At 47.7% G+C, this 262,631-nt stretch overlaps 5 protein-coding genes across 10 annotated transcripts; 3 read left to right on the top strand and 2 right to left on the bottom strand.

The window, feature by feature from the left end:
• Window positions 1–40,985: 40,985 nt before the first annotated feature.
• On the top strand, window positions 40,986–174,628 carry RNF38 (ring finger protein 38). 4 transcript variants are annotated; one of them, XM_064176714.1, is made up of 12 exons: window positions 40,986–41,596; window positions 116,404–116,474; window positions 137,363–137,556; window positions 144,360–144,573; window positions 147,152–147,319; window positions 156,601–156,771; window positions 157,997–158,158; window positions 162,678–162,784; window positions 164,345–164,429; window positions 165,928–166,049; window positions 168,180–168,279; window positions 171,035–174,628. In XM_064176714.1, exons 1-12 carry the CDS (start codon window positions 41,068–41,070, stop codon window positions 171,095–171,097), a joined length of 1,986 nt encoding a protein of 661 aa, XP_064032784.1. In that variant the 5' UTR covers window positions 40,986–41,067; the 3' UTR covers window positions 171,098–174,628. The 4 variants fall into 4 exon arrangements, with proteins under 4 accessions (XP_064032784.1, XP_064032785.1, XP_064032786.1 ...); XM_064176715.1 differs by lacking the exon at window positions 40,986–41,596 and adding an exon at window positions 82,528–82,582; XM_064176716.1 differs by lacking the exons at window positions 40,986–41,596; window positions 116,404–116,474 and adding an exon at window positions 125,205–125,363.
• A 14,192-nt stretch (window positions 174,629–188,820) lies between these two features.
• Window positions 188,821–192,865, bottom strand: LOC135193001 (keratin-associated protein 10-11-like). The gene is made up of 2 exons (XM_064176394.1): window positions 192,415–192,865; window positions 188,821–189,152 (listed from the first exon to the last, which is right to left on the bottom strand). Exons 1-2 carry the CDS (start codon window positions 192,863–192,865, stop codon window positions 188,821–188,823), a joined length of 783 nt encoding a protein of 260 aa, XP_064032464.1.
• TRIM14 (tripartite motif containing 14) lies at window positions 192,864–208,150 on the top strand. Its single transcript, XM_064176392.1, has 6 exons — window positions 192,864–193,118; window positions 198,684–198,779; window positions 200,108–200,341; window positions 201,376–201,538; window positions 203,117–203,209; window positions 207,302–208,150. The coding sequence occupies exons 1-6, from the start codon at window positions 192,864–192,866 to the stop codon at window positions 207,835–207,837; spliced, it is 1,377 nt and encodes a 458-aa protein (XP_064032462.1). The 3' UTR covers window positions 207,838–208,150.
• An 889-nt stretch (window positions 208,151–209,039) lies between these two features.
• NANS (N-acetylneuraminate synthase) lies at window positions 209,040–225,278 on the bottom strand. Its single transcript, XM_064139930.1, has 6 exons — window positions 225,108–225,278; window positions 223,212–223,427; window positions 216,266–216,365; window positions 214,948–215,102; window positions 212,473–212,739; window positions 209,040–210,692 (listed from the first exon to the last, which is right to left on the bottom strand). Exons 1-6 carry the CDS (start codon window positions 225,237–225,239, stop codon window positions 210,483–210,485), a joined length of 1,080 nt encoding a protein of 359 aa, XP_063996000.1. The 5' UTR covers window positions 225,240–225,278; the 3' UTR covers window positions 209,040–210,482.
• A 9,884-nt stretch (window positions 225,279–235,162) lies between these two features.
• CLTA (clathrin light chain A) lies at window positions 235,163–255,904 on the top strand. Of its 3 annotated transcripts, XM_064140160.1 has the most exons (7): window positions 235,179–235,486; window positions 244,457–244,494; window positions 249,244–249,361; window positions 250,394–250,505; window positions 252,515–252,568; window positions 254,362–254,397; window positions 255,404–255,904. In XM_064140160.1, exons 1-7 carry the CDS (start codon window positions 235,276–235,278, stop codon window positions 255,573–255,575), a joined length of 741 nt encoding a protein of 246 aa, XP_063996230.1. In that variant the 5' UTR covers window positions 235,179–235,275; the 3' UTR covers window positions 255,576–255,904. The 3 variants fall into 3 exon arrangements, with proteins under 3 accessions (XP_063996231.1, XP_063996230.1, XP_063996232.1); XM_064140161.1 differs by lacking the exon at window positions 254,362–254,397 and having other exon boundaries at window positions 235,163–235,486; XM_064140162.1 differs by lacking the exons at window positions 252,515–252,568; window positions 254,362–254,397 and having other exon boundaries at window positions 235,182–235,486.
• The last annotated feature ends 6,727 nt before the right edge of the window (window positions 255,905–262,631 follow it).

Below are 262,631 nucleotides of genomic sequence, written 5' to 3'. Positions count from 1 at the left end.
AGCCCTTTTGCAGGCCCCACTTGTACACAGGGTCGTGGCTCACATGGGTACCAGCCATCGGAACACCAAAACAATAGTTCTATCTGCTGTCCCAGCAGCTACAGAGCCTCTGAGAAGATTTCTCCTCCAGAAGGGTAAAAGGTAAACATCGGCTATGTTTTAAGACAAAGACCTTGGTTCCCATCGCTCGATGCACATCTGTTAGGGGCTGACCCCTGGGTGGTCCTACAGGTTGGTTTTGGGTAAGAATTGTCCAATTGTATGAACTGATTATAACTTTGTACCAATCTGTAAAATTAACGTAAAACCACCAGAATTGGCTAAACACACCTCTTTTGGACACTATAAAAATGCTGCATTTGCCTTAATTGGGAGCCCTTCGCCCTCTCGGTCTTAACCCTGCTCTCCTTCTGAATGACACCCTGCCTGCACACACATCACTCAGCAGCATTAAATTACAGCCACCTCGGCACGAACTCGGCAGTGCCCGATCCTCGTCAGCCCCCGAAAGTCAGGGTCCAGCTCAGCCCGGACCTGCAGGAGGCTCAGACAACGCACCTGAAATTCATAATACTCTGAAACTCTTCTGAACTGCATTTGGACAGTGAGTAACTGACATACTCTTTATTTAGAGACTAAATAATCTCTCAAGACTCAAAGAACTCTCTTAAAATCACAGGCTCTCTTCATTTTTGCCATTCTCTATTTTAATCTGCAGCTACGAACCAAGAACTTACGTGGGATAGTTATAAATAAGTTTGGGGAAGGGGATTTCTAGTGATTTAGTAATAAACCTCTTAACTCTCTTTTATAATTTGGCCTCGTATGTTATTCCCCATGAATTCCCCTAAACTCCGTTCCGTAACAGTGCCCTTGTGGCCAAGAAGGCCAATGGGATCCTGGGGTGTATTAGGAAGAGTGTGTCCAGCAGATCAAGGAAGGTTCTTCTCCCTCTCTACTCTGCCCTGGTGAGAACTCATCTTGAGTACTGTGTTCAGTTTTAGGCTCCCCAGTTTAAGAGGGACAGGGATCTGCTGGAGAGGGTCCAGCTGAGGGCTACGAGAAGGATTAGGAGACAGGAGGGCATGGCTTATGAGGAGAGGCTGAGGGACCTGGGGCTTTTTAGTCTGGAGAAGAGAAGACTTAGAGAGGATTTGATATATGTTTGTAAGTATCTGAGGGCTGGCCAGGAGGGGGGGACAGGCTCTGCTCACTGCTCCCTGGGATAGGACAAGGAGCAATGGGTGTAAGTTGCAGCACAGGAGGTTCCACCTCAACACAAGGGGGAACTTCTTTACTGTAAGAGTCACAGAGCACTGGAACAGGCTGCCCAGAGATGTTGTGGAGTCTCCTTCTCTGGAGACTTTCAAGACCTGTCTGGATGTGTTCCTCTGTGATCTGTGTTAGATAGGATTGTCCTGCTCTGGCAGGGGGGTTGGACTCGATGATGCCTTTGGGTCCCTTCCAGCCCCTGACATCCTATGATCCTGTGAAGTGCCTCATCCAAGCTTTTCTTGAACACCTCCAGGGACGGTGCCTCCACCACCTCCCTGGGCAGCCCATTCCAATGCCAATCACTCTCTCTGGGAAGAACTTCCTCCTAACATCCAGCCTAGACTTCCCCTGGCACAACTTGAGACTGTGTCTCCTTGTTCTATTGGTGGTTGCCTGGCAGAAGAGACCAACCCCCACCTGGCTACAACCTCCCTTCAGCTCAGATATAAAAGCTGGGGGAAAGGACAAAGCAGGGGGTCATTCATTAATGGCATTTCTTTTTTCTCCTGGAGCCACTGCCAGAGGTACTGAAGCCTGTTTTCCTGGGAAGACACTGGGTGTTGTGTGATGATGGGAAGTAGAGAATAACATTTTTGTGTGCTCTGGCTTCTGTATGTGGCTTTTGCCTTTTCTTGTTATCCTATTAAATAGTGTCTGTCTTGACCCATGGACCTCTAGTTACATTTCCCCTCTTCTGTCCATCTAAGAAACCAAGTGAAAGAGTGGGCATCTGGCACCCAGCCAGGGCCAAACCACCACACGTGGGGTCGCTGTGACCAGAGTGCAGGACCCAGCACTTGGCCTTGTTCAGTCTCATACAGTTGGCTCCATTCAGTTGACCCAGCCTGTCCAGCCTCCTCTGTAGAGCCCTTCTATCCTTAGGAAGATCAGCACTCTGTCCTGGAGGGGTATTCTGCCACCGACGCCGATTGTGGCGGAGGGGAGAAATTAATTGGTGCAAGAGGATATTCTATAACAATATACATTTATTAACTTCAATATTTTGAACTCTTGCCACCCCCAACCACTGTATTTAATATTAAAATGGATTCTACACGGTTATGAAAACATTCTAGGATAAAATATGTACAGTGAGTTATTAATAACTGGAAAACATTCAAACTATAAACAGAGAGAGGAGTTCTCCCTGTGGCTTAATGCTGCTTGGGGTCTATACACTATTCATCCAGCAGAGTGGGCTGGAAACTGATTCTGCTCTAGGGCAGAGGCAACGGATGTTACAGAGGTATTAAAGCAATTACTCACAACTCTTATTAATTAATAATCACCCTCTGGGGCTATGTCACAGCCTATGCCTGGTGTCCAGACTTCAGGGGACAGGGGATCTTTGCCCATGGACTTTGAGGCTGGAATCCTCCCAGCTTGAGGGGAAAGGATGAATCTTCCCAGCTTCTGGGGAAACGATGGTCTCTGACCTGGTTTTCCTGGCGAGGATGCAATCTCTGCCTTGGTGCTGCTGGCTTCTTATGGATGCTCTGTCCAGGGATTCTTAGCAGGCAGAATCTCAGGTGCAGGAGAAGAATATTGTGCTGTCTCTGGCATGGTTCTCACATGGCTAGCAGGCCAGTCGTGTGCAGACAATCCAGAGTCTGCTTCCTGGTTAACTCAGCAGCAATGGCGCTTGCCAGGCAATGATAGGCAGCAGGCATGCAAGGTGTGCATGGCTGCTTGGGAGTCTGAGCTCTGTAGGTAAAGGCAGGCAATACAGGATCTGGTCCTGATAACACAGCGGTGTGCAGATGTGCACAGCTGGCTGGGAAACTATAGGCTCCTTATATATATACATATATATAGGCAGGCTTAAGTGAGCTCTGCAACTAAGTATGCAGGCAGGGGAGACCAAGCTGCAAATGGGTCAGAGCATGAGGGTCTGAGCCTCTGAGTGTCTGAGCATGGGGGTCTGAGCACGTTGTTTACCTGTGCACTCCAATTTATTGAATGGGGGCCGAGATTAATGGCCCCTTGGCCACTAGAATGACCAATCAGGTTGGCAGTCAGCCAAACCTTACCATAATGGGCAGAAGGCTCTTGCCTGGACTTTCCCAAGTAGGGGGATCACATGGGCTTACCCCAGGGAAGCACGAGGTGGGTGTGTGGGGGCTTACACAACCTGTTTACAAATAGGGGTCCTGGCAGGCCTATTGTGCCCCTTTTATCCACTTGATGTGTTTATCTCTGGTTTGGGCAGAAAAACATGTCCAGGCAGGGCAAGGCATAAACAAGCCTATTTTCAGGCCTACAGGCCCTCCATGACACACTCCCTCCCACCTTAGAGTCATCTGCCAAGTTACTGAGGGTGCACTCAGTCAACTTGTCCAGATCACTGATAAAGATATTAAACATGAGTGGCCCCAGTATTGAGCCCTGGGGACCACCACGTGTGACCAGCTGCCAACTAAAAGTAACTCTGTTCACTACAAATCTCTGGGGTGGGCCACCCAGCCAATCTTTCCACCCGTGGCAGTGTTCACCCATCCAAGCCATGAGCAGCCAGTTTCCCATGGGCATGGGGACCTCTCCCACTGAAGCAGGGCCCTCTTGCCCTTCTCTGGCAGCTGCCACTGGGATCCATTGGGATCTGATGGGAAATAGCCACACAGTTAGGAGGCAGCTGATGAAAGCCTCCACTTCCCTGGGGTGGGTGACAGTGTGGTGGGTGAGCACTAGCACCTAAGTAGTTCTGGTTTTGAGTACTTTTTGTCTCCTGTTACAGGCAGAGTCTCTAGTTCTACCTCAGCAAGGTAGATGTTTGGCATCATCCTTACCTGGGTCCTGGGCCTTCCTACTACACTTTGCTAGAGGTGACTTGTATGTCTTGGACACTTTTTCTGGTACCCACATAGGGAGAATGTGAGCTGGAGGACCTTCAGTGGTGCCAGCAACAGAGCTGAGCTCTAGCACCTTAACGGAGGGAACAGACTTTAACTGGCAGGTAGGAGGCACACCCCCTTCCAAAAGTGTAAACTCTGTCACACAACTCTGGAACCAGCTTTTAGGGCAATACCATCCCCACACTCAACGGATTCTAGGTGTTGGCATTTGGCCATCTCCTGGCATCTGGCCAAGTCCTTTGCAAGAGTAATGCTGCAGTGTCCTTGTGGTGTTAAACTTTAGGAGCCCATTCTGGGAGCAGCAGCTTCTTTGGGGCTTATCCTCATGGAGAGTACAGATCACAAAGAGCCTAGAGAAGGGGATGATGAAGTTACTCTGCTGTGTTTGGATACATGTATAGTACAGGCTGGACGTTAGGAGGAAGTTCTTCACAGAGAGAGTGATTGGCATTGGAATGGGCTGCCCAGGGAGGTGGTGGAGTCACTGTCCCTGGAGGTGTTCAAGAAAAACCTGGGTGAGGCACTTAGTGCCATGGTCTGGTTGTCTGGGTAGGGCTGGGTGCTAGGTTGGACTGGATGATCTTGGAGGTCTCTTCCAACCTGGCTGATTCTATGATTCTATGATTCTATGCTCTATTTGACTGGCCAGGGCTGGGTGCTAGGTTGGAGTGGATGATCTTGGAGGTCTCTTCCAACCCGGCTGATTCTATGATTCTGTGTGGATCTTCCACAGACACATGTGATAAGAGAACACAAGCAAGGGGCAAAGGGGCATCAAACTTCTTTCTAGTAGGAAAACAAGAACTATTCTACCCTTCTGTCACGGTCTTAGGCTTGGCTGCAGCCAAGCCCCCATTTGTGTGGCTGCTCACATTAGTGCCCTCTCACCCCCTCCTGCCACAGCTGCCCACTCCATCCCCTTCCCCGTTGGATGGGAGGAGAAACTGAGATCAAAATGCAAAACGCTGTGTGCTGACGTAAGGAGAGTTTAAGGGAGAAATACAAAGAACAAACAAGCAATGGGAATAGCATCACCAGCAAAAAAGCCACAGCTGAAGTGAGCAGTGAGAAGTACAGCACACTCCTCCCATGCTTGCCACTGTCTGTGCCACACAGCCACGTCCCTGCCTGTGTCAGCCCCCTCCCTACACAGCAGGCATGACATTGAATTAGGGTGCCAAATCAAGCCCTGGAACAGACTGCCCAGAAAGGCTGTGGAGTCTCCTCTGAAGACTTTCAAAACCCTCCTGCATGCATTCCAGTGCAGCCTGGTCTGGGCAAATGTGCTTTGCCAGTGGGGCTGGACTAGGTGATCCCCAGAAGTCCTTTTTAACCACCACCATTATGTGATTCTGTCCTATTCCATTCATAGAATCATAGAATCAACCAGGTTGGAAGAGACCTCCAAGATCATCCAGTCCAACCTAGCACCCAGCCCTAGCCAGTCAACTAGACCATGGCACTAAGTACCTCATCCAGGCTTTTCTTAAACACCTCCAGGGACAGTGCCTCCACCACCTCCCTGGGCAGCCCATTCCAATGCCAATCACTCTCTCTGTGAAGAACTTCTTCCTAATATCCAGCCTATACCTACCCTGGCACAACTTGAGACTGTGTCCCCTTGTTCTGTTGCTGGTTGCCTGGGAGAAGAGACCAACCCCACCTGTTTCCAGCCTCCCTTCAGGTAGTTGTAGGCAGCAATGAGGTCTGCCCTGAGCCTCCTCTTCTCCAGGCTAAACACCCCCAGCTCCCTCAGCCTCTCCTCACAGGGTTTGTGTTCCAGGCCCCTCACCAGCTTTGTTGCCCTTCTCTGGACATGTTCCAGCACCTCAACATCTCTCTTGAATTGAGGGGCCTAGAACTGGACACAGCACTCAAGGTGTGGCCTGACCAGTGCTGAGTACAGGGGAAGAATAACCTCCCTTGTCCTGCTGGCCACACTGTTCCTGATGCAGGCCAGGATGCCATTGGCTCTCTTGGCCACCTGGGCACACTGCTGCCTCATCTTCAGCTACTATCCACCAGTACCCCCAGGTCCCTTTCTTCCTGGCTGCTCTCCATCCACTCTGTCCCCAGCCTGTAGCTCTGCTTGGGGTTGTTGTGGCCAAAGTGCAGAACCCTGCACTTGGCCTTCTTAAATTTCATCCCATTCTTATTTTGTTTTCTGGTGCCAGAATCCTAGCATTGTTCTTCTTCCAACAACACCAAGAAGGAAAACAGAAACTGTGCAGTTTTTGCGGCTGCCTCTCCAGCAGCATTTCTCATTTTCTTCCTTTAATTGCTCATTCCTCCTCCTCTTTTTTTTCACCAACTAGAACAGCTCAAATATAAATACTATTGTAATACAGGTTCTGTCTTGGAAAAAATTAAACAAAACAAGCAGAATCAAACAAAGCCACACAACAACTTCTGGTGTGAGAATGGAAATCACAGAGTAACAGAACGTCAGGGGCTGGAAGGGACCTCCAAAGCTCAACCAGTGCAACCCCCCTGACAGAGCACAATCTCCTACACCAGATCACACAGGTACACATCCTGGTGGGTTTTGAATATCTCCAGAGAGGGAGACTCCACAACTCTCCCTGGGCAGCCTGTTCCTGTTCTCCCTGGGGGCCCAGAACTGCACACATCATTCCAGATGTGGCCTCATCAGGGCAGAGCAGAGGGTGAGGAGAAACTCTCTCGACCTGCTAAGCACAGCCCTTCAAAATACCCCCCAGAATGGCATTGGGTCTCCTGGCCACAAGAGCACATTGCTGGCTCATGGTCAACCTTCATCCACTAGGACCCCCAGATGCTTTTCCCCTTAATGCTCTCCAACAGGTCAGTCCCCTATACTGATCCCTGGAGTTGTTCTTTCCCAGGTGCAAGACTCTACACTTGCTCTTGGTGGATTTCATTCAGCTTCTCCCTGCCCAACGCTGAGCCTGTCCAGGTCTCGATGAATGTCAGCACAGCCTTCTGGGGTGGCAGGCACTGCACCCAGTTTGCTGTCATCAAGGCTGTCTTTCAATTTATCTCATTTTCTCCAGACCAGCCTGGTGTGGTCACTCTCAGACATAGAATCAGAATGTTAGAGGTTGGAAGGGACCTCTGAAAATCCCCTAGAACACCACCCTGCCAGCACAGGATGCCCTAGAGTAAATCACACGAACCAAGCAAGTTCTGAGTGCCTCCAGAAGCCTCTGAGGGCAGCCTATTCCAGTGTGGCATCACCCCAAGACCTTTTTCCTTATCATGGAATAGTTTGGGTTGGAAAGGACTTCTAAAAGCCATCCAGTCCAAACCCCTCTGCAGTCAGCAGGGACATCCTCAACTAGATCAGGTTGCCCAGAGCCCTGTCAAGCCTCTCTTTGAACATCTCATGGGTTGGAGCCTCAACCACCCTTCTGGGCAACCTGTTCCAGTGTTCCACCACCCTCATGGCAAAGATCTGCTCTTCTTTAGTTTGAAGCCATTGGCCCTTGTCCTGTCACTGCAGCCCTTTGTAAAGAGTCCCTTTCCAGCCTTCTCGCAGGCCCCCTTCAGGTACTGGCAGGCTGCTATTAGGTCTCCCCAGAGCTTCCTTTTCTCCAGGCTGAACAGCCCCAGCTCGCTCAGCCTGTCTTTGTAGCAGAGGTGTTCCAGCCCCATGATCACTTTTGTGATCACTTCCTTTGGACCTGCTCCATCAGGTCCATGTCCTTTCTGTACTGAGGGCTCCAGAGCTGGACACAGTACTCCATGTTTACATAGAGCCTCCTGTATTCCAGTTTGTGTCCATTTCTCCTCGTCCTGTCACTGGACACCACTGAGAAGCATCTAGGTCCATCCTGACAGTCTTTAGCTATTTATAAACATGAATGAGACTCTCCCTCAGGCTCATCTTCTCCAGGCTGAACAGCCCCAGCTCTCATCCTTTCCTTCTAAGGAAGATCTTCTGGTACCCTGATCTGCTCAGCAGACCTTTGCTGGACTCTCTGCAGTAGTTCCTTGTCCTTCTTGAACTAGGGAGTCCAGAAGGGGACAAGCTCTATGAGGATGGGCTGAGGGAGCTGGGATTGGTTAGTCTGGAGAAGAGGAGGCTCAGGGGTGACCTTACTGCTGTCTACAGCTACCTGAGGAGGAGGTTGCTCTCTTCTCTCAGGTGGCCAGCACGAGAACAAGAGGACACAGCCTCAGGCTGCGCCAGGGGAGATTTAGGCTGGAGGTGAGGAGAAAGTTCTTCACTGAGAGAGTCATTGGACACTGGAATGGGCTGCCCGGGGAGGTGGTGGAGTCGCCGTCCCTGGGGCTGTTCAAGGCAGGATTGGACGTGGCACTTGGTGCCATGGTCTGGCCTTGAGCTCTGTGGTAAAGGGTTGGACTTGATGATCTGTGAGGTCTCTTCCAACCTTGGTGATACTGTGATACTGTGATACAATGTTCCAGGTGCAGACTCACCAAGGCAGAGTAGAGGGGGAGGATACCCTTCCTTGACCTACTGGACATGGCCTTCTCCATCCATTCCAGGATGCCATTGGCCTTCTTCATCCATTCCAGGATGTCACTGGCCTTCTTCATCCATTCCAGGATGCCACTGGCCTTCTCCATCCATTCCAGGATGCCATTGGCCTTCTTCATCCATTCCAGGATGCCACTGGCCTTCTTCATGCATTCCAGGATGTCACTGGCCTTCTTCATGCATTCCAGGATGTCACTGGCCTTCTTCATCCATTCCAGGATGCCACTGGCCTTCTTCATGCATTCCAGGATGTCACTGGCCTTCTCCATCCATTCCAGGATGCCACTGGCCTTCTCCATCCATTCCAGGATGCCACTGGCCTTCTTGGCTGTCAGGAGACATTATTGGCTCATGGTAAGCCTGGTTGTACACATTACCAGGTCCACCTGATATTGGTGGGATCAGTCAGATAGTCCAACCCCCAGGACTCTGGAAGGGCTGAAACAGGTAGGGCTTCATGCTCTACCCAGAACTGCTGACATTGGCCAAGCTGGGCTGGGCCAGGACACCACTGGTCTGCAGGGGAAGGGGCTGGAGAGAACCCAGTCACTCCCAACATTGTGAGGACTGGACCTCTGCCAGGTGAGCCCACAGTGGGTCTCTGTTTGACAGAGGGGCAGAGTATGAGGAAACTGCTCAGAAATGGACCCTCCCTCACAGGCAGTGAAACTTGTTCCCCTTGTTCTGTCCACACAGCCTTAAATCCTCGTGTTCCCTGTCACTGTGTCTCTGCATAGCACAACAGGGGCTATGTAGGGACACTCCTCTGTGCAGGGCAGGTAGGAAGAGGGAAGAGAGATTTTCCCCTCAGACTCTAAGGCAGGCATAAAGGGATATCACACCATTAGAATCTCTTTATACTGTGGACACAGTTCACTCATGAGGCAGAGTTCAGTAGAGCCATTTGAGGGTCCAGGTTCAGCAGAGTGGTGGGGTGGAAGTGCAAAACTCCTTGCACCATCAGGGGAGCAGACATAGCCCTTGAAAATCATCATTGATATGACCTGGAGGAGATCTCTGTCCCATGAGAGAAGAGTCTAGGGAGAGGAGCATTAGATTCTGCTGATTTCCAGGCATCCCAGGTGCCTTGCTGCTCACTGACCCTGCTCTGCTCTAATTTCTAGTCCTGTTTTCTTAGTATCAGCAGAACCAAGGTGTCTTGGCTTCTTAACTAGCCTCCAGAGACCCTGCTACTCAGTTTCTTAGCCATCAGACTCCTGATCACCACTCCTAGCCCTTGCTGCCCATTTAGCATGGCTTTGTTGTTCCACATGATGATGTCATTGATGCATGTTAGTTATGCAGGGGTGATCACCCTGTTCCAGTGCAGCTTGGATTAGTCCTATACAAATGGGAGAACTGTCATTAGAATTGTACAGTTATTTTGGTTGGAAAAGACTTTCCAGCCCTGGGCAACCAATTCCAGGTATGCCAGAGGGTTATCATCAGTGTCACAGAGTCAAATTGAAGGCCTGTGGCCAGTGGTGTTCCCCAGGGATCAGTACTGGGTCCAGTTTTGCACAGTATCTTTATCAGTGACCTGGATGAGGACATTGAGTGCACCCTCAGCAAGTTCACTGATGATACAAAACTGGGGGGGTGGCTGACACCTCTCAGGCTGTGCTGCCATCCAATGAGACCTGGACAGGCTGAGTGCTGGATGAAGGCAAAGCACATGAAGCTCAACAAGGACAAGTGCAGGGTCCTGCACCTAAGGAGGAATAACAACAGGCACCAGTACAGCCTGGAGCTGCCCTGCTGGAAAGCAGCTCCATGGAGAAAGACCTTGGAGTGCTGGTGGACAGCAAGTTCTGAACGGGCCATCAATGTGCCCTTGTAGCCGAGAGAGACAATGGCAGCCTGAGGTGCATCAGGAAAAGTGCATCCAGCAGGGATAGGGAGGTTTTTCTCTCCCTCTGCTCAGCCCTATGGAGACCACATCTGGAATACTGTGTCCAGTTTTGGGCTTCCCAGTTCAGGAGAGACAGAGACCTGCTGGAGAGAGTCCAGTGAGAGCCATGAGGATGACTGGGGGACTTGAGCATCTCCCCCATGAAGAGAGACTGAGAGCTGTTTAATCTGGAGAAGAGAAGGCTGAGAGGAGATCTGATCAATGTGTACAAATATCTGAGGGGTGGGGGTCAAGTGCCTGGGGCCAACCTCTTTTCCATGGTCAGCAGCAATAAGCCAAGGAGCAACAGCTACAAACTGGAACAGAGAAGGTTTCAGCTCAACATGAGGAGAAACTTCTTTACAGTGAGAGTGATGAGCCCTGGAACAGGCTGCCCAGAGAGGTTGTGGAGTCTCCTTCTCTGGAGGCTTTCCAAACCCACCTGGATGCATTCCTGTGTGAACTACCCTAGGGGATCCTGCGAGGTTGAACTTGATGATTTCTGGAGGTGCCTTCCAACCTCTAAGGTTCTGTGATCCTGTATTAAACATGAAGGCTAACTGCTGCACTCTTCTGTCAGATGTTGTCACTGGCAGTATCAGCTGCAGCACAGCACCTGCCTGCCTTTGAGTGCAGCTTGTGTTGGAGCTCCAGCAGGTCAGGTATAGCAGCACTCAGCAACCACATGGCTTCATTTGGGCCATGGCAGTTCACTGTAACTTCCACCCTCTGACAGACTTCTGCACTGGCAATATCACAGTATCACAGTCTCACAGTATCACAGTATCACCAAGGTTGGAAGAGACCTCACAGATCATCAAGTCCAACCCTTTACCACAGAGCTCAAGGCCAGACCATGGCACCAAGTGCCACGTCCAATCCTGCCTTGAACAGCTCCAGGGACGGCGACTCCACCATCTCCCCGGGCAGCCCATTCCAGTGTCCAATGACTCTCTCAGTGAAGAACTTTCTCCTCACCTCCAGCCTAAATCTCCCCTGGTGCAGCCTGAGGCTGTGTCCTCTTGTTCTGGTGCTGGCCACCTGAGAGAAGAGAGCAACCTCCCCCTGGCCACAACCACCCCTCAGGTAGTTGTAGACAGCAATAAGGTCACCCCTGAGCCTCCTCTTCTCCAGGCTAACCAATCCCAGCTCCCTCAGCCTCTCCTCCTAGGGCTGTGCTCAAGGCCTCTCCCCAGCCTCGTCACCCTTCTCTGGACACACTCAAGCATCTCAATGTCCCTCCTAAACTGGGGGGCCCAGAACTGAACACAGCACTCAAGGTGTGGTCTAACCAGTGCAGAGTACAGGGGCAGAATGACCTCCCTGCTCCTGCTGGCCACACCATTCCTGATGCAGGCCAGGATGCCACTGGCTCTCTTGGCCACCTGGGCACACTGCTGGCTCATGTTCAGGTGGGTATCAATCAGCACCCCCAGATCCCTCTCTGTCTGGCTGCTCTCCAGCCACTCTGACCCCAGCCTGTATCTCTGCATGGGGTTGTTGTGGCCAAAGTGCAGCACCTGGCACTTGGAGCTATTGAATGCCATCCCCTTGGCCTCTGCCCATCTGTCCAGGTGGTCAAGGTCCCACTGCAGAGCCCTTCTGCCCTCCAACCCAGCCACATCTGCCCCCAGCTTGGTGTCATCTGCACACTTGCTGATGACTGACTCCATGCCCTCATCCAGATCATCTATGAAGATGTTAAAGAGGATGGGGCCCAGCACTGATCCCTGAGGGACACCACAGGATCATCAGAAAGATGATTGAGCCTTGTTGGTCACACTTTGTCTCTCTAATGGGCAAATCAGCTTATGGATGGGAACCAGGAATTCTTGGTGCACTATTGCTGCTGGTACACTGTCATGGTAGAAGTTGGCAGCTGTTGCTCATCAGCCCACAGCAAGCCCATAACTCAGGGATTTCTGAGAGGTCAGGCAATGTAGGTGTGCTAGTTTGAAGCTAGCTAGAATGTTTTGCTGAGAAGAATTAGATTACAGGCTAAGGAAAACAGTGGTGATGTCTACTGCACTCACAGGCTTGCTGAGAGGTATAGGAACAAGACATAAATACACAGATAACCACTCTCACTGGGGCTGCTGCTGGGGAACTGAGCTGCATCTTACTCTCTAACCTCACCCTCCACTTTGGACTAATCCACTTTGCTTCCTAACCCCCTGGCTGAACCTCCATTCTTCCTTGGGACTGGGGTAAGGTTGAGAGGAGTGGGGGAGAAGGTGAAGTGACAGTTGGGAGCCCCTCCTGGGGACTCAGGTTTCTGGGAGGGGAGTTGTGTTTCTGTATTACCTTTTACCTTGTCTATTTCTGTCTAAAACTGTATATACTGTAAATATCTGCTTGTATATTGTGCCAGCTGTAAATATAAGCTTCATTCAATTTCCAGAGCTGGCTGGGTCTAGTCTGGAGTGATTTCCAAAGTGCGGGGGGGGGGTGCAGGGGCCACCTAAACCATCACAGTAGGTAGCTGCTTAATCTTCTCTGTGTGCACGGTGGCTACACTAAAAGCCCTTTTTGTGTCTTTGAAGTTCACTGCCCTCAGTCCCAAAGTTACATGAGACATGCAGAACAGGCCATAACGGGGTGTTTTTGCCCCAAACCCAACAACAAGTTGGCAATGTTAGTCAGCAGTATTAAACAGCTTACCCAAGGCTGAACAAAAGCCCTTAGGAGCCTGCACAATGCAGTTCCCCCCATCAATCTCAGAGGAGAAGAAGGATCTGTATTATCTCATTGTCTCCACGAGATAGCTCCACCAGCACAGTAAGAACATCAGTGCCAAGGTCACTGTTGTATGAACGAGCTCCCAAGCTCAGCAAAATAAAGTATTCAGTGCAAGAAGTGAACCCCAGAGGCTCACCAAGGTGCCAATTAATAGCTGTTACATCTACAGCATGCTGCATTCAAAAGTCCTGTTGTCAGCAGCCATACACTGGGCACGAGAAAGAACTGGGGTGGGTCAAACTTGGCTGGCTTCCAGGGGCCCACAGACAGCTCCATCCCTTCTCCTCTTCAAAATGAATGGAGGAGAAAATAAGATTAAAAAGCTCAGAGGTAGAGGCAGCTTGGTGGAAAAAAAGCAAAGGCTGTGAGCTGAAGTGGAGTAAAAGATTTAGTCTTTATTTCTCGTTTGCTTCCTGGGAGCCAGGGCCTCAGCATGTGCAGTGACTGCTTCAGAAGCAAAAAGACCTTAGCAACAAATGCCTCTCCTCCTTTGCTTTTATTGTACTGTGAAAGCACAACATCACAAGGCATGGAACATCCCATCTGTCAGCTTGGGTCAGCTGTACTGGTTATACTGCCTTGCAAACTCTCACTCCCCTGCAGCCCTTGGGCAGGATTCAGGCAGACAGCCTTGAAGCTGCAGAGACCTTTTCAGCAGTAACCAAAACGCTGCTATGGTCTCAACACCATACTAGCTACAAAGCGCAGCTCTTGAATGGCTGCTGCAGGGAAAGTTAACTCCATCCCAGCCAGACCCAATGCACCATCATGCTCATCTTTGAGTCCAGCTTCTCCTACCCCTAGTTCAACTACCTCTACTCTCTCCTTGCTGTATAAGGGGAAAGGCATAGCCTCTACCACTGCAGTCTGACACTCAGCCAAACCCTTCCCTTGTCCCAAAGCAAAGGAGGCACTGGAACCTCCTTTCTTGGCCCCACACAGCTGGCATTTGCCACTGTTGGACATTCTCCACTGTGTATTTTCCTCTCCAGGTCTATGCAGGGTAGCCACCCCTTGGGTTCTGCATTTCCTAGCCCTGAAGCTTCATTCCTCTGTTGTCCTATTGGGCCTACAGTTGCCTTCATCTGATGTTCAGTTGTTCTGGAATCTTGTGGCCCTGGACCACATTTAGAAAGGATCAGAGATGGCAGAGCAGTCAGGACAGCAGTTTGGCAAGCCTACCTGTGATAAGGAGTACTTGGCTCATCTATTTTCATCTTGCCATAATCTTTGTCTGCTGGGTGGTATGTGGCCAAGATGTTCATTTCATCCCACTTCTGGGACTTTTTACTGAAATAAGAAAACAAAGCTAAATTTTCTTATGGTCTAAACCAAATTTGTTCTGTTTAGCCACAGGAGGCACTTTCAGAATGTCTTTGGACCTCTACTACATATTTAGCATGTTATGATACACAGGTATGTTCAAAGCGTGGCTGTTAAATACTACTCTGTACATACTCCAGTTAAGCATACTTGAGTCATCATACTTTATGACGAATTATCAGTGCAACTTGATTTCACTCACAATAGCTAAATGCACTCAGTGATCCCAAGTTGTGCCGGGGGAGGTCTAGGCTGGATGTTAGGAGGAAGTTCTTCACAGAGAGAGTGATTGGCATTGGAATGGGCTGCCCAGGGAGGTGGTGGAGTCACCATCCCTGGAGGTGTTCAAGAAGAGACTGGATGAGGCACTTGGTGCCATGGTCTAATTGACTGGACAGGGCCTGGTGCTAGGTTGGACTGGATGAACTTGGAGGTCTCTTCCAACCTGTTTGATTCTATGATCTGTGATCTACGACCTAGAAGGGATGAGATATGTCTTTCTGCTTGGCCATAGATGCCAGTATGGGAGATTTCCCTCATGGCTGTCAGCAGCTGTTCAGGTGAGAGCTGGGCTATAGGGTTTGTTTCTGCTCCACAAAGACAAAGTGTAAATCTGGCCAGGCCCTTTGCAGAGCTGCCTCTTGGAGCAGCTGTCAGGGTGCAAAGCACAGCAGCATCGTCTCCCAGGTCCCATCGCCCTTCACTGAGTTGCAGTGAGCAGCTGTACGTGAGAATGCAATGGAACAGATTACTCAGATGAATCAGCTTATGGACATCTCTTCTGTCACCACCTTAACACAGTTCCACTCAGGCAACCTGAAGCTACCTCTTCCTAGTGTCAGGGGTTGCTCTGCAGACTTGGGCTTCCTCTGAGGGCAGCCTGGGTAGGGCTCTCATCCAGACCCTGCTCTGAGGCTATGCTCTTAGTCCTGCCTTTGTGGCAGTTAGCTTTGGCATTGAGTTTGGTCGGATTCCTTACTGTTAGCTTTTTGGTGGGTGGATAAATGTCCTAATCTGAGAGCAGAAGATAAAGCTAATTTATTTCCTTGCCCCCACCCCCCTCAAAAATGGTCGTCCTCAAATTTCCTCTTTCCCTGCTTGCCAGTCATGTTGTTAATAGTTTTCCAAGACAGTGCATGGCTCCAATGCATACAGCACAGAAGTCATTGTAAACTGTATCAACTCTAGCTTCAATATTGTCACTGTACCTGTATTCATCAACATCTCTTAGCCATCACTTAGTGCACACATGCCAGTGAAAATGAAGGGGGTTATTGCTCTCAACTTGTTACTATAGGAAGGAAATAGTTTTACTGTCTAGTTACTAATATTTCCAGAACTGTCATTTATTTTACCTCCTGGTTTCTTACAAGTAACTGTATTTGGTTTGTGTGGCAAGATTTTGGTAGCAGAGTACAGCAGTAGCTTTTGAGAGAGAGTCTGCTAAAGCCTCTCCTGTGACTGATAGAGCCAATGCCAGGCATCTCTGCTGACCAAGGTACTTCTGGTAGTACCTCCATGGCAATTGAAGGGGAGGGGGGGGGCAGGGGAAATACAGTGCAACATGGCAATGGCAGCTTAAGAGAGGACTGAGAACATACAAGAGAAACAACTCTGCAAACACCAAGGTCAGTGAAGGAGGGGGAGAATGTCCTTCAGGCACTGGAGCAAAGATTCCCTTGCAACCCATGGTGAAGGCCATGGTGATGCAGGCTGCCCTCACTGCAGCCCATGGGGGTCCACGGTGGGGGCAGATGTCCACCCTGTAGTCCATGAAGGACTCCACACTGGAGCAGGTGGATGTACCAAAAGAAAGATGTGACCTCGTATGTCTTGGAAGGCCAATATGCCTAAAACATGTCCTGGCTTGCTCCACCCTTTTGTTGATGGGGGAAGTGTGGTGGTTTAGGTGTTCCCCGCCCCCCCACACTTTAGAAGGTACCCCAGCTAACTCAGTCAGGCTCTGGGAATATAAATGAAGTTATTTATTTACAGCTAGCACAATATACAAGCAGATATTTACAGTATATACAAAAATATACAAGGTAAAAGGTAATACAGAAACACAACTCCCCTCCCAGAAACCTGAGTCCCCAGGAGGGGCTCTCAACCACCCCTGCACCTTCCCCCTGCCCCTCTCAACCTTACCCCAGTCCTAAGGAAGAAAAGAGGTTCAGCCAAGAGGTTAAGAAGCAAAGGTGAGTGGCAGTGAGGTTAGGGAGATGCAGCTCAGTCTGAACCCAGCCAGAAAGTGAAGACAAAATGGTGAAGGCATTATCTAGTGTCTACTTTCTTGTTCCCATACATCTCAGCGAGACTGTGAGGGAAGTTGACATCACAATTGTTTTCCTTTTCACAGCTAATTATCTACTTTTTCTCACCAAAACATTCTAGCCTGCTTCAAACTAGCACAGGAAGCAAAAGTGGGAAGAAAACAAAGGTTTGGGCCATTATGTCCCCTCCCAAAGAGATAAACAGGTGCCCACAGATGTTTATGCACTTATGAGTGTCTCACTCAAATAAGGGTGAGCAAGCCCTGGTTTCTCCTCATATGGTCAGTTTGGCAGTTGCCATTCTGATTGGTGAATCTCTGTGGCCAAAGGAGCCATTGCACTCAGGCAAATAACATAAATGGAGCTGAGTTGCAAGCAGTTTGCTCTGACAACCTGCTCTCCTCTGCCTCAGTGTGTTCTGCTCTGCCTTGTGCATCAGAACAGTTTAGCCCTAATGTTTTGGGCTTGAACTACCTGGAAACTCAAGTACCTCAAGTTTACCGGGAGAAGGCATTAAGTGACTCACAATGTGGTGAGAAGTGCCATCGACATTGTGCTCTCTGCACCTCTGCAAACCTCCATGCCAAGTCTGGAGTCCAAGAGGATCCAGGATCAGGCCAGAGATCGCCTGCCTCCTTCTCAGCACTCCATCAGAGCCTGGGAAGAACTAGAAGCCTCTCAACAGCTATGAAGACACTGACAGAACTCTCTGCAAGTGTTTGGGTACTGTCTGAAAACTGTAGTTAGCCCCAGGAGCCTGGAGATAATACTTCCTGAGTCAATATTCACAAGCCTCTCTGTAAATGAATTCCATTGTGCCTTCTGCCTTAGCAGGAAGGAACCTCTCGAGTCTCCCCTGAGGGTGAGCGGCACATTGGCCACAAGATTCTCCTTCCATTTAATGTTTGCTATATTATTGCTAGCTATTTCTTAAGTGTTCTAGATTCTCTGTTTCCCCCTCTGTGTAATATTTTCCACGACCATGCAAAGAACTAATTATTACTAAAAACAATGGTCTGTGGCAAGATTGCTAAGTATCAAAGTTAATAAACGATATTAATGCTGGAATAGATCCTGCCCATATCATTATAGTTGGTGATGCACACAATGATGGAAATATTACTTTAAATTGGATTATGTGAGAACAGGCTTAGGTCTAGAATGAATCATAGAATCATAGAATCATAGAATCATAGAATCAACCAGGTTGGAAGAGATCTCCAAGATCATCCAGTCCAACCTAGCACCCAGCCCTATCCAGTCAACTAGACCATGGCACTAAGTGCCTCATCCAGGCTTTTCTTGAACACCTCCAGGGACGGTGCCTCCACCACCTCCCTGGGCAGCCCATTCCAATGCCAATCACTCTCTCTGTGAAGAACTTCCTCCTAACATCCAGCCTAGACCTACCCTGGCACAACTTCAGTCTGTGCCCCCTTCTTCTATTCCTGGTTGCCTGGGAGAAGAGGCCACCCCCACCTGGCTACAGCCTCCCTTCAGGTAGTTGTAGACAGCAATGAGGTCACCCCTGAGCCTCCTCTTCTCCAGGCTGCACACCCCCAGCTCCCTCAACCTCTCCTCATAGGGTTTGTGTTCCAGGCCCCTCACCAGCTTTGTTGCCCTTCTCTGGACATGTTCCAGCACCTCAACATCTCTCTTGAATTGAGGGGCCCAGAACTGGACACAGCACTCAAGGTGTGGCCTGACCAGTGCTGAGTGCAGGGGAAGAATAACCTCCCTTGTCCTGCTGGCCACACTGTTCCTGAGTCAGCCCAGGATGCCATTGGCTCTCTTGGCCACCTGGGCACACTGCTGGCTCATCTTCAGCCGCTGTGTACCAGTACCCCCAGGTTCCTTTCCTCCTGGCTGCTTTCCATCCACTCTGTCCCCAGCTTGTAGTGCTGCTTGGTGCCTCTGCCCACCCATCCAGCCTGTCCAGGTCCCTCTGCAGGGCTCTCCCACTTTCCAACAGATCCACACCTGCTCCTAGCTTGGTGTCATCTGCAAACTTACTGATGCTGGACTCAATCCCCTCATCCAGATCATCAATAAAGATATTGAACAGGACTGGGCCCAGTACTGATGCCTGGGGCACACCACTAGTGACAGCTGCCAACTGCATGTGGCACCATTCACCACCACTGGTGGCAGCTAAAAAGTTGCCAACAGCCAAAATGTATCTTTGAAGAACTAGCAGAAAATGATCAGGAAGGTCACACTTCAATGCTGGCTACCTGTGTGAGGCAGACGTCTAAGGAGCTAAAATACGCTGATGAAAAAAAAAATTCTGAGCCTCGAAAGAGAACTTTAAAAATCAGAAACCCAACATTAGAGGCATTTTGATTTAATTTTGCTCTGTGCCGTAGGAGACGCTTAAGCAGCAGAGGTTTGGAACCCACTCACACCGATTATCTACAACCGGTGGGGAGGGACAGATGTATTCGCTCCCATAAAAGACTCTGAATGGCTTGCAAATGCAAATGAACCGGTTCTACCAGTTCCCCGTCAAGAAACCGTAGCCTCAGGTGAAGAAGCCTGCAAGAGCCTCAGTCCAGCTTGTGAAATCACACTGCGAGTCAGCAGGCAAAGCAGCCTCGAGGAGCGTGAGGCTAAACCGCCTGCAGAGAGCGCAGCTGCCGAGACCCAGCCACGCCGCGAAGCGCAATGCAGGCTGGAGAGGATCGGCGCTGGCTCAGCTCAGTCGAAGCCGGAGGCTCGGTCAGCCAGCCTTCGGGTTCGCAGTGCCATCGCTGGCAACGCCGCCACCTGCTCAGGCTCAGCCTGCTGGCTGCGTCCCCTCGCACCGCGCAGGGAACCGGCAGCCTTAAAGGCACCGAGCGCAAGGAGCTTCCCTCCAGCTCAGCTCACGATTCCAGTCCGCCTGCTCCCCGCAGATTCTGGGGCAGTGTTGCAGCCCGGCGTTGGGTAATTTGTCACAAGTCAAACGCTCTTGCATGCCAACCTGTCTTCAGGTATCAGAGGGGCCGAGGGCAGCTGAGCTTAGCTCCTGAGTGATGCCCAGGTGGACCTTTAAAGCGACTAACTCAACATTCCTAGCAAGAGAATTAAGGCTCATTATGGTAACCAATGAATGATCCTTCTCTGTCTTTATCTCAGCCTATGAGACTTTCATTATGTTTTCTCTCTCCTCTTCAGAAGAGGAGGCTCAGGGGTGACCTCATTGCTGTCTACAACTACCTGAAGGGAGGCTGTAGCCAGGTGGGGTTTGGTCTCTTCTCCCAGGCAACCAGCAACAGAACGAGGGGACACAGTCTCAAGTTGTGCTGGGGAAGGCCTAGGCTGGATGTTAGGAAGAAGTTCTTGCCAGAGAGAGTGATTGGCATTGGAATGGGCTGCCCAGGGAGGTGGTGGAGTCACCGTCCCTGGAGGTGTTCAGAAAGAAAAGCCTGGATGAGACACTCAGTGCCATGGTCTGGTTGACTGGCTAGGGCTGGGTGCTAGGTTGGACTGGATGATCTATGAGGTCTCTTCCAACCTGGTTGATTCTATGATTCTATGATTCTATGCTCTATTTGACTGGCCAGGGCTGGGTGCTAGGTTGGAGTGGATGATCTTGGAGCTCTCTTCCAACCTGGTCGATTCCATGATAGAGTTGCTTTTGTGTCCACCTGGCATCCAACCAAGGTTAACCCACCACAAAAAAACTACACAAAACCTGCTGAAAATGAAAATTAAGGCAATTTAGGAGTCACTGTGTAATTCATAAAGACTATCGTGATAAACCAATGCTACTTTGCTATTCCAGTGCACTGCCCCTTTTTATGAGCTGATCCAAAGCTGTGCTGAAGGAATCTGAAGGAAGTCTTGCTAAGAATCAGTATTTTAAGTTACTGCAGCCAAGATCTGTGTCAGTGTCACCTCTAACCACTAAATCTGCTAGATAGAGGTATGGCTTGGGTATTTTAATATGCACTGCATATCACTTAGCTTTCTGTAGTCTGGAAACTACTGCAATAATGTTTCCAGTGTCTGTTTTCTGTGGCTCTTCATGGAATAACAGTACTACATTACCAAGCAACCTACTGCATTTTACTACGGGGGAGTAATCAAGGTGTTAGATTGAGATAGGTCTGGACAACAACACAAAGGTGGATCCTGTGACACTCACGGGTGAAAGCAGAAGGGAGAAGAAATGGAGGTATGTGTAAGAAGTAAGAGCATACTACAGCAATGCATTTTTTTACCAGCAGTTTCATTTCATTTTATCAGAAGCCCTCTCCAATTTATTTTCCCTCAGAGTGTGAACTTCTGTGCACATCATGCACGCAATAGGATCAGTAATGAAAAGTGAAAGGGTGAGGTCTTTCTATGAATCCTGGCAGAGTTTCTTTAACTATAGCAGCACTCAGATCCTTTTGTTCCTTTCCTGTGCTTCAATGAAAGCAGTGTGGATTTGCAAGCCTCTATTTGGCTGATGGTATCATCATGACCAAGACAGAAAGTTCACTGTGTTGCAGCAGCTTAGCCATACCACTGGTGGTAGACCAAGAGCTGAAAGTAGCTTACTTGAGCCTGAAATCACAGTATCACAGTATCACAGTATCATCAGGGTTGGAAGAGACCTCACAGATCATCAAGTCCAACCCTTTACCACCCAGCTCAAGGCCAGACCATGGCACCAAGTGCCACGTCCAACCTTGCCTTGAACAGCTCCAGGGACGGCGACTCCACCACCTCCCCGGGCAGCCCATTCCAGTGTCCAATGACTCTCTCAGGGAAGAACTTTCTCCTCACCTCCAGCCTAAATTTCCCCTGGCGCAGCCTGAGGCTGTGTCCTCTCGTTCTGGCACTGGCCACCCGAGAGAAGAGAGCAACCTCCTCCTGGCCACAACCAGGAGGTTGTGGCTTGAATTAATTCTGGCTGAGAATTTTAACATAAAATTCAGTCAGGAAATTGTTGCCCCCTGTGATCCCTCTCAAAATCCTGTTTTGATGGCTAAGTTTTTGGCTACAAAGACAAATTAACCACACAAATTTGTCTGTGACAGGAAAGAGGGCAGCATCATAGAGTGGCCTGGATTTCATGCAAATAATTTCTCATTGATGTTAATGGATTTTGAACCAGTACCTAACAGTGTACTTCTAGGGAATGAGAAATATTTTCCTTGGAATTCCATGACAGAGAAGAGAGGCATCTAGAGGACATATAAGGAAGATAGATGTTTTTTATTACACCGAGGATGATGAAAACACTGGCCCATGTTGACCAGAGAGGTGTTAGGAGCCCTGTCCCTGGAAAGATCCCAGGTCAGGTTGGCCCAGGTGTCCAGTTTTGGGCACCTCAATTTCAGAAAGATGTTAAGATGCTTGAATGTGTCCAGAGAAGGACACCAAGGCTGGCGAGGGGGCTGCAGCCCAGCCTTACAGGGAGAGGGTAAAGGAGCTGGGGGTGTTCAGCTTGGAGAAGAGGAGGCTCAGGGGGGACATTAGCACTGTCTACAGCTACCTGAAGGGAAGTTGTAGTCAGGTGGGGTTGGTCTCTTCTCCCAGGCAACCAGGGACAGAACAAGGGGACACAATCTAAAACTGTGCTATGGTAGGTTTAGGCTGGAGGTTAGGAAGAAGTTCTTCACAGCAAGAGTGATTTGCATTGGAATGGGCTGCCCGGGGAGGTGGTGGCGTCCCTGTCCCTGCAGGGGACATACATATATGCCTGAACGCTTGTGCTACGCTGTAAAATAGAACTTCATCCTTAACTTCCAGCTGGCTGAGTTAGTCTAGTGAATTGTGAGAGAGATGGGAGGGTGGGGAGAAACTCCCAAACTACCTCAAGCTATTACAGAGGACAAGCCCCAGTACTGAATCTTGGGGGACACAACTAGTGACTGGGTGGCAGTCAGATTTAACTCCATTCTTCACCACTCTTAACAAGACATCATCTCAGTCTTCTCTTCTACATACTTCCAGATCTAAGTCTCTTAGCCTTTTGTCATTAGATACTCCACTGCCTTAATCATCTTTGTAGCCTTCAGTTCCTTACAGTAGTTCCTTGTCTCTCTTGGGCTAGGGAGCCCATAACTGGACACAGTGATCTTGATGTGGTTTCACCAGTGCAGAGTAGATTGAGAGGAAAACCTCCCTCAACCTGCTGGTCACATTCTTCTTAATGCACCCCAGGGTATCTTTGGCCTTCTTGGCAAGAAGAACACAGTGCTAGCTCATGTGGAACTTGTTCACCAGGACTCCCACGTCCTACTCGGTATGGTTGCTTTCCAACAGGTTCAACCCCTAACTTACACTGATGTATGAGGTTACTTCTCCTCAGGTGCAGGACCCCACACTTGCTGTTGCTGAAGTTATGAAGTTTGTGACCTCTGCCCAGCTCCGAAGCCTGTCGAGGTCTCCGTGAACATTGGCACAGCCTTCTGCTATGCCAACCACTCCTACCACCTTTGTGTCATTAGCTGATGAAAGATTAAATACTCAAACAAGAAGAAATACATCACAAGACAAGGCTTTGAGTGGGGACAACTGCAGAATCATGTGATTGTTTTGGTTGGAAAAAACCCCTAAGATCATTGAATCCAACCATTGACCCAACACCACCCTGGCCATTAAGCATTGCCCTGAGGTGCCATGTCCACCCTGCCATCCCCCTGGGTGGTCTTTTCCAATGCCTGACCACTCTTTCAGTACAGAAATTTCTCCTCATGTCCAATCTGAACCATCCCTGGTGCAATCTGAGGACATTTCTCCTTGTTCTATCACTTGATACTAGGAAAAAGAGGCCAACACCCATTTCATTCCAACCTCCTCTCAGGTAGTCATAGAGAGCAATGAAGTCTTCCCTCAGCCTTCTCCAGACTAAAAAAAAACCAGTTTTATCAGCTGCTCCTTGTAACACTTTTCCTCCAGGCCCTTCATCAGCTTTGTGGGCCCTCTCTGGACAGGCTTCAGCAACTCAATGTCCTTCTTGTAGTGAAAGGCCCAAAACTGAACACAGGATTTGAGGTGCAGCCCCACCAGTGCCAAGTACAGGGGCATGACCACTTCCCTGCTCCTGCTTGTCCTTTTGTGCCAGGCAGCTTTCCAGGCCCTTTACCCAGTTTAGTGTCATCCCCAGGCTTACTGAGAGTGCACTCAATTCCCTCATCCTGGTCACTGACAAAGACATTACACAGGACTGGCCCCCAAACTGTGCCCTGTGCAACACCACCTGTGACTGGATGCCAAGTGGATTTAACTCCATTCACCCACCTCTCTTTGGGCTTAGCTGTCCATTGATTTTTTAACCCAGGGAGGCATCCACCCATCCAAGCCATGTGTAGCTGTTTCTCCAGGAGGATGCTGTGGGATTCTAGATAAACAACACCCACAGGCTTCCCCTCATCCACTAAGTGGGTCACTTTGTCACAGAGGGAGATCAGGCTTGTTGAGCCCAACCTATCCTTCATGAAACCCTGCTGGCTGGGCAGGATTGCTTCGTTGCCCTGCACAATCAAGATAATCTGCTCTATGACCTTCTCTGACACCAAGGTCAGACTGACAGGTCTGTAGTTCCCTGGAATCTCCTTCTGGCCCTTCTTGCAGATAGGTGTCACATTTGACAGTCTCCAGTCAGGTGGGACCTCCCCAGTTACCTAGGGCTGCTGGTAAATGATGGGAAGTGGCTGGGGAGCACTTCCAACAGCTCTCTCAGTACCCTCAGGTGTATGACATCTGGCCCCATAGACTTGTGTACATCTAAAGGGTGCAGCAAGTCATTAAACATCTCCTTTTGGATTTTCACAGTATCACAGTATCACCAAGGTTGGAAGAGACCTCATAGATCATCAAGTCCAACCCTTTACCACAGAGCTCAAGGCTAGACCATGGCACCAAGTGCCACGTCCAGTCCTGCCTTGAACAGCCCCAGGGATGGCGACTCCACCACCTCCCCAGGCAGCCCATTCCAGTGTCCAATGACTCTCTCAGGGAAGAACTTTCTCCTCACCTCCAGCCTAAATCTCCCCTGGTGCAGCCTGAGGCTGTGTCCTCTCGTTCTGGTGCTGGCCACCCGAGAGAAGAGAGCAACCTCCTCCTGGCCACAACCACCCCTCAGGTAGTTGTAGACAGCAATAAGGTCACCCCTGAGCCTCCTCTTCTCCAGGCTAAACACCCCCAGCTCCCTCAGCCTCTCCTCACAGGGCTGTGTTCCAGGCCCCTCACCAGCTTTGTTGCCCTTCTCTGGACATGTTCCAGCACCTCAATATCTCTCTTGAATTGAGGAGCCCAGAACTGGACACAGCACTCAAGGTGTGGTCTAACCAGTGTTGAGTACAGGGTCAGAATAACCTCCCTTGTCCTACTGGCCACACTGCTCCTGATGCAGGCCAGGATGCCATTGGCTCTCTTGGCCACCTGGGCACACTGCTGCCTCATCTTCAGCTACTATCTATCAGTACCCCCAGATCCCTTTCTGCCTGGCTGCTTTCCAGCCACTCAGTCCCCAGCCTGTAGTGCTGCTTGGGGTTGTTGTGGCCAAAGTGCAGAACCCTGCACTTGGCCTTGTTCAATCTCATCCCATTGGCCTCTGCCCACCTATCCAGCCTGTCCAGGTCCCTCTGCAGGGCTCTCCTACTCTCCAACAGATCCACACCTGCTCCTAGCTTGGTGTCATCTGCAAACTTACTGATGCTGGCAATCCCCTCGTCCAGATCATCAATAAAGATGTTGAACAGGACTGGGCCCAGCACTGATCCTTGGGGAACACCACTAGTGACAGCTGCCAACTGCATGTGGCACCATTCACCACCACTCTCTGGGCTCTGCCATCCAGCCAGTTCCTGACCCAGCACAGAGTGAATCTGTCCAAGCCATGAGCTGCCAGCTTGGCCAGGAGCTTGTTGTGTCAGACAGTGTCAAAGGCTTTGCTGAAGTCCAGGTAGACTACATCCACAGCTTGCCCCACATTCACCAGGCAGGGAACCTGATCAGAAAAGGAGATTGGTCAGGCAGGACCTGCCCTTCCTAAACCCATGCTGGCTGGGCCTGATCCCTTGGCCATCCTGTAGGTGCTTTGTGATGGCACCCAAGATGACCTGTTCCATGACCTTGCCTGGCACTGAGGTCAGGCTCACAGCTCTGTAGTATTCTGGCTCCTCCTTACGACCCTTCTTGTGAATGGGTATCACATTGGCAGCTTCCAGTCTTCTGGGACCTCTCCAGTGAGCCAGGACTGTTGATAAATGATGGAGAGTGGCTTGGCCAGCTCAGCTGCCAGCTCTCTCAGCACCCTAGGGTGGATCCCATCCGGTCCCATGGACTTGTGAGGATCCAAATGATGCAGCAGGTCCCTTACTGCTTCCTCATGGATTAGAGGGAGACTGTACTGGTCCCTGACTCCATCCACCACTTCAGGAGTCCAGCTGTCCTGCAGACAACCTGTCCCACTAGTGAAGATTGAGGCAAAGAAGGTGTTAAGCACCTCTGCCTTTTCCTCATCCTTTGTCACTATGTTCCCCTCTCTATCTAACAAGGACTGGAGGTTGTCCTTGGCCCTTCTCTGCCATTCAGATATTTAAAGAAACACTTTTTATTTTCCTTACCAGCAGTGCCCAGCCTAAGCTCCAAATGGGCTTTTGCCTTCCTAATTTTTCCTCTACAAGACCTAGCAACCTCCTTGAACTCTTCCTGGGACACCTCCCCTCTCTTCCAAAGGTGATACACTCTCTTTTATATCTTTAATCCCTTCAGCAGCTCCCTGCCCATCCAGTCTGGCTGCCTCCCTCCTCGGCTCATCTTCCAGCTCAGTGGCACAGCTGCTCCTGTGCCTTCAGGAGTTCTTTCTTGAAGTAGGTCCAACCTTCCTGGGCCCCTTTGTTTTCAAGGGCTCTTTCCCAAGGAACTTTTCTGAGTTAATTCTTTAAATAGGCTGAAGTCTGCCCTTTGGCAGCCCAGTGTGGAGGTTCTGTTGATCCCCTCCTGGTTTCTCCATGTATTGAAAACTCTATGATTTCATGGTCACTGGACCCCAGGCAGCCTCCAACCACCACATCCCCTACCAGCCCCTCTCTGTTTGTGAGCAGCAGGTCAAGCAGGGCTGCCCCCTGGTAGGCTCATGTAACAGCTGGGATAGGAAGTTGTCTTCCACACATTGCAGAAACCTTCTAGACTGCTTCTTCTCTGCAGTGTTTAAGTCCCAGCAGATGTCTGGTAGGTTAAAGTCACCCACCAGAACAAGGGCAGGTGATCTTGAGGCAGCCTCCAGTTGCTTACAGAGTAATAAATCAACCTCTTCTTCCTGGTTGGGTGGTCTGTAACAGACTCCAACCAGGATATCAGCCTTGTTGGCCTTCCCCTTAATTCTCACCCATAATGACTCAACTTGATCATCCTTGATTTCTACCTCCATGACATCCAGAGCATCCCTAATATACAGAGCCACTCCCCCGCCTTTTCTCCCTTGCCTGTCTCTCCTGAAGAGTCTGTAGCCATTGATCACAGCACTCCAATCATGTGAGCCATCCCACCACGTTTCAGTGATGGCAACAATATCATAGTTTTCCTCCTGCACCAGAGCTTCCAGCTCCTCTTGTTTGTTACCCATGCTGCGTGCATCAGTGTACATGCACTTCAGCTGGGCTGCTGCTTTTACCCCTAGCTGTAGCCTACCATCCTCAATTCCCTTTGATTTATCTCTGGCGCTGTCATGTTTAACCTCCTCCCCCTTCCATTCTAGTTTAAAGCCCTCTCAACAAGCCCAGCCAGCTCATGTGCCAGGGTCCTTCTCCCCTTCTGTGTCAGTTGTATCCCATCTGCTGATTGCAGACCTGTGGCAAGATGAAGTTCCCCAAGATCAAAGAATCCAAAGTTATGTTGGAGGCACCAACCTCTGAGCCACTTGTTCATCAAATATGCTTTCCTATTCCTCTCTGTATTCCAGCCTGTGACTAAGGGTATAGATGAAAAGATTACCTGTGCCCCTGCTCCCTCAACTGCTTTTCCCAGTGTCTTAAAGTCCCTCTTGATAGCTTTTAGCCCTCTGGTATCAACCTCATCATTCCCTGCCTGTATAACTAATAAGGGATAATAAGCAGAGGGCTGCACTACAGTAGGCAGCCTCCTGGTAACATCCCTGACCCGGGCCCCAGGGAGGCAGCAGAGCTCCCTGTGGAAGGGGTCTGGCAGGCATATGGAGCCCTCTGTTCCCTGCAGAAGGGAGTCACCAATAACAATTACCCTCCTCTTTTTCTTCTGGGTACTTGTTCTGATGTGAGGGGGCAACTGATTTGTCTCAGTTGCCCTCCCAGCTGGTGATGCTTCTGCCTGCTCCAGGATCACCTCATCCTCAACCTCTAGTGCCCTATATCTGTTGTGTAAGGGCAGCTGGAGATGTGAAGATGTCTGGAAGGGTTTACCCTTGCCTCTTCTGGCAGGTACCTGCATCCATTCTCCTTGGTTGGTTAGTTCATCTTCCTCTGGCAAGGGGGACTGCAGAGGATGGTGCTCTCTTTTATGTTCCCTTTCAGCCTTCAGGAGTTCCACCTCTCCCTTGAGTTCAGCCACCAGGTTAAGTAGACAATTAATCTGCTCACACCTAATGCAGCCAATGCCTGTGTCTCCCTCGACTTCGAGTGCCAGGCTCCAACACTCCTCACATCCAATCGTCTGCACACCTGCATTCCTACAGGTGGGCTCTGTTTGGTTGCCCCAGGAGGGTATCAATCAGCACCCCCAGATCCCTCTCTGTCTGGCTGCTCTCCAGCCACTCCGACCCCAGCCTGTATCTCTGCATGGGGTTGTTGTGGCCAAAGTGCAGCACCCTGCACTTGGAGCTATTGAACCCCATCCCATTGGACTCTGCCCATCTGTCCAGGTGGTCAAGGTCCTGCTGCAGAGCCCTTCTGCCCTCCAACCCAACCACATCTGCCCCCAGCTTGGTGTCATCTGCACACTTGCTGATGACTGACTCCATGCCCTCATCCAGATCATCTATGAAGATGTTAAAGAGGATGGGGCCCAGCACTGATCCCTGAGGGACACCACTAGTGACAGCTGCCAGCTGGATGTGGCACCATTCACCACCACTCTCTGGGTCCAGCCCTCCAGCCAGTTCCTAACCCAGCACAGAGTGTTGCCAGCCAAGCCATGGGCTGACAGCTTAGCCAGCAGTTTGCTGTGGGGGACAGTGTCAAAGGCCTTGCTGAAGTCCAGATAGACCACATCTACAGGCCTCCCCACATCCACCAAGCTGGTCACCTGATCATAGAAGGAGATCAGGTTGGAGAGGCAGGATCTGCCCTTCCTAAACCCACGTTGGCTGGACCTGAGCCCTTTGCCTTCCCTCAAGTGCACAGTTATTGCCCCCATGATAACCTGCTCCATCAGTTTCCCTGATTTTGGGTGCTTTGTTCTTTCCCCATCCTCATGTTACAGCTCAGAGAGATGGATTTCCAGTGTGCAATTGGTCTCACTACTGAAGACTGAGGCAAAGAAGGTAGTGAATATCTCAGCCTTTTCCTCATCTTTTCCCACTATGTCACCCCTGCATCCAATAAAAAATGCTAATATATTTGTATAAGGATTTTCTGTTCTCTTTAACAGCTGAAGCCAAATTCATTTTGCAGTTGGGCTTTAGCTCTTCTAATTTTCTCCTTGCTCAGCCTTACAATAACATTGCAGTCCTCCCAAGAGGCCTGCCCTTTCTTCCAACAATCATAAGCTCACCTTGCCCCCTTTTCCTTTCCTAAGCAAATCTCTCTATGCAGGCAGTCTGACCTCCTTCCCCACCAACTTGTCTTTTGGCACATGGGAACAGCCCATTCCTGCACCCTCAAGGCTTCTTTTTATTTTGAGCAGCATCCAGCCTTCCTCTGTATCTTGTCCCTTCAGGACTGCCTCCCAAGGGACTCTGTCCACCATTCTGAAACAGGCCAAAGTCTGGTTTCATATGTAGAGTGTGACTATGACTAAGAACTAATTTAATTTTCTGCACTTTCTACTCTGTTGTCATTGTGTATGTAAGATCTGGCTTGTTTCTCAGAAAATGCACTATCTTTGTGAAACACTGCCTTTTCTCAGTAGAACTGGAATAAAACAAGCACCTCAGCTTGGTGTGTTCACTGAGTTTTGCACACTGGCTAATGAACTCACATTATCACAGTATCACAGTATCATCAGGGTTGGAAGAGACCTCACACATCATCAAGTCCAACCCTTTACCACAGAGCTCAAGGCCAGACCATGGCACCAAGTGCCACGTCCAATCCTGCCTCGAACAGCTCCAGGGACGGCGACTCCACCACCTCCCCGGGCAGCCCATTCCAGTGTCCAATGACTCTCTCAGTGAAGAACTTTCTCCTCACCTCCAGCCTAAATCTCCCCTGGTGCAGCCTGAGGCTGTGTCCTCTCGTTCTGGTGCTGGCCACCTGAGAGAAGAGAGCAACCTCCTCCTGGCCACAATCTCCCCTCAGGTAGTTGTAGACAGCAATAAGGTCACCCCTGAGCCTCCTCTTCTCCAGGCTAACCAATCCCAGCTCCCTAAGCCTCTCCTCGTAGGGCTGTGCTCAAGGCCTCTCCCCAGCCTCGTCGCCCTTCTCTGGACACGCTCAAGCATCTCAATGTCCCTCCTAAACTGGGGGGCCCAGAACTGGACACAGGACTCAAGGTGTGGTCTAACCAGTGCAGAGTACAGGGGCAGAATGACCTCCCTGCTCCTGCTGGCCACACCATTCCTGATGCAGGCCAGGATGCCACTGGCTCTCTTGGCCACCTGGGCACACTGCTGGCTCATGTTCAGGTGGGTATCAATCAGCACCCCCAGATCCCTCTCTGTCTGGCTGCTCTCCAGCCACTCCGACCCCAGCCTGTATCTCTGCATGGGGTTGTTGTGGCCAAAGTGCAGCACCCTGCACTTGGAGCTATTGAATGCCATCCCATTGGACTCTGCCCATCTGTCCAGGTGGTCAAGGTCCCACTGCAGAGCCCTTCTGCCCTCCAACCCAGCCACATCTGCCCCCAGCTTGGTGTCATCTGCACACTTGCTGATGACTGACTCCATGCCCTCATCCAGATCATCTATGAAGATGTTAAAGAGGATGGGGCCCAGCACTGATCCCTGAGGGACACCACTAGTGACAGCTGCCAGCTGGATGTGGCACCATTCACCACCACTCTCTGGGTCCGGCCCTCCAGCCAGTTCCTAACCCAGCACAGAGTGTTGCCATCCAAGCCATGGGCTGACAGCTTAGCCAGCAGCTTGCTGTGGGGGACAGTGTCAAAGGCCTTGCTGAAGTCCAGACAGACCACATCCACAGGCCTCCCCACATCCACCAAGCGGCTCACCTGATCATAGAAGGAGGATAACAAGCAAAACTGCTGAGAGCACACTCTGTATCTTCTTCCAGGTCATTGATAAAGACATGGAACAAGACTGCACCCAGCACTGACTCCTAGGGAACACCACTAGCTACAGGCCTCCAACTAGACTCTGCACCACTGATCACAATCCTCTGAGCTCTGTTGTTCAGCCAGTTCTCAACTCTCCAAACAGGAGGCTGATTCAGTAATACTGCCATGCATGAACACAGTGTCATAAATAACAGGCACAAAGTGGCGTTCATGCAAGTTAAGGCTTTAATAAAGTTGCAGGAATCAAGCAATGTACCTGGGTGCAAGGAGAGACTCTGCTCTACCCCAACGCACAGCCTTTGCCTTCAGCTTTCTCTTTTTATACCCTATTCTATTACATATTTACTAAGTTCTAAGAAAAGGTTGGGTTTTCTTTATCAGTTCTTAGGAATGTGAGATGTCTCTTCCACACAGGTCTCCTTTTATCCGGTGGTCCCTCTGGTAATCTTTGATGAAGTAAGGGGTCTTGCTTAAGTGTCTTCCTCATGAACTTCAAAGTCCTGGTTCTTCTATTTGCTCATACAGGAAAGGTGGCACCAGGAGGAATGCATTTCCATTTAAATATGCAAAAGACTATCTCTTCCACGTGCCTCCCTCCTTCACCAATCTAATTACTCTTATCTTTTAGCTTATTGAGATGGTGGTGCAAGCAGGAATGCAGTTTCATTCAAACCCCCCCTTCCTCCTTGTCTGTGACCTCTTGCCACGAATTGATCGGATCAAACATATGATTCTATATATTTCTCACAACAGGATCACACATCACTGGATCACAGGATGTTAGGTGTTGGAAGGGATCCAAGAAGATCATCAAGTCCAACCCCTCTGCCAGCGCAGGACAATACTATCTAACACTGATCGCAGAGGAACACATCCAGACAGGCCTTGAAAGTCTCCAGAGAAGGAGACCACACAACCATTCTGGGCAGCCTGTGCCAGTGCTCTGTGACCCTTACAGTAAAGAAGTTCCCCCTTGTGTTGAGGCAGCACCTCTTGTGCTGCAACTTAACACCCATTGCTCCTTGAGTATGTAAAGCTATCATGTAATTTGCTCAGCTGTGGTCAGACTTTACCTAAACCAAGAAACCCTTTATGGCTACACTTTCTCCATAAATAGAGTATCTGAGCCTGTGGATTATACTTCATAGGAAGATTTTTGAAGCAACGCTGTTCTTGTCTGTGTGCTGTGGTAATATAGCAGTGAAGACTGACAGCGCATGGCGGTTCGCAACCCCTTGTGGTTTATGATAAATGCAACCAATTAGCAAATCAAAGGCTGGGATAAATCACAAACTTGTTTACACGGTGAGCCTGGTAAAATGAAGGTTTGCCTTCAGCAACGAGTAGCTGTGAATTGCCAGAGCTATACAAAAGATCAGTTCTTAGACGTGTTGTGAAAGCACATCTGGTATATATATTGCATGCAACAACAGGCTGCAAAGAGATGAGAGGAGCTTACTGACCGGAGCTGTAGTGTAGGTGAAACTAAAACCAAAACCAAATAGCGTCCTGGAATGCTTCTTTACTTACATTTATTCTATTAACAACATCCATTTAGGTGGGGGGGGGGGGGGGGCAGGGGGAGGGGGGGGAAGGGAACAAACAGGGGTATATTTTGACTCAGATATCAAACATATTATTAACTCCTGTCCTGGCTTTGGCCAGGAGACAGCCAAATGAAACACCCAGTGGGGGACTGCATATCAGAAAGACGTCATGCCTGCTATATAAAGTGAGGGCTGGCCTGGGCAAGGGTGATGTTTTTTGGGGGGCTGTGGGAACTTCCAGTGAGTAGCAGAGGGGTTTGCCATTTGCCTTCCCACCGGCTGGGATGTGGGCCAGGGGTGGGAGTGGAAAAAGGAGCAATGGAAGCATCGGTATGGGGCTTAGATGCTAGGTAAGCCTACACCTCAACAGCACTAAACTATTTCTCTGGCAGTAGCTGCATGGCTGTAGTTTCACAGAAGATCTCAGAACTGTGGCAAATCCATGTACCAATTAGGCTTGCAGCAAAAGTTCTTTCATAAAGTGCAGATGCAACACAGCATGATTGTCTCATGAGCTTCTTGGTACAAGACAAAATTAAAATTGGTATTTGTTACAGACTGACTCCCTCTTCTCATATTCCTACTACCTCGATACTGTTTAGTGGTAGCAGCGTGCACAGGACTCAGCTAGGCACAACTGAAGGTCTGTTCCCTTTTTAAAAGTATCTGAGGGCTTCAGTATCCATTCAGACATTACAGACCTGGATAAGCCACCTGCCATCTGTAATTACTCAGAAGTCAGCATTTTTAACAGTCTCTAATGACTGGTGTTTGCTTTGACAAAATCACACTTCAGCATTCTTTTTCTCCCGAATTCGGGGCTAAGCACCTTGCTAGACCACATTTGGAACCTGTTTTGCTGTACAGGGAAAGAGTTGCAAAACATGTCCTGGCAGCCACTGCACCATGGTCCATATATGGGAGGCAGCACAGGCTTGGGAACCATGGGCTAAAAACCAAGCACAAACCTAATGTCTGAAGAACATGTCTGAGCAGACGTAATGCCACAGGCAGCACTGGCATTTGTTGAAAGCATTGGGACACATGCCATGCCACATGGAGTGGGATCCTGGTGACTTCGCAGCAACGCTTGCAGATGAGTCTAAGCACAGCACTAACACTACATCTGCACAGGGCAGAGGTTCTCAGCAGAGGTTCTCAGCTTCTGTGCAGGTCCGTGAACCCCATGAACACTGGCTGCCTTGCTTCTCAAAGATGAACTGGGCAGAACCTGCTTTGCCTTCAGTAGGCTCTAGAACATCAGCATTCTAGACATTAGGCTCTAGGAGAGGTGGCCTTAGCCAGTTTCTGGAATTGCATTACTATCCACATTTCCTGCTTTTATAAGACTAAACTGTAAAAAAGCCTTGTTAGCATTTTCTCTTGTGTTCTAATATCTGCACTATTCCTGCAAGTTACTTCTGTTACTACATTGTTCTGCTTGAAGAAATCAGCAGGCTACAGGGGGCCTTTAACCCCATCCAGAAAGATGCTCTGTCTCTGAACTGATCCTGTCTTGTATCATCTTACACCGAGACATGATTCAAATTCAAGGCTAAGTTATTCTGAAGTCAGAGCAATCCATGTGAGTTATTGATTATTTTCAGTATGGAGAATTGTCTTTTAAAGATGTACTTTTATCATCCCTGACAAATACTGTGTAATGCCCATACACTGAAAGTTTATGCTGACTTCTATAGCAGTAGTAAAGACATGAGGAATGAGATGTGAAGATTGCTAGTGTTTTGAAGGGCTGGAATAGACACTGTTGAATAATCAAACTTCCCTACTAGTAAGATATGAGACTTACAGATCAGAAAGGTATCAATCTTAACGAGGCAGAAACAAAATATGCACATTCCAAAACTAGTCCTGGGTTCTGTTAATGCCTTATAATAGGAAGAATCAACCCCTGCAGGGAATTCTCACACTAACGTAATTATGTCCCTGCTGATTGCAGTGGGGTTGAACTAGATGAACTTTAAAGATCCCTTCCGAACCAAACCAGTCTGTGATACTGTGAATTGTAACAGTATCACTTTCCATGTTAACAACCTTACTCCAAAGCAAAAAGATTGTTTGAATCTAATTCAACCCCTTAAAAACAGATATTAAAGAACTGCACGAAGTGTCGGATACTGCTAATAAATGAGGTAGCAAGAAAACAGCAGATTTTGCTTAAGGATGGTAATCTCTTCTTCCTCTTCCATTGCATTCCTCAGAAATAAGGCTTGGATGACTTACATACAAATGCTTTGAAAAATTCCCCTAGTTTTAATGTGAAAACGGGAGCACAGACCAGGGGCAGCAACTGTGCATCACGTTACTGAGGTTCTGTAACTCAACAGTCCTTTTGGACACCCTAGACTGGTATATGGGTGCTAGGTTGGACTGGATGATCTTGGAGGTCTCTTCCAACCTGGTTGATTCTATGATTCTGTGGAAGTCTGTGATTCCAGGTGCAATATTCTGCCATTCAGGGTGCCTGTGAGCAAAAGGAAAAGGTGCTGGGTCACTACACCAGCAGCTGACACTATGTTAAAAGGTGGGCACTGTTAGCACCATTCCCATTAGCCCAATCTGAGGCATCTTAACCAGCACCAGCAGGTCTGCATAATACAGGTTTCCAGGCAATACCTGCAGGTGACAGTAATCCTGCACCTTGCATCTGGGAGACTAAAAGGTCCCCAGTTTCTGTTCCATGAAATTTGGCACAGTGGTAGTTGAAGGTGCAGTACTGCCTAAAATCAATTGTAAGCCACCACTGTTCATGTGGCTATCTCACCAGCCAGACCAAAGAATTACAGGGGGGACATGCACAAGTGCTGATAGGTTGGACTGGATGATCTTGGAGGTCTCTTCCAACTTGGTTGATTCTATGATTCTATCTTCTCCAACTGTGTTACCACCCCATCACTACCCAGGTGAACAGCTGCAGGCAGAGGCTATTGTCTCACATTTGTTATTCTGGACCGGGGCAAAGCTGTAGACAGCTCTAATGAATGTTTAGCTTTAGGTTTGTCTGGGAATCCACAGATCAGGGGAATTAACCTTCCAGGGTCAACAGGGGATAGCAACAGAGATCTCCTTAACACAACCCTCTTGTACACTGCTTGTATTCAGGCTGCTTTTTGCACAGGCACCGTGATATCTGAGAAACCAGCAGTTTTAATAACATGAGGATCTCCCTTTTCCTGCAGGTCAGTGCCACCAATTCAATAGACAGCCCACACAGTTAATGAATAATTATGATTGCTTAAAACACTTGAGGATGCCCATATCCTTCTGCTTTCTTCTTGCTTCCTCGGATTTGATCCCTGTGATAAGGGAAATTTGCCACAGGTATTCCATCTCTGACTCCCCTGGACACTTGGAATACTTTCCCTGCAGATTTGCTAACTCAGCCAGTGCACACAGTGACATAAGCATTACCATCTCATCTTCTTCATTTGTGACTTCAGTTTTTAAGCAGTTCTCATGTAGGCATGAGTACTGCGGGTAGATCAGAACCTTCCACTACTACATCATTGTCATCGTTGCCACAGGAGCCTCCATCCCATGTCTTGGGATTTGCAGAGTGTATCAATTTGTGAAATTCTTTAACTGAGACTGAGGACAGTACCAGGCTCAGTTAAATGTTGGGGTTTTTTTTTTTTTTTTTTGGTTGTTTTTTTTTCCCTGCATTTTTTTTTCTTGCTGAGGCCAATAGCATTTTAAGTTCCCTGTTTTCTGTCCCCACTTCATCTCAGTGTTCCCTTTCAAAAAGCAGTGATGCCTTCAGTAATTCTTGGAGTGCACAGTATATAGTTCCTGGCATTACAGTCTACTTTTTCAATTCTTTCTGTGTATGATATATGCAAACTCTTGACACTGTGCAAACGGTACCTCCATTTATCTTTGGCTCACTCCTGTGATGTTTTACCCACTCTACCAATTTGCTCCAAAATGTTTGGACACATGTTATTCACATTTTGGATGGTGCATGTACTTGTGGAAGTTTATTTAGTGTTGTGGGGCACTCCAAACCCCCTTTCCCCCCCCACCTCCATCTCTGGAGGTTTGAATGGGGGAGGAAGAACTGCTTTTCCCCCACACCTTGCAGGCTTGAAGGGGAAAGAGCAAAAGGTGCCCTTTTCATGTGTGTACTGACTTCTGGGAAAGCCCATGCTGAGATCTGCTGGAGATTGGCTGAGTTCTTCATGCTCAGCATCTATGGCAAGTTGACACACTGTCTAGGAAAAATCTATAAACAGAGGAAAAAAGCACATGCAGCTCCTGCTCTTGCACCATTCTGTGCAGTCCCACTCTTGCACAGTCCGTGCTGCTCCCTCACAAGTCTGCAAGTTCAGCAAGTCCTTAGGTCCATTCGAGAGAGAGCTGCCAGCGGCACCAGGACCTGGCTTCTCTCGGACCGCTGCATCCTGACTTCCTGCTCACTGCCCTGAGCTGGGGAACTCAGCAGCAGTTTGGCTCTTTCCCTGTGCTGCTAAGACAGTGCCATTCCATGATCTTTGCCTCGTGGAAGCTGTGGCTGAGACCCTTTGACAGGATTTTATTTTCACTGGACTTATTGTCACCTGGATCCACGATTGGACACAGCTTGCAGTTTTAGAGGCTGCCACAGAGAAATCCAGCAGGGATCATCACCAAATTTCCACTTCACCTGTGTGAGTAAAATCTGCTGTTCCCTAGGTTCTCCACTCAGCCTGATTTTTAAGTGGGGTAGAACTGTCTTGTAGCTTAGCCTTTTCCATTTCCTGACTTTCCTTAATTACTAAACTTGCCCATTGGCATCCTTGTGAAGATTTCCTTACCAAATTAGAAGCTGTAAATAAACCTCAGTTAGTTCTGTATATAGTTTGGGGGTGAGGCTTTTCAGGAAAAGAAAAATAATTCTATTTTTATAATTCCTGCTATATTTATAATTCCTCCCACACACACTTTGTAAATCACTCAGACTAGACTCAGCTGTCTGGAAACTGATTGAAGCTTTGTATTTACAGCTTAGCACAATATACAAGCAGTTATTTACAATCTACACAGCTATAGACAGAAATGTACAAGTTAAATACAGAAACACAACAGCCCTCCCAGAAACCTGAGTCCCCAGGAGGGGCTCTCAACTGCCCCTTCACCTTCTCCCACCCCTCTCTACCTTACCCTGACGTTGCCTTGTGCCCAAGGAAGACTGGAGGGTCAGCCAGGGGCGTTAGGAAGCAGGTAGATTAGTCACAAAGAAGGAAGGTTAAGTTAGAGAGAGAAAAGCAGCCCACACTAGCCCAGAGAGTGACTGTGCTATCTATGGTTTACATTCTTGTTCTTATACATCTCAGCAAGCCTGTGAGTGAAGTAGGCATCACCATTGTTTTCTTCTCACAGCCTGAAATCTAATTCTTCTCACCAAAACATTCCAGCCAGGCTCAAACCAGCACACCTGCTTTGGCCAATTACTCCCCAACCAAACCATCCTGGCAATCCTGACAACTGCGCCAATTTTATTGTTGTGTTACAGGCAAAATCCTGACATCCACCTGTCTCAGAGCCCCAGGACTGATACTGGAGATGTTTGACAAAATCAACATTTACCTGTTCACCAGTACCTCAGTAAGGACTTCCAATGACACAAGTTAAGAAAGTTAAAGTAATTGATAAATTAATTTATTAAAGCAAAAGACACAACAGATTCGAGATAGCTGGCCATAAATACATTAACTGCAAGGAACTGAGCTCAATAAATTCCAGATAACACTCAACAAAGCCACAGGCACAAGTCTCTGCAATAGCACTAACATGTAAGAGTAATAATAATGCTAGCAGAAGTTAAACCACGTATCTAATGTGCAATTCTTACCAAGGTCTTGGACCTAAGTACTTGAAGACATCAAGCAGGTCTGGAGAAGGCTTTCTGCCTGATTTCCAAATGTGGTAATTACCCTGAAAAGGTATTAGGTTGAAGGTATTATTTCTTCTTGTCCCACTAGGGTTGAAAAATACTCTGAATCTAGGTCTCCTACTGATAATATCTTGAAAAGACTTGATTTATATGTTGAACAAACAGGAAAATGGAACTCCTCACCTCCAGAATTGAATGAAGTGCAAAGCATCAGAACTGTCATGTTACATGGACGCAAGACTGCTGACCCATACTGCAAAAAACCCCAACCTTTCTTTATCTTTGAGATACCCTGTATTTGGAGTGCATGTTAGATTCAGCAACTATTGTTGAGGTAGCTTCATACTGCAGAAATGTCTTCTGTTTGCTTAGGTCTGGAAGACAATCTGGAGAAAAAAAAAAAAAAAAGAAAGAAAAAGCTAGAAAGATTTTCCCAGTTGAAGGACTGAAGCTATTTTCACACTTTTTAATGTAGGGCAAAAAACCTTCCAGCATTCAAATCTGCAAGGTTTTGGAGGGGTCACAAAGAAGGAAATCTGTGTTACAATGCAGTCATATTATGTAATATCTTCAGTTTTAAAGCAACTTCCTTCCAGGAAGAGAGTAAAACATGAATCATCATGAAGCAACAGTGACTCTGTTTGTCTCTTTTTATACCAACTGTGTATTGCCTGGGGCTTCATGCAGGCTAAATGTTCTTGCCCTATTGCAGCAAGCTGAAAGAGGTGTAGACACATTGGAAAATGAAAGCAGATGTGACAGAACAGTACTTTAGACTGCTGTATTCCACAGAATCGTAATATAGGATTGTTCACATTTCTTCCTTGGTCAGGGCTGGAGAGACGAAGGGTTAGCTCTGTGGAGTTCAAGCAAACACATGGAGAAAGGCTTCAAATGGCCTTACATAACTGCTGGGGCACATGAATCATGTAAACAGTAGGCTACAGACTCCACAGGTGCTAGACCTCCGGGGCATCACGGTCACCTTTCACAATACCAGACGAAAACCTCGATTAAATGACATGAAGGAGAGGAAAGAGCTGCGCAGCATGACCTGCAGAAACCTCTCCCACTTACAGCACTGCGAAGTGTGACTGCTGCGATGTGCAGAATGAAATGCCCTCACATTCAACGCACATAGAACTGTTTTTTTTCCACTGATGACAGCAAATATATCCCTCTGGGTAGTGAATTCTGGTAAGTAGTGCTTTTTCTTTCATAATGTATGTATCAATTTTCCTATTCCTCTCCCCGACAGCTACACCAAGCTGGATCCGCTCAGCAAACACAGCCCTGTACAGGACAGAAGAGGCACGCACATACAAGCACAGAGGCATTTTCACTGCTTTAAGAGGAATCGTTAGTTGTGTGGATAGTATTATTTTTTTTCCAATTAGCTTGGAAAATGTTTATTATTTGTCAGCAAAGCAGTAACTGCCCCTTTCCTTTACGAATTAAGGAGTCTAGGGACATGTCCGGTTTGTCGCATAAACGCCTAACAGCGCAGTGCCCCTGCACTTTAAGCAGCCTCTCTCAGCCGGTCCTGCTAACACCTCCCAAACGGGCAGCAAAGCGGCGTAGCGTCCGAGGCGCACACATGCCTATAACGGAGGGCTCCGCCCAGACAGCGCTCACCGCCCGGTGCCGGGAAGCGAACGCCACTTTCCGTCCCGCCCCATGCTGCCCTCTGCTGGACCGCCTGTGCGCAGCGCCTACGTGCCACCGGGACCAAGCGCAGCCCCTGCAGTCGCCCGGCCGCCCAATCGATCGTGGCCTTTGCCCCTCTCCCTCTCTCGGTCGTCGCCGACGGCGTACCGTGCCGTTCCCCCAGGCGTGCTGACGAGCCCTACAACGGTGGCGGACGGGCGGCCGTGCCCGTGCCCAGCGGCCCGCACAGAAAGCGAGACAGGGCGAGGATGATTCCGGGCTCTGCGCACAGAGTCTGCTCAAAGCAAGCTGACACCCGCTAGGCCATGGGAAGCCCGGCTGATCGCGGCGCAGGCACGACTCGCCCTGCCCGCCTGGCCGAAGGGGCGGTGGGGGCACCGCCACAGTAAAAGGCGGCTGACTGCTGCGCCGGTGGCGTCGTCATGCACGCCTTGTGGCAGCGTTGTCGTGAGCGACCCCGGGGAGGCGCCAGCCCGCTGACGGAGCGCTGAACGCTCTCGCTCAGCGGGCCGCTGGGGCTTGGACGGGGCGGAGGGAGGAAGCAGGAAGGGAGACTTCCTCCTCTTCGGAAACGAACTGGGCAGCTGCGGTTTCTCTACCGGAGTTGCCGACGCGACTCGGCACTGGCTGTCCAGCTGAAGGCTGCGCGCCAGCCAGAAGCTCTTCGCGTTGCCCATGGCTCTCATGGCCCCTCACTGGCGCTGACCCCTGTCCCTGCAGAGGGGCTGCTCTCGGGAAGGTGGCGCCGCCGGCTGGCCGGAGGCGGAAGCGATGCAAGTCGCCGGCCGCTCAGCGCCCCGCGGGACGCAGTCCGACGCCTCCTTCCTGCCGCCCACTCGCCGTTGGGACCACGTCGCCGCTCTGCGCGGCGAAGAGAGCAGCGTCGAGCGGCACCAGCTTTTCTGCCAGGCCGGCGAGGTGGGCCGCCACAGCAGATGGGTGGCTTCTTCCGCCGCCCCCTTCCTGCCTTCCTACCCCTCCTCCCCTCCACCGCCCCCCGCCTCCTCCGCTGCCTCCTCCCCCGCTGCCGAGGCCGTCGCCGCCTTCGCCACCCCCTCAGCTGCCTGCCTCCTTCTGGCGACCCCGTGGACCCACGCACGCTCCCGCGGCGGCTTTCCCGGACTCGCTATGAGCGGCGGAGCTGCTCGCTTACCGCCGCCTCCTGCCCTCTGTCCACCGCCGCCGCCGTCCCTCCGCGGTCCGAGCCCTCCGGAGCCGGGAGCGCGCATCCAGGGCCGGGGTAGCCCCGCCGGACACGGCACACCCCGCGCCGCCCTGGGCGCCAGAGCGCCACCACCAGGTGAGCGGGAAAAGGGCCCCGGGGTGGGGGAATAGCTTCGGCGTCCCACCGCAGCCCATCAGCGCAGCCGGCGCGGAGAGTCTCGAAGTTGTCCTCCGCAACGCCTGGAGTTGCGGCTGCCTCAGGGGACAGGAGGGAGGAGAAGATCGCACTAGTCGCACGAAACCGAGGCATGTTGCGGCGGTTGCCGACAGGCTGTGTGTCGCCCGGCCAGCCACAGGGTGCCTGGGCCACCCTGCGCGTCCGTCGGTGGTCGGCGCGGCTATGGCTTTTCTCTGCCGGTCGGGATGCGACGTTCTGTAGTGCGGGCGGCGCGCCGTGCTGGGGCTGTCGCCTCCGGTCGTCGTGTTTCTCCAGTACTTCCCCGCCCCGCGCCTCCGTCTGTCGGCCGCCGGCGGGGCTTCGCTGCAATGGGCGTCGGTGCTTGCTCGTCCTGGCGGCGGCCGTGGCCGCTTTCCGTGAGAGGTGCCCTCTGCAGCGCCAGGCCGTGCCCGCCCTCCCTTTTCCTTGCAGCAGCCCCTGGCTGGAAGCCTGCCCTCTGCCTGCGCGGATTTCCCTCCGGAATAGGCCAGTTTCCAGTGACCTCAAGTTTTTGCATGTAGCACCGGAATGCTTTGAAAGTCAGACTGCTTCAGTGGAAACCCCGCTTGAGTGCCTTCAGTGCCCTCAACAGCTGCCTTTTAAAGGTATCCTTGAGTTTTCTGTTAGAAACAGCCTGCAGCAGAGTCTTCTTAGCGGAGCTGGATTGGGCCATGTGGTTCATTTGTCCTGGAGCTATGGTGTATACAGGGCTGCAGCCCCAACATCTGGATTCCTGTGCTTATGGGCTGACACCAGACCTGCTTTCGAGACTGCAGTGGAGCTTCCCACACGCGTAAATTCGTACGAGTGCCTGATTCGGGACTGGGGCATTAAACTTGTCCCCAAGCCATTTTTACGAATGGCAGCAAAAATGTTTATGTATAGATGAAATTAGTCACTAGGATGTGGGATGGGAGGAGGATAGAAAACGATACCTTGGGTTTGGGGCCTGGAGAGTGAAGAAATGAGGTACCTAATTACTTTTCTCTTTGAACCAACTTAAAGTGATGTTCATGTCTCGGGGACTTCCCTGTATTTTTTCCAGGAGGCTGCAGTGTGGGTGTATATAGTGATGGAAATCTTGCTTTGAAATTGAGTAGGTTTTATAGACAAGTTCTTGAAGTTTGAGGTTCATGGCGTGGTAAAGGATTACCATGCAGAAAGTTGAGGAAGAACTTGGATTTTTAACTTTAAGTTGTATTACAGAGCTCAAAAATATCCTTTTCCCATATATTGAAATCACAGTGCACGTGGGGAAGATAAGCCTGTCCTGCTTGGGCCTCCCAAATAATATATATATAGGTGAAAAATACTCTTCCAGTATAGGTGATCTGAACATAGAGGGTTTACCTCATGAAACTGCCTGTCAACATTTTTGGAGTAAAATTGCTTGGATGTTTTTGGTGTACAAGATAACTTTGTCTTAAAGCCTGGTCTAAAAATCTCTCCTAACCCCTTCCCGTGCTCTCAGTAATCTTTACAGCTCCATGAAGTGTTCCTAATGGGAGATAGAAGCTTTTTATTTATTTCCCATGATTTGGGAAATCTTGATGGAGAAAAGAACTACAACCTTTATCATATAAAGAACACATCACAGGCTGAGTGTACAAAGACGCTACTGTTGGAGTAGGAGATGATGACTGTTTGATTCTCCAAGAAGGGGAAGGGGCTTTTTGGGTTTGTACTGAAGTTCTTGATATTCACTAGCACAGATACTTTGCCTAAAAGTCCTGTGCTTGATGCTGACTGGGGTGGTCAGAAAGAGTTTGTTCAAAAGAGCTCTTGTAGATGCTCAGGTTAAGTGATTAAGTTTCACAATATACTTAAGTTACAGTGCAGGTGAATGTTTAGTCATAATCTGCAAATAATATGTAAAATGTTTTCAGGTAATGTGGTGCCTGATTCCTCTTCCAATTTTGAGATACCAGGTCGTAACTTACAGAAAAATCTATGAGATTTCTAAATGGAATGATAAATTAGGGATGAGAAATATATATATATATATATATATATATATATAATTTCTCCAGAGGGAAAAGTTGTTGTTCTGACTTTATGAAAGTCTGCCTGTTACATTAAATAATTTCCACCAGAGGAAAAGATGAAGCACTGAACTCTGGCATCAGGGCCAAACTGGACTGTTTTGCTGAGCACCCTCTTAGTTGTGTTCTTGAAAGCAGCTTCCTACTGGTGGTCCTAATGTATTAACTTTTGATAAGAAAAACCCCACAAACAAACCCTGTGTAGTGATCTGGGCTTCAAACGTTAGGAGTTACTGCAATTACTATAGTTTACAAGTGAGAATGCTTTACTATTCCATCAGGAAAACACTTAATGATGTCTGGTTCTTCTTTTTTGTTTTATTGTTTCTTTTGTATTCTTCTCCCAAACAGTGGGTGCTAACAGAAGGGAAAGTCTCTATTCATGGCTTTCAAATTAGTAAAAGATTATTGGAGTAGGAAATACTGCACTGAAGAGCTGATTCTTTAGTTCAGGAGCTTGTGTCTGACCTTAGGAGGCACTTCACCGTCCATGAAGTATTTTGCCTCTACAGGAGTACATGCATCCTCTCAATGAAAAGAGGAACCCACCCAGAGGCAAGATTATCCACTGGGAAAAGAAACTTTTGTCAGTTGTGGAAGTTCTTAGACTGTGTCAGCTTTACTCTTTTTTTTTTTGTAAGGTCTTTATTAGCATTCTCAGGTTTTGCAGCATGTGGAAAGTAAAGATAGATTTTGGAAGTTGTGATGCACATAAGATACTGATGCGATGTCTTCAGCTGGTGAAAACAGCGTTTCTCTTAAGCACCTTTGCTATGCATATCAGATTTTTGGGTGTCATCTGGTAAAATTCGTTTAAATATAATTAGTATTGCCTGGCCTCCTTGTGTTGCAGACTCTTTAGCTGTAGTAAATTTAAAACTAAGATTATTGATGAGCATGCACATAAAGCTAAGTCTCATCAGAAAGTATTGTTAAGAGGAGTAATGGGAGGTTCTTATTCAGGCAGATAACTAGGCATCTGCCTGATCTTTGTTTGAACAAGCTGAAACTGCTTCATTCTTTGAGTGCCAGTTTTTAAACATAACTGGAATGTGAGGGGATGGACTTGTTGGCAAAGATAGTACTAATGTGTCAATTAAGTGCAGTAGAAAGCTCTTTGAATTCATAATGATTCTACCTGGTACTGAATATGTTAAGCAGTTGTAATATGAGTACTAAAACTCATTGTTGGTTCATACTGGCAGCTGTAAGCTTTTGTGCCTTTAGCAGTTGTGCATAATTATACTACTGATGTGTGGTTTTGTTCTCAAATGAGAAAGCAGTTACTGTGGCTTTATAGTGAGTGTTACATGCCTGGAGATAGATGTGAATTTTCTGATCTACGCCACGGTGATGTCTCCACCACTTTTTAGCTGTGTAGAACAAAACAAGACAGAAAGTTAATTCCTTATGAAGAACATGTGAAACATAATCGGTATGTAAATGGTTTCCGAGAGTTGCAATGTGGTTTTGATAGCTTGAAAGCAAACAAACAGATCCCAAACTGGAAACTATTATTGCAGCACCTTTATTTGAATTTGCTTAAAGTGTGATGTTAACAAATGCAGAAGTGGCTTGGTAATACTTCCTGGTTAGAATAAGCACAGTATTGTATCATGCACTTTTGTTGGGCAGAGCTAATTCATCTTGAATATGCATTTGAAATACACGCTCTACTTTGCAACATCTGCTTCTGAAATGATCTAAATTGCTCCTTTGGTCTAATCCATCAAGATACTCATTATTGTCAGTATCTGTTGATTCAGATTGAGTGGATGCACTAGAACTGATCCTTCAGCTGTCAGATCTGTAAGTTACAATACAGAGCTGCAGTATAGCTGTCAATTGATTTGGTTTGTGAGCTCAACCACCTTTTGTGAGCTAGTGTCTTGAATAAGAGTTGTTTATTGCCTAGAAAATGGAGAAAAGATTATCTTTCAGTAAGAATGAGAGTTTGGTTAAAATGCATGTGTGTTGATTTTTCTGCTGGTTCCACTCGACAGGCATTAGTGAAGATGACACAGGTTTGTAGATGAAAAAAAATAAGGCCTGATATCTTGCATAGTTTTTTGTTAGAGTTTGGCTTTGAGAATTCTCAGTTAAAATAACTGATAATTCATGTTTCAGTGTGCTGCACACTCTCAGTTCAAATAAAGGGAATGTGATGGAACGTTACAGATATACATATGTATGTGTATGTAGTAAATTTGTTTGTGTCCTGACAGTTCCCTCTTAACATCTTTGTGAATTTTCTGTATTTACTGGCAGTGCTGCAATATTGCACTTTATTTCCATCTGATATGGATATCTATCACATGTGCTCTATGAACTTTGAGCTAGTTCTTTCCAAGATTTAGTAATTACTGAAGAAAAAGTTAGGCAGCAAAGCTGTTTTTGTGCTCAGATGGCTTCATATTCTCACTGCTTTGCCTAGACTTTCAGGTGGATGTAGAGACTGAAAAATCAACACTATTCTCAACATGGTTTGAGAAGTATCTTTGCCTTGACTCTGAAAGGTTAAAATGAGAAATAAACATGATTGTGACTGTTGTAAATTCTTGACAGAAGTTGTGCTCATGTAAAAAATGAAGTGAGTTTGGTTTTTTTTCTTATATTTACACTGGCTGCTTACACAGCCTTTTTTTTTCCTCAGAGTAGCTTGGGAAAATTAAATCCACATGTGCAGAGAATCTTTTTGAGTCATGTTTTTTTCCTGAGAAAGACTGGCTTGAAATCTTTTTGAACCAGTAACATTGCAGCTTGCTTTCTTAGTTCTTGCTCCTCAGACATTTGAAGTAGTCTTTCATATGGCATCTACCTCATATGTGAAGTTCAGATAGAGAAGTGTCATCTAAATAAAAGTGTTGTTGGTGTTACTGCCATGCAAGATGTGGACGATATGAGATGGTAGAGTACCAAAAGATCAGAGAGCATCTTACAAAGTTCACAGTGGGGGCTCCTTTCACATTAATAAGACAGTATGATCATAGAATCACAGAATTCTTTGGGTTGGCAGGAACCTTAAAGATCATCTAGTTCCAAACACCCTGCAATGGACTGGAACACATACACTACATCCATCTTGTCCTTGTACACCTCCAGGGAGGGGACATCCACAACTTCTCTGGGCAGCTTGTTCAGGATCACAGGATTTTAGGGCTTGGAAGAGACCTCCAGAGATCATAGAATAAGCCAGGTTGGAAGAAACTTCCAAGATCATAATCCAGTCCAATCTATCACCCAGCCCTGTCCATTCAACTAGACCATGGCACTAAGTGCCTCATCCAGTCTTTTTTTGAACACTTCCAGGCATGGTGACTCCACCACCTCCCTGGACAGCTTATTCCCCCTTGCCAGAGCAGGACCATAGTTTGCCAGGCATGGTTTGCCCTTGCTGAAGCTGTGTTGGTTACCACCAGTCACCTCTTCATTTTCTGTATGCCTTAGCAAAGCCTGCAGCAAGATCTGCTCCTTGGTCTTGACAGGCACGGAGGTGAGACTGATTGGCCAATACTCTCCAGGATCTTCTTTTTTCCCCCTTTTTGAAGTAGGGGGTCATGTGTCCCCTTTTCCAGTCAGCAGGGACTTTTCCAGGTTGCCATGACCTTTCAAATATGATGGGCAGTGGTTTGGCAGCTTCATGTTCTGGTTCTATCAGGACCACTGAGTAGATCTCACTTGGCACCATGGAGTTTTGCAACTTCAGATTCTTTAGATGGTCTTGAACCTGATCTTTGTTTATAGTGGTCAGATCATCCTTTTGCCACTCCCTACCTTTGTCTTGTGGAGCTTAGCTGGTGCAGCTAGGGCCCTTGCCAATGGAGACTGAGGCAAAACAGGCACTGATCACCTCAGCCTTCTCCATATCCCTCATGACCAGGTCTCCATTTTCCTTTTGGAGAGATACTTTTTGTCACTGATGAACCCAAAGAAATTCTTCTTACTCTCTTTCATGTCCAAACTGAATTCTATCTGCACTTTTGATTTCTTAACCTGATCTCTGGCTACTTCTCGGGATGTGCTGCTCCTGGGATTGGAGGAGATGGTCCTTGAATGTTGACCAGTTTTCTTGGGCCCCTCTTCACTCCAGGGCTTTATCCCACAACACTCTGCCGAGCAGGTTCCTGAAGAGGATGAAGTCAGCTCTCTTGAAATCCGGAGTAGTGATCTTACTTTGCACCCTCTTTGATGCCCTGAGGATCTTTAACTGACATTTCCTGGCCTCTGCAGCCAAGGCTGCCCTTAAGTTCCACATCACTCACCAGCCCCTCCTTGCTGGTGAGGACAAGGTCCAGCATAGCACCTTTGCTTGTGGGTTCCTTTACTGCTTCGAGAAGGAAATTATCATTGATGCATTCTAGGAACCTCTTAGATTGCTGGTGCCTTGCAGTGTTGTCCTTCCAACTAATATCTAGGTGGTTGAAATCTCCCATGAGGACCAGAGCTTATGAACTCGAAGTTGCTCCTATCTGTTTAGAGAGGGTCTCATCTGCTCAAGCTTTTTGGTGATGGTGCTGCTTTTCTCTCACTTCTGTTTTTCTGGGTTTTGTTTGGTTTGGGTGCTGGACTGGTTTTTGGGTTTCTTTAAATGATTTGATTCTGCTGTGCTTGTTCTAGGCTATTCTCTGTGTGGGTGAAGTACAGTGTATGCTTCATTGTTAGAATTCTATGGACAAGGAAAAGATTCTCTATTCTTGTGGGGGGAAAACGCTTTTGTTTTCATGCTCTGACGACTTAAAGCTTCCTTCTGGAAGTCACTTGAAGTGTAATGTAGAGCAAGGAATGCATACTTTGCTTTATTTAAAGAAAGACTCAGGAAGTGAGTTATGAAACAGTAAGTCTCAGATGTTTTCAGAAGCATTTTAAGCAAACACAATGTACAGTGGTTTTGTTTTCTGAGCTTCTCAAATGCAGACACATGCTCTAGATATTAGTTGTTTAAATACCTTTCCCTGCATCTTTCTCAGCTGAAAGCATCTCAGCTCTAAGCTCTTGGGTTGCTGTTCTCATTGTCACTGTTAGTGTGTTTATGTTAAGCCTCTGTATCCTCCCTCATACAAGCCATTTACAGCTGTGATACTAGAAGAAATCTTGCTGGTGGTAAAATGTGCCCAGGTATTTCTCTAATTTCTCTTGTAATGACTAAAGTTCTGCATCCAGACAGATGATCAGTGTTGCTTATTGCATTGTTTGTCAGCTGGTGTGGTTTTCTTGGGCATGTGCTGTCATCATAACTGTCCTTCAATGAGAAGCTGTATTTCAGAGCACACAATTTGGGCTTGGTCAGGATCTTCTGGGAAAATCATGAATGGAAAATAATAGAAGGATACATACTCCATCAAGTAAGCTGAAACAAAGCAAAACAACAACAAAATGGAAACAATCCAACAAAAAGAACACCCCAACCACCACCACCAAAAAACAACAAGAAAAGCTTTCTCAAGTCTTTAATTGAATTTTTGATGCTTTTGTGTAACATACACAGCTATAGCACAAGGGTATGCAGCCAGTATGAAAAAAGAACATTATTTACACTGCTAAAGGGTGTTTTTTATTGGTTTTGCTATCCCTTATGAATAAGGGAATTGCAGTTTTTCCTCTAATACTACCTTAAAATGCGCTCAAGAGCACATTTCTTCTCAGTGTGGGCAGAAGGAATGCTGTTAGTTGTGTTATATATTTTCTGCCACTTTGTTCCTTGAGGAGTCAAGAATGAATTCTGTAGGTCTCGCTGAAATGCTGAATAATCTGCATACCTGGAAAATTGCATGCTAAGAAGACTGCCCTTCAATAGTTTTAAAATTGCTAGAAGCCATACTTAGTGTTTGTTCACCATACTTACACTTGTTTGAGAGATGGAGGACTGGCTATTCAGCCACGGAGTACAGCTACTAAGGTTGACTGTGTAGAACAGTTGGGTCAGCTGTAGCATACATGGGACAGCTTAAGTGCTGTATGACTGAACCTACACCAAGGAGCTGCAACATACAGTCTGAAAAAAAATGTTGCTTGTTGTTGTTTTTTCAGCACAGCTTCATGTTAACACCCTCTTTATTTTTGATGGTTTTGCACCTGGCATATGTTTAGGTTCCACCATGAAGAAATTAGAGATTTACATCTATTATCTGCTTGAATTCGTGCTCTGAAAAGATTTGGGATTTAGTCACGTGGATAATTCTGCCTTCATTTAGAACATGTGCAAATGTGGTGAGACCCCATCTGCATTCAGTACTGCATGTAGTTTTGGGCTTGACAGTTTAAGAGAGGCAAGGATCTGCTCGAGGGTGTCTATTGGAGAGCTAAGAGGATGATTAGGGGGCTGGACTGCCTGGTGAGGAGAGGCTGAGTGACCTGGGGTGTTTTAGTCTGGAGAAGAGAAGACTGAGAGGGGATCTAATAAACGTTTATAAATATCTGAGGGCTGGAGGTCAGGAGGAGGGCACAGTCTCTACTCACTTGCTCCCTGGGATAGGACATGGAGCAATGGATATAAGCTGAAGCATAGGAGGTTCTACCTCAATGCAAGGGGGAACTTCTTTACTGTCAGGGTCACAGAGTACTGGAACAAGAAATTGTGGAGTCTCCTTCTCTGGAGACTTTCAAGGCCCATCTGGATACATTCCTGTGTGATCTGAGCTAGATTGTATAGTCCTACTCTAGCAGGGGTGTTGGGTTTGATCTCTTTGGGCCCCTTCCAACCTCTAACATCCTGTGATCCTGTGAAGTGTTTGCACGATCTGAATTGTGGTGCTTTTTATTTCCCCACCCAGAGGCTGACATTTTTAAGTGATCTTTTAAAAAATTCCCCTTAAAAACATGTTTATCTGCATTTTTTTTAGTGTTAGCAGGCTTTCTGTATAGGTCTGCATGGCATCACATTTCTCCTGTTTAAGTTGATACAGCAGCAAGCCAAGCAGGACTAAGCAGCAGCTTTTGCAGGTCTCTTGCAGATTTAGTACTCTTATTGAGCCTTTTGGCTCAGGAACACTGGGAGTCTGTGATTCTTGTGAACTGTGTTTTTTGAGCACAATTACATTGAGTGTTTATGGTCTGAAAACTGTTTTTGCAGATGGTTTTGGAGATGGGATACAAGTTGGACTTCAGAGGAGTTTAAGAAGTTCTGTGTGATTTTCGGAGGCTTGGGAGTGAAGGCTTGTCTGTGTTTATCCAGTTGTTCTATCACCTCATAACAACAACACTGTACTCCCTCTCCCTCCCCACTCTGAGAAGGGGAATAGGAGAAAGGAAGGTGGGGAGACAGGCTTGATAAAATAGTTTAAAAATATGATAATACTAATATAAAATACACCAAGTTATGCTCAGACTTGTGTAGGGGTCACAAGCTGTGCACTCACTGCATGTTTCCAGACCACTCTCCCACCCTAGGTAGGCTTAACCTAGCACATGAGGTCAAGTGGGGTTTTTTTTGTCTTAGTTTGTTTTTTTGGGTGCTGCATTTTCCAATTGGGAATGATGTCTGAAAGAGACATGTTTCTGTTAGCTTAGTTCCTTCTGGTATTCTTCCATCTTTGTTTTGTTTGTTTTTGCTTTTGTCATCAAGTTTAGTAGTCATAAAAAGAGGAGTACTAAAAAGATCTGATAGTCTGCATCAGAGGGCAGGGCGTAAGAAAAGATTCTATGTCCTCTCATTGTAGAAGAGCTTTATTTTTCAAGGCACTATGCCTAGTTTTGAAATCTTTTACATTCCTAGGATTTTTCTAGTTAAGGATAATTATCCAGCAAAGAGATATCAAAATTAATGCCTACAGAACTAGTTTTAAACTTTGATCTGAAGGTCTTGGGATTTATGCAGTTTGGAGGAGGAATGCAGGCTAAGGTTTATTGCATCTCTGTAGAGGGAGGGCTTAGTGTAAACACTACAGTTTTTAGGACCTCTGTAGACAGCAATATTTAAATACTGTTTGGTACAGTTGGGATGGCTGTCATTGACTGTGCACTGATATGCTGTGGTATTTATTACTTAGTGTCATTGGAATTACTGCTTGGGGTTCTTCTGTGCTGGAGAGTTAAGCTATGCTGGTTGAATCAGTCTAGCTGAAGTGGAAAGGATGGTCTTCTCAGACCTGAAAGTGACTTTGAATTGCTTGTTCTGGAAGAGTTTCGTGTTCTGAGAAATTGTGTTATTCTTTGATCAAAGAATATATTGGCTTGATAACTGCATTGTTCTAGGGGTTGACATGGTGTACATGGAGAATCCACTTACCGGTATGCTTGCCTGTTCTTTTATGTTGACCATTAGCTTGCAGATGTTTGAAATTCAAGGTTATTTGTGTTTGATCTTGCAAAGAATCATAGACTCAACCAGGTTGGAAGAGACCTCCAAGATCACCCAGTCCAACTTGGGGCTCACGTGGTGCCCTTTCAGAGCATTTCAGTCCTCTTGTTCTGGCAGTCTAGGTGACTTCCTACAAAACATTTGTGTTTTATGCCTTTATCTTGCTTTGCTAAACTTTTGCTGTCTTGATTTTGTTTCTACTTTTGTTGAAAAATCCTGTTACTCTCAGTGATGCTGAAGCTTGCTGAAGTGATCTCAGTGCTTTCTATGCTTTTTCTTTGCATTTGCTGCATCTCAACCCAATTAAGCTTGTAAGTTTCAAGACTATTACTGAAGAAACAAATACCAAAGTGTAATGATGATAATTTGATGAACTGAATCATACCTCTTGTGGGTTGTGTTCAGCACTTAGGGTCTAGAGAATAAATCTTATGAGGAGCAACTGAGGGAGCTGGGCATGGTTAGTTTGAGGAAGAGGAGGGTGACAGGAGACTTCACTGCTGCCTACAGCTACCTGAAGGGGCATTGTGGAGAGGCTGGAGCCGGTCTCTTCCACAGGTAATTGGAGACAGAACAAGGAGGAATGGCCTCAAGCTGAGGCTGGGTAGGTTTAGACTGGACATTAGGGAGAAGTTTTTCACAGAGAGAGTGGTCAGACACTGGAATGAGCTGCCCAGGGAGGTGGTTGAGTCACCCACCCTGGAAGTGTTTAAGAGTCGTTTGGATGTGGTGCTTAAGTATATGGTTTAAGGTGAATCTGGTAGAGTAGGGTTCTAGGTTGGACTTGGTGATCCTGAGGGGCTTTGCCAACCTGGGTGATTCTGTGTGATTCTTGTAGCTGCTGGAGCTGCTTATGTTACAGAAACAGTGGCATCAAAATGGGAGAGCTATTATGTAGCCTTAGGAGAAGGGGAATTGGGACATAAGGGTTATTAGGGCTGTCCAGAGGTCTTAATGGAAAATACAGTTAGCAGGGTATCTCTGGCAGGCATGCGAATGGGATGCAAAGGTGCTTCTGATCTCTGGTAAACAAAATGCTGCCTTGCTCCATCTGCTTGTATTCCCTTTGCTTCTGTAGTGCTAGCAAGGAAGGATTTAACTTTGCTTTTGCAAGTGAAGCAAACTGCTGTTGTTATGAGTTTGTAATGCACAAAAAGAAGGGCAAGTGGATCTTGGCTGGTGTATATACATGTAAAAGATATATGGCAGTCTGATCTCTATGTCTGAACTTTTGGAGTTTTGTGATGAGTATGGCATAGTTTGTGTTGCAAAACACAAATTAGTGTTAGGGTAGTTAGGGCTTGCAGTTCTAAGGTTACTCACCCAGGCAATGCAGATGTTACTATCCAGAAAACACTGCACCAGAGCAGATACAGACAGGTCTTCAGGATTGTGGGTGTAATTCTCATCATCAGCCATGAACACTTGTGCTTCAGCTTTGCAAATCGAGTGTGAAAATGGAATTGATTTCTGATCTGCTGGTTTGTGTTTGTTCATTTCACTATTTGTGCCTGCATTGAAGATGTGCTCTTGTACTGTGAGGTCTGTATATTGAAAGGAGGAATCAGGAGACATTATTCCCCTAGACTTCTGTAAGTCCAGTGACTCATTTGCATTACCAAGGTGTGGTGGTTTGGGAGTTCCTCCCCCCCCCCCCCCCCACCATGTGATTCACCAGACTAGCTCAGATGGCTGGAGTTAAAGATGAAGCTGTATTTTACAGCGTAGCACAAATGTGCAAGCATATATACACAATATATACAGGTATTTACAATGATATACAAGTTAAAAGTAATACAGAAATTAAGAACTTCTCCTGAACAGGAGAACCACCCAGGAAGGTTCCAGACTAACTTTCCTTCTTCTGCCCACCCCCTCCCTTATCTCAGAAGGCTTACATGCAGGGGTGAAAAACAAGATAAAGGGTTAGAAGAATGATTAGATTGAGTTATACAGGTCCAGGCAAGGAGTTAACCAAGCAGGTGGCAACCAGAGAGAGACTCAGAATCTTTGTTTACGTTTTGGCTTTTTTTATATCTCTTAAGCAAAACCAATGGGTAATGTAGACCTCACACTTATTTTCTTTTCACAGCCAATGAGCTTATTTCTCTCATTAAAATATTCCAGTTAGCCTCAAACCACCACACAGAGGCTACTAGAAGGTTTTCTTTTGCTTTTGGAGGTGGCTGAGAGACATTTTTGGCTGTATGAGCAGCCCTGAGAGGCAGGCAGTGTGTTGAAACAAGGACAGATTTCATAGAAAATTGTAGCATCAACCAGGTTGGAAGAGACCTCCAAGATCATCCAGTCCAACCTATCACTCAGCCCTATACAGTCATCTAGACCATGGCACTAAGTGCCTCATCCAGTTTTCTCACACATCACAAGATTGTTGTTCATTCAGAATTTGCTTTAAATACATGTTTTCATTTTGGTTGAATATTCTCTCTTTTCCCACTTGCTATTACTGTTATTAGCATAGTGATGCTCTCACAGAAGAGTTGAGAGTTCAAAACATACAGAACTGGTGATAAATTTAGCAGTTTGGGCTCTAACTCTCTTTTGCCTTGTATGCTTTCAGTTTTTTGCTGAGGGAGACAAACACCCTGTGCATGGAGGTCACAGGCTCAGATCATGCCTGCTCACATGCCTCCTTATCCAAACCTGTCAGTTTATAGCAGTGGTGTCGCAGAGGGGGACTCTGCCACCTACGCTAATTGTGGGGGAGGAGAGAAATTAATTAATGTGAGAGGATATTTATAAAAATATATATATTTATTAGCTTCCAATATTTTAACTCTCTCCACTCCCAACCACTGAACTTTAATATTAATATTCATTCTTACACAGTTATGGAAACATTCTAGGATATATATCTACAGAAACTTATTAATAACTAGCAAACATTGAAACTATTAACAGAGAGAGTTTTCCCCACGGCTTAATGCCGCTTGGGGTCATATACTATTTGCCCAGCAAAGCTGAGCTGAAAGCTGTTTTCTGCTTTATGGCAGAAGTAATAGAAACTAAAGAAATTACAGAGGCATTCAAGTATTTACTCACAATTCTGATTAATCAACAACCACCCTCTGGGGCTACGTCACAGCCTATTGCAAGTGTCCAATTCTTCAGGGTCTCTGCCTGTGGACTTTAAGGCTGGAATCCTCCGGCGTCAGGGGAAATGGCAGTCTCTGACCTTATGCTACTGATTCCTTCTGGGTGCTCTCTCCAGGGGTACATAGCAGGATCTCAGGTGCAGAGGCAGGATTCTGTGCAGTCTGAGCACGGGTCTGACGCTGACTACTCAGGCCGATTGAATGCAGACAGGTGGGTGTGCTCCTGGTGACTTGTGGCAGTGGCGCACACCAGGTAATCACAGAAACCCAGGCACAAGTGAGCTGTGCAAGTATATACACAGGCAGGCAAGCAAGCAGTGTGGGGGAGCAAGCACTTGAGCCTGTGTACCCCTATTTATTAAATGTGAGCTGAGAGTTAATGCTCTCATTGGCCGCTAGAATGACCAATCAGGTTGGCAGTCAGCCAAACCTTACCATACTGAGCAAAACCCACAGGCCTGGACTCCAAATATGGGAATCAGGTGGGCCCAGCACCAGGCAGGCACGAGCTGGGTGTGTGGGGACTTACACAATCAGGTGTCCTGGGCAACTGACTTTATGGCGCCAGTCTGTTGTGCAGGCAGAGAGACATGTCCAGGCAGAGCAGCCAAAAATAAGCCTGCTTTTGGGCCTACAGGCCCTCCACAGCAAGTGGCCACATTCCTTGACTTCTGATTGCCTCAATGCATTATTTAATGTATAAACAAAGGTCCTGCTGAGGAGGAAACTGAGATCCTAGATTTATGTGTTTAATGCATTGTCAACTGGATGGGGTTCTTCCGCAAAACTTACATACAATATGTAACTGCCAGCTAATGGCTTGCTGTAGGGTTTGGCTGTCTTGGCTGCTGTTCCAGGTTAAGCCCAGCTGGGCTGAAGGAGTGGTCTGGAAACCCAATCACCCCAGGTGTAGCTAGTCTCTCCTTGTGGCAGGATCCCCCAGGTCAAAGTTTATCCCACTCCTACTTCCTGTCCACAACCCTGTTCAAGAGGCAACTCGAGGTCCTCTTGCTCTCTTGCTTCCTGCCTTTGTTTTTGCAGCATCTCCCTGCTGCTGCTGTTTCCAGCTAGCCACGTGGCCTTTCTGCATACAAGGACAAAATCCATCCCAATTCAGAGAATCTGCGGTCATCCAACTTGGTTTTGCATATGTACTTGTATTTGTTCCATTCCGTTACATTTCTGTAACTCCTCTTTACCATATATGCCTTTTATTTACTGATAAAGTTTTCTTTTTAACTTCCAAATTGGTGCAAAGACTGTTCTTTTGGGTGTTTTTACCACTTTTACCCTTCTGCCTAAAATCTTCCATGCAGTGAGAAGGGGACAGAGGGAGGCATCCTACATTTTGTCCCGTTGGGTTTTGTGGACTCAGGGAAGCTTAAACGGCGAGAGATACTTAGATATTTCTCTTTGCAGTTCTGCACAGTACATAATGAACCTTAGCTTCAGCTGGAATTTGCCTAAAAGTAAATTAGACTACAGGTAGTTTCTGAATCTGTGCATAAATCCAAGCGCCCTCTGTTCTGGGTTGGATATGTGTGCAAAATAGGTAGTGTGTTCATTCATCTAAAGCAGTTCCCATCAGAAGGAGTTAATCACTTAGAATGACCATATCGACTGAGCATAATTGTAAGTAACTTCATGCTCCAAGTTTTCTTGTGTCTGATAGAGTCTGACCGCAAATGGATGTTTTTGCTGTTAAGCTGCAAGATGAACAACTGAAAACTGCTGAGCAATGTGGATATGTCACAGGTACTGGCTGACATGTATCTGTGTTGCTGCTTTTGCTTTCAGATGTTACCATGATTGTCAGTTGGAGCACAAGGAGCTATGGTAATAGGAGTGTTTGGGAGAGCTGGGTCTTGTTTACTTGAGAAAGGTAAGAGTGTGATGGGATTGTGGGAACTCCTGATGGAATAGTGTGAAAGTGTGTGGTAACTAGCCAGGCAAGATCACCAGGAAATGAGATACTTTACCAATTTAAAAGATAAAGAATAGCAGAAGTTAAGAATTGGTAGCTACAGAGAAGTAAACACTAAAAAAATCCATTAGAAAGAAAAGTGTCTGATCCCTTCTGTAGCCTGTTGTACTGAATGAAGAAGTGTGAGGAGAATTCCATAGTGGAGTTCATTTGCATAGAACATAGTAAGTCAGAAGCTGTGGAAGTTAAATTAAATCCTGTGGAGGAAGAAAGTTGTCATGTTGTGGTGAGTTAGCTTTTGGCTGGACACCAGGTGACCACCAAGCTGCGCTGACACTTCCTCCCTTCAACTGGGCAGGGGAGAGGAAGTACAGCAAAACACTTGTGGGTCGAGATAAGGACAGAGAGATCACTCAGTAAGTATAGTCACAAGCAAAACAGACTCATCTTGGGAAACTTAATGTGGTTCATTGCCAAGAGTAGAATAATGAGAAGTAAGCCCAAATCTTTCCCCTTACCCTTCCCTTCTTCACAGGCTTAGCTTGACTCTGGACTTTTGTACTTCCTCTCCTGGCATGGCAGAGGGAGGTGTGGAACAGAATTTGTGGTTGGTTCACTGCGTATTGTCTCTGCCGTTCCTTCTTCCTTATGGCTCTTCTCTTGCTCCAGTGTGAGGCCCCACTCGTGGGAGACAGTGATAGAATCACAGAATGTTTTGGGTTGGAAAAGGCATTTGGGGGTCATCTAACTCCCACAATAAGCAGGGACATATTTAACTAGATTATGGGTTGCTTAGAGCCCTCTGCAGCTTGATCCTGGATGTTTTCAAGGATGGACTTCCACCAGCTCTCTAGGCAACATGTCCTATTGTTTCAAGTAACAGGTGAGATACTGACATCTGCCTGTCTAGATCCCCAAGACTCTGACTGGAAATGTTTTGCAAAGATATCATCTACCTGTTTTCCAGTGCCCTAGCAAGGACTTGGACTGGTACAGGTTAAGAAATCTAAAGTTAAAATACTTAATGGCTTTCATTCATGAAAGCAACAAACACAACAGATTTGAGATTGCTTGTGGTAAGTACACTAATTGCAAGGGATTGAGCTCAAGTTAATAAATCTTGGGTAACATCCAACAAAGCCAGAGACACAAGTCTCTGCAACAGCACTAATATATAAGAGTAATAGTAATGCTAGTAAAATTAAACCATATATTGAATGTGCAATTCTTACCAAGGTGTCTTTGTCTTGGATGGAGAAAAGGCAGCACAGCGCCATTGCCCATCCTCATCTCTCATTTAAATCCACGGTCTTTCCACTCAGAGAGGTGTTCCACTTGGTTTGTGTTGTGGGTTTTTTTTTGTCTGGTTGTTTTTTGTGTTTTTTTTATTTAACCCAAACCCTGGCTGTCTTTACCTTGTAGATCACATTTAGCATGATTTGGCTGGAGAGTTGAGTAACATAGTCACATGTTTGGCATATATTCCATTTGGCTCATTGACTGTATGGAGAGGTGTCAACTTTAGTATAAAAATGCAGTTAATTAGGCAAAAATCTTTGCTCAAACAGTATGGCCTTCAAAATATCTTCTGAAGCTGTGTGGGTTTGTTGTTTTAGCTGTGTTTTGTTAGATTTAGACGTAACAGGGCCATCTTATTTTCACAAGAGTCCCTTCTTCAGCGCCTTGGCAGACCAGCTTCATGGATCTTCATTCCCAGAGATAATATCAAACATCTCTTGGTTGTAAGCTTTTCAAATTGTCATAGAATCATAGAATTGTTTCAGTAGGAAAGGACTTCTCAGATCAAGTTCGGCCATCAGCATAACACCGCCATGGCCATTAAACCATGTCTTAAAGTGTCATGTCCACATGTTTCTTGAACATCTTCAGGAAAGATGTCTGGGCAGCCTATTCCAATGCCTGACCACTCTTTCAGGACAGAAATTTTTCCTACAATCCAATATAAACCTCCCCTGGCACACCTTCAGGCCATTTCCTCTGTTTCCGTCACTCACTGCAACCTCCTTTCGGGTAGCCATAGAGGGCAATGAGTTCTTGGGTCTGTCTCCTTTTCCCTAGACTAAACAATCTCAGTTTCCTGAGCCACTTCTCCAGGCCCTTCACCAGCTTTGTTGGCCTTTCTCCTGGAGTGTGCTAAATAAACCCACATTTCTGTCACATGGTGAGACAGGCGTTTATCCCACATCTTCCACCCTGTGGACTATGGTCACTCAACATCTCAAAATATGCTTGTGTCATATCAATACTTCTTCCTTCCCCAGATGTGTTGGTGATTCTGCCTAAATCAATGCAATATGCACCTGGTTAATCAATATTCAGCTTAGCATGAAGTTCCTACAGGATAATAAGGCACAAAACATAGTAGTCACAACAGTTATTATGGATTGCAAGAAACTTTGTAATCAACCTATTAATGGAAAACCTAAACTATGCAGCAGTTAATTCAACCACCCCTCCTGCATACTTTGCTCAGTTCTCTGCTGGCCTTGGCAGCACATTTTGTGTTGATGTAGTTGCTCTTTAAGTTATGTTTGGTGTCTTAACAAGACAAGTGTCATTAGTTAGACTCAAGTATCCCCTTGCTCCATTCACATGGGTGTAACATCAGCCTGTTTTGGAGTACTATCTTTGTCTCTTGTGTTGCATGCTCAATTCTTCCAACCCAACTATAAGGAAGGGGCAAAAGTTTATTTTCCCCAAAGAGGACAACGAGTCAGTATTCTCACTGTGAGCTGACAGAAGAGCAGTGGTCCAGATTCCCTCACCACTGCCACAGAGTGTGTTCTGTAGAGGATATGCCAACTCCAGAGTGCACTGTGTCACATCATGTGTCTGTGATGGTTATATGAGACCAGATATCAGTAAGACATGTGGTGTAATTATGACAGACACATCCTGTTCTAATTATCCTGTGCTACTGGACCCATTCTCTGAATGTTCTTGTCAGTGAGTGCTTCAGTACTGTTCCAATGTTGATACATTGGACTATTCAGATGGGAAACATTAGAATTTAGAGGTCAAATTCCCATTCAGTGCACCAAGCTGTGGTTTTCCCCAGTTTACTCGAGATTCAGCAGATTCAGGGAGGGGTAAGCATGAGGTAATGTGACTAACATGTATTTATGCAAAAGTTAGATCAGTTGCAATATGAGATTCACACTGACTTAAGAAAAAGCTATAATTAAACAAGACTTGCATTAATAGGATTCCCCTAAAAAAAAAAAATTGTCCAGGCTCTTACTGAAAAAAAAAGTTTCCTTACTCTAACTACAATTAGAAGTAGCAATATTGCAGTCAAAACAATTAGCAGTTCTTGAGGACACTCCATCTCCACGTATGGCAATTCTTGGTCCCAGGTGCAATTCACAGTCATTGGGGCACCTGTGAAAGAAAAAGACAGACTCCTCAGTGTTATCTTAACCTGCATTATTTGGTTAAAAAAAAAGTATTGTCCATCTGTTATTGATGGATGACATCTCTTGGTTTTAAGCATCTCAGGATTTCTGCCTAAGTACCCTAAACTAAGTAGCATTCCTGTCCCACACACAGTAAGCTAAGCAGTTACCCCACACCTTCACTGTAAAAACATAAGTCTTCCTTGTGTCTAATCTATATCTGTCATCTTTTAGTTTAAAACCATTACTCCATGTCCTGTTGAAACAGACTTTGTTAAAAATTGTTACATCTAACTACAGGCCCCCTTTAAGTATTGAAAGGCTGTACTAAAACCTCAGAGTCTTCTTAAGCCTGTGCAAGGCCAGCTCTTTCAGCCTTTCATCTGTTAAGTCTTCCAGCCATCTGACCACTTTTGTGGCCCTCCTCTGAACCTACTGGCCTGGAGAAGAGGAGGCTCAGGGGTGACCTCATTGCTCTCCACAACTACCTGAAGAGAGGCTGTAGCCAGGTGGGGGTTGGTCACTTCTGCCAGGTAACCAGCAACAGAACAAGGGGACACAGTCTCAAGTTGTGCCAGGGGAGGCCTAGGCTGGATGTTAGGAGGAAGTTGTTGGCAGAGAGAGTGATTGGCATTGGAATGGGCTGCCCAGGGAGGTGGTGGAGTCCCCATCCCTGGAGGTGTTCAAGAAAAGCCTGGCTGAGGCACTCAGTGCCATGGTCTAGTTGACTGGATAGGGCAGAGTGCTAGGTTGGACTGGATGATCTTGGAGGGCTCTTCCAACTTGATTGATTCTTTGATTCCATGATACTCCCAATAGGTCCACGTCTTGTGCTGAGGACTCCAGATGGGAGCAAAGAGGAGGAGAATTAGTCCTGCTGGCCATGCTGCTCCTGATGCAGCCCAGGACACAGTTGGTCTTTTAGTTTTGTGAGCACATGTTGCTGCCTCATGTCCATCTTTTCATCCACTGGTACCCCCAACTCTTTCTCTTCAGGGTTGCTGTCAATCCCTCCAGCCTTTATTGATATCACAGATTAATACAGGGCCCCTTCACAAGCCTGCCAAAGTCCCTCTGGATGGCATCCTATCCCTCAGGTGTCTGAGGTACACTGCTGAGTTTGATGTCATCTACAGACTTGTAAGGTTGCAGTCATTCCTGCTGTCTGTGTCAGTGATGAAGATAGTAAACAATCCTGGTCCCAGTATAAACTCCTGAAGGACAACAGTTGTCACCAGTCTCTGTCTGGACATTGTCTATTGATCAGTACTCTCTGGATGTAACCACCTAACGAATTCCTTATTCATTAACCAGTCCACCTGTCTAATCCATACCTCTGCAATTTAAGGAGAAGGATGTTGGCGGGGGATGATGTCAAAGGTCTTACAGCAGTCCAGATAGGTGACATCTGTTGGCCTTCCCTTCTCCACTCCTGTAGTCACTCCATCATTAGAAGGCCACAAGGTTGGTGAGGCAGCACTTGCCCTTGGTGATGCCATACTGACTGCCTTGAATGACATCCTTACCCTCCATGTGCTTTAGCATAGTTTCTAGAAGGATCCTTCCTGTGAGCTTCCCAGGCACAAAGGTGAGGCTGACAGGTTGGTGGTAGCTCCTGGGGCACTCACTTCTGTGCTTTTTGAAAATGGGTGCAACATTTCCCTTTTCCAGTGACCAGGGACCTCACCTGACTGCCAGGACCTTTGAAGTATCAGCAGCTGTATCAGCCAGTTTCCTCAGCACTCTGGGATGCATCTCATGAGATCCCATAGGCTTATGTATGTTCAGGTGGTCACAAACCTGATCTTTTCTCTTACAAGGGACTTTACACTGTCCTCATCCTGTGGTCCATCCTCTTAGGAGGTGTGGGAAGAGAGGTTTCCAGTGAAAAGTGAATCCAAACATTTGTTATGTGCCTCAGCCTTCATTTTGTCTGTTGTTCTGTTGTTACCAGTTTGCTGATCTTGCTCATCGTGATGGGTACATGTTCACTGACCATTCTTTTCTGGCTGAGACACCTATAGAAGCCCTTCTTGTTATTCTTTGCATCCATTGACAAATTCATCTCCAGCATCACCCTGGCCTGCCTGACCCCATCCCAGCACAACTGGGAAATGTCTATATACTCATCTCAGTAAACCTATCCCTAATTCCACTGCCTGTGCATTTCCTTCCTGCCTTTTGTTTTGACAAGGACATCTTGACTCAGTTAGATCTTTTGCTTTCCTTGACTGACATTTTTAGACCCGGGGATCAAGAGCTCTTGCATTATACAGAGTATGTCCTTAAATATCTGGGATTCCACCACTCTCCTAGCAAGTCTCTTCCAATGAGTCCTTTCCACAGGCTGCAGTTCATGAACTGACCCCACATTAGACCCATCCATACAGTGCAGTCTGTCAGGAATGGACTGCTTCAGGATGGATTCCATTCAGAATGTCATTGTTATGAAAAGCCCATTTGGAGCTTAGGCTGGGCACTGCTGTCAAGGGAAATAAAAAGTGTTTCTGTAAATATATGAATGGCAAGAAAAGGGCCAAGGACAACCTCCAGTCCTTGTTAGATAGAGAGGGGAATATAGTGACAAAGGATGAGGAAAAGGCAGAGGTGGTGTCTGCCACAACAATCTCCTATCCAAGCTGGCAGCTCATGGCTTGGACAGATTCACTCTGTGCTGGGTCAGGAACTGGCTGGATGGCAGAGCCCAGAGAGTGGTGGTGAATGGTGCCACATCCAGTTGGCAGCTGTCACTAGTGGTGTTCCCCAGGGATCAGTGCTGGGCCCAGTCCTGTTCAATATCTTTATTGATGATCTGGATGAGGTGATTGAGTCCAGCGTCAGTAAGTTTGCAGATGACACCAAGCTAGGAGCAGGTGTGGATCTGTTGGAAGGTAGGAGAGCCCTGCAGAGGGACCTGGACAGGCTGGATGGGTGGGCAGAGGCCAATGGGATGAGATTTAACAAAGACAAGTGCAGGGTTCTGCACTTTGGCCACAACAACCCCAAGCAGCACTACAGGCTGGGGACAGAGTGGCTGGAGAGCAGCCAGGAGGAAAGTGACCTGGGGGTGCTGGTAGAGAGTAGCTGAAGATGAGGCAGCAGTGTGCCCAGGTGGCCAAGAGAGCCAACGGCATCCTGGCCTGCATCAGGAACAGTGTGGCCAGTAGGACAAGGGAGGTTATTCTTGCCCTGTACTCAGCACTGGTCAGGCCACACCTTGAGTGCTGTGTCCAGTTCTGGGCCCCTCAATTCAAGAGAGATGTTGAGGTGCTGGAAGGTGTCCAGAGAAGGGCGACAAAGCTGGTGAGGGGCCTGGAACACAAACCCTATGAGGAGAGGCTGAGGGAGCTGGGGGTGTGCAGCCTGGAGAAGAGGAGGCTCAGGGGTGACCTCATTGCTGTCTACAACTACATGAAGGGAGGTTGTAGTCAGGTGGGGGTTAGCCTCTTCTCTCAGGCAGCCAGCAATAGAACAAGGAGACACAGTCTCAAGCTGTGCCAGGGAAGGTTCAGGCTGGATGTTAGGAGGAAGTTGTTGGCAGAGAGAGTATTGGCATTGGAATGGGCTGCCCAGGGAGGTGGTGGAGGCACCGTCCCTGGAGATGTTTAAGCAAAGCCTGGGTGAGGCACTTAGTGCCATGGTCTAGTTGACTGTCTAGGGCTGGGTGCTAGGTTGGACTGGATGATCTTGGTGGTCTCTTCCAACCTGGTTGATTCTATGATTCTGTGATTCTATGTCAGACACTGGGGAATCTTTGAGCATCTTTTCACAAAAGCCAACCCTGTAGTCCCCTACCTACCACAACTGCTGCGTAAGGCCATTATTTTTCCTCTGGGTTCGTTGTCCTGTGGCTTGCATCTAAAACTGAAAACGAGCTGCACAGAAATGTGTTCATACAGAGGAGTCTAGATGAAGACAGTTAACTCCTCCTAATGTTCTCTGGATTACTCAGTAGTCACAAGTCTCAGGATACTTTCGAATTTTCCATGGAGGAAAAATGGGGAATTGTAAAGAGAATATAAAGTTTTCAAATTCAGAATGAATTTTTTAGGAACTGCTTACATACTGGAGTACCAAGAATCATAGAATGGTTTAGGTTGGAAGGGACCTCAAGGATCATCCAGTTTCAACCCCCCATCCTAGGCAGGGACACCTCCCACTAGAAGAGGTTGCAGATGTCAGTGTCTGTAAACTTCAGAAAGCAGCCACATCCGTAACAAGAGCCGAATGAGCTTTTCAAAGTGTTTTCCTGTAAGGACAGAAGTCAGCAGGGTTGTTGACAGGGACAGGCAGCAATTAACGTTGCTCATCAGTGAAACCATGCCTCTGGGGTTCAGGAGTAAGGAGAAAAGGGAAGTGGCTTCTGTCCTTGTGCTTATAAGAGGAAGTGCTCTTTATCTTGTATTTCAACATGGGGTAGACTCTTTGTATTGAGTGTGAGGCTGTGAGATGTTTATGGCAAACCAGGGGAAGAAGGTGAAGTCAGGACATACTGCAAGAGCTGGTTTGATTCTTGGGGCTTTTCCCAGTGTTTGGCTGACATTTGCTGCATAAGGACAGCTTTGGTCTTTATGGAATTTGTGAAGAATTTGGTTTGTGTCCATGTTGTGAAGCTCCGAATCAGGCAGCCAGGCCTTTATTAGCTATGTAGAAACAATCTAAGGGATGTCCTAAAAAGCAAACTTATTTCTACAGTCAGAACTCCAAGCACACTTCAACTGCAGCTGGAGGAGCAGAGAAGGCATCCGTTATCACCCATCAGTTAGGACCATCTTGCTCCTAAGCTGAACAAACTGCTGCACTTTAATACTATCATTAGGCATTAACTGAGGTAAATCCCTTGCATGGGTTCACTGAGTGTTCTTACAGTTGTATACCTGCAGTGTGTAGGTGGTCTGGAAGTGTTTTCCATGAGTGGTAATTCTGCCCTAATGTGAGCAAAGAGGTTGCAACCAGTTGTCTTCAATCGATAGAGTAACTTGTGGGTGACACTTGCTCCTGCCTCTCTTCATCTGTGTCCTGGTTTAAAACAGCCTGCTCTCACAAGCAAGCTCCTCCTGCCTTCCAGATGGGGAGGGAAAGTAACACAAAAGTCCCTGGGTTGACATAAAGAAGGTTTAATGAGACAGCACCATGTACAACTAGCTTGACCTGTTGTGCTGAAAAGCACAGCAAAAGCACAAATGGTAGCAGAAGGCAGCGATGAAACTACTCCCCTGCCTCCTAAGGCCACAGCCAGCCCAGTGGAAAGACCAACATCCCAAACCTGGAAACTGGAAGCAAAAAATACAAACAGGAAGCCTCTCCTGTTACAAACTGAACTTCAAGCCCTGTGATACTTTGCTACAGCCAACCCTTTAGTTTTAAAGCTGGCATGATGTTAGCATGGTATTGAATATCATAGAATCAACCAGGTTGGAAGAGACCTCCAAGAGCATCCAGTCCAATCTAGCACCCAGCTCTATCCAGTCAACTAGACCATGGCACTAAGTGCCTCATCCAGTTCTTTCTTGAACACCTCCAGGGATGGTGCCTCCACCACCTCCCTGGGCAGCCCATTCCAATGACAAATCACTCTCTCTGCCAACAACTTCTTCCTACCATCCAGCCTATACTTCCCCTGACACAACTTGAGGCTGTGTTCTCTTGTTCTGTTGCTGGTTTCCTGAGAGAAGAGACCAACCTCCACCTGGCTACAACCTCCAGCAGTGGGTTCAACTCAACCCATGACACTTTTCACCCTTAATTCTATACTCTGTCATGTCCAGCAGCAAGTAACATCACACTTCATATATCAGTCACTGTCCATTCTCACTCAAATGAGATTGCTTTGCAGTACAGAGAGGACTTCTCACTGCAGATGTTCTGGAGCTCCACCTTCTTCCAGTACAGTCTGGATCAATCCAAATGGTGGGGCTGATTCCACCACTGTGGGTAGTGGATTCCAGTGACTCCTTCCACCCTGTGAGTTAAAGCAGACGGTAGCCTACATCCCAGGGCTCAGCTTCCAACACATCTGCCTGTTGGAATCCTTCTGTCACACCAGAAGTATAGATGAGTTCCACCCTTAGTGTTTTGATGGCATCAGAGTACACTGCATTTCTATCTACTAAAGCTTTATGCTCCCATGAGTTCAGCTTGCCAACCATCAGATCCACACAGTTCATTAAACCCTCTCTTCCATCTGGATGGAGGCAGCACCCCTCTAATTCTGACTGGAATCGCTTGCGTTTTGTGCAACTGCAAATGCCTTGGAAGTCCCTTCAGCAGGAGCAGAAGCAGCATCAGTTCTGCTCTTTTTGAGCAATTTTCCACTGGAAACAGCATGGAGGATTTCCTTGTGCTTCACAGACTCATGCAGCTAGGACTGAAGTGGTTGGGAAAAGCACTTGAATTTTATTTTACTTACATATGCTGATGGGAAAGTTAGAAATACACAAAAGGAGGAAAAAAGCAAGAGCTGACAAAAGCAGATGATGTCTTGCTGGTCCTGAAGACCTTGGCTAGCAGGGGAGCTCCAAGCTTCCCTGTTACCTTTGAGGTGTTAAACCTTTTGCAGTCTCATACATAGTTGCAGTTCCTGTTTAGTGGTCAGGATGTTCAGCTGGTGTCAGCTCTGGTCCCATGCGAAGCTGTGTGCTCTTTTGACACTAGACTGCTCTGTCAGTCATCTTTGAGGGTCCTCTCTATCAAAAGAACCATGAAACTGCCACAGTGAGCCCCAGCTTGCATCACAACACTCTTGAAGCAAAACCTCTGGCTTTGTCTGTGGTTATCCACTGCTCTAATGACAGAGTCTGTGGTCTTGTACATAGGCACCTATCTTCCTGAGGCAATGGTGTGAGAACATCTGGGGACAAACAACATGGACAGTGTGTTGCGAAGGGGGATTCTTGTACCTCTGCCTATTTGGTGGAGGGGAGAAATCAATTGGGGTGATATAAATTTTATATACAAATATAGATTTATTAAATTCAACATTCTGAACTCTTGCCACCCCAACCACTGTATATTAATATTAAAGTTCTTACACGGTTATGAAAACAATTTAGGATGAAATATGTGCATGGAATTTGTTATTTAACTAGCAAACATTCAAACTATAAACAGAGAGAGGAGTTTTCCCTGTGACTTAATGCCGCTTGAGGTCTTTATGCAATCTGCCCAGCAGAGGGGCTGAAACTCTTTCTGCTCTATGGCAGAGGCAACTTATATTACAGAGGTATCAAAGCTTTTACTCACAAGTAGAATCATAGAATCATAGAATCATAGAATCAACCAGGTTGGAAGAGACCTCCAAGATCATCGAGTCCAACCTATCACCCAGCCCTAGCCAGTCAACTAGACCATGGCACTGAGTGCCTCATCCAGTCTTTTCTTGAAGACCCCCAGGGACGGTGCCTCCACCACCTCCCTGGGCAGCCCATTCCAATGGGAAATCACTCTCTCTGTGAAGAACTTCTTCCTAACATCCAGCCTATACCTACCCTGGCACAACTTGAGACTGTGTCCCCTTGTTCTATTGCTGGTTACCTGGGAGAAGAGGCCAACCCCCACCTGGCTACAATGTCCCTTCAGGTAGTTGTAGACAGTAATAAGATCACCCCTGAGCCTCCTCTTCTCCAGGCTAAACAGGCCCAGTTCCCTCAGCCTCTCCTCATAGGATTTGTGTTCCAGGCCCCTCACCAGCTTCGTTGCCCTTCTCTGGACATGTTCCAGTACCTCAACATCTTTCTTGAATTGAGGGGCCCAGAACTGGACACAGTACTCAAGGTGTGGCCTGAGCAGTGCTGAGTACAGGGGAAGAATAACCTCCCTTGTCCTACTGGCCACACTGTTCCTGATGCAGGCCAGGATGCCATTGGCTCTCTTGGCCACCTGGGCACACTGCTGGCTCATCTTCAGCTTACTATCTATCAGTACCCCCAGGTCCCTTTCCTCCTGGCTGCTCTCCAGCCACTCAGTCCCCAGCCTATAGCGCTGCTTGGGGTTATTGTGGCCGAAGTGCAGAACCCTGCACTTGGCCTTGTTAAATCTCATCCCATTGGCCTCTGCCCACCCATCCAGCCTGTCCAGGTCCCTCTGCAGGGCTCTCCTACCTTCCAACAGATCAAGTCTTATTATTAATCACCCTCCTGGGCTGTGTCACAGCCTGTGCCTAGTGTCCAATTCTCCAGGGTCTCTGCCCATGGACTCTGAGGCTGGAATCTTCCTGGCTTGAGGGGAGAGGATAAATCTTCCCAGCTTGTGGGAAAATACTGGTTTTCTCTAACCTTTTCTCCTGGCGAAGGATGTGGTCTCTGCCTTGGTGCTGCTGGCTCCTTCTGGATTCTTTGTCCAGGGATTCTGAACTTGGCAGGATTTCAGGAGCAGGAGAATAGTTGTTCACGGCTTCAGGCCGTGTGTGCAGACAATCCAGAGTCTGCTCCTTGGTTCTCTCAGCGGCAGTGGCTTTTACCAGGCAATGGTAGGCAGTGGGCATGCAAAGTGTGCGCAGCTGCTGGGAGTCTGAGCTCTGTAGGTAAAGGCAATGCAGGATCTGATCCTGGTAGCACGATAGCTTGCAGATGTGCACAGCTGGCTTAGGAAGCTATAAGCTCCTTATATATATATTATGTGCAGGCTTAAATGAGCTCTGCAAGAAAGGTACGCAGGTAGGTGAGCTGCGAATGAATCAAAGCATGAGGTCTGAGCCTCTGAGTGCTGCAAGTGAGGATCAGAGCTGTGTCTGAGCTGTGCAGGTGAGTCAGAACAGCTGAGCACTGCAGTGTGGTCTGAGCTGAGCTGCAGGTAGGGTCAGAGCACGTTGTTTACCTGTGCATCCCTATTTATTGAATGTGGGCTGAGATTAGTGGCCTCTTTGGCCACTAGAATGACCAGTCAGGATGGCAGTCAGCCAAACCTTACCATAATAGGCAGAAGGCTCTTGCCTGGACTTTCCCAAATATGGGGATGACATGGACTTACCCCAGGGAGACACAAGCTGGGTGTGTGTGGGCTTACACAACCTGTTTACAACCAGGGGTCCTGGCAGAAAGACATGTCCTTTGATGATCCTGATGCATCCTTTGTCAGAAGAACTGCTTTCCTTGTATGATTGTTTTTCCTTACAAGGGGAAGTGGTACTGGCACAGGCTAGTTTTCTGATGCAGCTGCCATGCCTGCTGTTTGGGGTCTGAGTGGTGTCTGCCGGTCTGCCTGTACATTCAGAGGCTTTCTCTTAGCCTTGAGCTGTCTATACACTGCTGAGTAGGTCTTGACAGATGTGGGACAGGCTACAACATGCCCTGGGGATTTCCATCTCAGGAAATTCCAAACTGGCAACAGGCATTTCCCAAATATTTCACTAGTCTGTCAGGATTTTGCACTTACACAGTGCTGAAATTCCAATTAATTGGAGGTGACCACTATCCTAGTCTGTATTGTTCCACACACTCTGGCACTCATCCAGGCTTGGGGCAGATGCCCAGGGAATATTCTTGAGAAAGACCTGCATCACTCTGGACAAGACCTGGAAAATAAGTTGGGTGAAACTGCATCTAAACCAAGTGTCTTTTGGAGTAACCATATCATAATATGACAGTATCCAGAACAGCCTCTTGATAGCTCTCATCCATTCACCTAAGGTGATAAGCACCACCAGGGAGAGCACACCAGGCAGAATGCATAAGTTTTTATGTAGCATAACCAGACCCCAGCACACTGGCCCCAGCCACCCCCAGGAAGCCAGTACATCAAAGTTGTGAACATGCGACCGTGACTGAACGCTCTTCACGCCTCTCTGCTCATCAGCTCATCTGCTCTGCATGCCAAAATAGGCTGTCCACTCTCACAAACAACCCCCCCAACAGAGAAGCACTGCCCCAGCCTAGAGATCACAGAATCACACAATGTCAGGGGCTGGAAGGGACCTCAAAAGCTCATCCAGTCCAACCCCCCCTGCCACAGCAGGATCACCTAGACCAGATCACACAGGAACACATCCAGGCAGAGTTTGAATATCTCCAGAGAGGAAGACTCCACGACCCTCCCTGGGCAGCCTGTTCTGTTTTCTGTCACCTTCACAGTGAAAAATATTCTTCCTCTTGTTTCCATGGAACTTCCTGTGCTTCAACTTACACCCCTTGCCCTGTCACTGGGCATCACCCAACAGAGCCTGGCTCCATCCTCCTGGCACTCACCCTTTGTATATTGATCAACACTGATGAGGTCACCTCTCAGTCTCTTCCTCTCCAAGCAGCACAGCCCCAGCTCCCTCAGTCTCTCCTCATAAGAGAGATGCTCCATTCCCTTCATCATCTTTGTGGCTCTGCACTGGACTCTCTCAAGCAGTTCTATGTCCTTCTTGAACTGAAGGGCCCAGAACTGAACAGAGTTTTCATCAGGAAAACAAGAAGCCCCGAGATGAGATGAGATGAGATGAGTAAGATTTCATGAAATGATACCATGAACTTTGTTGGAGGTGTGAGTAAGGGGCCGGGCTGCTAGCCACTGCAGTGTTGAATGCAGAGAGTGTTCTTCTTTTCAGTCATCTGAAAGGTTTTTTTGCTGTAACTCTCTATTTCGGTGGTCTTTAAGGTGCTGTTAGGAGCTATATTTAGGGGCCCGTTTGGGGACTTTATGGGGCCATGCAGATTAAATTTTGGGGCAGACAGACACAGTAAATAAATGCTTTCTAAAACTACCTGGTGATGACATCAATTTATTTGTATTTTTGTAAATAAGGCTTCCTGTAAGGAGGCAGTGACAATGACATCATCTTGAGTGATGAAGGAATACTTACATAGCCATTAGCCTAACACTGCTAAGTCTGATGCTAAACTGTGTCTCTGAGCACCACATCTACATGTCTTCTAAATGCCCCCAGGGATGTCCAATCAGTCACTTCCTTGGGCAGCCTGTTCCAGACCTTGACAGTACTTTTCAGTGAAGAAACTTCTCCTAATATCCAATGAAAAAGCCTCCCCTAGCACAACTTGAGGCCATCTCTTCTCATCCTGTCACTTACTGCTTGGGAAAAGAGACCAACACCCACCTTGTTACTACTTCATTTCAGGTAAATTATAGACAGCAATAAAGTCTCCCCTCAGCCTCCTCTTCTCCATCCTAAACGACCCCAGTTGCTTCAGCCACTCATCAAAGGACTTGTTCCCACATCCTTCACCATCTTTGTTGCCCTTCTTGGGACCCACCCCAGCAACTCCATGTCCTTCTTGTAGTGAGAGTCCCAAAACTCAGGGTATGCCCTCACTAGTGCCAGGTACAGGGAGACAGTCACTTCCAGGGTCTTGCTTGTCACACTATTATTCTTGATGCAGGCCAGGACACTTTTTTTGGCCCTCTTGGCCACCTGGGCACACCTGATGGCTAATGTTCAGTTAGTTGACAGTCAACACACATGAGTCTTTCTCTACTGAGCACCCTTCCAGCTGCTCTTCCGCAGGTCTTTAGAGCTGCAGGGAGGGATTATTGTGACTCAGTGCAGGACCTAGCACTGTGGTTCTCTGGGTGCTCCTTCTGGCACCTTCTTGTACTACTTTTGGAATGTTTTTGTGAACTTTCTGTGTTGCGTGGGATACTTCTAAGGGGGTAAAGTGGCTAAGGGTAAGAGTTGGAAGTGCATTACCCTTCCTTAAAGAAATTCTCTCTGCTGTTAGAAAAATAACTTGTCCATCTCCAAAAGCAGTCAGAAACTTTTTAAAACTTGGATCTATCCTCCTGTCCTCAGATGTCCTCACCCTCTAAGTGGTCAGCTAATGTTCCTAACAAGTATCTCATCAGTGTTTTATATATGTTTAGATTACTATGCTTTAGAATTCTGTGTATGTGGTTTCTTTCCCCATTCCATTACATTTAGTCCCGTGGTGTGCAGAAGCACTCATGATGATAAGGTCGTTCTTAGATGGTAGTTCCTGTGTCCATTTGTTCCCTAATCAGGGCTCTGGTTGGCTAAGGAGGTGTATGTTGAGGGTTTATGGAGGATTTGATTACTGCTGAGTTTGTAAATAGATGGGAATCTCAGGGCAGTGCTGCAGGTTGCACAGTCTGGGAGAATGACTTCTGAGGAGGCTCAATGGCAGTCCCCAAGCAGCAGGGGATTGCTGTGGTGGATGGCCAAGGGAGTTCACTGAGGCATTGTCAGAACCAAACAAGCTTGACTGATTGGTAGGTTCTAATTTAAATAGTGTTGACTGTGATTTTTTCCTGATCTGCTCTGATGCACGACCCTCATACCGTGCTTTGCATTTCCTTGTCCTCGATGCTCTTCTGCTTTCTCTCTGCCCAGATGACTGATCTCAGTAACTGACTTCAAGGTGTGGCCTCACCAGTGTGAGTACAGGAAGACAGTCACTGCCAGAGTCCTGCTTGTCACAGAGCTCTTGACCAGACCAGGATGCTATTTGCCGCGTTGTCCACCTGGGAACACCTGATGGCTCATGTTCAGACAGCTGTTCCTCTAATAATATATGAGAGTTTTCTTTCTGTGTCAGCTGCTTTATTTTGTGTCTTCTATAGCCTTTACATCTTTAAAGCCCTTCCTTTATTAATAATCTGGGGTGTGTGTGTATGTGTGTCTTTTTTACTTTTTTGTTTGTTGGGTTTGTTTTGATGTTTTCTTTCTTTTGGTGTGGTTGTTTGGGGTTTCTTTTGGTTTTTTTGTTTGTTTGTTGTGGGTTTGCCTCAGCAGGCAGCTGAGTCTGTACACAGTTGCTCACACAAAACTGCACCCCGAGTCCCACCATCCTTTACCCCAGCCCACCATTTATTTATACCAGGGGGCATGGCATCAACTTTGTATTGAATGCCCATTAGGTGGTTCAGCTGCCCCTTGTGGTTGATGTTATCTTACAGCTTGCTTGCTTGCTTGCTTGCTTGCTTTTTTCCTTCAAGCTCAGTGTTTTCTCTCTAGTGAAAAAGAGGAAAAATAATTGTTGTTGTCTCTCTTAGCTGAATGAACTCCCCTCAGTCTAGTAACCATCTCATGAGTTTATATGCTATTGTGAAAACTGTGGTGGCACAGAGTTACATGCTGTTCTCCTTAATTAGTAGTCTTGCTTTTTATGAACAAGTGGCTCTGTGGGGAAAACACATTTAAAAGAGAAATCTGTAGAGATTTGAGTGAGCTGAGCTACATCAGAAGTCTCTCTGTAAAAGTTAAATATGCTTGACAGGAGTAGCTGTGTGGTTCAAAACACTGTTGATGGAACAGGTTGCCCAGGGAGGTTGCGGCTGCTCCCTCCCTGGAGGTGTTCAAGGCCAGGTTGGATGTGGCCTTGAGCAACCTGTTCTAGTGGGAGGTGCCCTCGCCTATGACATGGGGTTGGAATTAGATGACCTTTAAGGTCCCCTCCAACCTAAACCACTCTGTGCTTCCTTTGGAGACCATGCAAACTGCAAAGTAGGAGAGGTCAAGTGCGTGTTTATGGTAGCAATCACTCCTCGCACAGGGAGTTCTCACTTGTTGCAGAGCAGTTAAGAGAACAAATTCCCCAAGAGGCTTCTGGGCAGGTTGTAGACCTGGCAGTCAGCTCTCAGTAGCTTTTTATTAGATGGCCACAATTACTCCCAGAGTGCCAGTAAAGCAACTTGTGTTACTTTAGGTGTATATATAGTCTAGAAGTGTATAATACAGACGATCCGATGACTGACGCTGTCGTTCGACGTTAAAGCTGTGAGCATTCGCTCCTGTAAATGCAGATCGAAAATGAAAGCACGACAGGGTCGTGGTAGAGATCTGTGTGGTACACAGGTGAAAAAGATGTTGCATAATACCAACAAATACATATTGGTAAAATTGAGGGAGGCACAGAATGTTTTCTAAAAATTACTTCTCGATAATGTAAAAAAAAACCCCAAGCATATGACAAGTTTACTGCTGTGAGCATGCAACATTTATGGTGTCCCCTGCTTCTTGGCTGGAAAATGAATATCCTCTCTCCCTGTGAGCTGAATCTTTAATGAGCTGTGAAGAGAAACACAACAACACACTATTCCTCATTTTTGAAAGAAGCAGACTGTGGTGATCTGTGTGAAATAAATCCTCTTGGAAGCCACTTCTGGATTCATGAAGGAGAAAAGGGATGAATCAAGCTTCATCAGCCTGCTTGAGAGTGTCCAGCTCAGAGCCACAAAGATGATGAAGGGAATGGAACAAGGAGAGACTGAGGGAGCTGGGGCTGTGCTGCTTGGAGAGGAGGAGACTTGAGAGGTGACTTCATTCATGCTTATAAAGATGTGAAGAGTGAGTGCCAGGAGGGTGGAGCCAGGCTCTGATGGGTGATGCCCAACAACAGGACAAGGGGCAAGGGGTGGAAGCTGAGGCTTAGCACCTTTCATGTAAACATAAGGAGTGACAGAGCACTGGAACAGGCTGCCCGGGGGGGTTGTGGAGTCTCCCTCTCTGGAGACGTTCAGAACCTGCCTGAATGCATTCCTCTGTGATGCGCTGTAGGTGATTTTGCTCCGGCAGGGCGGTTGGACTGGATGAGCTTTTGAGGTCCCTTCCAGCCCCTGACATTCTGCGATTCTGTGAAGCTGATTATCTTCTGTGATGACATGACTAGCTCTGTGGACCACATGAGAGAGGAGGATGTCACCTGCCTTTGTTTTTAGCAAGGCTACTGTGATGCTTGCCCATGGCATCCCTGCGTCCGAGTTGGGATGGCAAGGTTTAAATGAATAAAAAAATACTGGATGAGTGAAAAACTGGCTGGATAATCTGAGAAAGTAGTTATTATTGGATAATATTCAGATATGGCCTCAAGATACTAGTATGACAGGGGCTTGTCCTGAGATCTGTTTAATGTTTTTACATTGCCTTAGTGATGCACCTTGACAAGTCTATGAATGACTGCATAAACTGAGTTTGCAGTTTATGCACTTGAGGTAAGGGCAATCTGGACAGACTAGGAACAGCTGACCAAGAGACACATTGTAAAATTCAGCAAAGATGAATGCTGCAGGATGTGCTAGTTCCCTGAAACAACATAAGCTGACTGGGGAGCTGCTCTGATGAAAAGCTTCTTGAAGATCCTAAGGGACACCAGGCAACACATAAACTAGGAGTGCATTCTGGGAGTGGTGAAGGCTAACAGCATCCTGGGCTGTAGTAATAGGAACACAACAAGCTAAATTATCCCCCTTCTACTTGGCACTCATTAGACTGCATCTGGAATACTACATCAGTATTCCAGACTCACACTGAAGAACTGCATCACGCTCCACAGAAGACCATGAAGCGCTTTAGATGCTGGGGTGCTTGTTTGCCTTCTGAGAAGAGGCTGAGGGGTTGAGGCTTATTTGGAGTGTAGAAATGACAATTATGGAGCAGAGATGTCTACTAGCATACATATCTCTGCCCATGTCTCTAAAGGAATTACCTGAAAGACCAGTCAGGCTCTTTACTTAGATGTACAGCCCGAGAATGAGAGACATCTCTGCCCATATCTCATGAAAGATAGGAAAGACCAATCAGGCTTTTTACTTAGACATACAGCAGGAGAATGAGAGACAGTGATCATGCACTGAAACAGATCATAAACTAGGTAGTGTTAAACTATTTTTTTAAAGTAAGTTTTCATTATATGTGTTTTTTTAAATCACAGAATGTCAAAGTCTGGAATGAACTATGAAAGATCATCTAGTCCAACCTCCCCTGACAGAGCAGGTCACACAGGAACATGGCCAGGCAGGCTGTGGATGTCTCCAGAGAAGAAGACTCCACAACCTCTGAGCAGCCTGTTCCAGTGCTCCACCACCCTCACAGTGAAAAGAATTTTCCTTCTGTGCTAGTTTGAAGCAGGCTAGAATGTTTTGGTGTGAAGAACTAGATTACAGGCTGTGAAAGGAAAACAATGGTGATGTTTGCTTTGCTCACAGTCTTGCTGAGGAGTATAGGAACAAGAAATAAAAACATTAGGTAACCACTCTCACTCTGGGCATCACTCTGGGCTGCTGGCTGAGCTGCATCTCTCTAACCTCACCCACCATTTTGGGCTAATCCACTTTGCTTCTTAACCCCTGGCCGAACCTCCATTCTTCCTTGGGACTGGGGTAAGGTTGAGAGGGGCAGGGGGGAAGGTAAAGGGGTGGTTAGGAGCCACTCCTGGGGACTCAGGTTTCTGGGAGGGGAGTTGTGTTTCTGTATTAGTGGGGGGTGGCCTCTTCTCCCAGGCAACCAGCAATAGAACAAAGGGACACAGTCTCAAGTTGTGCCAGGGAAAGTATAGGCTGGATGTTAGGAGGAAGTTCTTCACTGAGAGAGTGATTGGCATTGGAATGGGCTGCCCAGGGAGGTGGTGGAGTCACTGTCCCTGGAGGTGTTCAAGAAAGGACTGGCTGAGGCACTTAGTGCCATGGTCTAGTTGACTGGCTAGGGCTGATTGCTAGGTTGGACTGGATGATCTTGGAGGTCTCTTCCAACCTCGTTGATTCTATGATTACCTTTTACCTTGTCTATTTTTGTCTATAACTGTATATACTATAAATATCTGCTTGTATATTGTGCTAGCTGTAAATATAAGCTTCATTCATATTTCCAGAGCCAGCTGAGTCTAGTCTGGGTGATTTCTAAAGTGTGGGGTGCGGGAAACACCCAAACCTTCATAGTGTGGAACCTCCTGTGTTCCAGCTTGCGCCCATTGCCCCTTGTCCTGTTGCTGGACATCACCGGGCACAGCCTAGCTCCATCCTCCTGGCACTTGCCCCTCACATATTCATAAACTTTAACAAGGTCGCCCTTCAGTCTCCTCCTCTCCAAGCTAAAGAGACCTGAGTCCCTCAGCCTTTCCTCATGAGGGAGATGTTTCATTCTCTTAACCATCTTTGTGGTTCTGTTCTGGACTCTTCCAAGCAGTTCCCTGTCCTTCTTGAACTAGGGGGACCAGCACTAGGCACAGTAGTCCACATAAAATAATTTACTTTACTTTTTTTCTCCTTTGGTGTCTTTTCATATGTTTGCTCCTAAAGGGATGTGACAAGCTTTGAAATACTATATGAGGTTTGCTTGGCATAATGTAGCTTCTGGAAGAAGTGGCTTCTTTAATTGGCCTAGAATGATCTCTGTCAGTGTACACAGATCATTTAGAAAGGGTTGGGGTTGGAAGACATAATTTGAAAACATTTGGCCTAACCTCTCTGCTTAAGCAGAGTGATCTAGAGCAGGGTGCACAGAACAATGTCCAGTTGGATTTTAAGTATCTTCAGATCCTAAAACTGATTTCAGGATAGCTGCTGCTATGAATATTTTTACAGAGATGGTCAGACATCATCTTGAATACTGCCTTCAGTTTTGGGCTCCCTAGTTCAGGAGGGGCAGAGATCTGCTGGAGAGGGTGCAGCAGAGGGCTATGAGGATGATTAGGGGACTGGAGGGCATGGCTTATGAGGAGAGGCTGAGGGACCTGGGGCTTTTTAGTCTGGAAAAGAGAAGGCTGAGAGGAGATTTAATAAGTATTTATAAACATCTGAGGGCAGGAAGGTGGGCACAGGCTCTTCTCACTTGATCCCTGCAGTAGGACAAGGAGCAGTGGGTGTGAATTGCAGCAAAAGAGGTTCCACCTCATCACAAGGGAGAACTTCTTACTCTAAGGGTCACAGAGCACTGGAACAGGCATCCCAGAGAGGTTGTGGAGTCTCCTTCTCTGGACTTTCAAGGCCTGTCTGGATGCATTCCTGTGTGATCTAAGCTAGATTGTGTGTTCCTGCTCTGGCAGGGGGATTGGACTCAGTGATCTCCTTGGGTCTCTACCAGCCCCTAACATCCTGTGATCCTGTGAACTCCTGTAGGGGAAAAGTGCTGAATTATGTATTAAGGAGCCAAACAGAATGTAGCTTTCACAAAGCTAACAAATCCATTTTGAATCTTCCTTCGTGTCGGACTCTTAGTGATTATTCTGGAGAAGAATAAGAGGAGATACAGATATCTGAGGGGTGGGTGTCAAGTGCCTGGGGCAAATCTCTTTGGTGGTCAGCAGCAGCAAGACATGGAGCAACAGCTGCAAACTGGAACAGAGAAGGTTTCAGCTCAACATGAGAATAAACTTATTTACATTTGGAGTGACGGAGCCCTGGAACAGGCTGCCCAGAGGGGTGATGCAGTCTCCTTCTCTGGAGACTTTCCAAACCTGCCTGGATGCATTCCTGTGTAAAATCCCCCGCTTGGCAAGGGGATTGGACTTCATGATCTGTGGAGGTTCCTTCCAAGGTTTAATGTTCTGTGATTCTGTGATTAACCCTGTGTTTATCCACAGCCTATAATGCTGACCTGTGGTGTGCTTTTGAGTACCACTGAGTTCTGTGAAGGCAGAGAAGGGAATTGGTTGCTCTTTATCCCTTAGCATATTTTCTGTGTGATCTTCCTTGTTGATTCTTGTGGAGCGATGTGGACAAATGAATTTGCAAGATCAGGCTGAAGTCTGCCCTTCGGAAGTCCAGTGTGGAGGTTCTGTTGATGCCCCTCCTGGTTTCTCCATGTATTGAAAACTCTATAATTTCATGGTCACTGGACCCCAGGCAGCCTCCAACCACCACAACCCTGTGAGGAGAGGCTGAGGGAGCTGAGGGTGTGCAGCCTGGAGAAGAGGAGGCTCAGGGCAGACCTCATTGCTACTACCTGAAGGGACATTGTAGCCAGGTGGGGGGTGGCCTCTTCTCCCAGGTAACCAGCAACAGAACAAGGGGACACAGTCTCAAGTTGTGCCAGGGTAGGTCTAGGCTGGATATTAGGAAGAAGTTCTTCAGAGAGAGAGTGATTTCCCATTGGAATGGGCTGCCCAGGGAGGTGGTGGAGGTCTTCAAGAAAAGCCTGGATGAGGCACTTAGTGCCATGGTCTAGTTGATTGGTTAGGGCTGGGTGATAGGTTGGACTGGATGATCTTGGAGGTCTCTTCCAACCTCGTTGATTCTATGATTCTATGATTCTATGATTCTATGATTCTATTCTGTATTGATCAGGGAAACTTTTCTTGACTTCCTTTTCTTTCCCAGTGGGAGAAGCAAGTGATCCTTGGCAGATAAATGCTGTTAGTCTTACAGAGAAGTTGTTTGTGGGGTATACTAGGCATTCTAAATCTAAATATTTTGAAATACAGATATCTGTAGTTGGAACTTATTGTCAGAAATTTTGAGGTGAGCATAAGCCTTGCCTTTAAAGTAGAATTAATAAGATGCCAGTTTTCATGTGTTGTAGCACAAGAAGTACTTAAGGAAGTTCTTCACAGAGAGAGTGATTGGCATTGGAATGGGCTCCCCAGGGAGGTGGTGAAGGCACCATCCCTGGGGGTGTTCAAGAGAAGACTGGATGAGGCACTTAGTGCCATGGTCTAGTTGACTGGATAGGGCTGGGTGCTAGGTTGGACTGGATGATCTTGGAGGTCTCTTCCAACCTGGTTGATTCTGTGATTATAAGGGCCTACAGTCCTAAAGTTGTCAGTTGGGTGACTGCTAAGAAAATGAAAACCTTGAAACTGACCCAAGAAACCCTCCCACACATGAATGTATGTGCGTGACTTTCTCATGAGAGTAGCCCAAGATTTTTCCCCCTCCAAATCTTTATGCATTGCACTGCTGTTAAGTCTGATTTTTGACTCATTCTTGTTTGTGTTTATTGTTTCTGTCCTTTGTTGTGGTGTAGATAGGCACAACGCAGATGCTACTCCTGTGATGTTTACCTACTGTGTTTCTTTGCAGTGTATCTGCCTAACATTTAAAGTGAGCTAGTTTAGAGCACAGCCCAAGAGACTTTGGAGTGTTCTTCCTCATTTCTTTATGTGCTGACAGTTGATGTGTGTGGTCTTCCCACAGCTTCCATCTACTTCAGCAGATCTCTTCTGAGGACTTCTCTGTGCCTTTCTTTTGCGCATCAATAGAGCAAGGAGAATTATGTTTTCCTTCAGTCACAGACCCTACTCAGTAGCTGGTATAGGTGTCTGCACAAAACTTGGCAGTGTTTTTCCAGTCATTCTTCTCTAATTGGGTAGATTATTGGTTGTAAGTGCTTAAAATGATGTGAATGTTTTGTCTTAAGTTCTGGTCAGTGAGTTTAAGTAGCCAAGAGTAAATTAACTGTTAAAAAGGCACGGAGTCAGTCTCCTTGCTGTTCCTGATTTACAAAACAAAATGGGTTGCTTTGCTGGAATGAAAGGGAGGCTGGCCTTAGAATATGCAAATGATTTGCCCAATCAGCATAGGTTCATGAAGGGCAGGTCCTGCCTGACAAACTTGGATGAGGGAAAGACTGTGGATATTGTCTATCTAGACTTTAGATAGAATTCTCAGGGCCAAACAGACTGCTCATGACTTGGACAAGCACAGCTCTGCTGGATAAAGCACTGCTGGACAAAAGAGCCCAAAGGGTTGGTTGTCAGTGGAGTTAAATCCATCTGGCAGCTGGTCACAGGTGGTGTCCCCTAGAGCTCAGTGTTGGGACCACTTCTGTTCAACATCTTTATTGATGACCTTGATGGAGACACAGAGTGTGTCAGCAGTTACCTTGCAAATTACACCAAGTTGGGTGGCAGTGTTGATCTGATTCTGCAGGGAGGCTCTACAGAGGACCTTGGATAGATTGGATCCATGGCCAATGTCAGTGGCACGAGCTTTAACAAGATCAAATGCCAGGTCCTGCACTTGGGTCACAACAACCCCAAGCAACACTACAGGCTTGGGGAAGTGTGGTTGGAAAGCTGTCTGGCTGAAAGAGACCGGGGGGTTGTAATAGACAAACAACTCAATATGAGCCAGCAGTGTGCCCAGGTGGCCAAGAAAGCCACTGGTATCTTGGCTGGGATTAGAAATGCTGTGTCCAGAGGGAGCAGGGAGGGGATTGTCCCCTTGGACTCTGCTTTGTTGAGGCCACACCTTGAGTATTGTGTTCAGTTTAGGGCACCTCATCACAAGAGGGATATGGAGGTGCTGGAGTGGGTGCAGAGGAGGGCAAGGAAGCTGGTGAAAGGCCTGGAGAATGAATTTCATGAGGAGTGAGGGAGGGAGCTGGGAATGGTTAGTTTGAAGAAAGAGGAGGCTGAGGGGAAACCTCATTGCTGGCTATAGCTACCTGAAGAAAGGTTGTGGAGAGGCTGCTGCTGGTCCCTTGTCACAGGTAAATAGTGATAAAACAAGAGGGAATGGCCTCAAGCTGCCACTGCGTAGGTTTAGGCTGGACATTAGGAAATATTTTTCCCAGAAAGAGTAGTCAGACACTGGAATAGGCTTCCCAAGGAGGTGGTGGAATCACCAACCCTGGGTGCATGTAAAAGTTGTTTGGATGTGGTGCTTGAGGATATGGTTCAAGGGTGAACTTTGTAGAGTAGGGATGATGGTTGGGCTTGATGATCCTGGGGATCTTTTCCAACCTGGATGTTTCTGTGATTGTGAGGTTTGCTGGCATTTTCTGGGTTTGAAACAGGAATTAAAAGGACATGGATTGTGCTTGCTGCCTGGGCTGTGTGTCTACTATGAGTGTATTACTGCAGGACTGTTTCACTGAGTGTGTGACCTCCCAGCAGCTTCAGTAGCAGCTGTAAGAGGGTACTTTTCCCCCAAGAAGATTAAATAAAGACATAGCATTAAATTTTAAAATGAAGCTGTGGATATCATTATTTAAGGTCCCTAGTATTAGAAAACAAAGGGACCAGTCTGATTTAGGTTAGCTCCAAGGTCCCTTGAGAGAAGGAAATACATCTGGTTTGTTCCAGATACAGAAAGCAAAAAGAATTGGGATGTAATCTGGTAGAGCTGCTGCATTTACTTACTTGGTGTTAATCTGTTGCATCTATTATTAGGAGGAGGAATTTCCAGATCTGATTGTTAAGCTTGTTACTATAAAAACAGATGTTCCTTCAGACTCCTGTCGATGCTAGATGCTTTTTTAGACTAATCATGGGGGACAGAATCTGCTTCAAGTCACAGGTGTAGCTTTTTCGGTGTATTTCTACCTCTTGAGATGAACTCTTTGACTGCCCTTTCCTTGTGTGTAGACTGCATCCAATTCTGTTTCTGTCCTTGTTTTGTAGCTACATCCTCATGCTTCCTGGTACAGTTGGAATCTGGGCTGCATCTTGTGTGTGTTTGTAACTCTCAGTCTTGCTGTCCTCTGCTGGGAAAAACACTGGTAAGCGATACAGTGAAGATGTATTTGGATTGTCTTTGGCTAAACAAAATCTCAGCAAAGTGAAAACCCTGAAAAACAAGTTTGGTGGTGACATTTAGATTGTGAAATTTCTGGCTAAATCCATTACCTCACCTAAAAACTGAACAGCCAAGGACTGTCCAAAGTGTTGTTCTTACGTGTTGGAGATACTGGTTTCACTCGCCATGTCAGCTAATTATTGCAAGTGATTCTCTGCCTTCCCAAATAACAAATTCCCTTTGGAAATGCAGTTAAGCATCCTCTTAGGCTGGCATTTATTAGCTGAGAGTTAATTGTTAGGTTTCCCTTCTTTGTGGAGCCCAGTAAAATGTCCTTCAGCTCTCAGTTTGTGTTTTTCTGGTTGTGTCTCAGACATCAGAAATAGTATTGTTTGGGAGACAGCATATCCTGCATGTAGCAAATGGTCAAATTAGCATTTTTCTTCTTTTGTTTAATTAGTGCAATCTACTGGACATGCAGTTATTCACTGAGGACATGATTTATACCCTGTAGCAGCCATGGCTTAAGACAAGCTCTGCGTGTTGCTGAGGAAGAGGTTTTCATTTGTGGGGTGTTTGTAAGAGCGGTGGCATTTTCAGAGTGGGACATTAGCTGGGTTTTGTACATCTTTTTTGCACAGTAAGCCAGGATGGTAAGTATGGTTCCTAGTACTGCATACTGCAGCTGGAACACCCAGAGGTTTAGTTTTGTGTTTTGGCATCCAGCTTTTCCCACTCCGATTGCTACACCTGTGCTACTGTGTTTCTACATCTTTTCTTTGGTGCTGTGTATGATAATGAAGGAAAACTCTTTCATCTCAAGTCTCCATTCTTCTCTTCATAGTCATACAGAAGTGTTTTGTTTGGAAAAGACCTGTAAGATCATCAAGTCCACCCATTATCTATCTACCAAGTCTGGTCCTAAACCCTATGCTTTACCACAGCATCTATGTATATTCCAGACATCTCCAGGGATGGGGGTTCCATCACCCCCCTGGGCAGCCTATTCCAGTTTTTAATAACCCTTTCAGTGAAAAAAATTCTCTTTATATCCAATCTAAACCTCCCCTGCTGCAACTTGCCCGTTCCTCTTGTCCTATGCTTGTTAACAGGAGGAAGAGACCAACACCCACTTCATTACAACCTCCTTTCAAGTAGTTGTAGAGAGTGGTGTGAAGTCTCCCATGAGCTTCCTTTTCTCCTCACTAAACAATCTCAGATCCCTTAGCCACTTCTCACAATTCTTGTTATCCAGACACTTTACCAGCTTTGTGGTCCTTCTCAGAACAGCTCTGTGCCCTGAATGTCATTCTGTATTGAGACCCCCAAAACTTAACACCATATTCAAGGTACAGCCTCACCAGTACAGAGACACAGGGCCAGGATGCTGTTGGTTTTCTTGGCCACCAGGGCACACTACTGGCTCATGTTTAGCCTGCTGTCAGTCAGCACCCCTGGGTCTTTCTCTGCCAGGCAGCCTTGCAGGCAGCTTTCCCCAGGTCTTTAGTGCTGTGACCCAGTGCAGGATTCAGCTCTTGGCCTCACTGAATCTCATACAGTCGACTTCAGTCCATTGATCCAGCCTGTCCAGCTCCCTCTGTAGAGGCTTCCTACCCTCAAAAAAAGCAGCACCCATCTGCTCCCACCCAGCTTGGTGTCATCTGCTAACTTAGAGAGGGTGCCCTCAGTCTTCTTGTCCAGACCATCAATAACAACGTTAAAGGGATCTGGCCCTGATACTAAGTCCTGTGGAACACTGTTTGTGACAGGCCACCAATTGAATTCAGCATTCTCCACCACCACTCTTTTGGCCTGGCCATCCAGCCAGTTTTTTACCCAGTGTAGCATATGCCCAACCAAGCCATGAGCATCCAGTTTCTCCAGGAGAATGCTGTGGGAGACTATGTCAAATGTGTTACTAAAGCATTTGACAATAGCCACAGCCTACCCTTCATTCACTCAACAGGTTATGTTGTGGCAGGAGGAAGCCAGGTTTGTCAAGCCACACTTGGATTTTGTGAACCCATTCTGACTGGGTCTGATCTCTTGATTGCCTTGAACGCAACAGCACTCCATCTGATCTGCTCCATGATCTTCCCTGGCACTGAATTCAGAGTGACAGGTCTGTACGTGCCCACATCTCCTTGTTGCAGTTGGGGTCACACTTGCCAATCTCCAGTCAGAAGACACCACTCTGGTTAGCTGGCACTGCTGGTGAATGATGGAAAGAGGCTTGGTGAGCAATTCTGCCAGCTCCCTCAGTACCCTCCAGTGTCTGACCTCCAGCCCCATACGCTTGTGTATGTCTAAGTCATGCAGCAAGATGCCAACTGTCTCCGCTTGGGTTAGGGAGGCTTCATTCTGCTCCTGATATCTATCTTCCACTGCAGGAGGCTGAGTATCTAGCAAACAAAGAGCCTTACTACTAAAGGCTGAGACAGAGAAGGTATTGAGCACCTCAGCCTTTTCTACATCTTTGGTCACTGTTTCCCCTGCCATCCAATAATAGACAGAAGTCTCCTTAGTCCTTCATTTGTTGCTAATACAGTGGTGGATATATTTCTTGTTCTCTCTTAAGACCTGAAGCCAGATTGATTTCCATCAGAATTTTGTCCCTGCTAGTTTTCTTCCTGCCTAGCCTTAGGACAGCTTTGACATTGTTCTGGGTGACCTGTCCCTTCTTCCAGTGACCAGAAACTGTCCTTTTTTTCCCCTGAGCTGAAACCAAATGTCTCTATTCAGCCAGGCTGGCCTTCTTCCCCACCCATTCATCTTTCAGCACATGAGGATGGCCTTTTCCTGTTTCTTCTTGGACAATGTCCAGTGTTCTTGGATTCCCTGGCTTTTCAGGACTGCCTCCCAAGGGACTCTGTCAGCCAGTTTCCACAGATCAAAGTCTGCCCGTTGGAAGTCCAAGGCAACACATTGGATGACCCTTACTTTATTTCTCCCATATTTGAGAACTCATTTCATGATCACTGTGCCCAAGATGACCTCCAGCCATTACATCACCCACAGGTCCTTCTCTGCTCACAAACAGCAAGTCTAGATGGGCCTTCCCTAGCTGACTCCCTCACCAGCTTTGTCAGGAGTTCATCCCCTGCCTGCTCTAGGAACCTCTGTGACTGTTCTCTCTCTGCTGTGGTGTACTTCCAGCAGACATCAGGGAAGTTGATGTCTCCCACAAGAACAAGGGCTAGTGATCATGAAACTTCTCCCAGATGTCTAAAGAATATTTTATCTGTCTCTCTATAATAGACTCCCACCTGTCTTGTTGGCCTTCCCCCTGATTCTTACCCACAAACACTCAACCCTATAATCACCATCATTGTGCTCTAGACACTCCCTGACACACAGGGCCACCCCACTGCCTCTCCTTTCTTGCCTATGCCTTCTGAGGAGTTTGTAGCCATTGACTGCAGCACTGCAGCCCTGTGAGAGGTCCCACCACATTTCTGAGATGGCCACTGCATCATAGTTTTCCTGATTCACAATGGCTTCCAGCTTCTGCTGTTTGTTTCCCATGCTGTGTGCCTTGGGGTAGACACACTTCAGTTGGTTTCATGGTTTTGCTGCTTTTTCCAGGGACAAGTTGTAATTCTTACCTGGCTGTTTTCAGGTGCTCCTGTGGTTACTAACCTATCAGTAGCCCCTTCCATCTTCACTTCTACATGGGTTTGCATTCCCTGCCTTTACTGATAGGGCAAACCAAAAGACCTGGTTAGCACACCATCCTGCAACTATTGGTGTTCTGCTCTCAGGCTTATTTCTAGCAGCCCTGGTTTTGTGCCTTACCCTCCTCAAACCTAGTTTAAAGCAGCAAGCCCTGCTAGCTTCTGTTCTAGGATCTCTGTCACTCTTTGAGACAGGTGTGTCTTTCCTGTTGCCAGCCAGCAGAGCTTGTGTTCAGTAAATGAACCCATGGTTAAACAATCCAAAGTTCAGACTTGCAGCCAGGCACTGATCTGTTGGCTCTTTCTGTTTATTTCCTCATCACTCCCTGCAACTGGAAGGCTAGAGGATAACACTGCTTGTGCTCCTGAACCCTTAATCAGTCATCCTAAGGCCCTGAAGTGTCTCTTCATTGCCCTTGGACTTCTTCCTGTTACTTTGTCACTGCCAGCCTGAAAGATCAACTGTGGGTAGTAGTCTGAGGACTGCTCTCAGGAGGAAAGCTTTTTCCTTACTCCTTAACCTGATCCCAGGGAGGGAACAGACTTTCTAAGAGGTGGATTTGGTCTGCATGTGGGGCTTTCAGCTGCTTACAGAAGTGAGTGACCTATGATAATGACCTGACTGTTCTTTTTGATGCAGGGTATAAACTAACTAAACCTCAGCAACTCCTTCAGCATGGGCAAGTCCATCCTTGTCATTGTTTGCTTCCCTTTGGAGGGCACTGGACCTGTTTGCAAAGGCAGCTGTGAAGGTGGGGTGGTTAGTTGGGAGATACACCTGTAGTGCCTGTTGCAGTGGACAGGAACATGATGCCCATGCCTGCTCTTTTCTGAATTGCTGCATACCACAGAATTAGTCAGGTCGGAAAAGACCTCTGAGGTCATCAAGTCCAACCAATCACCTAACGCCGTCTAATTAACTAAACCAAGGCACTAAGTGCCTCATCCAGTCTTCTTTTAAACACCTCCAGGGATGGTGACTCCACCATCTCCCCAGGCAGCCCATTCCAATGCAAATCACTCTTGCTGTGAAGAATTTCCAGCCTAAACCTACCCTGGTGCAGCTTGAGGCTGTATCTCTTTTCTGTCCCTGGTGGCCTGGGAGAAGAGACCAACCTCATCTGGGTACAACTTCTCTTCAGGTAGTTGTAGACAACAGTAAGCTCTGCCCTGAGCCTCCTTTTATCCAGGCTGCACAGCCCCAGCTCCCTCAGCCTCTCCTCACAGGGCTGTGCTCCAGGCCCCTCACCATCCTTGGTGCCCTCCTCTGGTCACGTTCAAGCACCTCAATATCTTTCTGAAATCGAGGTGCCCAAAACTGGACACAGTACTCAAGTTGTGGCCTGACCAGTGCTGAGTACAAGGGCAGAAAGAGTTCCCTGGTCCTGCTGGCCACACTGCTCCTGATACAGGCCAGGATGCCATTGGTCTTCTTGGCTGCCTGGGCACACCGTTGGCTCATGTTCAGCTGCCAGTCAGTACCCCACCTCCCTCTCTGCCTGGCTGCTCTCCAGCCACTCTGTCGTCATCCTGTAGCAATGCGTGGGGTTGTTGTGGCCACAGTGCAGAACTTGGCACTTGGCCTTGTTAAAACTCCTGGCACTGGACTGTGCCCATCTGCCCAGCCTGTCCAGGTGCCTCTGCAGAGCGCTCCTCCTCTCTAATAGAGCCATACATGCTCCCAACTTGGTGTGGTCTGCAGACTTATTTGTGCTGGACTCAATTCCCTGGTCCAGATCATCAGTAAAGATACTGACAGGACTGGTCCCCGTACTGATCCCTGGGGGACACTGCTAGTGACTGGCTGCCACCTGGATGTGGCACCATTCTCCACCATTCTCTGGACAGCTTGAGGACAGGGAGTTCTGTGTGTCATGAGCTCTGTCTGTGCCTTGGGTTTATCTCACGGGGAGCAGGGTGTGGCTCCAAGAGAGTCTTTTTCTCTCTCCTGTTCCCTGATGCTCCTCAGCATGTCTACCTTCTCTCCTGCCTCCATCACTAAACAGAGGAGGTTCTGTACCTGAGCACACCTCCAGCAAGTGTGCTTACTGCTGTCATCTGACATTGACATGAGACTGGTCACACCGTGCAGCCCAAGACAGGGGTAGTACAGTGTTGCTGTCAGAGCAGGTGATGCCATCACTCCTTGGTTGAGCTTACCGAGCTTCTGCACGTTCCTTGCATGTCCTTCTGCATGAATTGCTGTGCCATGACCAGCCATGCCTCAGCTGATGTCACACGCCCTGTTTGCTCACCCAGTGCCCAGCAACCGGGAATCCCTGAGGGCTTCTTTTGAAAGTGTGGGTGTGGTCATTGTTGCCTTGGCAACACCCAAGCCTCATCAGCCTCCGCTGCCCACTTCCTGATGCGTCTCTCAGCTTCCCTCAGTTCCCCTGCCAGAGGAAAACCTCAGGAAACCTCTGTACACCGAGATCTGTTTCTTCACTGCTGGCCTGACTGGTTCTGAGGCAGCTGCTCTGGGCGACTGATAATTGTTATCTCAGCAGTAATTACGAAGTGATTATCTGTGCTTGGTCAGAGAGGAGGAGGTATGTAAACTAAGAGAATTAATCAGCCTGGTTAAAACACCAGATTTGTGTAACCTTGCTCTTGGTAGGCTGTTATGTGCAAAAAGCAGGTGTGGATCTCTCAGGGTGGGGGCACATGAAAAGGGAACCCAACCTCGTAGAGCTCTTGCTCAGGGGTGAAACTCAAGGTAGAGCAGTGCCGGGGTGGGTAATAATACCTGTGGTGATTAACTTATGTATGTGCAGTGTGCTGGTTTGCTCAGTAGCCAGCTCACTGGTGTAGTACAGGTTGTGTTGTCCGAATTCTGAGGTCTGCAGCTCACCCCATCACTGACAGCTGTGCAAACGTGGGTGCAGATGAGGTGGGGGGTGAAGGGAACTATCCTGGCTTGCCACAACAACAAGGCAAGGTGTGCTTGGGACTCTCTTGTCACTCGCAGACACAAGAGGTGAACTACCTTGGGTCATCATAACAAAGTCTTCTTGTGCCCTGTGTAGAGTAGCAGGGTTTTCTTGCTAGATCTCTTGGTCAGGACACAGTATCACAGTATCACTAAGGTTGGAAGAGACCTCATATATCATCATCAAGTCCAACCCTTTACCACAGAGCTCAAGGCTAGACCATGGCACCAAGTGCCACGTCCAATCCTGCCTTGAACAGCCCCAGGGACGGCGACTCCACCACCTCCCCGGGCAGCCCATTCCAGTGTCCAATGACTCTCTCAGGGAAGAACTTTCTCCTCACCTCCAGCCTAAATTTCCCTTGGTGTAGCTTGAGGCTGTGTCCTCTCGTTCTGGTGCTGGCCACCTGAGAGAAGAGAGCAACCTCCTCCTGGCTACAACCTCCCCTCAGGTAGTTGTAGACAGCAATGAGGTCACCCCTCGCAGAAGATGTCACAGTTACTAGGAAAGGCATCTCTTTGTGAGCTTCACTATCCCATGCAGACAGGGAGAGGCACAGAATGCCAAACTTTAGTGCTGTGTATCCTCTGCCATTTTCTGGTCTTTTTTCTTTCCCCTCTACATTTACAATCAGACTTTGAACAGTGGGGGAAAAAAAAACCACAAATGAAAACAAAACAAAACTAAGCAGCCATATGTTCACAGGTATTTTTGAGAAGAGATGGCTGTTGTCATTCATTCTCCATTTTCCTTTCTCAATGTCAAGCCTCAAGGAGATGGCAGTTCAGAACGTTCTGGCTTTACTGCAGTTCTGCTGTTTGGCAGCAGTTGATGACTGGGTTCCTTTCCCTCACACCACTGGTCCTCTAGCTGATCACAGAATGGTTGAATGTAAACATGTGCTTTTATGTTCTCCATCTCTCACAGATCACGTACTGGCTTTTCTGAGACAAGCTCTCATGCTGTGCTCACAGAGAGCAGCAAGCCTTTCCATAAAACTGAACAAAATCAGGAAGGAAAGTGCAGTGCAGTAAATAAATGTGTTTGGTCTGCTAAGTTAGTTCATACTTACTGCTGCTCTTTGGTGTCAGAGAATCACAGAACATTAGACCTTGGAAGGGACCTCCACAGATCATCCAGTCCAACCCCCTGCCAAGGCAGGATCCCCTAGGGTAGTTCACACAGGAACGCATCCAGGCAGGTTTGGAAAGACTCCACAGCGTCTCTGGGCAGCCTGTTTCAGGGCTCTGTCACCCTCACTGTAAAGAAGTTTCTCCTCATGTTGAGCTGAAACCTTCTCTGTCCCAGTTTGTAGCTGTTGCTCCTTGTCTTATTGCTCCTGACCACCAAAAAGGGATTGTCCCCAGGCACTTGACACCCACCCCTCAGATATTTGTACACATTGATCAGATCTCCTCTCAATCTTCTCTTCTCCAGACTAAACAGCCCCAGGGCTCTCAATCTCTCTTCTTAGGGGAGATAATGCAAGTCCCCAAAACATCCTTGTGGCTCTCTGCTGGACTGCTTCCAGCAGGTCCCTGTCTCTTCTGAACTGGGGAGCCCAAAATTAGACACAATATTCCAGATGTGGTCTCCATAGGCCAAAGCAGAGTGGCAGAAGAACCTCCCCAGACCTGCTGGATGCACTTTTCCTGATGCAGCCCAGGCTGCCATTGGCTCTCTTGGCCACAAGGGCACATTGCTGGCCCGTGCAGAACTTGCTGCCCACCAGCACTCCAAGGTCTTTCTCCATGGAGATGCTTTCCAGCAGGGCAGACCCCAGGCTGTACTGGTGCCTGTTGTTATTCCTCCCCACATGCAGAACCCTGCACTTGTCCTTGTTGAGCTTCATGTGGTTTGCCTTCATCCAGCACTCAGCCTGTCCAGGTCTCATTGGATGGCAGCACAGCCTGAAGGGTGTCAGCCACCCCCCCAGTTTTGTATCATCAGGAACTTGCTGAGGGTACACTCAATGCCCTCATCCAGGTCACTGATAAAGATATTGAATGAAAGTGGACCCAGTACTGATCCCTGGGGAACACCATTGGCCACAGGCCTTCAATTTGACTCTGTGCCACTGACGACAACTCTCTGAACTCTGCTGTCAAGCAGTTTTTGATCCAGCTCACAGACCAACTCTCTGTGCCACATCTCCTGAGCTTATCTGTGAGGATGTTATTGGGAGACATTATCAAAAGCCTAGGTGAAGTTAAGGTAGATGACATCCACAGCTCTGCCTTTGTCTACCCATTTGGTCATGTGTGCTAGTTTGAGCCTAGCTAGAATGTTTTGGTGAGAAGAACTAGATTACAGGCTGTGAAAGGAAAACAGTGGTGATGTCTACTTTGCTCATAGGCTTGCTGAGATGTATAGGAACAGGAAATAAAAACACAGATAACCATTCTCACTTGGGCTGCTGCTGAGGAACTGGCTGAGCTGCATCTCACTCTCTAACCTTACCCTCCATTTTGGACTAAGCCACTTTGCTTGCTAACCCCCTGGCCCAAGCTCTGTTCTTTCTTGGGACTGGGGTAAGGCTGAGAGGGGTAGGGGGAAGGTGAAGGGGCAGCTGAGAGCCCTTCCTGGAGACTCAGGTTTCTGGAAGGGGAGTTGTGTTTCTGTATTACCTTATGTCTTGTATATTTCAGTCTATAACTGCATATAACTGTGATACTGTACATATTTGCTTGTATATTGTGCCAGCTGTAAATATAAGCTTCATTCATATTTCCAGAGCTGGCTGAGTCTAGTCTGGGTGATTTCCAAAGTGTGGGGGGGCAAGGAACACCCAAACCATCACATCATGGTATCATTGAAGGCTATCAGGCTAGTCAAACAAGATCTCCCCTTGGTGAATCCATGTTGGCTACTCCTGATAACCCTTTTTTCTTCCACGTGGTTAGAGAATTGGGAGGTAGCTGTAAGGTCCCCCTGGAGTCTTCTCCAGGCTGAACAATCCCAATTTTCTTAGCCTGTCATCATTGCAGAGGTTTTCCAGCCCCTGCATCATCTTTATGGCCACCCTCTGAATTTGTTGCAACAGGGCTATGTCCCTCTTGTGGTATTCAAGGTAGGCTCTCACCAGAGCAGAGGAAAGGGTGAGAATCACCTCTCTTGTGCTGGCCACACTCCTGGTGCATCCCAGGATATAGTTGGCCTACTGGACTGCATGAATGCACTGCCGACTCCTGTTGAGCTTCATCTTTCAGCACACCCAAGTCCTTCTCTTCAGGGTTGCTCTCAAATCACTCTTACCCAGTTTATATTTGTGCCTGGTCTTGGCCTGACCCAGGTGTAGGACCTTGCCCTTGGTTTGGGCCAATCCCAGGCACAAATATCATTCAGTGAGGTTAGAGAGAATGTGGGTGCTGAAGGATCTCAGTTCTATCTGAGTTCTTCAAAGCTACCTTCAACTGCTGGAGGAAAATCCAACAGTAATTTACAGCTGCAGATACCCCTCTATTTTAAAAGGACAGCCCTTCATTTCTGTTTAGAAGGTATATTGCAGTCTGGATGTTTGTGGCTGGTGGATTTAAGTGGGAAATGGATTGGCTTGCAATAGTAGTGAGGAGGAAGACAAGAGCTGCATAGAATCTTTTGGGCAGATTTCAGTGTACTGTCAGGTATTTGTTTCAGGTTGCATTAAGCCTTTTCAATTCAAAGTAGCTGAGATTTGCAGATGTTGATTGTTCACAGTCACCTTGCCATTTGTGTATTCAGAATATGCTCAAAGAGAGCTCACTTCTTCCATGATTCTGCTCAGGATCAAAATGGACCTGACCATGCTGCAGTTCCCCAGGTAGTCCTTTTGGACTTATTTTCTTTTTTCTTTTTTTTTTCCCCCTTCCCTCTAAGTGTATAATTTGCGTCTTCCTAGTCAGAAAGGACCTCACCAGGTTCCATGATTCTTCAGATGTGAGGGAGAGCATCCATGGCATTGCCCATCCAGGCTGGGGACAGAGTGGCTGGAGAGCAGCCAGGAGGAAAGGGACCTGGGAGTACTGATAGACAGTAGGCTGAAGATGAGGCAGCAGTGTGCCCAGGTGGCCAAGAGAGCCAATGGCATCCTGGCCTGCATCAGGAACAGTGTGGCCAGTAGGACAAGGGAGGTTATTCTTCCCCTGTACTCAGCACTGGTCAGGCCACACCTTGAGTGCTGTGTCCAGTTCTGGAATGTGTCCAGAGAAGGGCAACAAAGCTGGTGAGGGGCCTGGAACACAAATCCTATGAGGAGAGGCTGAGGGAGCTGGGGGTGTTTAGCCTGGAGAAGAGGAGGCTCAGGGGTGACCTCATTGGTGTCTACAGCTACCTGAAGGGAGGCTGTAGCCAGGTGGAGTTGGTCTCTTCTGCCAGGCAACCAGCAACAGAACAAGGGGACACAGTCTCAAGTTGTGCCAGGGGAGGTTCAGGCTGGATGTTAGGAGGAAGTTGTTGTCAGAGAGTGTGATTGACATTGGAATGGGCTGCCCAAGGAGTCACTGTCCCTGGAGGTGTTGAAGAAAAGCCTGGATGAGGCTCCTATACTCAGCACTGGTCAGGCCACACCGTGAGTGCTGTGTCCAGTTCTGGGCTCCTCAATTCAAGAGAGATGTTGAGATACTGGAACATGTCCACAGAAGGGTGACAAAGCTGGTGAACGGCCTGGAACACAACCCCTATGAGGAGAGGCTGAGGGAGCTAGGGGTGTTTAGCCTGGAGAAGAGGAGGCTCAGGGGTGACCTCATTGCTGTCTGCAACTACCTGAAGGGAGGTTGTAGCCAGGTGGGGTTGACCTCTTCTGCCAGGCAACCAGCAATAGAACAAGAGGACACAGTCTCAAGTTGTGGCAGGGGAGATCTAGGCTGGATGTTAGGAGGAAGTTGTTGGCAGAGAGAGTGATTGGCATTGGAATGGGCTGCCCAGGGAGGTGGTGGAGGCACCGTCCCTGGAGGTGCTCAGGGAAAGCCTGGATGAGGCACTTAGTGCCATGGTCTGGTTGACTGGACAGGGCTGGGTGCTAGGTTGGAGTGGATGATCTTGAAGGTCTCTTCCAACCTGGTTGATTCTATGAATATTTTTGCTCTATCCCTCTCAATACCCTTGGATGTAGCAGGTCCCATAGACTTAGAATCATACAATGCATCAGGTTGGAAAGAATTCTTGAAAGTCTTCTTGTCCAATTCCTCTGCAGTGAGCAGGAAGGTCTTTATCAGTTTGCTCAGGAGCCCATCAGATTTGACTCTCAGTATCTCCAGGCATGAGGCGTCAGCCACCCCTCTGAGCAGCCTGTTCCAGTGTATCACTACTCTCATTTTAAAGAACTTCCTCCTAAAGTATAACCTAAATCTGCTCTGCTCTAGTTTGAAACCACTGCCCCTTGTTAAGCAGAACCAGAATTAACCAGTTTGGAAAAGACCTTCGAGATCATTGAGTCCAACCTATCAGCTAACACCTAAACACACTAAACTATGGCACTAAGTGCCCCATCCAGTCTCTTTTTAAACACCTCCAGGGTTTTCTGTCACTGCATGCTCTTGTGAGCAATCCCCCCCCAGCTCTCATACCTGTCCCTCAGATATCCAGTGTAAATCTGCCATCCTCAAGTTCGGTTCTTTCCCTCTCATCCTATCACAAATAAAGTCCCTTTTTAAAAAGTCCCTTCACAGCTTTCTTGAAGGTCCCCTTCAGGTACTAGAAGGCCACTGTAAGGTCTCCCTGGGGTCTTTTCCAGGCTGAACAACCCGAACTCCCTTAGTTTGTCTTTCTCAGAGAGATGATACATCCCCTCCAGTCCTGGGCACCTCAATTTCAGAAGATGCTGAGGTGCTTGAACGTGTTCAGAGAGGGCACTAAGGCTGGTGAAGAGGCCTGGAGCACAGCCCTGTGAGAAGAGGCTGAAGGCGCTGGGGGTGTGCAGCCTGGAGAAGAGGAGGCTCAGGGCAGAGCTCATTGCTATCTACAGCTACCTGAAGGGAGGATGTAGCCAGGTGGGGTGGTCTCTTCTCTCAGGCACGTAGTGACAGAACAAGAGGAAACAACCTCAAAATGTGCCAGGGCAGGTTTAGGCTGAACATTAGGAAGAAATTCTTCACAGCAAGAGTGATTTGTATTGGAATGGGCTGCCTGGGGAGGTGGTGGAGTCACCATCCCTGGAGGTGTTTGTGAGAAGGCTGGATGAGGCACTTAGTGCCGTGATGTAGTTAATTAGAAGGGTTGGATGATTGGTTGAACTTGATGATTGTAGAGGTCTTTTCCAACCTGGTTAATTCTGTGATTCTGTGAAATACAGGGGAAAAAACATGAAAGACAACCAGTGTGCTACCCCACTTCTGCTTGTCTCAGTGCATGTCTGCGGAGGAGACAGCACTCAAGAATCTGGAACCCAAGAGCAGCAGCAGGAGCAGGAAGCCTCTCATGCTGCATTCTGACCTTCAGGCCCCATAATATTTTGCTCCAGTTACCACTTCCATTTTTGAAGCTGGCATGACTGCAGCATGGTGTGAATAACCAATCTCCTGTCTAAGCCACACCTCTGCAATTTAAGGAGAAGGATGTTGGTGGGGGATGATGTCAAAGGTCTTACAGCAGTCCAGATAGGTGACGTCTGTTTGCCTTCCCTTCTCCACTCCTGTAGTCACTCCATCATTAGAAGGCCACAAGGTTGGTGAGGCAGCACTTGCCCTTGGTGATGCCATACTGACTGCCTTGAATGACATCCTTACCCTCCATGTGCTTTAGCATAGTTTCTAGGAGGATCCTTTCTGTGATCTTCCAAGGCACAAAGGTGGGGCTGACAGGTTGGTGGTAGTTTCCAGGATCCTCCTTTCCAACACTTTTAAAAATGGGTGCAGGGTTTCCCTTTTCCAGTAACCAGGGACCTCACTCGACTGCCAGGACCTTTCAAACATCATGGAGAGTGGCTCAGCAGCCACATCTGCCAATTTCCCTGGGACTCTGAGATGCTCCTTATCAGATCCCATAGACTTATGTATACTCAGGTGGTCATGAACCTGATCATCTCTTTTGTCAGGAGGGACCAGGACTCTCTTGGTGCTCATCCTGTGGTCCATCCTCTCAGGAGGTGTGGGAAGAGAGGTTTCCAGTGAAGAGTGAATCAAAACACTTGTTGTGTGCCTCAGCCTTCTTTTTGTCTGTTGTTACCAGTTTGCTGATCTTGTTCGTCATGGAGGGTACATGTTTGTTAGCCTTTCTTTTCTGGCTAAGATGCCTCCAGAAGCCCTTCTTTTTATTCTTTCCATCCCTTGCCAAGTTCATATTCACCTTGACCTCTGCACAACTGGGCAGCATCTCTATATTCATCACAAAAATCATTTGACTGTTTCCACTTTGATGAGTTCCCTCCTTGGCTGGACTACTTCACCTATCTCCTGATACATTTGCTTGATTTCTTAATTATTTGGCTGAACTGTCCCTTTTCTTGGACTGTGTTTTTAAGACTTGCCAGTTTTCATGTGGTGCTGTACCCTTCATCAGATCTTTTCAATGGGATCACATCTACCACTCCCCAGGTGTGCTCTTTTGTCCATGCTCTGCACTGCTGTCCTCCTTTTCTGCCCTGAGGATCACTACTACTGACACTGGAAGTGATTTTTAGATTCTTAATCACTATTTTTCTGACAGTGAACAGCAGATGTGTTTAGCTGTGCAGGTTAACCTATCCAGCATTTAGAACAAAGGGATACTCTTTCTAGAAATCTCCTTGCCAGTGTGTGCCATCCCCTGCTCTGTTGCTTTTCCCATACAGGTTAATGAGATTTAAGTCATTCATGAGAACTAGGACTGTGATCAAGATCAATCCTCAAGCTGTTTATGATATGCAAGAAAGCAGTTTCTGCTGTGGTGCCATGGTTACTAGCATATTTTCTGATGTGGACCTGAAACTTTTATCCAGCTGCTGTCCTTGGAAGGAGCTCCATGTGTACAAATTGTTCTTTTGCATGAAGACAGCCTTTCACCTTCACCTTCTCTGCCAGCATTCCACAAAGAGCATTAGTCTGCTGTCGTAGTTTTGTTAGGGATTCGACTCCCTGTAACGGTTTGGGTGTTACCTGCCCCCCTCCACTTTGTAAATCACCCAAACTAGACTCATTTGGCTCTGGAAATTGAATGAAGCTTATATTTACAGCTTAGCACAATATACAAGCAGATATTTACAGTATATACAGTTGTAGACAGAAATAGACAAGGGAGGAGGTAACACAAAAACACAACTCCCCTCCCAGAAACCTGAGTCCCCAGGAGGGGCTCCCAGCTGCCCTTCCACCTTCTCCCACTCCACTACCTTACCCCAGACGTTGCCTTGTGCCCCAAGGAAGAATGGAGGGTCGGACAGGGGGGATAGGAAGCAAAGTGGATTAATCAGAAAGACGGAAGAGAAATGCAGCTCAGAGCTCAGGCTTTGCCTGAACTGCCTTATCTATTTTTATACTCTTGTTCTTATAAATCTCAGCAAGCCTATGAATGAAGTAGACATCACCACTGTTTCTCTTTCACAGCCTGTGATCTAATCCTTCTCACTAAAACATTCTAGCTAGCTTCAAACTAGCACAACCTCTCAAATCACATCTGCCATCACACAATGGTATCCTGGCCTGCATCAGGAACAGTGTGGCCAGTAGGACGAGGGAGGATATTCTTCTCCTGTACTCAGCACTGGTCAGGCCACATCTTGAGTACTGTGTCCAGTTCTGGGCTCCTCAGTTCAAGAGGGATGTTGAGATACTGGAATATGTCCAGAGAAGCGCAACAAAGCTGGTGAGAGACCTGGAACACAAACCCTATGAGAGGAGGCTCAGGGGTGATCTGATTGCTGTCTACAACTACCTGAAGGGAGGTTGTAGCCAGGTGGGGGTTGGCCTCTTCTGCCAGGCAACCAGCAACAGAACAAGGGGACACAGTCTCAAGCTGTGTCAGGGGAAAGTATAGGCTGGATGTTAGGAGGAAGTTGTTGGCAGAGAGAGTGATTGGCATTGGAATGGGCTGCCCAGGGAGGTGGTGAAGTCGCCATCCCTGGAGGTGTTGAAGCAAAGCCTGGATGAGGCACTTAGTGCCATGGTCTAGTTGATTGGACAGGGCTGGGTGCTAGATTGGACAGGATGATCTTGGAGGTCTCTTCCAACCTGATTGATTCTGTGATTCTATTCTATGATTCTACAGTTCTGCCCGTTGCAAGTTGGTGACTCCTGCTTTGCATCACTTTTGCCAGTCACATTGTCTCGTGATTAGATGCAGGTTGTATTCGTGCTTCAGAAGGATGCCTCAATGTTGCTACTAAAGTGCCTCTCCTTTTTATTGCTCCAAGTCTCTTACTTTCTACTGCTGCCCCTTCATGTAACTATAGGAAAAAGAAGTTCCCTTTCCAGCTGGAAATAATATGAATTGAAAAATAGAACTCAATTCATTGCCTTCACTGATGTTGCTCCACAAAGAAGTAAGTGGAAAGCATTAGTATCTTGTATACATTCACATTTGCTCCCTTCAGCTCTTTGCATCCACTGATACAGCCCTTTTCAAAGTCTTGCTGTGGTGGTTTGGTTTGTTTTATTTTATTTGCTTGCTTTTTTGGGGTTTTTGTTTTTTGTCTGTGCCTTTTTTAAGACTGTTCAAGAAAAGGACAAGATGAGAATCTTTAAATAGAATTAACAGTTTCGTGAGACCTGTTAAATGCTGTTCAACTACTAACACTGTAGTTAGGTATTACTGCTGCCACATTAGCATCATCCCTGGCAGAATTCATTATTTTGTGGTTAAAAACATACTGCAGGGATAGAACTTGGCATTCCAGGCAGGAGCCCAAGGAAATGCTATTATTTGATATCTTAGGGGTTTGGATGTTGTTGGTTGGTTGGTTGGTTGGTTTGTGTGAGTCTGTGGTTTTTGGGTTGGTTTGTTTGGTTTGGTTTTGGGTTGTTTGTTTTTTTTTGGGGGGGGGGGGTTGTTGTGGTTTCATTTTTGGATAATTATTTTTTGTTTGGGGTTGGGTATTTTTGTGGAGTTTTTGGTTTTCTTGGTGTTGTCATTGTTGTTTGGTTTTCGTTTTCATTTAAAACCATGATTTCACCCCAAGCAGTAGAGGGTGTGTGGATTTGGCTGCTGTTTCTAGTTCCTACAGCTGTGTTGTGTTTGTGTAATAATTACTGGGTTGTTAATTTCAGCAGTGTAATCTAATTTGTTTCCATTGCATGTGCAGAGTGTTAAACTTCTGCTTAAATGTTTGCTTTTAACTAACAGTAAAACTTACATAAGGAGAATGTCTTCGGGATTTGTTTTATACTCATTTGAGTGTGTTTTAATGCTTGCTTATAAACATATAAGCACAGAAACACACAATGCATGCATATGCAGTTTATCACAGCTGTGTCTTTGTCAGCTTCAGCTTGTGTGTGCATGCTGCTCTCAGCTGGCTTCAGTGAGACTCACAGCGTGGTGTAGCCTTCGTGGGCTGGGTCTCCTGCCACATGAGCATATGCACGTTTCTGATTCTTTTTCACTGCCTTCAGCTTTTGCTACATATAGCATGCGGTGATCCCAGGGACTCAGGCAGGTTATTTAGAGGAATCATAGAACCAACCAGGTTGGAAGAGACCTCCAAGATCATCCAGTCCAACCTAGCACCCAGCCCTAGCCAGTCAACCAGACCATGGCACTAAGTGCCTCAGCCAGTCCTTTCTTGAAGCCCTCCAGGGATCGTGACTCCACCACCTCCCTGGGCAGCCCATTCCAATGCCAATCACTCTCTCTGCCAACAACTTCCTCCTAACATCCAGCCTAGACCTACCCCGGCACAACTTGAGACTGTGTCCCCTTGTTCTATTGCTGGTTGCCTGGGAGAAGAGACCAACCCCCACCTGGCTACAATGTCCCTTCAGGTAGTTGTAGACAGCAATGAGATCACCCCTGAGCCTCCTCTTCTGCAGGCTGCACACCCCCAGCTCCCTCAGCCTCTCCTCATAGGGTTTGTGTTCCAGGCCCCTCACCAGCTTTGTTGCCCTTCTCTGGACATGCTCCAGCACCTCAACATCTCTCTTGAATTGAGGAGCCCAGAACTGGAAGTTTCTATTTGTGAACTACTTTGCAAGAAGATAGTTCTGAGAGAAGCCTATTACACTGTAGGTATCTCTACATCTAGATTGAGTTTTGCTTGCTAGCTTCTCCAGCTTTGGAATAGTGGAGGTGAGCCTGACCTGCCGTGAGATTTAGAGTGAAGGTTGTTGAGAAAGAGTTGAGCTATCAATAAGACTTTGTTTTGTAGGGTGTTGTGTGACAGAGTGTAGTTTTAAAAGAGTATGTTCTTGTTTATACATGTTGGCCTTGTGCTTACAAAGCTGACAGTAAAGTGATAAAGTTCTAATTTGTGCCTGTGTTCAGGCAGCTCCCCAAGTTTTACAAACTGTCAGACAGGGCAGGCATGGTTACACACACTCACATGTAAATGAGTAAGTCAGTAAATAAGCATGCTCACTTTAGGATTTTAATTCATTTGTTTGGTACCTGGGTGCACTTTGCCTCCTGTCTAACATCTGATAAACCCTTCAAGTATAAACCATAATAACGCCAGGTTTTACTATGCATTTTAGTTTCCTTGAAGTGCCAAGGGGAACAGCACTGGGAGATGTACTCAGCAGTGGTCAGGCCACACCTTGAGTGCTGTGTCCAGTTCTGGGCTCCTCAATTCAAGAGAGATGTTGAGGTGCTGGAGCATGTCCAGAGAAGGGCAACAGAACTGGTGAGGGGCCTGGAACCCAAACCCTATGAGGAGAGGCTGAGGAAGCTGGGGGTGTTTAGCCTGGAGAAGAGGAGGCTCAGGGGTAACCTCACTGCTGTCTGCAGCTACCCGAAGGGAGGCTGTAGCTAGGTGGGGTTGGTCTCTTCTTCCAGTCAAGCAGCAACAGAACTCTAAAAAAGGAGAACCTGGTTTGCCACAGAAACATTTGGCTGTGTAGGGTAGAATTCACCTCTTACTTTCTCAGAATCTTTGGCTCATTGATTACAGTGATACTGCTGTTCACAGTAAAGCAGGCTGAGTTTCTTCAGGAAGTTGCTCTTTCTGTGAAAACCTTACCAAGCTGAGACAGGATGTACCCAGAAAGTGAGGAAAAGTGATATTGTGGAAGTCAAATCCATCGATGCAGCACTGGGATAAAAGACATGTCCTGCCAACCTTTTCCTTGTTTCCTCCCAAGTGATCTGGATATTACAGTCTGATCTGATTTTAGTTAGAACTGAACTAGACAGATGGGGACCTAACTACTGGATAGAGTCCTCTGGATGGATGGATGAAAGGTATTATAGGACTGGAACTTCTCCCTTATAAGCAGAGGGTTAGAGACCTGAGGTTGTTTAGCTTGGAAGAGAGAAGACTGAGATGGCATCTTATTAATGTTTATAAACATCTGGAGGGTATGTATCAAAAAGAAGGGGTTACTCTTTTCAGTGGGGCCTTGTGATGGGACAAGGGGCAGTGGGTATAAACTGAAAGACCAGCTTTTCCTGATGTTCCATCTCAACAGCAGGAAACACTTCGTCACACGAGAGTGACAGAGTTCTAGAACAGGCTGTCCAGGGAAGTTGTAAAATCTTCTTCTCTAGAGACTTTCAAAACCCACCTAGATGCGTTCCTGTGTGACCTGTCTTATGTGGTCCTGCTTTGGCAGGGGCGTTGGACTTTGTAATCTCCAGAGGTCACAGAATCACAGAACCTTGGAGGCTGGAAGAGGCCTCCAAAGATCGTTGAGTCCAACACCCTTGCCAAGGCAGGGTCTGCTGGGGTAGTTCACACAGGAATGCATCCAGGCAGGTTTAGAAAGTCTGCAGAGGAGACTCCACAACATCTGGGCAGCCTGTTCCAGGGATCCTTCACCCTCACTGTAAAGAAGTTTCTCCTGAAGTTGAGGTGAAACTTTCTATGTCCCAGTTTGTAGCTGTTGCTCCTTGTCTTATTATTGCTGACCACTAAAAAGAGATTTGCCCCAGGCACTTGACACCCACCCCTCAGATATTTGTACACATTGATCAGATCTCCTCTCAATCTTATCTTCTCCAGACTAAACAGCCCCAGGGCTCTCAGTCTCTTTTCATAGGGGAGGTACTCAAGTTCCCAAATCACCCTCATGGCTCTCCACTGAACTCTTTCTAGCAGATCCCTGTCTCTCCTGAACTGGGAAGCCCAAAATTTGGCACAGTATTGCAGGTGTTTTCTCCCTAGGAAAGAACAGAGGGGGGAAGAACCTCCCTAGACCTGCTGGACACTCTTTTTGTGATGTGCCACTGGCTCTCTTGGCCACAAGGGCACATTGCTGGCCCATGCAGAACTTGCTGCCCACCAGCACTCCGAGGTCTTTCTCCATGGAGCTGCTTTCCAGCAGGGCAGCTCCAGTTTGTATTGGTGCCTGTTGTTATTCCTCCCCAGATGCAGAACCCTGCACTTATCCTTGTTGAACTTCATATGGTTTGCCTTGATCCAGCACTCAGCCTGTCTCTCCTGAACTGGGAAGCCCAAAACTGGACAACCCCTACCATTCTGCCATTCTATGATCTTCCAAATAGCTGAGACAAAACTCATGGCGTTGAGTGGGTGCATCACGTCCCTTGTCATGCACTAGATACTGGGAAAATCAAACAGTGGACTGCTAAAAACTACACTGAAAGCACTGGGAGGGTGGGACCTTTAAAAAGTGGGGGACACAGTGCCAAACCATTTGGTTAGTTAACAGTGGAGGAGCTGCCAGTTGATCTGGCTTTGATGGAGAAGTTTAATGTCTACCACAAAGTGATGTAATTTTGGGTGAGAACAGACAGTGAATTACCTTATGTGGTGCTAATTGTGAAATAGTTCTTCTGTGTGACATAAATAGCCTATAATGAGGGGTGGATTAATGTCCTGGGTTAATTTTCTTCACAAGAAGTTGGGAGGAGCCAGCCTAACTGTCCAGTTAAGTACTTGATAGCCTACAGTGTTGTGCCTGCTGTAACAAACAGGGGACTGATCTGGACTGCAGGGGTTTTTGATGGGGCTTTATTTGGTGAGCTGGTTGAATTTTATATCCTGCCTTTACATGTTACTTCATTAGTGTTACTGTTATTTTCTGCTTTTTCTTCACTCTTTGTGTTGTTCTGTTAAACTCTCTTTATCTCAGTCTGCAGGATTTTTGCATTTTGCTTCCAATTTCTCCTTCCCATCCTGCCAGGAGCTAGGGGGACAGTGTGTAAGCAGATGAGCTTGGCCTAAACCACTTGGTAGTCTTGAAAGAGGGGATGTCATCCACAAGGGCTTTGGCAGGCTTGAGGAGTGGCCTGGTTTGAACACCCTGAGATTCAGCAGTGCCAAGTACAAGGTCCTGCACCTGAGTCGAGGCAGTCCCAAATATCAATACAGACTTGATGATGAACAGATTGAAAGCAGCCTGTGGAGAAGGACTCAGGATATCCTAGCAGATGAAAAGCTGTGTATGAGCCAGCAGTGTGTGCTTACAGCTCAGAAAACCAACAATAGCCTGAGCTGCCTAAAGAGAAGTGTGGCCAGGAAGTTGAGTGAGATGATTCACTCTTCTCCACTCTCCTGAGCCTGTATTACTGCATCTGTACTGTACTGTCCCCACCTAGAGCGGGTACAGAATAATAGAATCATAGAATCAAGCAGGTTGGAAGAGACCTCCAAGATCATCCAGGCCAACCTAGCACCCAGCCCTAGCCAGTCAACCAGACCATGGCACTAAGTGCCTCATCCAGGCTTTTCTTGAACACCTCCAGGGATCGTGACTCCACCACCTCCCTGGGCAGCCCATTCCAATGCCAATCACTCTCTCTGCCAACAACTTCCTCCTAACATCCAGCCTGTACTTCCCCCAGCACAACTTGAGACTGTGTCCCCTTGTTCTGTCGCTGGTTGCCTGGGAGAAGAGACCAACCCCCACCTGGAAACAGCCTCTCTTCAGGTCGTTGTAGACTGCAGTGAGGTCACCCCTGAGCCTCCTCTTCTCCAGGCTAGACACCCCCAGCTCCCTCAGCCTCTCCTTGTAGGGTTTGTGTTCCAGGCCCCTCACCAGCTTTGTTGCCCTTCTCTGGACACCTTCCAGTACCTCAACATCTCTCTTGAATTGAGGGTCCCAGAACTGGACACAGCACTCAAGGTGTGGCCTGACCAGTGCTGAGTACAGGGGCAGAATAACCTCCCTTGTCCTACTGGCCACACTGTTCCTGATGCAGGCCAGGATGCCATTGGCTGTCTTGGCCACTTGGGCACACTGCTGGCTCATCTTCAGCCTACTGTCTATCAGTCCCCCCAGGTCCCTTTCCCCCTGGCTGCTCTCCAGCCACTCAGTCCCCAGCCTGTAGCACTGCTTGGGGTTGTTGTGGCCAAAGTGCAGAACCCTGCAAGAAGAGTGGCCATAAAAGTGACCGGTGAGCTGGAAGACCTCTCCAGTGAAGAAAGGCTATGAGGATTGTTAAGCCTAGAGAAGCCCCTGGGGAGACATTGTGCTATTTCAGTACTTAAAGGGGCTTATAAAACAAGAGACTTTTTACCAAGGCCTGTAGTGACAGGACAAGATGCAGTGGTTTGAAACTGAAAGAGGTAAGGTTCAGGAATGTGTGCATTAAAATATTCTGGTTAGCTTCAAACCAGCACAGAAGGTAAGGAAGAAAGCTTTTATGTCGAGGGTGGAGAAACACTGGAAGAGGTTGTCCAGCTGTGGAGAAGTTCCAGGTGACCTATCATTGAAGTGTTCAGTTCCAAAGTGGTTGGTGGTCTGGGCAACCCAAACTAAAGAAATGTGTCCCTGTCCATGTCAGGGAGGGTGGACTAGACTAATTTTAAAGGTACCTTCTGTCCTGATAGGGCATAAATCTGTCGTGGAGGCAGGGAATTAATGTTGCCAATTCAGGAATTATAAAAATAGAATTATTTCATTTTCCTGAAACCCCCACCCCCCCAAACTATATACAGAACTAATTTAGGTTTATTTGCAGGCTCAAATCACTCAAATAATCTTCACAGGATGCTATGGGCAAGTTTGGAGATTTAGAAAGTCAGAAAATGGAAAAGGCTAAGCTACAAACACAGCTTTGCTCCACTATCAATCAGGCTGAGCAGAGAAGGGGAATGCTTGTTACTCACAGACGTGAGTTAGGCAATAGGCAGTGATCCCATGCTGAATTCCTCTGTGGAAGCAGCCTCCTGAAACTGCAGGCAATATACAGTAGTCTGGATCCATGCATCGAAAGTGCAAAATAGGTGGAACAAACTGCCAAACTCAGAAGTGTCTCAAGACATGGCTTCCAAGAGACACAGATTCATGGAAGCAATGCTGCCTTAGCAGCAGCAGGGGAGAGCCAGACTGTTAGGTCATCCGCAACTCGGCATAGCAGCCAGGAAATCAAGGCTGGGGCATGGTCTGAGAGCAGCTGGGTCTGGTAGCTGCTGGCAGCTCTCTCTCAGTGGACACAAGGACTTGCCAAGCTTGGAGATTTGCAGAGAATAGTGCAAAAGTGGGAGACCATCCAAAGGCAGGGATGGTGCAAAAACTGAGGGCTGTGTAAAAAGGTAGGAGCAGTCCAAAAGCGAGGACGGTCCAAAGCAGGAACTCTCCAAGCGAGCACTCTGTCACAGCAGGAGCTCTCTCCAGGTGGGAACCTATCCTGTGGGGAACTCTGTCAAGGCAGGAACACTACCCCTTCTCCCTTACTCTATTTATGCCTTCCTAGACAAAGTGTCCATTTGCCATTTAGACTGGGCGCAAAGAACCCAGGCAGCCACCAGCCTGATTCCCAGCATGGGCTGCCACACAGGTCAGCACACATGTGGAGAAAGGCAGCTTTTGCTGTTCCCCATTCAAGCCAGTGGCAAGGAGGGAAAGCAGTTTTTCATGCCTTCTCCTCCCCATTCAAACCCGCAGAGACAGAGTAGGGAGGGGGAAGGAAGGAATTTGGAGTGCTCTACAACAATGGCCCCTTCTCCTCCCATGTTCTAGGGTACAGGAGTTGAGTAGCAGACAAGACAATGGAAGGTTTGGTTCCAGCAGAACTGCCCTGAGGGCTTCGAGCTTAGCAACACCAAGTCAGGTGTCTTGTGCAGCCCCTCAACGTGCTTGATTTCGTTTAGGCAATATTTGTGTAGCCACACAAGGAATGATGTTTTGAGGAACAGATGGGACAAGTGTCCTAAATTGACCAAGTAGGTATTCCATTCCAGACGTATCATACTTCTTATAAAGTGGAGGGATCATGAGGGTCAAGCCCTCTTATAGAATCATAGAATCAACCAGGTTGGAAGAGACCTCCAAGATCATCCAGTCCAACCTAGCACCCAGCCCTATCCAATCAACTAGACCATGGCACTAAGTGCCTCATCCAGGCTTTTCTCGAAGACCCCCAGGGACGGTGCCTCCACCACCTCCCTGGGCAGCCCATTCCAATGCCAATCACTCTCTCTGTGAAGAACTTCTTCCTAACATCCAGCCTAGACCTCCCCTGGCACAACTTGAGACTGTGTCTCCTTGTTCTGTTGCTGGTTACCTGGGAGAAGAGGCCACCCCCCACCTGGCTACAACATCCCTTCAGGTAGTTGTAGACAGTAATGAGATCACCCCTGAGCCTTCAGTGACTGGCATCCCAGGCTTTGTCCATTCTGCCTTTGATCCCAGCTCATGGGTTTCTGAAACTTGTCCTAGAATCTTGTTCCTGTCTGCTGCTGTGTCCAGTCTGGGACCTTCCCAGTGCTTGCCATAGTATCAGTGGTAACACCGCGACCAGGGGGATTGGGTTCAATACTGGTTTTATCTATATTTATATATGTTTCATTGGGTTGTTAATATTTTCATTAAAACAGTTTCAGTTGGTTTTGGTTTTTTGGGTTGTATTTTTTTTTTTCAAATCCATTACTGTCTTTCCCTTCTTCCCTTTCTTTCCCCTCTTTGGGAAGGGAAAGAGGTTAATATGGAGCATCTCCCACTCCTTCAGTGGTTGGCCATCTGGATGCTTTTAAGAGAAGGCCAGAAACTGGTTTTTATGAACTCATTTAATCAGAGACAGAAGCATACAAAGGTAACAGAAAGGTGGTGGTCTGACTCTAGCCTGTAGTGAGACCTGTCTTTGAACAGCTTCTGCTTATGAAGAGTCTATTTTAAATACTTCACATGAAAGTGTTACTCTGAGTAGCAGAGCAAGTGGGAGTGCTTACATTTAAACAGTGTTATATTGGACCCCAATTGAAGAAACAGCTTTTAAGTTTCTATTTTAAAGCTGGCCTTGATTGAAGTGTGTGGCTGACACAGCTAAAAGCTGTGCTGCCATCCAGGGAAACTTAGGCTGAGAGTCGGGCAGGGGAAACTGAATGCAATTCAACAAGGGCAAGTGTAGAGTCTTGCACCTGGGAAGGAACAACCCCGGGTGTCAGTATAGGTTGGGGACTGACCTGTCAGAAGGCAGCAAAGGGGAAAAGGATCTGGGGGTCTTAGCAGATGGGAGGTTGACCATGAGCCAGCAATGTGCTCTTGTGGCCAGGAGGGCCAATGCCAAGGTCGAGATAGGTTCTCCTGCCCCTCTAATACTGCTGAGGCTGCTTGTGGAGCACGGTGTCCAGTTCTGGACCCCACAGTTCAAGGACCTTGGGGGACTGCTTGAGGGAGTCCAGCACAGAGTCACAAATATAATGAAGGGAATGGAACATCTCTGTTACGAGGAGAGCCTGAGGGAGCTGGGGCTCTGCTGCTGGGAGAGGAGACCGGGAGGTGACCACATGGATGTTTATCGATACATAAAGGGTGAGTGCCAGGAGGATGGAGCCAGACTCTGCTGGGTGATGTCTTACGACAGGACAAGGGGCAATGAGTGGATGCTGAGGCAGAGGAAGTTCCGTAGAAATACGAGGAGGATTTTTTTCCCTGTGAGGGTGACAAGCATCAGAACAGGCTGCCCAGGGGGACTGTGGACTCTCCCTCTCTGGAGATACTCAAAACCTGCCTGGGGGTGTTCCTGTGTGACCTGGTCTAGGTGATCCTGCTGTGGCAGGGAGGTCGGACTGGATGAGCTTTCGAGGTCCCTTCCAGCCCCTGGCATTCTGTGATTCTGTGAAACCATACAGTGCCATTTGGCCAGGGCTGGGGGGTAGACAGTATACACCTGTTAATACATGCATAAATCATGGCAGCATTTTTTTATACTCTTACTGTAATGGATTAGAACCTCGTATACAGTATCACTTTAGAAAGATCACTTCTTTATCCCAGGGATCTTGCATAGATCATCCTTGTAATAAGATCATTCCTGGAATAGAAGGTGAATTCCTAGTCTTTGCCCTATGGTTACATAGGCTACTTGATACAAATAGACTTTTACTTTACTGCATTATTTAGTTGTGTGTTGTTTTGTTTGTTGTTGTTTTGCCTTTCCAATTAGATGTCGCAGTCTGCTAACAGATTTTGTCCATGTTTTGCTGGGCAGTATAATCAGTTTTACTTCTCTTGACATTGTGAGTGCTAAGAGTACCAGTAAAAGTTATGCTGCTGTGTTTATAGGTTTAATAGTGATTCTGCATTAACTTGATTTCCTGAAGCTTTATTGCTGATGTAAATTTCTTTCCCTGGATGACTCCTTGCTGAACTGCTCCTTTAATATGCAGGAAAAACTGATGCCCCAGAGCAAACCACACAGCTGTCAATAAGCTTATGGAAAACATTCCTTGCTTTGTATCTGCAAACTAAAACAGTAGTTTTGCCTTTGCATGAAATCTAAAATATTGTTTGAATAGTATTTCAGATTAAAAAAAACAGAAGTAAGGACTTCTGATAGGTTTCAATTTTTGTTTAATTAATACCAAGTTAAGTGCTCCAAAAGTACAATTATTACTTTTAAATATTTTTTTTTTAAGGGTTTGGGGGTGGGGTTTTTTTTTGCCTTAGTCATGCTGGTTACTGTAGCTTATGTATAGAAGCCTTAGATGGAAATTATTTTAATAATTTGGCCACTGTGTCCAGTTCTGGGCCCCTCAATTCAAGAAAGATGTTGAGGTGCTGGAACATGTCCAGAGAAGGGCAACAAAGCTGGTGAGGGGCCTGGAGCACAAATCCTATGAGGAGAGGCTGAGGGAGCTGGGGGTGTTTAGCCTGGAGAAGAGGAGGCTCAGGGGTGATCTTATTACTGTCTACAACTACCTGAAGGGGCATTGTAGCCAGGTGGGGGGTGGTCTCTTCTCCCAGGCAACCAGCAATAGAACAAGGAGACACAGTCTCAAGTTGTGCCAGGGTAGGTATAGGCTGGATGTTAGGAAGAAGTTCTTCACAGAGAGAGTGATTGGCATTGGAATGGGCTGCCCAGGGAGGTGGTGGAGGCACCGTCCCTGGGGGTCTTCAAGAAAAGCCTGGATGAGGCACTTAGTGCCATGGTCTAGATGACTGGCTAGGGCTGGGTGCTAGGTTGGAGTGGATGATCTTGGAGGTCTCTTCCAACCTGGTTGATTCTATGATTCTATGATTCTATGATTGCTTATCCAGTAATACTGCATCACTCGTTGAGAGAAGGTCTGTGTGGGTGATTAGGAGGAAGCTCTTTGCTATGAGAATGGTGGAACACTGCAACAGGTTGCCCAGAGAAGGGGTAGAAGCCTCACACCTGGAGACATTCAAGGCCAGGTTTATTTGGGCTCTGAGCAACCTAATCTATAACTAAAGGTGTCTGTGGGGGGAGTTGAATTATATGACCCTTCCAACCCAATGCATGCGTTCAGTGATGCCTTAGACACTTTAGTGTGGAAGTGACTCAGAGGTCCGCAGAGATATGTGCTTAACTTAAAAATACCTTAATTACTGCAGAATTTGGAGTTTGCAAAGTGAAGTTGGGTGTCCAAGGCAGTGGACACTCCCTGTGTGAGACTGCTATGAAGGGGTTGAAACAGCATGGTTGATCCTGTGGGTTAGCAGTCTGTGTGAAGTACAGTTGTTCACACTCTTTGCTAGGAAAAGTGGAGCTGCTAAAGTGAATGCAGAAGGGGAAAGGCAACAGCTAGACCACAGTGATTTTTCTCTGTGAGGACAGTGGGCCATTATTATAAGTTCATTTGGAAGCACAGGAAAAAAAGTTTTGGGCCTCTCAATTTCAGAAAGATATTGAGGTGCTTGAGCGTGTCCAGAGAAGGGCACCAAGGCTGTTGAGGGGGTTGGAGCACAGCCCTGTGAGGAGAGGCTGAGGGAGCTGGGGATGCTCAGCCTGGAGAAGAGGAGGCTCAGGACAGACCTTATTGATCTCTACAACTACCTGAAGGGAGGCTGTTGCCAGGTGGGGTTGGTCTCTTCTCCCAGGCACCTAATGACAAAACAAGAGGATGAGGCCTCAAGCTGTGCCAGGGCAGGTTTAGGCTGGATGTTAGGAGGTTCTTCACAGCAAGAGTGATTGGCATTGGAATGGGCTGCCCAGGGAGATGGTGGAGTCACCTTCCCTGGAGGTATTTAGAAAGAAACTGGATGAGACATTTAGTGCCATGGTTTAGTTAGTGAGAAGGTGATAAGTTGGACTCAATGATCTTGAAGGTCTTTTCCAACCCGGTTAATTCTGTGATTCTGTGAGGTCCAGTTTGGGGGTACTTACTGAAGTAAGCAGTCCAGTTGACATTTAAGAGTTTGTGACATCTAAATTGCATGCTCTTTGTTTAAAGTAAGACTAATTGTGCAGAATTGCAGAGAGACCAAGCAGAAACCTCAGATAAAATCTTCTTTCTTCGGTACTAGTTTTTCAGATGAGCTTTATTTATGAATGCCTCTATTTGGGCATTTTGCTACATTGAAGTACTTTTAAACTCCTTTTCATCTCTGCCTTTGTTAAAATAGGTTAGATTTTGAGTGTTTGGGTTTTTTTAAAACAAAGTCTTGCCTTTGGGTTCCTTTTCACCTATCATGTCTGAGAGGTGTCATTCAGTCAGAGGTGTGACTGTAAGGTATACTTAACTTAAAGGAAACAGTATATTTTACTGTGAGCTTACAGTTGTGTCATTTTCATCCTGTTTCATCCCAATATTAATCATATGACAATTAATATTAAGCTTGCAGTTTGTTACAGTGTGTTTCCATGATAAGCTGCAGGAAAAAAGAAAACTGAAGAGGGTTTTCTTGCAGCCTCTCAACCATGCCTTCTGATGCTTACAAAATCAATTCTTTCCCTGGGTATATGGACTTGAGGACACCATTGCTGAGCTAGGCATGGTAGTGGGGAAAAGGGGCTGGCAGCTTTACCAGTGACTGTGGCTGAGGCCAGAGGGTGGAAGGGAAGGGGGGACCAGATGTCAGAAAATGCTAACAGACCTGCAGTCTGCAGTTGAGCAAGAGCATAGATTTCTTGGCAAGAAGAGGGGGCAAGAGGAAGGAAATGAGAGAATTTCAGGAGTCTAACGACTTCAGGCTGCTTTGTGGCTAGGATGTCATCCAGAATTTTATCACAGCCTCTTAGATATGGGTGCTTTATGCTCAGGAGTTGCTTAGAAGTTACCAGTGGTGTGCTGTACCACACAACTGCAAAATATTAGCTCTTCCCAGCATGCAATAAATCCTTTCCACAGCAGAAGTTAAAGTGAATGCAAACCTCTAAGAATTGTGTGGAAGTTCAAATTGTTGGAATTCATAAAAAAAGAAGAATGGAAGAAAAGAAGAAAGAATGGCAATTCTGATATGCACTGCATGCAGACAGTAGAGATGCAGCCATTAGGCCAGGTGGAAGGTTTCTTCTTCGTGGTCAGATTTGAGTGTATAGGAAAAATGAATTTCATCACTCTAACACTCTTAATTTCCAGCCATCTCTTACTAGATCAGCCTAAGCAGCTGTATCCTCTGTTGGTTTTGTTGTGGTAACAAGATACTCTACTTAATCCAAGTAACCTCTTCACTGCAGTTTGAAAGGTTCTTGAATTAGAAGTAACATCTAAAACCTGAATAGTGTGTCACAAATATAAGTATTGTTGGCTAACACATGATAGACATCTGCAGACATGCTTTTCATTACCTTTTTTGGAAACTGAGGCTCCTGGAATACAGATGATTTAACCTCATGATCCTCTTATTTGCATCTTCACAAGTAGAGTGGCCATCCATGGCCATATGTCATCAGAATACATATATATCTTCACAGAAAGAGTGATTGCTCGTTGGAATGGGCTGCCTGGAGAGGTGATGGAGTCACCATCCCTGGAGGTATTTAGAAAGAGGCTGGATGAGGCACGTAGTGCCATGGTTTAATTAATTAAAAGGGTTAGGTGATAGGTTGGACTCGATGGTCCTAGAGGTCTTTTCCGACCTGGTTAATTCTGTGATTCTGTGATATGCTGCACTCAACTCAGAAGCTTTTTAAAGGGAGCAGCTGATGAAGAGCCTAAACTTGTGTGTTTGATGGTAACTAAAATAGAATCATAGAATCAAGCAAGTTGAAAGAGACCTCCAAGATCATCCAGTCCAACCTAGCACCCAGCCCTATCCAGTCAACCAGACCATGGCACTAAGTGCCTCATCCAGGCTTTGCTTGAACACCTCCAGAGATGGTGACTCCACCACCTCCCTGGGTAGCCCATTCCAATGCCAATCAATCACTCTCTCTGGCAAGGATCTTCTCCTAACATCCAGCCTAGGCCTCCCCTGACACAACTTGAGACTGTGCCCCCTTGTTCTGTTGTTGGTTGCCTGGCAGAAGAGACCAACCCCCACCTGGCTACAGTGTCCCTTCAGGTAGTTGTAGACAGCAATGAGGTCACCTTTGAGCCTCCCCTTCTCCAGGCTAAACACCCCCAGCTCCCTCAGCCTCTCCTCACAGGGTTTGTGTTCCAGGACCCTCACCAGCTTTGTTGCCCTTCTGTGGACACATTCCAGCACCTCAACATCTCTCTTGAAATGAGGAGCCCAGAACTGGACACAGCACTCAAGGTGTGGCCTGACCAGTGCTGAGTACAGGGGAAGAATAACCTCCCTTGTCCTACTGGCCACACTGTTCCTGATGCAGGCCAGGATGCCATTGGCTCTCTTGGCCACCTGGGCACACTGCTGCCTCATCTTCAGCATCCTATCTACCAGTACCCCCAGGTCCCTTTCTGCCTGGCTGCTCTCCAGCCACTCTGTCCCCAGCCTGTAGTGTTGCTTGGGGTTGTTGTGGCCAAAGTGCAGAACCCTGCACTTGGCCCTCTTAAATTTCATCCCATTGGCCTCTGCCCACCCATCCAGCCTGTCCAGGTCCCTCTGCAGGGCTCTCCTACCCTCCAACAGATCCACACCTGCTCCTAGCTTGGTGTCATCTGCAAACTTCCTGATGCTTGACTCAATCCCCTGGTCCAGATCACATGGCTTCACCAAGGGCACATCTTGTCTGATGGACCTAATAGTTTATTGTGATGCAGTTACAGCATCAATGGATGAAGGGATGAAGTAAGATGTCATCTACCTGGCTTGTTTAAAGCATTTGTCATGTCCCACATGACATCCTGGTTAGCAAATTGGAAAAGCATGGACCTGAGGTGTGGACCACTTGCTGCTAGATAAGGAATTGGCTAGATGGCCACACGGAGAGAGTTGCTGTCAATAGCTTAGTGTCCAAATGAAGACCAGTGGTGAGTGGCATCCCTCAGGGGTTGTATGGGGACCAGCAATATGGGCAGTGGCATTGAGTACATCCTCAGCAAGTTTGCAGATGGCACCAACCACAGTAATGTGCGTGGATATGGCTACTTACTATTCCTCCACACCCAACTGCCAATATTGTTGGCACAGAAGGCCAACCATGTTCTGAGCAGCATCAAAAGAAATGTGACAACAGGATGAGTGAGGTGATTCTGCCCCTCTGCTCTGCCCTCATGAGACCCCACCTGGAGCACTGTGTCTGGTGCCCCCTGCATAAAGAGAACACTGGAGTGGGTCTAGAGCAGTGCCACAAAAATGATTAGAGGGCTGGGAGCACCTTCCTTATGGGATAGTTTGGGCTGCTCAGCATGGAGAAAAGAAGGCTCTGGGGAGACCTTATGATGGCTGTCCAGTACCTGAAGGAGGCCTACAAGAAAGCTAGGAAGAGACTTTTTACAAGGGCTTGTAGTGATGGGACAAGAGGGGATGGGTTGAACTCGAGGAAGGTGGATAGACTAGATACTGGAAAGAAATTCTTTACAGTGGGGGTGGTGAGACACTGGATCAGGTTTCCCAGAGTTTCTCCCTGAAGACGTTCAATGCCAAATTAGATCAGGCCTTGAGCAATTTGATCTAGTGGAAGGTGTCCCTGCCCATGGCAGTTTTGAATCAGGTGATCTTTAAGGTCCCTTCCAACCCAAACTATTGTATGATTCTATGATTTAGGTTGCAAAAGACCTCCAAGATCATCAAGTCCGATGCTCAACCCGACATCACCATGCCCACTAAATCATTTCCCAAACTGTCGTGTCTCCAGATTTTTCAAACACCTGCAGGGGTGGTGACTCCACCATTTCCAATCTAGGCAGCCTTTTCCAATGCCTCACCACTCTTTACCAGTAAAGACACTTTTCCTCATATCCAACTTAAACCTCCCCTGGTGCTGCTCCAGGCCATGTCCTAACATACATCTCGAACACCTCCAGGGAGTCACCGTCCCTGGAGGTGTTCAAGAAAAGCCTGGATGAGGCACTTAGTGCCATGGTCTAGATGACTGGATGGGGCTGGGTGCTAGGCTGGACTGGATGATCTTGGAGGTCTCTTCCAACCTGGTTGATTCTGTGATTCTATACTGTCACTAGTTATGTGGGAGAAGAGACCAACACTCACCTCACCACGACATCCTTTTAGGTAGTTGCGGAGAGTAATAAGGTCTCCTCTCAGCTCCTTCTTCTCCAGACTAAACACCTGCAGTCTCTTTGGCTGTTCCTCATAAGACTTGTTCTCCTGACCTGTCACCAACTCCTTTGCCGTTCTTTGGATATGCTCCAGCAACTCAATACCCTTCTTCTTTGGCAGTGGTGAACTGTTTGCAGTTTTGCCTGTTTTTCTTTTTTTATCTTAGACTAATCCAAGAGTTTGTATGTTGCCTTAGTTCTGCATCTGGTGTAATGGGCAGAAAGCCCTCAATCCTTATCCTTAGCACTATGGGGTTTGAGGGAGGCAAGTGTGTGTGTGTGTGTGTGTGTGTGTGTGTTTGTTTATAGCTTCCCTTTAAGCTTGAGTTGATTCCAAATTTTGTGAAGGCATATATGGAGTGTTTTGCATAAGTCTAAATAAAGCATGAATTCAACAATAGCAGTTAATCCCTCTCCTGTGCATTCTAAACAAGGAAACAGCACATTAAAGAAAACTTTACAGTGTAAGAATTCTGTAAGTCTGTATGGATACAAGCAAACTTTAGTTTGTCTCCCTCCTTGGGCAGCAGTCTCAGAATCACACTTTAGAGGTTGGAAGTGACCTCCAGAGATCAAGTCCAACCTCCCTGCCAAGGCAGGATCCCCCTAGGGTAGTTCACACAGGAATGCATCCAGGTGGGCTTGGAAAAGTCTCCAGGGAAGAAGACTCCACAGCCTCTTTGAGCAGCCTTTTCCTGGGCTCCATCACCCTCATTGTAAAGAAGTTTCTCCTCATGTTGAGCTGAAACCTTCTCTGTTCCAGTTTGTAGCTGTTGCTCCTTGGCTTACTGCTGAGCACCACTGAAAATTAAATGGGGCAGACCTTTGTAGATGTCTGCTGCTTCTTCTTCTTCATTAAGCACAAAGCGATGTGGAAACACCTGAACCAGGCAGAAATCCCACTACAAACAAAATGGATGTCATTTAAACTTCTCTGCTTTGACCTTGGAATTTTATGCTCACCTTAAAGAGGTCCCTGGAAAAAGACTGTTACTTTGCATCTACCCAGGGTCCTGGAAGTTTCCTGTAGTGAAGGATGTGGGACACAGCCTCTCAGCCTAAATATAAAGTGTGTAGCTTCTTATTTATGTATGTGTGCGTATGTAGTTTGATACATGTGTTTGGTTTAGGTTGGTTTTGCTCCTGGTTTTGAACATTTAGAGTATGTGAAGATGTTGTTGGTAGTGTCCTTCTGGTGCTTACTCCATTATCAGAATTAAATGGCGCAACACATCAGAGGTAGCTCTTCGACAACTGACTGTCTCTTCTGTGTAGGGGGAAAAGAGTGTTTGCTAGATTTGTGGTTGTTTTTAATGTTTGTAGGAACTGGCTTATGATTTTAATTGTATTTCTCCTGCTTGTCCCCACCCCTCTTCTTTTGTAGGTAGCATCGGTATGTCCTTTCAATGCCACTCAGTCCACCAAGATCACATTTGTAATGACGACAGCGACAAGGTGAGGCTTACAAAATGTTCCTTCACAAGATGCATGCATGCTGTGATGCTTATATACTTGTTTTGCACTGCAAAGATATTTTGTTTCATCAGGGGTAGCAGTCAGTTTTCTCAGTGGCGCTTTGAACTGCCTGTAGCATGTTAAGAAACAGATTTTACATAGACAGTTTTCGGTCAGCTAAGGAAAATTTTGCCCTTAGTACTCAATCTTTTTTTGTTTGTATCCCTTTGCTATTCTAAACACTTATGATTGCTATATCGACACCCTTGGTTAGTAAAGAACAGCCAAGTTTTTGCTGGTGTTTAGGTAAGGTAGGATGTCTTGTTGCTTCTCACTTCAGAGGTTAGGGCTGAGCTAAGTACTCAAAGCCCTATTGCAGTGGCTGCGTTTTCCACTTTCAGAGTTGGGAACTTTGGGATTTACAAGTAAGAAGTTTCTTTTCAGTGCTGCAGCCTGAAAATACCAACCTGTTTAGTAGTGTGCAAGCATTTTCCCAATCTGCTTTTTGACATGTTCCCAGATTAGCTTGATTTGTCAGCACAGTGCTGAATATTAAATGCTCGGTGATGTGTGTATCAGTAGTGTAACCGTGACATACAAGAAGGCGAAAGTGTTGCAGTGAACCACTTGTGAGACTTTCTTTCAAGTTCCCATTACTGCTGATGTTTTTGCCTGGAGCTTTACTGTCCATGCAAAATGCACATTGTTCAACATGCAAACATGTATTACATTGTTTTCAAGTGTGGTATTTCATAGTAAACTAACTTTTATTTTCGCTTGACGTGCCTGGAAAAAAAAATGTGTATTAGTTTGGTTTAAAATTGCCTTTCTTGGGCAGAGGAACTTGACCTCAGTGGCAGTGCCTTGATAAATACACAAACCTTTGTGTTTTGAATTCTGCAACAAGTTAATTTTATAGATGTTCCAGCTTACCCTAGAATCTCCAGAGGTCACAGAACTTTAGAGGTTGGAAGGAACCTCCAGACATCATTGATTCCAATCCCCCTGCCAAGGCAGGATCCCCTAGGATAGTTCACACAGGAATGCATCCAGGCAGGTTTGGAAAGTCTGCAGAGAAGAAGACTCATAACCTCTCTGGGCAGCCTGCTCCAGGGTTCCATTACCCTCACTGTAAAGAAGTTTCTTCTCATGCTGAGGTGAAACCTTCTCTGTTCCAGTTTGTAGCTGTTGCTCCTTGGCTTATTGCTGCTGATCATGAAAAAGAGATTGGCCCCAGGTGCTTGACCCCCACCCCTCAGGTATTTGTACACATTGATCAGATCTCCTCTCAAGTCTTCTCCAGACTAAACAGCCCCAGGGCTTTCAGTCTCTCTTTATAGAGGAGATGCTCAAGTTCTCCAGTCATCCTTGTGGCTCCCTGCTGGACTGCTTCCAGCTGGTCTCCGTCTCTCCTGAGCTGCGAAGCCCAAAATTTGACACAGTATTCCAGGTGTGGTCTCTCCAGGGCAAAGCAGAGCGGGGAGGAACCTCCCTAGCCCTGCTGGACACACTTTTCCTGGTGCAGCCCAGGCTGCCATTGTCTCTCTCGGCTGCAAGGGCACATTGCTGGCCCATGCAGATCTTGCTGCCCACCAGCACTCCCAGGTCTTTCTCCATGGAGCTGCTTTCCAGCAGGGCAGCCCCAGTCTGTATTGGTGCCTGTTGTTATTCCTCCCCATATGCAAGCCCCTGCACTTGTCCTTATTGAACTTCATGTGGGTTGTCTTTGTCCAGCATTCAACCTTCTCAGATCTCATTTGATGGCAGCGCAGCCTGAAGGGTGTCATCCACCCCCACAGTTTTGTATAGACCTAGACTTGTTTTCAGTGCAGGCTTCTTGTACTGTTCTGCTAATTTGTCTTCGTTTTTCTCCTCTCTTTTTTCCTCCTCATATTTTTTTAATTACTTTTTTGTTATCTGGCTAGATATGGGGCCTGTTTTAATCTGCAGATAGTGGTCAAATATGCCATCCAGAACATGACAAAATTGTTTTCTGTTTCCACTTGATTAACTGTTTATTTTCAATAGTATTCACTGTCTTGGGTTTTATTTTGGCTCTGTTCAGCCACCTTTCAGGTATTCGCAGACATTGATAAGGTCCTCTCTTAGCCTTCTCTTCTCAAGACTAAAGAGCCTCAGGTCTCTCAGTCTTTCCTCATAAGACAGATGGTCCAGGCCCTTGACTATCCTCATAGCTCGTAGAGTAAGAATTCGAGTGTTTGGATTTCGAAGGTGAGGAGCAGGTGATGGAATTTACCTTTCAGTACCATAAGGGCGATGAGGCTGGTGAGAGACCTCGAGCACAAGCCCTACGAGGAGAGGCTGAGGGAGCTGGGATTGGTTAGCCTGGAGAAGAGGAGGCTCAGGGGAGACCTTATTGCTGTCTACAACTACCTGAGGGGAGGTTGTGGCCAGGGGGAGGTTGCTCTCTTCTCTCAGGTGGACAGCACCAGAACGAGAGGACATAGCCTCAAGCTGCACCAGGGGAGATTTAGGTTCGAGGTGAGGAGAAAGTTCTTCCCTGAGAGAGTCACTGGACACTGGAATGGGCTGCCCGGGGAGGTGGTGGATTTGCCGTCCCTGGAGCTGTTCAAGGCAGGATTGGACGTGGCACTTGGTGCCATGGTCTAGCCTTGAGCTCTGTGGTAAAGGGTTGGACTTGATGATCTGTGGTCTCTTCCAACCCTGATGATACTGTGATCTTAGTACACCTATTTAACACTGTCATTTCCCTTTCAGCATTCTTCTTTTTCTGTCTTTATGTGGAACATCAGCTCTGTGTTGGATTGTCTTCCCTTAGTTTAATTTCATTCCATAGTAATTAAAACTGTTTTTTAAGTCTTGGTGGAATTTTTTTTTGTTAGATGCTTCACAAGTTTGGGAAGAGGGAGTAGGAAGGAATGCACCAGCCTTCTTTGTTTAAATTTCAGAGTGCATAGCTTTTTGAGTTGTTTGGCACACCATCTGCCACCACATTGAGAAGCTGGGCCAAAACTTCTATTTCTTTGTGTATTTGGGGATGGTGGAAGAAGAAAACCTTTCTCATTGGTAAAGATTGAAAGGCAAAAGCCCAGTTAGACCTTAGACTGGTTTTCTGGTTGATAGCTGGCTCAACATGAGCCAGCAGTGTGCCCAGGTGGCCAAGGCCAATAGCATCCTGGCCTGTATCAGGAACAGTGTGGCCAGTAGGACCAGGAATGTCCTTCTGCCCCTGTATTCAGCACTGGTCAGGCCACACCTTGAGTACTGTGTCCAGTTTTAAGCCACTCAAATTAAGAAAAGATGTTGAGGTGCTTGAACGTGTCCAGAGGAGGGCACTGATGAGGGGGCTGGAGCACAGCCCTGTGGGGAGCGGCTGAGGGAGCTGAGGGTGTGCAGCCTGGAGAAGAGGAGGCTCAGGGCAGACCTCATTGTTCTCTGCAACTACCTGAAGGGAGGCTGTTGCCAGGTGGGGTTGGTGTCTTCTCCCAGGCACCCAATGACAGAACAAAAGCCTCAAGTTGTGCCAGGGCAGGTTTAGGCTGGAGGTGAGGAAGAAGTTCTTGGCAGAGTGATTGGCATTGGAATGGGCTGCCTAGGGAAGTGGTGGAGTCCTCGTCCCTGAAGGTGTTTTAAATGAGACTGTATGAGGCACTTAGTGCCATGGCTTAGTTAATTAGAAGATGTTTGGTGATAGGTTGAACTTGATGATCTCAAAGGTCATTTCCAACCTGGTTAATTCTGTGATTCTGTGATTCCACCCAGTGAGAAGTCCCAACTGTAAAAGCCAACGAATGTAGAATTATATTTAAAAGGAGAAAGCATGTTTTGGTTGTATTACAAATACAGGTTTCCCCTCAAATGTCAGCTGTTGTTTGCTAGGAACTTCGAGTTTTCTGTAAGAATACACAGAGATGTTTGCCTTGGATTTTGTAGGGAATTTTAGTTGATCTTTTGATTAAAATGACCACTTGTTTGGAAAAATGGTGAACAGGTATCTGTGCTTTAAGAGAGGAGGTAAAACCTCAGTTCATGTTGCTGTGGGGTACAGGACAACTGGATGTCAGTTCTCTTTTTTTTTTTTTTTTTGAAGGGCCTGTGGATATAGATACACTCATTTTTTAACCTTAAGTAGTGCTTCCTACAAGCAGCTGGTGACAGTGCTAGGGTAGAACTACAGGTTTTTACCTCTCTCAGGCCCAGACAGCATGGGTTTAGGAAGGGCAGGTCCTGCCTCACCAACCTGATCTCCTTTTATGATCAGGTTCCCTGCCTGGTGAATGTGGGGCAGGCTGTGGATGTAGTCTACCTGGACTGCAGCAAAGCCTTTGACACCATCTGCCACAAGAAGCTCCTGGCCAAGCTGGCAGCTTGTGGCTTGGATAGATTCACTCTGTGCTGGGTCAAGAACTGCCTGGATGGCAGAGCCCAGAGAGTAGTGGTGAATGATGCCACATGCAGTTGGCAGCTGTCACTAGTGGTGTTCCCCAGGGGTCAGTGCTGGGCCCAGCCCTGTTCAATATCTTTATTGATGATCTGGATGAGGGGATTGAGTCCAGCATCAGTAAGTTTGCAGGTGACACCAAGCTAGGAGCAGGTGTTGATCTGTTGGAAGGTAGGAGAGCCCTGCAGAGGGACCTGGACAGGCTGGATGGGTGGGCAGAGGCCAATGGGATGAGATTGAACAAGGCCAAGTGCAGGGTTCTGCACTTTGGCCACAACAACCCCAAGCAGCACTACAGGCTGGGGACAGAGTGGCTGAAAAGCAGCCAGGAGGAAAGAAACCTGGGGGTACTGGTGGATAGTAGCTGAAGATGAGCCAGCAGTGTGCCCAGGTGGCCAAGAGAGCCAATGGCATCCTGGCCTGCATCAGGAACAGTGTGGCCAGTAGGACAAGGGAGGTTATTCTTCCCCTGTACTCAGCACTGGTCAGGCCACACCTTGAGTGCTGTGTCCAGTTCTGGAATGTGTCCAGAGAAGGGCAACAAAGCTGGTGAGGGGCCTGGAACACAAATCCTATGAGGAGAGGCTGAGGGAGCTGGGGGTGTTTAGCCTGGAGAAGAGGAGGCTCAGGGGTGACCTCATTGCAGTCTACAACTGCCTGAAGGGAGGTTGTAGCCAAGTGGGGTTGATCTCTTCTGCCAGGCAACCAGCAACAGAACAAGGGGACACAGTCTCAAGTTGTGCCAGGGGAGGCCTAGGCTGGATGTTAGGAGGAAGTTGTTGGCAGAGAGAGTGATTGGCATTGGAATGGGCTGCCCAAGGAGTCATTGTCCCTGGAGGTGTTGAAGAAAAGCCTGGATGAGGCACTTAGTGCCATGGTCTAGTTGACTGGATAGGGCTGGGTGATAGGTTGGAGTGGATTATCTTGGAGGTGTCTTCCAAACTGGTTGGTTCTATGATTCTGTATGTCTATTTTTTATGTCAGTTTTTTAACCAGGTATTGGTTTCCATTGTGAATTACTTTGAAAATGAAAGTTCCTGTTTGTTTTGCTATTACTAAGAGACAACACCTGTTCATTTTGGTTAGAATATCATTTAAAGATAAAATGGAGAGTGTAATTGATTTTCTTATTTAAAAAAAAAATAATTCATGTTGGACTTTTTTGTACTGATTCTAGAAAGCATGTCTTGAGAACAGCTTGGCATATCTTTGATTAGTCAATACATGTGTTTCACTGTGGTAGTTTACTGCTTTATGCCTGGCTCTGTGTAGTTTTTGGATTATAGGAGAAATGTAAAGGATAGTATTTGACTGGCAAGCTGCATGTATTTTACAGTAGTTTCTCTACAAGCCCTGTCTTCATTTCCAGAACAGTATAATAGAAGTTCTACCACCACACATGCTCAAATAATATTACCATCCAAATTCCCTCCCAGGCAAAGAAAACTGCCCAGAAGGGCTCAAAGCTATCTCCTTTTCTGTTCTCTCCCTCCACTATCTCAGACGGACAACTGAAACAAAGCAGAAGCCATCAGCAGCCAGCAAAAGTTTACATGTAATCTGCTGAGATTAGAGGTGAGATATCACAGTATCACAGTATCACCAAGGTTGGAAGAGACCTCACAGATCATCAAGTCCAACCCTTTACCACAGAGCTCAAGGCTAGACCATGGCACCAAGTGCCACGTCCAGTCCTGCCTTGAACAGCCCCAGGGACGGCGACTCCACCACCTCCCCGGGCAGCCCATTCCAGTGTCCAATGACTCTCTCAGTGGAGAACTTTCTCCTCACCTCCAGCCTAAATTTCCCCTGGTGTAGCTTGAGGCTGTGTCCTCTCGTTCTGGTGCTGGCCACCTGAGAGAAGAGAGCAACCTCCTCCTGGCCACAACCTCCCCTCAGGTAGTTGTAGACAGCAGCAAGGTCTCCCCTGAGCCTCCTCTTTTCCAGGCTAATCAATCCCAGCTCCCTCAGCCTCTCCTCGTAGGGCTGTGCTCAAGGCCTCTCCCCAGCCTCGTTGCCCTTCTCTGGACACGCTCAAGCATCTCAATGTCCCTCCTAATCTGGGGGGCCCAGAACTGAACACAGTACTCAAGGTGTGGTCTAACCAGTGCAGAGTACAGGGGCAGAATGACCTCCCTGCTCCTGCTGACCACACCATTCCTGATGCAGGCCAGGATGCCATTGGCTCTCTTGGCCACCTGGGCACACTGCTGGCTCATGTTCAGGCGGGTATCAATCAACACCCCCAGATCCCTCTCTGTTTGGCTGCTCTCCAGCCACTCCGACCCCAGCCTGTATCTCTGCATGGGGTTGTTGTGGCCAAAGTGCAGCACCCTGCACTTGGAGCTATTGAATGCCATCCCCTTGGACTCTGCCCATCTGTCCAGGTGGTCAAGGTCCCACTGCAGAGCCCTTCTGCCCTCCAACCCAGCCACATCTTCCCCCAGCTTGGTGTCATCTGCAAACTTGCTGATGACTGACTCCATGCCCTCATCCAGATCATCTATGAAGATGTTAAAGAGGATGGGGCCCAGCACTGATCCCTGAGGGACACCACTAGTGACAGCTGCCAGCTGGATGTGGCACCATTCACCACCACTCTCTGGGTCTAGCCCTCCAGCCAGTTCCTAACCCAGCACAGAGTGTTGCCATCCAAGCCATGGGCTGACAGCTTAGCCAGCAGTTTGCTGTGTGGGACAGTGTCAAAGGCCTTGCTGAAGTCCAGATAGACCACATCCACAGGCCTCCCACATCCACCAAGTGAGAAGAAAGGAAACAAAGCAAAAAACAACCAAAAAAACCCCACAAAACCCAAAACACAACACACACACGAAAACAACCAACCACCAAACAAACCAACCCACCCCCACACAAATACTCCTTCCTGTCCAGTTAGGACAGCACTGATTCATTCTTCTTGGTGGGTGTTGCCTGTCCCTTCCCCCTCCCTTAGCTTTGGTTTAGTTCTGCCTATTACTTACTGAGTATCTTTATGTCCTTTCATTTCACATTTGGCAGCTATGGGGACATTTTGAACCACTTTTGTGCCTGGCAGAGAGTGAATTCTCTGTGTCAGACAGCAGGTGATTGTTTTCCTTGATCAGATCTGGGAGAACTTTAATTAGACTGAGGTACAGACCACAGAGGAAGATTTGAAATGTGCAAACAGCTTGGGACATGGTATCTTAAATTTAAGGGGAATAGCTTGAGTAAAGCAGTTTGCTGTTACTGTGTTTGTTCCCTTCACTGGGCAGTTCTGCAACAAGCAGCACTAGTAGCAAAAGGCTGAGGTTTCACCAGTAGTACATCAGCAGTGGTGCGGGTCCTGTGGGTTTTGTTGTCTTGTTCTAGTCAGTCTCACCCACTCCTTCATATCAGAAAAACAGAATGAAATCTGGAGCCTGCTGAGTATGAGCTGAGCAGATTGCAAGGCCGCAGTTGTTGAGAAGCCTAATGGCTTTAAGTGATGTTTCCCGGTTTTGAGTAGAGACTCCCTGGTGTCCCCCATCTCGCTGACTGCCGCGCCGGCGGCAGCATCAACACTTCCGAAGCACAGGCAGGAGTCCCGCAGGTTTGGTTCCTCTCCTCTCTCCTACAGGCTTGCACGTCAGCGTCTTGCGACTGGTTGCTCTCCTTCGTTGCAAGCCTGGGGAGGCAGCAGTGCTGCACTGGGAAGACGCTGTCGGAGTAGGAATATGCCTTCGCTCCACGGCGCAGGCACCACCCCACTGCTATGGGAGTGGGAGGGCACCGAGCCGCAGTCCGGTTGTCGCATCGCTTCTGCTTGGACAGGAGGCGCAGGGCGCCGAGCGGCAAACCGAAACTAAAAGGGGCGGGGGCCAAGCGTCCGCACGCCTGCCTGCGGGTCTCCGCCCCCGGGCTGACAGCGCGGAGAGGGTGCGCGGCTTGCGCCCCGGTGCGCAGGCGCCGAAGGCTGTGGGGCTGAGCCGCCGCTCGCAAGCACGCGGGTTGGTCGCCTCTCCTCACCTCGCCTCGCCTGCCTCCCCCCCCCCACCCCCGGCGGCTGTGGCGGTGACGTGCGCGGGGCCGCCCGCTCGCCTGCCGCCCTCGGACGCGCGCAGAAGAGGCCCCTCCCTCTCGGGGGCTGGGCGGCCCGGAGTGACGTCACAGAGCCCCGGCGGCGGCGGGCAGCGCGCGGGGGCCGCGGCGCCCCGGAGGAGCGTAGTATGGCACGCGGGGGCGGGCGCGGGTCGCGGCAGCGAGCGGGAGCGGCGCGGAAGGAGAGCGGCCGAGGGGCACCGGGGGGACTCCGCCTGTGATGGGCGCAGCGCGCCGGGCCTACGCTCCCGGAAACGAGCGTGCGGGCAGGAGTCGCAGGCCTGGCCCGGGCGGCGGCAGCAGCGGCGGCGGCAGCAGCGGCGGCGGCGTCCCCAGTTGAGACGGCAGGAGGCGGTGCAGGAGCATTGACGAGGGTTGCAGGACGCGCGGAGGAGGCACAAGCCCAGGTACCGGCGTGGGGCGGGCAGGTAGTGGCGGGTGAGGAGGACGGTGGCGCCGCCCGGTGCTCCTGACTTGCCAGCGTCAAGTCCGGCGGCCGAGGTGGGGATCTCTCCCGACGGGTAGGGTCGTGGGCGCCCGGAGGGCGGACCCAGGTCTCTTGGGTCATAAAAGTAGAGGGCGAAGGAGGCGCTCCGGCCTAGGCGTGGTGTCGCCGATAGGAAGCTCGAGTGGCCTTTCTTGTGTGCCGGCATGGAAGCCGTGCTTCCACGTGGGGCGGCTTGCAAGCTAGACAAGAGCTCGGCAGGGTTAATTCGGGGGGCAGAAACATCCGGCCCTGCTAAAATTGCTTTACCAGCTTCGGCAAAAGGTAGAACTGGAGCCTAAAAACACCAGGAGTGAAGTGCCATGTGCTGTTCTCGGGAGTACAAGTGAGTTCGATGTGCTTGCGTCCAAAGAGGTAGCAAGTGTTTCTGAACGACCGGACAGCGGATTGTCCTTCCGTTCGTACAATAAAACGGAGTTTCTAAATAGCTCAGATCGTTTCCAGTTAGCAGAGAAAGAACTCTCCAAGGAGGCACTGGTATTAGCAAGTTTTAAAGCATTTTACTGATTTATTTTTTTTTTCCCCAGCGTGTGTGAGTTAATTTCTATCTATAACCTGAAAAGGAATTATTTTGAATTTTAAATACTTAGACCAGAAAGATGCTACTTGTTTCCTTGAGAAGGGTATTTTAAAGGCAGATGCACTCAGATATTTTCTGGAGACACCCGCTTTTGAATTGTAATTGTTTACAGCAAGTAATTTAGTTACTACTTTTAACGAAGTTCGTTGCAACGTTTAGTCATGAAGGTGTTCACGGACGTACAGTATTGCATACTGAAGTGGTGGGTTTCCGAGGGTGGTATTTGGAGAAAATGAATGTGTTCTGATAAATTCTCAAGATACTCGGTGAGGTAACCAAAACAATGAAATGAGCACAACTGATAATATTCTGCCTTACTCTCGTGTTGCTTGCTGCTTGGTTAAGCATGGCTGCTGCCATGCTTTTTGTTAGATGTCATTCATGAAGGCAGCTACTTTGATTTCAGTTGTCGAATTTGTGGTATTATTCATCCACATCCCGAGGATTTTCTATTTGCTTGCCAAACAGACTCCTTAACTGCTTTGCAATGCTACAAGGATGGAAAATACAAGCCTTTTTTTTTCCCCCCTTTTGAAAGGGCACTGCAGATGTGCTGTTAAGAGGCTCGCTGGTACGAAAAAGAGCAAAAAACTCTGTTGGGATACATTTTGTGCAGTAAGGGAAAGGAGGGTGCCGATTATTAAAGCATTAAATACAAGATGTGAGCAAATAGATGCCGTGGCAAATACGGTGGCTAGTGAAAGCTGACAACGTTGTATAACAAATCACATCTAGGAAAAAACCCTATGCATGCAAAGAGTAATGAAGTGAGGAAGGTTTCCAGGAAGCTGTTAACCAGGAGATGGTGCATAATGAGGGTGGCAATTGCAAGAAGTGGTATGAATAAAGGGGAATGTGAATATGAGTAAAAGGTCTGAATAAAGTATATGAATAAAAGGGATAAATCAAAATGCTTGGGAGCTCAAGATTTTTCTGTGTGAAGCCTATCTTCTCAACTTCCTGACATATAGCAGCTTAAACTTTATTTGATTTGCATCTGATTGAGTTATCTTTTTTTGTTTAATGAAAGTGTAGTAAATACTACAGTAAAGTTGGATGTTGATCAGTCTTTGCTTTGCACCTGCAGTGCTCTGGAAGTCACAGTATGTAGTTACTCTTTCTTGACAAATAGAAGCTTTGACACCAGTGGAATCAGTGTTGTTGTGAATTTATCACCTTACCATTTTTTCACTGTGGTTCATTGGCACGACAGGATATAATTTATATTATTTGAAGTTTTGTTACTTTATCAGCTCTTGATAAAAAACATTTAAGAATTGACTGGTTTCTATGCCAGCTCTTATTAGAGTGTAAAAATTGTGCAGTTGAAAGAAGACCCAGGTTACTTCTTCAGGGCTGCTGCTGAATAGAAACTTAAATTATAGTGGTGGTGTGTGTCAGAGCTGTTGTACAAGTCCATGGAAACTACTCGAACTAAATTGCTAGCAAATCTGCTGAGAATCTTAATCTTTATGTAGCCCACACCACTACCACCCTTCACCCTAGAGTCTTTGAAAGCTAGGAACAGGCGTCACAGAATTGGGTTTGCTGTGAAGGAGTGGTTCTTGAAACTTCTGAAAAGGTGAAAGTTTGACTTAACCAGTCTATATGGAAATACAGGTTGTGATTTCCTTCTTTATGTAAGCTGCTACATCAGATTAAATAATTGTATACATGGTATTTAAATTCTGCTGTGGTTAAATCTGCCAAGGTGATTTTCGTGGGTTTTATTCTTCAGCCTCCCTTAGAGCGAGTAAGTTTCTTTTTTACTGAACTGCTGAAAGATCAAGGAAACTTTCTTGTCATTTTGGTGCCCTCTACTGATTTCTGTGTGTCAGAACATGAAGGAGCTAGGGCTTGGTTTTGCTTTAACAGCAGTAAAATGTTACCAGCTCATTAAAAAACGGTGGAAGCCCTTCCAGAGTATGGATTTGAGAAGAATGTACAGATGGTGAGCATAAAGAGCCTGGCAAGACCGACATGCACTTGCTCATTTTGTATGTGAGTCATTACTGAGCATAGGTTAGACATCATATATGAAGCTCTTTTCCTCTTTATTCACAGTTTCCTTGTTGTGTAAGAGAAAAGTCAGGGCGCTCTTCCCCACACTCCGAAACAGGGACCTGACTATAATGTTTGTGCTTTCTGGCTGTACTCCAGTATGTGGATGTTTACATGTATCTGTAGTTAAGAGTGTGATTTCTCCTTTGTATTGGCGATGGTGACTTTATTCAGCATAGGGTGGGGCTTGAGATTGTGTGAAAAATCATGGAATCACAGAATGCCAGGGGTGGAAGGGACCTCAAAAACTCATCCAGTCCAACCCCCCTGCCAGAGCAGCATTGCCTAGGACCAGATCACACATGAACTCATCCAGGCAGGTTTTTAATATCTCCAGAGAGGGAGACTCCGCAGTCCTCCAGTCATCCTGTTCCAGTCTTCTGTCACACTCACAGGGAAAAAAATCTTCCTCATATTTACATGGAACTTCCTATGTCTCAGCTTCCATTCATTGCCTCTTGTACTGTCATTGGGCATCACCCAGCAAAGCCTGGCTCCATCCTCCTGGCACTCACCCTTTACATCTTTATAAACATGAATAAGATCATCTCTCAGTCTTCTCTCCAAGCAGCACAGCCCCAGCTCCTTCAGTCTCTGCTCATAACAGAGGTGTTCCATTCCCTTCATCGTCTTTGTTGTTCTGCGTTGGACATTCTCAAGCAGTTTCCTGAGGTCTTTCTTGAACTGGGGACCCCAGAACTGGACACAGTACTCCAGATGTGGCCTCCCCAGGGCAGAGTAGATGGGGAGGAGAGCCTCTTTCAACCTACTAACCACAGCCCTTCTAATACCCCCCAGAATGGCATTGGGCTTCCTGGATGCAAGAGCACATTGCTGGTTTGTGGTCAACCTCCCATCCACTAGGATCCCCAGATCCTTTTCCTCTTTGCTGCCTTCCAACAGGTCAGTCCCCAACCTATACTGATGCCTGGGGTTGTTCTTTCTCAGGTGCAAGACTCTACACTTGCCCTTGTTGAATTTCATTACATTTTCCCCTGACCAGCCCTTCAGCCTAAGTCTCCCTGGATGGCACCCTTCTGGTGTGGCAGCCACTCCACCCAGTTTGGTATCATCAGCAAACTTGCTGACAGTGCTCTCTGTGGCCTCATCCAGGTCATTGATGAATGTATTGAACAGAACTGGGCCCAATACTGACCCCAGTGGGACTCCACTAGTTACAGGCCTCCAACTAGACTCCATCTTATTGACCACAACTCTGTGACTTCTTCCCTTCAACCAGTTCCAAATCCACCTCACTACCTGATCACCCAGACTACACTGCCTCGGTTTAGCCAGAAAAAAAGTACACATCTCAGTTGAATTTCCTGCATGCTTTAAATTCTTATGTTCTTTTTCTCCTTCTTAAAAATGTGGGATGAGGTTTGAGAAGTAATTCAGCCAACCATGCTTATTTGAATCCATTTAAGGGAATGAGGTTTGGGGTTTTTTTTCCCCTTCATGTGTCATCTGACGGGTATCATGTGATTTGGTTTTTTTTAATCAAAAACTTGACTTGCATAAGAGTTATCCTATTTTCTGAAGTGAATAAAAATGCTAACACAAGTGTAAGCTGTTCCTTGAAGCTGAGGACCTGCAGTGTTTTCTCACCTTTCTTCCAGGTTGACAGAAAATATCAATTCCTATTTGATTTTTGCATTCTTGTGTAATCTGTCACATTAAGAGGGCTGAGTTCTTTACCCATTACATCCCACTTTAGGGGTTGTATAGACCTCTTTAAATATGTCATCTCTAGACTACAACCTCCCAGCATATGTATTTTGTAGCAGTGGAGGAACCAGCCACTGTTGCCATGGTTCGCAGGGCATATGGTGAGTCTGGCACATGCGAAAATGAGGTTCTGCAAGCTCCTCGGGACAAAAGCTGTGTTCAAGTCATAACAGAGAAGAACATTTGTTTCCCAAAGCTTTTTAGAGTGAGTCTATTAACTTACACAAGCTGTTAGTGAAAACGAAACCGTCCGTGCATACTTAAAACAAGTGCTCTGTAATGTGTAGTGCATAATCTGATTATGATGAGCTTTGAAAGAGTCACAGAATTGTTTCAGTTGGAAAAAAACTCTAAAGATCATCAAGTCCAGACCTTAACACTACCAAGTCCACTGTTAAACTATGTCCCTAAGTACCAGGTCTCTGCATCTTTTAAATACATCCAAGGACACTCAACCTGCCTACGCTGTTTCAGTGCTTGACAACCATTTTGGTGAAGAAGTTTTTCCTGGTACTCAATCTAAACCTCCTCTGGTACAACTTGGGATAGACCCATCTGACACAACCCAAGCCTCAAACGCTGGACTTAGAGCCATGCTAGGTTCTGAGATACCCCATGGACAATAAAGCTGAATCTGGCACCAAGCTACTGTTAAGCCCAGCTGAACTCTTTGTTATATGCAAACAGCAGTGGCAGCACACAGAAGGAGGTGTTCTTCAACCTGTCAAGAAATTAGACAATATTAGAGGAGAGAATAGAAATAACTAAAAGAGGGAGACCTCACTACCTCAGGCTCCCGCATTTTGCAGTGTAGTCCTTGATCCAGGATTCTAAGGTACTGGGGTGCCAGTTTGCCTTGGCTACCTTTTGCTGCTTTCATGGTCTGCTATCCCTTGGCATCCTCCCCCATGGATGGAGTTTGCTGTGCTTTCATATTTGCTTCAGCTGTGAAGATTTCTTTCTATGTGGGGAATGCCCTGGGATGAGGAGAGAATGGATCAGAAATGGGAGAAGTACAGAACAGAGAGTGTAAGTAGAGGGTGAGAGGTGTTAGAGACTGCTGAGACAGTTGGATACTACAGATGTTGCATCTCTGTGCCATCTGGGACATGTTTATTCCATTTTCTGGGAGAAATCTGGTCAATGTTGCAGCATACTGAAAAGCAGTGTAGATTTTTGACAATTCAGTTGTAGCTTAAAAGATGCTTGAAAATCCTAGGGAAGTATAGAAAAAATTGTCTTTGTCTGAGCTTTATGCACGTGGCTTTGATGGGAGAATTAATGTACAGTAGTTCTAGGGAAATACACTGCTGTTATTCCTGTAGCAGAAAGGAAACACATTCAACTCTAGTGTATTCTGCAGCTTGATTTGTGCTCACACTGCTCTGGTATGCAGACTACAGCAAAGATCAGTGCTGCGTCCCTAATACCCATCCTGTATTCATTTATGATTGCATCTACATTTTTGTCATTCATCAGTAAGCATGGATTTATTACAGAATATAAGAGATTAGTTTTGTGTACCTTTCCCTGAGTGAGAACAACCACTTCTCCCTTCACCTTTAACAGATACTAATAACTCTTTGATACAAGAAAGTGATGGGATATAAACTTTTAATGTATTTAACATTGGATTTCCACTGGAGCTAGGTCCACTTACCTCAGTGGGCTTGCTGGGGATGTGGGCCTCGATGACTCCATCCCATCACTTAAGTGACTTTTTTTGTCTTTATTCTAGGGTCATGGGACACAGCTTTTCCAGACCTGTGCTACAGAGTGCACTTTAAATGAACTTAGTCTTGCCCTAAGTGTAAGCCATTGCATTTAGGAGTAACTGTCTTGTTCAGCCCAAGAAGTTACTGCAGGCATTATCATAGTATTAGAATCACTTGAATATTAATATACCATTATTGGCTGGGAGTGCATAGATTCTTTGCAGGTAAGGTATGCAAAGTGCTTAGTCTCCTAGCCCAGTAGCTGTCTATAGTTAAATTTGGAGATGAATATAAACTTCTGTGTTTACCAGTGCATATCATGGGGAAAAAATAGTGCTTGTTCAGTATGAATTTATGAAGGGAAACCAGGTCAGCCTGGCAGGGCTATATAGGGTATACCCATCAGGTTGTAATTCTAAAATCTTCTAATGAAAAGGCTATGTTTGAGGGTAATATTAGAGTATTAATTCACTTTCAAATAAAGGTCTTCATGGTCCACAGGATAGGTGTAGTTTATTCTTTAAGTTTTTGAGAGTGTGGAGTGATTTCTTACAATTTGCATGGCAGTTAGGTGAGAATAGGCAGAGGCTTTGAAGAAGAGAGTGATTTTTCAGGTATTGGCAGCAGTTGTTTTGGCCATAATTCCTTTCTGTGATGGCTGATCATCTATCTATATGTACGTGTGCAGTCTTTAAACTGGAAAAGGATAGGGGAGAACTCCTCAAAGAGTGTTGTCTTGGTGAAGTTTTCTAGCCTTTCCCAAATTAAATAGTACAGGATTAAGATGAAATATGCCAGAAGGTTACATGAAAAAAACACATGTGCCTAAGTGCTACAGGGTTTTTAATAGTGTGTTTCCTTTGAAGGATACTTGAGAATTGGACATACACTTTATTCACCTTTGTAACCATGATACTGGGGGATTTTATAGGGCACACAGATGAGAATGAGGTAAAACTGTACCAAAGAGGTCTGTGGAGTGCCAGCTTTCAGGGATGAGATTGCAGGTTTTAGTGACCTGACCTAAGTTGCTTCTTTTACTTCTAGCAGTCCTACTGTCCTTATAATGTTGCCTTGAAATGTGAAGTAATTTATGTTTCTGTTCATCATGGGAGTTTTGTTGAATTAGTATTTAAGATATTGCTTTTACCTTATTAATTAAAAGCTACATATGATCTCTTGATAGCTGCCAAATGTTCTGTTTGTCTTTTCTGTTGGGCAGAAGAGAAATACATAGCATGATGTCTGTACAGAGTAGTCCCAGAGAATGTTGAATATCAGCAAGGTAAATATAGAGTGGTTTGGAGCACAAGCCCTACAGGGAGAGGCTGAGGGAGCTGGGATTGTTTAGCCTGGAGAAGAGGAGGCTCAGGGGTGACCTTATTGCTGTCTACAACTACCTGAGGGGAGGTTTTAGCCAGGAGGAGGTTGCTCTCTTCTCTCAGGTGGACAGCACCAGAACGAGAGGACACAGCCTCAGGCTGCGCCAGGGGAGATTTAGGCTGGAGGTGAGGAGAAAGTTCTTCACTGAGAGAGTCATTGGACACTGGAATGGGCTGCCCGGGGAGGTGGTGGAGTTGCCGTCCCTGGAGCTGTTCAAGGCAGGATTGGACGTGGCACTTGGTGCCATGGTCTAGCCTTGAGCTCTGTGCTAAAGGGTTGGACTTGATGACCTATGAGGTCTCTTCCAACCTTGGTGATACTGTGAGATTGGGGGAGTTAATCATCACTGCTGAAAGTGTCACAAATATAGTATTGAACTTTGCTGACCAATAATCATAACATAGACTGCAAAATTACCCTGGCGATACCTAGTTATTCTACACACTTGGTGGCAACTGCACGAAAACAAATCTTAGATTGTGCTTTATGATATTGCAGTTGTACTGTTACACCTCCTTGTACTTCCCCCCGTGCTACTATTACCTTGCTACAATCATCACATGAAAATTGGTTTCTTAATGAAATCTAAGACAACACCAAGTCTTCTCTGAGTTTAGATTGGTGTTGATTTTCTTTTATGCCATCTCTTTACAAGTAAGTTTGAGTTACCCTCAAGTTGCTTTTTTTTTTACTACAGTCTATACTTAGGTTTAGTTCCAAAAATTATCTATCTTTAATTTCTGTCTAATGGTAATGGATTTTGAATGGAAGCACTGTTGCTTGGTCAGATGGCAATTGGCACTTATTACAGAGTTTGAAATAGCTTTGTGAGTAATTTGAAGTGATGATGATTGCTAACTGCTTAGCACTCTGGTTGCTGTCTTTGGGATGGTGCACTCCAGGTATGAAAGGGAAGATAATCAAAGTAGACTCTTTTCTGCAGGGTAGGATATGCAGTGCTTGAGAAAGGTGCCAGATTTAAATTAAGGCAGTAGTAGTGAGGGATTACCAGACAAAGGTGGTGTAGAATGTAGCAGGACAGCAGTGGTTGTTTTGTTGTTTCAGTGTTTTGTTTTCCGCCAAAAGCCTGGAAAAGAAACCTGGTGTTTACTTCTTCCTTTGACATTTTGTTTTGCACTCATGCAACCTCAGCACACTTCACTAACCAATTTTTTTATTACCTGTGTTTCTCTGAATAGAATTGAGTTGTAAAATACTCCCTTATCCTGATTTGCTCCAACCTGGTCTTCAAATTATCCTTTTCTCTGACTCGTTCTATTGCAGCAGTTTAGCAAATTAAATGAGAGCTCTGAACAATAGAACAAAGGTAGCATAGTTAGTGCCCTTAATGATTTTTGTCCTGTTTGATCTCTGAAATGTAACAAAATACATATTTTCACAGAAGCTTTACTCTCTAGGCACTTCTCAGGTGTCTCTTCCACTTTTTGATGTTGAGCTGAGGGCAGGCAGCCTTCTGGAAGAGTCACCCTTTGCCTGGACATCTACTTTAATCTACTTTCAGGTACATGCCTATCTTGTGACCTATTCTTTTTGACAGAAAGTTGAAGTGTAGTGGGTTAGGGAATTCAAAAGAAACTGAGCAACAAGCAGTCACATGCGTCATCAGTCTGTTTCCATAGGGAAACTGTGCTCTTGGTTCTGCATGTAGCAGATACCACTTAAAAATGGACACTGCCCCTTTTTTTTATAGTTTTGTTGGGGTTTAGGGTGGTTTGTTTTTGTTTTCTACCTTTTTGTGTTCCTTAATCATTAGCGACTGCTTGAGGTAAGATACAGTAGAGAACTGCAGTTTGTGTTAAAAGTATTTGAAAGCATAGGGTTGCACAGGAATGAAATTTAGTTACAATGTCCACGGGCTTAAAGAGAGGGAAAATACCTTTTTTTTTCTTTTAAACACCTGGACAAAACTTAGAGGTGTTAAAAAAAGAGCGTGTTTGCACTGGAGAGAACACTGGAGGACAAGTGGTAACCTACCAAGAAGTAACCTGTAGTGGTCATAAAATGCTAGACCTCTGTAAAGCTGAAAACCAGGAGAGATGTGCAGTGTAGTGGCCAAGTAACTCTGAAATAAGACCTCTAACTGTCTGTGGGCTACCAGCCTCTGAGAGGGGCCAGTTAGGTCTCCAAGCCATTGGGGTCATGTTGGTTAATTGAAATAGTGTTTTGGTGGGTTGAAATGGAAGTGTTGAGGTGTGTTAACAAGCTGGAGAGCTTGAATGTGTCGATAGAGGGGCACCAAGGCTAATGAGAGGGCTGGAGCACAGCCCTACAAGGAGAGGCTGAAGGAGCTGGGAGTGTTCAACCTTAGAGGAGGCTCAGGGCAGACCTTATATCTCTCTGAGACTACTTGAAGTTGTAGTCAGATGGGGTTGGTCTCTTCTCCCAGGAAACCAGGGAGAGAGCAAGAGCCTCAAGCTGTGCCAGGGCAGGTCTAGGGTGGAGTTTAGGAAGAAGTTCTTCACGGAAAGAGTGATTGGCATCATAACCGGGTCACCATCCCTGGAGGTGTTTAAAAGGAGACTGAATGAGGCACTTAGTGCCATGGTTTAGTTAATTAGGTGGTAGGTTGGACGTGATGATCTCAGAGGTCTTTCCCAACCTGGTTGTACCAAGTGTGTTCTGACATAGAGTTCCAAGTGATGTTTGCGCTCGAGAATGCATTCAGTGCAGTAGTTTCTGTGTTACTTTTCAGGTATTTGGTGAGCTCTGGAGTTGTATTTTTCTGTTATTTTCAGTTGTTGTGCTCGTTAACAGCATGATGTGTTGTAGTTTAGACAGTATAGTGTGCTGAAGGAGAGTGATGTATCTTGTATTTGCTGCTGGATTCAAAGACATCTCTGGGAACCTTTGAGAAGAACGACAGGTCTATGTACTGATTCAATAGCATGGGCATACAATTAAGTGGAGAGGAAATTACTTGTGTTTGGAGCCAGCTGGGAGAACATTGCTTGGATCTGAGTGGCCTGAAAATTTTTGGTAAGGTGTAGTTCCTGTAGAATTTTATTGGCGTACACAGACTTAACCAGAGAGTGGTCTATAGCTGCCTGGTTGGTTGTCTGTTTTCTGTTGGTTTTCAGGTTATTTGTAAGTACTTTTCAGTGACACACTAGTAAACAGAAGGACAAAGCACTTCTGAGCTAGCAGAATTATAATAGATTGCAGTGCACAGCAAATGTCTCATTAGCTGTGTAAGTACAGACTTGATAGGAAAGGAATGCAATGCAGAGTGCAAGCTGTGTGTGGCGTCTGCTGACTGGCAGCCGCAGGTTCCATTGCTGTGAAGGCTGTGCTTGCACAGCTTGCACATCACATCTGGGCTCAATCAAAAGAAACATGATGAGCAGGTCAAGGGAGGCAATTCCACTCTGCTCTGATAAGACCTCACCTAGGGTACTGCATCCAGATCTAGAGCTTTTAGCACAAGGAGGACTTTAACCTGCAGAGTGGATCCAGAGAAGGGCCACAAAAACGATCCTAGGGCTGGAGCACCTCTTCTACAAGGATGGGCTGTGAGAATGGAAATTGTTCAGTCTGGAGAAGAGAAGAAGAAGGACCTCATTGCTGACAGGAGGCCTGTAAGGAAGATTGGAACAATCTTTTTACCAAAGACAGGAGAAGGGGGAGTGGTTTTCAACTTAGGGAGGGCAGATTTTGGCTAGATACAAGGAACATTTTTTTGTTAACAGTGAGGGTGGTGAAACTCTGGAGCAGGTTATTGAAGTGATAGAAGCCACATTCCTGGAAACATTAGCATCAGGTTGGGTGGGTCTTCGAGCAGCCTGATCTAGGTAAAGATGTCTCTGCTTTTTGCTGGGTGGTTGGACTAGACGGCCCCTCCCAACCTGAAGCATTGTATAAATACTAGGGCAGGAGAGGTTGGGTGGGTCTTTGAGCAGTCTGATCTAGGTAGAGATGTCCCTGCTTTTTGCTGTGTGGTTGGACTAGATGGCCCCTCCCAACCTAAAGCATTCTATAAATGCTAGGGCAGAAGAGATGTAAAATACATTATGCTTACTTTCTTCATGTTATTCTCTTTTCTGATGGAGTTTTGGTCTTGTGTGACTGCTAGATTTTTTGTCTTTTTGTGCTGCTGGAATACAATAGTAGTAATACTCTTCAAGGTTAGGGACATGTTACAAGTGTATGATAGAGACAGCTTCTTCCTGGTGTTTCAGTTCAGTCTTCCTGGTGTTTCAGTTCAGTCTTCCTGGTGTTTCAGTTCAGTCTTCCTGGTGTTTCAGTTCAGTCTTCCTGGTGTTTCAGTTCAGTCTTCCTGGTGTTTCAGTTCAGTCTTCAGTGAGTGACTCCTAATGCTAGCTGCCAAAACAACACTGAAGTTTCACTTGTACTTCAGTCATATGGAGGTGGATTTTATTTCTGATTTGGTTTTGGTTTTGTTTTGCACTGGCACAGAGTGAAGACAGTCCTAGTCCCAAGCGACAACGCCTTTCCCATTCAGTCTTCGACTATACAGCAGCATCACCAGCCCCATCACCACCAATGCGACCATGGGAGATGACATCAAGTAGGCAGCCTCCCTTGGCTCGGCCCAATCAACACCACTTCTCAGGGGAACGATGCAACACTCCTGCACGAAACAGGAGGAGGTAAGCAGGCTGTGTAGATTGGGAAACACTTGCTTATGCTTTGCAGTTTCAGCTCAAGGAAGGCATCCTTCAGGCAGCACTGACTAGTTAAACGTGTTAACGTGTCTTTTGAGATGTAGGTTAACTACAGTTTTAACTCAGAAGTTACTGAAAGTAATTCAGACTGGAGCCTCATCGTATAATCTCAGGTGGCCAGCGCCAGAACGAGAGGACACAGCCTCAGGCTGCACCAGGGGAAATTTAGGCTTGAGGTGAGGAGAAAGTTCTTCACTGAGAGAATCATTGCATACAGGAATGGGCTGCCTGGGGAGGTGGTGGAGTCGCCGTCCCTGGAGCTGTTCAAGGCAGGATTGGACGTGGCACTTGGTGCCATGGTCTAGCCTTGAGCTCTGTGCTAAAGGGTTGGACTTGATGACCTATGAGGTCTCTTCCAACCTTGATGATACTGTGATACTGTAATGTGTGTGAGCAGAGTGCTCATTGACATTTTTAGTTATGAGCCTGATTCTCTTTTCACTAGAGTAAAACATCTAGAACAAATGTGAAGAAAAGCCTTTCTCATCAGGATACCTTTGAAGTGTGCACTTGGAGCCCAGTGGGCCAACTAGATCCTAGGCTGCATCAGGAGAAGTGTGGCCAGCAGGTCGAGAGAGGTGATTCTCCCTCTCTGCTCTGCTGAGACCCCACCTGGAGTACTGCATCCAGTTCTGAAGCCCCTATTACAAGAGGGATGTGGACATGCTGAGCATGTCTGGAGAAGGGCCACAGGGATGCTCAGAGGGCTGCAGCAGCTCAGCTATGAGGACAGACTGAAAGAGTTGGGGCTATGCAGTCTGGAGAAGAGCAGGTTTGGAGGTGACCTTCTTCTGGCCTTCCAATATCTAAAGGGGGCCTACAGGAAAGCTGGGGAGGGACTTTTCAGGATATTAGGGAGTGACAGGACTAGGGGGAATGGAGCAAAGCTGGAGGTGGGTAGGTTCAGGCTGGATGCAAGGAGGAAGTTGTTCAGCATGAGAATGGTAAGAGCCTAGAATGGGTTGTCCAGGGAGGTGGTTGAGGCCAGGCTGGATTAGGCTCTGGCCAGCCTGCTCTAGGGTAGGGTGTCCCTGCCCATGACAGGGGGGATTGGAACTAGATGATGCTTGTGGTCCTTTCCAACACTGACTGATTTTATGATTCTGTTCTAAGATGTTAGGAGTTACTAACACAGCACCATCATTTTCTGCTGCAGTTAGAATTATTTTCATATGTAAAACCAATCTAAGTAAAGATGAGGGATACTGGTTAGGGAGAACGAAGAGGTTGGTTTGGCTTAGTGTTAAACAGTTGTTGAGGTGAGTGATTCCCATGCAATAGGAGTTATATTTCCATGTTGGTTTCCGCTTGTAGCTCATTAACCTGTCAAAGCAGATTTTGTAAGGCATTCTAGTGATTATGGATGAGTAGAGATTGGTATGGCCAAATGGAACTCATGCCTAGGTGGATGGTTGATTTGGTTGGAGATTAATTGGCCGAGGCAGGAATTACAAAAATAGAATTATTTTATTTTATGGAAAAGCCCTGCCCCAAAACTGTATACCAAACTAGGTAAGGTTTATTTACAGGTTCTAATTTGGTCAAGAAATCTTTGCAAGGGTGCTTAAAGGCAATTTAATAATTTAGGAAATGCAGGAAATGGAAAAGGCTAAGCTACAAGACCACTCTACCCCACTTACAAGTCAGACTGTCAAGGAACAGCAGATTTTACTCACAGGGGTGAAGTGGGACTTTAGTGATGATCCCTGCTGGATTTCTCTGTGGCAGCCTCTGAAACTGCAAGCTGTGTCCAGTCGTGGATCCATGCGGCAATAAGTCCAATGCAAATAAAAACCTGCCAAAGTGTCTCAGACACAGCTTCCACGAGGCAAAGATCATGGAATGGCACTGTCTTAGCAGCACAGGGAAAGAGCCAAACTGCTGCTGAGTTCCCCAGCTCAGGGCAGCGAGCAGGAAGTCAGGATGCAGTGGTCCGAGAGAAGCCAGATCCGGGTGCCGCTGGCAGCTCTCTCTTGAATGGACCTAAGGACTTGCTGAACTTGCAGACTTGTGAGGGAGCAGCATGGACTGTGCAAGAGTGAGACTGGAGTGGAACCATAGTATCATAGTATCGTAGAACCAAGCAGGTTGGAAGAGACCTCCAATATCATCCAGTCCAACCTAACCCCCAGCCCTAGCCAGTCAAGTAGACCATGGCACTAAGTGCCTCATCCAGGCTTTTCTTGAACACCTCCAGGGACGGTGCCTCTACCACCTCCCTGGGCAGCCCATTCCAATGCCAATCACTCTCTCTGGCAAGAACCTCCTCCTAACATCCAGCCTATGCCTATCCTGGCACAACTTGAGGCTGCGTCTCCTTGTTCTGTTGCTGGTTGCCTGGCAGAAGAGACCAACCCAACCTGGCTACAGCCTCCAGGTAGTTGTAGACAGCAGTGAGGTCCCCCCTGAGCCTCCTCCAGGCTGCACACCCTCAGCTTCCTCAGCCTCTCCTCATAGGATTTGTGTTCCAGGCCCTTCACCAGCTTTGTCACCCTTCTCTGTGTGCTTTTGTCCTCTATTTATAAGCCTCCTACACGTTGTGTCTGTTGCTTTGTGTATACCAGGCACGAAGAGCCCAGCTGATCCCAGTACAGGCTTCCCCATGAGTCAGTACACATGTGGAGAAGGCTCCCTTTGCTGTTCCCCTTTCAAGCCGACAGGGGTGGAGGGGAAAGCAGTTTCTGCACCTTCTTCCCCCATTCAAGCTCTGGAGACGGAGTTTGAAAGAAGGGGTTTGGAGTGCCACGCAACAATGGTAGCATGGAAAAGGACAGAACTATGAACTTTACTGCTTTAATTAAACTAATTATCCAAAACACAGTCTTTCATTGCCTTGTGTTCTGCCTTCGAAATGCTGAGTCATGTAATGCAAGATAAAGCACACCAGCTCTCTGCTTCTGAGAAATACTGAGCCTTGGTTTATACTAAATTTGAAGTGGCTGTGCTCTTTCATTAGTATAAAATTAAGACTTAAGAAATATGTAACTTTGGTCCTACCAGTTCGCTCCTGCTGACCAGCACAGCTTATGCTGTGTTTTCTCTTATCTGGATTTTTTTTCCCCATTGTCTAGATTACTGTTTAGACCTTAAATCTGTACTGTGCTTAGCATGACAGTGACATAATTCATTGTGAGTTCTTTCACATTCATTGTAAGCAAATAAATACGGTGTTTAGAAAAGTAGCCTTCTGATAAGGAAAATTGTTACTTCTGTACAACTACTTGCAGTACAGGTAAATGTAAAAGCATAATTCATGCCTGTATGAAACAAAGACTCATCATTCCAGTTTGTCATTGTGAAATGGGGAGACCCATACTGTTGCTGTGCCTCCCCACACCTTTCATCTGTGCTTCCTTTCCTCCTTATCTTCAATATAATTAGAATCAGAGAATCAGCCAGATTGGAAGAGACCTCCAAGATCATCCAGTCCAACCTATCCCCCAGCCCTAGCCAGTCAACTAGACCATGGCACTAAGTGCCTCATCCAGGCTTTGCTTGAACACCTCCAGGGATCGTGACTCCACCATCTCCCTGGGCAGCCCATTCCAATGCCAATCACTCTCTCTGGCAAGAACCTCCTCCTAACCCCCAGCCTATACTTCCCCTGGCACAACTTGAGACTGTGTCCCCTTGTTCTATTGCTGGTTGCCTGGGAGAAGAGGCCACCCCCCACCTGGCTACAGCCTCCCTTCAGGTAGTTGTAGACAGCAGTGAGGTCCCCCCTGACCCTCCTCCAGGCTGCACACCCCCCAGCTCCCTCAGCCTCTCCTCATAGGGTTTGTGTTCCAGGCCCCTCACCAGCCTTGTTGCCCTCCTCTGGACACATTACAGCACTTCAAAATCTCTCTTGAATTGAGGAGCCCAGAACTGGACAGAGCACTCAAGGTGTGGCCTGACCAGTTCTGAGTGCAGGGGAACAATAACCTCCCTTGTCCTACTGCCCACATTCTGAACAAGTGGAGTTTAAAAGTGTCTTACTGCAAAGCAATCAGCTGTGTTAGATCTGCAGGTAAGGGAAACCTTTTTTATGGCCACTTATACTTGAGGATAGGGTATTCCTGCAATTTTTTCACCATTTCCATCCTGTAAATGCATTCCACTGTGCATGTGTTCAGAACCCAAAGAGGGGGTTTTGTGGGTGGTTTTTAAAACCTTTAAGCACAGGTTCATTACTGGTGTTAAACAATGATTTAGACCCATGTCTTGAGAATTCTACTGAAGTAATTTCCAACAGTTAGGGATTCCTTAGAGCTATTGGTCTGGATGCTGTGAATTTAGTTGAAGGAAGAATAAAGCTTCTTTATAACTTCACATAAGGAAAAAGCCCAGAACCCCACAAAACTGCTGGAGAGCAGCCAAACAGAGAGGGATCTGGGGGTGCTGCTTGATACCCGCCTGAACATGAGCCAGCAGTGTGCTCAGGTGGCCAAGAGAGCCAGTGGCATCCTGGCCTGCATCAGGAATAGTGTGGTCAGCAGGAGCAGGGAGGTCTGTACTCTGCACTGGTTAGACCACACCTTGAGTACTGTGTTCAGTTCTGGGCCCCCCAGTTTAGGAGGGACACTGAGATGCTTGAGTGTGTCCAGAGAAGGGCAACGAGGCTGCTGGTGAGAGGCCTTGAGCACAGCCCTACGAGGAGAGGCTGAGGGAGCTGGGATTGGTTAGCCTGGAGAAGAGGAGGCTCAGGGGTGACCTTATTGCTGTCTACAACTACCTGAGGGGTGGTTGTGGCCAGGAGGAGGTTGCTCTCTTCTCTCAGGTGGCCAGCACCAGAACGAGAGGACACAGCCTCCAGCTGGGGGAAATTTAAGCTGGAGGTGAGGAGAAAGTTCTTCCCTGAGAGAGTCATTGGACACTGGAATGGGCTGCCCGGGGAGGTGGTGGAGTCGCCGTCCCTGGAGCTGTTCAAGGCAGGATTGGACGTGGCACTTGGTGCCATGGTCTAGCCTTGAGCTCTGTGGTAAAGGGTTGGACTTGATGACTTGTGAGGTCTCTTCCAACCTTGGTGATACTGTGGTACAGTGAAAACTCAGTAGTTTTGGTTTTTACAGAGAATTGTACTCCATTTATTAAAAAAATGAAAAACAAATACAGTGCAGAAGTTTTGCCAGCTTTTACTGGCTCTGGGTTCATAGAAAACTAAAGGCTGACCTTGTAGCAAAGACAAGATTTAGGTGTAGTTTTATGAGAAGTTACCTAAGTTTTGGTGGCAGTTACAGCATTTCCATTCTTTCTCCAAAGCCTTGGAGCTGTCTTTCTGACTTCCCTCTGTTGCTGCAATTTTTCCAGACAGAAGTCCTCACAGAGACATAATTTTATGTTAAAGCATTCAAAGCATCTGTCATAGAATCAACCAGGTTGGAAGAGACCTCCAAGATCATCCAGTCCAACCTAGCACCGCATAGCAAGAAACAGAAACTTTAGAGCAACCCTTGTACTTAAAAAAGAGTGATCATCCTTTTCTTTAATAGCTCCGTGGTTAGAAATTGCACATACTGATTTTATCTAAGGAGAATGTAAGGGTGTAGAGTGCTAGTAATACACAGATGGAGAGTACATCAAGAACTCCAGCAAAGGAGGCTTGAATTAAGACAAATACATCATTAAGGCCCTACATTTAGGCTCTTAATGCTTCAGGGGAAAAAAAACTACAGATTGTATATTCTGACAATTTGTAAAGATAAAGAAGTCTTTGGGTTTTTTGTTGTTTGTCTTAGTCTGGCTGGTGCTTGGTCTGGTTTAGCTGACTGTGGGTTTTATGTTTTAAGAATGCTGTGTTACAATCTGGTGTTACACCTCTTGCCTGATTTGTGAATTAGCATTTGTTTCACTTCTTCTGCCCTGCTTGACAGGGAAGTTCTGCTATGATTGTCTTAGAAGTGCTGATAAATAGTTCTGAGCTTTCAGTTCTTTCCCCTTCCAAATACATGAGAAATTCCTTGATCAAAACTTCTACTGAGTTTGTTACTTGTGTGTACATCGTTTTCTGAGCATCAAACCTGATTCACAGAAGTGTTAGCTCAAGATAGCAGCTGGTCTGCTCAGAACATGCACACAATTAAACAGGAATACATAATCAAATCCTGCAGTTGTGTATTATTTGATCAAAAGAAGTAGATGCTCTGCCCTAAATCGATCTAGACAACCGGTCTCTGCTCTGAAAGATTATCACAATGATAGTTTCCTGGGACCTCTTGGGGAGATGTCTAATGAGACACCAAGTTATGTAGTGAGCGTATAAGAGCTAACGAAGAAAAATTCAGCTGTTCCTTCTGGCGAGTCTACTATTTTGCTGTCACTAAGTAAGCAACCAACCATTCTGTGGCCTGCTTGGAGCAAGGAGGATATGGAAGTCTGTGATCATTTAGTGGAGGATTTGTACCTAGAATGAAAATCTCTCTAAGCTTGCTATCAGCTTCTGCCCACTGAACTTAGCAATCCAAGTGCTGTGTTTTTTTAACAAAGGCTAACATTTACTGAGGACTTCTTCTCTTCATTTCCTTTATAGTGTTAAGCTGTGCCCTGTTGAAGCACTTCTGTGCTGAAAAAAGGTGTCTTTTCTAAGGCTTTTAGCAGTTTTGTCAGAGGTTTTATTCCAATCTAGTAAAGCTATTCCAGTGAAATTTTCCCTTGTAAATCTCTTTGATACTTGATTCCCTTGGGGCTTTAGTTACTAAGAAGGATTTGTGTCATTCATATAGTCTCTAATATTTTCAATGCCTTTCCAGCCCTCCTGTTCGACGTCAGAGAACAAGGAGAGATCGTTTGTCTAGACATAATTCCATTAGCCAGGATGAAAACTATCATCATCTCTCCTATGGACAGCAGCAAGCAATAGAAGAGCCTCGAGCTTTTCACCCACCGAATGTATCTCCTCGTATGTTGCACCCAGCTGGTCATCCGCCACAGCAGAACGCAGTAATGGTTGACATTCATGACCAGGTAAGAGTTTTGTAGTACAAAGATGGGAGTGTTTGGCTGTTTGGGGCTTTTTCCCCCAAATGTTCAAGATCACTCTTGTTCCCAAATTAGTTCACAGAATCACAGCATGTTAGGGGTTGAAAGGGACCTCGAAAGGTCATCTTGCCAGAACAAGATTGCCTGGAGTAGGTCACAAAGGAACGTGTTCAGGCAGAGTAGGAGACCTCTCTGGGCAGCCTGTTCCAGTGCTCTGTCACCCTCACAGTGAAAAAGCTTTTCCTTGTGTTTATGTGGAACCTCCTGTGCTCCATTTTGCACCTGTTGCCCCTTGTCTTTGGACATCACTGAGAAGAGCTTGGCTCCATTCTCCTGACACTTAGCCTTCACAAATTTATAAACATTAATGAGCTCACATCTCAGTCTCCTCTTCTCCAAACTAAAGAGCCTCAACTCTCACAAGAGAGGTGTTCCATTCCCTCAGTCATCTTTGTGGCTCTGCCTTGGACTCTTTCAAGCAGTTCTCTGTCCTTCTTGAACTGAAGGGCACAGAACTCAACACAGTATTCCAGCTGCATCCTTCACGAGGTCAGACTTGAGAGGGAGGAAAACCTGCTAACAACATCCCTTCTAACGTGCCCCCACATGCCATTGGCTTTCTTGGCCAGAAAGGCATGTTGCTGGCTCATGGTCAACCTTCTGTCCACCAGGACTGCCAGGTCACATAACAGTAAATTATATTTTCCATTTTAGAGAGCATTTTTCCTGTTGAATATTGTTGGCATGTGGAGCACTTTAGTAGGTAGGAAAATCCGAAATATCCAGAGCTGATACTTAAAAATTGCTCCATGTATGTGTTAACGTAGTTCTGTAGGTCTCTGGCTCAAACCTTGTAAATGTAGCTGGTTTGCTTCTGAAGTTAATGTGATAAAGATGTGATGTGGCAATTAACAATGTATTCTGTTTCACATGAAATATCTCCCCTTAGCTTAAGAGTCTTTAAATGGTTCAGATACATTATTTAGAAGCTGAACTCAAAACACCTGTAATTGGTTGCCTACATGATAGCAGGACTCGTGATAGTATTTCACTTAACCAAATTAGATGTCGAAGCCTAATCAACTCCTCACAGAATCCCAGGTTGGAAGGGACCTCCAGACATTCATGAAGGCAGAGGGAGCTTTCTTGGAATAATTACTTTTTATTAATCTGCCCTCCCTTACGTCAAGCCCTTTCAGCTTTATTGGAGCATCAAAGATTTCTTGTTTAGCGGGGCTTTTGTGTGTGTTTTTTTCTTAGTTTGATAATTAAATTCTGGAGAATATCACTAGCTAGAAAACTGGGTTGTGAGGGTCTGTGCTCTAATATAAACATGAATACTTAAGGCCCGCTGCCTTACAGTCATGTTTACTTTTCCAGTGTTCTGGGTGTCTGTTCTGTTGAATTTAGGTTAGGGAACGTAACTTGAGTGTTGGTCTGAGAATGAGTCAAGAAATTGGTCTCTGAAAGAAGAAAATTCGACACTTTTCCCCTTTTCAAAGATACAAATCTCTGAATTACTACTAAATCAGTCCTTTTAGACTTCCTAAGATTCCTTAGCTTCTTTTATGTTACAGAATCACAGAATTGTTGGGGTTGGAAGGGACCTCAAGGATCACCTAGTTCCAAACCACCATTTTCCACTAGATTGGGTTGCCTGGAGCCACATCCAGCCTGACCTTAAAAACATCCAGGGATTGGGCCTCCACCACCTCTGTGGGCAGCCTGTGCCAGTGTCTCACCACCTTCATGGTGAAGAACTTGTTCCTAATGTCTAATCTAAATCTAGCCTCCTCTAGCTTGGACCCAATTTCCCCAGTCCTATCACTACCTGACACCCTAAAAACTCCCTCCCCAGCTTTCTTATATGCCCCTTTCAGATATTGGAAGGCCGTAATAAAGTCTCCACAGAGCCTTCTCCAAACTGAACAGCCCCAGCTCTCTCAGCCTGTCCTCAGAGGAGAGGTGCTGCAGCCCTCTGACCATATTAACTTTTCTCTGTGAGTTATTTTGTAGGGACTAACACTGGAGGGTGGGGGGAGTCTTCTGAATGATTCAGAATCACAGCATCATTCAGACTGGAAAAGGCCCTTGAGATCATCAAGTCCAAGTATTGACCCTACTCTACAAAGTTCACCCCTAAACCATATCCCCAAGCATCATGTCTGCATGACCTTTAAACACATTCAGGGGTGGTGACTCAACCACCTTCTTGGGTAGCCTGTTCCAGTGTCTGACTGCTCTTTCTATGAAACTATTTTTCCTACTGTCCGGTCTGAACCTACCCTGCTGCCGTTTGAGGACATTCCTTCTTGTAGGGTGCCTTTAAAGCTTCAACATTTTAAGTTGAGAGGTCTCTCCTGGCCTTGCTCAGAAACTGTTGATCAGTAGGTAATATTCCATGGAGAAGAATTTTGTCTAAACAGGTTTTAGGACCATGTGTCTCCTTTTAAGCCTTGTTTCTGAATACCTTTTTTTCTGATAGGTAGTTAAAAGCATACTGTACTGTATAACAGTATTAAGAGTTTGCAGTAAGGTGTTATTTATTTTCCTTTTCCTGCAGATCCATCAAGGCACAGTTCCTGTCTCATACACAGTGACAACAGTGGCTCCACATGGAATACCACTTTGCACCAGCCAGCACATCCCAGCCCGCACCACGCAGCAGGTCCCAGGGTGCTCAGTGGTTTTCAGTGAGCAGCATCTTCCAGTTTGCAGTGTGCCTCCCCCAGTAAGTGAGTCTCTGTGTTTACAGCAGTTCCAGTCTTAGACATGTGAGTGTCACCTTGGAGCTTCAGTGTCTGTATGGCTTTTATTGTGTTTGGAACAGCTTTTGTTTTTAACCTGTGGTGAAGTGCAGCAGTATGGCAGTGTAGGCCTTAAACATGGTAAGATATGGTCCTTGCTTACTGTCTTTATTAAACACAGCTGTAGTGTAGAGTCCTGATGTCTTTTGTTTCAAAATAAATGCTGCTTTATGAACTGACTTCTGCATGTATGAGCTGCTCTGCATATTTTCAGAGAGTAAGAGCAGGGTTTCTAATGCTTTTGTTAGGCAGCTCACATAGAAAAATCTCCTGCTTAGTAGGGGCCTTGTTCAGGGATTGGTTATTTACAAAAAGGTTTGACATTCCAAAGTCAGTTTTCTTCTGAGAAATAGTAACATCTTGAATTATTACTAGAATCTAAAGTGGGGGAAGGGGGAAACAAAAGTGTGCAACTTATCTTTTCCTGATTTGAGATGTGAACAAGCCTATGACACTGAAATAAAACTCTTGATGTGACTGTTTCTATAAGCTGTTTTTCTAAGAGAGAGCATAATGCATGTTCATCTTGCCCAGTTGTCATCCCCATGAGAGACAAGGTCTGCAGTGTACTTGTCACCAGTCTGGAATTTGTGTGGACAATATTTCCCCTTTCACATTGATGAAAATCTGTTAGATGAGTCAGAGTGCATCTCTGAGATGGGAAGAGAAATCAGCTTTTTTTTTCTGTCGAGCACTGTTGTCTGTCAGTGGAGAAAAACAATCTCTGACTGGGTAGCCAGAGATTGGAGCATTACTTGCACAGTGGTTTCAGTAAGGCAAGGAAGCAGTAGGTCACAGAATCACAGAACCTTAAAGGTTGGAAGAGACCTCCAAAGATCATTGAGTCCAACCTTTCTGCCAAGACAGGATCCCCTAGGGTAGTTTGCACAAGAATACATCCATGTGGGCTTTGAAAGTCTTCAGAGTAGGAGACTCTCCAACCTCTCTGGGCAGCCTGGCTGTAAAGAAGCTTCTCCTCATGTTGAGTTGAAACCTTCCCTGTCCCAGTTTGTAGCTGTTGCTACATGTCTTACTGCTGCTAACCACCAAAATAGATTGCCCCATCCACTTGACACCCACCCCTCAGTTATTTGTACACATTGATCAGATCTCCTCTCAGTCCTGTCTTCTCCAGACTAAACAGCCCCAGGGCTCTCAGTCTCTCTTTGCAGGGGAGATGTTCAAGTCTCCCAGTCATCCTTGTGGCTCTCTGCTGGACTCTTCCTAGCAAGTCTCCGTCTCTCCTGAACTGGGAGCCCAAAATTGGACACAGTATTCATAGGACAGAGTAGAGGGAGAGAAGAACCTCGCTAGAGGTCCTAATAAACAACAGGGAAAAGCTAAAACTATATTGGGTCTTAGTATGTGTTGTTTGTATTTCCCTAATAACCTTGCCCTTCTCTTTGAGCAGATGTGTTACCAGTGCAGTTCAGAAAACGTTGTGTGATTCAACAGTGCAGCTGTCCCTTAAATATGTATCAAGGTCTTGCTAGGTTGATTGGATTGAATGTGCAAGTTAGTAAGGCATGTTGGGAGAATCAATACAGTGCAAGTGCATAAAAAAAACTAATGCTGATTTTATGCAGCATCAGCAGTCAGACTTTGTGCTCTCTACTGTTACGTGCTCTGTGGTAAAGGGTTGGACTTGATGATCTGTGAGGTCTCTTCCAACCCTGATGATACTGTGATACTGTGATACTGTCACAGAACTGAGGAATAGTGTCAGCTAATAGGGGGCTTTGCTGGTTGTTTGCTGAAAGCAGTGTCAGTTTCCAAGGATACAGACTTCACAACCCCTTTAAGGCTTCCTTCTGGTATTCAGTAGTCCTTGTGGTGAAGAATTCCTTCCATATATCTAACTGAATTCTCTTTGCTGCAGCTTGGTCCCCTTGGTTCTTGTCCTTGTCCTTCTGTTGCTTGAGGAGGAGTCAACATTCTGCATATCCACTATCATAAAGTAGCTGAAGACACCCCTATCATCTTTGCTTAGTTTCCTCTTTTTAAGGCAGGATGAATGCAGTTCTGCAGCCTCTCTGCAGTGTTCTCCAAGCTCCTAGCAGCTGTGTTGTCTTTCAGTGTTCTCATTTCTGTATGTCATTGTCTTTCTTTGGCACTGGCAAGGCCAGAACTGGGCACAGTACTTCAGATATAGTTCTGCAAGTTGCAGACAGAGGAATAGAATTAGTTAGAATTGTCAAGTCTGGAAAAGACCTCAGATCATCAAATATACCTCTCAACCCAACACCTCCCTGCCCACTAAACCATGTCCTGAAGTGCCATATCTACATGTTTCTGAAAAACTACAGGGATGATGATTCAGCCACCTCACTGGGCAGCCTGTTCCCATGCTTGACCACTCTTTCAGTAAATATTTTTTTCCTAACGTTAAATTACTAAATCTAAAACTCCTTTGGCACAATTGGAGGCTGTTTCCTCTCATCCTATAAAATCATAGAATGGTCTTCCTTGAAAGGGACCTCCAAAGGTTATCTGGTCCCAACTCCCTCTGCAGTCAACAGTGGCCTCCTCAACTAGATCAGGTTGCCCAGAGTCCTGTCAAGGCTCACCTTGAATATCTCCAGGGATGGGGCCCCAACTGCCTTCCTGGACAATCTGTTCCAGGGTTTCACTCTTCATGGTAGAGAACCTACTACTAATGTCCAGTCTAGTTACTGGTTACCTGGGAAAAGAGACCAACACTCACCACACTACAGCCTTTCCTAGTTGTAGAGAGAAGGAAGTTCTCCCTTCAGCCTTCTCCTCCTGGTTAACCATCACAGTTCGCTCACCTGCTCTTCTTAAGATTCGTTCACCAGACCCTTCACCTGCTTTGTTCCCATTCTTTGGACGTGCTTCACCAACTCAAATGTCCTTTTTTTGCAGTGGGGCCCCCAAAACTCAGCACAATATGAGAGATATGGTGTCACCAGTGCCAAGTACAGGGTCATGATAACTTCTGTACTGGCTTCTTGGATGCCTGAGTGTACTGCCAGCTCACACTTAGCTGGCTGTCACCAACACCTCCAGGTTCTTTTCTGCCAGGCAACTTTACAGCTGCTCTGGCCCAAGCCTATAGCATTGCGTAGGGTTGGTGTGACTCAGGACTCAGCACTTGGCCTTGTTAAACCTTATACAATCAACCTCAGCCCATCAATCCAGCCTGTACAGATCCTCCTGCAGAGCCTTCCTATGCTCAAGAAGATCAGTACTCCCACCCAATTTGATGTAATTTTCAAACTTACTGAGGGTGCATTCATCCTCTCATCCAGATCATTTGTAAAGATACTAACCAAGACTGCTCCAAAACTGAGCCTTGGGAAGTGCTGCTTGTGACTAGCTGCCAGCTGGGTTTAACTCCATTCACCACCACTGTCTAGCTTTGACCCCCAGCCAGTTTAGAGTACACCTGTCTAAGACATGAACTGTCAGCCTCTCTAGTAGGAGAATGCTCTGGGAGGTCATGTCAGAGGCTTTACTAAAGTTCAGGGTGCAATGTCCACAGCCTTTCCCTCATCCACTAGGCAGCTCATCTGGTTAGAAAAGGAGATGAGGTTGGTCAAACTGGACCTGTGTTTCATGAACCCATGCTGGCTGAGCCTTGATTGTCCTGCACATGCTGTGAGCACACTCCAGATGAGTTGCTCCATAGTCTTCCCCAGTACTGAGGTCAGGCTGACAGGTCTGCAGTTCCTCAGATCCTCCTGGCCCATCTTGTGGATAGGCATCGCATTGTTAAGTCTCCAGCTGTCAGGGACCTCTGTTAATTGATACAGGCAAGTGATATAGAGTGGCTTGACAAGCTCCTCCACCAGCTGCCTCAGTACTCTCAGTTGGATTCCATCTGGCTGTGTAGGCTTGTGAGTGTCTGTGTGGTGTAGCAAGCTGTTAACTGCTTCCTCCTGGATTGTGGCAGGGTTTATTCTGCTCTCTGTCCTGGTCTTCCAGAACAGGAGACTGAGTTACCCTGAGGTTAACTGGTCTGGCTATATCTAATAAAGACTGAGGCAGAGGCCATCCCACCCCAAGCCCTGCATCTGGTGGAGGATGGAGACTCTCCTTGGCTCTCTTTTTTTTGTTAATATAGTTGTAAAAACATATTTGTTTTTGCTTAGGAGATTTAGTTCTAGCTGGGCTTTTGCCTTTCTCTGTTTCTCTGCATGGCCAAACAGGTTCCTTCTACTCTTCTTGAGCTGCCTCAATAAAGGGGACCTGGAGTCAGGTTCCAGACCACCTCCCAGACCGCTAGAGGCGTAACCTGTAACACTGACTTACTACAGGAACCTCTTAGGCTGTTGTACATCCAGCAGTTGTCCAGTAAGATGAAGTTCCCTACAAGAATAAGGGCTAACAACTGTGAGACTTCTGCCAGCCTCCTGTAGAATGCTTCATCTGCCTCTTATAACAGGCTCCCAGCACTACAGCTGCCTTTTTAGCCATAGCCCTCATCCTTACCCGTAAGTGCTTGACCTTATCATTACCATGATGAGCTCTAGACAATCAAAACACTTCTGAACTTACAGAGCTATGCCACTGCCTCTCCTCCCTTGCCTATCCCTTCTGATGACTTTATAGTCACCCACTGAGACACCCTGATAAGGAAAGCCATCCCACCATGTTTCCCTGATCATGGCATCACAGTGCTCCTGCTGCAGAATGGCTTCCATGGCAAAATGTTCCTTGCCCATGTTCTGTGCACTGGTGTCGATGGCATTCTGGTTGGGCTGTCCATCTCTTCTCCAGCTCTGGCATACCACCCTAACTCATCTTGGTTTCATCCCCTTCTGAGCCTAGTTTAAAGCCCCCTTCAATGAACCCAGTCAACTCAGCAACAAGAATCCTCTTTCCTCTTTGAGATAGCTGACTCCCATGTGAGCCAGCAGGTCTGGTGCCATGCAAACCACTCCATGAGCAAGATACCCAAAATTCCACTGTTGCCAGCAGCCTTTGAGGCAGGTGGTGAAGGGATGAGTCTTGTTCCTTTTTGTATTCTTCTCTGCTACTGAAGAGATTGAATAAGACACCACCTGTGCTCCTGATCTTCAAACCCATCAACTCACAGTGCCTTGAAGTCCATTTTGATTGCTTCTGGAGTCTGCATAACCTCATCACTGCTATTCCACATAGCCGAAAGCAAATGCTGATCCAAGGGTCAGACTTCACTGTGGGCTGGGTCTGGTCAGCATATTGGGACTTAAGTGCCCTCAGAAAGAAGCTGAGTAATGTAACCCATCATGGAATAGACCTTTTTGGCTGCAGGAGTACATTGTGTCGGGTGTGTACTCTTGTTTGACTAGAACCCAACTTTATTTCTGCAAGTCTGTTCAGCAACCAGTCAGTCTCAAAACATCCTGCTTCATGGAGTTACTCTTCTTCCAGTGCCAGCCTCCACATTTGCTTTTGTTGAACTTCACATGGTCCCTGTCATCCAACTTCATAGAATCAGAGAATCAAGCAGGTTGGAAGAGACCTCCAAGATCATTCAGCAGCCTAGAAAGTTATATCTGAAAGGTAGCCCTGCCCTTCAGCACGTCTGTGCTTTCCAGCCTCATCTAAGACCTGCCTGGTATCCTCATGTTACTTCGTCAGTATTTGTCTCTTGCTGCATATATGATTATTAGATAAAGAGTTCACAAATGTAATTTCTGAAACACCTGTGTCAGTTTGTGAAAGCATGTGCTCTAACATCAGTTCTCTCAAAGCCTGCATGAATAAACAGGTAGTTTTCATTTCTCTCTTCCTGGAAGATAATGCAGCCTCATTTGCTCCAGCTGAGAGGGTGCCAGGGGCACACATCATTCCAAATAGTTATTGGAGATAGTAGTGACCTTTACCATACAGAATCCTGGGAGTAAACTTGTTTTAATGTGTCCCCCAAAGTGCCTTCTGTTTTAAAGAACATTTAGAATCATAGAATCACAGAATCAACCAGGTTGGAAGAGACCTCCAAGATCATCCAGTCCAACCTATCCCCCAACCCTATCCAGTCAACTAGACCGTGGTACTGAGTGCCTCATCCAGTCTTTTCTTGAAGACCTCCAGGGACGGCACCTCCACCACCTCCCTGGGCAGCCCATTCCAGCGCCAATCACTCTCTCTGGCAACAACTTCCTCCTAACATCCAGCCTGTACTTTCCCTGGCACAACCTGAGACTGTGTCCCCTTGTTCTACTTGCAAATTTATCTTCAGCTACTTCAGAGGTCAGCAATTTAGCAAAATAAAATCATTTTAATAGAAACCGTTGTCAGTTACATGACTTTATTTAGACAAATGAGGGTGTTCCTCCTGGGGGTGAGGAGCAGTCAGCGTTTAAGCAAAGAACGGTAGTCAGATCAAATTAACCTCCTGCTGTTTCAGTGCACATAAAGGTGTAAAGGTTTCTGTTTGGTCGTGGTCACAGAAGGTTCCACCTCCACTACTCTTAATTTGATTTTAAACTACATCTCCTTACCATTTTATGCCACTCTGATCAGTATGAGAAATGTGTTTTGTGTGACATGACCAAAATGAAGAAGAAGATAAATCAGAGATGGGTCCTCTTTCTTGGTGAGATTTGATAACAGATGCCTGTCTTGGTCTGGAGGACACTAAAAATGTCTGTCCAGAGGAGCAAGATTTGTTCTTACACATTCCCATGTTGTGGAATCAAGGCACCAGCAGGGCCAAATATCAAAAGAGAGACTATTTACTAAAGGATAAAGTGAACACAGCAGAGAAAGAGAAAGAGAGAGAGGGAGAGCAAGAGGCAGAAATGGAGCAAGGAGAAGAGCAGGAAAGGGATTATATTACCATCAGCCAGAGGAGGGGAGAGAGTCTCCAAAGCTCAAGTGCTTTTCAGTTTGTGTTGCCCAGGAGTGTTTCCAGGAGTGATGTCTTCAGTGGAATTCTCTTGAGCAGGCCATCTCTCATGTCTTTTTATGTAGTTTTTCAGTCACAGGTGTAGTCCCCACGGGATCTTCCTGTGTATTCTCATGCAGGAATCCAGTCTTTATCCCCTCTTGTGCCCTTTACCTGTCCCTACACCAAATACACATCTGGGGATAGTCAGGGCAGGTGTTGAATCTATTGCCTAGTCCAGAAGCCTTTTACATCATCCTCCCTTTTCAGTGTCCTGATGCATGGAGATGATGCATGGATGTCCAGAGAAGGGCGACGAGGCTGGGGAGAGGCCTTGAGCACAGCCCTACGAGGAGAGGCTGAGGGAGCTGGGATTGGTTAGCCTGGAGAAGAGGAGGCTCAGGGGTGACCTTATTGCTGTCTACAACTACCTGAGGGGAGGTTGTGGCCAGGGGGAGGTTGCTGTCTTCTCTCAGGTGGCCAGCACCAGAACAAGAGGACACAGCCTCAAGCTATGCCAGGGGAAATTTAGGCTGGAGGTGAGGAGAAAGTTCTTCACTGAGAGAGTCATTGGACACTGGAATGGGCTGCCCGGGGAGGTGGTGGAGTCGCCGTCCCTGGAGCTGTTCAAGGCAGGATTGGACGTGGCACTTGGTGCCATGGTCTAGCCTTGAGCTCTGTGGTAAAGGATTGGACTTGATGATCTGTGAGGTCTCTTCCAACCCTGATGATACTATGATACTATGAGATGATCTTGTCTTGGTTGCACGTTCTGGGAGCCTTTGTGCTTGCAGAGGTCTGGTGCTGGCAGTGGACTTTCAGCTCTTGCCCCTCCACCTCTCACTTCTCCAGTACAGATCCATGAGCATTCAAGCAAGCAACCCAGGATACGCTGACACCACACCTCCTGAGCAACTGTTGTCTCAGGGGAGCAAGGGTGATTTTGTGTTTGTGTATTTACATGTACAAGAGAGACAAGATTTAGTCTCTCACAATACCTTATTAAATGTCATTTTGAGTGTTAAAAATGAGACATTCTGGTGATGGATCAGAGCAGGCGAAAAGGGAATGCAGATTTTGTTGCTTCTCTATTATCTGGAGCCAGAAGTAAAACTGAACACCACTACAAAGCACATTCCTGCAGTGCCTTCATCACTTCCAGGTTCAAACTTTAATGCCTGAAATTGGTTTTGTATGAGGAATTTGAGAGAGGAGAGGAAAAGGGAAAAGGGCTGTTTCCCACGGTGGCTATCACTTAGGGAATCACTTACAGAATATGGGCTCTCTCAAAGTGCAGAGCTGAGCAGAACTTACTGTGAATTATTTTTAGTGTATGAGGTGGGAGAGGTTTTAAGGCACGTCCTGACATCCTCCTAGAGCTTACAGTAGTCACAAAACTGTTGCCTTGGGATGTCCTTTTACAGGTAATATGTGGGGAAAATAAAATTTACTAGAGCCATAGACTAGTAGAATCATAGAATAGTGAGGACTGACAGGGACCTCTGGAGATCATCTAGTCCAACCCTCCTGCCAAAGCAGGTTTGCCTAGAGCAGGTTGCACGGGAACATGACCAGGTAGGATTTGAAAGTCCTCAGAGAAGGAAACTCCCCAACTGGTGGAGTGCTCCACCACCCCCAAAGTTAGGAATTTTCTCCATAAGTTCAAGTGAAGTCTCCTGTGTTCTAGTTTTTAGCCATTGCCCCTTGCCCTGTCACTGGCCACCACTGAGAAGAGCCCAGTCCCCCTCAAATGACCTCCACCCTTCAGATATTTATATGAACTGAGATCTCCTCTCAGTCCTTTTCCTGTCTAAAAAACTTCAGGTCTCTCAGAGAGAGATGCTCCAGTCCCCTGGAGTATCCTCGTGGTTCTCCATTGGACCCTCTCCAGTAGAATCATAGAAACTTGCAAATCACTCAGGGTTGATCTCTCCTAAAGACTGGCTGGCCAGGTGCTTCTCCAGGCAGGAAAGTCAAGAATCAGTTCCCTGTCTTTCTTGAACTGGAAATCCCAGAACTGGACACAGTACTCCAGGTGCAGTATCACTAGGGCAGAGTACAGGGGGAGAAGAAGGTAGCTCTTCATCTCTTAGGAGTTTGTCTGATCCTGGAGTACTGAAAACCCTAACTTCCTCCACCCTCATGGGAAGTGAGAGCTACTTTGTGCCTAGTAGATGTCACTCTGTGGTACTTGGGACAGCCTGCCTTTGGATTTTTTGAATGAGTTACTGTTTGTGAGTGTTGTGGAGGCTTTTAAAAGGAGGCAAAAGAGCTGCTTTGTTTTAAGGATACCTTTCCATAATAATACGGGATGTTCTGTAGGTGATGCTTGTGCTAGGGTTAAAAAGTGTTGTCTTCATTTCATTGCAGATGCTTCAGGCGTGTTCAGTCCAGCACCTACCTGTACCATATGCAGCATTTCCACCTCTCATTTCCAGTGATCCATTCCTTTTGCATCCTCCTCATATCTCTCCACATCACCCTCCTCACTTGCCTCCTCCAGGACAATTCGTTCCTTTCCAAGCACAGCAGTCACGGTCGGTAAGTAATGCTTCTTTACTCCCTCTCTGTAATATTGGTGGGGCTGGATGGGCAAATAGTACTCATACATGACTGAGGAGGCAGAATGGTTTTAAGTAACAGGGTTTGCCCTTGTGCTTACCCAGTGAGTCTGTAACCACTTAGTATGAAGATGAAAAGATAACTTTAAAGTTCATCGTGTTTCTCTCCACATTTCATCAGCTGTTGTCTGTGCTGTCTCTTCATAGGCCTTTACTTCTGCCAAAAAGATGTATATTTGCCTCACCAACTATTCCTTCAGGTATTTCTTTCCCAGGAAATGGAAGAAAATCCAGAGGAGGTTGTGTGTAGCGCAGTAGCAGTCTCAGAGAAACCGTAGCAGAGAGGAAGGAAAGTACAGGAGCTTTGGCGAAAAAAAGTTGTTTTAAAATGCAGTGGTTTAAAAATACCTCATGTTTGAAGTTTGCTCTGCATAACAGAGAAACAATATTCTTTTGGTCCCATGAGCTGGGACCTGATTTGCATTTATTGAAATGGTGAAGTTCAGTGTCAGGAACAGAAAAATGTGTTAATGAAGTATTGACAGTTCCTGTTTGTTTATTTATTGGGCCTGGCCAGTGTATAGCAGCTGACTATAATCAGATCATAATACTGAACTAGAACCCCATGCTCTTGAAAGCTCTGGGCTTTGTATTCTTGGTAGGACTGCTTGCATGACCCTCCTAGGAAAGCATCTGCTTGATTACTGAGTCTCATTAGCAGTTTAACCCACTGGCATCGCCATGTTTCCTCTCCACTTCTCAGACTTTCTGGCTCAGTTTCAGTTCTTGTCTATGGTTGTTTATTTTTTTCTCTCGCATAGTTGTACAGTGAGAGCAGCCTGGCAAGAAGGAGAGCAAATATTTGTCCTGAAAAATGCAAGACACAGGAAATTACAGCCCCTTCTATATTGGCTAGATCGCATAAATTCCTGGTCTATAAGCATGGCTAGCTGGAAAAGGTGAATGTACATCGAATGTGTAGTGTTGTCTTTGCTTTTTGATAGTGTTAATGATACAGGAAATGTTCACAGAGTTTTACTATGTGGGACTCTGTGCAGTTATACCTGTAATTAAAACAAAACAAACAGAAAAATGACCCTATAAAATTGACCACAGCAGCTCAGAATATACAGCTGGGATTGCAGTTCTTGGCTGGGGAAAACTGCATCTCTGTTATTGCTACAAAGCCTGTCTCTTCTTTTTAGCCACTTCAAAGGATAGAAAATGAAGTAGAACTACTTGGAGAGCATCTTCCTGTGGGAGGTTTCACATACCCTCCATCAGCCCATCCAGCAACGTTGCCTCCCTCAGCTCCTCTCCAGTTCTTAACCCATGACCCTTTACACCAAGAAGTGTCATTTGGCGTAGTAAGTATTGCTTTCTATACCACATTCTCCTCCACGTTGTGCTGCCATTTCTGGGTTTTATTCTGCAAGTGGCACTTGCATTTGTACTCCATCATTAGCTATGGCTGTGCAATGTAGTGTTTTCTTTGAGCTTGTTTTAATCCATAAAAGCAAGTTAATGGTGCCAGCAGATTGTTTTTCATAACAGAGCAGTTACTTAGAAAACATTCTGTGTTGCCACAGAGTCCAGGAATTCTGCTGTAGAGAATAGAAAGTTCTGAGAAGCTGCTCTGAATTTTAGCTAATGCTTCACCCTTGTTTGAGTTCCCACAAGTCAGAAAAGCCAGAATGCTTTTAAGGTAGTTCTTCTCTAGAGTGTTTGCAGGCAAACAGTTGTACAAAGTACCTCCATAACACAGAGGGCAATACATTGTTATAAAGGCAGGCAAGCATGCCTCACGTCAGCTTTCTGGAGGTCTGCAGGGCAGTGCAACTGCAGCAGCACCAAAAAATAAATAATTAAGGTGCAGGATAAAGTCAGATGAATTTTGTGCTTCTGTGATGTGGCCAGTATCTATCTGCCACCTCTAGGATCTTGTGGTGTAACTCAGTCTGCAGCTATGTTAGTCCTGAGATGTCTTTTTTGGTTGTTGTTGTTCATTATTGTTGGGGAGTGGTTGTGTTGTACTTTTGTTGATGTTTTTTAAAACAAAAAACCCTCTGCTGCCTATATTCAGTGCTTGGAGAAATAACTAGAAGTCAGTTGTTTAGAAATAAGAAGTCATACAATCAGTCAGGGTTGGAAGGGACCACAAGGATCATCTAGTTCCAAACCCCTGCCATGACCAGGGACACCCTATCCTAGAGCAGGTTGGCCAGAGCCTCATCCAGCCTGGCCTTAAACACCTCCAGGCATGGGGCTCAACCACCTCCCTGGGCAACCCATTCCAGCCTCTCACCACTCTCATGCTCAACAACTTCCTCCTCACATCCAGCCTGAACCTACCCACCTCCAGCTTTGCTCCATTCCCCCTAGTCCTGTCACTCCCTGATAGCCTTAAAAGTCCTTCCCCAGCTTTTTTGTAGGCCCCTTCAGATACTGGAAGGCCACCTGGGAGCCTCCTCTTCTTCAGACTGAACAGCCTCAGCTCTTTCAGTCTGTCCTCATAACAGAGCTGCTGCAGCCCTCTGAGCATCCTCGTGGCCCTGCTCTGGACACGCTCCAGCATCTCCACATCTCTCTTGTAACAGGGACTCCAGAACTGGATGCAGTACTCCAGGGGGGGGTCTCAGCAGAGCAGAGTAGAGGGGGAGAATCACCTCCCTCGAGGTCAATTGTTTAGAAATAACCAGAAGTCAGATGATTTTTTTTTAAATGTTTTGACCTCTGCATGAAGCTGACAGGAGATTTTAGAGGCATTTTAGAGGAGAATGAAATTTGAGGCCCTGTGACTCCAGAATATACAGATAACTTGTCTTTAATTGCTGTCCTTGAAGTCACACAACCGAGTTCACAGGATGTCAGGGGTTGGAAAGGACCCAAGGAGATGATCGAGTCCAACCCCTCTGCCAGAGCAGGACCATCCAGCTCAGGTCACAGTTAAATGTTTGCTGCAGTTCTTACAAAGCCTCTAGGATGTGATAAAAATGACTCAACTCATTAAATGGAAGGTGTACAGATTTTCAGTGGCATTTTTAGCCACTGTGAGTCACTCTGGAGAAAAAGACACTTCAAAACCTCCATAAACTGCTTATGTTTTATCCAGTGTGCTAGACAGCTGATTCACAGTCAAGTCACAAAGCTGTTGTTTGGAGTGAGGCTTTCCTACAGTCTTTTTAAAGTTGATAAGGAGCAAAACACCTGTTTTTTTGTAAGACTGCAGCATTTGTCCTCTCTGCTCAGCTCTGTGTTCTGTATCATTGAGGAGTACAACAGAGGTGTATTATGCAGGGTAAAATTACTATTTGCTATTTCTAGTCTGAGATCTTGCTTTGGAAAAAAACAAACCACCAACAAACCCCTGCTCCTTGTCATTGTGTTTACATGTAAATTTTATGCATGACCTTGGTTACCTATTCGTAACATTTCCATTGTGAGCTTAGAGGGTTTAGGTTAGGCATTGGTGGTGTTGGGCTTAAGTCCCTAAGTTTCAGGCATAGAAGAAGAAAAACATTTTGGTAAAGACTCCTGAGTGCTCTTTGTTAAAAAAACAAAGGAACAAACAAACAAAAAAACCACGTTTGGGCCTTCAGATATTAATTCAATGGAGTTACATGCATTTCAGTTCTAAAAGTTACTAAAATCAGTTCAGTACTTTGAATGATTCTGAAAGAATGTAGTTTGCATTTAAGTGCAGCTTTATTTTTTTTCACCATGTGTGTCCTCATTTCAGTAGGTAATCCAAGGAATTTTGTTCAGTTACAGTGAAAACTTAAATATACAAGTAAAGAGCTTAGCATGCAGCTGGGGAAAAAAAAGTGTGACAAAAAAGCCCCGATCTATCCATGGAAAGAATGCACTGAAGCTTTAGGCCTGACCTTTTGTCTTCAGGCCTTGTTCCCCAAGGATCAGTGCAGGGCCCAGCCCTCTTCAATATCTTTATTGATGATCTGGACGAGGGGATTGAGTCAAGCATCAGTAAGTTTGTAGATGACACCAAGCTAGAAGCAGATGCGGAGCTGTTGGAGGGTAGGAGAGCCCTGCAGAGGGACCTGGACAGGCTGGATGGGTGGGCAGAGGCCAATGGGATGAGACTGAACAAGGCCAAGTGCAGGGTTCTGCACTTTGGCCACAACAACCCCAAGCAGCGCTAGAGGCTGGGGACTGAGTGGCTGGAGAGCAGCCAGGAAGAAAGGGACCTGGGGGTACTGGCAGATAGTAGCTGAAGATGAGGCAGCAGTGTGCCCAGGTGGCCAAGAGAGCCAACGGCATCCTGGCCTGGATCAGGAACAGTGTGGCCAGCAGGACAAGAGAGGTTATTCTTCCCCTGTACTCAGCACTGGTCAGGCCATACCTTGAGTCCTGTGTCCAGTTCTGGGCTCCTCAATTCAAGAGAGATGTTGAGGTGCTGGGAGGTGTCCAGAGAAGGGCAACAAGGCTGGTGAGTGGCCTGGAACACAAACCCTATGAGGAGAGGCTGAGGGAGCTGGGGGTGTTTAGCCTGGAGAAGAGGAGGCTCAGGGGTGACCTCATTGCTGCCTACAACTACCTGAAGGGACATTGTAGCCAGGTGGGGGGTGGCCTCTTCTCCCAGGCAACCAGCAATGGAACAAGGGGACACAGTCTCAAGTTGTGCCAGGGTAGGCATAGGCTGAATGTTAGGAGGAAGTTGTTGTCAGAGAGAGTGATTGGCATTGGAATGGGCTGCCCAGGGAGGTGGTGGAGTCACTGTCTCTGGAGGTCTTCAAGAGGAGAGTGGATGAGGCACTTAGTGCCATGGTCTAGTTGAGTGGCTAGGGCTGGGTGCTAGGTTGGACTGGATGATCTTGGAGGTCTCTTCCAACCTGGTTGATTCTGTGATTCAGCTGCAGAATTTGTACTGACTAGACTCTCCAAGTACGCTTGAAAGGCTTCCATTCTTCAGCAGCATGAATATGAATATATACAACACTGCTTACCAGTTGCCATTGGGGTTTGTCTGGGGGGTTTTGGTTGGTTTGTTTGTTGTTAATTTTAATAACAAGCCTATATCCTAGCACCAGGCCTACGCAACCCCCCTAGGCTTTTGTACTTAGAAGAGAGTCAGCAGTTCAAGTCCTGTTTGCCAAACCAACCTGCCTGTAGACTAAGCACACAAAAGCTCACAAGCATTTCTGTTGTGTCTTACTGCTTTGTCATAGGTAATGGTGTATGATTCTGTGTCACCAGTGGGAACTGTTTCAAACTGAGGCTGAGGTTCTTTGGATCTGAGCAGAGGTTGCATTGTTTTTAGTCGTGCTTTATTGGAAGTGGATCTCAGTACTCAGATACCATTCTTTTTCATGGTTAAGAAAACAAAGTGTTGAATCACAGATTCACAAGTTGGATGAGGTTGGAAGGGAGGTCATCTGGTCCAACCCCCCTGCTCAAGCAGGGCCACCTAAAGCCAGTTTTCCAGGACCATGTCCAGATGGCTTTTGAGTATCTCCAATGAGGTAGACTCCACCACTTCTCTAGGCAGCCTGTGCCGGTGCTCAGTCACCCTCACAATAACGAAGTGTTTCCTGATGTTCAGACGGAGCCTCCTGTGTTTCAGTTTGTGCCTATTGCCTCTGGTCTTGTCACTGGGCACCACTGAAAAGAGCCTGGCTCCGTCTTCTTTGCACCCTCCCTTCAGCTATTTGTACACACTGCTAAGGTTTCCCTGAGCCTTCTCCGGGCTGAACAGTCCCAGCTCTCTCAGCCTTTCCACACACATGAGATGTTCCAGTCCCACTTAGTGGCCCTTCGTTGGACCCTCTCCAGTATGTCCATGTCTGTTTCGTGTTGGGGTGCCCAGAACTGGACACAAGCTCCAGTTCCACGAGTTCCAGTTGCAGCTTATGTTCTTCTTTCTTGCAGCCTTACCCACCTTTTATGCCTCGAAGACTCACAGGGCGCAGCAGATACCGCTCACAGCAGCCAATACCGCCGCATCCTTACCATCCCAGCCTTTTACCTTACGTGCTGTAAGTTCAGAGTATATTTCTCCCACGTAGGCTGTTAAGGAGTCCTGTGACTTTCAAAAAGTTTTGGACTGTTTATGGTTGGACTTTACTAGAGAGAACAGCTCAGCTGTCCCAGAGAGGAGGAAAACTTCCATTTCTGTGTAAATGTTTGAGCCAATTTTGAATAACATACGCACTGGAGCAAGGAAAACTGCAAGTGAAAAGCTTGTCCAGTGTAGGTTTGTGGGGTTGTTTTTTTTGTTTGAGGCACAGTAGCCTCTTGCTTCTGGGCACTTCATAATAGTCTTTCAACAGATTTTTAAGCTTGGGTCTTGCATGCTCTTACAGAGGCATGGTTGGTAACACTGTAAGGTGAAGTCATAAGAGTCTCCACTTGTAGAGTAAATTAATGTGATTGGGTTCTTGATTATGAAACACAAAGGTGGGAGCTTTCTGTGATGTGTGACTCTTTTGGCTGAACTGCTAATCTGTTACAACTGTGGAATTTCTGTTCTTCCTCTGATTAGCTGTTTCTGGAGAAGATGTGGGACAACTAACACTTGGGAATCACCTGCAGCGTGCTGTGGTGGATTATTTGTGGGGTAGTTCAGATAGGAGAGTTAGTACTTTTCTGTGTTCTGTTTTGGAAACAAGTATGAAATGTTTGGAAAACAAAAGATTATTTCCTGGTGGCAGAGGTGACATTGACAAGCAATAATAAAACACTGACACTAGATCTGTAGTTTCTCTCTGCAATTTCAGATGAGGCATGAAAATGATGCCCAAAATCTGATCCAGTGTAGTTGTTCAGCTTTGCATCTTATAGTCCTAAAAGTCATAGCTTCTGGTCTGTCACATTAAGGACAGGAATTACTATTCCTGTTGACTTCAGTGGGATTGTTAGTGTGTTTTTGTGCTGTGAAATTGTGATTTCTAAGCCTTTGCATTAAATGTTGACCCACAGTGCTACTTTGAGGGGCAAAACTAAGCAGGAAAAAAATATCTCTTTGGCTTCTCTATCTAAAGAGCTTCTCCTTCAGCCAGCATTGCTGTTTGGGATAAAGTGAGTCTGTACTTGCCTTCAGTGTGGAAGTTGGTCCAGTAGCACATCCTATATATTTTCATTGTGTGTTTTAAGGCTTAAAAAAGTTTCAGGGCTTTTGTATTGGAGAGCTAAGTGAACTTAGGGTATCTTCTTTGTTGGTATTTTATCCACTTGAAGATAAAAAACTTAATTAAAACCATAATGTCTGTCCACTGTTAGTTTTAGCTCTCCGTGATCTCTGACACTGAAGAGATTGTTTTTTGTAGTAACACTGAGCCTGGTTGGAAGCATCATTTGATACATGCAGACAATTAAAAAGGCAGCACTCCTAGTGTCAAAAACTGGAAAAATTAGCTTTTTTCATTTGGTTCCTTCACTCCAAATGTCTGTTCTTGCCTTCAAACTTAACATTTTTACCGGTTCTGAGAACTTTTTGATTCAGAAGGGCTCAGTAAGATAACTTCTCCTCTGCCAGATATTTCTGTGCTTTCTTTCAGCAAGATGCTGAATCTTACCATTGTTTGCTCTCATGGTAGATCAATGCTCCCAGTGCCACCTGCAGTTGGACCAGCTTTCAGCTTTGAGTTGGATGTGGAAGATGGAGAGGTAGAAAACTATGAGGTTGGTATGCAAAATACAACTACCTTTAAAGAACAGATGATAGCTCAAGGAATACATAAAATTGTGTTACGTTTTGCTTTCAGTCCTGCTTTTGCCTTTCAAATAAATGTAATGACTGTGAAGACAGAATCCAGAAACTCTCCTTTCAGATTTTCTTCCTGCACTGGATATTAAATGTGCTTAGCTCTGGTTTTTGTCTATTGCTTCTTCCCTGAATCAACCCTTACAGGCTACTAATCATTCAATTATTCCCATTTTTGTGTTCAAAATACTACTTTCCCCTTTTGAATTGTAATTGATTTTAAATACCAAATTTAAGTGATACACTTCCAAAACAACAGGGCAAGCTACTAGGTTTATGTGAATAACTTTGCAGAATGACATTAATACAGAACAGTATCCATATGGTAGGATTAATTTATCTAAGTATAATATTTATAAAACTGCCTTAATGCCTTTTCTTCTTGGTCCTCAGGAGGGTACAATAATTCACATCTGTAGATGCAGAACCCTCTGTAATATACAAGATAATAACAGTGCAGTCCCAACTGTTGTGTCTTTGTTGGATCTGAAACTGTTTGATTCCATTCAGCTTCTTCAGCCATCCTCAGCCCTTACTTCTGCATCTCTTTGCCAGTGCTTCCCTGAAGAGCTCTGTGTAGTTGCACATTTTCAGTTCAACAATGAGTACTTCTGTAATAACCACCTGTGACATCTCAGAAGCAGCAGCAGCATCTCACTTCTGAGAATTTGGTCCCTGGGTTTGACAGTATCTCCTTGTGATCAGTATCATTTTGCAGCTTCCACTAAGTCTTTCTAACTTTTCTGTGCCTTTGCTCTCCGTCATGTTTGCAGCAAACATTGTTCCTTAGGTCTCCTGTGAAGGGGTGCGAGTTACGTACATGGCACAGTGCAGATGTTTATGGGAGAGGCTTTTAGTTGTGAGATTTGACTTGGGGAAACTGCAGATAAAATTTAGCAAAAAGTACTTGAAGTTTGATGGGGTCTGTATTTGTTCTCCAGTTTCAGGATAATGCCTCTGTGTTTCAATCCAACTAGCTGAGATACCAGGTGGGAATCAGAGTCTGTCTCATGGAATTCTTGTTTGCTGTCATTAAGACCAGACTTCGTACTCTTAGGAAGCAGATTTTTGATTGTTTTTTTTTCTGATGACCAGCACTATTAATTTCATAGCTGGGTGAAGGGATCCTTCAGAAGCAAAATACTTAAGAAGCTGTGCATGCAGCCACAGGACTAATTGGAATTTGGGTCCTGGAGATTTTGAAATCCCAAAGAGAACATCTCACATAAGTAGAAAAGTGATTGAATTCTAAAAGAGTTCTCTTGGGGCTTGTATGGTAGGAGACAGCTCAGAGTCTACGTATGTCTCGGTAGATGGGTATTCTGTGCTACCAACTGGAGCAGTGAGGGCTAACAGCAGCCCCACCACATGTCTGAACAGTGAGTTTTTCACATGTCTAATTGCTCTGTTTTGCAGGCACTGCTGAATTTAGCAGAACGTCTGGGAGAAGCCAAACCACGAGGACTGACAAAGGCAGACATTGAACAGCTTCCATCCTACAGGTTCAATGCAAACAACCATCAGTCAGAACAGACACTGTAAGTACATCAGTCTCTTTCAGAGGTCAATAATTTAGATGCTTACATTTTAATCTCTTTGTGGTGGTCAGCAGCAATAAGACAAGGAGCAACAGCTACAAACTGGAACAGAGAAGGTTTCACCTCCAGATGAGGAGAAACTCCTTTACAGTGAGGGTGACGGAGCCCTGGAGCAGGCTGCCCAGAGAGGTTGTGGAGTCTCCTTCTCTGGAGACTTGCAAAACTCACCTGGATGTGTTCCTGTGTGAACTACCTTAGGGGATCCTGCCTTGGCAGGGGGGTTGGACTTGATAATCTCTGGAGGTCCCTTCCAACCTCTGAAGTTCTGTGATTCTTTGATTTGCAGCCTGGACTAAGCCCCAAGGGCTTTGAAAGCAGTCATGTCAGTATAGAATCGTAGAATGGTTGAGGTTGGAGGTGACCTCAAAGATCATCTAGTTCCTGCTCCCTGACATAGGCAGGGGCAACTCCCACTGCAGCAGGTTGCTCAAGACCTCATCCAAGCTGGCCTTGAATACCTCCAGGGAGGGAGCAGCCACAACCTCCTGAGCATTACATTTATTTATATAAAGTTTTCTTTCTTTTGTTTCCTTGACTGTCTTTCCAGTTCACATGCTATGTATCCTTATTTTAAAACCTCTGTCCAGTTCCACATCATTTAGCTATGTTTGATGTTAATTCCCTAGCATTAAAACAATTAAAACAGAAGATGTCCTAATACTAGACATTAAAGTGACACTGGCAACTTGGAGTTTAACCTGTGTTAAAAGACTTTCAGTTGTTCCAAATGGTTCATCTTCTTATTTTTAAAACCCATTAATGTCTTGTATTGGAAAGATCTCCACAAAGCAAATAGAAAGGGCAGTGCAGACAGGAAAGTAGTTCATGTGACTTAGTACCAAATACTGTCTTAATGTTTTGACTTCAATACAAGGTCTTTCTCTGATACTTCAGTTTGAGTGACCCACAGTGTGATTTGCTATATCATTCAAAAAGGGCAAGAAGGAGGACCCAGGCAACTACAGACCAGTCAGCCTCATCTCCATCCCTGGAAAGGTGATGGAGCAGCTCATTCTGGAGGCCATCTCTAACCACATGGAAGAAAAGAAGGTCATCAAGAGTAGATTTACCAAGGGGAAATCCTGTTTGACTAATCTGAAAGCCTTCTGTGATATTGTGAATGGATAGATGCAGAGAGAGCAGTGCATGTAGTCTACCTTGATTTTAGCAATGTTTCTGACACTGTCCTCTATTACAGTTTTATAGGTGAGCTTAGGAAGCTGATGTTGAGATGGATTGACAACTGGCCTAACAGTAGAGCTACAAGGGTTGTGGTCAGTGTCACTAAGCCTAGTTGGAAGTCCATAGCAACTGGTGTTCCCCAAAGATTAGTACTTGGTCCAGTCCTTTTTGTCATAGTCCTTAACTTTCTGGGCAGTGTAGTCTCAGCAAGTTTGCTGATGATACAAAACTGGGAGGAGTGGCTGACACACCAGAAGGCTGTGCTGCCATTCTCTGAGAGCTGGACAAGCTGGAGGGCTGAGCAGAGGGGAACTTAATGAGGTTCAACAAGTACAAGTGTAGAGTAGGGGTTGATCTGCTGGAAAGCAGCTCCATAGAGAAGGCCCGTGGAGCTCTACTGCACAGTAAGTTATCCATGGGACAGCTGTGTGCCTTTATGACCAAGAACGCCAATGGTATCTTGAGGTGCATTAAGGAGGGTGTAGCCAGCAGCTGAAAGGACAGCACTGCCCTAGAGAGATCACACTTGAAGTGTCATGTCCAGTTTTGGGCTTGCAAGTTCAGAAGGGAGTCCAACAGAGGGCTACGAGGTGATTAAGGGACTGGAATGTATGTCTCACGAGGAAAGGTGGAGAGACTTGGGGTTTCTTGTCTGGAGAAGACTGAGATGGGATCTTACCAGTGTTTGCAAATATTTGAAGAGTAGGTGTCAAGAAGAAGGTCTTCTTCAAGAAGAAGTCTCTTGTCAGTGGTGTGTTTTGATAAGAGGAGGGGCATAACTGAACACATCCAGGAAGAGGGCATCCACAGCCTCCCCGGGCAGCCTGTGCCAGTGTTTCACGTTGGTCTCACACAGCAAATAAATTGGAATGTTGTTGTCTTTTTCAGGTGTGTGGTGTGCATGTGTGATTTTGAGTCAAGGCAGCTACTTAGAGTCTTACCCTGTAACCATGAGTTCCATGCCAAGTGTGTTGACAAATGGCTGAAGGTAAGAGCAAACAAACAAATAAATCAATCCTATCTTCCAGGGTATTTCTCATGAAGTTTGGGCACTGTGGGAGGAAAGTGTTTTGCTGTACCACTGCATCTTGTTTTGTGTTTCTAGTTCTTGAGCTGCAAGTGCCAACAGAGTGGAAGCACTGCCTACTTAGACTACTTTTCTAACAAGTCATAAAGGATCCTTCTTTGTTATCTTTGGCACAAAGGAAAACAAACACAAAGAGACTTTTCACTGACAGATCTTACAGTGTTTTCCATTTGCACAAAACAATGACTGTTGAATTCAAGCAGTATGTGAAATTAAGAGAAAAAACAGCAACATGTAGGATGTTCTTTGATAATAGTGGTTTTAACTGTTTCACCTATCCTGCACAGCAAGAATGAGTAATAATACTTAGGTATGAATGCTGCTTTCCAGGGTAAATAAAGCTTATATATGTGTACATACATGCATGTGCATATATACACACAGAGGGAATTTTACCTATTCCAACAGAAATTACAGTTACAGAGTCATTATGTGCTCTTCCAAAACAATTTGGGCAGAAAAGGAAGGATCTAAAATTAGGGCAGCCCAGTAAAAGGACAGAGAAAACAGCAGCAGTACATAAGGTATGAACAGAAAATAGGAAGAAGTAGATGGTTATAGACAACTGTACAAGCTGCATTACCCAGCTCTACTGCCAAGTAGGTGCTGAACCCCATCATTCCTCACCTGGTTTTGGTATTCAGTTCTGTTCATCTTTAGTTCAGTCTCTGTGTGGTCTGTTGTGCAGAACATTTGTAACTGCAGTGATCCCATGTTCATACAGGATACAGTCCCCTAGAGAATTACAGATGATGTCTGTTATTTTGAACAAAGAAATGAAAATCCCTTCCCGGTGTTTCTTCATGAGAGCAAGAAAATCCATGTCTTAGTCATACACTAAAATACTCAGCATGGAGAATGCAAAAGAAGTCAAGTTAGCATCACAACATTCTTTTGGCTAACAAGATACCAAGAAAAGTGAGAAGGATTTTAAGAACTGAGATGAAATTGCTGTTGGGCTACCGTGCCCATGGCAGTCTAAGGCTTCTTCAAAATCTAAGGCCAATGTAAACAGTTCCACAGCAATGCTTATAACTTCCAGTAGAACTGGTGTCTGAATCACAGGGATCACAGGATATTAGGGGTTGGAAGGGACCCAAGGAGATCGAGTCCAACCCCCCTGCCAAAGAAGGACCACACAATCTAGCACAGATCACACAGAAATGCATACAGACAGGCCTTGAAAGTCTCCAGAGAAGGAGACCACACAGCTTCTCTGGGGAGCCTGTGCCAGTGCTCTGGGACCCTTACAGTAAAGAAGTTCCCCCTTGTGTTGAGCTGGAACCTCTTATGCTGCAACTTGTCCTATCACAGGGAGCAAGTGAGAAGAACATGCACCTATTTGAGAATCAGCACAGGTCATGGAAGTAGTTAGGTATTTTATTGTCAGATTAAAAAGCAAAATACACACACACACAGTGCCCCATACAGTGTTACTACATCGGTGCTAGAGGTGTGTTTTATTCAGTGACCTCAGACTAAGGCTGGATTATGCACTATTGGTATTCTCCAATAGATTGGCATGCTCCTCTAGATATGTCTTTTCATTGCATGTTTCATAAGTAGTTTGTGATATGGAGAGAGTATCCAAGGAAAGTATCCACTCCACTGTATAAAAAAAGAACTCAAGTCATCAAACACAGCCTATGAGATAGTGGAAGCTATAGAGGTGTATAGGTTAAATTCATTATATAGATCTATACACTTACATTTTCACTGAACAATTAGCCTGGTTTTCAAAACTTGGGAGTTGACAGTGGTTGACTCTGTAATTTTGGGAACTATGAAATACAGAATTTGGGGCAGGGATAATATTCTTCACTCTGCCCTTGGTAAAGGAGATTTTTTCATCATAGATGTTACATGTTTTGGTTTTGGCTTTTCTCATTTTTCGCTGAAGTGGAGTTTGCCTTTATTTGAAAAGAGAAGGCAGAAATACTTCCTCAGGAGCTTAAGGAGTGTTACTTATCTGTCCTTTTAAGGAAGCTATAAAAGAGTCAGGACATTTTCAGGGAGTGCTTCACCCGAGGGCAAAATTCAGCCCTGCCTTTGTGTGTTACTTAAATGTCATGCCTGTTCTGTCAGGTGGTCTTTCCTCTTTCCTCTTCTCCCCTGTTCCTTTCTCTTTGCTAAAACCCCTTCCCATTTCCCTTGGTCTCCTTTAAGCTTTGACCAAATCTGTATGATGGGTTTCTATGAGAGTAACTGAGTAAACAGAGTATGAAGAAATCCTGATTTCATTCTGACAACATAGCACCCTACTATGGGACCCTTCTTCTGCAGTTCAGGGTCGATACTCAGTCTGTGGTGGGTTTTTCTGCAGCAGGCAGTGCGGCATCTTAGTCATATCCAGCTGGTTGCAGTATGCTATAACTGCAGTCATAAAGCTGCTGTCACGTAGGGAAAGCCTAGTTTGCTGCTTGCTTTGTCTTGAAAGATAAAAGGCACCATTGTTTTTTGGTTCTGTAAAGGTGTATTTGAAGTGGTGACTTTATCGCACCGAACTCTAGCAAACCAAAACCAAGCCCCCACATCTCATGCACACTTTGTCTTCTCTTGAATTCCTTTCCAGTGTTCACGTCAGTGTTGCATATACAGTACCTTGGTGGTGTGTTTGTCAGTGCAGTAAACCTCTCTTTTCTGTCTTGCTTTACAGGCCAATCGTACCTGTCCAATTTGTAGAGCTGATGCTTCCGAAGTGCATCGTGATTCAGAATGACCAGACTAAGAGCACAAACCTGTTTTGGGTGTTCATGGTCACATGTGTACATGAACTATCTATTGAACTTTTACCCATCTGGCTTCCAGCCTACCCTTTACACTAAAAGGTCAATGGACCTTAGTTTGCACTGTGTGACTTAATCAATTATAAAGCTTATAACTAGTCTTCACAGTTACAGGATTCTTATACTAACAGTGTGATTGGAACTCCAAAGATACTTTTTTCCAGCTTCTTTGTGTGTGTGCACTAACATTCCCTGGTTTTTGTGTGATCATTCCGAGTGTTGCTGCAAGATTACTACCATGGACGTGATCTTTTAGCATGTGCTTTTATATAAAAAGAAAAAAGAAAGGAAACAAAACAAAAAAAAAAGTGGTAGCTCCAAACAATATAGCAATCTACCTTATATAGAGCCTTCAAGATACTGTGAGTGGGGATGAACAGTGTGAATGTGTGTTCCCGTGCGAGAGGATGTGAGATGAAGTGGCTCAGCTGGTGGCTGAGTGTGTGCATGGGTGCTTGAGGACCTATCTACCAGCATGTGCTGAGGATGTGTGTGTGTGTGTGTAGTAATAATTATGCTGCAATGTATAACCTTGCGTGTTATTTAAGCAGTACTAGTACTGTATACACTGGTTCCTTTCCTTGTGTTTGCAGTTGCACACTGAATGCAACGAGTGCAGCAATGACAGAACAGTTAGTATTTCCCTCCACGATGTACTTAGAGGTATTGTAAGACCTTTCTGCCTACTCTTCGAACAGCTGTTAGGGCTTCTGTTGTACTGGAGGCTTTAAACGTGTCCTCTGGAACCACCTCGGGGGGTTTCAGCACGATGTTAAGATGCCTGAGTTTTTAAATGGCTGATTTACGAGCTGCTGTGCCAGTGCAGAGTTGCAGGATCACAACAATCATTTAGCAATATTCATATTTTCAGTTGCTGATATCGGTGCTCTTCTGTTCCTCTTCTAAACCGTCCTAGCTGGTTTTGCCAGCTAGGTGCTTCTTCCATGAAAGGAAGCAGAAGTGGCACCGAGGTTCTTTTGCAAAAAGCTCTTCACTTTTAGCCATTGTGCTTCCTGGTAAGGACATCATCCTTCAGCCGATACACGTTGGCTTTAATCACACACGTTCTTTGTTGGTATACAACTAGAACACTTGTAGAAGGTTACTATTTTATTCTGCAGCTTCATGAATAAAATGAATTTTTTATTCTTTTCTCACAGAAGTAGAACTTCTGTTTTGGGTTTTTTTTTTTGCCATTGCATCACAAGAGAAGATGGGTTTCTGGTCACTTACTGCAGATTCAGTTGCCCTGATGATGCTTCTTGCTTTTTTTCCTTATTTCATGATGGGTGTCCTATGAAAAACAAACAAAGAGCTCACTTGTTTTCTGCAATCAAGTTTCCAGAGCACTTCACTAGGGGAGGAAATTGGAACAACTTCCAGAACAGTGCTCTGGAGCAGGAGCTGGCACCTTCTGTACAGGTGCTCTGAATAATGTTTTTATTTGAGCTATTGGGAGAGAAAAAAAAAAAAGCAGCTTAATTTATAACATTCAGACTGTTAACATCTTCAGTATGTTGCAGCAAAATCACAATGTTTAGGCCTGCATATGTGGATTTATTCAAAGGATGCACTTTTTGCAAGAAAATGACTTCCCTTTTGTTCCTTGGGTTATAGCAGCACAAGCGGCACAATTAGCAACCCTGCTGCAGCTTGCTGCCAGTCTCGGCTTTGAGTTTTATTCTTTATCATTTCTGATACTTCTGCATGATGCTGCATTTTAGTGTCAGTTAGAATTTCAGACAGTGTTAAGTGCTCTGCATTCTGATTCCCCTCTTCGAAGAGTCTACAGATGAGTCACAAGTCTTGGTGCAGACGAAAACAAAAGTACAGCTTTGCCCCACTTCAGATGTTTTCAAAGTGAGTCTTTGCACACTTAGGAATAACTTAAGTCAATAAAAAGGCTGTTACATCAGCTCCAAAATCTTAAAATCCCTCCTCTCTTCTCACAGTAACACCTAGCAGGTTAAATTGCATGTAACAAAGTTTAGGTGTTTGGGGTTGGTTTTATTTTTAACACGAATGAAAATCAAGCTGTTTAAGAAGCATAATCCGAGTACGTCTTAACCAAACCTTAGCTCTTTTACCTAACTGCAAAAGAAAAAACTCTTGTGTGTACAGATGCAAGCAGCACTGCCACGCTTGGCCTTCAGGTGGAAGCATAGAAAGGGGATCCTTTTTCTAAGCTAAATGCATATGAAAAAGACATGTTCTTCTGAAGCCAAGGGAAAACAGTGCTCTTGCTGGAATTGGAGGAATCCTGGTTTTTCCAAGAGAAATCTTGGGGAATTATATATATATATATATATATTTCTTCTTTTTTTTCCTCCAGTAAAACTCCCACGAGTTCAGTGGGAGGTCTAAGAGACGGAGGATCTCGGCTGGTAAAATCCTGACATTAATTGTTGCACTGTTACAGTTCATCTCTTCCAAAATGGTTCTTTTGTTTGCATGGGACTCTTGCAGATGTACGTGGACTTGCTTCCTGTGGTTAAGTGCGTACAGACAGCACACCTGTGTGTTCTGGATCAGCTCAGGCAAGCTACAACCAAGTCCTCTCTGCTGGGGCTGTTAAGGGAGGAGTATTCATGTTCAGCTGTTAGATGCCATGTGTTAAGCACATCTGTGTGTGTACTTTCCACAGCCTGCCACGGTGCCTGGCAGCACCTTAATTCACCAAGATGTTTTGTTCTGTTCCTTGGCTCCCTGCCATCACCTGGCTCCTCAGAAAAACAGAAGACAACCTGCAGTATGTTTGCTTTATTATATTGGCACTGCTGGGTTTTTTGCATAAACTGTCAACTTAATTTCACATTTTAGTCTGGATATCAATGCCTGCAGATAATTCCAACGTCTCGTTTTGTGGCTTTCTTTAAACAAAAAGCAATCAGAGCCTTTTGCCATCTGCCATTTTGTACAGGATCTCTGAATGTGATTTTCATGGCCGCTAAAATAACAATAAATGTGATATTTGGGGATGAGATTTACCCAGCTTCTGATTTGAGTTGCAGGAAACGACACTTCTCACCGAGTTATCTCTGGGCCTTTGTAAAAGCTGTGGGTTTCTTTGTTCGTGGTTTGTTTGGTTTGTTTTTTTCCCCCTCCCACTCCCCCCCCCCCCCCCCCACCTCTGGTTTGTTGTTACCTCATTTTGCTACTTGTTGTGTTTCAGATTTGCTGATGATGAGAGCTTATGGGTTTTGTTGGAATCATCCTTTGTCGAGTGCTTTCTTTAAACCACACACGCTTATCGTAAACATCTAACATGTAGTTTTCAATGTATTATAAATATCTGTAACCAAATCATTTGAAGGCTTGATAAAAATTTTTAACAGAATTTGTACATTTTTTATGAGAGTTAACTAGTAATGCTAGGTAGTGCAATGGATTTTTATTTTTAATCCCCACGCCCGATTTTGGAGTCGAAAGGAGTTGTTCGGTAATAAATGTATGATGTACACTCACACGGGTTTGTCCTGCTCCTTCTCTTAGAAAGAGGCCCTGCACTTTGGCCACAACAACCCCAAGCAATGCTATAGGCTGGGGACAGAGTGGCTGGAGAGCAGCCAGGAAGAAAGGGACCTGGGGGTGCTGGTGGATAGGAGGCTGAAGATGAGGCAGCAGTGTGCCCAGGTGGCCAAGAGAGCCAATGGCATCTGAACAGAAGATGTTCTGCATTTCTGCATTCAGGATGGTCTTGCTTGCTTTTCCCTTGTATTGTCTCATAGGTTTTTGTTTCAGAGCGCAACAGACTGACAAGATTCTTCTGCCTCTGTGCTCAGCACTGCTCAGGCCATACCTTGAGTGCTGTGTCCAGTTCTGGGCTCCTCAATTTTAGAAAGATGTTGAGGTGCTGGAACATGTCCAGAGAAGGGCAACAAGGCTGGTGAGGGGCCTAGAACTCAAACCCTATGAGGAGAGGCTGAGGGAGCTGGGGGTGTTTAGCCTGGAGAAGAGGAGGCTCAGGGGTGACCTCATTGCTGTCTACAACTACCTGAAGGGAGGCTGTAGCCAGGTGGGGGTTTGTCTCTTCTCCTAGGCAACCAGCAACAGAACAAGTAGACACAGTCTCAAGTTGTGCTGGGGGAGGTCTAGGCTGGATGTTAGGAGGAAGTTGTTGGCAGAGAGAGTGATTGGCATTGGAATGGGCTGCCCAGGGAGGTGGTGAAGGCACCGTCCCTGGAGGTGTTGAAGCAAAGCCTGGATGAGGCACTTAGTGCCATGGTCTAGTTGACTGGCTAGGGCTGGGTGCTAGGTTGGAGTGGATGATCTTGGAGGTCTCTTCCAACCTGGTTGATTCTATGATTCTAGGTGCACTGCTTGCTTTTATTACCCTCCCCCTTTCTGTGTCTTACACTGCAACTCGACATATTGTCAACAGGCACTTGTCTTCCATGGGGACTTTTTGCCACCTTAATTGTAGCCCCCAAGACAGGAGGTTTTTTTTTTTAATCTACTAATTGTATGACACTTTTCAAAGCGCAGATTAACTTCTTGAAATCATCGCACCATTTAGAGTCATAGAATGAACCTGGTTGGAAGAGACCTCTAAGATCATCCAGTCCAACCTAGCACCAACTCTTTTTGCCTTGCCAGACCAGTCTGTAGATTTCCTGCCTTTGTTTCCTGTTAAGTGAAATGCTCTTTTGCTGTCCCTAGCACAACCAGTTCCATATCTAAACCCCTTAATCTTGAAAGAAATACCAACCAAATTCCAGACGTTCTAAAAATGCATTGGCAGCATGCACCTTTTAATCCAGCAGGTGTCTTTCAGAAAGTCAGAGAATGGTTTGGGATTGTAGAATTAACCAGGTTGGAAGAGACCTCCAAGATCACCCAGTTCAACCTAGCACCCAGCCCTGTCCAGTCAACTACACCATGGCACTGAGTATCTCATTCAGTCTTTTCTTGAACACCTCCAGAGACAGTGTCTCCACCACCTCCCTGGGCAGCCCATTCCAGTGCCAGTCACTCTCTCTGGCAACAACTCCTTCCTAACATCCAGCCTAGACCTTCCCTGGCACAACTTGAGACTGTGTCCACTTGTTCAGTTGCTGGTTGCCTTTCCTCTGATTCTGTTATACGAGGGAAAAGAGACAAAGAGACACCCACCCCCCGCCTGAGTACAACCTCTTCAGTCTCCTCCATACGACACAGTCCCCCTTGCCTCAGCCCCTCCTAGTAAGATTTGCTGTCCAGACCCTTCAGCCAGCTCTGTTTTCCTTCTCGGGACACTCAGCACCTCAGTGCCCTTCGAGTGAGGGGCCCAGAACTGAACACAGTATTCAGGGTGCAGTGTCGCCAGGGCCGAGTACAAGGGCACGGTCACTTCTTTACTCCTGCCGGCCACCTTGCTCAAGGCAACAGGCCAGGATGCTGTTGGCCCTCTTGGCCACCAGAGAGCACAGCTGCCTCGTGTTTAGATGGCTGACCTCGCCCCATCAATCCATCCTGTCCAGATCCCTGCCAAAGCCTTCCTACCCTAAACCAGAGCAATACTCCCACCCAATTTGGCATCATCTGCAAACTTACTGGGAGGGCTCTCAGTCCCCTCTCCCGAATGACTGATGAAGAGAACTGGCCCCAATACTGAGCTCCAGGGAGCACCACTTGTGGCTGGCTGCCAACTGAATGTCACTGTGTTCACCAGCACTCTTTGGGCAGAGCCAGCCAGCTCTTAGCTCAGTGAATCCCTACCCATCCCATCTATAAGCAGGCAGTTTCTCCAGGAAGATGCAGTGGGGGACAGTGTCAGAGGCTTTACGCTGGAGTCCGAATGAACAACGCTTGCAGTCTTTCCCTCACACACTAAGCAGGTCGCCTTGTTGTAGCTGGAGGTAAGTTTCATCAAGCAGGACCTGCCCTTCATAACCCCAGGTTGGCTGGGCTTGATCACCTGGTTGGCCTGTACCTGCTGTGTAATGACATTCAAGACCATCTGGTCCGTGAAGTTCCCAGGCACTGAGGTTGGACTGATAGGTCTGTAGTTCCCTGGGTCCTCTTTCCAGCACTTCTCCTAGGTAAGTATCACATCTGCCAGGCTCTTCAGCTGGGACCACCATGGGATTACTGGCAAATGATGGGAATTGTCTTGGTGAGCACTTCTGCCAGCTCCCTCAGTACCCTCGAGGACAGGGACTTGGGGGTGCTGGTGGACAGGAAGCTCGACATGAGCCAGCAGTGTGCACTTGCAGCCCAGAAAGCCAAGCAGATCCTGGGCTGCAGCAGGAGAAGTGTGGCCAGCAGGGCCAGGGAGGTGATTCTCCTCTATTTTGCTCTTTTGAGACCCCACCTGGAGTACTGCATCCAGTTCTGGAGCCCTCATTACAAGAAGGATGTGGAGATGCTGGAGTGTGCCCAGAGAAGGGCCAGGAGGATGCTCAGAGGGCTGCAGCAGCTCTGCTGTGAGCAGAGACTGAAAGAGTTGGGGATGTTCAGCCTGGAGAAGAGCAGGCTCCCGGGTGACCTTCTTGTGGCCTTCCAGCATCTGAAAGGGGCCTACAAAAAAAGCTGGGGAGGGACTTTTCAGGCCATCAGGGAGTGACAGGACTTGGGGGAATGGAGCAAAACCGGGGGTGGGGAGATTCAGAATGGATGTGAGGAGGAAGTTGTTGAGCATGAGAGTGGTGAGTGCCTGGAATGGGTTGCCCAGGGAGGTGGTTGAGGCCCCATGGCTGGAGGTGTTTAAGGCCAGGCTGGATGGGGCTCTTGGCAACCTGCTCTAGGGTAGGGTGTCCCTGCCCATGGCAGGGCAGCTGGAACTAGATGACCCTTGTGGTCCCTTCCAGCCTGACTGATTCTGTGATTCTCTCATCCAGCCCAAACTTCTGCATGTCTCAGTGGTGCAGCAGGTTGCTAAACATCTCCTTGACTACACAGGCTTCATTCTGCTCCCCATCCCTACCCTCCAGCTCAGGGGGCTGGGTATCCAGCAAACACCTGGGCTTGCTGCTAAAGGCTGATGCACCCCAGGGCCTCAGTTTGGCTGCCAGGGCACACTGCTGTCTGCTACTCAAGTTCCATCAACTCGGCCCCTCAGACATCCTCTTGCAGGGCTCTTTCCCAGCATCTTATCACCCAGTTTGTGTGTATCACCAGCATTACCCCTTCAAAGCTGGAACATCTGGCACTTGCTCTTGTTCAGTGTCACACAGTTGGTGGTGGTCCAGCTCTGTACCTAAATCTCTCTGCAGTACCTCTACACTTGAAGGAGTCCACAGCTCCTCCTAATTTAGTGTCATCATCACACTTAATGTACCTTTGACTCCTGTACCCAGGTAATTTATAAACTCATCAAACATCACAGGCCTTTATACAGCCCTGCAGAACCCTACTACTGACAAGATGAACTTAAAGAGAGCTGACACAAGCTTAGCTGCTGCCTCTGCACAAGGCCTACAAGGTAAGGCTAAGGGAGCTGGGGTGGTTCAGCCTGGAGAAGAGGAAGCTCCAGGGAGATCTTATTGCTGTCTACAACTACCTGAAGGGAGGCTGTAGCCAGGTGGGGTTGGTCTCTTCTGCCAGGCAACCAGGACAGAACAAGAGGACACAGTCTCAAGGTGTGCCAGGGCAGGTTTAGGCTGGATGTCAGGAAGAAGTTCTTCACAGCAAGTGATTGGCATTGGAATGGGCTGCCCGGGGAGGTGGAGTCACCATCCCTGGAGGTGTTTAAAAGGAGACTGGGTGAGGCACTTAGAGCCGTGGTTTGGCTAAGGAGAAAGTGTTGGGCAATAGCTTGGACTGGATGATCTTGAAGGCCTTTCCCAACCCGGTTAACTCTGGTTCTCTGCAGCACCAGACTTTTGCACGTTCCTCTGCTATCCCTGCCAGCACCAGCAAATGTGTAGGTCCTGCAAACAACTTCTGAGGTGCAGCACCCATTTGTGTGAGATTCTGAGGACCAGGTTTTACCCAGACAGCAGCCAAAGACATAGCTGATGTGAGCTCTGCTTAACTAAGCAGTGCTCCCAGCAATAGAAAACTCGAGTTTAGAGTTCACCTAAACTGGGTGTGCACCATGTGCAGTTTGCACTGTAGTAGGGATACATTCTGCAGTGTGTCACAGTGTTTGTGAAACAGGGGGACCTTGGGCAGAAGCAGTGGGTCCCTAGGCAGTGTCCTGCTGTACCTTTCCATAAAGAAAGGATTATGTTTGAGTGAAAGAAGCTTCTACGTTGCAAAGTAAGGCTCAGAACACACACTTGCTAACTGGAAAAGGACCAACTCTTTTTGCCTTGCCAGACCAGTCTGTAGATTTCCTGCCTTTGTTTCCTGTTAAGTGAAATGCTCTTTTGCTGTCCCCAGCACAACCAGTTCCATGTCTAAACCCCTTAATCTTGAAATACCAACCAAATTCCAGACGTTCCAAAAATGCCTGAGTGGCACACACCTCTTAACCCATCAGGTGTTCTCCATTTCATAGAGTCAGAAATGGCTGGGGATGAAATGGGCTGCCCAGGGAGGTGGTGGAGGCACCGTCCCTGGAGGTGTTCAAGAAAAGCCTGGATGAGGCACTTAGTGCCATGGTCTGGTTGATTGGATAGGGCTGGGTGCTAGGTTGGACTGGATGACCTTGGAGCTCTCTTCCAACCTGGTTGATTCTATGATTCTAAAGATCATCCAGCTCCAACTTCCTAACACTAGACCAGGCCTTGAACACTTCCAGGGAGGGGGCATCCACAACCTCCCTGAGCAACCCGCTCCAGTGTATCCTTACTGTCAGTAATTTCCTTCTACTATCCAGTGTAGCTCCACCCTTCTCAAGTTTAAATCAATTCCCTCTTGCCCTATCAGAAGCCCTTGCAAAAGGTCCCTTCCTGGCCTTCTTAGCCCCCTCAGGTTCTGGAAGGTCACTCTGTGGTCTCCCTGGAGCCTTCTTTTCTCCAAGCTGAACAGCCCTGAGTGTTGCAGCCTGTCCCCACAGAGGAGGGGCTCCAGGCCTCTGATCATCTTCATGGCCTTCCTCTGGACATGCTCCAGCAGTTTGATGTCCCTCTTAGGCTGAGGGCACCAGAACTGGATGCAGTATTCCAGACGAGGTCTCATGAGAGCTGGTGACACTTGATGCAGCCCAGGATGTGGCTGCCCTTCAGGGCTGCAAGTGCACGTTGCTGGCTCATGTTGAGCTTTTCATCAGCTGGCACCCCCAAGTCCTTCTCCTTGAGCCTGATCTCAAACCACTCTTTGCCAAGCCTGTGTTTGTGCTTGGGATTGTCCTAACCTGGGTGCAGGACATTGCACTTGGCCTTGTTGAACTTCATGAGGTTGGCTTGGACCCACCTCTCAAGCCTGTCCAAGTGCCCCTGGATGGCATCACATCCCTCCAGCCTGTCAACCAGACCACACAGCTTGGTGCCATTTGCAGACTTGCTGAGGGTGCACTCAATGTCACTGTCCATATTACCAACAAGGATATTAAACAGACTGCTCCCAGTACTGATGTCTGAGGGACACCACTTGTCACTGGTCTCCACTGGGAGACTAAGCCATTGACTGCACCTCTCTGAGTGTGGCCATCCAGCCAATTCCTTATCCAGCAAGTGGTCCACCCCTTGAGTCCATGTTTTTCCAACTTAGTGACCAGGACTTCATGTGGGACAGTGTCAGATGCTTTACACAGGCCCAGGTGGATGACATTCAGTTGTTCTTCCCTTATCTGTAACCAGTGCTGTAACTCCATCACAGAAAGCCACCAGCCATGACTTGCTCTTGGTGAAACCATGTTGGTTACCACCAGTCGCCTCTTAATTTTCCATAAGCCCTAGCAAAGCCTTCAGAAGGACCTGTTTGATGGATAAGGAATTGGCCACATGTCCATGTCCAAAAAGTTACAGTGGATGGCTCAGTGTCCAAGTGGAAACCAGTAGTGAGTCCCTTAAGGATCTGTACTGGGACTTGTAATATTCAACAACATATTGAGTAACACCACTGACACAGTGGGAATCAGTGTACTTCCTGCAAACTGTGGATGACACTGAGTAGTGCAGCTGATTGACAGGCTTCCAGGAAGGGAGGACAGCACATGGGTAGAGCATTGTCCTGCACCTTTAAGATTCCTGCATCAGGAATGGTGTGGTCAGCAGGAGCAGGGAGGTCATTCTGCCCCTGTACTCTGCACTGGTTAGAACACACCTTGAGTACTGTGTTCAGTTCTGGGCCCCCCAGTTTAGGAGGGACATTGAGATGCTTGAGCGTGTCCAGAGAAGGGCAACGAGGCTGGGGAGAGGCCTTGAGCACAGCCCTATGAGGAGAGGCTGAGGGAGCTGGGATTGGTTAGCCTGGAGAAGAGGAGGCTCAGGGGTGACCTCATTGCTGTCTACAACTACCTGAGGGGAGGTTGTGGCCAGGAGGAGGTTGCTCTCTTCTCTCAGGTGGCCAGTGCCAGAACAAGAGGACACAGCCTCAGGCTGTGCCAGAGGAAATTTAGGCTGGAGGTGAGGAGAAAGTTCTTCACTGAGAGAGTCATTGGACACTGGAATGGGCTGCCCGGGGAGGTGGTGGAGTCACCATCCCTGGAGCTGTTCAAGGCAGGATTGGACGTGGCACTTGGTGCCATGGTCTAGCCTTGAGCTCTGTGGTAAAGGGTTGGACTTGATGATCTGTGAGGTCTCTTCCAACCTTGGTGATACTCTGATACTGTGATTTCATTCTTGAAGACTGTTCAGCCTTCTTGGACCCCTTTGTCCTTCAGGACTACCTCCCAAGGGGCTGGCATTACTGGGCTCCTGCAACAGGCCAGAGTCTGCCATCCAGAAGTAAAAGTTATGTCTGTGCTGACCCCATCTCCTTACTTCCCTAAGAACCAAAACCTCTCTTCATTTCATGGCTGCTATGTATAGGATGGCCCCCAGCCACCACCTACTCTGTTCCTGAACAACAGGCCAAGCAGGGCACTTCCCCTGATTGTTTTGCTACCTAGGTCTTCTACTCCAGGAACTGGCAAAACTGTTTCCACTCTGCTGTGTTGCATTTCCAATGGATATCCAGTAAATCAAAGTTTCCTCACGAGACTGCTGCCAGACACTTGTACTATGCTTCATATGCCTTCAGATACTGAAAGGCTCCAAGAAGGTCACCTGGGAGCCTGCTCTTCTCCAGGCTGAACAGCCCAAACTCTTTCGCTCTGTCCTCATAGCAGAGCTGCTGCAGCCCTCTGAGCATCTTCGTGGCCCTTCTCTGGACATGCTCCAGCATCTCCACATCCCTCTTGTAATGGATGCAGTATTCCAGGTGGGGATCTCACAAGAGCAGAGTAGAGGGGGAGAATCACCTCCCTCACCCTGCTGGCCACACTTCTGATGCAGCCCAGGATCTGGTTGGCTTTGTGGGCTGCAAGTGCACACTGCTGGCTCCTGTTCAGCTTCTGGGCCAGCAGCACCCCCAGGTCTCTCTCCTCAGGGCTGCTCTCCAGCCACTCACTGCCCAGCCTGGATTTGTGCTTGGGATTGCCTTGACCCAGATTCAGGACACTGCACTTGGTCTTGTTGAACCTCATGAGGTTGGCTTGTGCCCACCTCTGCAGCCTGTCCAGGTCCCTCTGGATGGATCCCTGCCCTCCAGCATGTCTGCTGCACCACACAGCTTGGTGAGGCTGCACTCAATGCCTCTGTCCATGTCACCAACAAAGCTGTTGAACAAGTCTGGTCCCAGGACTGATCCCTGAAGGACTCTGCTTGTCACTGGCCTCCACTTGGCCATGGACCCATTGACAGCCACTCTCTGGGTGCAGCCATCAAGCCAGTTCTTTATCCATCTCATGGCCCACCCATCAAACCCATGTGTCACCAGTGTGGAGACCAGGATGTGGTGCAGGACAGTGTCAAAGGCCTTGCTCAGGTCCAGGTAAATGACATCAGTTGCTCTCCCCTCATCTATGAATGTTGTGTCCTGTTCATAGAAGGCCACCAGGTTTGTCAGATAGGATCTCCCCTTGCTGAAGCCATGCTGGTTGTACCCAGTCACCTCTTCACTATTCTCCTGTCTCAGTAGTGCCTCCAGGAGGATCTGCTCCATGATCTTACTGGGCACAGAAGTGAGACTCACTGGCCTGGAGTTCCCTGGCTCCTCCTTCCCACCCTTTTTGAAAATGGGGGTTATGTTTCCCCTTTTCCAGTCAGTGAGGACTGCACCAGACTGCCAGGACTTTTGGAACAGAATAGAGAGGGGTTTAGCAACCTCATCTGCCAGCTCTCTCAGCACCTGTGGGTGCATCCCATGGGGTCCCATGGACTTGGACACTTTCAGGTTCTTCAGGTGATCACAAACTTGATCTTCACTTATGATGGGCAGCTCTTCCTTCCAGCCCCTGCCATTGCCTTCCATGGCTCCAGGAGTGTGGCTGGAGGCCTTTGCAGTGAAGACTGAGATAAAGAAGTCATTGAGAACCTCAGCCTTTTCCATGTCACTCATGACCATTTCACCTGTTTCCTTTCTGAGGGTCCCACACCTTCCCCAGGCTTCTTTTTACCACTAATATACCTGTAGAAATTCCTGGTGTTCCCTTTGACCTCCCTGGCCAGATTCAATTCAAACTCTGCCTTGGCTTTCCCAACCAGATCTCTAGCTGCTGGGGCAGCTTCCTTATATCCCCCCAGTTCCAGCTGTCCTTCCTTCCACTCCTTATAGAGCTTCTTTTTGTGTGACAGTGTGTCCAGCAGCTCCTTGCTCAGCCAGGCAGGCCTCCTAGCATTCTTCCCTGCTTGCCTCTTTGTTGATATGCATTGCTTCTGGACACAGAGGAGGTGATCCCTGAATACTGACCAGCTGTCCTGGGCCACTCTTCCCTCTAGGGCTTTGTCTCAGCAGATCCTTGAAGCAATCAAAGTCTGCATGCTTGTAAGCTTGGAATACCTCATCCTGGGTGCCCTGAGGGTCTTAAATTCAACTGTGTCATGGTCACTGCAACCAAGGTTGTCCCTGAACCTCATATCAGTCACCATCCCTTCCCTGTTGGTGAGAATAAGGTCCAGTTCCTCTACCATTTGGACGAGGAAATTGTCATCTATGCAATACAGGAACATCTTGGATTGCTGATGCCTTGCTGTGTTCTCCCTCCAGCAGATGTCAGGGTGGCTGAAATTCCCCACAAGGATCAGGGCTTGTGACCTCAAAGCCACGTCTATTTGCCTGTGAAGGGCCTCATCTGCTTGGTTCTGCTGGTCAGGTGGCCTGTAGCAGACCCCTACAGTAACAGCACTCTCCCCTGCCTTCCCTTTAATTTTAACCCATACACTCTCAACCAGCTCATCATCCTTCCCCAGGTGGAGCTCCACTGACTCTAGCTGGTCACTGATATAGAGGTCAACACCTCTTCCTCTCCTTCCCTGTCTATCCTTCCTAAAGAGCTTGTACCCATCTATCCCTACATTCCAGTCATGGGAATCATCACATCAGGTTTCAGTAATAGCCACTATGTCATGGCATCCCAGCAGCACAGTGGCCCTTAACTCATCCTGTTTGTTACCCAAGCTCTGTGCATTTGCATAGAGGCACTTCAGCTGAGCTGGCTCTGTTGTCCTCTTGTACCAAGTCCCCTTGATACCCTCACATTGTCCTGGAGCATCATCCCTGGCTTGCCTCAGGGCAGCAAGTTGAGGGCCCTCACTGGCTCTCCATCCCTCTGCCTCCAGTGAGCTGCCTCACTGTTTGTCACCAGCCAGCAGGATACTATTACCCCTTCCCCCTGCGAATCTCGTTTAAAGCCCTATCCATAAGCCCTGACAATTCCTGCTCCAGGATCCTTTTCCCCCTCTGGGACAAGTGCATTCCATTGTTGTTTGTAGCTCTGGTGCCTTGTTTCATTTCCACAGCCTATGATCTAATTTTTCTCTTGAAAATATTCCAATTAGCCTCAAACTAGCACAGGTATGTAACTGGAATTTCAATTCACAGTCTTCTATGTCTTTGTGAAAGTGGTGATCCTTTTTATGTTTGTTGTTGCTTGAGCTAAGATTACAGTTTTATTGTAACTCCCTCCTCTAAAGTAAACAATTAAGTGTTAAGTTCATTTGCAAGTGAAATGGGAAATAATGCCATAGGTACTAATAACCTACAAATTGTAACACGGTCAAGACATGAGCCTCAATAATGTCCTTACAAACTGATGATGTTGTTTGGAACATGGATAGAAATCTGTCTGGGCTGCTAGGCACTAAGTGCTGTCTTTAGATGCACAAAGTCCAGGTGGTAGCTGGGTATTGGCACCACTCCACAAAGACCAACGCTCTCCAGTGTTCTTATCAGCAACCAGGGCGATAAGCCTCAGCTGTCTGCTGCAATTCCAAACCAGGAGTGGGTGGAGCAGGGGATGGGGAATGACAGAGTGGCTGGCAGGGTCACTCTTCTGTGAAGTGTTACAAAAATGCTCTGGCATGAACCTCACAAAGATCAAAACCAGCCTCTGGACTCACCCAACTCATTAAGCAACTGCAACAATTAAAACCTGGCAGCAACTGCCTGGAGAACAACTTTAACAGAAAACCCAGAGTTCTAGGCTGAGTATTTTCCAATCATAGAATCATAGAATCAACCAGGTCGGAAGAGACCTCCAAGATCATCCACTCCAACCTAGCACCCAGCCCTAGCCAGTCAACCAGACCATGGCACTAAGTGCCTCAGCCAGGCTTTGCTTGAACACCTCCAGGGACAGTGACTCCACCACCTCCCTGGGCAGCCCATTCCAATGCCAATCACTCTCTCTGCCAACAACTTCCTCCTAACATCCAGCCTAGACCTACCCTGGCACAGCTTGAGACTGTGTCTCCTTGTTCTGCTGCTGGTTGCCTGGCAGAAGAGACAAACCCCACCTGGCTACAGCCTCCTTTCAAGTAGTTGTAGACAGCAATGAGGTCACCCCTGAGCCGCCTCTGCAGGCTGCACACCCCCAGCTCCCTCAGCCTCTCCTCATAGGGTTTGTGTTCCAGGCCCCTCACCAGCTTTGTTGCCCTTCTCTGGACACCTTCCAGCACCTCAACATCTTTCTAAAATTGAGGAGCCCAGAACTGGACACAGCACTCAAGGTGTGGCCTGACCAGTGTTGAGTACAGGGGAAGAATAACCTCCCTTGTCCTACTGGCCACACTGTTCCTGATGCAGGCCACACTGCTGGTCCATGAAGACAGGGAGCGAGGTGCAGCTCTTGCCGGCTTTCACTGCTTGGAATGAGCGATCCCCACGCCGGGGGACAGCTCTGGCGGAGCGGCAGGCAGGGCACAGCGGCAGCAGGGCACAGCGGCAGGCAGGGCACAGCGGCAGCAGGGCGCAGCGGCAGGCAGGGGACAGCGGCAGCAGGGCACAGCGGCAGGCAGGGCAGAGCGACAGGCAGGGCAGAGCGGCAGCAGGGCAGAGCGGCAGCAGGGCACAGCGGCAGGCAGGGGACAGCGGCAGCAGGGCACAGCGGCAGGCAGGGCAGAGCGACAGGCAGGGCAGAGCGGCAGCAGGGCACAGCGGCAGCAGGGCACAGCGGCAGGCACAGCGCAGCGGCAGGCAGGGCAGAGCGGCAGGCAGGGCAGAGCGGCAGGGCAGAGCGCAGCGGCAGGCAGGGCGCAGCGGCAGCAGGGCAGAGCAGCAGGCAGGGCGCAGCGGCAGGCATGGCAGAGCGGCAGGCAGGGCGCAGCGGCAGGCAGGGCAGAGCGGCAGCAGGGCAGAGCGGCAGGCAGGGCAGAGCGACAGGCAGGGCACAGTGACAGGCAGGGCAGAGCGGCAGGCAGGGCACAGCGGCAGGCATGGCACAGCGGCAGGCAGGGCGCAGCGGCAGGCAGGGCAGAGTGACAGGCAGGGCACAGCGGCAGGCAGGGCACAGCGGCAGGCAGGACGCAGCGGCAGGCAGGGCAGAGCGGCAGGCAGGGCAGAGCGGCAGGCAGGGCGCAGCGGCAGGCAGGGCAGAGCGGCAGTCAGGGCAGAGCGGCAGGCATGGCAGAGTGGCAGGCAGGGCGCAACGGCAGCAAGCATGGCAGAGCGGCAGGCAGGTCAGAGCGGCAGGCAGGGCACAGCGGCAGCAGGGCACAGCGGCAGGCAGGGCGCAGCGGCAGGCAGGGCGCAGCGGTAGGCAGGGCGCAGCGGCAGCAGGGCACAGCGACAGGCAGGGCAGAGCGGCAGGCAGGGCGCAGCGGCAGGCAGGGCACAGCGTCAGCAGGGCAGAGCGGCAGGCAGGGCACAGCGGCAGCAGGGCACAGCGGCAGGCAGGGCACAGCGCTAGGCAGGTCAGAGCGGCAGGCAGGGCACAGCGGCGGCAGGGCACAGCGGCAGCAGGGCACAGCGGCAGGCAGGGCACAGCGGCAGGCAGGGCACAGCGGCAGGCAGGGCAGAGCGGCAGGCAGGGCAGAGCGGCAGGCAGGGCGCAGCGGCAGCAAGCATGGCAGAGCGGCAGGCAGGGCAGAGCGGCAGGGCAGAGCGCAGCGGCAGGCAGGGCGCAGCGGCAGCAGGGTAGAGTGTCAGGCAGGGCGCAGCGGCAGGCAGGGCAGAGCGACAGGCAGGGCAGAGCGGCAGCAGGGCAGAGCGGCAGGCAGGGCAGAGCGGCAGGCAGGGCAGAGCGGCAGGCAGGGCGCAGCGGCAGGCAGGGCAGAGCGGCAGTCAGGGCAGAGCGGCAGGCATGGCAGAGCGGCAGGCAGGGCGCAACGGCAGCAGGCATGGCAGAGCGGCAGGCAGGTCAGAGCGGCAGGCAGGGCACAGCGGCAGGCAGGGCGCAGCGGCAGGCAGGGCGCAGCGGTAGGCAGGGCGCAGCGGCAGCAGGGCACAGCGACAGGCAGGGCAGAGCAGCAGGCAGGGCGCAGCGGCAGGCAGGGCACAGCGTCAGCAGGGCAGAGCGGCAGGCAGGGCACAGCGGCAGCAGGGCACAGCGGCAGGCAGGGCACAGCGCTAGGCAGGTCAGAGCGGCAGGCAGGGCACAGCGGCGGCAGGGCGCAGCGGCAGCAGGGCACAGCGGCAGGCAGGGCGCAGCGGCAGGCATGGCAGAGCGGCAGGCAGGGCAGAGCGGCAGGCAGGGCAGAGCGGCAGGCAGGGCGCAGCGGCAGCAAGCATGGCAGAGCGGCAGGCAGGGCAGAGCGGCAGGCAGGGCAGAGCGGCAGGCAGAGCGCAGCGGCAGGCAGGGCGCAGCGGCAGGCAGGGCGCAGCGGCAGGCAGGGCGCAGCGGCAGGCAGGGCGCAGCGGCAGCAGGCAGGGCGCAGCGGCAGGCAGGGCAGAGCGGCAGGCAGGGCAGAGCGGCGGCAGGGCGCAGCGGCAGGCAGGGCAGAGCGGCAGCAGGGCACAGCGGCAGGCAGGGCAGAGCGACAGGCAGGGCAGAGCGGCAGGCAGGGCAGAGCGGCAGGCAGGGGACAGTCACAGGCAGGGCACAGCGGCAGGCAGGGCAGAGCGGCAGCAGGGCAGAGCGGCAGGCAGGGAACAGTGGCAGGCAGGGCAGAGCGGCAGCAGGGCGCAGCGGCAGGCAGGGGACAGCGGCAGCAGGGCACAGCGGCAGGCAGGGCAGAGCGACAGGCAGGGCAGAGCGGCAGCAGGGCACAGCGGCAGCAGGGCACAGCGGCAGGCAGGGGACAGCGGCAGCAGGGCACAGCGGCAGGCAGGGCAGAGCGACAGGCAGGGCAGAGCGGCAGCAGGGCACAGCGGCAGCAGGGCACAGCGGCAGGCACAGCGCAGCGTCAGGCAGGGCACAGCGCTAGGCAGGTCAGAGCGACAGGCAGGGCAGAGCGGCAGCAGGGCACAGTGGCAGCAGGGCACAGCGGCAGGCACAGCGCAGCGTCAGGCAGAGCGCAGCGGCAGGCAGGGCGCAGCGGCAGCAGGGTAGAGCGTCAGGCAGGGCGCAGCGGCAGGCAGGGCAGAGCGGCAGGCAGGGCACAGCGGCAGGCAGGGCACAGCGGCAGGCAGGGCACAGCGGCAGGCAGGGCGCAGCGGCAGGCACGGCAGAGCGGCAGGCAGTGCGCAGCGGCAGGCAGGGCAGAGCGGCAGCAGGGCGCAGCGGCAGGCAGGGCAGAGCGGCAGGCAGGGCGCAGCGGCAGGCTGGGCGCAGCGACAGGCAGGGCAGAGCGGCAGGGCAGAGCGCAGCGGCAGGCAGGGCAGAGCGGCAGCAGGGTAGAGCGTCAGGCAGGGCGCAGCGGCAGGCAGGGCAGAGCGACAGGCAGGGCAGAGCGACAGGCAGGGCACAGCGGCAGCAGGGCACAGCGGCAGGCAGGGCAGAGCGGCAGGCAGGGGACAGCGACAGGCAGGGCACAGCGGCAGGCAGGGCACAGCGGCAGGCAGGGCACAGCGGCAGGCAGGGCGCAGCGGCAGGCAGGGCACAGCGGCAGGCAGGGCAGAGCGACAGGCAGGGCAGAGCGGCAGGCAGGGCAGAGCGGCAGCAGGGCAGAGCGGCAGGCAGGGCAGAGCGGCAGGCAGGGCGCAGCGGCAGGCAGGGCACAGCGGCAGGCAGGGCAGAGCGGCAGGCAGGGCAGAGCGGCAGGCAGGGCAGAGCGGCAGCAGGGCGCAGCGGCAGGCAGGGCAGAGCGGCAGGCAGGGCGCAGCGGCAGGCAGGGCGCAGCGGCAGGCAGGGCACAGCGGCAGGGCAGAGCGCAGCGGCAGGCAGGGCACAGCGCTAGGCAGGTCAGAGCGGCAGGCAGGGCACAGCGGCGGCAGGGCACAGCGGCAGCAGGGCACAGCGGCAGGCAGGGCGCAGCGGCAGGCATGGCAGAGCGGCAGGCAGGGCAGAGCGGCAGGCAGGGCGCAGTGGCAGCAAGCATGGCAGAGCGGCAGGCAGGGCAGAGCGGCAGGCAGGGCAGAGCGGCAGGCAGAGCGCAGCGGCAGGCAGGGCGCAGCGGCAGGCAGGGCGCAGCGGCAGGCAGGGCGCAGCGGCAGCAGGCAGGGCGCAGCGGCAGGCAGGGCGCAGCGGCAGGCAGGGCAGAGCGGCGGCAGGGCGCAGCGGCAGGCAGGGCAGAGCGGCAGCAGGGCAGAGCGGCAGGCAGGGCAGAGCGACAGGCAGGGGACAGTCACAGGCAGGGCACAGTGGCAGGCAGGGCAGAGCGGCAGCAGGGCAGAGCGGCAGGCAGGGCACAGCGGCAGGCAGGGCACAGCGCTAGGCAGGTCAGAGCGGCAGGCAGGGCACAGCGGCAGGCATGGCACAGCGGCAGGCAGGGCAGAGCGACAGGCAGGGCAGAGCGGCAGGCAGGGCACAGCGGCAGGCAGGGCAGAGCGGCAGGCAGGGCAGAGCGGCAGGCAGGGGACAGCAACAGGCAGGGCACAGCGGCAGGCAGGGCACAGCGGCAGGCAGGGCACAGCGGCAGGCAGGGCGCAGCGGCAGGCAGGGCAGAGCGACAGGCAGGGCAGAGCGACAGGCAGGGCAGAGCGGCAGGCAGGGCAGAGCGGCAGGCAGGGCACAGCGGCAGGCAGGGCGCAGCGGCAGGCACGGCACAGCGGCAGCAGGGCGCAGCGGCCGGCAGGGCAGAGCGGCAGGCAGGGCGCAGCGGCAGGCAGGGCAGAGCGGCAGGGCAGAGCGCAGCGACAGGCAGGGCAGAGCGTCAGGCAGGGCAGAGCGGCAGCAGGGCACAGCGCCAGGCAGGGCACAGCGGCAGGCAGGGCAGAGCGGCAGGCAGGGCGCAGCGGCAGGCAGGGCAGAGCGGCAGTCAGGGCAGAGCGGCAGGCATGGCAGAGCGGCAGGCAGGGCGCAGCGGCAGCAGGCATGGCAGAGCGGCAGGCAGGGCAGAGCGGCAGGCAGGGCACAGCGGCAGGCAGGGCACAGCGGCAGCAGGGCACAGCGGCAGGCAGGGCGCAGCGGCAGGCAGGGCGCAGCGGTAGGCAGGGCGCCGCGGCAGCAGGGCACAGCGACAGGCAGGGCAGAGCGGCAGGCAGGGCGCAGCGGCAGGCAGGGCACAGCGGCAGCAGGGCAGAGCGGCAGGCAGGGCACAGCGGCAGCAGGGCACAGCGGCAGGCAGGGCACAGCGCTAGGCAGGGCAGAGCGGCAGGCAGGGCACAGCGGCGGCAGGGCACAGCAGCAGGCAGGGCACAGCGGCAGGCAGGGCGCAGCGGCAGGCAGGGCGCAGCGGCAGCAGGGCACAGCGACAGGCAGGGCAGAGCGGCAGCAGGGCGCAGCGCCAGCAGGGCAGAGCGGCAGGCAGGGCAGAGCGGCAGGCAGGGCACAGCGGCAGGCAGGGCACAGCGCTAGGCAGGTCAGAGCGGCAGGCAGGGCACAGCGGCAGGCATGGCACAGCGGCAGGCAGGGCAGAGCGACAGGCAGGGCAGAGCGGCAGGCAGGGCACAGCGGCAGGCAGGGCAGAGCGGCAGGCAGGGGACAGCAACAGGCAGGGCACAGCGGCAGGCAGGGCACAGCGGCAGGCAGGGCACAGCGGCAGGCAGGGCGCAGCGGCAGGCAGGGCAGAGCGACAGGCAGGGCAGAGCGACAGGCAGGGCAGAGCGGCAGGCAGGGCAGAGCGGCAGGCAGGGCACAGCGGCAGGCAGGGCGCAGCGGCAGGCACGGCAGAGCGGCAGCAGGGCGCAGCGGCAGGCAGGGCAGAGCGGCAGGGCAGAGCGCAGCGACAGGCAGGGCAGAGCGACAGGCAGGGCACAGCGGCAGGCAGGGCGCAGCGGCAGGCACGGCAGAGCGGCAGCAGGGCGCAGCGGCAGGCAGGGCAGAGCGGCAGGGCAGAGCGCAGCGACAGGCAGGGCAGAGCGACAGGCAGGGCAGAGCGGCAGCAGGGCACAGCGGCAGGCAGGGCGCAGCGGCAGGCAGGGCAGAGCGGCAGGCAGGGCGCAGCGGCAGGCAGGGCAGAGCGGCAGGGCAGAGCGCAGCGACAGGCAGGGCAGAGCGACAGGCAGGGCAGAGCGGCAGCAGGGCACAGCGGCAGGCAGGGCACAGCGGCAGGCAGGGCAGAGCGGCAGGCAGGGCGCAGCGGCAGGCAGGGCAGAGCGGCAGTCAGGGCAGAGCGGCAGGCATGGCAGAGCGGCAGGCAGGGCGCAGCGGCAGCAGGCATGGCAGAGCGGCAGGCAGGGCAGAGCGGCAGGCAGGTCAGAGCGGCAGGCAGGGCACAGCGGCAGCAGGGCACAGCGGCAGGCAGGGCGCAGCGGCAGGCAGGGCGCAGCGGTAGGCAGGGCGCAGCGGCAGCAGGGCACAGCGACAGGCAGGGCAGAGCGGCAGGCAGGGCGCAGCGGCAGGCAGGGCACAGCGGCAGCAGGGCAGAGCGGCAGGCAGGGCACAGCGGCAGCAGGGCACAGCGGCAGGCAGGGCACAGCGCTAGGCAGGGCAGAGCGGCAGGCAGGGCACAGCGGCGGCAGGGCACAGCGGCAGGCAGGGCACAGCGGCAGGCAGGGCGCAGCGGCAGGCAGGGCGCAGCGGCAGCAGGGCACAGCGACAGGCAGGGCAGAGCGGCAGCAGGGCGCAGCGCCAGCAGGGCAGAGCGGCAGGCAGGGCAGAGCGACAGCCAGGGCAGAGCGGCAGGCAGGTCAGAGCGACAGCCAGGGCAGAGCGGCAGCAGGGCAGAGCGGCAGGCAGGGCACAGCGGCAGCAGGGCAGAGCGGCAGGCAGGGCACAGCGGCAGCAGGGCACAGCGGCAGGCAGGGCACAGCGCTAGGCAGGTCAGAGCGGCAGGCAGGGCCGAGCGGCAGGCAGGGCCGAGCGGCAGGCAGGGCAGAGCGGCAGGCAGGGCAGAGCGGCAGGCAGGGCTCAGCGGCAGGCAGGGCTGAGCCGCGGCCGCCGGGATCCGCCCCTGGCCCCTCCCCTCCCCCATGCCTGCCTCGGCGCGCGCCATGGCGCAGGCGGAAGGAGCGCAGGTCCGGGCGGAGGGGGTCTGCACGGAGCAGGTCCCGGCGGAGCGGGTCCGGGCAGAGCGGGTCCGGACGGAGCGGGTCCCGGTGGAGCGGCCGTGCGGCGCCCACCCGGGGCGGCCGCTGGAGCTGTTCTGCGAGGACTGCGGGCTCTGCGTCTGCGCTCTCTGCCCGGCTCTGGGTCCGCACCGCGGACACCGTGCCTGCCTCCTGCCCGACGCCGTCTGCCGCAAGCAGGTGAGAGCCACCGACGGGCACCGGTTGGTGGCCGTGGGACATGCTCGCGTGTCGGGGACGTCTGGGACAGTGGCGCTGTGCTGCGGAGGGGACTTAGGAGCAAGACCTACTCCTTACTGGCCGGGGGGTCAGAACTTGGGTATAAACAGGTGCTGACCAGACTAGGGGACACGGAGCTACAGGTAAGATCTTTCCCAATGGTTCTGTGTGTTCCTTGCTTTACCGCTCCTATCTGGGACTTAGAATCACAGAGTTGTCACGGCGGGAAGTGATCTCCAGCATCATCTAGCTCCAATCTCCTTGCCATGGGCAGGGACTCCTCGCCCTAGATCGGGTTGCTCACAGCCACATCCAGCCTGGCCTTAAACACCTCCAGGGATGAGGCTTCCACTACCTCCGTGGGCAGCCTGTGCCAGTGTCTCACCACCTTCATGCTGAAGAACTGCTTAACACCCAGTCTGGATCTACTCACTTCTAGTTTTGCTCCATTGCCTTTAATCCTATCACTGTCTGACAAAAGTCCCTCGGCAGCTTCCCTGCAGTCGCCTTCAGATACTGGAAAGCTACAAGAAAGTCTCCTCAGAGCCTTCTCTAGACTGAGCACCCCCAACTCTTTCAGTCTGTCCTCATAAGCGAGCATCTCCAGCCCTCTGATCATCCTCGTGGCCCTTCTCTGGACACGTTCCAGCGTGTCCAGGTCTTGTAATAAGGGTTGCAGAAAACTGGACACAGTACTCTGTGTGGGGCCAGTCAGGTGGGGACTTGCACAGCAGGGTTTTCCTTTGCCAGGGTGCAATGGAGGCAGCTGTCATTATCAGTACATTGGGCAGCAGTAGGTCACGTATCTTCAGCCTTTGTCCTTTGTCTTATGAGCAGCTTGTGGAGTTCAGTTTTTCTTGTCAAGTCGACTTTATAGGCACTCAGAACAAAGTTTCTGTACTTTGACAAGTGGTTTGTAGATCTCCTATGGACAGGGATCAGTAAGCTGTCCCCCCTAGAGGGACAAGGTTTGTGCATGCAAGGGAGGGCGTCATCCAGCTCCACCCCAGGGCACATATAACAGGACTACAATTCAAAAGAGAATGGTGAGGTGACATAATCTGTCAAGCTGCATGCAGCAGCATTTTCTGCTTTGGGTGAGGAATCAGAGGAGCTTGGTTGCCCTGAGGCACTTGTTTTCGTTGCCAGGCTGGAAGTACCTTTGATGGAGTGGTGTGGTCAGCAGGAGCAGGGAGGTCATTCTGCCCCTGTGCTCTGCACTGGTTAGACCACACCTTGAGTGCTGTGTTCAGTTCTGGGCCCCCCAGTTTAGGAGGGACATTGAGATGCTTGAGTGTGTCCAGGGAAGGGCAACGAGGCTGGTGAGAGGCCTTGAGCACAGCCCTACGAGGAGAGGCTGAGGGAGCTGGGATTGGTTAGCCTGGAGAAGGCTCAGGGGTGACCTTATTGCTGTCTACAACTACCTGAGGAGTGGTTGTGGCCAGGAGGAGATTGCTCTCTTCTCTCAGGTGGCCAGCACCAGAACGAGAGGACACAGCCTCAGGCTGCGCCAGGGGAGATTTAGGCTTGAGGTGAGGAGAAAGTTCTTCCCTGAGAGAGTCATTGGACACTGGAATGGGCTGCCCAGGGAGGTGGTGGAGTCGCCATCCCTGGGGCTGTTCAAGGCAGGATTGGATGTGGCACTTGGTGCCATGGTCTGGCCTTGAGCTCTGTGGTAAAGGGTTGGACCTGATGATCTGTGAGGTCTCTTCCAACCCTGATGATACTGTGATACTGTGAAACATGCATACCATGGGGGAATGGGAAAGGCCATTTCTGCTTTTCCTCTTTCCCTGTCACAGTTAGTCCACATGCACAGAGCCTTTTCCCTAATAACTCCTTGGGGATGGGGAGTGAAGATGATAGGTTTAACCCAATAGTAGCAAAGCACCACGCAGCTGCCCGCTCCTTGCTGCTCCTGAGTGTGGGAGGGGAAGAGGAAAGGAAGACTAAACCCAAGAAAACAGAGTGAGATTAAAATAGTTTAATAACAGAAGGAAAAGTGGAAGAAGGAAGAAAGAGAACAAAACTGAACAAGGGATGCAGTGGCAGCCACCAGCCACCTCCCACACGCAGACCAGCATCCAGGCAGTTTTGAGCTAACCCACCTAAACCCTTCCCCTCTCTGTTTTGTTGCTGAGGGTGTGGTTATGTGACATGAAATATCTAGTTTAGGTCATCTGCCTACTTGTGTCCCATTCAAGTGTCCCATTGTGTCACATTTAAAATGCAGCACCGTGCAGGTTCTTAACAAGGAAAATTAACTCCATCTGCAGACACCACAAAGGTTCTTTCCTAAGCTTTTTTTAATTCACCCCAGTTTAGCTGTTCATCAGACAGCCTCAGGAGGCTTTGCAGGATTGCCAGGTACTTTCTGCTTGTGTTTGGTTCCACTCTGAAGAGTCTGCCAGAAGGCTTGCTGAGGCTTGCATGCTGCGGTGCTAAGCTTAGGAGACTTAAAAATTAGTAACACAGAGGTTTGGTGTACAGGACCTTCATTTCTCCACAGAGTCATAAGGGTTCTTGCTATTTATCTGGTATTTTGGAGCAGTGTTGCTAGGAGGCTTCCTAGTTCTCACAGGTTACCAGCAGATGTACAAGTGATGCTAAATTCTTCCAGCGTTTTATTGCACTTCATGTCAGAGAGCAGTGTAGGAGCAAAAGGCAGTACAGAGGCTTCAGGCTAACAGCAACACAGCAGAAGAAACAGTGAAGGTGTCAGAGCAACTGAGAGCACTGCTCCTGCCAGCTCTTAGAGCTTGGGAGCTCAGTACAGTGTTTGCATTCACTTCGTGAGGCTTGGGCAATATTTGAGTGCAGGTGCTGCACTTTGCAGCCAGGGCAAAGTGCACACAGCCACGAGTTTCCCGGATCCCTGGGGGTGGGTTGGACGCCGCCGGCCAGGTGCTGTTGATGACTAGTCATTTGTGCCAAAGAAGGAGGTGACCAGGGCAGAAAACTGGGTCCCTATGTGACGCTATCCCTAGGAGGTCTCTGCTGACATCTGCTGGTTTGGGGCTGTAGAGATTACAGGCGCAGCCGGTTAGAAGTAGTTGTAGCCTGAACGATGACATTTTGACTAGTGATTTTGTTTGCTCTGTGCAGATGTGGTGTGACACGAATTGGGTAGCATGTGAAAATACTGCTCAGTGCCTTCTGCAAATCCTAGCAGTTGCTGCTGAGAGATGAGAACCAGAAAGGGACCTGGGGGTACTGGTAGATAGTAGGCTGAAGATGAGCCAGCAGTGGCCAGGAGAGCCAATGGCATCCTGGCCTGCATCAGGAGCAGTGTGGCCAGTAGGACAAGGGAGGTTATTCTTCCTCTGTACTCAGCACTGGTCAGGCTACACCTTGAGTACTGTGTTCAGTTCTGGGCTCCTCAATTCAAGAGAGATGTTGAGGTGCTGGAATGTGTCCAGAGAAGGGCACCAAGGCTGGTGAGGGGCCTGGAGCGCAGCCCTGTGAGGAGAGGCTGAGGGAGCTGGGGGTGTGCAGCCCGGAGAAGAGGAGGCTCAGGGGTGACCTCATTGCTGTCTGCAACTCCCTGAAGGGAGGCTGTAGCCAGGTGGGGGATGGTCTCTTCTGCCAGGCAAGCAGCAACAGAAGAAGGGGACACAGTCTCAAGTTGTGGTGGGGGAGCTCTAGGCTGGGTGTTAGGAGGAAGTTGTTGGCAGAGAGAGTGATTGGCATTGGAATGGGCTGCCCAGGGAGGTGGTGGAGGCACCGTCCCTGGAGGTGTTCAAGCAAAGCCTGGCTGAGGCACTTAGTGCCATGGTCTAGTTGACTGGCTAGGGCTGGGTGCTAGGTTGGACTGGATGATCTTGGAGGTCTCTTCCAACCTGGTTGAATCTATGATCCTATGACCATCAATCAGCTGGTCATCCGTGGATCTAAGGTTGTATAAAGTCATCTGGATCAACACTCTCTGTGCTTCTGGATGCAGGACATAGGATCAGCATGCTGTGCACTTCCTATGTGTCCTGTGAGACTGGCTGACTGGAGCTATGAGTCTCATCTCTCAGAAACACTTGGGTTAACAACATTTTTACTTGAATGAGTTGGGGCATCCAGGCAATCTCTACAGGACTGGGTTTGGAGTTGATTCCTTAGAGCCAGTGACACGGATTGCTTACTAGTGTTGCTCTCTCTTCTGCTTAGGATGCAGCTCTTCTGTTTACCTCTAAAGAAACCAGAAATGTTTAAGCAGAAGTACTTGTGGCTGACAAAGTCATTTGCATATATCTGCTGTTGTGAGGGATTGGGTGCTTGAGGTGTTGTGTTTTGCTAGCAGAGTGGGAAGACTATTTTTTGCTCAGTGGTCTCTGTCAGTTTAGGAGGATGGGAATGAGGTCTAGGCCACAAAATAAATTGAGGAAGGATCATATTTATTTGAACTCCCTCATCTTCATGTATTGCAGAACTCTTGTGGTTCCTCAGGGATAGGTCTGGAAAATTGTGGCTGGAATGGATGGCATAACATCTTCCATCTTGCTCCATAGAAGAACATTTATATGCTAGGATGGATGTGTCTGAGCCAAGGGACTTGAGAAGCAGAGTCCCTGGCTTCTGCTGGAAATCCACTGCCTCTGTCATAATCAGATGAAAAAATGTGTTTTCAGGGGAAGCATATGTCAAAAATTGCAGCAGTTGCCCATTAAGCAATGCTTAACATACACTTTGTCAGCCCTGCAGAGTTTAAGTGTCATGCTCACCTGGGATTGCTGCAGTGACCTGGTATGTCTGCATGCAGCTGCTCTTGACTAGGTCCCAGCAGCACAGCACACCGGTTAACAGCTACAGCTCTGGAGCTAGCTTGTCTAGTCATTTACAGAGAGGCTCTGTAAAGAACACAGTAGTCCACTGGGAGCGTGGGGCAGCATTGCCTGAATCTTCCATGGTACTGACAGAAATGTATCATCAAGACTGTTCATTCAGCCCCTCTGGACAGAGGACAGCTGAATTCAGAGAGCTGCAGGTGAGAAACTATGGGGCTAGAAACAGTAGAACATTTACTGCGCTGTGCTGCTCAGGGCATCTTAGGGCATACCACAAGAGTCACAGAAACTGATTACCAGCCAAGATGATAGCCTGTGTGGTTGCAGGCATCAGTGTAGTGATAGTGGGATTTATGTACAGTGTGAAGCATCCTGAATGTTTACTGAATTTTGACTAGACAGAGCCTCCCACTGATGCTCTGAATAAAAGTACTTGGCTACCTGCCCTCAGCTCCTACCTGCATGAAGATGTAGTCTTGAAATGCACAGTGCTATACATTTAAAGCTTAAACAATTTTTTTCACCATAGTTTTCCCTGGTCCTTCTAAAAGTGGTTCTGATTTGCACATCTCTCTAACGCTTACCGGTGTAAGACACAAATATTTCACCAGGAGCAGGTGAAATGTTGAATCCTTGTTTCATCACTACTGGCCTTAATAAGCCTGAGTGACATATAGGGGTATGGGAAGCAAGTTGGATACCCATTTGTGCTCTTTTTACAGTTGGTTTATTTTGTTTCTTTGCTGTGTAGGAACTCATGCTATTGTGTTTGAAGGACCTTGAAAAGAGAAAAGAGCAAGAAGCTCATAACAGAAGGAGCATAGAGCAGGCTGCTAATAACCTGAAGGTAAACTGTGATTTCTTGTACACTGGGTGTTTTTTTTTCCAAGGAGAGACATTTTGGTTTCTCTGCACCTATTCAAATACCCAGGAAGCTACTGGTTCTCAGGAAAAGATTGTATTCCTGGTATCCATCACAGCATATTACTGTCAAAGGGAAAGAAGAGGGAAAGAGTCTCCAACAGCCTGACCACCACTCTCTGATCACCTGAACGCGTTTCAGAGAACAATGTTGACAGTTTTGTGTGGAGGAATAGTAAGTAGCCACAGCCACATACATTACTGTGGGTGCCCTTTGGGGCTGCAAGTGCACGTTGCTGGCTCATGTTGAGTTTTTCATCAGCTGGCACCCCCAAGTCCTTCTCCTTGAGCCTGATCTCAAACCACTCTTTGCCAAGCCTGTGTCTGTGCTTGGGATTGTCCTAACCTGGGTGCAGGACATTGCACTTGGCCTTGTTGAACTTCATGAGGTTGGCTTGGACCCACCTCTCAAGCCTGTCCAAGTGCCCCTGGATGGCATCACATTCCTCCAGCCTGTCAACCAGACCACACAGCTTGGTGCCATTTGCAGACTTGCTGAGGGTGCACTCAATGTCACTGTCCATATTACCAACAAGGATATTACACAGACTGGTCCCAGTACTGATGTCTGAGGGACACCACTTGTCACTGGTCTCCACTGGGAGACTAAGCCATTGACTGCACCTCTCTGAGTGTGGCCATCCAGCCAATTCCTTATCCAGCAAGTGGTCCACCCCTTGAGTCCATGTTTTTCCAACTTAGTGACCAGGACTTCATGTGGGACAGTGTCAGATGCTTTACACAGGCCCAGGTGGATGACATTCAGTTGTTCTTCCCTTATCTGTAACCAGTGCTGTAACTCCATCACAGAAAGCCACCAGCCATGACTTGCTCTTGGTGAAACCATGTTGGTTACCACTCAACCTCTTCTTGATATCACTTCATTTTGGAGTCTTTCTTATTTCTAGCAGCTCCCTGTCCCTAACTTGCTTTAAAAGAGAGCAAAGTGTCACTACCAAACAATCACATCTGCTGCTTCTATCATCTAGTACCTGACCATGCTACTTTCCAGCTGAAAACAGTTATTTTCTGCATCAATAATCATCTTGGAATCTGCCCTCAACCTTTTTCATCCAGGACATCAGCAGACAAATCCTGGCTGCACTTCTTTAAGGAGTAAACACCTGTTTCTCAAGAGATGAAGCAAATTAGTGAAATTCATTCCAAATGTAGCATTGAAAGCCTGGGAGAAAAATGATGTAAGTGTCCATGGCCTGTTGACAATGGGGGTACACTCTTTTGCTTCTTCTGTAGGTACATGCCATTACAAGCAAAAAGCAGCTGTCAAACCGAGTGTCTGAACTCCAGTTACTGCTTCGGGAAGAGGAGAGTCTGGCAAACAAATTCATTGATGAAAAGACTCATCAAGCCCTGGAAGCACATAATCAGCAGCTGGAGTCTTGTCAGGAAAAGCTTACAGCCCTGGAGATCTTGTCAATTCAAATCAGTCAAGTACAACAGCTCAGTGATCCTGTTCAGTTCTTGGAGGTGGTATTGTGTGATTGCTTTCTACCTTGTTATCTTGGTAGTTCCTGGTAAACTGTAATGATCTCCTCCATAGATCCTTCTGTAGGTAGTGAACAGCATCTTTCTCACTGCTTTTTAATCTTCTTTTTGTTGGTATTTTGGTTAACCTGTTTGGTTCCTGCTTTTTCTGCTGTTAGGTGTTTCTGCTATGGCATTGATTTCATATCTGTCTGAAATTCCTGTTGCTTTCAAGCATATGTGGAGCAGAGCTATATGTGTCTGCTAGTCTTGAAGACAAAGAGCTGTATCAGCTCTTCCCTTGTGCAGTGTGCTATGAAGGTCTGAGGAAAAACAGCCCTCTTGGGAACCTTAGGAGAGCAAAATTGTTTGTTTAATCAAGAGAGATCCTTATCACCTTGGGCAATAGCCTTCAGCTTGCTGGAGGTGCAGTGTTTCTTCTACAGATAGATGTCCACCTTCCATTCCTAATGATCTCTTCCACCTCCCTTGGAGAAGGTGTGGTGCCACGTGTTCATGCCCTGACGGAAACCAAAGGATGACATTCTTTGTGGAAAGACCTGTGGTGCATTTCTACATCCATAGCAGGCTTCAGCACCCACATTTTTGTGGGTGATACAGCCCTACCATTCTGCCGTGCTAGTAACATACTTCCACATGAGAAGCTGCTCTTCATGGTTGGAGAGATTTTTTTGTGGGGGAGGTTGGGTTTTCTTCTTTAGATTGCTTTTTGAAACTTACTGTTTCAATATTCCCCTTCTTGGGATCTTCCACAGAAGGGTTAAACTCATTCCCATTTTGAGGTGTCCAGAAGAGCCCTCTTCTAACTGTGACTAGTGGGTGCTCCATCCTGGGGCAGGCCCACTGGGAGAAGCTGCTGATGGGAAGGCTGAACACAGCGAGGCTTGCCTCATATGGCCCGTACATTTAGCTTGTGATGGGGGTGTCCTCGCTTTGTGGTGTGTGGGAGCTGGGAGGGAAGAGTCCATTCATGTCACTGTCCATACTAACTGGAGAGTATGGCTTTCTGCCCTCAGAAGTACACAGAAATCAAGAAGGAAATGGAGGAGCCTGGGCACCTGATGGAACAGTGGCATCCTGTGCCTCTCTCATTTGAGCACGTGCTGAACTATTATAAGAGCTTCATGACATCTCTTCAGGCCGTTCTACAGAAGCCACTAGAAGCCCGTCTCAAAAGAGGTACCTGGGGAAAAGCTGTGGGGTTTGCTTTCTTCTGCTCTCCTTTTAAATAAAGTGTGAGATCTGTAAGAGCAGGACTTGATACCAAATCAGCTGAAGAGAACAGTAGCATTTTGGGCATGGGTGCTGTTCTCTGACAGGCTTGATGTAATGTTGCTATAGCTGTGGTCATTTAGGAACTTAGGAGGTTCCTTTTTTAACTCTGAATGTGGCCTTTTGAACTTTAAAGTTTGTCCGAGGCTTTTTCCAACTCCAAGTTGTTTCAGTACAGCTTACTTCCTCCTGCAGAGTTTCTCTCTCTGGACCATCACATGTACACAATGTTCTCTCGAGTTTCTCTTGGGTGTGTTCTGGCAAGACATCTGGCAGACATCATTTGAACATTTGAAAGTTTTTTCCTAGTTCAGGTACCTGGTGAGCTTTGAGTCTGAAAAGTTCTCTAGCTTTGGTACTTCAGAGGTAGATTTACCATGTTCTGCTCAGAGCTCTTTTTGTCTTCAAGCTACTATTTCATCCTTAAGTTACTTCTGGCATGATTAAAGAAAAGACTTTCCTAATGGGACATAGAGCCACAAAGCAAATTAACTGTGGGGAAACCCTGCCACTTGTTGAGTTACAGATGAGCAGGGCAGCAGCAAGCATCACATTTCAGTCAGATGCCTTTTAATAATTCTTTTTCTGAGAGTTGCCATTAATAATGGTATAGCAGAGTGCTATGGAAAATCATAGAATCAACCAGGTTGGAAGAGACCTCCAAGATCATCCACTCCAACCTAGCACCCAGCCCTATCCAGTCAACTAGACCATGGCACTAAGTGCCTCATCCAGGCTTTTCTTGAACACCTCCAGGGACAGTGCCTCTACCACCTCCCTGGGCAGCCCATTCCAATGCCAATCACTCTCTCTGTGAAGAACTTCCTCCTAACATCCAGCCTAGACCTACCCTGGCACAACTTGAGACTGTGTCCCCTTGTTCTGTTGCTAGTTGCCTGGGAGAAGAGACCAACCCCCACCTGGCTACAGCCTCCAGGTAGTTGTAGACAGCAATGAGGTCACTCCTGAGCTTCCTCTTCTCCAGGCTGCACACCCCCAGCTCCCTCAGTCTCTCCTCATAGGGTTTATGTTCCAGGCCTTTCACCAATGTTCAGACCAGATCCAAAAGGCCACTGCAGGATGGGTGGAGAATTCTTAGACAGTACAGTTGTCTTCATCTGCCTGACTCTGTTCTCATCTGACAGAGGAGTGATTTTTTGAGAAACAGAGGTGCTTACTTGGAGTTGTCCTTGTGGTGCAGTTCCTTTGACAATACTGGAATCCAGCACCTCCAGGTCACCCAAAGAGCATAATAAGTGACCTTTCCCCAGTAGAAGTAGCACAGTTTGACCCATGAGATTGGAAAATGGTGTGTGACAGTGTAGCCTTCCGCAGGACATGGTTGGAATTCACACCAAAGAGGCAAAACCCAAATACTCTGTTCAGCAAAACTGCCCTTAGTGTTTTGTTTTTAAAATCTGGACAGCATGATCATATTCTTCAACTGGCACACTGCCTAAACTGTCTCTTTCCATCTCTGCCTAGATGTTTTCACTAGCCTTGATGCCACTACAAAGAAGAAGCCTGGAACAGTGTTGAATACTTTGTCTCCTGTTGATCGGCAGCTTTTCTTAAAACGTAAGTATGGGCCACAGAATTAACCAGGTTGGAAAAGACCTCTGAGATCATTGAATCTAACCTATCACCTAACCCTTCTAATTAGCTGAGTCCCTCATCCAGTCTTCTTTTAAACACCTCCAGGAATGGTGACTCCATCACCTCTTCAGGCAGCCCATTCCAATGCCAGTCACTCTTGCTGTGAAGAACTAACTTCTTCCTGACATCCATCCTAAACCTGCCCTGGTGCAGCTTGAGGCTGTGTCCTCTTCTTCTGTCCCTGGTTGCCTGGGAAAAGATACCAACCCCACCTGGCTACAACCTCCCTTCAGGTAGCTGTAAAGAGCAATAAGGTCTGCCCTGAGCCTCCTCCAGGCTGAACACTGCCAGCTCCCTCAGCCTCTCTGTGTAGGGCTGAGCTCGAGATCACTCACCAGCCTTGGTGCCCTTCCCTGGACACATTCCAGTACCTCAACACCTCTCTTGAATTGAGGAACCCAGAACTGAACACAGTACTCAAGGTGTGGCCTAACCAGTGCTGAGTACAGAGGCAGGAGGACTGCCCCCATCCTGATGCAGGCCAGGATGCCATTGGCCTTCTTGGCCACCTGGGCACACTGCTAGTACGTTCAGCTGCCAACCAGTACCCCCAGGTCCCTCCCTGTCTGGCGGCTCTCCAGCCACTCTGTCCCCAGCCTGTAGAGCTGCCTGGGGTTGTTGTGGCCAAAGTGCAGAACCTGGCACATGGACTTGTTAAAACTCATGGCATTGGACTGTGCCCATCTGTCCAGCCTGGCCAGGTACCTCTGCAGAGCCTTCCTGCCCTCTAACAGATCAACACAGGCTCACAACTTGGTGTAGTCTGCAAACTTACTGATGCTGAACTCAGTCTCCTCATCCAGATCATTAGTAAAGACATTAAACAGGCCCAGGCCCAGCTTTGATCGCTTAGGCACACCACTAGTGACAGCTGCCAACTGGATGTGGCTCCATTCACCACCACTCTGAGCCCAGCCCTCCAGCCATTTCTTAGCACAGAGTGCCCCTGTCCAAGCCACTGGCTGCCAGTTTTGCCAGGAGTTTGCTGTGGCAGTGTCAAAGGCCTTGATGAAGTCCAGGTAGACTGCATCCACAGCTTTCCCCACATCCACCAGGTGGGTCATCTGGTCAAAAAAACAGATCAGGATGGTCAGGCAGCACCTGCCCTTCCTAAATCCATGCTGGCTGGGTCTGGTCTTCTGGCCATCCTGTAGGTGCCCTGTGATTACACTCAGGATGATCTGCTCCATTATCTTGCCTGGCACTGAGGTCAGGCTGACAGGTCTCTAATTTCCTGGGTCCTCCTGACCCTTCTTGTGGATGAGCAGCACACTGGCAGCTTCCAATCACCTGGGACCTCTCCAGTGAGCCAGGACTCCTGATAAATGATGGAGAGCAGCTTGGCCAGCTCATCTGCCAGCTCTCTCATCACCATAGGGTGGATCCCATATGGTCCCATAGACTTGTGAGGATCCAAGAGGGTCCTTAACTGCTTCCTCTCCTGGATTACAGGGCAGCTGTTCTGCTCCCTGACCCCACCTACCAGCTCAGGAGGCAGCTGTCCTGAGGACAACCTGCCTTCCTATTGAAAACTGAGGCAAAGAAGGTGTTGAGTACCTCTGCTTTTTCCTTGTCTCTCGTCACTACATTTCTTTGCCCAATAAAGAGTGGAGGTTATCCTTGCCCCTCTTTTTGTCATTAATATGTCTATAAAAACATTTCTTGTTACCATTCACAGCAGTGCTCAGGCTGAGTTCTAACTGGGCTTTTGCCTCTCTGATTTTCTTCCTACACGACCTGGCAACATCCTTATTTTTTTCCTGAGTTACCTCCCCCTCTTCCCAAAGGTCATATGCCTTCTTTTTTTACCCTCAATTCCTTCACAAGTCCCTCATCCATCCAGGCTGGTTGTGTTCCCTGGAGGCTCTGCTTCCAGCACATTGGCACAGCCTATTCCTGTGCCTTCAAGATTTCTTTCTTGAAGTAGGCCCAACCTTCCTGGACCCTTATATTGGGAAAAAGCCTCCATGCTCCCTTGAGTAAGCTTTTACTTGCAGACACTGCAACTTTTTCATTCCAGATAGGTTCTCTCAACTGGCAGTGAGCAAACAGGTGTTCCACTTGTAAGTGGCAGGTGTTACAAAATTAGGAATGCAGTGGGCAAAGTTTAATCATCTTGGCTGTGATGTCATGGGTCTTTTTCCAGTTGTGTAATTTCTGCATGGCAGGATCCACATAGAATCCACATAGAATCAACCAGGTTGGAAGAGACCTCCAAGATCATCCAGTCCAACCTAGCACCCAGCCCTAGCCAGTCAACTAGACCATGGCACTAAGTGCCTCATCCAGTCTTTTCTTGAAGACCCCCAGGGATGGTGCCTCCACCACCTCCCTGGGCAGCCCATTCCAATGCCAATCACTCTCTCTGTGAAGAACTTCTTCCTAACATCCAGCCTATACCTACCCTGGCACAACTTGAGACTGTGTCCCCTTGTTCTATTGCTGGTTGCCTGGCAGAAGAGGCCACCCCCCACCTGGCTACAATGCCCCTTCAGGTAGTTGTAGACAGTAATAAGATCACCTCTGAGCCTCCTCTTCTGCAGGCTGCACACCCCCAGCTCCCTCAACCTCTCCTCATAGGATTTGTGCTCCAGGCCCCTCCCCAGCTTTGTTGCCCTTCTCTGGACATGTTCCAGCACCTCAACATCTTTCTTGAATTGAGGAGCCCAGAACTGGACACAGCACTCAAGGTGTGGCCTGACCAGTGCTGAGTACAGGGCAAGAATAACCTCCCTTGTCCTACTGGCCACACTGTTCCTGATGCAGGCCAGGATGCCATTGGCTCTCCAGACTGTATCAGTCACTCTGTCACTGGAACCTAAGATCTGCATCACTGAGCACTTGGCTACTAAGAAAGCACTGCGGTAGCATTTGGTTTGGTAGGGAACCACACCCCTGGGTTTCATGAATACTAATTTGTACCTACTTAAGGCTACCTCTTGATGGATTCAGGAAGAAAGCATTGTATTTGCTTCCTGTGTGAGCTGTCACCCTAAGGGCTGAAAAGTTTCTCTACTCTGCCAAGGCTAATTATGACAAAGCCTCTTGTTACGATGTGTGGCTGCTCACAGGCCAGTGAAAGTGACAACCCTTGGTAGTAAGAATTTGGGCCCTTTATTTTTAAGCTCAAGATTGAAGAGCAGGCAAAATACTGCAAGTTCATGTTTTGTTGGGTCCGTTGCCCTCTGTTTTGTGTTCCTTTAAGATTATGCAGCCAGGAGGAAAGGGATCTGGGGGTGCTGGTAGATAGTAAGCTGAAGATGAGCCAGCAGCGTGCCCAGGTGGACAAGAGCGCCAATGTCATCCTGGCCTGCATCAGGAACAGTGTGGCCAGTAGGACAAGGGAGGTTATTCTGCCCCTGTACTCAGCACTGGTCAGGCCACACCTTGAGTGCTGTGTCCAGTTCTGGGCTCCTCAATTCAAGAGAGATGTTGAGGTGCTGGAACGTGTCCAGAGAAGGGCAACAAAGCTGGTGAGGGGCCTGGAACACAAACCCTGTGAGGGGAGGCTAACCAATCCCAGCTCCCTCAGCCTCTCCTCGTAGGGCTGTGCTCAAGGCCTCTCCCCAGCCTCGTCACCCTTCTCTGGACACGCTCAAGCATCTCAATGTCCCTCCTAAACTAGGGGGTGCAGAACTGAACACAGCACTCAAGGTGTGGTCTAACCAGTGCAGAATACAGGGGCAGAATAACCTCCCTTGTCCTACTGGCCACACTGTTCCTGATACAGGCCAGGATGCCATTGGCTCTCTTGGCCACCTGGGCACACTGCTGGCTCATCTTCAGCTACTATCTACCAGTACCCCCAGGTCCCTTTCTGCCTGGCTGCTCTCGAGCCACTCTGTCCCCAGCCTGTAGCACTGCTTGGGTTACTTATGGCCTTTTTAGTTCCTTGCAGAACTGCAGGTTCCAAGACACTGCCAGCTTTTTTGGGTTATTTGCAAGGTTTTTTACAACTCTGACTTCTTTCAAGTCATGATAAATGCAGTTTATTGTTTGTGCTTTTGGCTGCAGATGCAAGATCACCAACCTGGGAATATGACAGCCTTCACCCAAGGCTGAAGTTATCTGATGACCGTCTCGTTGTAAGCTGTAACTGGAGGAGGATATTTTATCCTTGTGGTCCCCAGAGGTTTGATAAGTTATGGCAAGTGCTAAGCAGAGATGCTTTCTTTGCTGGGAGCCATTACTGGGAAGTTGACCTGCTTCATGCCAGAGCTGGATGGTGGATCGGTGCAGCCTACCCTTCCATTGGCCGGAAAGGCGACTCCGAAACCTGCCGCCTGGGCTGGAACAGAGCCTCTTGGTGCCTGAAGAAGTTTGATGTTGAATACTGGGCATTTCACAAGGGGGAGAGAATTCCCATCCAGATAGAAGATGATCCTGACCGCATCGGCATTTTTCTGGATTACGAAGCAGGAATCCTTTCATTCTACAACGTTTCAGATGGCATGGCTCATCTGCACACCTTCCACTGCAAGTTCACAGAACCAGTCTACCCAGCTTTGAGGCTCTGGGAAGGCTCCATTGGAACATGCAAACTAACATAATGAAGAAAGCAAAACAAAAGCCTACTGTTTTGTGCCTTTATATATGAAAGCCGCTTCAGTGATGATCTACATTCACTAATCTCTGTCCTACGAAAATTGTAACTGTGATGCTTTCAGAGAGCTTTAGAAAACCAACTGTAATTTTTAATATATATGCACTTTTCAGGGGGAAAGGGGATCTGACTTTTATAAATTACATCAGTGTACCACCTAAAAGTGCATTATATGATATGTTTTGTATTTTTTTTCCAACTTGCACGGTGGAAAAAGTATGTCTGAAAAAAGCATATTACAACTTGAATTTGAACCTGGATATTAGTATCTTCTTCTATGAACTCACCTCATCTGTCTGGAGAGGCTGCACTTGTGTATAGTAAGAGGTTTGTATATTGCATGTTGTTAGAGCTGACAAGGTATGGATGATAAATGCACTTAAGTGAATTAGCTTATACTTCAGAATCACCTTGGGAAAATCAAAGACTGGCACAGACTGGAGATGTCCTTTCAAATGAAGCTGAAGTAGAGCTTCTGCAGCAACACTTAATAATCACTAGCTGGCCTTACTTGTGACAGAGATTTTGAACTGGACTTCTGGGTGGCCCTGTTCTTCCTGCACAAAGTGGAAGGATGAGAAATAGTTGTGTACCACCCCCAACAGAAGATGAAATGCCTGGAGGACAGACAGGCAGTAAAAACGCCAGGTCAGTGAGGCACTTGTGCTTCATTTATTTTTGTGTCTTATTTGCAACAGCTTTTTAACTGCAGCTTGATAAAGGTGTTCTCACATAAAACTAGGGGAGACAGCTTGCAAGTTTCTGTATAGGGATATGTTTGTTGGTTTTTTTTAACTCAAAAAATTTAATTCAAGTCTTTGATGTTTTTTGATCTTGTATTTATAGCAGCCTCTAGGACCAGGATCAAAGAACTGCTGCTACTTATAGAATCAGTCAGGGTAGGGAGGGACCACAAAGATCATCTAGTTCCATCCCCCCTCCCTTGCCATGTGCAGGGACACCCTACCCTAGATCAGGCTGGCCAGAGCCTCATCCAGCCTGGCCTTAAACTTGAAGCAGGTCAGGTTATCTAAAGGCCCCAGAATCATCACCAGTTCTGGCAAAAGGTGATGCCTGACCTTAGGCTGAAATGTAGAAACAATAACTTGGTTTACAAGCTAGATTTAACTTTCAAATGCAAAATAAAAGTAAGTCTTGAGTAGTTCTTTAATGTCAGGCAAGCATACTTCATCAGTCAGAGCTCACATATGGTCAAGCATGTGTTTCAAAGAATCTGTTTCTCAGTGTAAAGATACAAATACAGTCTCCTCAGAATTGCAAAAAGGTAAACATCTTTAAAGTATAAACAGCTCACAGGTAAAGAAACAGTACCAACGAATTCAAGGTACTTCACAACTCATAACCAAGAGGAAGCAAATTCCAGATAACCACCACCACCCAATTATTCCACCACAGAACAAGGCAGGTTAATCATACCAAAGCAGCTCTGTGCTTACCAAGCTAATTGAGGGATGCCTGGTTTGCAGCTGCTGCTGTATGGCTCCTTCCTGGACAAAGGGGAGGGGAGAACTACAGGCTGACAGCAGTGGGATGATGTTTCTTAACTTGAAAAGTGAGCAGCTATGAGGCACAGTTATGTGATCCAGTCAAGTACTCAGCCTCAGCTCTCCTGAACAGTACTCGAGTTGGAAAACTCATTCCCATGTATTTGCTTCTTAGTACAGGAAGGAGGCTGCTCAATGTTGACCAGCCAATGGCTTCCTACCAGAGAAGCTGCTCCTGGATATGAAGAGAGGTATCCAAACACTGCAGGATTAAGATTCCAAGCCTAACCTGACCCACAATAGACACTTTTGACTTTTTTTTTTTTTTTGAAAGAGAAGTTAAGCTTATTTCCACTGACCCATCTCAGGTCTGTTTTTTCCTCCTTATTATGTCTGGTTTGCCCTCTTTCAGTTCACAAAAAGGCTTCTTCACTTGCCCCTTAAATGAGACCTTTCTATCTATCCAATTTGCATGCTTTCTTGGTTCCTTGAAAAAAAAAAACCTTCTCGTTTACAGCAGTGTAGATTTCTGCAACCTGGTGGTTTTTTTTGAGACTTGTAAGGCTTTTATCTTGAGAAATATCCATCAGGTTGCATATGCAGTTCTCTGCTCAGTGTTTGTAAGCTTCCACTTAACTGTATTCAACTCCCAGCTATCATCCTGTTTAACTACTGATATTCCCAGCTATCATCCTGTTTAACTACTGATGTGAGGAAAACAGCAGAAAAGGGAGAAACATAAAAGGTATGGGGTCAGAACAATTCAGAGAGCAGACAGAAAAGGGAAGCTGGAAAGCAACAGACTGTATGGTCTTACATATTAAAAAATGCCCAACTAGGTGAAGTGGGATGGAGAAAGGAGGAGCATCACATAATTCCAGGCACAGGGTTATGGTTTCTAATAAAACTGCTCTTCATAACTTGTATCTGCTTGCTTCAAAATCTTCCTGCTAGTTAGAATCTGAAAATTCTAACCTGCTTGTATCCCCATTATTACACCCCTTCTAGTCTACCACATTGCTATGCTTTAACAGGTTGTGCAGTGGCGCAGTACTGCACCATGAAATACAGAACGGAATGCTTTGGTTCAGCACTTCACTTTCTTGACATGGTTTTCCACTGCTTCCTCGGTGATAGTTTCATCTTCTTCAATATGTTTTTTAACCTTCTTTCCCACCAGGTCAAAGATGGCTTCTGGGGGAAATCCCTTAGGCTCTCCCACCTTCACTGTCATCATGTCACATGTCAGTACTGTACCTTCAGGAATCGTCACTTTTGCCACAACAGACTTTCCTAGCTACAGGAGAGACATTAAAACAAAACAAGCAGAAAGTTTTAAGTCAAACACATTCCAAGGCTTAGCATAAAAAAAAAAAGGCTAAAAAATATTTTTCAGCTACTTGGGAATAGGTTCTGTGGAACTGCCCTCCCCATTTCTTCAATGAAGGCTGAATTAGCATAGAAACTTTCTGCTGGGAACATCCAGATGTTGTCAGAAATCAGATAATGGCTCACTGGAGTTTTTAGGGATCAGAATGGAGGGAATCTGGTTAAACTGGCTGGTATGCTGGTGCAATGTAAAAGCAGCTCAGAGACAAGTCACCAAGACTGATTATTGCTATTACTGAGTACTTGGCTCTGTTGAGGCCACACCTTGTGTGCTGTGGGCAGCTTCGGACCTCTCACTGAAATAAAGACATTGAGGTGCTGAGGTGTGTCTAAAGAAGGGAAACAAAGCTGGTGGAGGCATAGAGAACAGCTCCTACATAGACTGGCTGGGGGAACTGGGGTTATTTAACCCAGAGATGACAAAGCTGAAGAAAGACCATATTGCTCCCTACAACTACCTGAAAGGAGGTTGCAGCAAGGTGGTTATTGGTCTCTTTGCCCAAGTAGCAAGAGAGAGGACAAGAAGAAAAAGGCTCAAGTTGTGCCAGAGGAGGTGTGGATTGGTTATTGGGAAAGTTTCCTTCACTGAAAGTGTTGTGAGGCACTGGAACAGACTTTCCAGGAAGTGGCTGAGTCACCATCCCTGGAGGTATTTAAAAGATGTGTAGACGTGGCACTAAGGGACACAGTTAAGTGGTGGACTTGGCAGTGTTAGGTTTAACAGTTGTACTCTGTAATCTTAAGGGTCCTTTCCAACAGAAATGATCCTATGATTCTCCTCAGCTGGATGATATGTACAGAAATCCATTATACTCAAAACTGCCAAGATTATGCTGTGGTAAAAACAGCAACTGACTGCCAGAAAGAATCAGTTTCCAGAGGACGACAGGTCTACACTAAATCCATGGCACTGAAAACTTCCAGCGTTATGGTGTGGTAAAAACAGCTACTGACTGCCAGAAAGGATCAGTCTGCAGAGGACAGGTCTACACTAAAGCTATGGCACTGAAAACTTCCAGCGTTATGGTGTGGTAAAAACAGCTACTGACTGCCAGAAAGGATCAGTCTGCAGAGGACAGGTCTACACTAAATCCATGGCACTGAAGGTAAAAACAGCTACTGACTGCCAGAAAGAATCAGTCTGCAGAGGACAGGTCTATACTAAATCCATGGCACTGAAAACTTCCAGCGTTATGGTGTGGTAAAAACAGCTACTGACTGCCAGAAAGGATCAGTCTGCAGAGGACAGGTCTACACTAAATCCATGGCACTGAAGGTAAAAACAGCTACTGACTGCCAGAAAGAATCAGTCTGCAGAGGACAGGTCTACACTAAAGCTATGGCACTGAAAACTTCCAGCGTTATGGTGTGGTAAAAACAGCTACTGACTGCCAGAAAGAATCAGTCTGCAGAGGATGACAGGTCTACACTAAAGCTATGGCACTGAAAACTTCCAGAGTTATGGCGTGGTAAAAATAGCTACTGACTGCCCGAAATAGCAGCCTGTAGGAAATGACAGGTGTACGCTAACGTTACGGTGGGTAAGCATAAACCCTGCGCAGAAATCTGTAGGTGCAGCCACAGAAGCACTGCTCTGCTGAACAGCTGAGCAGGCTGCTTTTCTGGACGTGGGTCTCAGCTATAGGTACACAGGAGGCAGCTGTACACGAGTGGGAAGCAGAAGTTACCTTTTCATTGCAAGCCATTTCGCAGGGCAAGAGCTGCTTGACTGGAGAGCCCATTGCTTTCTCCACGGTGCGGATGGCTCTCACCAAGTCTGCCAGTTCGTTTGGCTCCAGAGATGCTTGGTGGTCACTTCCTTTCCATGTTTTGTCTAGAGTCACGTGGCGTTCCACTACCTTAGCACCCATGGCCACAGCTGCCACTGAAATGGCTATGCCAGTTTCGTGCCCCGAGTAACCGATGGGGATGTCAGGAAAAGCTGACTGGTATGCCTTGAATCATGACAGAGTTGGTCTGAATTACCAAGGTAGCAATTTCAAAGACAAAGCAAATTTAACAGTGGTTACTGCAGTAAAAAACATGGACAATTACAGTGCCACAAACAACAACAAAATGTCTCAACAAGTCACACTGCCTTACTAACCATCATCTTCTAAGAACTTCACCACGATTATCAGTGCTGCCAAGGAAATGAAGGTATGTTCTCATCTACCACTTCACTTAACACTTTTTCATTGGATGTACCCTTCAATGTCTCCACAGCCTCTATTACTGTAGGAGACAGTGACACAGTAGTGCTCCATTTTCATCTGCTTAAACTTAACCTGTGTCAAAAGCAGATTTCTTCAACTCTGTATTCAGAATCTGAGGCAATCCTTTCACAGGATCACAGGACGTCAAGGATTGGAAGGGACCTCCACAGATCAAGTCCAACCCCCCCTGCCAGAGCAGGGCCATGGAATCTAGCTCAGGTAATACAGGAACACATCCAGACAGGGCTTCAAAATCTCCAAAGAAGGAGATTCCACAACGTCTCTGGGCAGCCTCTTCCAGGGCTCTGTTACCCTTACAGTAAACAAGTTCTTCCTCATGTTGAAGTGGAACTTCCTGGGCTACATTTGATACCCATTACCCCTTGTCACAGAGTAAAACTGAGAAGAGTTTGTCCCCTCCCTCTTGACCCTCAGCCCTCAGAGATTTATAAACTGATTAAATCCCCTCTCAGTCTTCTCTTCCCCAGACTAAACAGCCCCAGGTCCCTCAGCCTCTCCTCAAAGGGCAGTGCTCCAGTCCCTTAATCATTGTCACAGCCCTCCCTTGTACTCTCTCCACCAGAGAGGAAGTGTTCCTCTTGAACTGGGGAGCCCAAAACCGAGGCAATATTGCATGTGAGGTCTCATCAGATCAGAGTAGAGGGGAAGAACCTCCCTGGATCTGCTGGCCACGCTCCTCTTAATGCATCCCAGGATCCCATTTGCCTTCCTGGCTACAAGGGCACATTGCAGTCTCATGGAGAGCTTCTTGTCCACTACCAAGCCCTTCAGCAATGCATCAGGGACAGTCACACAGGTGGTCCTGAAGGCCACTGAATGCAGCCATGCCTCATTCTACTAAAAAATACCATGACTGCACAAAGCCAGGCAAGTGCTCCAACAGTGTCCACTTTGGGAACATGCTCTTTAGTGATTTAACAGGCAAGTCCAATTAATATTATCAGCAAATGAAATGACACAAGGGCCTAATTTAATTACAGCTCAAGGCCAGGTTCGATGAGGCCTTGAGCGACCTGTTCTAGTGGGAGGTGTCCCTGCCTATGGTGCAGGGTTGGAACAAGACGATCTTTGAGGTTCCTTCCAACCTAAACCATTCTATGATTCTATGACTCTATTCACAGGAAGCATTTTTAACAGAGGTTTCTGGTCTAGCCCCCTGTTTAAAATCAAGTTCTCAATTCTAAGCACCTTCTCAGTGGTAACAGTCCACATAATTATCCTTTGCACCAGGAAGCACAGGGCTAACCTGTTCACCATCTGTCATATGTTCCTCATGGATACTTCAGTAACGCCCTGTGGCTGTTTGAGCTGATTTTCTAGCTCAGACACAGGGGAGAGATGAACACTCCAGGGATAGGCCATAGAATGGCAACAACAGATAAGTTAAAATCATTTCATTGGAGCATCAAGAGCTTAATGTCTAGAAGCACAGCTTGTTCTTCCCCTTGCTGGCTTCTGCTGCTTGAGCTGCACCTGCCTATCTTCCCCGGCTGCTGTTTTGGCTGCTGCTGCTTCTGCTGCTTCGCCGCCGCTTGACCCCTCCCCCATCTCCCTTAAGGTTATTGTATTGTTGTTTTTTTTTCTTCCTTCTCTAGTTGTTATCTCTCTTTACACTGCTGTACTTACACTGTAAGAAATACAATTTCATCTTTCCCTGACTTTCAAAATAAATCTGTGTTGTGGTGAGTTTATTTCTCCCCTGGGGAGGGATCTGCCCTAACCCGGGACACACCCTTAGGCTTACTCCTCAAAGCTGAGCTTATCTTTTACTTCCCTCTTGCATAAATCAGACATACACGGCACATTTGCCAGCTTCTCGGGAGCAAATTCCAGCATGCCTGGGACCTGGAAATTTGCCTTAAGAGGAGTGCAGACAGAGCCCATGTCTGGTGCCGACCCGCGTCACGCTCCGGGTTACTCACTGACCGATATCACACGGAGATTGACATCCTCTGGCTGCAGCGGGTAGGCGCTGGTGCACTGCAGGAAGCAGAAGTTGGGATTGATGGGCCTCACAATCTCATAAACCCGCTGCATGGTGTTCATCGACTGCATCCCACTGGAGATCACCATGGGGCGACCTGGCCGTTACAAAACACGCGTGTGCCGTGTGCTGGGTCTGCCAGCACGCAGCACGGGACCAAACCGCTACAGAGACTGAACTCGGTTACGCAGAACCACAGAGCTTTATAGAGGCTGGAAGGCACCTCTAGAAATCATCCAGGCCAACTTCCCCGCCAAGGCAGGATGCCCTAGGGTTAGGTCACACAGGAATGCATCCGGGCGGGTTTTCTCCAGAGAAGGAGACTCCACAGCCTCTCTGGGCAGCCTGCTCCAGGGCTCTGTCACCCTCACTGTAAAGAAGTTTCTCCTCATGTTGAGCTGAAACCTTCTCTGTTCCAGTTTGCAGCTGTTGCTCCTTGGCTTACTGCTGCTATGCACCGAAGAGACTGGCCCCAGGCACTTGACACCCACTCCTCAAATACTTGTACACATTGATCAGATCTCCTCTCAGTCTTCTCTTCTTCACACTAAACAGCCCCAGGGCTCTCAGTCTCTCTTTGTAAAGGAGATGCTCAAGTTCCCCCCCAGTCATCCTCATGGCTCTCTGATGGACTCTTTCCAGCAGGTCCCTGTCTCTCCTGAACTGGGTACCCTGAAAAATTGGGACACAGCATTCCAGTTGTGGTCTCCCTAGGGCACAGTAGAAGGGGCAAAGAAACTGCCTAGACCCATTGGACACACTTTTCTTGATGCACCCCAGGATGCCATTGGCCCTCTTGGCCACAAGGGCACATTGCTGTCCCATGGATAACTTCAAGACTCCAAGGTCTTCACGGAGCTGCTTTCCAGCAGGATGATGCCTGGTCTGTCGTGGTGCCTGCTCTTACTCCTCCCCAGATGCAGGACTCTGCATTTGTCCTTGCTGAATTTCATGAGGTTCCCCTTTGACCAGCTTTGTAGCCTGGCCAGACATTGGATGGCAGCGCAGCCTGACAGGGTGTCAGCAAAGGCAAAGAACCATCCCAGACCTGTTGGACAGACTTTTCTGGATGCACCCCAGGATGCCATTGGCTCTCTTGGCCACGAGGGCAAGAAAAGGAAGCTAAGTTAACCCCTTTTTTTGCACATCTGAGGGCGATTTTCTTCTAACGCTACTTAACATTTTTCCCCCAGTATCATCTGGATCTAATAACTGATCTACGGAGTTGCAGTGATGCTTACCAAGCTGGCAGACACTTACCTTTCTTTGCAGTCTTTTCCAAATAGGGAAAATTGTTTGTATCTCCCGAGCCTACTTTGAAGAATGGAACGTCCAGTTCATGTAAAAACTCAACAGCCATCTACAAGGAGAAGAAATCACTGTGTTTTCACACACCTCTTAGGCTGGACCACAGTTAAAAATACCCTACCATGCTGGGAAATAAACAACCCTTCAGAACAGCAAACCCAAACTTCATAATTACACAGTCTGTACATGCAGCATCATAGAATTGTTTCAGTTGTAGAAAAGCTCTTTAAGCTCATTGAGTCTAACCAAGCAGGCAGCTGCTATTAAACCACAGAGTGTTTTAAAACTACAGGTAATTTTCCTGCATAGGTCTGTCCACCTGAAAAACTCTGTGAGCATATTGTAAAAGGGCCTGGAAAATATTAAGTGCTCAAAAAGGTAAATGCAAGATCTGATTTGCTTCTCCAGGAGAGCTACTAGAAAATAAGTATCAACTATGGGAAGGAAAATACTAGAGAAGTTCATGCAAGTGTTAATTATAGTCTGGTGCCTTCTAAAAACGTGTCTGCTGTATTTAAGAGAATTCAGAAATGATTGGAGGCTGTATGAAAAACAAAACAGTACTGCTCTAGCAAGTGGCCTTTCAGAAATAACTAGTTTTAAAGGTGGAAAAATCCCAAACTTGTCACAGGCAGTCTTCCATTCACCTCCAGGGGAAACATGAAAAGTTGCCTCTCTTTGTCTCCCTTCAACCACCTGCAAACTCTTGAGTTTCTTCAGCACATTCCTCACTGCAGTCAAATTTACTTAGTGCCAAAGTATCACAGTATCACCAAGGTTGGAAGAGACCTCATAGATCATCAAGTCCAACCCTTCAACACAGAGCTCAAGGCCAGACCATGGCACCAAGTGCCACGTCCAATCTTGCCTTGAACAGCTCCAGGGACGGCGACTCCACCACCTCCCCGGGCAGCCCATTCCAGTGTCCAATGACTCTCTCAGGGAAGAACTTTCTCCTCACCTCGAGCCTAAATCTCCCCTGGCGCAGCCTGAGGCTGTGTCCTCTCATTCTGGTGCTGGCCACTTGAGAGAAGAGAGCAACCTCCCCCTGGCCACAACCACCCCTCAGGTAGTTGTAGACAGCAATGAGGTCACCCCTGAGCCTCCTCTTCTCCAGGCTAAACAACCCCAGCTCCCTCAGCCTCTCCTCATAGGGTTTATTTTCATCAATGACCTGGGGATGAGGAGATTGAGAGTACCCTCAGCAAGGTCACTGCTGATATGGAAGTGTGGAGGGAGAGGGGGTGGCTGACACCCTGCCAGGCTGCACTGCCATCCAATGTCTGGCCAGGCTGCAAAGCTGGTCAAAGGGGAACCTCATGAAATCCAGCAAGGACAAATGCAGAGTCCTGCATCTGGGGAGGAGTAACAGCAGGCACCACGACAGACCAGGCATCATCCTGCTGGAAAGCAGCTCCATGAAGACCTTGGATTCCTAAAGTTATCCATGGGACAGCAATGTGCCCTTGTGGCCAAGAGGGCCAATGGTATCCAGAGGTGCATCAAGAAAAGTGTGTCTGGCATGTTTAGGGAGGTTCTCCTCCCCCTCTACTCTGCCCTGGTGAGATCACCCTTGGAATACTGTATCTAGTTGTGGGCTCCCCAAAAGAGACAGGAACCTGCTGGACCGACAGAGACCTACAAGGTGATTAAGGGATTTGACCAGTTCTCCTGTGAAGAAAGACTGAAAGCCCTGGGGCTGTTTAGTCTTGACAAAAGAAGGGCTGAAAGGGGATCTTCTTAATGCCTACAAATACCTAAAGGACGCATGTCAAGCAAAGGTGACAGTCTCTTTTTAGTGGTGCTCAGTAATGGGAGAAGCACCAGGCACAAGCAGGGAGCTCCACCTCAACACAAGGAGACACTTCTTCAGAGTGAGAGTGATGGAGCACTGTAACAGGCTGCCCAGAGAGGCTGCAGAGCCTCCTTCTCTGGGAACTTTCAAAACTCACCTGGACACACTCCTGTGTGACCTGCCCTAGGTGATCCTGGCTTGGCCAGGGGGTTAGACTAGATGATTGCTTCAAGTCCCTTCCAGCCCCTAACATTCTATGATGTATACACTGTATGAAAATGACACAGATCTGATGAGATTGCAGATTAGGAAATATGAGAGATACACTTTCATATCTGAAGCCACTCTGTGTGTCTCTTCTCTTGAAAATTGGCACCTTTTCTGCAAGAGACTTATAGAACAGGAAGTTATCTCAAGTAATAGCACAGCATTAAAGGGAGTGGTTCAGTGGGATCCTGCTTTTGTCTCGCTAGAACAGAGCAGATAAAGGAGCCTTGATATTCTATTTACTTTACACATTACTTCACTGGTTATGTCATATAGTTAAACACATAATTTAATCTCCTCAACATAGCTGGAGTTCCAGAGGTCACAGAATCACAGAAAACATCCTGTTGGGAGAGACCTCAAATATCATCCAGCCCAACCCTTGACACAGCAACAAAGGGTCAACACTAACCCATGTCCCTCAGCACCAGGTCCACAGGCTGCTTAAACACCTCCAGGGATGGTGACTGCACCACTGCTCTGGGGCAGACCATTCTGACGTTTGAAAACCCTCTCTGAAAAAAATATTTCCTAACATCTAGCCTAAGACCCCACTAGGGCAAGCTTGAAACCATCCCCTCTGGTCCTGTCACTTGTCACCAAGAAGAGGCTGCCCCCTCCTCACTCCAACCTCCCCCTTCAGGTAGTTGTAGAGAGCAATGAGGTCTCTCCTCAGTCTCCTCTTCCCCTGACTGAACACCCCCAGCTCCCTCAGACACTCCTTGCAGCCCATGTGCTCCAGGCCCTTCACCAGCCTCATTGTCCTTCTCTGGACATGCTCCAGAACCTCAATGTCTTTCCCATAGTGAGTGGCCTAAAACTGAAGACAACACTCCAAGTGTGGCCTAATGCAGTGGGATGTCCCTGCCTGCCACCATGCTTCTGATACAAGCCAGGATACCACTGGTTTTCTTGGCCACCTGAGTACACTGTTGACTCATATTCAGTTGACTGCCAATCAGTATGCCCAGGTCCCCCTCAGAGTCACAGCTTTCCAACCACACATCTCCAGGTCTATGGGGTTGTTGTAACCCAGGTGCAGGATCTGGCAACCTGGCCTTGTTGAACTTCGTATCATTAACTTTGGCACATTGATCTAACCTGTTCAAATCCCACTGTAAAGCTTCCCAACCCTCTAGTAGATCAATACAGCCACCCAGCTTGGTGTCATCTCCCAACCTACTCAAAGTGCACTCAATTCCCTCATCCAGATCATTAATAAAGATATTAATGAGCACAGGCCTCAGTACCAAACCCTGGGGGACATCACTAGTGACAGTGCACCAGTCAGATTCAACTCCATTCACCACCACTCGATGGGACTGCCCACCCAGCCAGTTTTTCATCCAGTGCAGAGTGCACTTACCAAAGCCTTGTACCATGAGTTTCCAAAGGAGAACACTCAATTATGAGATCACAGAAACATCCAGGTTGGAAAAGAACATCAGGATCACCAAGTCCAACCTATAACACTACTCCGCAAGGTTCACCTTAAACCATACCCCTAAGCACCACATCCAAACAACCCTTAAACACATCCAGGGTTGGTGACTCCACCACCTCCCTGGGCAGCTCATTCCAGTGCCTGACCACTCTCTCCATGGAAAACTTTTTCCTAATGTCCAATCTAAACCTACTCAGTCTCAACTTGAGGCCATTCCCCAGTTCTGTCACAAATTACCTGAGAAGAGCCCAGCACCAGCCTCTCCACATTGTTCCCTTCAGGTAGTTGTAGACAGCAATGAGGTCTGCCCTCAGCCTCCAAAATCATGTGCAATATGTAGAAGTTAACTTCTCCTCAAGGATTTAGTGTGTCAATTTATGCAATGTTTGCCCCAAGTTCCAAACATGGCCTGCAGAAACACCACCAGAAGTCTTTGGAGCTGTGTAATGTTAATTATCATTCAAAAAAAAACCCTGAAGGCACCAACATTTATCAGTACTGCTAATTAGCTAATGAGGTCACACACAAAGGAGTATAGCATCCGACAGAAAGAGGGATCCTGGAGGTGGAAAATGATCTTAGCTGCTGCCTGTGAAAGGTGTTCTGCGTTGCACTATACAGGCTTCAAAAGCTGGACAGTTTGACATTGCATAATTGATTTATTTATTTTTACCCTCCAAAGGTCCATCAGAAACCCAAAAATCCCAGACTTAGTGACAATTTTCTTAAAGAAGTAGGTGTTGTTCTGCCAGACTCCTGGACGTGAAGATAACAATGACAAAAACATCACAACACTCTTCAAGGGTCTGCTTCTGAGAGCCCACAGAAGTGGTCTAATGCAATCTGTCAGAAACACCTTTTTGTCTGCCAGACAGCTGAAGTAACTTATTAGGGCACTTGGTGCTGGTACCATGTCAAGCTCGAGCACAGCAATTAAGGGATTTTGGTCAGTAGGACAGGAAGCTGATAGAAGTGATGAGAATGGTCAAAGGATTAGGGAAGACCATGGAAAGGTTGAAGATGTCCAAGTACACAGAGAGGATGCAGGAAAAGTATGAACTTTTATACTCAATGAGGCAGGACAAAAGCTATGAGAAAGATTAACCTGTTGATATATCAGGAATTCTCTCAGATGGTAAGAAGAGTGAGATCACCTTAAAACTTTAAATAAATCCCATCCTATGTAAGGCAGATGGTGAGGGGTGTTGCCATCCACAAGAGTGGCTAGAGAAGGGCAACAAGACTGGCAAGGGGTCTGGTGCACAAGTTGGAGCAGCTGAGGGACTCGTGGTTGTTCAGCCTGGAGAAGTCTCAAGGGAGACCTTAATTGCTGTCTACAACTACCTGAAAGGAGGTTGTAGCCAGGTGGGGTTGGTCTCTTCTCCCAGGCATCCAGTGACAGAACAAGAGGATACGTCTGCCAGGGCAGGTTTAGGCTGGACTTAAGGAGGAAGTTCTTCCCAGAGAGAGTGACTGGCATTGGAATGGGCTGCCTGGGGAGGTAGTGGAATCCCTGTCCCTGGAGGTGTTTAAAAGGAGACTGGATGAGGCACTTAGTGCCATGGTTCAGTTAATTAGGAGGTGTCTTAGGCGATAGGTTGGACTTGATGACCTCAAAGGTCTTTTCCAACCTGGTTAATTCTGCGATGTCCTCTTTCAGTTTGGTTCCCTTTATTTTCTAGGCCTCATCAAAAAGCAAAAACAATCTGCAATATCTGATCTGCCCTGAGGGTTGACTGCTAGCTGATACCTCCAGTTTACATGTTTTAATTGCGTACTGCATTTGTTAATACTGTAATGTAACTATGAGACAGGCAACATGCATGGGTTGAAGCACACCCTTCCAAAGAAGAACTGCAACAGGTGAGCTTCTTTGCTGTCTACAACTACCTGAAGGGAGGCTGTAGCCAGGTGGGGGTTGGTATCTTCTCCCAGGCAACCAGCAACAAGGGGACACAGTCTCAAGTTGTGCCAGGGGAGGTCTAGGCTGGATGTCAGGAGGAAGTTGTTGGCAGAGAGAGTGATTGGCATTGGAATGGGCTGCCCAGGGAGGCGGTGGAGTCACCGTCTCTGGAGGTGTTCAGGAACAGAGTGGATGAGGCACTTAGTGCCATGGTCTAGTTGACTGGCTAGGGCTGGGTGCTAGGTTGGACTGGATGATCTTGGAAGTCTCTTCCAACCTGGTTGATTCTATGAAATCTCAGCTTCTGTCTGTACTTGAGATGTGTGAAGAAAAATGTTTCAGCTCAGGTACAGGTGAGAAATAGTGTGATTAGTGCCATGGTCTAGCTGACTGGACAGGGCTGGGTGATAGGCTGGACTGGATGGTCCAACCTCCAAGGCACTGGAGAGAGGTCACTTCCAACCTGGTTGATTCTATGATTCTGTGAAATTCGCGGTGCTGTTCCACTCCTGGCCCAGTGTTTTGAATCTTTATGCAATTGCCTTAGCTCCCACAACAAATCTGCCTCCTCTTTAGGGATCCTTAATACTGCATCCCTTTTTTTCCCTTCTTAGGCTATCTAGTGCAGTTCAGTGCATCCATACAAGGTTGGACTGGTTGATGTTGGAGGTCTCTTCCAACCTGGTTGATTCTATGGCATGGCTGGTGACTGGCTGTTAAAGAGCCCACCAACAAAAAAATCACTAAGTGCTTCAGGAGTAACAGAGCAGAGTGAAGACTCCATCTGGGGGATCAGTAAAAGAAAAAAGAATGCTACTGCTCAGAAGTGCTTTAGAGTTTAGTAAACAGCAGAAAGGGAAAACTAAAAAAGAGAGAACTAAGTTAAGAAAGGGATCTGATCTAAACACAGAGGCAAGTGTTACAGGCTTGGAGCCAACACCTGATAGCAGTCAGACTGCAGTCTTGATGCAAACTCTCAAAAGTCTCAGCTGTTTGTGGATCTGAGGCCCTGACTGCAGTGTGATTTACTGTGTGTAAATACCTCAGCATACCTGTCAGGTCTTCCAAAATGTTCACCATCTACTCCACACAAATGAACTAGCAGAAAGACAATTATGCTAGTTTCCTTGTTTAGAAATTCAACACACATATTTAGTATTCTTTTTAGTGCCATGGTTTAGTGAATCAGAAGGTGTTGGGTGCTAGGTTGGACTGGATGATCTTGGAGGTCTTTTCCAATCTGGTTAATTCTGTGATTATCATTTCTAACTAATAGTATCATAGTATCAACCAGGTTGGAAGAGACCTCCAAGATCATCCAGTCCAACCTAGCACCCAGCCCTATTCAGTCAACTAGAACATACCACTGCCCTATTCAGTCAACTAGACCATGGCACTGAGTGCCTCATCCACTCTTTTCTTGAACACCTCCAGGGACAGAGACTCCACAGCTGGACTCCTGCTTACCATTCCAGCACACCTTACATACCTCATCCATGCCAGAAGCTGTGAAGAAAATGCCAACCTCCTCTGCATATTTCTTCAGCTCTCTATATTGGTCATGACTAAACTCCAAGTGGCGTTTGTGCTCCCCATAGGTCTTTCCCCAGGAGTGTTTAGAAGTATAGGGCCTTTCCAAGGCTTTCTTGTTGAATTTGTACTCCAGTTCACTCTTCTGGAACTTAGCACAGTCTGCTCCACAGTCCTGCAAAACAAGTTGGTACACATTGAATGAAATGGCAAAGTGAAACTGCACTCATCCTAAGTCTGGACACAGCTACTCTACATCTCATGTGCTCACCTGTGGCAGAGTTTTCACATTACCATCACAGCAATCATAGGAATGGTACAAACACAGCAAGAGGGAACCCATACACAGGAGCCTTTTTATTTCAAAATGAAACACAGCAGAGCAGCAGTCTAGAAAGAAATCACACTAAAGCTAAAAATCTGGCCCTGCCTGACACTTAACTGTAAGAGATGGTTCCCAAGCTGAGCTGTCACATGGTAATTTCGCATGAAAACAAGTGACAGGATTCTGCAGAACAAGAAGGAAGGATCGGGAAATCGTTTGAAGTGGTCGGTGGGGAAGTTCGATTCTCACTACGCTCTTTTGCACTTAAAACCACAGTCACGGGTTTGAATGCATTATGCTCCCGTTTCTTTGGCGACAAAACTGCTGTCTCCTAACTAGCACGGACTGGCTGTTCCATTGGCTGACACAAGTGCCACCTCGAAAACCAGACCATATATTAAGCCAAACTGAAGCTTCATCAGAGACACGTTCAGCAGCTACTTGATTCTTTCCGTGGTCACAGCTAGTTCATGACACAGCTGAAGCGCTGCTGTGACCGCTCGGCGGCTGTTCAAGCTGCCCGTTTGCGAGCGCGATGTATCACAGTATCATCAGGGTTGGAAGAGACCTCACAGATCATCAAGTCCAACCCTTTACCACAGAGCTCAAGGCTAGACCATGGCACCAAGTGCCACGTCCAACCTTGCCTTGAAGTGCCCCAGGGACGGCGACTCCACCACCTCCCCGGGCAGCCCATTCCAGTGTCTAATGACTCTCTTAGTGAAGAACTTTCTCCTCACCTCCAGCCTAAATCTCCCCTGGCGCAGCCTGAGGCTGTGTCCTCTCGTTCTGGTGCTGGCCACCTGAGAGAAGAGAGCAACCTCCCCCTGGCCACAACCTCCCTTCAGGTAGTTGTAGACAGCAATAAGGTCACCCCTGAGCCTCCTCTTCTCCAGGCTAACCAATCCCAGCTCCCTCAGCCTCTCCTCGTAGGGCTGTGCTCAAGGCCTCTCCCCAGCCTCGTCGCCCTTCTCTGGACACGCTCAAGCATCTCAATGTCCCTTCTAAACTGGGGGGCCCAGAACTGAACACAGTACTCAAGGTGTGGTCTAACCAGTGCAGAGCACAGGGGCAGAATGACCTCCCTGCTCCTGCTGGCCACACCATTCCTGATGCACCGATAGGCTGTGAGCTACAAACCGAAGGCGACAAAGCAATCGCCCATTTGGCTGGCCCCTGCCACGACCGTCCCCTTGCAGCTACTTTACATTTAATGTTGCTCTTGTAAAACACGCCACTCCTCCAGAGCGGCGCACGTCGCCCGCAAACGATGCTCCCCGAACGCAGTGTGCCCCGCGGGGAGGGCGCGGCGCCCACGGCTTCCCTGGGCCCCGCCGGTACCCCGCGGCTCTCGCTCACTCGCACCCCGCCGCCTGACTCGCCCGAGCGAGAGGGCCTGCCCACCCGGCGGAGAAGGAAGTGCCGAGGGAGATGAAGACGCCCTGCCCGCCGCGGCGCCTCACTGCCCCGGCCACGCTGTCGCCACCCCGGCCACCTCACCCATCGGACGCCGAGCAGCCCCGAGCATACCTTGGCCATGCGGATCATGCGCTTGGCGATGGCCAGGTCGCCCTGGTGATTCTGCCCGATCTCCGCGATGATGAAGCACGGGTGATCCCCGCCGATACGGCGCCCGGGACACAGCTCGAACTCCCGCGACATGATGGCGACCACACCGCCGACCGCGCACGTCTGCGCCGCAGCTCCGCAGGCTCCGAGCGCGGCACCGCCCGGGCCGGTGGCGGGCAGCCAATCCGCACCGCGGCGGGCGGGGCCGAGCGCCGCCGCCTTCCCCATTCGCCGCTGCCTTCGCCATTCGCCACCGCCTTCCCCCTTCGCCGCCGCCTTCCCCCTTCGCCGCCGCCTTCCCCCTTCGCCGCCGCCTTCCCCGTTCGCCACCGCCTCCCCCGCTCGCCACCGCCCACCCCATTCGCCACCGCCCGCCAAGCTCTGAGGCTGGCGGAGCTCAGCCTTGCCAGGCGGCCAGGCGCCGGAGGGTAGCGCAGGGTGACCGCCACGGGGCGGTGCCAGCAGCTTCCGTGTGCTCGAGGGTGGCGGAGGTTCGCAGCGCGGCGCTTGTGGCACGCAGTCGCCGGCAGCTCCAGCTCCCAGCCTCGCTGGCGGCGGCAGCAGGACGCGAGCCGTCGCAGCGTGGCAGCGGAGCGCAGGATGTGCTCGGCCGTGTAGCTGTCCTGCGCAGGGCCCGCTGGAGATTCTGTGGTCCCGGCGCCCCTGCACCGGCGTCTCACCAGAGCGGTGTTGTCGGTGGTGGTGATGACTATTTATTTAAAGTTAGACAGAGACACAGCTGACCTTAGGACAAGATGGTCTCCGAAAAAGGAACTGATGACATTGTGCTAGTGTTGTCTACCTTAAGGATATACTGAGATAACGAGGGCCGAGGGAACCTTGTGAAGGATAAAAGGTCGGAGATTCCTAACAGACCAGGCAATACCTACTTGAGGACTAAGTCAAGAGTTCCCCAGGCTGGTGCCCTGATGTTGAACTTACTGCATTATAATATCATTAGGATGTGAGGTCTTCAAGCAAAGCCTGGATGAGGCACTCGGTGCCATGGTCTAGTTGACTGGATAGGGCTGGGTGCTAGGTTGGACTGGATGATCTTGGAGGTCTCTTCCAACCTGGTTGATTCTATTCCATACCATTCTCTTCTCTTCTCTTCTCTTCTCTTCTCTTCTCTTCTCTTCTCTTCTCTTCTCTTCTCTTCTCTTCTCTTCTCTTCTCTTCTCTTCTCTTCTCTTCTCTTCTCTTCTCTTCTCTTCTCTTCTCTTCTCTTCTCTTCCATTCCATTCCATTCCATTCCATTCCATTCCATTCCATTCCATTCTATTCTATTCTATTCTATTCTATTCTATTCTATTCTATTCTATTCTGTTCTATTACGTTCTGTTCCGTTCTATTCTATTCTATTCTATTCTGTTCTATTCCGTTCTGTTCCGTTCTATTCTATTCTATTCTATTCTATTCTATTCTATTCTATTCTATTCTATTCTATTCCATTCCATTCCATTCCATTCTGTTCCATTCCATTCTATTCTAATTAGATAAGCCCTCTACCCAAATAAACTCCTAACTCTCCGAGTGTGACTGGCGAATTTACCGGTATCTTTTTGAGATGGGGCAAGAAAGAAATGGAGCAATGATGACTCAAAGGGCATTGACATTGAAGGTAGCTAATACATTTTATTGTACAAACACCAGGGACAGATTGAAACGGCAGGGTGCTAGCTTTTCTGCACAGAACTGGAGTAAAATGCTTCGACTTTGTGTGTTGGTCGGCTCTTGCACTGCCGGCAAAGAATTCAGAATTGGTACAATGTGGCAAAGGAGTTCCCCGGGAAACGCAAACAACTCTGTGCTGTACCTAAGAGACCCGCAAAACTGTTGGTACAGAGAGGATTTTCAACAAGGACTCGGTTTGGACAAAATGCTTACAATTCATTTACATCATGGCTCCGAATAGATCGGCAGAAACAAGTCGGATGTTATGCCTGGCCACACAGTTGCAGACATTCCTGATAATTATTCAGAACATCCTTTTGGATTTATGCTTTGATAACAGGCTGAGTTTCATGTTTCATGAGGTGCAGAGGAAAAAATAAATCCTGAAGGAAGTGTGTTAATTATGTTTTCATGATTGCTGTGCTGGGTATAATTGGATGGAAGCGCCACTAAGCAGAGGCTGTTTGTCACAGGATGTCAGGGGTTAAAAGGACCCAAAGAGATCATCAAGTCCAACCTCTCTGGCAGAGTAGGACCATGCAATCTAGCTCAGGTCATACAGGAACGCATCCAGGCAGGTCTTGAAAGTCTCCAGAGAAGGAGACTGCACAACCTCTCTGGGAAGCCTGTTCCAGTGCTCTCTGACTATTACAGTAAAGAAGTTCCCTCTTGTGTTGAGGTGGAACCTCCTGTGCTTCAGCTTGCATCTACTGCTCCTTGTCCTACACCAGGGAACAATTGAGCAGAGCCTGTCCCCCCCACCCCCTTCCTGACCCCCAGCCCTCAGATGTTTATAAACTTTTATTAAATCCCCTCTCAGTCTTCTCATTTCCAGATTAAGAAGCCCCAGCTCCCTCAGCCTCCTCTCATCAGGCAGTGCTCCAGTTCCCTAATCACCCATGTAGCTCCTCTGCTGGACCCTTTCAGCAGATCCCTGTCCCTCTTAAACTGGGGAGCCCAAAACTGAACGCAGTACTCAAGATGAGGTCTCACCAGAGCAGAGTAGAACTCTTAGAAGTTGGACTTATTTAATATAGTAAATCTGCAACAGTAAGTTTGCAGATGATACCAAGCTAGGAGCAGGTGTGGATCTGTTGGAAGGTAGGAGAGCCCTGCAGAGGGACCTGGACAGGCTGGATGGGTGGGCAGAGGCCAATGGGATGAGATTTAACAAGGCCAAGCACAGAGTTCTGCACTTTGGCCACAACAAATGCAAGCAGCACTACAGACTGGGGACAGAGTGGCTGGAGAGCAGCCAAGAGGAAAGGGACCTGGGGGTACTGGTAGATAGGAGGCTGAAGATGAGGCAGCAGTGTGCCCAGGTGGCCAAGAGAGCCAGTGGCATCCTGGCCTGCATCAGGAACAGTGTGGCCAGTAGGATGAGGGAGGTTATTCTGCCCCTGTACTCAATACTGGTCAGGCCACACCTTGAGTGCTGTGTCCAGTTCTGGGCCCCTCAATTCAAGAGAGATGTTGAAGTGCTGGAGGGTGCCCAGAAAAGGGCAACAAAGCTGGTGAGGGGCCTGGAACACAAACCCTATGAGGAGAGGCTGAGGGAGCTGGGGGTGTGCAGCCTGGAGAAGGCTCAGGGTGACCTCATTGCTGTCTACAACTACCTGAAGGGAGGCTGTATTGAGATGGGGGTTGGTCTCTTCTCCCAGGCAAGTAGCAACAGAACAAGGGGACACAGTCTCAGGTTGTGCCAGGGGAGGTCTAGAGCCTCATCCAGCCTGGCCTTAAACAACTCCAAGGATGGGGCTTCCATCACTTCCCTGGGCAACTTGTTCTAGGGTCTCACCACCTCATGGTGAAGAACTTCTCCCTAACATCCAATCTGAATCTCCCCATTTCTAGCTTTGTTCCATTCCTCCCAGTCCTGTCACTACCTGACATGCTAAAAAGTCCCTCCCCAGCTTTCTTGTAGATACTGACAGGCCACAAGAAGGTCACCTCGAAGCATGCTCCTCTCCAGACTGAACAGCCCCAACTCCCTCAGCTTCTCCTCCCAGGAGAGGTGCTCCAGCCCTCAGATCATCCTCATGGCCCTTCTCTGGACATGTTCCAGCACATCCATATCCCCCTTTTAATAGGGCCTCCAGAACTGGACATGGTACTCCAGATGGGGTCTCACCAGTGTGGAGTAGAGGGAGAGGATCACCTCCCTCACTCTGCTGGCCACATTTATTTTGCTGCAGCACAGGCTCTGGTTGTCTCTCTGGGCTGCAAGAGCACACTGGGGGCTGATAATGAGCTTCTCATCCACTAGAACCCCCAAGTCCCTCTCCTCAGGGATGTTTTCAAGCCAGTCACTGCCATGCCTATGCTGGTGCTTGGGACTGCCTTGACCCAGATGCAGGACCTTGCACTTGGTCTTGTAACATTAGTGTCACCCATCAGAGCTAATCAAACTGCAGCCACATCTCATCAAACTAGCTACATAAAATAACTTAGCACAAAGCTCTACTTCCAGTGAACATTTGGAAGATAAATGGTCCTTACTGAGATGGTCGACAACTAAAAGGCAGTACCTAGATGGTGAGCTAGGAACAGGCAAGTGGATAGAGGCTGCTTGATACAGGCTGCTGAAGGCTTACAAAGTTAGGCATTGGTGGAATAAACTTATAAAAAAAAAAATAGAAGCTATCTAATGTGCCAGATATGATGGGAATGTGTAGATTATAGGGAACTACCACCACTAGAATCTGCTCACAGATCTGTGTAAGGAGCTCAAATTCTAGTTATAACAATTCACTTAGGCAGTCAACACCACTGAGACTCCTTACAGTCCTTTCTGTTTGCCCTAGCCATTAATCCCTGATGTGACCAAAGAAGAGACTGGAGGTATTTAGCTGCTATAATGAAACTGAGACTATGAGAGTGGATTTCTAGTGACCAGAGTAAGGTTACACTTCAAAATGAGACAGTGAACGTATAGGAAAGCTCTCCACATACTGGTAAAATAAATCATAGGACTGGAGTTGTCTCAGTAATTCTGGTGCTGCAACTCACAATACTGGGGGAGAAGCCCTCAGTCTACTCCTACTCTCCGAAAGCAGGAAGGGTGAGACATTTGCCTTCACATATTTTAGAAGACTGAACAGAAGATGTTCTGCATTTCTGCATTCAGGATGCTCTTGCTTGCTTTTCCCTTGTATTCTCTCATAGGTTTTTTCTTCAGAGTGCAACAGACTGACAAGGAAGATTCTTCTGCCCCTGTGCTCAGCACTGCTCAGGCCACACCTTGAGTGCTGTGTCCAGTTCTGGGCTCCTCAATTCAAGAGAGATGTTGAAGTGCTGGAAGGTGTCCAGAGAAGGGCAACAAGGCTGGTGAGTGGCCTGGAACACAAACCCTATGAGGAGTGGCTGAGGGAGCTGGGGGTATGCAGCCTGGAGAAGAGGAGGCTCAGGGGTGACCTCATTGCTGTCTACAACTACCTGAAGGGAGGTTGTAGCCAGGTGGGGGTTGACCTCTTCTGCCAGGCAACCAGCAACAGAACAAGGGGACACAGTCTCAAGTTGTGCCAGGACAGGTCTGGGCTGGATGTTAGGAGGAAGTTGTTGCCAGAGAGAGTGATTGGCATTGGAATGGGCTGCCCAGGGAGGTGGTGGAGTCACCATCCCTGGAGGTGTTCAAGCAAAGCCTGGATGAGGCACTTAGTGCCATGGTGTGGTTGACTGAATAGGGCTGGGTGCTAGGTTGGACTGGATGATCTTGGAGGTCTCTTCCAACCTGGTTGATTCTGTGATTCTATAAAGGAAAAAGAGCAGTAAAATAATAAAGCTGTCACTGAACTGGAGCTGAATACAGAAAGGCTGTATTTTAAAATGTGCAGGAAAAGACATTGCATACATGAATCCTTAACACCTAATACAGACACAGGATACAAGAGAATTCCCCAAAACCTCCCCCATCAAGCAAACCAAAAGCCACCAAAACACCAGTGCTCATTTTCTTCCATCCCCCATTGTCTCCCATTAGGTCGAAGCAGACCAGATTCACTGCGGCCCATGGCCTGGAAGGCTGCAGCCTACCACAGGATACTCCCACATAGTTACCTAGTAATCAGGTAAGGATCCATCTGGAAAGATGGAAAGGCAGGGAGAAAAGAGAACAAATTGACCTCGTTGCCTACTTGTAAAGTATTTCCAGGATTATGAGATTGAATAACATAATTACACTACCCAGGGGTGGACCCCCTGGGACAGATCTTGGTCACTGTAATTGTTTTAGGGAATTTAGGATAACCTGGAATCCTTCAAACCAACACATATTCAAAGTGATGTCAGTGTATTAATCTTGTAGGAAGAATTACTATCCCAGAGGAAATTAAACACTTTGCTAGTCATTTGGTTGGGAATTAATTCTGGCGGTGAATGAGAAGCTCAACATGAGCCAGCAGTGTGCACCTGCAGCCTGGAGGGCCAACCAGAGCCTGGGCTGCAGCAGCAGAAGTGTGGCCAGCAGGGAGAGGGAGATGATTCTCCCCCTCTACTCCGCACTGGTGAGACCCCACCTGGAGTACTGCATTCAGTTCTGGAGCCCCTGTTACAAGAAGGATGTGGAGATGCTGGAGTGTGTCCAGAGAAGGGCCACGAGGATGCTCAGAGGGATGGAGCAGCTCTGCAGTGAGCACAGACTGACAGAGTTGAGGCTGTTCAGTCTGGAGAAGAGGAGGCTCCCAGGTGACCTTCTTGTGGCCTTCCAGTATCTGAAGGGGGCCTACAAAAAAGCTGGGGAGGAACTTTTCAGGCTATCGGGGAATGACAGGACTAGGGGGAATGGAGCAAAGCTGGAGATGGGGAGATTCAGACTGGATGTGAGGAGGAAGTTGTTGAGTAGGAGAGTGGTGAGAATCTGGAATGGGTTTCCCAGGCAGGTGGTTGAGGCTCCATCCCTGGAGGTGTTTAAGGCCAGGCTGGATGAGGCTCTGGCCAGCCTGCTCTAGGGTAGGGTGTCCATGCCCATGGCAGGGGGGCTGGAACTAGATGACTCTTGTGGTCCCTTCCAGCCCTGACTGATTCTATGATTCTAATTTGACCAGGCAGGAATTACAAAAATATAGTTGTTTTTACTTTCCTGAAAAGCCCCAAAATTATACACAAATCTAGTGAGGTTTTATTTACAGGTTTTAAGTAATTTGGGAATTTCCACAAGGATGTTTATGGTCAGTATTGCTAATTTGGGAAAGTCAGAAAATGGAAAAAGCTAAGCCACAGGATAGCTTTACCCCACTTAGAAAATCAGAGGCAGAGCAGAGAGCCTAGGGAAAGGCTGATTTACTCACGAGGGTGAAGTAGGACTTTGGAGACTCTGCTGGTTTGAGGCTAACTGGAATATTTTAATGAGAAAAAATAGATTATAGGCTGTGAAAAGGAAACACTGGTGATGTCTGCTTCACTCACAGGTTTGCTGAGAACAAGGGGACACAGTCTCAAGTTGTGCCTGGGGAAGTCTAGGCTGGATGTTAGGAGGAAGCTGTTGGCAGAGAGAGTGATTGGCACTGGAATGGGCTGCCCAGGGAGGTGTGGAGTCACCATCCCTGGAGGTGTTCAAGAAAAGCCTGGATGAGGCACTTAGGGCCATGGTCTAGTTGACTGGCTAGGGCTGGGGGATAGGTTGGAGTGGATGATCTTGGAGGTCTCTTCCAACTTGGTTGATTCTGTGATTCTATGATTCTGTGAAAAACAAGGACACATAGACAAGACAGTCTGTTGGACAGACTCTGTCACTGTCTGTGTTTCTCCCTGACTTCTAGCTGTATCTGTGTAACCCAACTAGTCACTCTGCTTCTAAACCCCCTTGCAGATCCTTCCAACTCACCTTGCATGTAAGGCAGATTCTGAGATAACAGAGGAGGGTGGAAAGAAGGTGGAAGAAGGTGGACTTCTTGCACTCACATCTCACCATCCCAGCCTAGTAGCTGAGCTAATGCAAACTCTCAGCTTCTTTCCTTCCTTAATCACTATCTTATGTGGTCTATAGCCTCCAAAATGATGCTGTGGGGTTCCCTCTCTTTAAAAGCCCTCACCTATAGATGTTGGGCTATTTAGTTGTATACCTATACCCTTCAGGAAAAGCTACATTCCATTCATGTCTCTCTTTGAGCGCTATTACCTTCAGCCCTGAGGAAGTTCAGTGCCTCTTGCTGTCTCAGCAAGAATGGACTACCCACAGAGCAGGCAAATCACTGCCAGTGGAAACAGAAAGAAGTTGGGAGCCCCTCCTGGGGAGTCTGATTTCTGGTCGGGCTATTGTGTTTCTGTATTACTTTTAACTTGTATATTTCTGTACATAGCTGTAAATATTTGTAATATATTGTAAATAATATGCCTGTATAGTGTGCTGAGCTGTGAATGTAAAGCTTCGTTCCTTAACTACCAGCCGTCTGAGTCTAGTCTGGGAGATTTCATTGTGTGTGCCTGGGTAACTCTCAAACCACTACAGAGATCGTGCCTGGATTTCACGTCTAGTCTGGGTGATTTCATTGTGTGTGCCTGGGTAACTCTCAAACCACTACAGAGATCGTGCCTGGATTTCACAGAATCACAAAAACATCCAGGTTGGAAAAGACCCTCAGGATCACCAAGTCCAACCTTGTGATGGTTTGGGCTCTTACCCGCCCCCCCCCATACTTTTGGAATTGCCCCAGCTAACTCAGACGGCCTCTGGGAATATAAATGAAGCTATTTATTTTACAGCAGCAAATATACAGGCAGCTATTTACAATATATACAGTTATATACAGAAATATACAAAGGATAAACAATACAAAAGCACAACTCCCCTCCCAGAAACCTGAGTCCCCAGGAGGGGCTCTCAAACCACCCCAACACCTCCCTTTGCCCTCTCAACCTTACCCCAGTTCTCAGGAAGAAGAGAGGTGCAGCCAAGAGGTTAGGGAGCAAGGTTAGTGGGAGCAAGGTTACTGAGATGTGACTAGGTCTGAAGGCAAAGGCAGAATGAAAGACAAAATGGAGAATGTTTTACTTCTTCTTCCCAGAGTTCTCAGCGTGACTGTGAGCGAAGAGACACAATTGTTTTCATTTCACTGCCCATTATCTAGTTCTTTTACCAAAACATTCCAGCTTGCTTCAAACTAGCACAATCCACCCCTTGTCTACTTCGCTCAGAGTATCGCTGAGAATTACCCAAGATTTACCTTAAACCATACCTCTAAGCACCACATCCAAATGTTGTTAAACACACGCAGGGTTGGTTTGCGGCAGCCTCTGGAACTGCAAGTTGTAATGCATTTCACATTCAGTCCATGGGGAATGAAACCCACCAAAGTCAAAAGTGTCTCACACAGTTTCCAGGAGGCAGCTCTGGTGGCAGTGCAGAGAAATGCCACACTGCTGGTGTGTTCCTGCCAACAGTGGCAGTTTACAGCAGAGGCAGGGTCCTTCTAGCTCGGGGTAGCGAGCAGGTGGCCAGGAGTAGTCTACAACTACCTGAAGGGACGCCGGTAGGAACCTGCAGCCAGATGGAAGAGACCTCCAAGATCACCCAGTCCAACCTAATCAACTAGACCATGGCACTAAGTGTCCCAATCAGGGATGGTGACTCCATCACCTCTCTGGCAGCCCATTCCAATGCCAATTACTCTCTTTGCCAACAATTTCCTCCTAACATCCAGCCTAGATCTCCCCTGGCACAGCTTGAGACTGTGTCCCCTTGTTCTGTTGCTGGTTGCCTGGCAGAAGAGAACAACCCCACCTGGCTACAACCTCCCTTCAGGTAGTTGTAGACAGCAATGAGATCTCCCCTGAGCCTCCTCTTCTCCAGGCTGCACACCCCCAGCTCCCTCAGCCTCTCCTCACAGGGCTCTGCTACAAGCCTCTCATCAGCTTCGTTGCCCTTCTCTAGACATGTTCCAGCACCTCAACATCTCTCTTGAATTGAGGAGCCCAGAACTGGACACAGCACTCAAGGTGTGGCCTGAGCAGTGCTGAGCCAGTATAGCTCCACCTAACGGGGAGGTCTGCTAGAAATGCAACGGCAAGTCAGTTTCTGCCGCAGACCAAATGCTGGTCGCTGCCGGACGCGCCGGGCACTACTGCGCAGCTAACCAGAAGGGCGCGCAGAGCTCAGGCTGAACCGAGACACTGCCGCCCGCTGGCGCAAGCGGGGCGCCAGGCACCGCCCGACTCCTTCGCGCTGCCCAGTCCCGGCGCCGCCTCCCTCCAGCCGCGGCACGGCGCGCCCTGACCCCGCCGGTACGCGCCGCCCGCGACGGCTCTTGGCACTGATTGGCTGGAGCGCAAGGCACCGCGCGGGTATTTCCGTTAGCCCCGCCTCCGCCACTCGCTGATTGGCTATGCTGCCGAGCGGTGCTCAGCTCTCATTGGTGTCGGGGGGGCGCTCGCCTGCTCCTTTTCCGTTCGCCGCTGCGTAGGCGTAGGTGAGGGAGTTTCGGCCGCTCGCTGCTCGCTGCCTCCGTCGCGTTTTGCTTCCATGGCTGACCTGGAGTTCTTTGGTACTCAGCAGCAGCCAGCGGCCGCCGCCGATAATGGGGCGGTAGACGGAGCCGAGGAGGATCCTGCCGCCGCTTTCCTGGCGCAGCAGGAGAATGAAATCGCTGGCATCGAGAACGATGAGGGCTACAGCATCTTGGAGAGCGGCGAGGTGCCGGCGGCGCTGCAGGTTCCGGAGGGTGTTGACTCGGGTACGCGCGGGGGATCGGCGGGCTCCCCTCTACCGTCCCTCCCTGTGGTAGGCGCCCCTACGGAGGGAGGCGCTGTGCTTGGCGAGTGGGGTGGCAAGGAGGATGCCCGGTGGGGCATCGCAGCTTCAGTTCTTTTGGGGCCCCGCGGCCTAGAGGGGGCGATGCCGGCAGGACCCTCTCCTCCGCTTTCGGCCTCGAATACTTGCCGCCCGTGAGCGGGACCTGGCTATCTGGGGACCGTTCCAGGACTGGGTCTGGGCCGTGCTGGAATGCCGTCTTAGTCGTCCTCTCTGTTCTCTGCCGTGCGTGAGTTATCTCTCTGTCCCCTCAGATGGGGTGCTGTTTACAGCTGCTATCTCCTGAAGACGCCTGGGCGCCCAGGCTTGACGAAGTGTAGCCTGTTGAGAGCAGTCCTAACTCTATTCCCCAAGCTTGCCTGAAATGGGGATCCACGGACAGGGGCATAAAACAGTCTGCTGCATTCTGCCCCCTGTATCTTTGTTCAGAGGCAGTGATCTTGGTCTTAAAGTATGCCCTCAGTCGAGCTAATGTTTAATTTTACTAAGCTTCTAGCCTTTGTTCCTTGGTAACCTTTGCACTGAATGTGAGCACTGGCACTGCAGAAGACATTGTTGCATTCGGAGGAGAGTGGTTACCTGTAATGGCAACTGGAGTTGGTGTCTTTTCAGTGAGTTTAAAGGTAGTTTGTGCAGCCCAAGCAGACACACAGTATCACACAGTATCACAGTATCATCAGGGTTGGAAGAGACCTCACAGATCACCAAGTCCAACCCTTAACCAGACACTTCTGATTGTTAAAGGTTTAGGGGTTTTAACTGAAGTCTTTAACGGCGGTGGAAAAGAGTAGAACATGTAGCACGATGCTGTGCTTCACTAACGTTTCAGCACTCCTGAAAGACTTTGCCTGTACTTGTTCCTGGGTCCTTGGAAACCTGTGCTTGCGACAGTCCTTTGTCACTTCAGGAAGATGCTGCTCTTCTTCAGACTAAGCTGGAATAACTTTGCTCCTCAGTTCACTGTTGGAAGGTCTTTAGAATGTAAAGTCTTAATTATGCAATCTTAGAATCATAGAATCATAGAATCAACCAGGTTGGAAGAGACCTCCAAGATCATCCAGTCCAACCTATCACCCAGCCCTAACCAATCAACTAGACCATGGCACTAAGTGCCTCATCTGAAACAACTAGAGTATCCCTTATATGAGGGTGCAGGTTCATAGCATGGCTTGGAATAAAGCCCAGCGAGATGAACTGAATAATGGAGCACTGCTGCTTCCCTTAAACTCAACTCATGAAGTTCAAAACATGGGCTGCATACTTCCTGTAGAAAAGGAAGTAGGGGAGTAACTTGCACAGACACTGGAGCATGAGGATAACAGAACACCATCCTGTTTGATATCAGATGTAACTTCTGTGTTCTGGGTGTAGTGCAGAAACAGGCACAGGGAGGCTGCCTGCTGTTACTTAAACCTTGGACCGGCATTATGCTGATCTCTGTGTTCCAAACGTATATTGGAGTACGTGTTTGAGCATTAATTTCTTTGGAGAAAGCTCTGGCAGTGGCCTTTCTCACAAAATGCTAGCACCAGCCAGATCCATACCTTCTCTACATGCAGGCAATGTGGCTGTTGCAGTGTGATTTTGTCAGAACATCAACTTGTTAAATAGTTCTAGGTTAGCTTGATATGTAAAAGTAATTCTTAGGCTGCCTTTTAAGAGTGCTTTCTCAAGCCATGTAAATTCACATTTCATGGAATGTGAAACTGTTGCTGGAGAACTTTCCCGAGAAAGAGGATCCTTCATTAGTGTGATCTACTATGATGTGATCTGTATGTCATGTTTTATTGTATGCACAGGAATTGCATTTATTCTCTGGCCTCTTGTGTTAAATAGGCATAGTAGGTTGTACTTGTGGACTTTGGGTCCTGTTTGTAATGGAACATTGAGGGCTTTACTCACTCCCTCCTTGTTAAAAAGGCAGGTTGCAATGGTACAGAATATACTGGTGACAAATGATCTAGTGATTTCTGCTGTCAGTTATGGCTGAGATTTCTTATCAAGTGTGTGGCTGAACGTGAGCCATCGAGGTGCTTAGGTAGCTAAGAAGGATGACAGCATCCTGGCCTGTATTAGCAATAGTGTGGCCAGCAGGAGTGGGGAAGTGCTTGTGCCTCTATACTCGACACTTGAATGCTGTGTTCAGTTTTGTGCCACTCAATACAGGAAAGACATGCAGTGGCTGTTGCTCTGGCTGTAGCTGCAAGTTCACTCAAAGTAACAATGAAAAAGTGGAAGACTTATTGTTTAAAATAGATGCTGAAAGTAGTCCACAGAATCACACAATGTCAGGGACTGGAGGAGACCTGGAAAGCTCATCCAGTCCAACTCCCCCACCACAGCAGGATCTCCTCTTCCAGATCACACAGGGACGCATTCAGGTGGGTTTTGAATATCTCCAGAGAGAGAGACTCTACAACCCCCCTGGGCAGCCTGTTCCAGTCTTCTGTCACTTTCACAAGGGAAAAATTCCTCCTCATGTTTACATGAAACTTCCTATTCCTCAACTTCCACCCATTGCCCCTTGTCCTGTCACTGAGTATCACCAAGCAGAGCCTGGCTCCATCCTCCTGGCACTTAACATGTTTATAATCACCTCTCAGTCTCCTCTCCTCCAAGCTAAAGAGCCCCAGCTCCCTCATAGTTCACATGAATGTTAGTGTAAGATCACATCCCCTGCATGGAGATACTGTCTGTGAAGATCCTGCTGGATAGAAAGACCTCAGGAGAAACTAATCCATACCTTATGAAATAGTTGGACTTGCATTAGAAGGGCTACCTTTTCCAAGTCCTGCCTCTGACTGTTGTAGTTGCCACCTTTTGCATGGAGAATAAGACTTCAGAGGTGCCAGTGTGTTGGTTGCTTCTCCCTGTTAACAAACGACAGGAAGAGAGGAAGTGGCCTCGTGTTACCCCAGGGAAGGCTGAGGTTGGATGTTACAGGAAACGTTCTTCACTGAAAGGAAGGGAACTTTCTTTTCTGCTAAGCAGTACAAAGTCTGGCATTAATGCAGGCAGCTGCCTTCAGAGCAGTTGATCATGGTTGCGATGACCCTGTGAAGCCGTAGCTTGACTTGCAGAACTGATGTTTGTGTTTTTCTTCAGGCTACCCAGCTCTTAGTCTAGAAAGATGTACTATGTGTGGAGGGCACTGAGTGTAGCTGTTCATGTCTGGTAAGCTTGGCTGTTGTTATTCTTCTGTGAGTGCAAGGCTGCTAATAGGGCTTCTCTCTGAACCCTTCCAACTCCAAAAGCTACCTACCTGAGTTGCTGTGTGGAAGCTCATTATGATTGCCCTATTATTGGCTTGTGTAGCCTAGAGAAGAGGAGGCTCAGGGGTGACCTCATTGCTGTCTACAACTACCTGAAGGGAGGTTGTAGCCAGGTGGGGGTTGGTCTCTTCTCCCCAGCAACCAGCAATAGAACAAGGGGACACAGTCTCAAGTTGTGCTGGGGGAAGTACAGGCTGGATGTTAGGAGGAAGTTGTTGGCAGAGAGAGTGATTGGCATTGGAATGGGCTGCCCAGGGAGGTGGTGGAGGCACCGTCCCTGGAAGTGTTCAAGAAAAGCCTGGATGAGGCAGTTAGTGCCATGGTCTGGTTGATTAGCTCAGGCTGGGTGCTAGGTTGGACTGAATGATCCTCGAGGTCTCTTCCAACCTGGTTAATTCTATGATTCTATGAATGCTTGGACACACTCTGTGCAGCAGTATCCTCAGAAATAAGGCTTTACCTCTAAGTTCAGAAGCAATTGCCATGGAATATGGATCACTGCTAACTAGGGTAGCTCTAAGTATGCAGTGTTAATTTTGGGAGCTCCAAGATGGAATATTGTGGTAGAATTGGATAGACTCTCAAGCCATTAAACAGCTCTGTCTGAGGTTTTTCTTTGGGAAGTTGAGCATGAAATTACATGACAGGCTATGAGAGCTGGAGCACTTTGGCCTGGAGAAGAGAAGGCTTCAAGGAGACCTTGTGGTAGCCTTCCAGTATCTGAAAGGGGTATGCAGGAGGGTTAAGGAGGGACTATTTACAAGGTCTTGTGATGACGGGATGAGAAGTAATGGGTTCAAACTGAAAGAGGGGAGATTTAAACTGGATGTTAGGAAGAAGTTCGTTACAGTGAGGGTGGTGAGACACTGGTACAGGTTGCCCAGAGAGGTTATGGCTGCTCCCTCCCTGGAGGTGTTCAAGGCCAGGTTGGATGAAGCCTTGAGTGACCTATTCTAGTGGGAGGTGTCCCTGCCTATTGCAGGGGCTTGAAACTGGGTGATCTTCGAGGTCACCTCCAGCCTAAAGCATTTTGTGATTCTATGTTTGTGTGCACAAAGAAATTTGGTATGTGTCTAGCACTGAGTACTGATACAGTATCACAGTATCACAGTATCACCAAGGTTGGAAGAGACCTCACAGATCATCAAGTCCAACCCTTTACCACAGTGCCCAAGGCTAGACCATGGCACCAAGTGCCACATCCAACCTTGCCTTGAACTGCCCCAGGGACGACGACTCCTGCCCAGGAGATAGCTTGTCTAGACTTTATACTGAGCTACATGAAAGCTGAGACTGGGAAGCTAAAATAGAGACTGACTATTGTTGCAGTTATATTTGTGTTGCTGTGGGACAGCATGCTGGTGCAGTACCATTTCCTCTTCTGCTTGCAGTTGCTCAGTCAGCATGCTGACTCTGCATCTTGTTTGCAAGTTCCAGGGAGATCAAGATGGGTGAGAAAGTTTAACATTTTAAGGCTTCTGACCTGGCTTCTCTCTGGAAACACTGAGCTCTGTGCTGGTTAGTGACTGCTTCATGCAGAAGTTACCCTATGACAAACAATGTTTGTTTTCTCAGCTGCAGCCCTCAGCAGTGGTGGTGTTCCTCTTACCTCTGCAGGTTACCAGCCTGAGTACTGAAGGTGTTAATGAGTAGCATTTGCTGTTACAGGAGAACTTAAGCATATTCTCACAGTTGCTGGAAGAATCTTCAAGACATGTTAGCCCTCTCACTTAGCTGGCAAGCCAGTGCTTCCCAAGGAGTCTCATTAAACAACTGCCCTCCTCTTGGAGATGAGAACTGCAAAATTGTGGAATGCTTTAGGTTGGAAGAGACCTGTGAAGGTCATGTACTCCAGCCCCCTTTGCAGGGACATCTCTGACTAGACCAGGTACCTCGGAGCTACACCCAAGCTGTCTGTAAACGTTTCCAGGGATGGAGCTTCTGCCACCCTTCAGGGGCAGCCTGTTGCAGAGTTTCACCACCCTCACTGAAAAAAATCTTCCCTGCATATTTTTAAAATCTTCCTGGTTTTTTTTTTTTTTTTAATTTTAGTTTAAAGCTGTTACTTCTTGTCCTGTTGCAACAAGCATTGCTAAAAAGACTGTCCCCGTATTTCTTATAGTCCCCCTTTGAGTACTGAAAGATCACAATATGGTCCCCCTGCAGCCTTCTCTTCTCCAACCTGCACAACTCCAACTCTTTCAGCCTGTCATCCAGCCCTCCGATCGTTTTGTGGCCCTCCTCTGGACCTACTTCAATGGGTTCATGTCCTCCTTGTGCTGATGGCTCCAGAGCTGGATGCAGTACTTAGGGTGAGGTCTCAGCAGAGCAGAGTGGAAGATTTGCCTCCCTTACCTGCTGCATGCACTTTTTTTGGTGCAGTCCAAGATGTGATTTGCCTTTCTGGACTGTAAGTGCATATTGCTGGCTTGTGTTCAGCTTTTCATCCACCCAATTCATTATCCACTGTGGAGTCCATCCTTCAAATCTTAATTTCTTCATTTCATGGAGGAGGATTTAGGGGGATGGTGACTGTGTCTAAATAGATGACATCCACAAATCTTTCCTTATCCAGTAATGTAGGCATTCCATCATAGAAGGCCACTATGGTTGATCAGGAAGGACTTGCCCATGCTAAGGGCATGCTGGCTGTCTTGAATTGCATCCCCCCATGTGCCTTAGTCTAGCTTCTCGGAGGTTCTGTTCCGTAATTGTTCTGGGCAAAGCTGAGGCTGACAGATTGGTAGTTCCCCAGGGTCCTCCTTTTCACTTGGTACTGGAAGGAGGGAGGAAAAAGTAACTTGTGCCCCAGATGCCCTTGTTAGGAACTAGGAAGTTGCTGTTTAACTTTTCAGCTTTCTCCTGCGTCTCTGCCACCAGGCTGGGCAGATGTCTGCTTGTTCACAATGCACACATCAGTTCTCACTGTTGCCACCTGATACCAGTGACAGGCTCTGCTACTCCCTGTAGCCTGTGGCTTGATGCAGATGCCATAAAATTCTGTCTGCATATTTTCTTGGGAGCTCTGTGTGGGCTGCCACATCCATTCTGGTGAGGAGAAGATTTCCTGCCCGGTGGAGACCATAGCTAAGCTCCTTCTGAGAGGGTGATGACCACCAAATGAACTCACTTCTTGATCAGAGCTTGAGTACCCTTCCTGCACGCCCTTAGTCATCGTCTGTCCTGCAAACTGCCTCGCTGTGCTCTGGCTGACAGGCTGCACTCTGCTTGTCCACTCTGTGTGCAGTGATTAGCACACAGATACCTATCACAGAAAGGCTTAGGTGTAAGGGACTTTGGAGATTGTCTACTCCAACCTCTCTGCCATGGGCAGGGACATCTCTCAATGAGACTTGGCTGCTCAAGGCCTTACCCAGCCTGGCCTTGAACACCCCCAGGCAGGAGGCATCTACAGCCTCCCTTGACAGCCTTTTTCAGAGTCCTACCACCCTTGTACTTCTTTGTAAGATCTGATCTAAACCTACTCTCTCTCAGCTTAAAACCACTTCCCTTTGTCCAATCGCTAGACACCCTTATGCAGAGTCTGTCATCAGCCTTCCTCTAGGATCTTTCCAGGTATTGGAAGGCAGCTCTGAAGTCCCTCCAGAGTCTTCTCTAGGCTGAACAATTCCTTGTGCAGCAGAAACAACAGTTAATGGCTTGCCTCTCTTGGATGTTGTAGCAATGAACTACTACTCCAGTTCGATTGTATGGACATGTGAATTGTTGCCTGCTCTTCTAAGGTAGTGGACAGGTGGCTTACTCAAGCTGTTAATGCCAATGTGAGTTGGAACTCTGGCTTAGCTCTAATTCCAGCCTTGTCAAAACAAGGTGGGCTGCTGCAGCATGCATCTCTAGTGCAGAAAGACTTAAACCTGAAGGACAGTGAAGTGTGTGTTTTCTTTGTGGGCTTTAGTCTTCATATCCCTGTGTTGTAGAACTGTTAGCTGTACCTGCCCAGTTCAGTGTGTGAGCAGTTATGTCTAAAAATATTGTTTGAAGGAGCTTCCAGATTGATTCCAGGTATTTAACAGGCAGATGCTGTTAGATTTATGTGTCTCTCAAACTGGTTCTTTTTGGCTCCTGTAACTTGCAAAGGAGTGGCAGTCAGATAAAGTAGCTACCATCTTTCAGATGTAGGAGTCAAGTAATAAGATGCTAGGTTCTTATAACTAAAAAGCTGCTTTTTTTTTTTTTTCTCTTGACTTTGAGTCTTCCTCTCCTGAAGTTAGTAACTGTGTTCTTGGAGACTACTATCTTCGAGCTTAAGCACCACATCTTTACAATCCTCTGCCTAATACAGTTTATGCTGCTATTCAGGGCTCAGGGATAAGGACTTAATAAAGCTTGCCTCGTTCCCTGGTAAAGGAGGAGTACAAAGAGCTTCTTGTGTGCCATTAACAGTACTAGGATGAAACCTTTTTTAGCAAATATACACACAGATAACCACAGGATACACACAGAGCAACATAATGCTCTTAGTTATGGCTGAAGTAGGTATCTTATTTAAGAAAGTGACTTTGGTGTAATCTGTTACTGAAGAGCATTGTAACATGGCACAAATGCTCCTGTGTGGTAAGTGTAAGGTGAGTTTGGAGGATCAGCCAGGGGGGGTTAGAAGTGGAGTTAATTGGGTTGCATGGTAAAAGCCCAGGGAGAAAAGCATAGGCACTGACTCTGACAGGTAGAGACTCTTACACACTCTGTTTTATCTGTGTTTGTGTCCTTGTTTTTATGCATCTCAGTGAGCCTATGAGTGAAGTAGATAATCACCATTGTTTTCTTTTCGCAGCCTATAATATGATTTCTCTCATTCTTATTAAAATATTCCAATTAGCCTCAAACTAGCACACCAAGGTAATAGCATGCCTTGCTATACCACACATGGAGATGTTTTGTAGCACTGTTCCAGAGAGGTGGCCTTGTGGAGAGTTGTTTTGCATAGTCTGGAGATTTCAGTAGCTCCAAAAGTTCAGATGAGGTATGTTCTCAGTCTGTGCTTTAAGATTAAATTTGTGGGTTTTGTGTCAAAGATTTCTGACTGATCCTTTTCCTGAAGCTCAGCTGTCAGATGAATGCAGCAGCTGGAGTAGAGAGCGACCAGACATGCGATCGCAGAAAGGTGACTTTGGGAGTGTCAGTTCTGTCTTTTGAGCTGATTAGGAATTAGAAGGTAGCTAAAACAGGATAAGAATTTCGAAATGCTGGCTACAGAATTGTTGATGTTCCAGGTGAAGACTAAATAGGCAAGAATCACATTTCTTACCTTCTGGACAGTTGTCTAGTAGGCAGCCTTTAAGACAAAGAGGAGAAAGTGAGAGTAAACTCGAGCAGCTTCTCAGCACTATCAGCTTTGCTGTTTATGTAGTCTGAAGTGTGATCTCATGATGAAGTTACCTAGTGTCACTGGTTCTGCAGAATAATGGCTTAATTGGTTTCTTATGCCTATCTGGACAAGTGCTAAGATAAGGAAGTGACCGTGCAGGGTATCAGGTAACACTCACTTGCCCAACTCTCCTGCTAGATGCTCTAGTAAAGCTTTACTTACAAGTTACTGAAATCAGTAAATCTGGCTGTTCTGTCTTTTCTCAAATGGCTAAACTACAGTCACTACTTTACAGGTGCTGTTGATGGAGTGGTTAATGGAGATGTCTATCAGGTAAGATAGAAGTATTCTATACTTAGAATGTGCTGTTTGCTCTTAGAACTTTAATCTAGACTAATACTTACAATTTTTTGCCTTTAATGTATTTTGATCTCATCTCTGAAGGAATTTATTTCTATTCTGATAGCTCATCTCATAGAGGTTTTAATGCTCTTAATGTGCCTCTCCTGGATGCAGAAGCAATTTAAAGCAGCAGTCCATTTTGAATTGTGGCCTAAGCAGACTAACAGGCTCTGTGGTACGACTTAATCCCAATTTACTACTGGCTAATAAGATGAAAGCATGCTCTGACTGCCTTGTTCAAAGCAAAAAGTGCATGTTCTGTAAGAATAATTCCAATATTCTGATTATCTTACCAAGATTAGTATTACAAGGAGCTGACAAAACATGGCACATTTCTTAGGCACAGAAAGTTAAGCTGCTGGTTAAATCATCTCAGTCATAGTATGAAAGTGTATTAGCTAGCCATAACAGTGACCAGAGGAGACACTTGTTTGACATGATTGCAGTGTCAGGGAGGAGCAAGGCATTCTAAAGCACCGTGGTGTAGCTGAATTAGACAATCATTTGACTAAGGCATTGTTATTGCCTGATACTAGAGTTGGCTGCATAGCCCTGATTAAATGAGTGTTGGAGAAGGAGGAAGTAGATCTGCTGCTTCTCCATAGGGTTTTAAGTGAACACTGAGCTTATTGGCGTCACAGCTTTCACTGCTGCTGATATTTGCATATTTGTTTGCTCTTTCAACCAGGTTGGAAGAGACCTCCAAGATCATCCAGTCCAACCTATCACCCAGCCCTAACCAATCAACTAGACCATGGCACTAAGTGCCTCATCCAGGCTTTTCTTGAAGACCCCCAGGGACGGTGCCTTCACCACCTCCCTGGGCAGCCCATTCCAATGCTAATCACTCTCTCTGTGAAGAACTTCTTCCTAATATCCAGCCTATACCTACCCTGGCACAACTTGAGACTGTGTCCCCTTGTTCTATTGCTGGTTGCCTGGGAGAAGAGGCCACCCCCCACCTGGCTACAATGCTCCTTCAGGTAGCTGTAGACAGTAATAAGATCACCTCTGAGCCTCCTCTTCTCCAGGCTAAACACCCCCAGCTCCCTCAGCCTCTCCTCACAGGGTTTGTGTTCCAGGCCCCTCACCAGCTTTGTTGCCCTTCTCTGGACATGTTCCAGCACCTCAACATCTCTCTTGAATTGAGGAGCCCAGAACTGGACACAGTACTCAAGGTGTGGCCTGACCAGTGCTGAGTACAGGGGAAGAATAACCTCCCTTGTCCTACTGGCCACACTGTTCCTGATGCAGGCCAGGATGCCACTGGCTCTCTTGGCCACCTGGGCACACTGCTGGCTCATCTTCACCTTACTATCTATCAGTACCCCCAGGTCCCTTTCCTCCTGCCTGCTCTCCAGCCACTCAGTCCCCAGCCTGTAGTGCTGCTTGGGGTTGTTGTGGCCAAAGTGCAGAACCCTGCACTTGGCCTTGTTCAATCTCATCCCATTGGCCTCTGCCCACCCATCCAGCCTGTCCAGGTCCCTCTGCAGGGCTCTCCTACCTTCCAACAGATCAGCACCTGCTCCTAGCTTGGTGTCATCTGCAAACTTACTGATGCTGGACTCAATCCCCTCATCCAGATCATCAATAAAGATATTGAACAGGACTGGGCCCAGCACTGATCCCTGGGGAACACCACTAGTGACAGCTGCCAACTGGATGTGGCACCATTCACCACCACTCTCTGAGCTCTACCATCCAGCCAGTTCTTGATCCAGCACAGAGTGAACCTGTCCAAACCATGAGCTGCCAGCTTGGCCAGGAGCTTCTTGTGGCAGACTGTGTCAAAGGCTTTGCTGAAGTCCAAGTAGACTACATCCACAGCCTGCCCCACATTCACCAGGCAGGGAACCTGATCATAAAAGGAGATCAGGTTGGTGAGACAGGACCTGCCCTTCCTAAACCCATGCTGGCTGGGCCTGATCCCTTGGCTATCCTGTAGGTCCTCACCATTGCCGTGAGATTGATGGCAGAGTTCTTACTGGCCCTTCATGCTTCCTTACATATACAGGAGAAGGTAGATGAAATATCATGATTCTGTGTTTTCAGATCTAAGTGACCAGCTGCCTCCTTTTTTTGGTAGACCTTTCTTTTACTGAGGAGAACCAGACCGAATGGGCTGTGTGCAACTTTTGTCTTGGCTACCTGTCACTAGTTTGGCTCTACAACTGCCCAGATTATTTTGTTTTGCATTGAATGTGAAGCCTTCTACCAGTGTAGTCCCTTCTTTTAGCATGATTTCTTCATCAAGGGCTACAGGAGGTCCAAAAAGGGGCAAGATGCAGACAATTCTGTCATAAGCTGCAGTGAGTCTGGTACTGTTAGCAGTGGGATCTCTTAGGTTTATTAAGAGTCCGGTGAACCAGTAACAGTTGTTGGGCTTGGAATGCCCTCTGTGGCAAATAGCAGAGTACTGATCAGCTTTCCAAATCTGACATTAATGGTGTCAAGGGTTAGAGGTGGGCTGGCCAATGAATGACTGACAGACACTCTCTATTAACCTCTCTCCTTTCCCAAGGAGAGAGGCTTACAAATTGGAAGACTTAATGGAAATGATAATAAAATGTGACATACCGAAATCCAGTACTGAGCCCAGCCTCCCTGATGGCAATTAAGTCATTGTCAGTGCTAATGCCGTGGGCAGATGTTGGTTCACAGGCTGAGTTCAGTGGCAGATGGGAACTGGAACTCTGGAGATGGATTCTGGAACTGGATTTGGGAATTCATAGATTGCCATCAAAGGCAGAAGGAAGAGTCCTGCTTGCCAGGTGGCCATTGACTAAGAGAAACTTGATCCTTGTGGTCCCTCATCTTTATACTGAATATGATGTGTATGGAATTGAACTTGTAGTTGGCCAGTATAGGATACTCTGTCCTGTCCACTCCAGCCTGTAGCTGTGGCCTTTAATTCTGCATCTCTCAGCATGATGCACAAGATTAAGCAGTGTTCTTGGCCCTGCATACTGCAAAAACATGCTGTTAATTTCAGAAAGTGCAGTTACTTAAAGCTGAAAAGTAAAACTACTGGATAGAATTAGTTACATCCTAACTTAAACCAGGACAAATGCTAGCCCTCCTCGCTGTAAGTCTTAGAGCTATTATGTAGTAAGAACTGTGTTGGTAGAGTGATCCTTCAGTGTTCAAATGTCTCTTGTATTCTAAGCTGCTTAGAGCAGTCCAAATTCTGTAATGTCTGTTAAAAGACATAGGCTGTTACAGTCTGGTCCTCTCCAGGCTAAACAGACTCAGCTCTTTCAGCCTTTCCTCATAAGGTTCCAGTGACCTAATCATTTTAGTGGCTCTCTGCTGGACTCTTTCCAATAGTTCCTTGTCCTTGAACTGGGGAGCCCAGAACTGGGGGCAGTATTTCAGATGAGAACGACAGAATTACTGAGGCTGGAATAGACCTGAGAATGTCAAGCCCAGCCTATGACCTAACACCACCACGTCGACCAGACTGTGTCACTGATTGCCACACCCAGACTTTCCTGAAACACCTCCAGGGATGGTGACTCCACCACCTCCCTGGGCAGTCCATTCCAGCATCTTACTACTCTTACTGTGGGGAAGTGTTTCCTAATATCCAGCCTACCGCTTCCCTGGCACAGCTGCAGGCCATGCCCTCTCATCTTGTCACAGGTTGCCTGGGAGCCAAGTGTGACCCCCCACCTTACTGCAACCTCCCTTCAGGTACTGTTAGAGTATGATAAGGTCCCCCTGAGTCTCCTCTTCTCCAGACTAAACAACCCCAGCTCCCTCAGCCTCTCCTCATAAGCTGTCCCTCCAGTCCCTTCACCAGTCTCATAACTTCATCAGGATGGAGCAGAGAGGGAGAACCTCCCTCTACTTGCTGACCACACTGTCCTCAGTGCACCATGGGGTACCATTTGCCTTCATGACCTCAAGAGCACACTGCTAACATTTGGTTAACTTGTTGTCTGCCAGGGCTCCCAGTTCCTTGTCTGCAGACCTGCTTTCCAGCAGATCAACTCATAGCCTGTACTGATGCATGGGGTTGTTCTTCCCCATATGCAGTTCTCTGCACTTGCCCTTGTTGGATTTCGTCAGGGTTCTTCTTGCCCAACTCTCCAGCCTGTCCAGGTCTTGTGGAATAGCAGAAAAGCCTTCTGGCATCTCAGCCACTCCTTTGTCCCTTTGCTCAGGTCATCGATGAGTACGTTGATCAGGACTGGAAGCAGAATTCATCTTCATGGGAATACTATTTAATATCAGTTAAGCTTGGAAATGTCTCTGAAGTTGACACATAAGATATAGAGAACATTTTAAACTTCAATGCACAGGTCTCTTGGGGAAAAAAAGTTTTGCAGCATATATTTCAGGTGAAATTAACTGGAGAATCTCCAGGCCTACGGCTGTATAGCAAGGTGTTAGGCATTGTTACCTGCTTTCTTCAGATCTCTGGCACAGTTTGACTTCTCCCAGTCAGCTTGAATTTGTGTTTGATCCCTAATTGCTAGAGGCAGTCCTATATTAGCTTCCTTCAGCCCTGCAGTGATTTGTGGCAAGATGTATTTCTTGTCAGTGGTGGAGATTTTTTAATGTCAGATGAACGTGTTATGTGCTCAGTTCAAACAGAGTCTCATGTAGCTTGTGGACAGCTTATCTGAAATATTATGTTGTCACTTGTAAATTGTATTACTGTTCCTTCCCCTTAAGGAGAGTAATGGTCCAACAGACTCCTATGCTGCCATATCCCAAGTAGATCGACTGCAGTCAGAACCGGAGAGTATTCGTAAGTGGAGAGAGGAGCAAAAGGATCGCCTGGAGCAGCTTGGTAAGGACAGTGTTTGTTGCAGTAGCCTTGCTTGTAAGTGAAGTACTGGCACCTTCTTAAGCAGCAGTATGGCTCCTGGCTCTTGGGAATCTAACATGCTTATGAGCCTGAGCAGCAAGGCTGGATAAGTATTCCAGTGAGTAGAGTTTGTGCTGGTGGAGGAGACAGCAAGTGAGTGGTTCTCTGATCCTTAAGAGTATTCATGTGGCCTAGCCTTTGCTTTTGAGTAAGAGAACAAAATGAACAGCTCTTGTCAGCAGAAAAGTGATTAAACACTGCAGCCATCAGCACCTTTTTTGCTCATTTTGTAACTGCTGAAGCCATCTGTCACATGTATCTTAACCTAATAGCTAGATTAAGTAGTGGACCAGTAGCTAAACTAAATGAAGCTATTAAATGCAGTGATACCTTCCTATGGACAGCTTCTGACAGATGTATCTTAACCTAATAGCTAAAGTAGTGGACCAGTAGCTAAACAAAATGAAGCTATTAAATGCAGTGATACCTTCCTATGGACAGCTTCTGACAGCCTACAAACTGTTTTTTTCCACGTACATTACTGAGGAGGCTTCGCTTGAAATTGTTAAGGCAACCTTCTGTACAATGTGATTCTGTATAGACCTGAGCCTGTTGCTCTCCTTCTGGGCTAGTTACAGCAGACAAGCTTGTCCTCACCTGCTGGCTGGGTGCAAAAACATGATGGCTCCTTGACTATGTCTAAGCACAGAGGCTTTACCTTTAGTGCTATAGCACAGCAAGGTGACTTTCTGTCAGTCCAGCACACATGCGGAATCTGTGTTAGACTACAAATGCTTATCCTTAAGTGAAGTGGACTGTGCCAGTTGGGCAGTGCAGGCATTCAGTTAGCTAATCCTCTGAATCTTCTGGTGTTTGGGAGTTCTCACACCTAAAACAGGAAGTCTCCTAACCTGTATCTGAGCAGCTGTCTGCACGCTTTCAGCCATCAGCTGAGATGGTAGCAAGACCCAGCTGGAACAAACATGACTAAGAAACCAATTCTTAAATCTTCAGATGCAAACTCACGAAAGCAGGAAGCAGAATGGAAAGAGAAAGCAATAAAGGAGCTGGAGGAGTGGTATGCAAGGCAAGATGAAAATCTTCAGAAAACAAAAGCCAGCAACAGGTAAGATTTCTCCAGCTATCTGAAGAGTTGTGGTACTGGATATGATACTAATGTGGGAGAGAGGTTAGTATGCTTCTAGTGTGTCCTAAGACACTAATTTTTCAGATCATTAAAGTAAACTCTCCTACTCAGAAGTGATTCTGTAGTGGTAGACTGGCTTTTTATTTTTCTCTCAGTCTAAATTAAATGTTCAGTAGTAGCAAGAGAAAGCATTAACTAACAAGCCAAGAATTCTTGAAGATTCCTTATGACATAAATTTTCAATGTAGCCAGGAGAAGTGTTAGTCTGCCTACCTCTTTGCATGCTTCTAGCTGCTTAGGTCTTCTGTGACTGTAATTACCTCCCTTGAGACTTGCAAATTTACTTGATATTTTCAGAAGCATGGACCTGGCCTTCCAGTTAGCCTTTGCTACAAGTTATTTCATTAGAAATCTTAACACCTTTAGCCTCTTCTAAAAGAAGTGTTTGAGAAATAACCTGACCTAGTCATGTTACTGAAGTATTGAATGCTGACTGTGTCTGTACTGGGTTTGAATTTCCCAATGGTGGGCCCTAAGGGCAGAAATCTGTGGCTTGGCTGCTCGTTTAGTAAGCTCTTACACTTCTCAAGAGATTCCCCATGGAGTTTTGACTTCAGGCTACAATAAAGTAAATGTGATAAGTACTGACTTGCCACTTGGATCTCTACTTCTGGCCTGGGGTTGCCTGTGTCATCCTGTTCAGGTAATCATTAGAGTTGCTTTATACTTCAGGAATGCATAGACTTGGAAGTTTGAAACAACTTTTTTCTTATCAAAGTGGTTATCAGGTTTGACTTGATTAAGCGAAGTCCTAGGTAGGCTTTTCTTAGAATCTAGATTCAGTGTCCAAAAACAGCAAGAGAAAGCATTAGATAATGAGCTAGAATTACTGGAGATCCCTTAAGACAAAAAGCTTAAATGTAGAGTCCTGTGCAGATTCTGCCTCTTCCTACAAGGAGAAAGGAAACCTGCACTACTTGCAGAGTGATGAATTTAACATTTCCATTCACTGAGGCACAGTCTTTTGTCTGGGCCAAGAAGAGGAAGCAGGACTGACAGTTTTCCAGGTGGTAGCCAGAGCTCATGGTACCCTCCCAGCTTTATTGTGGCTGGTACTTGAATGCAGGGTGTGCGTTCAGGAGCAGGGTACATTGAACAAGTGTTGTGCAGAAGGAATGTTTGGCATTCTCATCAGCCTGGTGAGATGTGCATGTCTGGGAGTTACCCTCCTCCCCACATGGCTAGGAATTCACCAGATAACTCAGCCAGCTGGAAGTTAAGGAATCAAACTGTGTATTTACAGGATGGCACATATATACAGATAATTACAGCTATGCACAATTTAAAAGTAATACAGAAATACAACCCCCCTCCTGAACAGCAGATTGCCCAAGGAGGGCTCCCAGCCAACCTCCCACCTTTCTTTCCACCCCCTCCCTTATGTCAGAATTCCCCTTACATGCAAAGAAGAGCTGGGAAAGGTCAGGGTTAAATGAAGAATGATTAGTTCAAGTTATGCAGGTTCAGGCAGAGATGGTGAAGTAGGGGACAGCCAGGCAGAGACTGACTATCTTTGTTACAGTTTCTTGTTTTTTATATCCCTCAGCAAAACCAACAGGTAACATAGACATCAACGTCCATTTTACAGCCAGTGATCTAATATCTAATTTCTCTCATTAAAATACTCCAGTTAGCCTCAAACCAGCACATGAGATCTCTCTTGTTGGTTTTTGTCTGCTGGAAGTGGCCTAATGCTAATACTGGTGCTCTGGTCTCAAATTAGCTGGGCTCAGCTTGTAGGAAGTAGGTGAGCTTTTGCGTTGACCCTCTGAGTCAGTGACTTATATGGTAGCTGCTTTCCTGTTGCAGTAAGTCTGGGGTGATTAACATGCTTAGTTAAAACTGCCTTTGGCTGTGTTCTGCACTTCTCATCCTTATCTCTTTTTTCCTGCCTGCTTGCCTGCCTGTGGGGACTACTTGCTACCTAGGGTGGCAGATGAAGCTTTCTACAAACAACCCTTCGCTGACGTGATTGGTTATGTGTATGTTGCTTAACTACTAATTCTGTTTGCTAGTCAATTAGGTGATGAGGAGGCTGAATGTCTGAAGATGACTTCTGAATGTTTCAGGGCAGTAGAAGCTAATACATGTAAATTACCATTACTTACTGTACTGATGCAATCTGCAGTGCTAAGTGTAGCTTTCCTGTAAGGATCCCACACGCTGCATAACATCCAGCCCTTCTCAAATTAAGTCATGTAGTATACATACTTCTGGAATCTTGGTGATGACCCCAGCAGTTGTTAGAAGTAGGAGTTTGCAGTTGTTTCTGGGCCAGCAAACAGTGCTTATCAGGATGTTTTGCTGGATATATGGGTTAGGGCCTCCAGTCTTGCCTCGGTGCTGTGTTTAGTCCTAGTCATTTCCACAGAGAAAGACAAGGTTTAGTTCTGCATTTTCTGCTGCTGGTCTGTGCTCAGTTGCCTACATCATCAGAAAAATACTGAATTGATACTTGCACATGAGCACCACAAGCCAAGGAAGGTAGAAAAGATCTCTCTACTATAAACTGGGGTAGAAGAGATGTGTGTCTGTGGAGATTGGATGCTATTAGAGAGCAAAGGAAGAGTGCAAGTAAGTAGTGTTGGAACATGATACTTGCACATGAGCTCCACAAGCCAAAGAAGGTAGAAAAGATCTCTCTACTATAAACTGGGGTAGAAGAGGTGTGTGTCTGTGGAGATTGGATGCTATTAGAGAGCAAAGGAAAAGTGCAAGTAAGTAGTGTTGGAACATGATACTTGCACATGAGCTCCACAAGCCAAAGAAGGTAGAAAAGATCTCTCTACTATAAACTGGGGTAGAAGAGGTGTGTGTCTGTGGAGATTGGATGCTATTAGAGAGCAAAGGAAAAGTGCAAGTAAGTAGTGTTGGAACATGATACTTGCACATGAGCTCCACAAGCCAAAGAAGGTAGAAAAGATCTCTCTACTATAAACTGGGGTAGAAGAGGTGTGTGTCTGTGGAGATTGGATGCTATTAGAGAGCAAAGGAAAAGTGCAAGTAAGTAGTGTTGGAATGTGATACTTGCACATGAGCTCCACAAGCCAAAGAAGGTAGAAAAGATCTCTCTACTATAAACTGGGGTAGAAGAGGTGTGTGTCTGTGGAGATTGGATGCTATTAGAGAGCAAAGGAAAAGTGCAAGTAAGTAGTATTGGAAAATGAGCCTTAGCTACTGGGAGGACATAGGCACAGCTCTGTGCAGGCATTTTGCTAGCCTTGTGGATCGGTAAGAATACGGCCCTGATTCCTAAGCCCCTGTGAGTGTGCTGGCTCCCACGCCGTGAAAGAATTGCACTGTTCATTGGCTTGTTCATGTATTTTAATTTCTTCCCTTAATTTCTAGATTTGAATTGAGAGAGATGGCCCTGTCACAGATTCTAAGGTGACACTTTTAGAAGGTGCCATGGTGTGGCTTTGAGTGCGTTAGTATTGGAGGTCCGGTGTGCAGTTGAGTACCTAACTAGGCGGATGTAAACCAAGACTTGTGAAATGCTGGACTTACAGGTGGTGTTTGACTTTTCTGATGATGTTGCCTGGAGCTGATTTTGAGAGGAGTTTTTTTTACCCCAGTAAAACCCCTGATGTCATATATCCAGTGCAAATGTGCAGTGTAAGTGCTGCAGAGCAAAACTGGCAACCTGTTTCCTGAATGTGGGCTAAGCGACTAGTGCATGCTCAGCTAGCTGTTCATCTGCATTAAACTCATTCTCATTTTCTGTATCTGACTTAAACTTTCTCTCCTTGTTTCTTTTCTTCTCTTCACCTTTAAGCACAAACATAAATCATCCTTGCTACAGCCTAGAACAGTTAAGTAAAACAAAATCTTCGCTGTCCCTTAAGTGTCATGTCACATGAAGTAGCAGTGTTGTAGTGACCCTTGTCTTCAGTGATGTCTGTAACCTGATCATCCCTGTGAACAGTGCTTAACCCTCATGGGAGAGTCATCTTCACTGCTTATTTCTGTACTGCTTGTTGGAGTAGATGGATTTGGTTTGATTTCTTGATGCTTACTGCTCTTGCACTCAGGCAGCTGCCAGGGCCTCACAGTTCATGTAAACCAGATGCTGGAGTGTTATCCCTGCATTGAGGTGATGCTGTTGGCAGCATAGCAATACCAAAGGGATGCAGCTGGGAAGCCACTGGTACTCACCTGTACATAATGTACAAAGTCTCCTTAGGGTGAAAGCAGGGAAAATGTGTTTATCCTGTGAATTGACCTCAAGTCATCCCCTGTGCACCCACAAGCATGAGATTTTTGAGTTCAAATTCCTTTTGGTTCATGGCTGCTTCATTGCAGCATTGGCAGCCATCAGCAGATTGTTTTATGATGTCCTGTAGGCCTTGGAGCTTATGTAAATCCTCAGATGGACTCTGTCTTAAGACATTTTTGCAGGGACTTGTAAATTTCCAGTTGAAAAGTGTCCTGTGTAAGCCATCCAGTGGCATAGGCTGAACTAGTTTGGACTTGGCATTCTATTTATGCAGAAATGCCTTGCACAAGAGTGCCTTGCTTCCCGGCAGTTTGCGTGGTGACTCCTTCAGCAAAGACTCGAGAACTGTTCTTAAAACCAAACACCTGTATTCCAACATTTTACACAGCAACCCTCTGCACTGCTTGTGCATAGCATACTACTTCAACCTACTTCCATCTCCAGGGCTGGGGCAGTGGGAGCTTAAGTAGCTGTAATGTCCACCAGCAGCTGTCAGGTCACATCTCTTACGAAACACGCTGAAAGAAAACTGCATCCTGTAAGAGCGACAGAGTGCCTTATGTACTGGGCATTAACACAAGGTGCCTTGCATTGCTTTTAGGGCAGCTGAAGAAGCCTTTGTGAATGATGCAGAAGACATTTTTCCGGGCACTGAGTGGGAACGTGTGGCTCAGCTCTGTGACTTTAATCCCAAGTCTAGTAAGCAGGCAAAAGATGTGTCCCGCATGCGTTCGGTCCTCATCTCACTCAAGCAGGCTCCGCTGGTCCGCTGAAGGAGAGCACAGTGGAAACACTACAGATGCAATATTTCAACCTTGTTCAGAGAAGCTGTGTTTGCTGTAATTGGATGAATTGTTTCAATGTTTTGTTGTTGTTTTGTTGTTTGGTTTTTGTTTTGTTTTTTTTTTTTTTCTGGACCAAACCTCATCATGTACCTAGAGCTGATTGTTGTTTGATTGCATGTTCTTCCTCACCTTTTCTTCTCTGTGTTTGAAATGGGAGAATCTCCAAAACTGTAGTCTCTGTGCTGTTGTGCACTGAGATGTCACTCCCCTCCTTCCCCCCCCTTTTACTGATATTAAAGATTCGTTAAACAGCAAAACGTGTTGATTTTGGGTGAATTAAGCTCTCCTGCTCCCTTTCAACTGAGGGGTCTTTGAATTGAATGTGAGCAGACATTTCTGTTAATTGCTGGTAATTTTACCTTGCTGGTGACTGGCCAGCCAGCAATGATCCTGTGTTGCTGCGAGGCTATCCTGCTAGTCTCTATAAGCTTTTCTAAAGCTTCTGCCTTCCTATCCAAATTATCACACAAGACAGAAGCTCTGGGAAATCAGAGCAGTAGGCTTGTTAAGGAGCTTATCTCACTTCTGGCAGAACTGAGGACACTGCTCTCTGTAGGTGTGCAGAAGTGCAGTTTTCTGCTGTCACTCCAGCTGCAGATCTTACGTGAGAGATACAGTACAGGACACAGTTGTTGAAGCCTTTGCTGTTCTGTTGCATGTTCCATTCTGCCGTTGATGCAGTGCTGCCTATATGTAAAAATTCCTGTTGTGCAGAAGACAGTTGGGTGTTTTTGAGCTGTGTCCTTTTCCTTACTGACTCTTGCAGACACTTTTTTCCACCAGAGTGGTAGACTGGATATTTTTGGTGAGCAAGAGAGACGAAGACTTGCTACTCATCCTACTAGGTAGGAACATTGTTTGCCAAGGTGGTTGAATTTGAAACAGACTATCTGGTAAATCTCATTTCTGCTGCTTCCTTGGTGCTCTAATCTCCCCCTGGCATTTACAGAGGCTGTATTCCATTTTAGCTCTGGTAAGATTTACCTCAGCTGTCTATCTTGTAAGAGTAGCTTGTTCAGCTTCAGATGTTATTTCACTGTTTTTTAAATCAAGGATAGAGTATCTTAACTAGTGTGTAGCAGAATTCCTTTAATACTTCCTGTGTACAGATGCAGATTAGAAGCTGGTAAGGTTCAGGGAATTGTGTCTCTTGGGTGGATAAGACATGGAATGAGTGCCAGCTGGGCTTCAGTAGTTAAACTGTACCTTACTGTTGACTGGTGAGTGAGCTGTTCTCATGTCTGCAAGTGTAGTCACAAGCTACTGTTGAGTGGTCAATGAGAGTGAAGGTGGACTACAGGTCTGGAAGCTTAATTCCATGAAAGATGGAAGCAGGAAAATACTTTATGAGCTGCAGAGGGATACCAGGGGTGAGCTGACTGTGACTAACTGAAGCACAGAACAAGTCCCTAGGATACTGGTACTCAGTCTTCATCAATTGTGCATTCAGCTTGACCAAAAATTCCAGCTTCAGCCCAAAGCTGTACAAGACCAAAAGCTTCTACAAGTTGTTGATTTAATACAGCAAACTCAACTGCATTAAATGTACAATGTATAAAATGGTTGGTTTAGTGGAATTTGAAAGATGAGCATGCTAGAGGGGCTCCTGTTATGCAACAGATATATTATCACATTGTTTTATCTCAGTGGGACATTTAACCTGTGGCACAAGCATGGTTTGGAGCCACAGTCAAAGAAATGGGCAAAGATTCTCAAATTCAAGGCCAAAACAGTGTTAGCAAACTGAAAGCAGTATTTTCTAAAGCTGGGTTTACAGAGGCTAGCAACCTGTCTGGAGTTTTCTTGTGTGCACCACTTAGCTGTAACACTTAAAGAAGCAGTTCTCTGAGTTTTGATAACCTCCTCTAGCTTTTGGTCTGGGAGAGTGCAGATTTTCTTATCTGACTTAATTTTGTATTTGAACATGGTAGCTCACCACCTTCCTCTTGCCTCCTGTGTTGGCACTGTCACAGAATCACAGGAAGACTGACGTTGGAATGGACTCCTGAAAGTCATCTGGTTCAACCTGCCTGCTGTAGTAGGACCACCTAGAGCTGGGTGGCCAGAACCATGCCCAGATGGCTTCTGAAAATCTCCAAGCAGGGGAGACTCCACCACCTCTTTGGGCAGCCTGTGCCAGTGCTTCATCACCTTCATAGTGGAAGAAATGTTTCCTGATGTAGTGTTCCTAATAGTTCAGAGGGAACCTTCTGTGTTTCAGTGTGTGCCCATTTACCTCTTGTCCTGTAGCTGAGCATCACTGAAAAGAGCCTGGCTCTAGCATAGTTGCATCCACCCTCCAGGCATTTGTGTACATTGATGAGATCTCCTGTGAGCCTTCTGTTTTGCAGATACAACAGTCTCAGTTTTCTCACCCTTTCCCCATCGAGAGATGCTCTAGTTGCTCAGTTGTCTTTGTGGCCCTTTGTTGGGCTCTTCCTACTATGTCCCTGTTGCTCTTCTGGTAGAGCGCTCAGAGCTGGGCTCAAGCACTCCAGGTGCAGCCTCATCAGTGCCAAATTGTGGCCTCACCAAGACTTTGTGTGTGAGAATTATTTCAGGCGTGTAGGTCTTTTGACAGCGAACAAAATACTGCTGAGTTTTGTCTGGGCCAGTCTAAGCCCTTCTCTGTACTCTGGAACACCGAAGCCAGCATCGGTCACTTTCTGACTTCAGGTAACAATCCTGTGCTACCTCTGGCCTGTTTGAGCATATTCTTACTGGCCTTAACTTCCCGCTGCTGCTGCTTGTCCCCATAGCACGTAGCTCATGCAGAAAACCGAATCAGTGGAATCTGGGAAAAACCCTGGGGGCTTCCAGTCCTTCAGACGTGTGCCTGCATGCACAAAGATCGCATGCAGCATTGAGAGGAGAGCTGTGGACTCCTGCCCAAACGCTGGTATAGAGCTTGCTTTGTTTAGCTTGTGATCAGGTGGCAGGCAGCACCCAGCCAGCTGAAAAGACAATGAGCATTTGTATAGAAAAAGGGGATGGAAGGAAGGTCGTGGGCTTGCTAGAAAGCAGAGGGCCTGAAAATGAGTGTGCTGCACCAGCATTGTCTCAGTCTGAGGAACTCGGGTAAGTTTGAAGCCACCATAAACCAAAATGCTGTGGCTTGCCTGTTTCCTACCGATGTGGGTTTTTCTCCTGAGCAGCTGGTAAAGAGGACTGTAATTTACTGTGTTTTAGAACCGACAAGGTGGGTGTCTGTTTTGTTTCCCAGAAGAGGATTCCTGCAGTAGTGAGGCAGTGTGCTCCTGTGCAGAACACTTGTGCTACAGCAGCACGCTGTGGCACTGGGTGGTAGTGTCCTGAGGTCGCACCAGCTCTGCAGGATCCTCAGGTCTTAAGACGTTACTGACAACCTCAAACCTTTGTGGTCTGGTGGTCCACTGAAGTGCTTGGTAAGTTCTAGTATGAGAAATCAGCCAGGCAGAGAGGGACCTGTGGGTGCTGGTTGACAGCCGACTGGACGTGAGCCTGCAGTGTCCTAGGTGGCTAAGAAGGCCAGTGGTGTTCTGGTCTGTATCAGGAACAGTGTGGCCATCGGGCCCAGGGAAGTCCTTCTGCCCCTGTAATCAGCACTGATTAGGCCACACCCTGAGTCCTGTGTCCAGTTCTGGGCCCCTCAATTTCAGAAAGATGTTGAGGTGCTTGAATGTGTCAAGAGAAGGGCATCAAGGCTGGTGAGAGGCTGAGGGAGCTGGGGGTGTTCAGCCTGGAGAAGAGGAGGCTCAGGGGAGACCTCATTGCTCTCTACAGCTACCTGAAGGGAGGTTGTAGCCAGGTGGGGTTGGTCTCTTCTCTCAAGCACCCAGGGACAGAACAAGAGCACAGAGTCTCAAGCTGCACCAAGGCAGGTTTAGGCTGGACATTTAGGAAGAAGTCCTTCACAGCAAGAGTGATTTGCATGGGAATGGTCTGCCCGGGGAGGTGGTGGAGCCTCTGTTCCTGGAGGTGTTTAAAAGGAGACTGAATGAGGCACTTAGTACCATGGTTTAATTAATTAGGTGTTAGTCGACAGATTGGACTCGAAGGTCTTTTTCATCCTGGTTAATTCTGTGACCCGTTAGATGCTGTATGGGTAGTGCAGGTTTCACTGGCTATTATGTATGATTATAGCGTTGCAATGCCTTTCTTTACATTTACAAGCACACATTAATCTTCCTTCACGTGGGCTTACTGGTCACAGCTGGTTACCACCTGCAGAAACTTTACCCAGCTTAAGACAGGAGGCACAGGTGATGTAAAATCTTGCTTTTTGACAAGTGCTGCATCCAAACTCCTCACAGAGTTGTGAAACTGAAAGCAAAGCAACCTTGGGGGGGAAATAATCAGGGTGTTACAAATTTTACCTTAAAGAGTTCTCAAGTTTATGCTTAATTTGGCACTTTAGTTGCATTTAAAATTTCTGTGTAATGTGCTTCACAGAAAAAAAAGTCTGGAAGGCCTAATATGGAGAACGCTTGCAGATACAGACTTAGAGCAACAGTGGACTAACACTGTAACCAGAGCAAAAGTGGGGTGCAGATGTGTTCTGGTGTTTGTTTGTTTTTTATCCAGACTTATGGAATCCAATTTTGGGCTCCACAGTTTAAGAGAGACAGGGACTGATGGAAAGAGTCCAGCAGAGAGCCATGAGGATGACTAGCAGACTTGAGCATCTCTCCTCTACGAAGAGTTTAGTCTGGAGAAGAGAAGGCTGAGAGGAGATCTGATCAATGTGTACAAATATCTGAGGAGTGGGGGTCAAGTGCCTGGGGACAATCTCTTTTTGGCAGTCAGCAGCAATAAGCCAAGGAGCAACAGCTACAAACTGGGACAGAGAAGGTTTCACCTCAACGTGAGGACAAACTTCATTACAGTGAGGGTGATGGAGCCCTGGAACAGGCTGCCCAGAGAGGTTTTGGAGTCTCCTTCTCTGGAGGCTTTCTCAACCTGCCTGGATGTGTTCCTGTGCGAACTACCTGGGGGACCCTGCCTTGGCATAGGGGTTGGGCTGTATAATCCAGCAGCTCTCTATCTTCCTGAACTGGGGAACCCAAAATTGGACACAGTATGCCAGGTGTGGTCTCACCAGGGCAGAGTAGAGAGGCAGAAGAACCTCCCTAGCCCTGCTGGATGCACTTTTCCTGATGCAGCCCAGGCTGCCATTGGCTCTCTTGGCCACAAGGGCACATTGCTGGCCCATGCAGAACTTGCTGCCCACCAGCACTCCAAGGTCTTTCTCTATGGAGATGCTTTCCAGCAGAGCAGCCCCAAACTGTACTGGTGCCTGTTGTTATTCTTCCCCACATGCAGAACCCTGCACTTGTCCTTGTTGAGCTTCATGTGCTTTGCCTTCATCCAGCACTCAGCCTGTCCAGGTCTTGTTGGATGGCAGCACAGCCTGAGGGGTGTCAGCCACTCCCCCCAGTTTTGAGTCATCAGGAACTTACTGAGGGTGCACTCAATGTCCTCATCCAGGTCATTGATAAAGGTATCAGTACTGGGTCCAGTTTTGTTCAATCCCTGGGGAACACCACTGGCCACAGGCTTCCAACTTGACTCTGTGCCGCTGATGACAACTCTCTGAACTCTGCTGTCGAGCAGTTCTCGATCCACCTCACAGACCAACCCTCAGTGCCACATCTCCTGAGCTTATCTGTGAGGATGTTATGGGAGACATTATCAAAAGCCTTGGTGAAGTTACGGTAGATGACATCCACAGCCCTTCCTTCCTCTACCCATTTGGTCATGGTATCACAGAAGGCTGTCAGGTTAGTCAGGCAGGATTGCCCTCTGGAAAAGTATACAGTTTGATATTGTTCTGTCAAAAGACCCAACCCCAGTTGTATGTGCAACTCTACATGCAAAGTCCAACGAGGCTTAAGAATAAATTTGCTTTCTGTGTGTTTTTCAAAATCTCATGAGCATTCTCAGTTGTCACTAAACTACAGAATGTGCATATGGGGTGAAGCACTTCCTTGCAGCTTATGAAGCAAACAGACCTTAGTGCCACACTGAACAACTTTTCTTTACCACCTCCACTCCAGCTGCTGAAGCACTAGTTTTAATGTGCCATTCTTGCACAGTATCACAGTATCACCAAGGTTGGGAGAGACTTCATAGATCATCAAGTCCAACCCTTCAACACAGAGCTCAAGGCTAGACCATGGCATCAAGTGCCACGTCCAATCCTGCCTTGAACAGCTCCAGGGATGGTGACTCCACCACCTCCCCGGGCAGCCCATTCCAGTGTCCAATGACTCTCTCAGTGAAGAACTTTCTCCTCACCTCCAGCCTAAATCTCCCCTGGTGCAGCCTGAGGCTGTGTCCTCTTGTTCTGGTGCTGGCCACCTGAGAGAAGAGAGCAATCTCCTCCTGGCCACAACCTCCCCTCAGGTAGTTGTAGACAGCAATAAGGTCACCCCTGAGCCTCCTCTTCTCCAGACTAACCAATCCCAGCTCCCTCAGCCTCTCCTCATAGGGCTGTGCTCAAGGCCTCTCCCCAGCCTCGTCGCCCTTCTCTGGACACGCTCAAGCATCTCAATGTCCCTCCTAAACTGGGAGGCCCAGAACTGAACACAGCACTCAAGGTGTGGTCTAACCAGTGCAGAGTACAGGGGCAGAATGACCTCCCTGCTCCTGCTGACCACACCATTCCTGATGCAGGCCAGGATGCTACTGGCTCTCTTGGCCACCTGGGCACACTGCTGGCTCATGTTCAGGCGGGTATCGATCTTTGATAAACAAAATTATCTGGATCCATCCCGGGGCTCTACAATCCAGGTGTTTAACCCTTACAGGAGTGCCTGTGAACTCTCTTCAGCATTTGAAAGAGACAGTGGTAAGATTTCACTGACGCAGATTGCATCGGAGTATAAACTCTGTCTGGCACCTTACTGTGTTTCTCATACGAACTCAAAACTACCTCTGCTGGCACAGTGCCCAAGTTTCTTACAACCTGGCTGCTTAAGTGGAAGAATGACAGTGCTTCAGTAA

The sequence above is a fragment of the Pogoniulus pusillus genome, chromosome Z (assembly GCF_015220805.1).
Source record: "Pogoniulus pusillus isolate bPogPus1 chromosome Z, bPogPus1.pri, whole genome shotgun sequence".
Classification (NCBI taxonomy): domain Eukaryota; kingdom Metazoa; phylum Chordata; class Aves; order Piciformes; family Lybiidae; genus Pogoniulus; species Pogoniulus pusillus.
Note: the sequence above shows the minus strand (reverse complement) of the source record. Positions and strands in the feature narration are given on the sequence as shown.

Bases quoted from the DNA above. Each gene is read 5' to 3' on its own strand.
- RNF38 (XM_064176714.1), top strand. From the start codon at position 41,068: ATGCAAGTCGCCGGCCGCTCAGCGCCCCGCGGGACGCAGTCCGACGCC. The intron at 147,320-156,600 runs GTAAGTGAGTCT...ATTTCATTGCAG, and splicing joins TTTGCAGTGTGCCTCCCCCA to ATGCTTCAGGCGTGTTCAGT. The intron at 164,430-165,927 runs GTTGGTATGCAA...TCTGTTTTGCAG, and splicing joins GAGAGGTAGAAAACTATGAG to GCACTGCTGAATTTAGCAGA.
- NANS (XM_064139930.1), bottom strand. From the start codon at position 225,239: ATGTCGCGGGAGTTCGAGCTGTGTCCCGGGCGCCGTATCGGCGGGGAT. The intron at 223,428-225,107 runs GTATGCTCGGGG...CTTGTTTTGCAG, and splicing joins GCATGATCCGCATGGCCAAG to GACTGTGGAGCAGACTGTGC. The intron at 212,740-214,947 runs GTCAGTGAGTAA...TCATGATTCAAG, and splicing joins TCAATCTCCGTGTGATATCG to GCATACCAGTCAGCTTTTCC.
- CLTA (XM_064140160.1), top strand. From the start codon at position 235,276: ATGGCTGACCTGGAGTTCTTTGGTACTCAGCAGCAGCCAGCGGCCGCC. The intron at 244,495-249,243 runs GTAAGATAGAAG...CTTCCCCTTAAG, and splicing joins TTAATGGAGATGTCTATCAG to GAGAGTAATGGTCCAACAGA. The intron at 254,398-255,403 runs GTTAAGTAAAAC...CATTGCTTTTAG, and splicing joins CCTTGCTACAGCCTAGAACA to GGCAGCTGAAGAAGCCTTTG.
- TRIM14 (XM_064176392.1), top strand. From the start codon at position 192,864: ATGGCGCAGGCGGAAGGAGCGCAGGTCCGGGCGGAGGGGGTCTGCACG. The intron at 193,119-198,683 runs GTGAGAGCCACC...TTTGCTGTGTAG, and splicing joins ACGCCGTCTGCCGCAAGCAG to GAACTCATGCTATTGTGTTT. The intron at 198,780-200,107 runs GTAAACTGTGAT...CTTCTTCTGTAG, and splicing joins AGGCTGCTAATAACCTGAAG to GTACATGCCATTACAAGCAA.
- LOC135193001 (XM_064176394.1), bottom strand. From the start codon at position 192,865: ATGGCGCGCGCCGAGGCAGGCATGGGGGAGGGGAGGGGCCAGGGGCGG. The intron at 189,153-192,414 runs GTGCCCTGCCTG...CGCTGCGCCCAG, and splicing joins GCTGCGCCCTGCCTGCCGCT to CCTGCCGCTGCGCCCTGCCT.